The sequence below is a fragment of the Coregonus lavaretus genome (genome assembly GCF_964263955.1).
Source record: "Coregonus lavaretus genome assembly, chromosome: 25".
In the NCBI taxonomy this organism is placed as follows: Eukaryota; Metazoa; Chordata; class Actinopteri; order Salmoniformes; family Salmonidae; genus Coregonus; species Coregonus lavaretus.
Window position 1 is genome coordinate 2,783,420 of NC_140012.1, and position 233,201 is coordinate 3,016,620.

At 43.2% G+C, this 233,201-nt stretch overlaps 4 protein-coding genes and 2 long non-coding RNA genes across 12 annotated transcripts; 3 read left to right on the top strand and 3 right to left on the bottom strand.

The window, feature by feature from the left end:
- Positions 1–342: 342 nt before the first annotated feature.
- Positions 343–26,146, bottom strand: LOC311101011 (myc-associated zinc finger protein-like). Of its 2 annotated transcripts, none has more exons than XM_084142019.1 (7): positions 25,021–26,146; positions 24,699–24,849; positions 24,025–24,428; positions 23,446–23,687; positions 21,324–21,387; positions 18,831–19,002; positions 343–2,704 (listed from the first exon to the last, which is right to left on the bottom strand). In XM_084142019.1, the coding sequence occupies exons 1-7, from the start codon at positions 25,051–25,053 to the stop codon at positions 2,358–2,360; spliced, it is 1,413 nt and encodes a 470-aa protein (XP_083998145.1). In that variant the 5' UTR covers positions 25,054–26,146; the 3' UTR covers positions 343–2,357. The 2 variants fall into 2 exon arrangements, with proteins under 2 accessions (XP_083998145.1, XP_083998144.1); XM_084142018.1 differs by having other exon boundaries at positions 21,315–21,387.
- Positions 26,147–26,291: 145 nt separating this feature from the next.
- Positions 26,292–48,069, top strand: LOC311101012. 2 transcript variants are annotated; one of them, XR_014609867.1, is made up of 9 exons: positions 26,292–26,687; positions 37,112–37,205; positions 40,076–40,190; positions 41,856–42,047; positions 42,208–42,337; positions 42,438–42,546; positions 45,720–45,846; positions 46,257–46,322; positions 46,402–48,069. It is a non-coding gene; the product is annotated as an uncharacterized lncRNA (long non-coding RNA). The 2 variants fall into 2 exon arrangements; XR_014609868.1 differs by lacking the exons at positions 26,292–26,687; positions 37,112–37,205 and adding an exon at positions 37,261–37,464 and having other exon boundaries at positions 41,856–42,337.
- An 18,881-nt stretch (positions 48,070–66,950) lies between these two features.
- On the bottom strand, positions 66,951–124,017 carry LOC311101033 (serine/threonine-protein kinase TAO2-like; the record flags this gene model as incomplete). Of its 2 annotated transcripts, XM_084142046.1 has the most annotated exons (20): positions 123,757–124,017; positions 111,517–111,657; positions 110,542–110,613; positions 110,313–110,414; positions 109,813–109,858; positions 109,317–109,413; positions 108,754–108,867; positions 106,729–106,820; positions 106,250–106,343; positions 105,701–105,782; positions 105,064–105,228; positions 103,851–104,057; positions 103,238–103,443; positions 101,417–101,594; positions 100,745–100,873; positions 96,330–96,533; positions 95,171–95,410; positions 77,513–77,725; positions 68,779–68,961; positions 66,951–67,844 (listed from the first exon to the last, which is right to left on the bottom strand). In XM_084142046.1, exons 2-20 carry the CDS (start codon positions 111,646–111,648, stop codon positions 66,951–66,953), a joined length of 3,450 nt encoding a protein of 1,149 aa, XP_083998172.1. In that variant the 5' UTR covers positions 111,649–111,657; positions 123,757–124,017. The 2 variants fall into 2 exon arrangements, with proteins under 2 accessions (XP_083998172.1, XP_083998171.1); XM_084142045.1 differs by lacking the exons at positions 66,951–67,844; positions 68,779–68,961; positions 77,513–77,725 and having other exon boundaries at positions 91,645–95,410.
- A 13,622-nt stretch (positions 124,018–137,639) lies between these two features.
- Positions 137,640–161,839, bottom strand: LOC311100608 (uncharacterized protein). 3 transcript variants are annotated; one of them, XM_084141535.1, is made up of 8 exons: positions 161,674–161,839; positions 152,606–154,609; positions 152,353–152,398; positions 149,983–150,114; positions 148,086–148,181; positions 146,803–146,928; positions 142,868–142,939; positions 137,640–137,790 (listed from the first exon to the last, which is right to left on the bottom strand). In XM_084141535.1, the coding sequence occupies exons 1-8, from the start codon at positions 161,674–161,676 to the stop codon at positions 137,759–137,761; spliced, it is 2,511 nt and encodes an 836-aa protein (XP_083997661.1). In that variant the 5' UTR covers positions 161,677–161,839; the 3' UTR covers positions 137,640–137,758. The 3 variants fall into 3 exon arrangements, with proteins under 3 accessions (XP_083997661.1, XP_083997660.1, XP_083997662.1); XM_084141534.1 differs by lacking the exon at positions 161,674–161,839 and adding an exon at positions 161,150–161,231; XM_084141536.1 differs by lacking the exon at positions 149,983–150,114.
- A 1,256-nt stretch (positions 161,840–163,095) lies between these two features.
- LOC311100629 lies at positions 163,096–165,202 on the top strand. The gene is made up of 3 exons (XR_014609844.1): positions 163,096–163,276; positions 163,710–163,798; positions 164,044–165,202. It is a non-coding gene; the product is annotated as an uncharacterized lncRNA (long non-coding RNA).
- A 17,759-nt stretch (positions 165,203–182,961) lies between these two features.
- On the top strand, positions 182,962–224,896 carry LOC311101014 (dnaJ homolog subfamily C member 7-like). 2 transcript variants are annotated; one of them, XR_014609869.1, is made up of 15 exons: positions 182,962–183,048; positions 198,485–198,573; positions 198,851–198,975; positions 200,904–201,017; positions 205,371–205,445; positions 205,554–205,672; positions 207,076–207,229; positions 207,743–207,907; positions 216,407–216,498; positions 216,925–216,998; positions 217,199–217,345; positions 217,792–217,944; positions 218,958–219,032; positions 220,857–221,921; positions 222,117–222,740. XR_014609869.1 is itself a non-coding variant. In XM_084142021.1 (14 exons), exons 1-14 carry the CDS (start codon positions 182,978–182,980, stop codon positions 220,892–220,894), a joined length of 1,491 nt encoding a protein of 496 aa, XP_083998147.1. In that variant the 5' UTR covers positions 182,962–182,977; the 3' UTR covers positions 220,895–224,896. The 2 variants fall into 2 exon arrangements, 1 of the variants encoding a protein (XP_083998147.1); XM_084142021.1 differs by having other exon boundaries at positions 220,857–224,896.
- Positions 224,897–233,201: the final 8,305 nt, after the last annotated feature.

Here is a 233,201-nt window from a genome sequence, read left to right on the forward strand (position 1 = left end):
TATTGACTGACACTGGTGCTTCCTGCTTTAGTTTTTGCTTGTAAGCAGGAATAAATATTTGTCCTCTTGCTCCAACCACACCTGCACAACGTTTTTATTTTTTATCTGTCTATCACTTGTTTTCTTTAGTGCAAATAAAACAAATGCTCATCTCATACTTAATATATTTTACTAGTCAGAGATACCACCATACGCACATTTTGTTACCAGTTGCATGCCACTGCCCACCATTTTCATTACACCTTATCTGACATAGAAAGTGTAAGAATTTTGTGTCAATCTCAAGCACGTGTGTGACACACACACAAACACACAAATAAATAATGGACACCCCTCACCTCATCTGTTTAATCGTTTTACTTTTAATAGTAAAAATGACAAAATTACATGATCTCTACTTAATCTACAAAATAATAACTTAATATTCATGATCATGGTAAGCGTCAAAAATTGTTTGGCTCTAACAACTGTTCATAGACATGCACACTGTTGAAATATAAAAATATAAATATAAATACATCCCATTAATGTCCTTAATAAATCCATTACTAAGATTTAAAATAGTTCAGAATAAAATAATTAAAATGCAGTTGAGTACAATAAGGCATTAAGATGTATCGCAAGAGCTGTACAGGTTACTAGAATATAGTTTAAAAATATAATTTGTTTTGCTTCATGCGGGAAACCTAAAATAACTTTGATTAAATCACTACTTTTCTCAACAGGAAGAACAAGTCTCAAAATTAAATCATTCTACACATTTTTTTCAAGCTAACATACCAACACTAAACGGATGAAATGAAGCACTCCATTCAAAAAACAGGATTTGTTGAAAGCATACTAGCGGTGGGCCATCGAACGCTAGTAGTACCTGGATATACTTATCTCAATCTGACCTTTGACCTATAAAGCCCTTCCATGACATCACACCTTATCCACTGAAAAAGTCTAACAATCAAAATTGTCTGAGGAAAGGTGATCTTTCTCTTCAGATTCATGGGGAGCGGTAAGTCATAATATGAGTTGTGCTCAGAACGCTGTGTGCTATACATGGTGGTGTTACATGGCTAGAATTCTAATGAATTAGTTTTAATACGGTGGACTCGTACAAGGAACGAAACAAAGGAGGCTATGGCAATGACAGTTACAAAGAAATAAAATGGCGGACATGGTTAAAATTAATTTGACTGAATCAATCACCACATTCTCAAAATATTTGTTTTCAACCATCTGTAGTGTAAGTGCTGCTAACTTTCTTGTAGCATGATAACTTTACTTTTCCTAAAAGCTAAAAGTTGTCTTAGTTTCACTTTCATGCTAATTGTGTTTTAGGTGCCAGTTAACTGCGTCATGAGCCTGGCTGTACAGTAGCAGTAATGAGAACTCCATTGTGTATTAAATGTGGTCGTGCCCAGAGAGGAAGACGCAGAGCAAATACATCTTTAAGAAACCTGTCTGAACCTTCGGCGAAAGTAAACGTCAACATTTGTAAGGTGCTTGATACTCCTTAACTCAACTTTGCCAATGTTTTTTTCTCTCTCTACTGTACCTGAAACAAATCGATACAGTACACCCCTCCACTGTTCATAATCACCAATATAGTGATACAGCGTTGGCCCTATTTAAAACAGACTACATCCATATGCTCTATGATTACACAATTAAAACGTAGTGTCTACTCCTCTCCATTTTCGGAAGGTAGCAGCCCCTGACTTGTTTTGTGCTATTCTCCCCCTGAACCTCTCATTCTCCTTCAGAATATCCTCTTCTACACACCCTTTTGTAATATCATTTCCCTGTTACTCTTTTATACCATCCCCCAACTTCTTACTACAAGCCTTTCTTATGAAGGCTCGGAGAAGAAAGCGACAAAATGGAGGCAAAATGAAAGTGTTTCTGACATACAGTTACAAAACATGGTACATTACTAGCAGATGGGGAGTAGTTGCTGGGACTGAGGGAGACCAAGGGGGGAAGGGGGGAGGGAGAGGGATAGAGTAGATGCACTCAAGACCACAGTGTCATAGGAGTCCTGATAGTGCAAGAGAGTTCAGCCACGTTGGGGACACTCACTTCCATATTTGTCGTTATCTAGCGTCATCGAATCAGCGTACAGGACATATAATGTCCCCCTCCTCTCGCCACATTCTCCTAACTGTTCTCGCATACCTTCTCTCTGCCTCCTTCTCTCCCCTAAGTCAGCCCGCTCTGTCCCATTCCCCCTTTTCCTCTAGCTATGGGACGTAGAGAAGCCAATTTTTTTTACTGTGGCTTTCCCCTAAGCAAGCCCACTTTGTCCTCCTAACCTCTCACTATAGGGACTCAGGGGGGTGAGGTTCAACTGAGGCTCCGCTCTGCTAACTGTGGGACTGAGGCTGGATGCTGGAGCAATCCGACACTAGCAGGTTCACCACAGTGTTGCCACTGATGTAGACGTTCGGGGCGGACACCATGTTGCCGAGGGACACGGAGGAGCTGGACGCCCCGCTAGAGGTGACAGGGCCGGGGGATCCCTCTTGACCCCCCGTGCTGTGGGTGCCCATGTGGCCCTGCAGCTGGGTGGGGGTCTTGCAGTGCACCCCGCACAGCTGGCACACTAGGACACCGCCGGAGCCTGTGCCGCCGAAGACGCCAGCGCTCTCCTTCCACTCCTGGCCATGGTGCTTCTGGGCATGGACACGCAGGTAGGTCAGAGTGGTGAAGCCTGGAGGAGATGGAGACAGTTAGCGGTTAGTGTCATTTCAAGGCTTTACAGGAAATGCTTAATAGCGTGGTTCCCCCAACAGGCAGGTGAATTTGGCCCCCAAAGTTTTCTGAGTAAAAAAAACATTGTTGGACTAAGACTGTAAAAACACTAGCAAATCAGCTCCAAGTGATTTTAATATAGGAAATCGGTTCCAAAGTATTCCCACGCATAATAAAGAGATATATTTGATCATATTATAGTGGACATTTTTTGTGTCCTCTGTGTCTCTGCTAATGCGAGACTACATGTAGCGTATTGTTTCTTGTTATTGTGTTAGGATGTTCTGTGACTTTGCTCTCAGGGAAAGGACTGATAGAAGAACAGAAAGAAGGGAATACATTGTTACTTTGGCCCAACGCCTAGAAACTGTGTGTGCAAGGTCATGATCAGCCTATTGCCTCCTGAGAGCAGAGACGCCTAGTTTGTGCATGTGTCTAAAGAGTGCTGAACGGGAGCACCCCTTCAGAGCTTCTGACAGACTTGTACTTTGAGTATTACGTTTGTTGTAACCTCTCCGGCCGTGATAATAAAGATCTGTTAATTTAACTTTGACTTGAGTCCTTAGTGGTAGTTTCCACTACAATTTGGCGTCCCAAAAACAGGATGATTGATTCTACCTGTGGAGCTCGGCAGTGAGGGTCTGTGAGGGAACACTGGTGGTGCATTCCATGTGAAGGCGTGCAAAGACGTCTGACCAAAGACGACACTGTGGGCTGCCCGGGAGAAAACACAATCTACGAAACCTAGAAGGACTGACAACTGAATTTCAGTAAGTCAATTTAAAAGAATTTTGAACAATAAGAACCGTATTGAGAAGCTTAGAAAAGGATCCAGAGTCCTAAGAGGGGACTAGGCGGGGGTAGAGAGACCCCGTCGGCAACGCTGTCTGTAAGTATTCAGGGAATACATACGTAGTTCTGGGAACTACATGGAAGTTCTGGGAACTCCATTTTAGGATTTAGAGAATAGTATGTGATGCAGTGGAATGATTTTTGTATGATTGACTCATTTACTGAAAAAGGGAAATTAGTTCCCAGAATGATTGAGGTATGAGTGTGATAATTGTTAGAGTAAAGTAAATTGATAAGGTATAATTAAAAAGTAATAATGGGGAAAGGGAACATTAAAAGTAGATATGAAGACCCAGAGTGGGCACCAAAGGGACCCAGTAAAGTGATGGCAAAGACATTTGGTATGGGGGTACTGTGCCAGACAGAAGATTGGACAGCATGGACTGACCCTGCGAAAGATGCTATGAAGTTTGAAGAAGAGGTGAGAGCAATCATTGCCATGTATAACCCCACCACCCGTGAAATTGAGGAAATACTCCGTCAGTGTTTGAATTTCAAGTGGAACCAGTGTAAGGGATGTTGGAACAGTGATGCAACCAGAGCCAACTGTGTTGAGGAACTCACAGCTGTGTTTAATAATGCAAAGACAACATACACAAAGCACACAGACTGATAGAAAATACTTTCCACAATGATGAAGGCCGATGAGACCTTTGAGGACTATCAGGAACGAATGGAGAAGATCTTCCTCCAGGACTCTGGTCTGACCCCTGACCAAGAATCATATGGCAGCCTGTGTGCCATGCAGTGGTTACTGGCCTGCGACAAGACCTGAAGACAGCTGTGACCACCATATCCATTGGGTGGGAGACAAAGACCCTTGCTGATGTCAAACCTCACATCACCCATGCAGAGAGACAGATCAGGTCGAAGAACACAAATACTGGTGCTAAACTACAAGCTTTTCTCTGGAGGAGGAGAATACCGTGGAGGTGGAGTTCAAGGACGAGGCCGAGGAGGAGGTAGAAGAAGGGAAAGAGGCAGAGGGTGAGGAGCGCAAGGCGCCTCTGGAGGGAGAGACTGTAGCTGCTACAACTGTGGCAAACCAGGACATTTTGCAAGGGACTGTCCTGGTGATGGGAGATGACCAGGGTGAATGGCCAGGACCACCTGAAGATGTAAGTGTTGGAAATCCCTTTGGTGGGCAAAGAACATAGGATGAGGTGGGAACAGAAGAAGACTCCGATGATGAAGAACCACAAGAAGCATGCCAGATGCTGAAACTTACCACCTTTTCGACTGAAAATCCACTGATAGAAATTGAAATAGTTGGCCAGAAGATTCCATTCCTAGGAGACACCGGGGCTGCTATCTCGGTGTTGAAACAATCTGCCCTGAAAGTAATCCCCTCTAAAATAAAAACTCCACACTGTTGGAGCATCAGGAATTCCCTTTGAAGAATGCCTCACTTACCCCCTACACGTTAAGTGGGAAACATCGATTTCTGTACTTCTCCGCCTGCCCTGTAAACCTCCTGGGAAGAGATCTGATGTGCAAGATTAATCTGACTGTTGCATGCACTGCTGAGGGCTTGTCCCTCCGTTCTCCTACAAACGGGATATACCCGTGCGTGTCCCAGTGTTCTTATGCCTGGCATTTGAACGATCCTGAGGTGGAAGGTGAACAATGAGAGAGATCACTTACCTCCCACACCACTGTGCATGGGAGGTCCCAGAACATCTTCACTGCACAGCAGCTGTCCCCTCATGTGAAGAAGACCCTGAATATCAACAAAGATGGACAAAGCAAAAAGCAGAGTGGAAGTGACAATTGATGGAATATACTACGGTGAGGAATTTACAGCGGCCGGAAGACTGATGACAGCCACTGATTGGGTGGCCTGGGAAGGAGTCTCCACCAACAGCTACCCTTTTCTCCCCTTTCTGGGTTACTACTCGAACGATACCAAAGAAATAACCTATTCCTACTGAAATTATGATAGTCGTGTCTCAAGATAACTCCCAAATACCATGGCTGGATGAAGTGCCAGAACAGCTCTGGGCTATCTCCAAGACCAATATTGGGACGATGAGAGGTGCCACCACGGTGAAAGGTGTCCCGAAGAATAATCACAGACCAAATAAAGCTCAGTACCCTCTTAGCAAAGAAGTAGAAAAGGGTATTATTCCCATCCATCAGGCCCTGGATGAGAATGGGGCTTTGATCCCATGCCCAAATTCTTCCTATAACACCCCTATTTTACCTGTTAGGAAGCCATCTGGTGAATATTGTTTTGTGTAAGATCTTAGAATAGTTAATGATGCTGTTCACGCAAGAGCACCCCTGGTGCCAAACACAGTTACTATTCTTTCCCAAGTTCCCCCAGGGAGCGGTTGTTTTTTGGTTATAGATTTAACGCATTCTTCAGCATTCTTCAGCATCCCTGCTGACCCTGGGTCACAGGACTGGTTCTCTTTCACGTTTCTTGGGAAAACATGGACTTGGACGGTGATGCCACAAGGTTACATTTAATCACCTGCCATTTTTGCCCAGGAAATGGCGAGGAACCTGGAAGGTTTTATTCCCCCTAGAGGTAGTACTGTGGTTCAATACGTTAATGACCTGTTGGTCTGTTCCTCATCTGAGGAAATCTGTCACGAAGATACTAAGGCATTGTTGGTTTTCTTCGCTGAAAATTGTCATAAAGCTTCCCACTCTAAGATGCAGTTGTGTAGAAGTTCTGTTAAATATTTGGGTCATGACATTACTTCTGAGGGTCGCGCCCTCTCTAAAGATAAGCTTGAGGCGATAAAGTCCCTGCCTAAACCTGTTACAAAGCAGCACGATGTCGCTGTTGGGAGTGGCTGGCTACTGTCTCCCATGGTTGAAAGATGCAGAGATGGTACAGCCTCTGCAGGATTGTATTTATGGCAGTAGCCAGCCACTCCCAACAGCAACATCGTGCTGCTTAGTAACAGGTTTAGGCAGGCAATGTCTGAAGTGGTGGAATGGACACCTGAGGCTGAATTAGCCTTGATTAAGTTAAAGCAGGCTCTAATGTCGACCCCCTGTTTGGGTTTGCCTGACCACACCAGACCATTCCATTATTTTGTCTCTGAGAATCATGGGTTTATGTCTGCTGTATTGACACAGTACCATGGAGTTGGCTATAGGCCTGTGGAGTACTTCTCTAAGCGTTTAGACACTGTTATCCGAGGCATGCTGTCCTGCCTCCGCATTTTGCTGTGGCAACTGAGGCGGTTTTGGCATGTTCTGATATTGTAACAATGACTGACCTGACAGTGCTAAACTCCCCATCTTACACCTGCCAGATTGCTAGATTATCAGAACATCCTTCTGACAATGTCTCATGTTACACTGAAGAGATGTACTCTCCTCCCTACAGCTGATGCCGGTAAAGAACATGAGTGTGAATTGACAATTGAGATTGACTGTAGCCCTAGGCTTGACCTAAAAGACGTTTCTCTTTTGAATTCGAACTTTGAGTTTTGTGGATGGCTCTGCCCAGCGAAACGACAAGGGTGAACCTTTAGTAGGCTATGCTGTTGTCGCCGCTGTTCAAACTGTGGAAAGTGCTAGACTGCCCCCTCACTTGTCTGCTCAGGCAGCAGAGTTAATTGGTTTAACCAGAGCATGTATTTTGTTAATATCTACACTGATAGTAGATATGCATTTGGTGTTGTGCACCATTTTGGCACGTTGTGGAAGAATAGAGGATTTTTAACTTAGTCTGGAAAAATTATTGCTCACAGTGATCTTGTCTCCTCTTTGCTGACGGTCGTTCAGCTCCCCTCATCTATTGCAGTGGTTAAGTGCCAATCACACACTTCTACAAAGGACAGTGTTTCTAAAGGGAAAGCTAAAGCTGACTGTGCGGCCAAGCTGGCTGCTTCCTCTTCTGTTTTCCCCCTTCTACAGATGGCAGCAGTTTCTGGTCCCACTAACCCCTTCTCTCCTAATGATGCTGTTGTTTTGCAGGCAGCAGCTGATGCGACTGAGAAAAGGCAGTGGGGTGAGCACTGTCGCAAGGACACCTCGGGTGTATGGCTTGATGATTCTAATAGACCTGCCATGCCCCGTTGTACTTTCCAATACCTTGCTAAATTGTCACATGGTCAAGACCATTTGTCAAAAGGAGGGATGGTGGATCTAGTAAAGAAATATTGGGGTACAGTAGGATTTACTGTTTGCAGATTTTTTTTTTAAAGAAGTGTGTGATCTGAATGACTAATCATTTCAGTATCACCCGCGTCCCATCCCAGGCCAGAGGGCCCCTTTGAGAACTTGATGATGGACTTCATTGAGTTGACCCCTTGTGAGGGGAACAAGTATTGTTTGGTGATTGTTGACATATTTTCAAAATGGATTTAAGCTTTTCCTTGCAGGAGAGCTACAGCAGCAGCTGTGGCAAAGGCTCTTCTGAGAGAGATCATGGGGTCTACCATCAAAAGTCTCCTCTGACAATGGTCAACATTTTGTGAATGAGATTGTTCATTCCCTGTCAGAGGCTTTACAGATTGATTTGAGAACCCATTGTGCCTATCATCCTCAATCTGGGGGTGCAGTAGAACGGGCAAACCAAACCCTAAAAACGAAATTGATTAAACTGATTGGTGAAACAAGCGTGACATGGGTGAAGGTGCTTCCATTGGCACTGATGAGCATTAGAGGCAGATCCCACACAGTGACTGGTCTCTCTCCCCATGAGGTGCTGACACGGCAACCCATGAGAATGACTAACACGCCATTTCTTCAAAACAAGTTGACGTCGCAGAGAATGGAAGAAGAGATGGTAGCATACTGTGTCTCACTTAACAATGTTCTTAAGACTCTCTTCCCATGGGTGAAGAGAAGTAAAAGGTCAAGATGAGGGAGGGAATCTGTTCCTCTCTTGAGCTGAAATGGTGGCAAATGTCAACTCATATAAGACTTCTTGTTGGGTATGTGAGTTGGGTCCTGTGGGAGCAGGTAAGGGTCTCCCATATGGAGGGGTTCCCTTCGGGGTGAACTTAACTATTCAACTGTCCTCAATACTGTCATTGGCTACTTCCCCGCCCCAAGGAATCCTGACCCTATGACTTATTTTGCGATGTACAATGTTACTGTCAGCCTTGTACAGTGGCTTGCGAAATTATTCACCCCCCTTGGCATTTGTCCTATTTTGTTGCCTTACAACCAGGAACTAAAATATATTTTTTGGGGTGTTGTATCATTTGATTTACATAACATGCCTACCACTTTGAAGATGCAAAATATTTTTTGCGGTATGTCTCTAACAGCTTGGAACATCTAGCCACTGGGATTGTTGCCCATTCTTCAAGGCAAAACTGCTCCAGCTCCTTCAAGTTGGATGGGTTCCGCTGGTGTACAGCAATCTTTAAGTCATACCACAGATTCTCAATTTGATTGAGGTCTGGGCTTTGACAAGGCCATTCCAAGACATTTAAATGTTTCCCCTTAAACCACTCGTGTTGCTTTAGCAGTATGCTTAAGGGCATAGTCCTGCTGGAAGGTGAACCTCTGTCCCAGTCTCAAATCTCTGGAAGACTGAAACAGGTTTCCCTCAATAATTTCCCTGTATTTAGAGCCATCCATATTTCCTTCAATTCTGACAAGTTTACCAGTCCCTGCCGATGAAAAACATCTCGGGGTGATGAGAGGTGTTGGGTTTGAGCCAGACATAGCATTTTTCCTTGATGGCCAAAAAGATAAATTTTAGTCTCATCTGACCAGAGAACCTTCTTCCATATGTTTGGGGAGTCTCCCACATGCCTTTTGGCGAACACCAAACGTGTTTGCTTATTTTCTTCTTTAAGCAATGGCTTTTTTCTAGCCACTCTTCTGTAAAGCCCAGCTCTGTGGAGTGTATGGCTTAAAGTGGTCCTATGGACAGATACTCCAGTCTCTGCTGTGGAGCTTTGCAGCTCCTTCAGGGTTATCTTTGGTCTCTTTGTTGCCTCTCTGATTAATGCCCTCCTTGCCTTCTCCGTGAGTTTTGGTGGGCGGCGCTCTCTTGGCAGGTTTGTTGTGGTGCCAAATATAACAATTTTTTAAATAATGGATTTAATGGTGCTCTGTGGGATGTTCAAAGTTTCTGATATTTTTTTTTTTACCCAACCCTGATCGGTACTTCTCCACAACTTTGTCCCTCACCTGTTTGGAGAGCTCCTTGATCTTCATGGTGCCCCTTGTTGCAGACTCTGGGGCCTTTCAGAACAGGTGTATACAGTTGATGTCGGAAGTTTACATACACCTTAGCCAAATACATTTAAACTCTGTTTTTCACAATTCCGACATTTAATCCTAGTAAAAATTCCCTGTCTTAGGTCAGTTAGGATCACCACTTTATTTTAAGAATGTGAAATGTCAGAATAATAGTAGAGAGAATGATTAATTTCAGCTTTTATTTCTTTCATCACATTCCCAGTGGATCAGAAGTTTACATACACTCAATTAGTATCTGGTACCATTGCCTTTAAATTGTTTCACTTGGGTCAAATGTTTCGGGTAGCCTTCCACAAGCTTCCCACAATAAGTTGGGTGAATTTTGGCCCAATCCTCCTGACAGAGCTGGTGTAACTGAGTCAGGTTTGTAGGCCTCCTTGCTCGCACACGCTTTTTCAGTTCTGCCCACAACTGTTCTATAGGATTGAGGTCAGGGCTTTGTGATGGCCACTCCAATACCTTGACTTTGTTGTCCTTAAGCTATTTTGCCACAACTTTGGATGTATGCTTGGGGTCATTGTCCATTTGGAAGACCCATTTGCGACCAAGCTTTAACTTCCTGACTGATGTCTTGAGATGTTGCTTCAATATATCCACATCATTTTCCTTCCTCATGATGCCATCTATTTTGTGAAGTGTACCAGTTCCTCCTGCAGCAAAGCACCCCCCCCCCCCCCCCCAAAAAAAAAGGATGGCTCACCCCTCACAGTTCTGGGGGATTTCAACCTCCCTATGTTTACATTTGCCTCATTTCTCTCTGCCTCCTTCTTTCCACTCCTCTCCTCTTTTGACCTCACCCTCTCACCGTCCCCCCCTACTCACAAGGCAGGCAATACGCTTGACCTCATCTTTACTAGATGCTGTTGTTCTACTAATCTCACTGCAACTCCCCTCCATGTCTCCGACCACTACTTTGTATCCTTTTCTCTCTCGCTCTCCTCCACCACTACTCACTCTGCCCCTACACAGATGGTAATGCGCCGTCGCAACCTTCGCTCTCTCTCTCCCGCTACTCTCTCCTCTTCCATCCTATCATCTCTTCCCTCTGCTCAATCCTTCTCCCTCCAATCTCCTGATTCTGCCTCCTCAATCCTCCTCTCCTTCCTTTCTGCATCCTTTGACTCTCTATGTCCCCTATCCTCCCGGCCGGCTCGGTCCTCCCCTCCAGCTCCGTGGCTTGATGACTCATTGCGAGCTCACAGAACAGGGCTCCGGGCAGCTGAGCGGAAATGGAAGAAAACTAGACTCCCTGCGGACCTGGCATCTTTTCACTCCCTCCTCTCTACATTTTCTTCATCTGTGTCTGCTGCTAAGGCCACTTTCTACCACTCTAAATTCCAAGCATCTCCCTCTAACCCTAGGAAGCTCTTTGCCACATTCTCCTCCCTGCTGAATCCTCCCCCCCTCCTCCCTCTCTGTGGATGACTTCGTCAACCATTTTGAAAAGAAGGTTGACGACATCCGATACTCGTTTGTTAAGTCAAATGACACTGGTTGGTCCTGCTCACACTGCCCTACCCTATGCTTTGACTTCTTTCCCCCCTCTCTCTCCAGATAAAATCCTGCGACTTGTGACGGCCGGCCGGCCAACAACCTGCCCGCTTGACCCTATCCCCTCCTCTCTTCTCCAGACCATCTCCGGTGACCTTCTCCCTTACCTCACCTCGCTGATCAACTCATCCTTGACCGCTGGCTATGTCCCTTCCGTCTTTAAGAGAGCGAGAGTTGCACCCCTTCTCAAAAAACCAACACTCGATCCCTCTGATGTCAACAACTACAGACCAGTATCCCTTCTTTCTTTTCTCTCCAAAACTATTGAGTGTGCCGTCTTTAGCCAACTCTCTTGCTATCTCTCTCAGAATGACCTTCTTGATCCAAACCAGTCAGGTTTCAAGACTGGTCATTCAACTGAGACTGCTCTTCTCTGTGTCACGGATTGTCACGCGATTGATTTGCACATTTCGCACCAAAGTACGTTAATCTCTAGGAAACAGAACACGTCTCCTTCCTGACCGGTATGACGGCTGCGTGGTCCCATGGTGTTTATACTTGCGTACTATTGTTTGTACAGATGAACGTGGTACCTTCAGGCATTTGGAAATTGCTCCCAAGGATGAACCAAACTTGTGGAGGTCTACCATTTTTGGCTGATTTCTTTTGATTTTCCCATGATGACAAGCAAAGAGGCACTGAGTTTGAAGGTAGGACTTGAAATACATCCACAGGTACACCTCCAATTGACTCAAATGATTTCAATTAGCCTATCAGAAGCTTCTAAAGCCATGGCATCATTTTCTGGAATTTTCCAAGCTGTTTAAAGGCACAGTCAACTTAATGTATGTAAACTTCTGACCCACTGGAATTGTGATACAATGAATTATAAGTGAAATAATCTATCTGTAAACAACTGTTGGAAAAATTACTTGTGTCATGCACAAAGTAGATGTCCTAACTGACTTGCCAAAACTATAGTTTGTTAACAAGAAATTTGTGGAGTGGTTGAAAAACAAGTTTAAATGACTCCAACCTAAGTGTATGTTAATTCAGACTTCAACTGTATATACTGAGATCATGTGACAGATCATGTGACACTTAGATTGCACACAGGTGGACTTTATTTAACTAATTATGTGACTTCTGAAGGTAATTGGTTGCACCAGATATTATTTTGGGGCTTCATAGCAAAGCGGGTGAATACATATGCACGCACCACTTTTCCGTTATTAATTTTTTATAAATTTTTGAAACAAGTAATTTTTTTCACTTCACCAATTTGGACTATTTTGTGTATGTCCATTACATGAAATCCAAATAAAAGTCCATTTAAATTACAGGTTGTAATGCAGCAAAATAGGAAAAAATGCCAAGGGAGATTAATACTTTTGCAAGGCACTGTATATCCTAGACAAAACAATTGCAGTGACCCACCCATCCCTATAGTAGGATCCCTGTTAGCCCCCTGGTGTATTAGAGGAAATAGGTGTAATCATTTGGGTGAAAATGTTTGTAACTGTACTACAGTGGGGAAAAAAAGTATTTAGTCAGCCACCAATTGTGCAAGTTCTCCCACTTAAAAAGATGAGAGAGGCCTGTAATTTTCATCATAGGTACACGTCAACTATGACAGACAAAATGAGAAATAAAATTCCAGAAAATCACATAGTAGGATTTTTAATGAATTTATTTGCAAATTATGGTGGAAAATAAGTATTTGGTCAATAACAAAAGTTTCTCAATACTTTGTTATATACCCTTTGTTGGCAATGACACAGGTCAAACGTTTTCTGTAAGTCTTCACAAGGTTTTCACACACTGTTGCTGGTATTTTGGCCCATTCCTCCATGCAGATCTCCTCTAGAGCAGTGATGTTTTGGGGCTGTCGCTGGGCAACACGGACTTTCAACTCCCTCCAAAGATTTTCAATGGGGTTGAGATCTGGAGACTGGCTAGGCCACTCCAGGACCTTGAAATGCTTCTTACGAAGCCACTCCTTCGTTGTCCGGGCGGTGTGTTGGGAACATTGTCATGCTGAAAGACCCAGCCACGTTTCATCTTCAATGCCCTTGCTGATGGAAGGAGGTTTTCACTCAAAATCTCACGATACATGGCCCCATTCATTCTTTCCTTTACACGGATCAGTCGTCCTGGTCCCTTTGCAGAAAAACAGCCCCAAAGCATGATGTTTCCACCCCCATGCTTCACACTAGGTATGGTGCAACTCAGCATTCTTTGTCCTCCAAACACGACAAGTTGAGTTTTTACCAAAAAGTTATATTTTGGTTTCATCTGACCATATGACATTCTCCCAATCCTCTTCTGGATCATCCAAATGCACTCTAGCAAACTTCAGACGGGCCTGGACATGTACTGGCTTAAGCAGGGGGACACGTCTGCACTGCAGGATTTGAGTCCCTGGCGGCGTAGTGTGTTACTGATGGTAGGCTTTGTTACTTTGGTCCCAGCTCTCTGCAGGTCATTCACTAGGTTCCCCCGTGTGGTTCTGGGATTTTTGCTCACCGTTCTTGTGATCATTTTGACCCCATGGGGTGAGAACTTGCGTGGAGCCCCAGATCGAGGGAGATTATCAGTGGTCTTGTATGTCTTCCATTTCCTAATAATTGCTCCCACAGTTGATTTCTTCAAACCAAGCTGCTTACCTATTGCAGATTCAGTCTTCCCAGCCTGGTGCAGGTCTACAATTTTGTTTCTGGTGTCCTTTGACAGCTCTTTGGTCTTGGCCATAGTGGAGTTTGGAGTGTGACTGTTTGATGTTGTGGACAGGTGTCTTTTATACTGATAACAAGTTCAAACAGGTGCCATTAATACAGGTAATGAGTGGAGGACAGAGGAGCCTCTTAAAGAAGAAGTTACAGGTCTGTGAGAGCCAGAAATCTTGCTTGTTTGTAGGTGACCAAATACTTATTTTCCACCATAATTTGCAAATAAATTCATAAAAAATCCTACAATGTGATTTTCTGGATTTTTTTTCCTCAATTTGTCTGTCATAGTTGACGTGTACCTATGATGAAAATTACAGGCCTCTCTCATCTTTTTAAGTGGGAGAACTTGCCCAATTGGTGGCTGACTAAATACTTTTTTTCCCCACTGTATGTTGGTTAATGGTAGCAATACCAGTTCTCTTGTAGTACATGATTCTGTTACAGGACCACCAGGTAATGTGAGTTATACAATTTCTGTCTACAATAAGTCTATAGCACTGAAAGGAACCCCAAATGGTACCTATTGGTTATGTGGCCGATTTGCTTATTATAGTTTACCACCTAATTGGGGAGGGACGTGTACTGTTGGGTTTGTGGTGCCAGCCATTCTTCTCCAGGATTCGCTGGCGTTTTGCCTTAGATCAAATTTGAGATTTGGCTATTAAAAGTTGAGAAAATGGGGAATGCTACTTGAGATGCCTTGGTTGCTCTGAATGAGGGAGTGAAAGCACTCCGCCAGGTGGCCCTGCAAAACAGGGAGGCACTTGACTACTTATTGGCTGTGCACTCATTGGCGACGAATGCTGCACTTTTGTCACAGATGTGTCATCAAATGTGACTGATCTTGCTAACTACATTGCCACTGTTGCAAAGTCTCATTCTGGGGAATCAGAGTGGGTGTTTACTGGTTGGCTGAAAGGCCTCTTTGGAGCTTGGGGCTCCCAGATAGCTCAGTGGGTGATAGCTGGAATCTTTAAGGCCATTTGTTTTTCCCTGGCAACTCAAGTCTCAGCAACTATCGCGTTCACAGCTACTAAAGAAGGTGATACTGATAACTTGCTGTCTCTCCAGGAAATCCCCTTTCCCCCTATAATGTATGATAATATGCAATAATAAGTTAGTATCAATGTTTGATTATGTACCTGAAGGTTTTAAGTTAGGTTGTTAAACAACAGCAACCTTATAAATGTAGAGGGTAATGGAATAAGGATCAAATATGAAGATGGATTTTTTTCTATTGTTATGCCTCTTGTATGTGATAATCAATATTTACTAAATGCACTCCTGTTGATAGACTGAATGTATGTTAAGAAGTAACATGAATTTTTGTTATCACATACAGTGCGGGAAAAAAGTATTTGATCCCCTGCTGATTTTGTACGTTTGCCCACTGACAAAGACATGATCAGTCTATAATTTTAATGGTAGGGTTATTTGAACAGTGAGAGACAGAATAACAACAAAAAAATCCAGAAAAACACATGTCAAAAATGTTATAAATTGATTTACATTTTAATGAGGGAAATAAGTATTTGACCCCCTCTCAATCAGAAAGATTTCTGGCTCCCAGGTGTCTTTTATACAGGTAACGAGCTGAGATTAGGAGCACACTCTTAAAGGGAGTGCTCCTAATCTCAGTTTGTTACCTGTATAAAAGACACCTGTCCACAGAATAAATCAATCAATCAGATTCCAAACTCTCCACCATGGCCAAGACCAAAGAGCTCTCCAAGGATGTCAGGGACAAGATTGTAGACCTACACAAGGCTGGAATGGGCTACAAAACCATCGCCAAGCAGCTTGGTGAGAAGGTGACAACAGTTGGTGCGATTATTCGCAAATGGAAGAAACACAAAAGAACTGTCAATCTCCCTCGGCCTGGGGCTCCATGCAAGATCTCACCTCGTGGAGTTGCAATGTTCATGAGAACGGTGAGGAATCAGCCCAGAACTACACGGGAGTATCCTGTCAATGATCTCAAGGCAGCTGGGACCATAGTCACCAAGAAAACAATTGGTAACACACTACACCGTGAAGGACTGAAATTCTGCAGCGCCCGCAAGGTCCCCCTGCTCAAGAAAGCACATATACAGGGCCATCTGAAGCTTGCCAATGAACATCTGAATGATTCAGAGGAGAACTGGGTGAAAGTGTTGTGGTCAGATGAGACCAAAATTGAGCTCTTTGGCATCAACTCAAACGTGTTTGAAGGAGGAGGAATGCTGCCTATGACCCCAAGAACACCCTCCCCACCGTCAAACATGGAGGTGGAAACATTATGCTTTGGGGGTGTTTTTCTGCTAAGGGGACAGGACAACTTCACCGCATCAAAGGGACGATGGACGGGACCATGTACCGTCAAATCTTGGGTGAGAACCTCCTTCCCTCAGCCAGGGCATTGAAAATGGGTCATGGATGGGTATTCCAGCATGACAATGACCCAAAACACATGGCCAAGGCAACAAAGGAGTGGCTCAAGAAGAAGCACATTAAGGTCCTGGAGTGGCCTAGCCAGTCTCCAGACCTTAATCCCATAGAAAATCTGTGGCGGGAGCTGAAGGTTCGAGTTGCCAAACGTCAGCCTCAAAACCTTAATGACTTGGAGAAGATCTGCAAAGAGGAGTGGAACAAAATCCCTCCTGAGATGTGTGCAAACCTGGTGGCCAACTACAAGAAACATCTGACCTCTGTGATTGCCAACAAAGGTTTGCCACCAAGTACTAAGTCATGTTTTGCAGAGGGGTCAAATACTTATTTCCCTCATTAAAATGCAAATCAATTTATAACATTTTTGACATGCGTTTTTCTGGATTTTTTGTTGTTATTCTGTCTCTCACTGTTCAAATAAACCTACCATTAAAATTATAGACTGATCATTTCTTTGTCAGTGGGCAAACGTACAAAATCAGCAGGGGATAAAATACTTTTTTCCCTCACTGTATGGTGAGAAAAGTAGGAGTGTAGTGGACATTTTTAGTGTCCTCTGTGTCTCTGCAAATGCGTGACTACATGTAGCGTATTGTTTCTTGTTATTGTGTTAGGATGTTCTGTGACTTTGCTCTCAGGGAAAGAACTGATAGAAGAACAGAAAGAAGGGAACACACTGTTACTTTGGCCCAACATCTAGAAACTACAGTGCCTTGCAAAAGTATTCATCCCCTTGGCGTTTTTCCTATTTTGTTGCATTACAACCAGATTTTTATTTAGATTTCATGTAATGGATATACACAAAATAGTCCAAATTGGTGAAGTGAAATTTAAAAAATAACTTGTTTCAAAAAATTCAAAAAAATGTATAACGGGAAAGTGGTGCGTGCATATGTATTCACCCCCTTTGCTATGAAGCGCCTAAATAAGATCTGGTGCAACCAATTACCTTCAGAAGTCACATAATTAGTTAAATAAAGTCCACCTGTGTGCAATCTAAGTGTCACATGATCTGTCACATGATCTCAGTATATATATACACATCTGTTCTGAAAGGCCCCAGAGTCTGCAACACCACTAAGCAAGGGGCACCACCAAGCAAGCGGCACCATGAAGACCAAGGAGCTCTCCAAACAGGTTAGGGACAAAGTTGTGGAGAAGTACAGATCAGGGTTGGGTTATAAAAAAATATCCAAAACTTTGAACATCCCACGGAGCACCATTAAATCCATTATTAAAAAATGGAAAGAATATGGCACCACAACAAACCTGCCAAGAGAGGGCCGCCCACCAAAACTCACGGACCAGGCAAGGAGGGCATTAATCAGAGAGGCAACAAAGAGACCAAAGACAACCCTGAAGGAGCTGCAAAGCTCCACAGCGGAGATTGGAGTATCTGTCCATAGGACCACTTTAAGCCGTACACTCCACAGAGCTGGGCTTTACGGAAGAGTGGCCAGAAAAAAGCCATTGCTTAAAGAAAAAAATAAGCAAACACGTTTGGTGTTCACCAAAAGCCATGTGGGAGACTCCCCAAACATATGGAAGAATGTACTCTGGTCAGATGAGACTAAAATTGAGCTTTTTGGCCATCAAAGAAAACGCTATATCTGGCACAAACCCAACACCTCTCATCACCCGAGAACACCATCCCCACAGTGAAGCATGGTGGTGGCAGCATCATGCTGTGGGGATGTTTTTCATCGGCAGGGACTGGGAAACTGGTCAGAATTGAAGGAATGATGGATGGTGCTAAATACAGGGAAATTCTTGAGGGAAACCTATTTCAGTCTTCCAGAGATTTGAGACTGGGACAGAGGTTCACCTTCCAGCAGGACATTGACCCTAATTATACTGCTAAAGCAACACTTGAGTGGTTTAAGGGGAAACATTTAAATATCTTGGAATGGCCTAGTCAAAGCCCAGACCTCAATCCAATTGAGAATCTGTGGTATGACTAAAGATTATCTTGGCAAAGGAGAAATGCTCACTAACAGGGATATAAACATATTTTGCACAACATTTGAGAGAAATAATATTTTTGTGTGTACGGAACATTTCTGGGATTTTTTATTTCAGCTCATGAAACATGGGACCAACACTTTACATGTTGCGTTTATATTTTTGTTCAGTGTATATGTCCAAAAATGGAAGTAGCAACTGCAGATTGCCCTTTAATTGTTTACTGATTATTTACCAAGTGTGTGTGTGTGCCAGGACTTGTCTCGGTAGTTGACAAATGTTTATTAACTCCAAATAAACCATTTATAAACTTTGAATGTTTATTTAGATCTTATAAACCACTTATGAACTCGAAACGTTTGTTAGCGTCTTATAAACTATTCATGAACCCTTTCTGTGTTACCCATCAAACAATATGGGGTGTTGACAGACACTCACTGCGGTTACAGAGATGGCAGGCGTGGTGCTGCGATTGGTTGTGCACCCTCATGTGATCGGTGATGTAGGCGGCTGACAGGAGCTTGCCGCAAATGTGGCACGGGACCTTCTCCTCGTGGCGGATCATATGGGCACGTAGCCGGTCCCTCGTGGCGAAGCTGGATTCGCACGTCTAAACACATCAAGAGTGATGAGTAAAAATTGGTTATCAATAAAGATACAGAGAAAGATGGTCATACCAAGGATCATTTAGCTATTTGATTTAGAATTTTAAGACCCCTTAAGGTATCCAAAAATATATATAAAAACATTATTGGATGAATTTGGCATTACTGCTATTAGCATTGAATAACAGATTCACTACATGGAACAACAGATATAAAAATATAAAAGGAAGTTTGTTCTGAAGTGTCTGTCCTATATCTGAGAGATATAAGGAAGATCAGGAAACTATTTTTATTTTTTTACATATATTTATCCCCTTACTTTAGGCACTAAACTATCTCCAGATATACAGTGCATTCGGAAAGTATTATGTTACAGCCTTATTCTAAAATGGATCAAATTATTATTTTCCATCATCAATCTACACACAATACCCCATAATGACAGAGCGAAAATACGTTTTAAGAAATGTTTGCACATTTATTTTGCAAATGTATTATAAATAAAAAACAGAAATACCTTATTTACATAAGTATTCAGAACCTTTGCTATGAAACTCGAAATTGAGCTCAGGTGCATCCTGTTTCCATTGATCATCCTTGAGATGTTTCTATAACTTGATTGGAGTCCACTGTTAAATTGATTGAACATGATTTGGAAAGGCACACACCTGTCTATATAAAGGTCCCACAGCTGACAGCGCATGTAAGAGCAAAAACCAAGCCACGAGGTCGAATGAATTGTTCGTAGAGCTCCAAGACAGGATTGTGTGATCGAGGCACAGATCTTGGGAAGGGTACCAAAAAATGTCTGTAGCATTGAAGGTCCCCAAGAACACAGTGGCCTCCATCATTCTTAAATGGAAGAAGTTTGGAACCACCAAGACTCTTCCTAAAGCTGGCCGCCCGGCCAAACTGAGCAATCGGGGGAGAAGGGCCTTGGTCAGGCAGGTGACCAAGATCCCGATGGTCACTCTGACAGAGCTCCAGAGTTCCTCTGTGGAGATGGGAGAACCTTCAAGAAGGACAACCATCTCTGCAGCACTCCACCAATTAGGCCTTTATGGTAGAGTGGCCAGACAGAAGCCACTCCTCAGTAAAAGGCACGCATGCTGTGGGAATGTTTTTCAGCGGCAGGGAGACTAGTCAGGATCGAGGCAAAGTACAGAGAGATCCTTGATGAACCTGCTCCAGACCGCTCAGGACCTCAGACTGGGGCGAAGGTTCACCTTCCAACAGGACAATGACCCAAAGCACACAGCCAAGACAACGCAGGAGTGGCTTCGGGACAAGTCTCTGAATGTCCTTGAGTGACCCAGCCAGAGCCCGGACTTGAACCCGATCGAACATCTCTGGAGAGACCTGAAAATAGCTGTGCATCGACGCTCCCCATCCAACCTGACAGAGCCTGAGAAAATCTGCAGAGAAGAATGGGAGAAACTCCCCAAATACAGGTGTGCGAAGCTTGTAGCGTCATACCCAAGAAGACTCGAGGCTGTAATCGCTGCCAAAGGTGCTTCAACAAAGTACTGAGTAAATGGTCTGAATACTAATGTTACTGTGATATCAGTTTCTTTTTTTAAACATTTCTAAAAACCTGTTTTTGCTTTATCATTATGGGGTATTGTGTGTATTTTAGAACAAGGCTGTAATGTAACAAAATGTGGAAAAGGTGAAGGGGTCTGAATACTTTCTGAATGCAATGTACTTCCATGTTTTTTTTTTTACTGGTACCGGGGACCTTCAGACGAGTCTTGTGAGGCTTGTGGGCATCCTAGAGCAAAACGGGGAACACCATCGTGTTCGTGAGAGTCTCATCTTTCAATAGAGTAGTCATAATACATTGTAGGCCAAACCGTTTAGACGCTACAGACCAATTTTCGGGATGTCTCATAGTCTGACAAACACCACTCTAGCTCTGCCACCACCGCAGATGCGGAAGGGCGATATCAGCGGAAGTGGTGGATTGAGACGCAGCCCATGCAAAAAAACAGGTATCTTTAGCTTAAACAGACGGATTTTGATGGGGATTTTTGTATTATGTGAATTGATTTCCACGGGGGAGCGGAAATTGTAGACTAAGGGTTAATAGCAAAACAAACGTTCATTTTATTAATTCAGGGTTGGGGTAAATTCCATTTCAATTCAGTCAATTCAGGAAGTAAACTAAAAAAATTGGAATTTCAGTTTACTTCCTGAATTGACTGAATTTAAATGGAATTGATCCCAACCCCGATTTTATTACAATGGATAGTTATGGTACGAAGGATTTAAGGTACAGAGAAGCAAAACCATGGCTAACAATGACTGTAGCACAAACATCAACTACCGGACACTTGAAGGGTCGTTCAGAAGAGTGGACTTGTCTGACGTGACTGTTGAGATGGTCGGGCCTGAAAGAAGTGAGACAGAAAGGGGTGAGACCACAATACCTTGTTATACACTTTCTCCAACAGAAAATGTGAACTTCCAAATTCAAACTTTTGAGATAGGTTCAAGTCCCAGGTCATGTGTTGTGTAGATACAGCTACAGTGGGGAGAACAAGTATTTGATACACTGCCGATTTTGCAGGTTTTCCTACTTACAAAGCATGTAGAGATCTGTAATTTTTTATCATAGGTACACTTCAACTGTGAGAGACGGAATCTAAAAGAAAAATCCAGAAAATCACATTGTATGATTTTTAAGTAATTCATTTGCATTTTATTGCATGACATAAGTATTTGATACATCAGAAAAGCAGAACTTAATATTTGGTACAGAAACCTTTGTTTGCAATTACAGAGATCATATGTTTCCTGTAGGTCTTGACCAGGTTTGCACACACTGCAGCAGGGATTTTGGCCCACTCCTCCATACAGACCTTCTCCAGATCCTTCAGGTTTCGGGGCTGTCGCTGGGCAATACGGACTTTCAGCTCCCTCCAAATATGTTCTATTGGGTTCAGGTCTGGAGACTGGCTAGGCCCCTCCAGGACCTTGAGATGCTTCTTACGGAGCCACTCCTTAGTTGCGCTGGCTGTGTGTTTCGGGTCGTTGTCATGCTGGAAGACCCAGCCACGACCCATCTTCAATGCTCTTACTGAGGGAAGGAGGTTGTTGGCCAAGATCTCGCGATACATGGCCCCATCCATCCTCCCCTCAATACGGTGCAGTCGTCCTGTCCCCTTTGCAGAAAAGCATCCCCAAAGAATGATGTTTCCACCTCCATGCTTCACGGTTGGGATGGTGTTCTTGGGGTTGTACTCATCCTTCTTCTTCCTCCAAACACGGCGAGTGGAGTTTAGACCAAAAAGCTATATTTTTTTCTCATCAGACCACATGACCTTCTCCCATTCCTCCTCTGGATCATCCAGATGGTCATTGGCAAACTTCAGACGGGCCTGGACATGCGCTGGCTTGAGCAGGAGGACGTTGCGTGCGCTGCAGGATTTTAATCCATGATGGCGTAGTGTGTTACTAATGGTTTTCTTTGAGACTGTGGTCCCAGCTCTCTTCAGGTCATTGACCAGGTCCTGCCGTGTAGTTCTGGGCTGATCCCTCACCTTCCTCATGATCATTGATGCCCCACGAGGTGAGATCTTGCATGGAGCCCCAGACCAAGGGTGATTGACCGTCATCTTGAACTTCTTCCATTTTCTAATAATTGCGCCAACAGTTGTTGCCTTCTCACCAAGCTGCTTGCCTATTGTCCTGTAGCCCATCCCAGCCTTGTGCAGGTCTACAATTTTATCCGTGATGTCCTTACACAGCTCTCTGGTCTTGGCCATTGTGGAGAGGTTGGAGTCTGTTTGTTTGAGTGTGTGGACAGGTGTCTTTTATAGAGGTAACGAGTTCAAACAGGTGCAGTTAATACAGGTAATGAGTGGAGAACAGGAGGGCTTCTTAAAGAAAAACTAACAGGTCTGTGAGAGCCAGAATACTTACTGGTTGGTAGGTGATCAAATACTTATGTCATGCAATAAAATGCAAATGAATTACTTAAAAATCATACAATAGGATTTTCTGGATTTTTGTTTTAAATTCCGTCTCTCACAGTTGAAGTGTACCTATGATAAAAATTACAGACCTCTACATGGTTTGTAAGTAGGAAAACCTGCAAAATCGGCAGTGTATCAAATACTTGTTCTCCCCACTGTATATGCCACAAACCAATATGAATGAAAAATATAAGATTTGTGGTGCTTAAATGTTTTGTTCATTTTGGGTTTAGCCATACAGCTGCATCTACACAACCAATGGCACGGAATGTGGACTTATCGACTACTTTTGAGGTCTAAAACATCTGACAAACTTTGATTTTTGGAGTGTAACGTCTCTTTAAGCTCAGTGTATCACTGAGACACAAAGCATAAGAAAGCGGCCTGGCGAGGCAATATCTGCAAGCATTTTCTATTGCCTGCCCTAATGAACACAACCCTGCTCTCTGGCCTATAGCGTGACCCTCTCACCTGGAGAAAGCCTTGGCACAGTGGGGGCACACGTAGGGTTTCTCCACACCGCCTTGGTGAGAGCGCACGTGGTGGCTCATGCGGTCCTTCCTTTTGAACCGCTGCTGGCAGATGGGGCAGGAGAAGGGTTTCTCATCCGAGTGGGAGAGACGGTGTCGGTTTAGGTGGTACACGTCTCGGAAGGCCTTCCCGCATGTTTCACAGGCGTGGTTCTTCCGCACAGGGTTCGGGTTTGATGGCCGCTGAGGGGGGGGGGGGGAAGAGATGAGGAGAAAGAGACGCGCTTATAGTACAAACATTGTTTTTTATGTATTGTCGGACTTGACAATTACACATGCCTCTGTGTTGATTATTGACATATCATATTGTCGATTCTCTGTGTCTTTCCGAACCACGCAGACACACATGGCTCACTACACCTAGATAATTTCTCTGGACCATTTGCATAACATGCTGAATTCCCTCTATTGAAAATAAGGCTTTTCCACAATCTCCATAAAGACCATGCAAGAGGAACCTAAATTATTCTTTTCCTTTTCACGGACGACAACAACAACCTCCAGAAGCACCCTGACCCACCTGTACTGTTGCCCCCGCCGCCATGTCAACAGCAGCAGGAGGAGCATGGGGGTTAACGCTAGCCACTACGCTCGCCATGGCAACCTCTCCGCCATCCTGACTACCCAGAGCTGGCTGCTGGGACGCCAGCACGCTAGGAGGGGGGAGAGGGGGAGGAACGGAGAGGTGGAGCAGGGAGAGGGGGATCGTGTGCCTCTCCGCCCTCCCTCCCGACACCAGCTGCGCTGGGCCGGCGCCATTGCCACCCTCCTTTGCCCCCTCCTCCTGCTCCCCTGCTCCTGCTCGCTTCATGCGTACCCCGGTGTGGACCGACTGGTGCCGCCGCAGGTTGTAGTTGTTCTTGAACTGCTTGCTGCATATTGCACAGATGTGGGGCACACGGGCAGGCCGGGACACCGTCTTCACTGTAGCACGGAAGACAGGAAGAAGAGAGGGAATGGGAGAGGATATGCACATTAATAATAATAACATCCCTATCAATTCAAAATATAATAGTATGAATACTATCACATTATACTCATAACAGGATAACAGACCACTTGTTTAGCAATCTACATTACCTCCTTTTCAACTTAATTGCTGATAACTGCTGAAAAAGCAATAGTATTTCTATGTATTTTCACTGAAAAAGCAATAGTATTTCTATGTATTTTCACAACCCATGATTCTCTCACCGGGTAAGGGTTCTTCATTGAGGGCAGCAGTGTCCACCGTGGAAGGAGGCTGGGCTATGTGCTCTGTGGGAGGGGTCTGAGGAGAGGCTATATGGACTGGTAAGAGTTCTGATTGGAGGGTCCCCTCCACTTGGTTTTGGGTGGGAGTAGTCTGGAGAGATAAACACAGCCATCAGCAGAAAATCGCTGCATTGTCTAGACTATACACTACTTTGTTTAACTGAAATGGGCAAGCCCTGGGGCTGCAGACAAAGAAAATATTCTAAAGCCGTTCTTCAGAAAAGCGCACACACGACTAGAAAGAATGTCAATTAAAACTTACCTGGAAGAGAAAATTGCTCCAAGCAGCATCCATTTTGCACCAAAGCGATGAAGAGTATAAAGTCAGCTAAGTAACCTGATGGCGATTCGACAGTGAACCGTTGGCATATTATTTAATAGCCCTGTTGATGGTTGAGGCGAGAAGATCTATGTTGACAGTATTGAAATACAGCAAGAAGAGTAGGCTATTGATCATCTGAAAGGGACATGCAACTATCAAAAATGTACTTTGTAAAATTATTTCTATAACAGAAGTATTCAAGCTATTCAAATTCAAGCAGACGTTTCGACTAGGCTGACTGCCTGAGTGGAATTGCCAGCTCCAATAGTGGCCTATTTATCTTTGACTTTGGTTTCTAACTTTAATTTTATCAAAGCATAAGGAACGCAAATCTCTTGGCATTGATGACTTTGAAACCAAATATCTTTGCGCACAAAATCAATGTTATTTACACAGCCGTAGTCATACATAATAATAGCTAGATCTTAAAATTAAATGAATGCATTTTACACACAATGACAACTACTATCAGTGTTACAATAAACGCATTTGAAAGAGTAGCAGTTAATGCTTTTAATTTATGAATCTATTCTTCCGATTTCCCCCAATAGGCCTATCGGGTGTTTGTCGAAGCCTCGTTGTTGTATTCAAGCCCTGACCCTGGCAAAGAGCGATCGCGCCGGGACGCAGCCTATCGCTCCACCTCGGCTGTTCAATTGCGAGGATGTCATCTTTCTTTTTTTATTGCTCGCTCTCCCTCCTCCCTCCCTGTATCGTTCTTCCTTTTCTTTTTTAATTCCTCTTTCTTCTCCCCCTCCTCTCCTTTTCTTGCACCGCTATGTCCCAGTTGCTCTTAAAGGGATATAATTTATCTTCGTTGGACACCCTCTTTCATTTCCGTCTCCCTCAATGGAGCATTTCCTTTCTGCCCCCTCCTACTCGGGATTTCGGCCGACAGAAATTGCACTACAGTATTTTTCAGACCATCATAAAGAGATCTCTATCGTTGCTATAGAGAGAAATAGTAAAAAAAAAAAATTGAAGGCACTAACTGCGCCATGTTCGTTGGACAAAACCTATGAGGAAAATGAATGGCGTATTTGTAGGGTTTTGGATAAACGCCGAAAATAAGGTCTGTGGTAAACACAGGTTTGGGAGATCTTATACGTTTTGTTCTATTAGATAATCTTCATAAGCTAACGTCACTTTTAGTGAATGTTGGAAGTATTTTTGTAATAATAAAAACATAAATCTCATAACGGTCATGTTAACTGACTGCTATTATCTCATAGAACACAACATATACAATATCCTAAACCTGTGTTAAAGGAGCATTATGTATAATTTTTGCCTTATAATGTCGTAAAAATTACATAATATATCTGCAGTAATAGTGGAATGATAGTGTTTCAAAACACCCCATACAGAACCAATCAGTCGATATAATCAAGAACTATCATCAGAAATCACGCGATATGAATTAGACAGTGGGGCGCCGCCTGACCCACTAGTTGGTAAGGTTTATATCGTAATTTCCGATTAAGCAAAAAGCATCAACCACGGCTGTTATTACACCCGGTATACGTTGGTGGCGGTAATGACCATGTTTATTGTGCTGTAACTAAAACTAGAAGAAGATCTTCTGACGTCCTTTCCCTTCGTCAAAGGTAGGTAATCGTGCTCTTTTTTAAAACTGATTTACAAAACTGATGTAATGGATTATAAAACGTGTTTTTACCCCGGGATAGCCCGCTAATATGACCCATAGTAGGAAATAACATTTATTGAGTGCAATTCGATCTGAATATATTATCAATTTAAAAGGATTTGCAAATTTGCATTAGCAGTCTTTTCGGCTTAAATTTCACGGGAACCATGGCATGGTGTCATGACAGAAGTGAGGGAGAGGCTGAAACCTGTGGCTAGCCAGGGGGGGTTGGGGCGATGAGTCCCATAAGGTTGACGGCTGTGATAAAATAGTTGATTGGGGAAGTTGTCAATGCTAAAGTGTTAAGAGATGGGAGCTTGTTGGTGTTCTGTAAGGACATGGTGCAGAGGGAAAAAGCTCTCAGAGTGAAGCAAATAGGGAAGTGTAAGGTGGTGTCGAGCAGCTGGACTGATCAAGCAGGGAAGCAGTGGATTAAAGGGGTGATAACAGGAGTGCCTGTGAGTGTTAGCACTAAAGAGGTAAGCGACAATTTGAGAGGAGGCGTTCTAGTGAATGTTCAAAACATTTGCAAGCAATAAGGGGTGGAGTTAGGGTAGATAGCACGTCTATTCTGTTACATTTCAAGGACCGGGTACTGCCAAATAAGGTAACCGTAGGATATATGAGTTATTATGTGAGGGTTATGTACCGAAGCCTTTAAGATCTTATAACCGCCAGAGGTTTGGGCATGTGGCAACAGTCTGTAAAGAGAAAAAGAGGTGTGCTGGGTGTGGAGGGGAGCATGAGTATGGGAAGTGTGGAGATGGTGGACACCCAAAGTGCTGCAGCTGTGGGGGTGCTCATAGTGTAGCATATATTGGGTGTGAGGCAATGAAGCCGGCAGTGGAGGGTGTCATACGCTGAGGCAGTGAGGGTGGTCCAGGTCCAGGGAGATACAGGTTCAAGGGAGAGAAGGGTAGGAGCATCTAGACCGGGGATAACGGAGCAGGTGGGCAGCGATATGTTATACATAGAAAAGAGAAAGCTGGTGACGTTCATAGCAGGAGCTATCAATAGCACTGATGAAGTAGAGTCTAAAACAGAGGATTCAACTAATAGTGAAAGCTGCTGAGAGACATCTGAGTATGTATTTAGGCAGGTTATCTTAGTGTTCTTGGGCACAGGAACTATGGTGGTCTGCTTGAAACATGTTGGTATTACAGACTCAGTCAGGGACATGTTGGAAATGTCAGTGAAGACACTTGCCAGTTGGTCAGCGCATGTTCGGAGTACACGTCCTGGTAATCCGTCTCGCCCTGCGGCCTTGTAAATGTTGACCTGCATAAAAGTCTTACTCACATCGGCTACGGAGAGCGTGATCACATAGTCATTAGGAACAGCTGATGCTCTCATGCATGCTTCAGTGTTGCTTGCCTCTTAAGTGATTTAGCTCGTCTGGTAGGCTTGTGTCACTGGGCAGCTCGCGGCTGTGCTTCCCTTTGTAGTCTGTAATAGTTTTCAAGCCCTGCCACATCCGACGAGCGTCAGAGCCAGTGTAGTACGATTCAATCTTAGTCCTGTATTGACTCTTTGCCTGTTTGATGGTTCGTCGGAGGGCATAGCAGGATTTCTTATAAGCATCCGAGTTAGAGTCCCGCTCCTTGAAAGCGGCAGCTCTACCCTTTAGCTCAGTGCGGATGGTGTGGTTGAGAGGAGGAGTGCTAGTGGTCGTGAACTACTATAATCCGTGTCAGATATTGGACCTGGAAGTGCAGGAGAGGGTAGAGGGCCAGGATAGAAGTAAGGGAATGTGGTGTGGGAGGAGTCGCCATTGCCCCACACTCCTCTGTCCACCATAGGACTGCTTTCCTCCTCCTCCCTGAATTCTTAGGTATAGCCTCAGTAGCTGCCCCCACAACATGCTCTGTGAGTGGGAGGTATGGGAGGAGTCGACAGTAGGGAGTGATCATTACCCCATAGTATGCACAGTAGGCCGGAGGGTTGAGGAGGTGTCAGTGGATGGAGTAGGCAGGTGGGTGTTTGGAAGGGCAAAGTGGGATCAGTTTCAGGAGCTGAGTGAGCAGGTGATGGCTCGGGTGGATATGAGGGGATATGGATCGTATGAATAACTGGGTGAGAACAGCGTTAGTGGAGGCAGCTACTGAGGCTATATCTAAGAGTTCAGGGAGGAGGAGGAAAGCAGTCCTATGGTGGACGGAGGAGGGTGGGGCAATGGTGAGGAGTAGGAACAGCGTATTTAGAGTACTTAAAAAAAGGATGCATAACTTCTGATTCAGTATAAGCAGGCCCAGGTCCTGATGAGGATAACTATCCGTCAGGCAAAGAGGTCATGTTGGCGTCGGTTCTGTGACACCATTGGAAGAGCGACACCTGTGGGAGAAGTGTGGGGGATGATTAAGAGGATGAGTGGGGTTACAAGGGAGTGGGATTAGCCAGTGTTGACGAGTGGGAAAGGATGTGGCAGTAACAGGTGAGAAGACAGAGATGATGGCCAAAGCGTTTGTCCAAGTGCATAGCTCGGCAAATTTGTTAGAGGGGGAGAGAGAGATGGGAGAGGAGCATCCTGGAGTGCTGGATAGGAGGGAGGATGTAAATAATGCATTGAATGCACCATTTACAGTGAGGGAAAAAAGTATTTGATCCCCTGCTGATTTTGTACGTTTGCCCACTGACAAAGAAATGATCAGTCTATAATTTTAATGGTAGGTTTATTTGAACAGTGTGAGACAGAAAAACAACAACAAAATCCAGAAAAGCATGTCAATAATTTTATGAATTGATTTGCATTTTAATGAGGGAAATAATTATTTGACCCCTCTGCAAAACATGACTTAGTACTTGGTGGCAAAACTCTTGTTGGCAATCACAGAGGTCAGACGTTTCTTGTAGTTGGCCACCAGGTTTGCACACATCTCAGGAGGGATTTTGTTCCACTCCTCTTTGCAGATCTTCTCTAAGTCATTAAGGTTTCGAGGCTGACGTTTGGCAACTCGAACCTTCAGCTCCCTCCACAGATTTTCTATGGGATTAAGGTCTGGAGACTGGCTAGGCCACTCCAGGACCTTAATGTGCTTCTTCTTGAGTCACTCCTTTGTTGCCTTGGCCGTGTGTTTTGGGTCATTGTCATGCTGGAATACCCATCCACGACCCATTTTCAATGCCCTGGCTGAGGGAAGGAGGTTCTCACCCAAGATTTGACAGTACATGGCCCCGTCCATCGTCCCTTTGATGCGGTGAAGTTGTCCTGTCCCCTTAGCAGAAAAACACCCCCAAAGCATAATGTTTCCACCTCCATGTTTGACGGTGGGGATGGTGTTCTTGGGGTCATAGGCAGCATTCCTCCTCCTCCAAACACGGCGAGTTGAGTTGATGCCAAAGAGCTCGATTTTGGTCTCATCTGACCACAACACTTTCACCCAGTTCTCCTCTGAATCATTCAGATGTTCATTGGCAAACTTCAGACGGGCATGTATATGTGCATTCTTGAGCAGGGGGACCTTGTGGGCGCTGCAGGATTTCAGTCCTTCACGGCGTAGTGTGTTACCAATTGTTTTCTTGGTGACTATGGTCCCATCTGCCTTGAGATCATTGACAAGATCCTCCCGTGTAATTCTGGGCTGATTCCTCACCGTTCTCATGATCATTGCAACTCCACGAGGTGAGATCTTGCATGGAGCCCCAGACTGAGGGAGATTGACAGTTATTTTGTGTTTCTTCCATTTGCGAATAATCGCACCAACTGTTGTCACCTTCTCACCAAGCTGCTTGGCGATGGTCTTGTAGCCCATTCCAGCCTTGTGTAGGTCTACAATCTTGTCCCTGACATCCATGGAGAGCTCTTTGGTCTTGGCCATGGTGGAGAGTTTGGAATCTGATTGATTGATTGCTTCTGTGGACAGGTGTCTTCTATACAGGTAACAAGCTGAGATTAGGAGCACACTCTTAAAGGGAGTGCTCCTAATCTCAGTTTGTTACCTGTATAAAATACACCTGGGAGCCAGAAATCTTTCTGATTGAGAGGGGGTCAAATACTTATTTCCCTCATTAAAATGCAAATCAATTTATAACATTTTTGACATGCGTTTTTCTGGATATTTGTGTTGTTATTCTGTCTCTCACTGTTCAAATAAACCTACCATTAAAATGATAGACTGATCATGTCTTTGTCAGTGGGCAAACGTACAAAATCAGCAGGGGATCAAATACTTTTTTCCCTCACTGTACCATAGCAGAGGTGAAAGGGGCAATAGGTAAGGCTGGGTTAACTTCACCTGGGAAAGATGAGGTGTGCTATGTTATGTTGGGCAATCTTAGTGATGAGGCACTGGATAAGGTATTGGTGTTGTGGGAGGAGGGGAAACTACCAGGCAGCTGGAAGGAGGCAGTAGTGGTACCAATCCAGAGGCCAGGGAAGGACCCAACGAGGCCAACAAGCTATCGGCCAATAGCTTTAACATCACATGAATGTAAGATTATGGAATTTATGATTACGGAGAGGCTAACTTACTTCCTGGAGAGCAGGGGGTTAGTAGCGCCACATCAGAGTGGGTTCAGGAAAGATGGGGGAACTATGGATCCAGTGCTCTGCTTAGAAGCAGAGGTCAGGAAGGCTCAGGTGAGCAAGGAGACTGTTGTAGCTGTCTTTTCTGATGTGGAGAAGGCATATGATATGATGTGGAAGGAGGGGTTGTTAATCAAGCTTGATGTTATGGGGTTAGGAGGAAGAACGTATAACTGGATAAAGGATTTCCTGTTTGGAAGGTCAATCCAGGTGAGGGTGGGGAAGTCTATCAGGCAGCTACCTAGTGGATAAGGGTACACCACAGGGGAGCGTGATTAGTCCTCTGTTGTTCTCAATTATGTTTACTCTCAGGAACGGCCAGATATTGGGAGGTCGTTATTTGCAGATGATGGGGCCTTATGGAAGAGGGGAAGAAATGTGCCATACATAGTCAGGAAGGTACAGGAAGCAATTGATGAGGTAGAGCGGTGGGCATTAATGTGGGGATTCAGGTTCTCTGTAGAGAGAACTCAGACAGTGTTCTTTACCAGGAGGAAGGTGGGAGATGAGGTATGCTTGAGGTTATATGGGAGAAACTTTGAGAGGGTGTGGCCTTCAGGTTCCATAGGGTATATTTTGACACTAGACTGACCTGGGCAGAACACATTGAGAGAGTGGTGGGAAAGTGTAAGAAGTTGCTAAATGTGATGCGCTGTCTGACAGGGAAGGAGTGGGGGGCTGGGCGTTCATCATTGAGGACCATGTATGTTGCATTGATCCGATCTGTAATAGACTATGGCAGTATAGCGTATGGTTCGGAAGCCCGGACCTCATTGGAAAGACTAGATGTCATACAGGGGCAAGGACTCAGAATATGTAGTGGGGCGTTTCAGACCTCCCCAGTGTGTGCTTTACAGGTGGAGATGGGGGATATGCCATTGCATATTAGGACACAGCAGCTGGCAATGAATTATTGGCTCCACCTACAGGGACATGGGGTGTCTCATCCTGCGAAAGGGATTTTACAGGCATGGTGGGAACATGAGCGAAGACAGAACACAAGATTTGGGTGGGTGGGTAATACCCAGGCGAAGGAGATGGGACTGTATGGAAGGGAGTTTAGTCCAACGGTAGCTATTCCTGTAAATCTACCATGGCTACTCCCGCCTCTAGTAGTTGATCTAGAAGTGTTGGAGAGACTACAGAAAGATAGGGAGGGTGTTGATCAATCTGATTTGTTTAAGAGATGTCTGGATACAGGATGTATCAGGATTTTGTGGCCATTTTATTATAGTTTTTTTTAACCTTTTATTTAACCAGGTAGGCCAGTTGAGAACAAGTTCTCATTTACACCTGCGACCTGGCCAAGATATAAATAACAGTATGGGGATGAGGTAGTTGGGTGGGCTAATTACAGATGGGCTGTGTACAGGTGCAGTGATCAGTAAGCTGCTCTGACAACTGATGCTTAAAGTTAGTGAGGGAGATAAGAGTCTACAGCTTCAGAGATTTTTGCAGTTCGTTCCAGTCATTAGCAGCAGAGAACTGCAAGGAATGGCGGCCAAAGGAGGTGTTGGCTTTGGGGATGACCAGTGAGATATACCTGCTGGAGCGCATACTACGGGTGGGTGTTGCTATGGTGACCAATGAGCTAAGATAAGGCGGGGATTTGCCTAGCAGAGATTTATAGATGACCTGGAGCCAGTGGGTTTAGTGACGAATATGTAGTGAGGGCCAGCCAACAAGAGCGTACAGGTCACAATGGTGGGTAGTAAATGGGGCTTTGGTGACAAAACGGATGGCGCTGTGATAGACTGTGATAGACAAAACGGATGGCACTGTGATCCAATTTGCTGAGTAGAGTGTTGGAGGCTATTTTGTAAATGACATTGCCGAAGTCAAGGATCGGTAGGATAGTCAGTTTTACGAGGGCATGTTTGGCAGCATGAGTGAAGGAGGCTTTGTTGCGAAATAGAAAGCCGATTCTAGATTTAACTTTGGATTGGAGATGCTTCATGTGAGTCTGGAAGGAGAGTTTACGGTCTAACCAGACACCTAGGTATTTGTAGTTGTCCACATACTCTAGGTCAGACCCGCCAAGAGTAGTGATTCTAGTCGGGCGGGCGGGTGCAAGCAGCGTTCGATTGAAGATCATGCATTTAGTTTTACTAGCGTTTAAGAGCAGTTGGAGGCTACGGAAGGAGTGTTATATGGCATTGAAGCTCGTTTGAAGGTTTGTTAACACAGTGTCCAATGAAGGGCCAGATGTATACAAAATGGTGTCGTCTGCATAGAGGTGGATCTGAGAGTCACCAGCAGCAAGTTGCAGCGGAGGGTGCAGAGCTGGTGGCCGGGGTAGGGGTTGCCAGGTGGAAAGCTTGGCCAGCCGTAGCAAAATGCTTATTGAAATTCTCGATTATCGTAGATTTATCGGTGGTGACAGTGTTTCCTAGCCTCAGTGCAGTGGGCAGCTGGGAGGAGGTGCTCTTATTCTCCATGGACTTTACAGTGTCCCAAAACTTTTTGGAGTTAGTGCTACAGGATGCAAATTTCTGTTTGAAAAAGCTAGCCTTTGCTTTCCTAACTGATTGTGTATATTGGTTCCTGACTTCCCTGAAAAGTTGCATATCGCGGGGGCTGTTCGATGCTAATGCAGTACGCCACTGGATGTTTTTGTGCTGGTCAAGGGCAGTCAAGTCTGGGGTGAACCAGGGGTTATGTCTGTTCTTAGTTCTGAATTTTTTGAATGGGGCATGCTTATTTAAGATGGAGAGGAAAGCACTTTTAAAGAACAACCAGGCATCCTCTACTGATGGAATGAGGTCAATATCCATCCAGGATACCCGGGCCAGGTCAATTAGAAAGGCCTGCTCGCTGAAGTGTTTTAGGGAGCGTTTGACAGTGATAAGGGTGAATGCACCAATTTGTAAGTTGCTCTGGATAAGAGCGTCTGCTAAATGACGTAAATGTAAATGTTAATGTCGTTTGACCGCGGACCCATTACGGGCACAGGCAATAAGGCAGTGATCGCTGAGATCCTGGTTGAATACAGCGGATGTGTATTTAGAGGGCTACAGGGCCTGGGTTAACCTCTACATCACCAGAGGAACAGAGGAGGAGTAGAATAAGGATACTGCTAAAGGCTTTAAGAACTGGTCTTCTAGAGCGTTGGGTACAGAGAATAAAAGTGGCAGATTTCCGGGCGTTGTAGAATAGATTCAGGGCATTATGTACAGACAGGGATATGGAAGGATATGAGTACAGTGGAGGTAAACCTAAGCGTTGGGTAACGATGAAAGAGATAGCATCACTGGAGGCACCGATTGAGCTGGTTTCCGCGTGTATGGGGGGTGGGACAAAGGAGCTATCTGAGGCAGGTTGAGCAGGACTGGGGGCTCTACAGTGAAATTGTATAATAAGAACTAACCAAAAGAGCAATAAGCAAGGCATATTGACATGGGAGAGAGGCATAAAGCAATCACAGGTGTTATTCGAGAGAGCTAAGACAACAACTGGTAATGGCGACGAAGTTTGGTCTGAGGCTAAACAAATAAACAGGATGGGGTACCGTGTAAAGGAACAGTCCAGCAGGCATCAGCTGTGTAGCTGAGTGATCATAAGGTCCAGTGAACAGCAAAAGGAGAGTCTGGGAGCAGTTTGATGGCTGCTATTGCACAGGCTAGCAGGAGGCACGGCTGTTGATTGCGTGTGATAGCGGGCCGGGGCTAGCAGATGGATCTTCGTGGTCGTCTGTTGGGAAGCCTGTTGAAACCACATCCGACTATTTCGTCGGCAGACCAGTCGTGATGGATCGGCGGGGCTCCGTGTCGACACTAGGAGGTCCCGTCCGGTTGACAGAGAGGTAGATAGCCGGGAGATGGGCCTGGCTCGAGGCTAGCTCAAGGCTAACTGGTGCTTGTTTCGGGGCAGTGGTGATTAGCCAACAACAACATCCATTCGTTTGCAGCTAGCTAGTTGCGATGATCCGGTGTTAAGGTCCAGTGATTCTTGCAGAAAATCCGATATGTTCTGGGTCGATAGCGCGCTGTGCTGACTGGCTGATAATTGTCCAGGCTAGAGCTGGTGGCTAATAGCAAGTAGCTAGCAAGTAGCTAGTTAGCTGGCTAGCTGGCTGGCTAGTTTCAGACTGAGGTTCTTGATAAAAAGGAATAAGAAAAATAGAATCCGTTCCACATTGTGTGAGGCGGGTTGCAGGAAAGTATATTTAGTTGAAGGATGAGAAGTGAGATTGAGAAATATATACGAAAAAGACAAAAAAAACGTTTTAAAAACAGGCTATTTACACGAGCACACTACAGAATACACGACCGCACTGCTATGCCATCTTGGAATCCACAGATGGTTCAAAAGATCCAAAGACAGGACGTACTGGGTCAGCATTTGTAGTGCAGGAATGTGGGGTGGCAGTCAGGAAACGTATTACAGATCATCTGGCTGTATATACGGCGGAGCTGATAGCCGTACTGTTGGCCTTGCAGTGGGTGGAGGAAGTCAAGCTAGACAGAGTAGTTATTTGCTCTGATTCATGTGCAGTGTTAATGAGTCTCCAGTCCTTTAGCTCACGTAGCAGACAAGACCTGTTTTACGAGGTGCTACAAACCCATTGCAGGATTAGACAAATGAGTATACAGAGAAGATGTACTTGGGTCCTAACCCATGTGGGGGTGGAGGGGAACGAGGCAGTTGATGTGCTGGCTGAACAAGCACTTAGTAGTGGGCATCTTGAGATTGTAGTTTCAATGAGCAAGGCAGAGGCAAAAAGCCTGATATGGACAGTGATGGTGGAGAGATCCTAAGGGCAGGCATTTATTTCAAGTACAGAGGAAAGTCGGGGAGGACGGCAGGAAGGGACAGAAGAGAGGAGGCTATTTTTACAAGATTAAGGGTGGGACACAGCCAGTTGAATAAGACCTTAAATGTGATAGGAAATCATCCAACAGGAAAGTGTGATTATTGCCAGGAAACAGAGACCGTGGAGCATGTATTGCTACAGTGTGGGCAGTATCAGGGAAAGAGAGAGGCTCAGATCTAGTATGAGGGAGAAGGGGATACAGGAAATTAGTTTAAAGAGTATATCGAGTAGAACGTCATTAGATATAGCCTTAAATATTTAATATTTTTTAAGAGCAACGGGGCTGGCAGGTAGGATTTAGTTTCTCCCTGTCGCTGGCCCACACTCCAGTACAGTAGGTGGCGGTAATGCACCTTAACGTTGGATGCCAACTGCTGATAAACCCCCCCACTGAAGAAGAAGAAGAAGCATGGTGTCATTTCCTGTTGTCGGTGCTAGGCTGCGTCTAACATCTTTGGCTGTGTCTCCTGTCTTAAATCTCCATACTTTTCCCGAAGTGTGCACTAGTACACTTTCTCGCATGGATTTAAACTCTAGCCAATGCTTACACCGTTCATATAACCAGGAACCAATATCCAAAGAGGGTACTTAGAAATATTAATTTCTTATGATATGCCTACATTTAAAATGCTTTGGGGGCAGTTTGGGCAGAGCAAGATGTGATTGGGCATACAATGACCAAAAAAGGTTGAGAACCACTGGACTAGGCAAGTATTAGATGGTACATTATAACAATTCCAACAATAATCATCCATTAGCCAAGATGCCCAAAATATTCCTGTCCCATGCTTGTTGAAGCCCAAATATGTCATCACCTGTCTCTGGAGGCATTTCAAACTACTTAATGTTCAACTTCCTACCCATAACTGTCTTTAGATTCCCTATAAGAAAATAATTGAGTGTAAGCAAAGTAACTCCACTAGTCATGCATTATGATACAGTAGATAATTATGTGTCCTATGTATCAGATCATTTAAATGTAATTAATATTATATCTTAATTTAGAATAAATCAAACTTAGTTGTCATTGTCTTGTTTTTCTTTATAGATGCCATCTTTTTGAAGAAAAAGAGCTACGCTGGTTTACAGAGACCTGACTAGAGGCATGATAGCGTGTACACCCCTGCCATCAACATGGATCGGTGAGAATATTGCTCTGTTCAGTTCTGTTCAACTGAATTTAACCAGGATAGTACTGGGAGAACAGAGCCGGTTCCCTCTGCAGCAGAAGTTGTGCCCAGCTGCAGTGATGCACCTCCTCCACCAGCATAAATAAAAAGGAAGGCAGTGGATGTTGAAGCCTGGAAGGGGTTGGGGGAGCTACTCCACATGCCTGCAGTGGAGCTGGAATGGCTTCCACCCAACGCCATATGCAGTGTGTGTAGAGTTTTGGGTCACAAGGTGAAACTTGATATATGAGAAAGGAGTATCCCCCAGCCAGATAGCATTTGCCGTGAAGACAGTTCTTATTGTACAGAAACCAGAGATTGGCCCCTAAGACAAACTTCCTCTTATCATTATCCATACCCGAGCCATCTCTCCCTGGTACCTCATTATACACAAACACCAACTCATTCTATGGAATGCATGCTGTAGGTTTTATCACCAAAGGCATCGTAAATCTACTGTCAGTGTCAACACAGACACATGAGAGTTCTAAGAACCATATTCTATTGCAGAAAACAACCATTTGATGCAATAACAGTATTATAACATAATCTTGTAATTTTTGCTCTCACACAGGTCTAAAGGAACATGATATGAAGAAAATGTAGTCTATTTCAGAAGAACTCAATAGCATACTCTGAGTTGTCCTTATGTTAGGTCCTGATCTGGCTATGCCAAATGGCTGTGGGCTACAATAGCTCATTTAGCAGACAAGATTAGCTTAGAATTCCGTGGCATTATTTTATAGTATGAAGAATACAATTGAACAAAGCTGAATAAAATAGAAAGGATATTTTCTCCAAACGATTTGAGGGAGTGCGCACATGCAGCTATTCTGTGTTGAGAGGTTATCAAAGAAATAGGTATTCCTGTATGCTTAATTTAGAGTTATTAATGTAAGTAGTTGTTGTACAAACGTTGGGCTATATTTTTTTATTTTTAATACATTGTAAGGCTGCATGGCGCGACTAATGATGTTTTGAAAAAAGTCGCTTGAAAGCATGAACTCTGCTTTGTTTATTGCGCCGGCTGTACACACATCAGTCACTCATTCACAATTTGACAAGCACTTGATAATGCCTAGAATTTCACAGTGGCATCCCCTTTGTGTGGCCGTAATGCACCCCAAAAAAAATCCATGCCTTTTGCGGCCAGTGGCCGTTGTGCCCTTCTCCCTGACCTATCACTTACATGGCTCTCCATCACGTGATCAGGTCTTTCTCACAGGCTACAAGTGAAGACAGACACATCGGGGATGCAACTGCGTGCGATATTGGAAGAACTGTCCACATTTACTTTTCGTCAGCCAACAAGATGAGTAGGCCCAACGAACAGAAAAAGCACCTGCCTATGTCAATCTACTATCCCCCATAGTACAAAAGTCTACCTATTCTGTGCGAGAAATAAATATTCCAAACATAGTCTGGGACAGTTGTGGGATGCGATAGATCCCAAATTAATACAATCACTAGCATCAAAAAACCTTTTTTATGCAATGTGGCTAACGCAACAGATCAGAACATTTAGCTTAAAATATTGATAAACTATTAGGCTATTTCTTCACTATATAAGCTCAGCAATGCGCACACGACAGTAGGCTATAAGCGCAAATGTTCCATTAGCGGAAAACACCATTGTCAAAAGTGACCACAAATTCAATTATGCATGTAATACTTTTATTATGAGGGTGCATTTTTATGGTGAAAATTATCTTCCCCAAACTTGAAACTCACGCGCCGCTTATGTATGCCAGTTAGGCTCTACACCCCTTGCAAAACGGATTAATGTGCCTAATTTTAAGAAGTTATTTGGCCACTTTAGTTATGATACAAACCTTATCAGAACATATAGGCCTATGGGCTAGGCTACATGAGGTGTGCGACTATGATTCGAAAAAGTCGCAAAAAAAAGGCGTTGTTTCTTATGCTGGGCATCATTCACAAGTGATAATATATCATTCACAAGTGATAGGCTAATATTGTCACCCCATCAGACTATTCTTAATTTAATCTTGTCTTTCCATATACTAAATAATAATAATAATTTGTTTTGATTTAGAATGGACCATTATCATGCACCTGTATCGAAACAGGGGCAGCTGGAAAAAATACATGTCACCTATGCACTTAAATAGCGAATGGTAGACGCTTTTCCCGTGGTTCATTTTCATGCCAGCCAGGTAGGCTATACTCCTGTTGTAAATATAAGCACTGTGCTTAATATTAGGAAAGTTGAGAAATAAATATAGTAGGCCTAGCCTATAGAAAGCTGATGGGATCCTCTTTTTAGTAGAGGCCATCACTCTGTTTTCTTGCGCCATTGCATGGCCAAAAGAAATGTTGCGCAACATGAGCTCATGGGCTCTCATAAAGAGTTTGATTAGATTTTCGATTACATTTGCACTGATGTCAGTGATTTAGAGGGACAATAGAGTGCTGAGTACCAGGCCGTTAACACGTTTGGTAGGCTACTAATGACCAGCATCAGAGCTTGGAGAAGCCTAATTACCGTGACTAAATGGTCATGTGGAATTTGACTGCCTTCATTTACATTTTACATTTTAGTCATTTTAGCAGACGCTCTTATCCATGACTCGAGACCGCCGGTGTGGCGGTAATACGGTCACCGCAACAGCCCTAATCATGTACATACAGTTCAGTTTCTATAAAAGTTACAGTTCCTTGCAGCAGTAAGGTACATGTGACAAAAACTGTGCCAAGCATAGAGTTGATTTGGAGTTCTCTAATAACTTGTGCAATGAAATATCCCACTAATAGTGTAGTTTCAAATCTGCAGCTACTGTAGTCTGTTCTACAACAACTTTGTGTCTGCCTGTCTGTCTTAGTCAGGGCAGTTCATCCCATGTGTTCCGGTGGGCCTACGATGGGAGTGGAGGAGACAAGATGACCATGACTGTCACAGCCAGTACAACAATCTTCTGGCTGTTGTTGACGTTAGAGGTAGAACTGACTCTTTGCTGCTATGGCAACTACTGTACAGTCGTGGTCAAAAGTTTTGAGAATGACACAAATACTGATTTTCACAAAGTGCTGCCTCAGTTTTGATGATGGCAATTTGCATATACTCCAGAATGTCACGAAGAGTGATCAGATGAATTGCAAAGTCCCTCTTTGCCATGAAAATGAAGTTAATCCCAAAATAACATTTCCACTGCATTTCAGCCCTGCCACAAAAGGACCAGCTGCCATCATGTCAGTGATTCTCTCGTTAACACAGGTGAGAGTGTTGACGAGGACAAGGCTGGAGATCACTCTGTCATGCTGATTGAGTTAGAATAATAGACTGGAAGCTTTAAAAGGAGGGTGGTGCTTGAAATCATTGTTCTTCCTCTGTTAACCATGGTTACCTGTAAGGAAACACGTGCCGTCATCATTGCTTTGCACAAAAAGGGCTTCACAGGCAAGGATATTGCTGCTAGTAAGATTGCACCTAAATCAACCATTTATCGGATCATCAAGAACTTCAAGGAGAGATGTTCAATTGTTGTGAAGAAGGCGTCAGGGCGCCCAAGAAAGTCCAGCAAGCGCCAGGACCGTCTCCTAAAGTTGATTCAGTTGCGGGATCGGGGCACCACCAGTGCAGAGCTTACTCAGGAATGGCAGCAGGCAGGTGTGAGTGCATCTGCACGCACAGTGAGGCGAATACTTTTGGAGGATGGCCTGGTGTCAAGAATGGCAGCAAAGAAGCCACTTCTCTCCAGGAAAAACATCATGGACAGACTGATATTCTGCAAAAGGTACAGGGATTGGACTGCTGAGGACTGGGGTAAAGTCATTTTCTCTGCCAAGGGAGTGGGCTCACTCAAAATGTTGCCTAAGAACACAGCCATGAATAAAGAATGGTACCAACACATCCTCCGAGAGCAACTTCTCCCAACCATCCAAGGACAGTTTGGTGACGACCAATGCCTTTTCCAGCATGATGGAGCACCTTGCCGTAAGGCAAAAGTGATAACTAAGTGGCTCAGGGAACAAAACATCGACATTTTGGGTCCGTGGCCAGGAATCTCCCCAGACCTTAATCCCATTGAGAATTTGTGGTTGATCCTCAAGAGGCGGGTGGACAAACAAAAACCTACAAATTCTGACAAACTCCAAGCATTGATTATGCAAGAATGGGCTGCCATCAGTGGCCCAGAAGTTAATTGACAGCATGCCAGGGCGGATTGCAGAGGTCTTGAAAAAGAAGGGTCAACACTGCAAATATTGACTCTTTGCATAAACTTTATGTAATTGTCAATAAAAGCCTTTGATACTTATGGAATGCGTGTAATTATACTTCAGTATACCATAGTAACATCTGACAAAAATATCTCATAACACTGAAGCAGCAAACTTTGTGAAGACCAATACTTGTCATTCTCAAAACTTTTCACCAAGACTGTACTGTAGTTATCTACTTATTTCATTGTATTGTGCACACTAGGCTGTATTCCTGCACAAATGACAACTTTGATTTTGATTTCAATTTATCTAGTTTACCATAACCCTGTTCACTCTTGTTATGATGAAAATATGAAGTCATTTCGTAAGTTCTTAAGAAACATGCATCTCACCAACATTGGATGTAATGTTTATCAATGCAACGAAACGTCCTCATTTCAGGAAGAGCTCATGACGTCTGGCTGCAGTTTTGCAGCTGTGAGCTGGAACCTGTCACCCTGATCTGCCACAGACTCTGGCCTGCCACCATCTGCCGCTGTATCTCATAATCAGTTAGATTCACTAGCCCTCGTCTGTGTGACGTGTGATTGTGTGTATAACCAACAACTGGGCTAATGTTGGAGAAGTTAAAAGGTTTGATTGAAATCAGGAGAAGCCATTTATCTTTTGTGATGTGACTAGCATTGGACTATTCTGTCCATAAAAATGTTTTAAATTGAACAGAGTAGATGAAACATGAACTGCTCAGTGAATGTGACTTTTTTCACTCATACTTATTCACTTCATTTTACAGGGGTACCCGGGATGTGAAGCCGGGGATGCGCTGCGATCCAAACCCAGAAACTGGACATAACTGGTGTGTTTGGGATGACGTGCAGGCACGAGCATCCGCTGAAGTTCCTGAACCTGAAGAGAGGAGCAAAGTATGTGGATGTATGCATGTTGATGGATGGATGTTTCAGATGTATAGCTGATGTATTTTAATTATATATAACATTGACTGATGTTGAACTGTCATTTCAGGCTTGCAAATGCTGTGTTCCTGCTGGGGGACCTGAAAGCAATACAGGGACCAAACATCACAACGTTTCTTCGCTATGACATTGCATGCCAGCTGAAGCCTCATTTACAGGTAAAGTTGATAGATCAATCTATTGTGGCGGTTTCCGCACCAAGATCTTTGTAAGGCAGGGTTTACACATACAAACACACACCACCAGTCCAAGTGAAGGGTTCAACCGGTTTATTACTATCAGGTTTCGGCAGCGTTCCTGATATACCAAACTCAAAACAGACAGACTAAACACTTCGTCACCAGAGGACGGTCCTCCAATCTTGGTCTTTGGGGGTTCAATCTGTGTTAATCATAAGTTCCTTTCTTCCGTTAATCTTCCTTCTCCACCGTACGTTCTGTCTCCCCAATAACCTCCTACTCCTTCACCTGCCGGGGTCAAAGAAAAGACAAAGAAAGAAAACCCAGGGCGCTGTTAAGTAGAGGCCCTGATTGGTTTCACCTGTCTGTAGTTTGCCTCTGATTACAACTGGAGACAGGTGTGGCTGTTCTGCTGCAGTCTAGAAGTTTTCCCCTGAGCTGTCCATGGTCCTGCCTCTGGGGAATACTTCACATTGCTGTCCGTGGTCCTGGCAGCCAGAAAACAAAGAAACGTCACAGGCACATACCGTCCCTTCACCACACAACCCCTGAAACCGCTACATACCTTCCCCCTCAGTGTTGACCCTGTGGTCAGAGCGGTCGACGAAAACATGGCATGCATACGGGACATGGCATCAGCATTACCATGTTTAGAACCCAAATGGTGGACGATCCGATAGTGGAAAGGCTGGAGGCTGAGGAACCACCGGGTGATCCGGGCATTAGTATCCTTATTCTGCTTCATCCAGGTAATGGGCGCGTGATCTGTCATCAACACAAACTTTCGGCCCAGAACATAATATTTCAAGGACTCCAGAGCCCATTTGATTGCCAAACACTGCTTTTCCACTGTTGCATATTTGGTTTCACAGGGAATCAACTTACGGCTAATGTACAGCACAGGATGTTCCTTTCCATCAACTTCCTACGAGAGTACAGCTCCAATTCCAGTGTCCGATGCATCTGTCTACAATCAGAGGTTTCGAGAAATCCGGCCAATACAACACAGGGGCATTGCATAAGGCCGTTTTCAGTTTCTGAAATGCCTCTTTGGCCGCAGGGGACAACTGCACCATGGCAGGTTTGGCATTCCGGGTCAGGTCACACAGGGGTCCTGAAATGATTGCATAATCCTGGATGAAACATCTGCAATAACCGGTTATTCCCAGGAAAGCCCGTATCTGTTTCTTATTCACTGGTCGAGGCCAATCCTGGATTGCAGTGACCTTCTTCTCTTGTGGTTTGATCAACCCTCGACCTATGGAATAGCCCAGATACTTTGCTTCACATATCCCCAGCGTGCATTTCTTTGGGTTGGCCGTGAGTCCTGCTTGCCGAAGGGCGTCGAGGACCGCTGTTAATCGGATTAGGTGCTCCTCCCACGTGTGGCTGTGGATTATCACATCGTCCAGGTAGGCTGCAGCATAGGATTGATGTGGGCGCAGAATGTGGTCCATCAGCCTTTGAAATGTGGCGGGGGCGCCATGAAGTCCAAAGGGCAGTCACACATATTGGAACAGACCGTCTGGAGTGGAGAATGCCCTCTTCTCACAAGCTGCAGGGGTCAGAGGAACCTGCCAATACCCCTTGGTTAGGTCATGTGTACTGATGAACCGGGCATTTCCCAGTCTTTCCCATACATAAAAATGTATGCACACATGACTGTAAGTCGCTTTGGATAAAAGCGTCTGCTAAATGGCATATTATTATTAATATTATTTCAATCATCTCATCTATTCTCGGCATAGGATAAGCATCAAATTCTGAAAAGGCATTCAACTTACAGAAGTCATTACAGAATCGTACTGTACCATCTGGTTTCAACACCAGGACTATCGGGCTGGACCACGCACTGTGTGACTCTTCAATGACATCCAGCTCCAACATCTTCCCCACTTCTTGTTTTATTGTCGCTCTCTTTGCCTCTGGCACCCGGTAAGGTTTTTGATGGACCCTTATCCCCGGAGGCGTCTGGGACAGCGATACATCTCCATGGGTAATCTCTTCCAGCAGGTTCTCTGAAAAAGAGGAAGTGGCCGAAAGTACTGAAGTCTGTATCTTTGTCCCCCCCCCAGTGCTTCTTGACTTACCCACTTTTTTAACAGGTTGATATGATACACCTGTTCTGGCTTCCTTCTCCCTGGCTGACGAATGAGGTAGTTCACAGGCCCCATTTTCTGCAGCACCTCGTAGGGACCCCGCCATGTGACCAGGAATTTACATTCCGTCGTGGGTACTAACATCATAACCAAATCCCCTGGGCCGAACTCTCGGGGTTGAGCGGGACAGTTGTACACTCGACTCAGGGCTTCTTGGGAATGTTGTAAATGTTCCTTCACAATTGGCATTACACTGTTTATGCGTTCTCTCATTTCTCAAATGTGTTCTATGACAGTGTTGTGGGGGCTGGGCTGTTGTTCCCAGTTCTCCTTTGTCTTTACCTGACCCTGCAGGGCTTCAGTAGCTGGAGGCAAGGCTTTCTCCTACAGAGCTCCTCTTTATGGAATGGTTTGCCGATGTGAGAGAATCAGACTCGGTCTCAACCTTCAAGTCTAGACTGAAGACTTCTCTCTTCTGTCAGTCCTATGATTGAGTGTAGTCTAGCCCATAGGTGGGAAGGTTGAACAGAAAGGTACTAGCCCCCACAACACACCCCACCCATAAACCTTGACTTCCTTAAACCTGAAAGCCATCTGAGCCTAGAGTCTTGAAATGTGTTGCACCCTCAATAGCCATTATGGTCTTTACCTGACCCTGCTGGTCATCTATGAACATTTGAAATTGTTTTTGTGTGCTCTATGCTGTTCTGATTATCCGTCAGTCTGACAAGCATGCACACCGTGAACCACTTGTATTGTGCTTCTGCCTTTGCATTGCTTTCTCTTTGGGGTTTTAGGTAGGGTATCTGTAAAGCACTTTGTGATGCTGTTTTACAACTGCTGATGTAAAAAGGGCTTTATAAAATACATTTGATGATGAAATCCTTGCTGTGGTTTCAATGACAATTTGATATTTTAGTAAAATTCCTAATATTGTCCATAAGATATTTTTCTCTAACTTGTGAGCATTGCACATGTAGAACTCAGCATAACTGCCTGTGTAGTTTATTTTGTTCTGATATAGATTTAATTAGGCCCTTGATTATGTCATAGGCAGCACACAGTCGGACGTGGAAGTTTGAACCCGTCAGATAAAGCAGACCCTCACAGACAAGAGGACGTTGTTCCTTACCTGGCAGGAGAGATACATGGAAATTCTCGCAGAGCAACAGCAAGTCGCGTAAGTAGTTGCTACATATCTGACCTAAGGTTTTATCCCATCACTAAACACCCCTTTCTGTCTGGCTTAGCCCTACAAGTCATGACTGCCACATTCCTATACCCTACTGTGTGCTGTGTCCTGGACCCACCATCTCTTGGATCTGCATAGCTACTCCCTGTTACTTTATACTCTTATCACCACCTCCTGCTGTCACCTGACCCTTTCCACTACATATCCCAGAAACACGAGTTCCCCCCTCCCCTGCTTAATCTATTCTACATTAAGTCTTCTGACCTGTGTGCCAACACTTCACGCTGCATAATCCACTCTACACTCAAATGGATTTTGCCTTCCTAACTGGTTAGTTTTATGTTGAGATGCTTTCATACTGTTATATTTTCGCTATATATTTGTATAATATTTTCTAGGTCTGACATGATGTCCTCGTCAATCACCGATGATAGGAACGCTCAGTTGACTACTCAGCTTGAAAGGTAAATTGCTTTTTTAGGATGTTGCCTCCATCATATTTGTCCCACTGGAAACCTTTTAACATAAATGTTCACTTTTCAGCCTGGAGAAAAGGTTGATGACCATGGAGAAGAGAAACCAGATTGTACTGCAGACTAAGAAGACTCGCTGTCTGCTGGCCACAATCCATAGGCTGGTCCTGGAGCGTTCGCCGTCCCCGGAGTACTAGCTGCCACCGTTGAATGTTTCTATGTGTGATTGCTTTTGTCTGTCGGTCTGTCACACCTGTGTCTGTTTGTGTCTGATTACGTGTCCTATAAGTTCCCTGTTTTGTATTGGTTAGATTGTGTGTTGTTGTTCGCCTGTCCATAGTGCTGCGTGTTTGTTCTCTGTTTTTATTATTACGCTTGTTGCGTAATTGCTCGCCTCTGTTTGTCGTTGAGGCCGTGTATTTTGTATCGTTGCCTTTTGGGATTATTAGTAAACTCTGTTGGACTGAGCCTCGGTGTCCTGCGCCTGACTTCCACACCACATACACCTCACCATTTGACACCGTTCAAAGGCACTTAAATAATTTGTCTTGCCCATTCACCCTCTGAATGGCACACATACACAATCCATGTCTCAATTGTCTCAAGGCTTAGAAATCCTTCTTTAACTGGTCTCCCCTTCATCTACACTGATTTTAAGTGGATTTAACAAGTGACATCAATAAGGGATCATAGCTTTCACCTGGATTCCCCTGGTCAGTCTACAGTATGTCATGGAAAGAGCAGGGCCGAGATTCACAAAACCTTAAGAAGAAATGTCTTCTTAACTGCCATTTTTTCCTTAACTATAGACTTGTGAAGACAGTTAAGCTAAGTTGCTATTCCTCAACAAGGTTATTGGAAATGTTCTTGCACAATTTCTTATGTTTCTCCTTAAGCAGAAAGTTAAGAAAAAATTTGATTCTTGAAAATAAAGTTATTGGATTTGTTCTTAATTCCAAGATAGCTAAACCCTTGTCTTAAACTCTGGGCAGTGAGAGAATAAGCTCATGAAAGCAATTGAACATGTTTAATTCACTCACAAACTTCATCTGAAAATGTCAGTATTGATTATTTTAAACCCAAGAACATGTTTTAGAACAGTAATCTCAGTACGAAATATGCTAACATGATTGGCATTGCTAACTACATAGCTAGCTAAATCAGTTGCTTAGCAACAAACATCTTAAGAAGATTCGTAAAGAAGATATTTGAGAAGTTCGTAAGAAAATCATTACATCTTAAGATATTGTTGAGGAATTGCACTTACGAACTATCTTATTATTATTATTTTTTTATTTCTTAAGAAGCTTAAGTTTTTGCGTAAGAAGTGTTTTGTGAATCTGGGCCCAGGTGTTCATAATGTTTTGTACACTGTGTGTGTAAACTATACACTATACAATTTGTTTTACTAGTTATCAGATTTGCGCTAATTGATTATTAAATCATATTTAGAATGTATTTTTAAAAAATACAAGAAAATCATATCAAAAGTTATGTGAATAATGCATTGTGAAAAGCAGATACTTGGATGTAATATGTATGCCAATTGTAGGATTGATTTGGTGCAGTGAACAAGTGACTTTGTGAATTTCTTTGTTGTACTCAGTCAATTGAAAATGTACTTGAAAATGTACTTGTTTTGAAACGTCCCATTTTGATGATCTGTTGATTTATGTGCTAATAGTTGTGAAAATGTACCACATACTGAAAAAACTGTAATAAAACACCCCGGAGCGACCAGGAGCATGCTTTTGTATGTTACTCTATCCCATTGACATCCTACTACAGTATCACTTGTCTCTCTGTTTGCCTAAATGAATCAGTTTACAGTGTATGGTAACACTTTATTTTGATAGTCTGTAGAGCATTTACAGATGGACTATCAGGAATATTTTAAGTAATTATCTACATTTACATCATTTAGCAGACGCTCTTATCCAGAGTGACTTACAAATTGGTGCATTCAACTTATGATAGCCAGTGGGACAACCACTTTTTTTTTTTTATGGGAGGGGGTGGGGTGGTGGGGTAGAAGGATTACTTTATACTATTCCAGGTATTCCTTAAAGAGGTAGGGTTTCAAGTGTCTCCGGAAGGTGGTCAGTGACTCCGCTGTCCTGGCGTCGTGGGGGAGCTTGTTCCACCATTGGGGTGCCAGAGCAGCAAATAGCTTTGACTGGGCTGAGTGGGAACTGTGCTTCCGTAGAGGTAGGGGAGCTAGCAGGCCAGAGGTGGATGAACGTAGTGCCCTCGTTTGGGTGTAGGGTCTAATCAGAGCCTGAAGGTAAGGAGGTGCAGTTCCCCTCACAGCTCCGTAGGCAAGCACCATGGTCTTGTAGTAGATGCGAGCGTCAACTGGAAGCCAGTGGAGTGTGCGGAGGAGCGGGGTGACATGAGAGAACTTTGGAAGGTCGAACACCAGACGGGCTGCAGCGTTCTGGATAAATTGTAGGGGTTTAATGGCACAGGCAGGGAGTCCAGCCAACAGCAAGTTGCAGTAATCCAGACGGGAGATGACAAGTGCCTGGATTAGGACCTGTGCCACTTTCTGTGTAAGGTAGGGTTGTACTCTGCGAATGTTGTAGAGCATGAACCTGCAGGATCGGGTCAACACTTTGATGTTAGTGGAGAACGACAGGGTGTTGTCCAGGGTCACGCCAAGGTTCTTTGCACTCTGGGAGGAGGACATAATGGAGTTGTCAACCGTGATGGCGAGATCATGGAGCGGGCAGTCCTTCCCCGGGAGGAAGAGCAGCTCTGTCTTGCCGAGGTTCAGCTTGAGGTGGTGATCCGTCATCCACACTGATATGTCTGCCAGACATGCAGAGATGCGATTCGCCACCTGGTTATCAGAAGGGGGAAAGGAGAAAATTCATTGTGTGTCGTCTGCGTAGCAATGATAGGAGAGACCATGTGAGGATATGACAGAGCCGAGTGACTTGGTGTATAGAGAGAATAGGAGAGGGCCTAGAACTGAGCCCTGGGGGACACCAGTGGTGAGAGCACGTGGTGCGGAGACAGATTCTCGCCACGCCACCTGGTAGGAGCGACCTGTCAGGTAGGACGCAATCCAAGAGTGAGCAGCGCCGGAGATGCCAAACTCGGAGAGTGTGGAGAGGAGGATCTGATGGTTCACAGTATCAAAGGTATGTCTAGAAGTATAAGAGCAGAGGAGAGAGAGTTCGCTTTAGCAGTGCGGAGAGCCTCCGTGACACAGAGAAGAGCAGTCTCAGTTGAATGACCAGTCTTGAAACCTGACTGGTTAGGATCAAGAAGGTCATTCTGAGCGAGATAGCAGGAGAGTTGGCTAGAGACGGCACGCTCAAGAGTTTTGGAGAGAAAAGAAAGAAGGAATACTGGTCTGTATCGGAGGGATCGAGTGTAGGTTTTTTGAGGAGGGGTGCAACTCTCGCTCTCTTGAAGACGGAAGGGACATGGCCAGCGGTCAAGGATGAGTTGATGAGCAAGGTGAGGTAAGGGAGAAGGTCTCCGGAAATGGTCTGGAGAAGAGAGGAGGGGATAGGTTCAAGCGGGCAGGTTGTTGGGCGGCCGGCCATCACAAGTCGCAAGATTTCATCTGGAGAGAGAGGGGAGAAAGAAGTCAAAGCATAGGGTAGGGCAGTGTGAGCAGGACCAGCGGTGTCATTTGACATAATAAATGAGGATCGGATGTCGTCAACATTCTTTTCAAAATGGTTGACGAAGTCATCCACAGAGAGGGAGGAGGGAGGGGGAGGAGGAGGAGGATTCAGCAGGGAGGAGAAGGTGGCAAAGAGCTTTCTAGGGTTAGAGGCAGAGGCTTGAAATTTAGAGTGGTAGAAAGTGGCTTTAGCAGCGGAAACAGAGGAAGAGAATGTAGAGAGGAGGGAGTGAAAAGATGACAGGTCCGCAGGGAGTCTAGTTTTCCTCCATTTCCGCTCGGCTGCCCGGAGCCCTCTTCTGTGAGCTCGCAATGAGTCGTCAAGCCACGGAGCAGGAGGGGAGGACATAGAGACTCAAAAGATGCAGAAAGGGAGGAGAGGAGGGTTGAGGAGGCAGAATCAGGAGATCGGAGGGAGAAGGATTTAGCAGAGGGAAGAGATGATAGGATGGAAGAGGAGAGGGTAGCGGGAGAGTGAGAGCGAAGGTTGCGACGGCACATTACCATCTGAGTAGGGGCAGAGTGAGTAGTGTTGGAGGAGAGCGAGAGAGAAAAGGATACAAAGTAGTGGTCGGAGACTTGGAGGGGAGTTGCAGTGAGATTAGTAGAAAAACAGTATCTAGTAAAGTTGAGGTCAAGTGTATTGCCTGCCTTGTGAGTGGGCGGGGACGGTGAGAGGGTGAGGTCAAAAGAGGAAAGGAGTGGAAAGGAGGAGGCAGAGAGAAATTAGTCAAAGGCAGACGTAGGGAGGTTAAAGTCACCCAGAACTTTGAGGGGTGAGCCATCCTCAGGAAAGGAACTTATCAAGGCGTCAAGCTCATTGATGAACTCTCCAAGGGAACCTGGAGGGCGATAAATGACAAGGATGTTAAGCTTGAATGGGCTAGTGACTGTGACAGCATGGAATTCAAATGAGGAGATAGACAGATGGGTCAGGGGAAAAAGAGAGACTGTCCACTTGAGAGAGATGAGGATTCCTGTGCCACCGCCGCGCTGACCAGATGCTCTCGGGGTATGCGAGAACACATGGTCAGACGAGGAAAGAGCAGTAGGAGTAGCAGTGTTTTCTGTGGTAATCCATGTTTCCGTCAGCGCCAAGAAGTCGAGGGACTGGAGGGTAACATAGGCTGAGATGAACTCTGCCTTGTTGGCAGCAGAACGGCAGTTCCAGAGGCTGCCAGAGACCTGGAACTCCACGTGGGTCATGCACGCAGGGACCACCAGATTAGAGTGGCAACAGCCACGTGGTGCAGAGAGGAGAGAACAAGGATAGACAGACACATAGTTGACAGGCTACAGAAAAAGGCTACAATAATGCATAGGAGATCGGAATGAAATGAACTAAACATCTGGGAAAGCGAGAGAGCGGGGCCTCCCTTACTTACGTTTCACTGAAACACTCAAATATAACTCTCCCAACTTCCACTTTAGAAATTATAATTGTTGTAAACTACAGCGGTTCAATGTAAAAACAAAACAAAAATAAATGTAGGTTATAACTTACCCTTAGTAGCTACTGTTAGCCAGTTAAGTGCAAAGCTAGCCACTGAATCGATTCAGTCAGTTCGCGTCTGTCCCAACGGAGAGAAAGCGTCTCCAAATATTAAAGCTAGGTCGTTCCAGCTATTGTTTAGTTAGCTATCCAGGTAGCAACAAGCTAGCTACATTTTAAGTACAGTAGCTACTAACTACCTAACGTTAACGCTTCAGATAATGAGGTTAGAAAAACAGCTGAATGGTAGGTAGCTAGCTGGCATAATTACAGGTACTCTTAAGCATGAAATAACATTGGAAACAACTATCCACAGTTGCTAATAGTTACCAGTAGCTACCCGCTAGCTAGCTAGCTTTATTGGTCCAGGTTGTGAGTTAGCTAGCCTCGTGCTTCACCGGGCTCAGTCGAATACAATACTTACCTACAATAATTACCTACAATAACCTACAAAACTACCTAGATACACTACCTACAATACCTAACTACAATACCTACCTACCTACAATCTAAATACATGGTTTAAGCTTTACTCGACACCATATAAGCCAAGCTTACTAACCTTAACCTTAACCCTAAAACTTATTATAAACCTAACTCTAACCATAGCAATAGTATGACCATCTGTAGAGCATCTACAGATAGAAAATCCAGACTATCCAAATAAATGTGACCCAGTGTATCAATGAAAATCATTTAATGAATCGACTATACACTTAACCCATTCCAGCAGTGCATTGTAGACTACACCATAACTTATATAGCCAAATGGCTTGCTCCGTTTCAAGCATGGTTTCAAGCCATTCAGCTAATAGCTTTTAGTACCCTATCATAATAAAACAAGTCATACCAACCTTTAAAGGTTTTATTTACAACCTCTGGGGTATAACATGTTGGGCAAAGTGGTATAGGACCATCTGACATGAAATCTAACCCTAACTTGTGTTCACTGTCAGTAGCCATTTCAAGTGTGAAATGCTCAGTCTGAAGCCATTTGGCTATGGGTTTCAGAGCCCTAACCTTTAAAGGTTTTATTTACAACCTCTGGGGTATAACGTGTTGGGCAAAGTGGTATAGGACCGTCTGACCCATATGATGTGGATCATAGTCACGTTATTTGATATACTGTATACGCTTTAGTAAAAAAAGAACACCATGGTTGCAATAAAACTTTTAAAAGGTAGTTTATGAATGTGTTTGTTTTCAGTCCACGCCGGTAAGTTAACCAACCTTATGTAAATTAGACACAAGGATTTTCTTCTGAATAACTGGTCAGGGCATAGCACTTTCCATTCAGCTTCAGGCAACTTTGATGTAAGGCTTGTAGTGACAACTTCTATCCGTCACGCCCAACCAGTGCAGTTCAATGTTGCTTTTTTTTTTTTTTTTAGGGGGGGGGGGGGGGGGGGGGGGTAGAAGGATTACTTTATCCTATCCCAGGTATTCCTTAAAGAGGTGGGGTTTCAAATGTCTCCGGAAGGTGGTGAGTGACTCCGCTGTCCTGGCGTCGTGAGGGAGCTTGTTCCACCATTGGGGTGCCAGAGCAGCGAACAGTTTTGACTGGGCTGAGCGGGAACTATGCTTCCGCAGAGGAAGGGGAGCCAGCAGGCCAGAGGTGGATGAACGCAATGCCCTCGTTTGGGTGTAGGGACTGATCAGAGCCTGAAGGTACGGAGGTGCCGTTCCCCTCACAGCTCCATAGGCAAGCACCATGGTCTTGTAACAGATGCGAGCTTCAACTGGAAGCCAGTGGAGTGTGCGGAGGAGCGGGGTGACGTGAGAGAACTTGGGAAGGTTGAACACCAGACGGGCTGCGGCATTCTGGATGAGTTGTAGGGGTTTAATGGCACAGGCAGGGAGCCCAGCCAACAGCGAGTTGCAGTAATCCAGACGGGAGATGACAAGTGCCTGGATTAGGACCTGTGCCGCTTCCTGTGTAAGGCAGGGTCGTACTCTCCGAATGTTGTAGAGCATGAACCTGCAGGATCGGGTCACCGCCTTGATGTTAGCGGAGAACGACAGGGTGTTGTCCAGGGTCACGCCAAGGCTCTTCGCACTCTGGGAGGAGGACACAACGGAGTTGTCAACCGTGATGGCGAGATCATGGAACGGGCAGTCCTTCCCCGGGAGGAAGAGCAGCTCCGTCTTGCCAAGGTTCAGCTTGAGGTGGTGATCCGTCATCAATACTGATATGTCTGCCAGACATGCAGAGATGCGATTCGCCACCTGGTTATCAGAAGGGGGAAAGGAGAAGATTAGTTGTGTATCGTCAGCGTAGCAATGATAGGAGAGGCCATGTGAGGATATGACAGAGCCAAGTGACTTGGTGTATAGGGAGAATAGGAGAGGGCCTAGAACTGAGCCCTGGGGGACACCAGTGGTGAGAGCACGTGGTGCGGAGACAGCTTCTCGCCACGCCACTTGGTAGGAGCGACCTGTCAGGTAGGACGCAATCCAGGAGTGAGCCGCGCCGGAGATGCCCAGCTCGGAGAGGTAATAATAATAATAATCAAAGACAAAATAAAGGTTGACTTGTTGGCTACATTCACAGTACACTTCAAACAGATGTGTGTTTAATATAGTGTCTGCACTGAAACACCTCATCCATTATGTAGTGTGGTAAATGAGTTTGCACACATTTACCCCATTTCTAATTCTGAACTGACTCTTTCTACACCAGCAAAGATTCTGGTCATTGACTACAATTACTCTTTTATCATGCAGTACACATTTGCTGTGCAAAGTCAGGTGCAGTGCACTGTTGTTTATCTGGAATTGAGTATTGAACTAAGCCAAGCATCATTCATAACATACATACTGTAGCTACATAACGTAGAAGGTTTACAAAACATTATGAACACCTTCCTAATATTGAGTTGCACCCCCCTCCCCTTTTGCCCTCCAAACAGCCTCAATTTGTCAGGGCATGGACTCTACAAGGTGTCGAAATCTTTCCACAGGGATGCTGGCCCATATTGACTCCAATGCTTCCCACAGTTGTGTCAAGTTGGCTGGATGTCCTTTGGGTGGTGGGGACCATTCGTTTTACATTTAACGTCATTTAGCAGACGCTCTTATCCAGAGCGACTTACAGTTAGTGCATACATTATTTTATCATACTGGCCCCCCGTGGGAATCGAACCCACAACCCTGGCGTTGCAAACACCATGCTCTACCAACTGAGCTACCTCCCTGCCGGCCATTCCCTCCCCTACCCTGGACGACGCTGGGCCAATTGTGCGCCGCCCCATTGGTCTCCCGGTTGCGGCCAGCTACGACAGAGCCTGGATTCGAACCAGGATCTCTAGTGGCACAGCTAGCACTGCGATGCAGTGCCTTAGACCACTGCGCCACTCGGGAGTAGTGACACACACGGGAAACTGTTGAGTGTGAAAAACCCAGCAGCATTGCAGTTCTTGACACAAACCGGTGCGCTTGGCACCTACTACCATACCCCATTCAAAGGCACTTAAATATTTTGTCTTGCCCATTCACCCTCTGAATGGCACACATACACAATCCATGTCTCAATTGTCTTGAGGCTTAGAAATCCTTCTTTAACCTGTCTCCTCCCCTTCATCTACACTGATTGAAGTGGATTTAACAAGTGACATCGATGAGGGATCATAGCTTGCACCTGGATTCACCTGGTCAGTCTATGTCATGGAAAGAGCAGGTGTCCTTAATGTTTTGTACACTCAGTGTATATGCATATATTATTTCCATCCTTCTGGGAATTAGACACGTGCTGGTGCAGCCCAATCTCCAGCTCCAGCCTCAGCCCAAGCTCCAGTTAAAGGCCCAGACCCAGCACCAACTACAGGCCCTGTTCCATCTCCATCTCCAGGCCCAGCTCCATGCCCATCTCCAGCTCCACTCCCATCTCCATGCCCAGCTCCACTCCCATCTCCAGCTCCAGCTCTAGGCCTAGCACCACCCCAAGCTGCAAACAGATATTCTAAAATCCAAAAATTGCTGTATCTTTTCATAATCAGCAGACACATTGGCCCAGAAAAAAACAATAACAAGTGGTGGATGGCCATATATAGTAAAGCCCACCGTTGACCTTTAGTGAGAGCAGTGGCCACAATGGGTATCTGTTCAAAGGGAATGTCCTGATTGTCTAAAGTAATGGGTCAAGTCACTGCCTGTACTGTACATCAATGTTGTTAATCTCAATGACCAAGACATTACAATTCTGCATTGAAACATTGTAGAGAGCATTGCATCTTACTTATTGTGAACTTGATGCCACGGCTTGCTTCAAAATGGTAGGTAGTTGGTCCGTGCCATAGTGGGAGGGCTTTTGTAACTCTATCCCACCTGGCATGCCCTCTACTTCAATGACCACCTTCTTGGCAGCCACAGCCATAAATGGAACTCTGCCATGTCCACCTGCTTCATCTAAACAGAAACAGAAATAAGGCTTTAGTGAAGGAAGATCAAGTGTACACATTATTCCAAGCTTCTACCAGTGATCCAGAAATCTGCTTACTTGAATATCAACAATGTAAACCAACAAGGCCCAGCTACCACATATGTTTTTATAAATCAAATGTCAGCCCTTGTATCCAGAACTCTGCCTGTGAATTTTAGTGGTTACATTTTTTAAGCTTGCTTAAAAGTGGCGGAGGACCGTTATTTAATTGTTGAATCACAGATATAGATTACATTTGAATAGTTATTTCAAATGCAATGACACATACTATACTTCTGGTTGAATAAGGCTTGTACTCCTTGCACCATAGCCTTGTCAAACCCTTAAACTTTGACTGAAGCTGAAGGTTTGCCTAACAATAAAAGAGGCACAGTACTGTATGAGTGTGTTTAAAGGCATTATAGAAGTATAGATGTAGGATCTTAATTTGAGTCAGTTTGCTACAGCAGGAAAATAATTCTGCAGTAACAGGAAATATGAATTGTTATGTGGATTATAATAAATTGACATTTTTATCAGGAGTTGATAAAGTTTTCGGGAAAATCAATTCCAAAGTGGAAATTACAAACTTCAGAAGCCTTTTCAAACCTCAAATACGCTACAAGTTAAAAATGTCCTGCATTGCAGAAAAGTTGTCCTGAAACAGGGTGATCAAATTAAGATGCTACATCTGTATGCTTAAGGTTAAGCGTAACCAAAGTTATTTTTAAAATATGTGGACCAGAAAAGTGTACAGAAAACTTGGCAATCAGCTCCTGGCCCTCAACAAATTCCTTTCCCCTCCCAGAGGAGGCTGTGCTGACTGGTATGGGGTCCTCAGGGTTGTGGACAAGGAATGCTGTGTTGACCCCCATACCTTCCAACTCCATAACCTAACAAGAAATTATGTAGAAATAGTCAAGATAAATAATAAATGAAATTTCTAAATAAATTAAGACTGAAATCCTTCCATAACAAAAATGCCTGTTCTCTTCATCTTAAATCTGTATCTCAAATCTAACTCCAACTATCAAATCCAAATCCATTACTTTTTTAAGTAAAAGTTTCAAAATGTCATGAATATATATATTGCCACCATTGATTTCAACTGTCTTAAATCATCTTTGACTTTGAATGCCTTCAGGTTCCCCTTCAACTCCTGACCTGTCTGTAGCTTGTCTGCCCCCTCACTGTAATGGGCTATTGTGGCAGGTGGTAATGCCTGCCATTTACCCTCTGTACCTGCCATAACTCCTAACATACAAGTTGAGGTGACTAAACTGTGACTAAACTGCTTGGAGTAACCCTGGATTGTAAACTGTCATGGTCAAAACATATTGATACGACAGCAGCTAAGATGGGGAAAAGTATGTCCATAATAAAGCACTGCTCTACCTTCTTAACAGCACTATCAACAAGGCAGGCCTAGTTTTGTCGCACCTGGACTACTGTTCAGTAGTGTGGTCAGGTGCCACAAAAAATTGCAATTGGCTCAGAACAGGGCAGCACGGCTGGCCCTTGGATGTCACAGAGAGCTAATAATAGTAATATGCATGTCAATCTCTCCTGGCTCAAAGTGGAGGAGAGATTGACTTCATCACTACTTGTATTTATGACATGTTGAATGCACCGAGCTGTCTGTTTGAACTACTGGTGCACAGCTCGGTCACCCATGCATACCCCACAAGACATGCCACAAGAGGTCTCTTCACAGTCCCCAAGTCCAGAACAGACTATGGGAGGCGCACAGTACTACATAGAGCCATGACTACATGGAACTCTATTCCACATCAAGTAACTGACGCAAGCAGTAAAATTAGATTTAAAAAACAGACAAAAATACACCTTATGGAACAGCGGGGACTGTGAAGCAACACAAACATAGGCACAGACACATGCGTACACACACGGTAGCATACGCACTATACACACATGGATTTTGTAGATATGTGGTAGTGGTGGAGTAGGGGCCTGAGGGCACACAGTGTGCTGTGAAATATGTGAATGTATTGTAATGTTTTTAAAATTATATGAACTGCCTTAATTTTGCTGGACCCCAGGAAGAATAGCTTGGCAGCAGCTAATGGGGATCGATAATAAATACAAATACAAATAGAACAGAAAACATGACAATGTCAGTGACATTGTTTTATCTATCTATTCTATCAAGGCATTACTACAACAAAACATTTACTTGTTGAAACAAAATAAAAATATGTGTCAGATGGAGTCAGTAGACTTTAGAATTGGTTGTTAGACCCATAAAGTTCTGAAGAGAACCCCCTCTGATAATTCATCTAAAAAGAATCATAATTAACCTACATCAAAGACACTCCGATTGAGAAATGCATATAGTCCACAATACTTGAATGCCCGCCTTGCTCTTGTAATTGCAAACAGGTAATAAAAGCCAAACCTGTACAAATCTTTAGCTTTAAGGTGGTCCCTCATAAACAGGTTGTAAGCTGACACATTACGTTTGTAGAGTGATATGATGTTTTTATGGTATAATGATGTCATGTCATAGTATCGTGGGGAACAGGTTAGAGTTACTAGATAAGGGGTTAGGAGACAGAAAGTCTGCATTCCATTATGTCAAAGATTACTGATGTTTAGGATAGCATGAGTGATGGGCAGGATATTGACTTGGGGTAAAGAGTGATGAACATCAAAGACAGAGAGTGCCCATGGAGACTTGCCAGATGTATGCCAGGAAGAGGGTAATAAAGGGTATATAAGGTAGAGTGTTTTCTTTGTTCAAGTTAGTTCGTAACACCAAGGGGGCAAAGCTCTGGTCATTGTTGTAATGAACCCGGTACCGATCATTAAACCTTTACATTAACTGTCTACAAAGTGTCTAAGTATATCCTTGCATCCTTGATTCTTTGACACCCAAGAAACTCATCATAACATAGAGCTTCGTTTTGAGGGACAGCTTGATTCTAGAGGAAACAATAGGAAGACAACACAATAGTAAAGAATACTGCATCACATTTTCAAATCAGAGTAATTGCACATAATACTTTATACAAAAATATTGCTCCACCAACTCAGCTTTTTATCTAGCAGATGATTGAAAAAGGAGTCCTTATATACTATGAATTATCTGTATTGTGTCACAACCAGAGGGGCAGTGAGAGGTGTTTTTAATCTGGGTTTTACCAGGCAATATGAAACTAGAGGCAAAACACAAATAGCTACTGGAAAAAGTTTAAATAACATAAGAATCAACATTATTATCACAACAGCAGAGGATAGGATCCAGGATTTGCATGTTATTTTTTCATGAATTTGAAGTCATAACCCTCTGATAGCTTGTCAAGGGGAAGGGGTAGGGAGTTTATTGGGACCCGGTGAGGGAATCCAATAGCCCGACAACAATGGATGAATGAATACTTAATTGTTCCATAATGGGAACAATGGCACACATGTAACAAATCACAGGACATTCAACACCACTTAAATACAACATAAATATCACAGGACATACTTCACAAGACAAGATCAGACAGACAAATAGATAGAGGTATACTGTAGGTGCGGTTTAGTCTTCCTGTATTTAGGAACCTGATGTTGTTTGATATGCATGACTTGTGTGCCCTGTTTGTTCTACAGAGTGGGGTTTTGAACCTTCGATCTGACAGCAGCAGTTGGTACTGGTTGTATAGTGGGTGTGTCTTAGTAAAATTGTCTGGATTTATGGATAGTTCTTGATTTGTAGTGTGATGGGATGCTTTGAGACTTGACGCTACCGAACCATACGACCTAAGGAAGCAGAAGGTTGGGATGCTTTCAATTAATGTCTTATATAAAAGGTGAATCATCAGTAAGGCCATAGGAAGTTTCCTAAGTAGTCCTAAGCCAAATGTTTTGCCCATAACCCAGGGAGATATTACAAAAAGACTAAACCCTTTCTTATGTTCACAGAATATAAAACAGAACATTAATGACCCTCACCTCCACCACACTCTCCGACAGTCTAGTTCTGGTGGATGCCTCAGCCAGCAGAGGCGACCCTCTGCTGGTCATTCCCTGGTCAAATAAGGCTTTCAAAACCTCTCTTTGTGAGCTAGCACTCGTCCCTGAGTTGCTGAAATCATATCTGCAATAGGCAAAGTGGGGAATGACACAGATTTTTGAAAAAATGCATGCATTGTGATTGTGTGTTTCAGGACCTGTGGAGGTGTTATTTTCCATGTGGTGAATGAGCACACATGGACACTGGGACATTGTAAACATGACTGCCTGGGGGACAACCACACCAAGGCATGGATCAAAAAGGGTTCTCCAGACATTTCTCTAAAACAGGCTACAGGCTACATGTGCACCACCAAGTCAGAACAGTAGGCTAAATTATGAGGGGAAAAGGGAACAAATGATTAGGGTGAGGCACATGGGCTACTAACAGCTTACTACACAACATACACTTAGTATTACTTTCTTAGCTACAGTATACATATCTCCCTGGCATATTACATCATTTATGCCACAGCATACAATACATTTTTGGACTCACCTTGTTGTGCTGTGCTCACTTGAACAGGAAGGTGGCACGGTGGTCCTTCGTGGGCAAATTCTGTCATCAAACTTTGACATCAGTCTGGTGGTGCTTTCAAGACAACTGGGAACTCGGCAAAAAACAAGGTCGAATCATGACGTTAGTGATCTTCAGGTCGGAGCTCGAGAAAGAGGCTATCCACTCCACTGAATAGCAGGCTAGTGATTGCTTTGCAATGCTTGCAGTTAGCCACTGATTCCTTCCAAACCAGTCATTGTTGAATTTGCGTTTCCAACTTGTTGTGTAATGTTTATGTCCAATAGCCGATGAGCACCGATATGCTTTATGTATAATTTCTCTTCATAATTTCTGTGTGACAATGATTGAAAAGGATTTGCCAGTAGATTGTCGACTTGATTCATGATGACTGCTAACTAAGATTTTGAAAGTATGATGTTGACATGATCAGTCCAATCAAAGCTACTGTAGATATAACGTGATTTGACGTCATTTTATCTGTGGCCAATGACGTTGAGTCTTCTTGGATGGGCACTTCTAATGTAACTCTATGGCAGCACCCAAGGGGCTTGAATTTTCGAGCTCTCCCCGTAGATTTTGCGGTGACGTAGTGTCCCATGAGTGACAGAACACTGAGTCAATCACGGCACAACTAGAGAACATTACCAACCCCTACCCTCCGTATTTTCCGCTGGCTGTCCCACCACCACAGAAAGCACTGAGCTAGGATGAAACACCTGTATTTTGGAGCTGCCTTACTCAAGAAAGCAAAAAAGAGACCATGTTTGTATGCGGCTTTATTAACTTAATTCATGTTTTGTATTTTTTTTTTTACATTGTTTGCAAACTGATATGTGACACGTATTAATGCCAAAATAACATGCAAAACAGGCAAAAAATATATAATACAGTTGAAGTCGGAAGTTTACATACACTTAGGTTGGAGTCATTAAAACTCGTTTTTTCAACCAATCAACAAATTCCTTGTTAACAAACCTTAGTTTTGGCAAGCCGGTTAGGGCATCAAATTTTTCCAACAATTGTTTACAGACAGATTATTTCACTTATAATTCACTGTATCACAATTCCAGTGGGTCAGAAGTTTACATACACTAAGTTGACTGTGCCTTTAAACAGCTTGGTAAATTCCAGAAAATGATGTCATGGCTTTAGAAGATTCTGATAGGCTAATTGACATCATTTGAGTCAATTGGAGGTGTACCTGTGGATGTATTTCAAGGCTTACCTTCAAACTCAGTGCCTCTTTGCTTGACATCATGGGAAAATCAAAAGAAATCAGCCAAGACCTCAGAAAAAAATTGTAGACCTCTACAAGTCTGGTTCATCCTTGGGAGCAATTTCCAAACGCCTGAAGGTACCTCGTTCATCTGTACAAACAATAGTACGCAAGTATAAACACCATGGGACCACGCAGCCGTCATACCGCTCAGGAAGGAGACGCGTTCTGATTAAAACTTAATCTTAGATGGTTCCTTACCCTGAAAGTAGTCTATGGGCCAGGAGAAACTGTAATCCATGGTTCGGTTTTCTTAAAATGTCTTTAAAATACTGAACGTTCCCCTTAAGCCTCAAACGTGACTATACTCACATGAAATTCTGATTTGTCTCATTAATTAACTTTATTGTCTGGAACCTGCTGAGTGGCCAGCCATGGGACCACGCAGCCGTCATACCGCTCAGGAAGGAGACGCGTTCTGTCTCCTAGAGATGAACGTACTTTGGTGGGAAAAGTGAAAATCTATCCCAGAACAACAGCAAAGGACCTTGTGAAGATTCTGGAGGAAACAGGTACAAATGTATCTATAGCCACAGTAAAACTAATCCTATATCGACATAACCTGAAAGGCCACTCAGCAAGGAAGAAGCCACTGCTCCAAAACCGCCATAAAAAAGACAGACTACGGTTTGCAACTGCACATGGGGACAAAGATCGTACTTTTTGGAGAAATGTCCTCTGGTCTGATGAAAGATAGAACTGTTTGGCCATAATGACCATCATTATGTTTGGAGGAAAAGGGGGTTGCTTGCAAGTCGAAGAACACCATCCCAACCGTGAAGCACGGGGGTGGCAGCATCATGCTGTGGGGGTGCTTTCCTGCAGGAGGGACTGGTGCACTTCACAAAATAGATGGCATCATGAGGAAGGAAAATTATGTGGATATATTGAAGCAACATCTCAAGACATCAGTCAGGAAGTTAAAGCTTGGTCGCAAATGGGTCTTCCAAATGGACAATGACCACAAGCATACTTCCAAAGTTGTGGCAAAATGGCTTAAGGACAACAAAGTCAAGGTATTGGAGTGGCCATCACAAAGCCCTGACCTCAATCCTATAGAACATTTGTGGGCAGAACTGAAAAAGCGTGTGCGAGCAAGGAGGCCTACAAACCTGACTCAGTTACACCATCTCTGTCAAGAGGAATGGGCCAAAATTCACCCAACCTATTGTGGGAAGCTTGTGGAAGGCTACCTGAAACGTTCTACCCAAGTTAAACAATTTAAAGGCAATGCTACCAAATACTAATTGAGTGTATGTAAACCTCTGACCCACTGGGAATGTGATGAAATAAATAAAAGCTGAAATAAATCACTCTCTACTATTATTTTGACATTTCACATTCTTAAAATAAAGTGGTGATCCTAACTGACCTAAGACAGGGAATTTTTACTAGGATTAAATGTCAGGAATTGTGAAAAACTGAGTTTAAATGTATTTGGCTAAGGTGTATGTAAACTTCTGACTTCAACTGTATATACATGTATTTTTTGCTAAACAGGTGGGGCTCAAAACTGGTGGGGCTCTGCCCCAACTGCCCTGAATAACGGGTCGCCACTGGATTTAAACGGTCTTACCTAACTGAACGAGGCAAACACCTTTAAAAAAACAGGAAGTTAAGTATTTTATAACTTAATCTTAGATGGTTCCTTACCCTGAAAGTAGTCTATGGGCAAGGAGAAACTGTAATCCATGGTTCAGTTTTAAAATGTCTTTAAAATACTGAATGTCCCCCTTAAACCTCAAACGTGACTATACTCACATGAAATTCTGATTTGTCTCATTAAATAACTTTATTGTCTGGAACCTGCTGAGTGGCCAGCCATGGGTCATATTCACTAGGGGGAATTCAGACCCGAGTTAAATGCACGTAAATGGAACTTTATTCCCTTTCTATACACTTTTCTCTCTGAATATTCGGACCCTGAACTCACACATGGGGAAAAGCCAGTGCCAGCAAGGTATGCATTTGGGGTGGAGATCAAAGAATGGAGGTGTGGCGGAGGTGTGTCTAAAGCCTTATTCTAACCTTGACTTGATTCCCCAGATAATTCCACCACCTTTACACGTGAATAAACAATGAATCATGTCGAGCAACCTGTTGGTTCCAAGTGGAAAAACATTTAATTGTTTTTTTCCCGATAGAAATAACACCATTCTCCATGCACTGTAATTTATCAATTGATAAGAGCTATTGATAAAAGATAGGTAAATGAGTAATCCATTTGGATGAGGGGATTGTAAATATAAATGGCAATTGTTTTAGATCTATTTTACCTTATGATCGCTGGAGACAAATGTGAAACCAGTCATATGGCAGCAAACTGAAGCATATCAACATGAAAGTAGCCTATGTGTGCCCCTTTCACACAGTGAATTATATTGAAATGCTGTGCCATTATGCAGAATTTTAATTGTATGGCCTTATAACTTGCAGAGATGTTGGAGACGCAAGCCAAATCCATGCAGAGTGACAGTCAGGCAAAATGTAACCTTTGTGAGTTCTACCATGTTTTAATTTCAGCCCAGACTTTTCTCTGCCCAGACAATTTGTATTATGTTAAATAGTACCCACTATTGGTTGCCACTGTCAGTAATACCCACACATAGGGGGCACAAGGGCACGTGCCCCCTCAGATTTGTTCTGTTTTTTTACAACGTTTTAAAAAAATTAAAATGTTTAAAAAAATTATCTGTAATACTACTAGCCACTTAGCAATTTAATAAAGTTGGCTTTAGCTAGCCCAGATAGGTTCCCAAGCTCCCAACCTCATAACTAGCTACCAAGAAGCCATTTCAGGCTATCAATCAAGTTAGAGTAGCTAGCTTGTCTAACTATCTTAGGTTGGTAGACTATAGAAAAGCAAGCAATAACTAAATGTACTGAATAAGACCCACATTCATTTCAATCTTTTGCCCAGAATTGAGCGAAGATGCAGAGAAGCATATTTCGTTTCTTAAAAAAAAAAAAAACACCAGTCAGGAGGATACAGACAGCTCAATAGGTATGCTTAATCATGCAGAAAAAAATATATACTTTTTTTTATAATTTTTTTTATAGAATGAGCATAATGATTATGGCTCTAGGTTGCAAGGAAAAAGCTGTTTCATGTGATTTAAAAAATAAGATTTCTCCATAAAAAAAAAAAAGGGACCTAGTCCCCTACGGACCACGCCCCAGCCATCCTCACGTACTTTGTGCCCCCTTTAGAATATTTAGGTGTTAGTTCCCTTCAATTTGTAGCCTACATTTGGCATCACTCCATTACAGTGTTAGTTTCCCTTTCTTTCTCTGTCATGTCCGTGTGTTTGTTGCTGAGGGTCGCTAGCAATAGCAGATAATATTGAATTACAAGTTGTGCAATAATTTGGGACATGTAGCCTATATGAATCATTATGGAACACAGACCAAACACGGCACTTTAAACCTGGAGCCTGGAGCACGGTTCACCATGACTGGACCGTTGTCATCATAGTTTGCGAAACAATAATCTACAAGATCAGACTACTTTTTTATCAAACCAAACCAAGAAAAATATATATTTTGATGGCTTTCTTTCATTGATCCCTAATATTCAAAACCGTTGTCTTGATATATTAGTGAGTCTGTCGAGAAATGTGTAATTAAAGTTGCAGCACAAATGCCCTGACAAGTGGCTCGCACCTTGCAATGATGGTGTGCACTGTGAGATTATCATCTAAGATTGTGCACTATACTTTATCTTTGAACTACATTTTATTCTTCATGCTAGAGTATGTGAGGGCTCAGTAGCAGAAAGCATCATCTTGAAATCCCTAGAAAATTCACCCAACGTTTTCATTTCAAAATCCAACAAATAAACATGAACAATAGTGTTATTTTCAAGATGACAATGCAATCCAGAAAGATGAATCATGTTCATGTGAACCAATGTTGCTTCTTTTGGATATGTCACGTTCCTTTTTTAGTTGGGTCAGACCTTTTATAAGGTTCACACAAGTGTTTTTAAAGTTATATATGTTTGTTTACAAAAGTGGCAATATAACTAGACTGTATATTATTAATAATCATTATTACCTGTTACACACACCATACCTGACAATAAAAAAAAAATACTTTCCAACCTTTCCCATAGTCAAAAATTGCCTTTTTGTTGCGAGATTTTGAAAAATGTGTACATGATTACAACAACTATATATAAATAATAATGGATTAGTAATGGTAATACTGACTGACACACCTATTGCTTTTTTGCTCTAAATCCTGGGTTCAATACTTTGAATGTATCAAAATTACTATGATCATCGTCATTTTTGTTTTTATATTCCCATAAATATTTACAATAAAGGTCAAGAAATGTGGGACAGCTAGTGATCTTAAATGCCAGTGAAACTCAAATGTGGTTTTGGTCATGTTTTCAAAGGTTTTGTAAATGTATCTCATGCATTGGAGGTGTCCCACAGACACCTATGTCCTTTTTAAAGATACTAAATATGTAATGGATGACGGAAAAGCTTATCTTGTTGTTTTGTTTTTTCACATGTCCTCACAAATGTCTCTCTCCATTCCAGGTGCTTTTGTTATTTTGAAGGAAACCAAGTCTGTTTGTTGCCTTTATAAACATTCTGTGTATTCATATTAGTTTACATCAGCCGCAATTCTCTCGCAGTCATCGAAGCCTCCCTTTAAGACTTCTCAAAGGCATTGGTGACATTCTGAGCCACTTGTTGTTTTTTAACACTTCTACACAATAAACAAAAAAACAATGTCAGCAAATAACAATAAAATGTGTTTCGAACAATAGCAACCTTTCTGAACGTAGACTAAAAGCAGAATTTGTATTGTTCTCTATGTCTTCCCTTTCTGAAGCCTTACAACACAAGTGCTTGCCAGATTATCAGGACACCACACACTACATACACACACATACAGGTCTGTTGTCTTCGTCTCTTCTCTGTCCACTTTTCTCCCAATTCTCTCTCTTCCTCCATTCCAACATAGAACATCATAGAAAAAGAAGACATGCTACCTCCACGTTTCTCTGCCTGAAGGGCAACTCTCAACTCCCACCCCCTTCCATCCCCCTGCCTCACCTGAGAAAATAGTAAACAGCCACCACCCACTCTGCATCACTTTCCCTCACCCACTTCAATGGTAAAACAGGTAGCTATATTCCTTCATTCCCGTCTTTCCTCCCCTCTCAAGTCACAGTGAAAAACCCCTCCCGCCCTCTCTCTCTCAGGTGACCACCCTCCACCGCCTCCCCCCTCCCCTCTCTCTAGGAGTAGGAGAGGTGAGAGCCGTTGGAGATGTGCGAGGTGACCGAGGTGCTGCGGTTCAGCACCCCGTCGCCTCCACCCGCCCCGCCGGGTCCCCCTCCGGAGGCCGTCCTCCTCAGCGGCTGGGGGCTGTTCCTCAGGGCCATGAGACTGGGACCGCCCCTGACGGCCAGCCCCCCGCCCCCGCCGTACACCCCTCCCTGCGAGGAGGACGAGGAGGAGGGCCCCGAGATGAAGGGGGGAGTGTGTGGAGGCGGCGGCAGCAGGGCCAGGGACTGAGAGGAGGAGCGCGAGGGCAGGTGGTGGGAGAAGATGTGGGGGTGCTGCGGGTGGGCCAGGTCGCCGCCGCCCCGGGCCCCGGCCCACTCCCTGTCCCTCTCCTTCTCCCGCTCCTTCTCTCTATCCCTCTCCCGGTAGAGCTGGGGCGTGCTCTGGTGGTGGTAGTGCTGCGGCAGGTGATGGCGGTGGTGGTGTTGTTGGGAGGAAGACGAGGAGGAGGAAGAGGAAGCTGACGAGTGAGACAAATGATGCACCTCCCTCCCATCCCTCTCCAGACCCAACCCCAGAGTAATGCCGTGAGAAGAAGAATCTCCTCTGCTCCCCCCTCCACTGCTACTACTGTTGTGGCTGCGGCGCGAGTGCGGCTGGGGCTGGGCGATCTGGGGGTGCATGCCGTCGCTCCAGTGGCCCCCGCCAGAGCGGGACCCTGGTGGGGCATTGGGGTAGCCCTGCTTGGGGTAGGCCTCGCTGGGGATGCCCGTGAGGGCCATGTTGCTGAAGCCCAGACGGAGGCTCTCCGAGTCGAAGGACTCGATCTCACAGGCCTGCCGCTCCAGGAGGGTGCGGATGCGCTCTGAACGCTCGTTCTGCAGCAACAGCATCTCCTCCTCAATCTGTGGGTAATAGGGGGAACAGGGGCACAGAAGTGTTGAACGTGAGAAAACACCCATAAACACACACACAAGTAAACACACACACACAAACACACTCTGAGATCTCTCCAAGGTTACACATCTGGCCCATTCAAAAAGTCATTTTTTTAAATCCCAAACTCAAACACCCGGCCTAGGCACTCCTGTTGATCTGAGAGGATTGGATAGATACAGTATAAGCATTCTGGTAATAGCCTCTGATTGGTTGTAATATTGCTTCCACAAGCTCAGCTGGTAGAGCACGGCGCTTGTAACGCCAAGATAGTGGGTTTGATCCCCGGGACCACCCATACACAAAAAAAATTATGCACGCATGACTGTAAGTCGCTTTGGATAAAAGCGTCTGCTAAATGGCATATTATTATTTATTATATTATCCAATTCGGTCAGATCTACAGGAGTGCCTAGGATGTAGGGGGGTTAGAGTTTGGGATTACATTTTCAATGGGCCAGATATGTAACCTTGGATTTTCATTTTGGACAAACATCCAAGACATCTCTTAACATCCAAGACAAAAGTCCAGGGCTAGGCGGTCGATATGGAATTAAGCCACACTCTCTCAGTCGGACCCAATTCGCTCCCTAACCCTCCTTTTGGCCCTAATCCTTTGATGTTTGCAAATCTGTAAGGTGGAAGCAATATGGTGGAAGCTCCTCCACCACACTGGTTATACCTATCCAGACCCTTCAGACACGCTAACATCGAAAGGGTTAAGGGGATGGATAGGGAGCGATTTTGGACCGGCTGTATCTCTCCACCCCTGGCTCCGGGGTGATGTTTCCCCTTGGTACAGATCTAGGACCAGTTTCCCCTCTCCTAACTCTAACCATTTGTGGGTGGAAAGCAAAACTGACCCCAGATCAGCGTCTAGGGGCAACTTCACCCTACACCTACTCTCTGCTCCAGCAGTGCCCGGCGGATGGACACCCTCTGCTCCAGGTCCTTGGCCTCCTGCTCATGCTGCGAGTCGGTGTGGATCTTGATCTTGCTCTGGTAGGCGTTGAGCAGCTCCAACTCCTGCTGCAGCTGCATCCGCAGCACCTGGTACTCTGCCTCCTGTGTCTCATCCAATCGGAGCTGGAGACAGAGTGGCAAATAGGGTGGGGTGTCAGTATAAAGATAGGTGGAGGAAGTGGAAAAGGGAGTTACTTAGGAATAGGGTATAGGGAGACAGAGGGTCAGGACAGGGGATGTGGCGTATTTGAATGGGATGTCTATCTTAGTGTGAGGAAGGTGTGTTAGTTACTAAATTAAAATGTGACATGTTTTGGGTAAATATTATTGACGAGGTAGTGGTTTGTGAGTGAATGTGGTTGAGTGTGTGATGGCTGAGTGCCCTCGACTTCTTTCCATGAGTGTATGATGGGGAAATAACAGTGTTGTATTGTGTGACATGAATAGGGTGTCATAGTTTGTTTGATACATGCTGGGGTATTGATGATAGAGATACAGTAGAGATAATATAGAAACAGTAGACTGTATAGCGCTGGGTATAGCTTGTGAATAGGCCTTTGGCTTCGAGCCTACCAAGTGGAGGAGTGTGGTGAGGATAGGGACAGGGGTGTGTGTGGCCTATGTGAGGTGTTACACGAGGACATGACAGATGGCAGATCTGTGCCACTGAATGTGGGGACAGACAGGAAGGTGTGACTTGCGTATCTGCTATTTGAGGACACAAGACATGTTATGTAATTTTCCAGCAGATGTGAGGACGTGTGGGGGCAGAGAAAGGGGGTTTGGCTTGTTTGAGTGCCATGGACGTGTGGTGGTGCTACATGAGGACCTAACAGATGCACGGAACCGGGGTCTGTTCAGGAGGGTGCAACGCTGTGGAACCTTACAGATAGAAATGTCATGAATAGAGGTGACAAGATTCCTTTTTCTGAATGTCAGAGAGGAGTATTTGTTCTCCATCATATATTTATATCTGAATATTCCACAACGTTGTGCCCTACTAGTCGGTATGGGGTGTATGGGGTGTAACCTGCACATACACTATATATACAAAGGTATGTGGACACCCCTTAAAATAAGTGAATTTGGCTATTTCAGCCACACCCGTTGCTGACAGGTGTATAAAATCCAGCACACAGCCATGCAATCTCCATAGACAAACATTGGCAGTAGAATGGCCTTACTGAAGAGCTCAGTGACTTGGGACCGTCATAGGATGCTACCTTTCCAACAAGTCAGTTCGTCAAATTTAGAGCTGCCCCGGTCAACTGTAAGTGCTGTTATTGTGAAGTGGAAACGTCTAGGAGCAACAACGGCTTGGCAACGAAGTGGTAGGCCACACAAGCTCACAGAACAGGACCGCCGAGTGCTGAAGCAAAATCGTCTGTCCTCGGTTGCAACACTCACTACCGAGTTCCAAACTGCCTCTGGAAGCAACGTCAGCACAATAACTGTTTGCCAGGTGCTTCATGAAATGGATTTTCATGGCCGAGCAGCCGCACACAAGCCTAAGATCACCATGCACAAAGCCAAGCGTCAGCTGGAGTGGTGTAAAGCTCGCAGCAATTGGACTCTGGAGCAGTGGAGACCCGTTCTCTGGAGTGATGAATCACGCTTCACCATCTGGCAGTCCGACGGACGAATCTGGGTTTGGCGGATGCCAGGAGAATGCTGCCTGCCCGAATGCATAGTGCCAATTGTAAAGTTTGATGGAGTAGGAATAATGGTTCGGGCTAGGACGCTTAGTTCCAGGGAAGGAAAATCTTAACGCTACAGCATACAATGACATTCTAGACGATTCTGTGCTTCCAACTTCGTGGCAACAGTTTGGGGAAGGCCCTTTCCTCTTTCAGCATGACAATGCCCCCGTGCACAAAGCGAGGTCCATATAGAAATGGTTTATCGAGATTGGTGTGGAAAAACTTGACTGACCTGCACAGAGCCCTGACCTCAACCCCATCGAACACCTTTGGGATGAATTGGAAAGCTGACTGCAAGCCAGGCCTAATTGCCTAACATCAGTGCCCGACCTCAGTAACGCTCGTGGCTGAATGGAAGCAAGTCCCCACAACAATGTTCCAACATCTAGTGGAAAGCCTTCCCAGAGGAGTGGAGGCTGTTATAGCAGCAAAGGAGGGACCAACTCCATATTAATGCCCGTGATTTTGGAATGAGATGTTCGACGATCAGGTTTCCACATACTTTTGGTCATGTAGTGTATAAATAGAATACAAATATATTTTCCATTGATCTTGCTTTTTAGTCCAGGGCTAGGCTTAATCTGTGTCCGGGAAAACCTCCCCATAATGTTTAAATGAGTGAAATGGGATGATGTCTTTCTTACATTACCAAGTACATTAATGGAGTAAACCTACTCTAAGAGTATGTATTAGGCTGTTTGAGAGGAGGTTTGAATCCTAATCAACCCATCCAATGTGAGTACATCTGTTGTTGAAGTACAGTACAACAATAAAGCTACAGTACTCTAGCAGTAGTCAAGCTGCTTATGCTGAAAAGCATTGTTAGTGCATAGGACAAATTATCTTTTGAATTTCCTGTCTTTTTAGGCTTCAGACAAAAGCTAATATTTCACTTAAAACGTAGTTAAAAAAATAAATAATACAGGGTTTTTTCCTGGAAGGTCTGATAATAGCACATATCATGTCACCAAACATTATTATTGCACTATAACTATTTAAAATGACAGGAAACAACATTGCTATCAATGGCTGCCTAAAGTGATTGTTTTTCAAAATGGTACAGCTCCTTAACAGTTTAAGTTACAGACAATAGCCCAACTGTAAAAAGATCTTACAATTACATAACTAGTTTATGAACTATATAATGATTTAAAAATGCATACATTTGGGGAACCCTGATACACAGTCAAGTTCGATACAAATGTAAGGTTAGAGCCATTATGATATACTGTATGTGTGGCAGAAGAGGTGGGAAAGCGAGCCCAAGGGACGGCATTTATATGCCCTCCAAAGAAAGGTCGGTGGACCAAGATTCAAAGGTCAGATTAGGAAGGAAGAGGTGGTGTTTGCTCATCATTACATCTGGTTGGCAAGCAAATCAAAAATCAAATAAAATCAAATTTTATTGGTCATCTACACATATTTAGCAGATGTTATTGCGGGTGTAGCGAAATGCTTGTGTTCCAAGCTCCAACAGTGCAGTAGTATCTAACAATTCACAACAATACACACAAATCTAAAAGTAAATTAATGGAATTAAGAAATATATAAATATTAGCACGAGCAATGTCAGAGTGGCATTGACAAAAATACAGTAGAATAGAATACAGTATATACATATGAAATGAGTAAAGCAGTATGTAAACATTATTAAAGTGACTAGTGTCCCATTATTAAAGTGGCCAGTGATTCCATGTCTATGTATATAGGGCAGCAGCCTCTAAGGTGCAGGGTTGAGTGACTGGGTGGTAGCCGGCTAGTGATGGCTATTTAACAGTCTGATGGCCTTGAGATAGAAGCTGTTTTTCAGTCTCTCGGTCCCAGCTTTGATGCACCTGTACTGACCTCTCCTTCTGGATGATAGCGGGGTGAACAGGCCATGGCTCGGGTGGTTGATGTCCTTGATGATCTTTTTGGCCTTCCTGTGACATCGGTTGCTGTAGGTGTCTTGGAGGGCAGGCAGTGTTCCCGCGGTGACGCGTTGGGCAGACCGCACCACCCTCTGGAGAGCCCTGCGGTTGCGGGCGGTGCAGTTGCCATACCAGGCGGTGATACAGCCTGACAGGATGCTCTCAATTGTGCATCTGTAAAAGTTTCTGAGCGTCTTAGGGGCCAAGCCAAATTTCTTCAGCCTCCTGAGGTTGAAGAGGTGCTGTTGTGCCTTCTTCACCACACTGTCTGTGTGGGTGGACCATTTCAGATTGTCAGTGATGTGTATGCTGAGGAACTTGAAGCTTTCCACCTGAGGGAGAGGTTATTTTCCTGGCACCACTCCGCCAGGGCCCTCACCTCCGCCTGTAGGCTGTCTCGTCGTTGTTGGTAATCAAGCCTACTACTGTTATGTCGTCTGCAAACCTGATGATTGATTTGGAGGCGTGTGTGGCCACGCAGTCATGGGTGAACAGGGAGTACAGGAGGGGGCTGCGCACGCACCCTTGTGGGACCCCTGTGTTGAGGATCAGCGAAGTGGAGGTGTTGTTTCCGACCTTCACCACCTGGGGGCGGCCTGTCAGGAAGTCCAGGACCCAGTTGCACAGGGCGGTGTTCGGACCCGAGCTTAATGATGAGCTTGGAGGGTACTATGGTGTTGAAGCCTGAGCTATAGTCAATGAACAGCATTCTGACGTAGGTATTCCTCTTGTCCAGATGGCATAGGGCAGTGTGCAGTGCGATGGCGATTGCATCGTCTGTGGATCTATTGGGGCGGTAAGCAAATTGAAGTGGGTCTAGGGAGTCAGGTAAGGTGGAGGTGATATGATCCTTAATTAGCCTCTCAAAGCACTTCATGATGACAGAGGTGAGTGCTACGGGGCGATAGTAACTTAGTTCAGTTACCTTTGCTTTCTTGGGTACAGGAACAATGGTTGACATCTTGAAGCAAGTGGGGACAGCAGACTGGGATAGGGAGAGATTGACTATGTCCATAAACACTCCAGCCAGCTGGTCTGCACATGCTCTGAGGACGCGGCTAGGGATGCCGTCTGGGCCGGCAGCCTTGCGAGGGTTAATACGCTTAAATGTCTTTCTCACGTCGGCCACGGAGAACAAGAGCCCACAGTCCTTGGGAGCGGGCCGCGTCGGTGGCACTGTGTTATCCTCAAAGCGGGCGAAGAAGGTGTTTAGCTTGTCCGTGAACAAGATGGGGGATGGGTGAGGGTTTGTTAGAAGTCAGTAGGGCTCTTTTTTTTCTTTTTCTTAGTAGAACAGGATTAGGTAGGAGGGTTTTGTTTTTCTTAATGTTGGTTTCTTTATTCATTTAGTCTGTAAGCTTTGATTGACTACACACTCCATTACAGTAGGCGGCGGCATTTCGAGAAGTGGAATTGTTTAGATTGTGTGTGTATCCACCTCCCAGAGGAAGCGGGCGCTTCGAGTCACGTAGCTTGGAGCTCAACGTGTAGTGTTCTTTGCTCTCCGGAGCAGGGCGCCGCTAAAAAGGGTGATCAGTGGGGTAGAGTTGAGTGTAGTCTGTGATTCTCGTCGTATGGTGAGACTGAGAATAACCCGTCTGTCTTGTTGAGCTTTGACACAGAGTTTCTACCTGATAAGGTCAGGTTAGGTTATATTTGCTATTCTGTGAGGGCCTATGTTCCGAACCCACTTCAGTGCTTTAGGTGCCAAGGATTCGGACACGCAGCAGTGGGTAGAAGGGAGATCCCATGATGTGAGAAATGTGCAGGAGGGCATAGTTAGAGGGAGTGTACAGTTGGAATAGAGAAAGCATTGTGTGTCAAATCTGGGGGTGTCCATGCAGCTCGGGTCCGAAGTGCCCTGTGAGAGAGAGACAGGTTGGGATTGCCAGAGTTCAAGTGGGGCAGAACGTTTCCTATGCTGAGGCAGTGAAGAGTGTAGGATAGCCCAACGGTGAGTGAGAAGACTGGGAGGCCCCCAGTGAGTAGGCCTGAAGAGAGAGAGCCAGAGAGGATGAGATTTATTGCAAGGTTAGATTTCTTGCATTTATAGCCATGGTGATTAACTGCACTGCACTGATGGAGTGGAAATCACAGAAGATAGATGTGGTAGTTGCAGCAGAAGACAAATATTTGGGTGTGAGAGATTTTAGTGCAGAAGATCTAGAGGAAGTTTTGAGAGAGGGGGTTCCATCCTCCCAGGCCAAGGGCCTGGTGTAGAATCGTTTAGGGCCAAGTAGTGGGATGGGGTGGTGGGTTTTTGGGGATAGTGTATAGGTACAGGGTTAGATGGTGGTGCAATTAAAGTTTTTCCCATTCCTGTTTTCCATTGTTTTTGGTTACCAAAATGTGCAATCCGCACTGCGACCTGCAAAAGGCAGCGATACACAACACAGCATCTAGTCTGCCCGAAAGCCAAACGAAGAAGAAGGCACACTGCTTCAAAGTTAGCTGCTTAGTGATTTCGACGCATGCCTCGGAGCTCCGGTATCAAACATAACATCACTACTAACTAGCTATTATGTTAAGGTAATAGTTGACGCTTTGTTTATTGAAACTGTCTCTGGGCAGTGACGTTAGCTTGCTAGATAGCTAATGTTAGTTAAAACAGACCAAAGGGGTTTGTAGTTAGCATATAGATCTTGTTTGGTTGCCTTTTTGTGCAGATCATTCTATGCATCGTTCTGTTTGTGTCTAGCTAGCTAACAATGTTAAACATCGAACATAGTGGTACTAGCTAGCCACCTAGCTAGCTGAACATTGATAGCTACCTAGCTAACTATTTCATAAGATATAACTATCCCCCCCATAAGATGTATGTGGACACCTGCTCGTCGAACATCTCATTCCAAAATCATGAGCATTAATATTGAGTTGGTCCTCCCTTCGCTGCTATAACAGCCTCCCCTCTTCTGGGAAGGCTTTTCACTAGATGTTGGAACATTGCTGCAGGGACTTGCTTCCATTCAGCCACAAGCATTAGTGAGGTCGGGCACTGATATTGGGCGATTAGGCCTGGCTCGCAGTCTGCGTTCCTATTCATCCCAAAGGTATTCGATCGGGTTGAGGTCAGGGCTCTGTGCAGGCCAGTCAAGTTCTTCCACACCGATCTCGACAAACCATTTCTGTATGGACCTCGCTTTGTGCACGGTGGCATTGTCATGCTGAAATATTAAAGGGCCTTCCCCAAACTGTTGCCACAAAGTTGGAAGCACAGAATCGTGTAGAATGTCATTGTATGCTGTAGCATTAAGATTTCCCTTCACTGGAACTAAGGGGCCTAGCCTGAACAATGAAAAACAGCCCCAGACCATTATTCCTCCTCCACCAAACTTTAAAATTGACACTATGCATTCGGGCAGGTAGCGTTCTCCTTGCATTCGCCAAACCCAGATTCGTCCGTTGGACTGCAAGGTGGTGAAGCGTGATTCATCACTCCAGAGAAAGCGTTTCCACTGATCCAGTCCAATGGTGGCGAGCTTTACACCACTCCAGCTGACTCTTGGCTTTGCGGATGGTAATCTTAGGCTTGTGTGCGGCTGCTCGGCCATGGAAACCCATTTCATGAAGCTCCCGACGAACAGTTATTGTGCTGACGTTGCTTCCAGAGGCAGTTTGGAACTCGGTAGTGAGTGTTGCAACCGAGGACAGGCGATTTCTATGCTCTACGCTCCCGTTCTATGAGCTTGGGTGGCCTACCACTTCACGGCTGAGCCGTTGTTGCTCCTAGATGTTTCCACTTCACAATAACAGCACTTACAGTTGACTGGGGCAGCTCTAGCAGGGTACAAATTTGAAGAACTGACTTGTTGGAAAGGTGGCATCCTATGATGGTGCCACGTTGAAAGTCACTGAGCTCTTCAGTAAGGCCATTCTACTGCCAATGTTTGTGTATGGAGATTGCATGGTGGTGTGCTCGATTTTATACACCTGTCAGCAATGGGTGTGGCTGAAATAGCCAAATCCACTAATTTGAAGGGGTGTCCATATACTTTTGTATATTTAGTGTATACAGCTAGCTAGTTTGATAGAGCTTTCAGTCATTGTAACCAAATAAATCATTGTATTCCCTTTTTAATCTACGTTAACGTTGTAGCTAGCTAGGCAATGTTAGCTAGTTAAGTTAGCGAATGGTACCATTGTATTGCAGATATTAACAGACACTACCTTTGCTAGCAAATTATCTAACTATCTAGTTAGCTAACGTTAGGTCACAGACAACCAAACTAGCCAAAGGTCGCTACTTGGCCAGCTAGCTACAGACTTGAACATTCGGTAATGCAACACTGTTAACTAGCTACAGGCTTGCTAGTTAGCGTTTAATTCCTCCTGCTAGTAGCCTCTTCACTCCCAGTACACATTGGATACACCAATGATGTGTAACTTACAGGTCTCCCAGGGTGAAGAGGCTATCCTGTTAGCTGACATTACTAATAATCGTTTTTCCTGTCAACAAAAATATCTAGGTCCTAAAAGTTATAACGTTAGCTGCCTAGCCCGTTATTTAGCTAGCTAGCTATTTACGACTATGCCAGAAATATCTGGCTATACATTGCTTTGACCTAGTTAGTTAATGTTATCAAACAGAGAGACATTCAAGTCTTAGCTACTATTCTTAGCTAGTTGTCTAATGCTAGCTGTAAACAGCCAAGTTGACTTCCTATTTTAAAAGGCCTTGATGAGTAGAATAACTAGCTAGCTAGCTAATTAACATTAGTATTTGAAACCATCCAGTCCTATGATAAAATGTCTATAATTTACAAAGCATTATTTGTTTCAGTGTAGATCTTTACCACATTTTCTAGATCAAGGATATCCACCTGTAATTCGCCAACACACATTAATCCATTTTAGAGAAAAAGTCAAGGGGTCTGAATACTTTCCGAATGCACTGTAAGTGAGGTCGAAGAAAGTGGTGTGAGGGTGTCAAGTCAAGGGACAGCCAGGAGTGCAGGCAGCTGGCTCGCATGCCCTCACATGCCAAGGCAGGGGTGGGTAAGGTGCTACGGTGGGTTGGAGGTGGTGCGGTGCAAAGTGTGAATGATGTCTCCTTGCCTTACTCACAGCCTGTGTGGACAGCATGTCATTGATGGAGTGGTCGTACTGCTCGGCCAGGATGGCCAGCTTACGCGTCTGCTCATCCTTCAGGCGCTTGAGCACTGCCTTGTGGTCCGACTTGGGCGTGTTCTCCAGCAGGTGGTTGCGCAGGGCCTTGTACTGTCGCGTCTGGATCTTGCACGTGTCCTGGAACTGACGCTTGACCTGGAGTTCTTTGGACTGGAAGAGAGAGAGAGTGTTGCATGACATACTACAATACCCATAATGTTTTGTTTGTAACATATATGGTTTCTTAAGTTCTTTCTCAATTTGTATTTTTGTGATTCCTCACATCCTATCTCCTCGTCTCCTTCTGTATTGTAGTTCCAAGGTACCTCCCCTCTGACCAACTTCTCCAATGGATTTTGAGAAGGAGGCGAGGACAGAGGATGCGGGGAAAGGTGAATTGAGAAAGAAGCTTAATAAAGCTGTTCTGAGGTTAACATAATGTTGTCTTGGCAGTCTCCTTACCAATACAGAGAGAGAGATACAACTGTTTTGGCTGATGTGCTTGAATGTGGTCTTCTGTATATGTGAAGATGCAGTATGTGTATAGGCGATATAGGGCTGTGGAGTGTGCATTTGGATGTTGTACATGGTGGAAGTGACCCCACAAGCAATTGCTTTTCCATGGGAGTTAAAAAATAAGTACATCTATTGAATGCCTACTGTATACTATGTCACAACCCTAAGTGGTGGAACTCTTTCCCCCTGATTTAAACCCTATGCATGCATTGGTGGAGGCAGAATTTGGGAAGACAGGCTCATTGTAATGTTTGAATTGGAATGAATGGAACAGTATCAAATGGAATGGTATCAAACATATACAAATGAAAGTTATAAATTCATAAACGGTTATTATCTATAATAGGTTGTGCATTCCTTAATAATTTCTCAAGTGGGGTGGGGCCGGGAGGTGGAGTATGTAATATGTGTATAATCAATTCATTATCCTATTCACTATCAATTCAGTATGTATCCTGTTCTCTTGTTGTGAATAAAAAAGTGCTGTTTTCCTACAAGACACCATGAGACATCTGTTGGATAAAAGATGTCTTCTCATGAATATTTCACATTAACTTACCTGCAAGATACAACTTCTCATATCCACTTAAGTTGTCAAATATTTCTTAAAATTACCTAGAGGGTAAGTGCGAGTATAATAAGCGACAACTTCAGCTAAAAAAGGCATTAGCTTGATCTTGTATCTCCTAGTTTTCACCTCATTCTAGGTATGTTAGGGTTCATTCCATATCAAATAAAGACGTCCTGATTAATAATTTGGCCAACAAATTGAACATTGTCCACTACTGCCTATACCGGTAAATACTTTTTGATCCATTTGGGGGGAAATTCTGACTCGAGTTAAGCATGCGTAATTTTGGAACGTAATTCCCTTTTTAAGCACTTTTCTCTCTACACGTATTCTGACCTTGAAATTAAACATGAGAATAGCATACTATTCACCAGCCATTCGTTTGGGGTGGAGATCAAATAAATGAAGGCGTGTCTACAGATCCGCCGTATTCTGACCTTCATAATTCCACCAGCTTTACGCATGAGGAAAACATGAATAAGGTCGAGCAACCTGTCAGTTCCAAGTGAAAAAACATTGACTTTACATTTTCCCGATAGAAATGAAACCAATCTCCATGCATTGTAATTTATACATTTATAAGAGCTATAAGACCTACAGTGCATTCGGAAAGTATTCAAACCCTGTCACTTTTTCTTATTAGACTTATTAGACTTATTCTAAAATTGATTAAATACATGATTTATCATCATCAATCTACACACAATACCCCATTATGATGAAGCAAAAACAGGTTTTTAGAAATGTTTGCAAATGTATTAAAAATAAAAAACAGAAATACCATATTTACATAAGTATTCAGACCCTTTGAGGTATAAGGAATTGTCCATTGAGCTCCGAGACAGGATTGTGTCGAGGCACAGATCTGGGGAAGGGTACCAAACAATTTCTTCAGTATTGAAGGTCCCCAAGAACACAGTGGCTTCCATCATTCTTAAATGGAAGAAGTTTGGAACCACCAAGACCTAGAGCTGGCCGCCCGGCCAAACTGAGCAATCGGGGCAGAAGGGTTGGAGTTCCTCTGTGGAGATGTGAGTACCTTCCAGAAGGACAACCATCTCTGCAGCACTCCACCAATCAGGCCTTTATGGTAGAGTGGCTAGACGGAAGCCACTCCTCAGTAAAAGGCACATGCCAGCCCACTTGGAGTTTGCCAAAAGGCACCTAAAGGACTCTCAGACCATGAGAAACAAGATTCTCTGGTCTGATGAAACCAAGATGGAACTCTTTGGCATGAATGCCAAGTGTCACTACTGGAGGAAACCTGGCACCGCTCATCACCTGGCCAATACCATCCCTACAGTGAAGCATGGTGGAGGCAGCATCATTCATTGGGGATGTTTTTCAGACTCCGACTCTTTTCTCTGTGTATATCAATGATGTCGCTCTTGCTGCTGGTGATTCTCAGATCCACCTCTACGCAGACGACACCATTTTGTATACATCTGGCCCTTCATTGGACACTGTGTTAACAAACCTCCAAATGAGCTTCAATGCCATACAACACTCCTTCCGTAGCCTCCAACTGCTCTTAAACACAAGTAAAACTAAATGCATGCTCTTCAATCGAACACTGCTGGCACCCGCCCACCCGACTAGAATCACTACTCTCGACGGGTCTGACCTAGAGTATGTGGACAACTACAAATACCTAGGTGTCTGGTTAGACTGTAAACTCTCATTCCAGACTCACATTAAGCATCTCCAATCCAAAGTTAAATCTAGAATCTAGAATTTCGCAACAAAGCCTCCTTCACTCATGCTGCCAAACATGCCCTCGTAAAACTGACTATCCTACTGATCCTTGACTTCGGCGATGTCATTTACAAAATAGCCTCCAACACTCTACTCAGCAAATTGGATGTAGTCTATCACAGTGCCATCCGTTTTGTCACCAAAGCCCCATATACTACCCATCACTATGACCTGTACGCTCTTCTTGGCTGGTCCTCACTACATATTCGTCGCCAAACCCACTGGCTCCAGGCCATTATAAATCTCTGCTAGGCAAATCCCCGCCTTATCTTAGCTCATTGGTCACCATAGCAACACCCACCCGTAGTATGCGCTCCAGCAGGTAAATCTCACTGGTCATCCCCAAAGCCAACACCTCCTTTGGCCGCCATTCCTTCCAGTTCTCTGCTGCCAATGACTGGAACGAACTGCAAAAATCTCTGAAGCTGGAGACACTTATCTCCCTCACTAACTTTAAGCATCAGTTGTCAGAGCACCTTACCGATCACTGCACCTGTACACAGCCCATCTGAAATTAGCCCACCCAACTACCTCATCCCCATAATGTTATTTATTTTGCTCATTTGCAACCCAGTATCTCTATTTGCACATCATCTCTTGCACATCTATCATTCCAGTGTTAATACTAATTGTAATTATTTTTGCAATGTCCTATTTATTGCCTTACCTCCAAAACGTGCTACATTTGCACACACTGTATATATATTTTCTGTTGAATTTTTTTTAACTTTATGTTTTGTTTTACCCCATATGTAACTCTGTGTTGTTGTCTTTATCACACTGCTTTGCTTTATCTTGGCCAGGTCGCAGTTGTAAATGAGAACTTGTTCTCAACTGGCTTACCTGGTTAAATAAAGGTGAAATAAAATAAAAAATAAAAATACTTGCTCCAGAGCACTCAGGACCTCAGACTGGGGCGAAGATTCACCTTCCAACAGGACAATGACCCCAAGCACACAGTCAAGACAATGCAGCAGTTGAGCCCTGACTTGAATCCGATCGAACATCTCTGGAGAGACCTGAAATGAGCTGTGCAGCGACGCTCCCCACCAACCTGACAGAGCTTGAGCGGATCTGCAGAGAAGAATGGGAGAAACTCCCCAAATACAGGTGTGCCAAGCTTGTAGCGTCATACCCAAGAAAGACTTGAGGCTGTAATCGCTGCCAAAGGTGCTTCAACAAAGTACTGAGTAAATGGTCTGAATACTTATGTAAATGTGATATTTCCGTTTTTTATTTGTAACACATCTCACAAATGTCTAAAAACCTGTTTTTTCTTAATCATCATTGGGGGGGGGGGGGGGGGGGGGATATAATTGGTTAAAGAAAATTGTGATAAATAAAAAAGTTTACCAGTTTCATTGACAGCCGTCCCATATAGATTGCAAAATAGTTGGGAAGAGATTTTTGACGTACCGATTCCATGGCATAGTGTTTATGAATTGATACGCAAAACGACGCCAGATTCAAAATTTAGGATTTTTCCATTTACCGCACTCAATTGTCACCAAATATTTACTTTTCATTGGTTTTATTGGAAGATATTTCAAAGATATAGGCCTAACTATCTCACTATGTAAACTTATTCCACTACCATTAATAATAATACTTTCAGCCAGCTGAGCAAGCACAAAGTTATTAATGAAACATCCTTTTCTAGTTATTATTATTATTATTCCCACCGCTACTCCTCCTACAGCTTTTATGCGAAACATACAGTACCATTTTAACTATATAAACGTGCAGAGGTCTAACTTCAGTTGCTTACATTCAGATTTTTTTCTACTCATCATACTTTAAATGCTAAAAATGCTAATTTTAACATGGTCTACTCTTATGGTGATCAAAATGTGCTATTATTGGAACACTGTTGTTCGCACACTTTTTCATACACTATTTGTACACCTATTAAGTAAGATACACACTTCAACTTTAAAATGTGCAGAACATTCCAATTTACAAACCTTGTAAAAAAGTATTCTGATAACTATTATACCTTTTACAATATTCAACTTTTTGTAACTCCAATAACTAACACTAGTTAACATGGTGTTTCAAAACAAAACTGAATTGCCTAATAACCCAGCAACCAGTTTTATATCAACAAGTAAGTCGTTTTATAAGATGAATTACGCAAATGTTGTCAAAATAACACTTGTAAATTCAATACCTGATGTTTCCTATAGAAGATAGCCAATATCACTAGTGCTAGCGAAAAAGTAGCTAGCTAGCTAGCTGGCTAGCAAGTTTCTTATGTCTTGAGCTAGCTAGCTAGCTAGCTAGCTAGCTCTGTCTTTTCACAAATAGAGACTAACTGGCTAGTATGGCATCCTTTAATCTAATCTAGAAATATAGCTGGCTATGTGACTAGCAAGCCAGGAATACCAACTACGTTTTCACTATGGGACAATGTAAAAACACACCATTTGGCCCGTGCGGTCTAAATCCACCATTTTAGACTGCCAACACTCAAGTCTCCATGGCTTAATGGCACAACTACTGACCACACCTACTGACAACTACTCAACTACAAACTACTCACCCTGCTGTCATCCAGAAGGTGAGGTCAGTGCAGGTGCATCAAAGCTGCGACCGAAAGACTGAAAAACAGCTTCTATCTAAAGACCATCAGGCTGTTAAATAGCCATCACTAGCCGGCCTCCACCCAGTACCCTGCCCTTAGTCACTAGCCGGCTACCACCCGGTTACTCAACCCTGCACCTAAGACCACAACTACTGACCACGTCCATACTGTAGAGCCCAAAGAACCTGCAATACAACCACACAACTACTGACCACAGAAACAAAAACACCAGCGAATCGGGAGAAGAATGTCTGCACCTGAGTGACATCTGCAAGGGATCGCTTTTTAAAACGAGGGGTCACCTGATGATGGTCCCTGAACAGAACCCTCAATTCTGTTTCAGTGTTTCGAAGGACTCTCATGGCCGGCACCACAAACCCAACAGTACACGTCCCTCCCCAATTAGGTGGTAAACTATAATAAGCAAATCGGCCACACAACCAATAGGTACCATTTGGGGCTCCTTTCAGTGCTATAGACTTATTGTAGATAGAAAATGTATAACTCACATTCCCTGGTGCTCCTGTAACAGAATCACGTACTACAAGAGAACAGGTATTGCTACCATTAACCAACATAGTACAGTTAGACATTTTCACCCAAATGATTACTCCCATTTCCTCTAATACACCAGGGGGCTAACAGGGATCCTACTATAGGGATGGGTGGGTCACTGCAATTGTTTGGTCTAGGATATACAGTGCCTTGCAAAATTATTCATCTCCCTTGGCGTTTTTCCTATTTTGTTGCATTACAACCTGTAATTTAAATTGATTTTTATTTGGATTTCATGTAATGGACATACACAAAATAGTCCAAATTGGTGAAGTGAAATTACAAACATAACGTAATTTCATTGCCAACAAAGGGTATATAACAAAGTATTGAGTAACTTTTGTTATTGACCAAATACTTATTTTCCACCATAATTTGCAAATAAATTCATAAAAAATCCTACAATGTGATTTTCTGGATTGTTTTTCTCATTTTGTCTGTCATAGTTGACGTGTACCTATGATGAAAATTACAGGCCTCTCTCATCTTTTTAAGTGGGAGAACTTTCACAATTGGTGGCTGACTAAATACTTTTTTCCCCAACTGTATATAAGCCTAAAAACTAGCGGCACCTCCTACGGACGGTCAAAAGACATTGGATTTGATTGCTTTAACTCAATGTTGTCAGGTTACCATATATTGTTTACAATAGGGACATTTTTACAATGACACTGTCACAAAGTGGGAACGCAGACAGTGGCAGAGGTAATGAACAATGCTCCAAAGATGTTATGTCATTCTAAAAAGTGTTTTATCCCATCTAGACTGTCGTATTGGATAATTAGATCATTGGAATGTGCACATCACTGTCTTAACAGGTTCAAACAACCACATTTGTGTATCCGTTCCACAATGATCCTGCATTAAAGCGTTTCCACCCAGGAACAGGTTCATAATGTGAGCGAACCTAATTTTGTTAGGAAATTCTGGCATAAAATACATTTGTGTTGCTTCCTTGTATCAACTTTTGTAGATTTTGTGTTTCAGTGGTCCCTCTTCTAAGTTTTTTCTGTGGGTCACAAAAAGTACAATAAGGACGAAAGGAGCTGAAATATGCAGGCTTTGAATTTTAAAGTCTCGTGGTAGCCTACGCTTGAAGCTCTGTTGAAATTGAGGAAAACAACCCTTGTTTTGGTGGGAAATCATCGAAAAGGAACAGGTATTTCACATGAAATATGAAAGTGTATAACAAAATATGAAAATACTATAGGCCTGTGTGGTTGTGGTCAGTAGTTGCTGTCAGTAATTGTGGTCAGTAGTTGTATGGTTGTGGTCAGTAGTTGTGGTCAGTAGTTGTGTGGTTGTGGTCAGTAGTTCAGTGGTTGTGTTCAGTAGTTATGTGGTCTGTACTTTTGGTCAGTAGTTGTGTGGTTCAGTAGTTGTGGTCAGTAGATGTGTGGTTGTGGACAGTAGTTGTGTTGCTGTGGTCATTAGTTGTGTGGTCTGTGGTTGTGGTCAGTAGTTGTGTGATTGTGGTCAGTACGTGTGTGGTTCAGTAGTTATGTGGTCATTAGGTGTGGTCAGTATTTATGTGGTTGTGGTCAGTAGTTGTGTGGTTGTGGTCAGTAGTTGTGTGGTTGTAGTCAGTAGTTTTTTGGTTCAATAATTGTGTGGTCAGTAGTTGTGGTCAGTCGTTTTTGTCAGTATATGTGTGGCTATGGCCAGTAGTGTGTGGCTGTGGTGGTCAGTAGTTGTGTGGTTGTTTTCAGTATTTGTGGTCAGTAGTTGTGTGGTTGTGGTCAGTAGTTGTGTGGTCAGTAGATGTGTAGTTGTGGTCAGTAGTTGTGTGGTTCAGTAGTTGTGTGGTTCAGTAGTTGTGGTCAGTAGTTGTGTGGTTCAGTAGTTGTGGTCAGTAGCTATGTGGTTGTGGTCAGTAGTTGTGCGTTTCATCAATAATTGATGGTGCCTCAAGTGGAAGAAATGTAGAAGTTTGTTTTAGCTATAGTAACCTTCCTTCAACCATACATTTATTTTTTAATCAAATGATAAATCTGCTAAAAGAAAGTTATGACTGAAGGATAGATCAATAAATAGGATATATAAATAAATGGATAGATAAATAAAGTAAGGACACAGGATGAAAGACCTAATGGATGGAGGGATGAAGGGATCAATGCAAAGATAAAGGAAGTAATGGAATGACATTTTCGGTTGAATGAGAGTTGTGAATGTGTTGTGTAAGTCAATATGTCTTTCCTAACTCCACACAAAGAATGTTGGAAAATAAAAAAATTCTACTTCCGAGTTCTAATTCAGGAATTCTAGAAAACTCCTTGGTTTTCGTGGGTGGCGAGCACTGAATTTCACATCAGCACCACCAGCTGGGTGGGAGTTTACTACTGTGCAAGGCAGCCTACAAACCTGTACTTAAGGTAAAAGATAACTACATGTAGACAAACAGTGGTAGGTTAGTTTAGTGGGTCGGAGTGAGCTGTGTGGCATAATAAGTCTTGTTATAATTAGAAAGTTCTGAAAGATTCCATGGCAGTTAATTCAACAGTGGGAAGTTAATTAAATTAGGTGATGCGGTTACTAAAACAGCTGTACCTATTGATTGGATGTAGAAAATGCTGTCCTGATTCCAGATTTGAATTGAAGAGAAGTAGACCAAGATGTCATACCCTCTAAGTTTGTGTCTAAAGTGCTGGGAAAGTGGTCCAAATTTCAGTTTGTAATATTTTTGGTTAATGTGGTTACTAATAAAGCTGTAACGTTTGATCGGTAGGATATATGTTTGTTCCAACTTCAGATTTGACTAGCAGAGAAGAAGACCAATATGTCATACCCACCAAGTTTGTGTCTAAAGTGCTGGGAAAGTGGTCCAAATTTCAGTTTTAACCTTTTTATCTAACTTGTTGGGAAAGTGATCAAAGTAGGTGATTTGTGTCAAAAGTAACATTGTTTACAATTAATAGAATAGAATGTTGGAAGTCATGGTGTCACAATGGGCCCTTTAGAAATGCCATGAAAGTGGATGGAGGACAAAAAGGACAAAAGTTGAATAGTTTAAAAAGTAAAAAAGATATCAAAAAGTTGTATCCAGTTCAGATTAAAGTTTGAATGGCGTTTCTAGTTTAAACAGTGTAAGAGGAGTAGCGTGCTAAAGAGTAATAATAATAAAAAGTCCAAAATAATTAGTACGCAAGCCACATTAATAATAATAACGTTAGCTAACGTACTTTTGTACAACGCGCTGTTCCATACATTTGACCTTATTTTAGCGCCCCAAAAACGTAATACTTCCAGGTCAACTGTAATACGAATACCATTGTAAAGCACAATTTCTCCCCTTTCCAGCAAAATCAATGACGAGACCTTCATGCTGCCCGTCTCTGCATGATTGAAGAAAGCAATGGAGCTCCGCCGGGTCTTTTTAAAAATGGCGGGTGGGAAAGCGAAAGCTACTGCGTGATAGTGAAAGGGGAAAATATGTCGTGTGGGTAACCGGCTTTTTTCACCTGATTTGTCCAACTTATCACCTCTAAAATGTAAATAAAACACTATAAAGAGTTTATATAATGTCTCATTACATACCTTTTTGAAGGTTTGTGTCGAATTTGAATAGGGTTTTTAGGGCGGCGCTAAATTTTTCATTATGGGATATTGTGTGTAGAGTGCTGAGGATTTTTTTATTTATTTAATCCATTTTAGAATAAGGCTGTAACGTAACAAAATGTGGAAAAAGTCAAGGGGTCTGAATACTTTCCGAAGTCTGTCGATACATTTTTTGTTAAAGGTACACCGTAATTAAAGTGATGGCTTTAGATAAATGTAATGAAAACACTATTGAATGAAAACTCCACAAGAAAATCTGTTGGCCAGCACGTGGGAGGGTTTTCAGCGGTTTAATTACATTTATTCAGTGCATACAAGGGAGCCTCACCTGCAGAGCCCGTTATGCACCTGCATATGTTAAGTCTGAATACCAACTACTGAGAATTGCTTATATCAAAACGTGAAAAAAAAGGAACAGATTTCCTAAGTCTGAATTGGGCCCTTCTTGAATTTCCATTCATTTTCTGAATTTACTTCCTACACCTAGTTGGCTCAAGGTATTGCTGATCACCAATAATAAAGCATAACCAAACTCCTATTGACTAAGACTTCCCTAAGCACTCCCCCACATATAAGAATAACCAAAGTCACAAAGAATTTGATTATATTCTCAGTTCCAAATTGATCCCTTACTCCTACTCCCGAGCCACTGCAGATCTGAGAGGATTGGATAGATTAAAACAATGTGGCAAGAACTCTTAAGAGCTTTGCACACCTGGATTGGACAATATTTGCCCATTATTATTTGTTTAATTCTTCAAGCTCTGTCAAGTAGATTGTTGATCATTGCTAGACAGCCATAGATTTTCAAGCCGATTTAAGTCAAAGCTGTAACTAGGCCACTCCGGAACATTCAATGTCAACGCCAGTGTAGATTTGGCCTTGTGTTTTAAGTTATTATCCTGCTGTAAGCTGAATTCGTCTCCCAGTGTCTATTGGAAAGCAGACAACCTGGTTTTCCTCTAGGATTTTGCCTGTGCTTATAGCTGTATTCCGTTTCTTTGTATCCTAGTATCCCTAGTCCTTGCCAATGACAAGCATACCCATAACATGATGCAGCCACCACCATGCTTGAAAATATGAAGCGTGCTACTCAGTGATGTGCTGTGTTGGATTTGCCCCAAAATAATGGCATGTTTGGTAGAGCATGGCGCTTGCAACGCAAGGGTTGTGGGTTCGTTTCCCACGGGGGGCCAGTATGAAAATGTATGTACTCACTAACTGTAAGTCGCTCTGGATAAGAGTGTCTGATAAATGACTAAAATGTAAAATGTGTTCTTGCAGCATTGCTTAAGTGCCTTGTTGCAAACAGAATGCATGTTTTGGAATATTTGTATTCTGTACAGGCTTCCTTCTTTTCACTGTCATTTAGGTAAGTATTGTGGAGTAACTACAATGTTGTTGATCCATCCTCAGTTCTCATATCACAACCATTAAACTCTAACTGTTTTAAAATCACCATTGGCCTCATGGTGAAATCCCTGAGCAGTTTCCTTCCTCTCCGGCAACCGAGTTAGGAAGGACGCCTGTATATTTGTAGTGACTGGGTGTATTGATACACCATCCAAAGCCTAATTAATAACTTCACCATGCTCAAAGGGATATTCAGCACTTTGAGCAATCTACCAATTGGTGCTGTTCTTTGCGAGGCATAAAAAAAAACACCCTGGTCTCTGTGGTTGAAATTCACTACTCGATTGAGGGAGCTTACAGATAATTGTATGTGTGGGGTACAGAGATGGGGTAGTTATTTATAATCATGTTAACCACTACTATTGAACGCGGAATGAGCCCATGCATAATTATTAGGCTATTGGTTAAGATTTTTTTAAACTCCTGAACCTATTTAGGCTTGAATACTTATTGACTCAAGACATTTCAAGTTTCATGTTCTACAAACAAAACTTCACTGCCATTATTGGGTATTGTGTGTAGATCAGTGACACAAAATCTCAATTGAATCAATTTTAAATTCAGGCTGAAACAACAAAATGTGGAAGGGTAAATGGGTTTGAAGACTTTCTGAAGGCACTGTATGTGATGAGACAAAATGAGTGAGGATACATGTAAATTGGAGGAATATTCAACTTAGGTTCAATTATTTTTCTCAATGTTTGGTAAACTGATGAACTGAATGAATGAATAAAGAAATGGAAATGATAACAATATGGAAATTATGGAAAACAAAGATGTAAATCATAGCAATGAACAAAACATGATTTTAAGAAAAAAAGAATTTATTTCTGTATGGAGAAGAAACACCCTGTAAGTGTGCCAAAATGCTGCGTATACTTACAGACATACAATACACCACCACTCGTGCACTCAAAATGAGGATGAAATGCAAACAAAACGTCTTCTGAACACAGAATGCAGTACTAACCTTGTAAATACTGCATATATTAAATATTCATTTAAACTTGATGAGATAAAACACTGTGGAAACATACATACAAAAATAAGACAAATATACTGACACAAATCATTTGAAATCATAAATTACATTTAAAAAACAAAGGGTGAAAAAACTGCACACAAGATATGCCTCTTTTTAAAGACAGAATATAATGTAATGTACAGTGCATTCAGAAAGTATTCAGACACATTGTTACGTTAAAAAGTCAAGGGGTATGAATACTTTCCAAATGCACTATAATATATCACCCTTAAATTAGTTTAAGACTTCTTTAACTCTCCCTCCAATGCAGGTCACACAGAAAGCAATGCCCTAGTTTACTTTGTGTTAGAATACAGTGCAGGAGAGAGGGAGTGCTCCTCCTACCGCATCACACTCAGTAATACCCTTCCACCTCAATGGCTCACCTGTAAAATGCATGTGACGATTTTCTGGGTGACCTGCGTTTTAAGTAGTATTCCTGCACTTTAAATAAAATGTCCCCTGACCTCCCAGGTAGATGTATATATTTAAATTAAGAATCTATTCTTTGCTAAAGTTTTAACAGACATTTTTATCCTTCTAAATTAGTCCTCAATCTACCCTGGCTCTTCTTCAATGGCCAACTACCCATTTAAACAACCGGCTGCAACTCAATGAACGGGTGACCAAGCAATCATTCAACGTAGTTATAAGTATAATATCTATCTATATACATACACACACACAGTACCAGTCAAACGTTTGGACACCTATTCATTCCAGGGTTGTTCTTTATTTTTACCATTTTCTACATTGCAGAATAATAGTGGAGACATCAAAACTATGAAATAACACATATGGAATTATGTAGTAACGATAAAAGTGTTAAATCAAAATATTTTATATTCTTCAAAGTAGCCACCCTTTGCCTTGATGACAGCTTTGCACACTCTTGGTATTGTCTCAACCAGCATAAACCTGGAATGCTTTTCCAACAGTCTTGAAGGAGTTCCCACATATGCTGAGCACTTGTTGGCTGCTTTTACTTCACTCTGCGGTCCAACTCATCCCAAACCATCTCAATTGGGTTGAGGTAGGGTGATTGTGGAGGCCAGGTCATCTGATGCAGCACTCCGTCACTCTCCTTCTTGGTCAAATAGCCCTTACACAGCCTGGAGGTGTGTTGGTTCATTGTCCTGTTGAAAAACAAATGATAGTCCCACTAAGCGCAAACCAGATGGCATTGCGTATCGCTGCAAAATGCTGTGGTAGCCATGCTGGTTAAGCGTGCCTTGAATTCTAAATAAATCACAGACAGCAAAGCAACCCCACACCGCCTCCTCCATGCTTCACGGTGGGAACCACACATTCTGAGATCATCCGCTCACCTACTCTGCGTCTCACAAAGACACAATGGTTGGAACCAAAAATCTCACATTTGGACTCATCAGACCAAATGACAGATTTCCACCAGTCTAATGTCCATTGCTTGTGTTTCTTGGCCCAAGCAAGTCTCTTCTTATTGGTGTCCTTTAGTAGTGGTTTATTTGCAGCAATTCGACCACAAAGGCCTGATTCACGCAGTCTCCTCTGAACAGTTGATGTTGAGATGTGTCTATTACTTGAACTCTGAAGCATTTATTTGGGCTGCAATTTCTGAGGCTGTTAACTCTATTGAACTTATCCTCTGCAGCAAAAGTAACTCTGGGTCTTCCTTTCCTGGGGCGGTCCTCATGAGAGATAGTTTCATCATAGTGCTTGATGGTTTTTGCGACAGCACTTGAAGAAACTTTCAAAGTCTTGAAATTTTCCGGATTGACTGACATTCATGTCTTAAAGTAATGATGGACTGTTGTTTCTCTTTGCTTATTTGAGCTGTTCTTGCCATTATATGTACTTGGTCTTTTACCAAATAGGGCTATCTTCTGTATACCTTGTCACAACACAACTGATTGGCTCAAACACATTAAGAAGGAAATAAATTCCACAACTTCACTTTTAACAAGGCACACCTGTTAATTGAAATGCATTCCAGGTGACTACCTCATGAAGCTGGTTGAGAGAATGCCAAGAGTGTGCAAAGCTGTCATCAAGGCAAATGGTGGCTACTTTGAATAATCTCAAATATATTTTGATTTGTTTAACACTTTTTTGGTTACTACATGATTCCCTATGTGTTATTTCATAGTTTTGATGTCTTCACTATTATTCTACAATGTAGAAAATAGTAAAAATAAAGAAAAACCCTTGAATGAGTAGGTGTGTCCAAACTTTTGACTGGTACTGTATGTGTGTGTGTGTGTGTGTGTATATAATTTGATACATATAATAATTCAATAGAATTTGCGTAACAAACTGAACAGTAATTTTCAGCCCTTTTTGGAAAAAACACTTTTGCATCATTTTAGACTAGTTAAAACCCATTGGCAACAGCCTACTCTCGCAGTGTTGAGAAGTCTTTTGAATTAAAATATATCTAGGACACTGCAACAATGTGAACGATTGTTAATTTCTTCATGAGTATTGCATTTTTCTCACATTCAGCGGTCCCGTCAATCTTTGGACTTAATTTTCAATTACTTATGAGCACAAAATATTTTCTTTTTGGCTTTAAAAACACATTTGAACGACATTACAATATGCCAATTAAATAGTAATAAAATAATATTCAAAGTATAGTCCTACTAAAACGAACAAAAATGATATATGTTTTTTTGTGAATTTGGAGGTAGCCTAACCTTTGTGGCTGTATAACAGAACAGACAGTCATTCAAACACTTTCAGTCGAACAGAAGGAGAAAAACTAAATGTTTACATTGTAAATCATTCGTAATATAAGATTATTGCCAATAGCACAATAATGAATAATTAATCTACTTAACTAGAAGTTTAAAATGTAATAACGTAATAACCATTTCACCAGCTTCCACTGCTCTCTACGCATTAACATTTGGGGTCTTACTACAAAGTATGAACTCTTCCACTTTGAGCAATATTGACTACCCAGCAAAATACAAGACATTTAAGCAACAACCACCCCTTTAATATGCAATAGCCACAAAACTTTGGCTAACTGGTAATTGGGTATAATAACATGGTATACTGTATCCTATATTCAGATGACTGAGAGGTACAGTACTGCATCTTTGGAACAAAAACACGTTTTGGGAAATAATTTTCCAGTTTAGCGCATTTACATCAAGTTTGATGTATTAAACACATTTCGTTTTTAAGCTTGAACGTAACATTAACATGTTAAAGTTCGCTTTGTGGATTGAAGCAGCCTTGTTCTGGAAGTTTGTGTGGTTGATTTTCTATTGCACTATATCAATGATCTATTAGTGTTTCTTGGAGGCGGTTAAGTGAAATGATCAGAATGTCGGCCTACTTCTTTCACAGTATTTTAGTATTATACTGGGGTGAAATGCTTGATTTGTGGTCAATCCACGGCGAATGATATCTATCAATAGTGGCCATTAATGATAGCCACTGTGCACTGACAAGGAATTCAATGTGCACAAACAGTGCACACAAAAAATAATCTTCTGAAATCTTAGGACTTCAATAGAAACACAAGAATAGATTGCACAAACATGGTCTCAACAATAACCATAAACATATTGTCTTACGAATTAAGAATAAAATAAAGAAAAAGAAAAACTTTTACAAAAAGCACAATAGTGAGTGACAAATGCTTAAACTTCACTGGGGTATAAGACGACAGTGACAAGACAGGAGTTGCTGGATGCTTTTGGCGATACAGTACTTTAAAACGGCCAATCACATTCAGCCAATGCAAACAGTGTTCGGTTGTGTGCATCATAGGTCTACCCATCTTTGGGAGGGTTGAAACTGGACCCCAAAAACTATGCAGGAATAAAAACATCTGGACCCAAATGAAAATAAACACACGACAGTCAGACAGTGATAGATGGAACACACACGTAAACACACGCACACCCTGTCCAACTCCTTCACTCTTTCCCTCTCTTACTATCTCCACGGTCTCACTTTAGCCCTCACGCTCCGCCCGGATAAAGTTCGCCTCAACCCACATTCCCACCTCCCCTCGTCTCTGAACATACGCTCTCTCTGCTCCCTCCTCTGCCGGTCTCTCTCTCTCCTCCTCCTCTCCCTCTGTCTCTGCTCTCTGACCTCCCTGGGCAGTAGCCTGGGGAGCCTGCTAGGTTTCTCCTCTCTCAGCAGACCGAATGTACGAAGTCTGCTCAGGCACTCGGGGGGTAGCTCTTTAAGGACCCTGCTAGCCAGCCTCAGCACGACCGAGTTGGCCAGGTCGGCGAGGACCCCTAGGGGGCGTCTGACAAAGCGCCTGACCCAGAGGAGGCACGTGGCAAGGGGTGAGCGGACGTGGCTCCTGCCCGCCTGGCTCTCTAAGGGAAGACTCTTTAGGGGCACAGGGATTTTGGACTGGCGCCCGCCCCAGTTGCGGCCAGCCTTAGGGAACATGTCATAGAGGCTACGCTCCGCCAGGCCCCCAAGGAGAGACTGGCAGATGTTGAAGAGTGGGCGGGGGAGGCGGAAGAGGAACCTCATCCACAGGCGGTTGAGTTTCCGGGGGGCGTTTTGGAGAAAGACGCGCGCCGGCCGCACCACCAGCACCACCACAAGGTAGAGGGAGAGGAAGAGGGAAGGCGAGCTGAGGAAGGAGGCAGAGATCAGGGCCACAGGGACGTAATAGAGACCCAGGCTCAGCGAGAGGCCCAGGCTGAAGAGGCCGCACGCCCACAGAGTGAGGGACAGGTAGGTGGCGAGAGAGAGGGAGCAGCAGGAGCGGAGGAAGAGGTAAGAGAAGAAAAGGGCGAGGAGGGCCAGCTCGCCCGAGAGGAGGAGGGAGGCCAGCGAGGGGAGGGGGGGAGAGCGACGAAGGGAGAGGAGGAAGACTGAGAGGAGGAGGAGGGTGAGGTTGGAGGGCTGGGTGGTGGCCGAGAGGGAGAGGAGGAGGCAGATGGTGTGAGAGAAGAGGGAGGGAAAGGAGGAGGGGACGGAGGGAGGGGCGGAGTGGGGAAGGGGCTCAAGTTCCTCAAGGGTTTCGGGGAAGTAGAACTCTGAGAGCTCGTCTGCATTGCGTTGCTCGCAGATACGCCTCCGTTCCAGGGACGGGGAGGTGATGAGCTCAGACGGACAGCCGTCGGCCACACCTCTACCCTCCAACTCATCATCATCATCATTATCAAGAACATATCTCACCTCGTCTTCCTCATCACCCTCTTCCTCCCCCCACTGCACTCCCTCCACCTGCCTCAGCTCTCCTTCTCCCTCCCCCGCTTTCCGCTCCTCAGCTTCTTGTCCTTCGTCATCCCTGCTTTTCTCGCCCTCGTCCTCAAGCTTCGTCTCGCTCTCCTTCTCCTCCTCTACATCATTCTTTATTTCTAAATGGGAGCAAACCTCATCCCCATCTCCCACCTCCTTCTCAATCCTTCCATCTCCACTATGGTCTCGCACAACCTCTTCTATCCCTCCTTCAAAACCTTCTCCAACCTCTCCTTTGTTTCCCTCCATTTCCTCTTTGGTTTCACATTCTTCCACCCCCTTCTCCCCTTCCTCCACCGCCCCCACCTCTTCTTTCACCCCCTCAGCCCCAGCCTGGGCTCCCATTCGCCCCCCTGTCTCCTGGCCCTCCTCCCCCCTGTCCTCCTCTGGAGGTGGCTGGTTCTGGGTGCTGGGGGTCTCCCTCTCACTCACTTTGAGGCTCTTGGGCTGCTGGCGGACCTCCACAGTGTGCTTCTGCCGCAGCTCCTGCTCGCGTCGCTTGTTGTACTCGATCTGGTTGGTGAGCTCCGACTGGTGCTGCGTGCGGATCAGGTCGGCCCGTGTGCGCTGCACTGAGCCCAGCTGCCGGAACTCCATCTCCTGGGTGGACTCGTGGTGGCGCAGCAGCATGGCACACTCCAGGTCCTTCAGCGTCTGCTTCTTGTTCAGGTCCTGGAGGAAGAATGAAAGAAAGAGAGAGAGAAAGCGAGAGCGTGAGAGAAAGAGAGAGACAGACAGACCGACACAGTCAGACAGGAGGGTAGGGAAAGAGGGAGGGAGAGATGGAGAATCCGGTTATCTGACCAGATAATACCCCAAATTAGACATATTTCCCACAACGTCTTGATCTCGTCATGAGAAATACGTCCTTTCCTGGTTGTAGCAGAGACCAGTTGGTTGTAATCTGGTTATGTGACGTCTTCTCAACCAGATAACCAGTTAACAACCACCAAATTACATAATTTAGACGTTACATGCCAAATCTGGCCTGCTGGGTATTAGGCACTAGTGCTGTACTACACTGAGTGTACAAAACATTAGGAACTCCATCCTAATAATGAGTTGCACCCCCTTTTGCCCTCAGAACAGTCTCAATTCGTCGGGCCATAGATTCTACAAGGTGTTCTTTGGGTGGTGGACCATTCTTGATACACATGGGAAACTGTTGAGTGTGAAAAACCCATCAGTGTTGCAGTTCTTGACACACTCAAACCGGTGCGCCTGGCACCTACTACCATACCCCGTTCAAAGGCACTTAAATATTTTGTCTTGCCCATTCACCCTCTGAATGTCTCAAGTCTTAAAAATCCTTCTTCAACCTGTCTCCTCCCCTTCATCTACACTGATTGACGTGGATTTAACAAGTGACATCCATAAGGGATCATATCTTACACCTGGATTCACCTGGTCAGTCTATGTCATGGAAAGAGCATGTGTTCCTAATGTTTTGTACACTCAGTGCATTTAACGTCACAGGGAGGTAGCATTATATGATGAGAAGAAGACCAGCGCCTTGACCAACTCCGAAACATCTCTATTGCTAGGTCACCTGAAAGATGGATTTGCCATTGGTAATGTTGATGTACTATACCTCTCTGAGAAGGTCCTGCTCCAGGTTGTGGCGCGCCAGCAGCACCTTCCTCTTGTACTGGCGACACTGGAACTCGTAGTACTGCCTCTGGCGGCGCAGGAGCCCCGCCTCCTCCTCCGCCTGCAGCTGCTGGAGACACTCCTTCTGGTGCACCAGCCACTCCTGCTTCTCCCGCTTGGGGGTCGACTGGTTCTCGTTCAGTTCCTGGGAAATACAGCAGGAGGAAGGGTCAGAGCACGACACCACCACTTGATAGGTCAATATAACAATTTGTGATTAAGGTGTAGTGGTGGCATGTGTTTCGGCAGGGGTTAATAATGGTTGCTACGTGGTTGGTATATTGTTGCATGCCTTCATCTTTGTTAACGGCTATTGTTAACAGCCAGGTGCTTTGGGTGTGTAGCTGTACTTCTCAGCTATGAGTGGTTGAAGTATGGTTGGTGAGTAGTTACAGTATGGCTGCGATGTGGTCGGTGAGTAATTACGGTATGGTTGGTCAGTAGTTGCAGTGTGGTTGTGGTGTGGTTGGTGAGGGGTTGCGGTGTGGTTGGTGAGGGGTTGTGGTATGGTTGGTGAGTTGTTACAGTATGGCTACGGTATGTAAGTAGTTGCACTATGGTTAGTGAGTAGTTAAAGGCCCAATGCAGACGTTTTTATCTCAATATCAAATCATTTCTGGGTAACAATTAAGTACCTTACTATGATAGTTTTCCATTAAAATTGTAAAAAAAAAAACAATTTCACAAGCAAGAATATTGCTAGGACTGTCTGGGAGTGGTCTGAGTGAGGGGACTAATGGGAGGGATATGTAACCTGAAAACCAGCTGTTATTGGCAGTGGTTTGGAACTCTGTTATTGGTCTATTAACTTATACTGCCTGGAGATGGCACCACACAAGCCAAAACTCCACCCATGCAAAACCTGCTGATTAAAAGGTCCTGTTTCAATTGTATTTTCAACCAGCAAATATCAGGAAATAACACTGATCACATTTTTTCACACTTTTACAGTGTTCGTTTCGTCAGCTGATGTACAATATGAAAAACAGAATTTTGACTGGACTGGGTCTTTAAAGTATGGTTGGTAAGTAGTTACACTATGGTTGGTGAGTAGTTGACCTGTTTAGTTCATTTCATTCCCATCTCCTTTGCATTATTGTAGCCATTTTCTGTAGCCTGTCAACTATGCCTCTGTCTATCCCTGTTCTCTCCTCTCCGCACAGGCTATACAAACGCCTCACACCGCGTGGCTGCTGCCTCTCTAACCTGGTGGTCCCTGCACGCACCACCCACGTGGAGTTCCAGGTCTCAGGCAGCCTCTGGAACTGCCGTTCTGCTGCCAACAAGGCAGAGTTCATCTCAGCCTATGCTACCCTCCAGTCCCTCGACTTCTTGGCGCTGACGGAAACATGGATTACCACAGAAAACACTGCTACTCCTACTGCTCTCTCCTCGTCTGACCATGTGTTCTCGCATACCCCGAGAGCATCTGGTCAGCGGGGTGGTGGCACAGGAATCCTCATCTCTCCCAAATGGACATTCTCTATTTTTCCCCTGACCCATCTGTCTATCTCCTCATTTGAATTCCATGCTGTCACAGCCACTAGCCCATTTAAGCTTAATATCCTTGTCATCTATCGCCCTCCAGGTTCCCTTGGAGAGTTCATCAATGAGCTTGACGCCTTGATAAGTTCCTTTCCTGAGGATGGCTCACCCCTCACAGTTCTGGGGTACTTCAACCTCCCTACGTCTACCTTTGACTCATTTCTCTCTGCCTCCTTCTTTCCACTCCTCTCCTCTTTTGACCTCACCCTCTCACCATACCCCCTACTCACAAGGCAGGCAATACGCTTGACCTCATCTTTACTAGATGCTGTTCTACTAATCTCACTGCAACTCCCCTCCATGTCTCCGACCACTACTTTGTATCCTTTTCTCTCTCGCTCTCCTCCAACACTACTCACTCTGCCCCTACTCAGATGGTAATGCGCCGTCGCAACCTTCGCTCTCTCTCTCCCGCTACTCTCTACTCTTCCATCCTATCATCTCTTCCCTCTGCTCAATCCTTCTCCCTCCAATCTCCTGATTCTGCCTCCTCAACCCTCCTCTCCTCCCTTTCTGCATCCTTTGACTCTCTATGTCCCCTATCCTCCCGGCCGGCTCGGTCCTCCCCTCCAGCTCCGTGGCTTGATGACTCATTGCGAGCTCACAGAACAGGGCTCCGGGCAGCCGAGCGGAACTGGAGGAAAACTAGACTCCCTGCGGACCTGGCATCTTTTCACTCCCTCCTCTCTACATTTTCTTCATCTGTTTCTGCTGCTAAGGCCACTTTCTACCACTCTAAATTCCAAGCATCTGCCTCTAACCCTAGGAAGCTCTTTGCCACCTTCTCCTCCCTGCTGAATCCCCCCCCCCCCTCCTCTCTGTGGAGGACTTCGTCAACCATTTTGAAAAGAAGGTTGACGACATCCGATCCTCGTTTGTTAAGTCAAATGACACTGCTGGTCCTGCTCACACTGCCCTACCCTATGCTTTGACTTCTTTCTCCCCTCTCTCTCCAGATAAAATCTTGCGACTTGTGACGGCCGGCCGCCCAACAACCTGCCCGCTTGACCCTATCCCCTCCTCTCTTCTCCAGACCATCTCCGGTGACCTTCTCCCTTACCTCACCTCGCTCATCAACTCATCCTTGACCACTGGCTATGTCCCTTACGTCTTCAAGAGAGCGATAGTTGCACCCCTTCACAAAAAACCAACACTCGATCCCTCTGATGTCAACAACTACAGACCAGTATCCCTTCTTTCTTTTCTCTCCAAAACTATTGAGCGTGCCGTCTTTAGCCAACTCTCTTGCTATCTCTCTCAGAATGACCTTCTTGATCCAAACCAGTCAGGTTTCAAGACTGGTCATTCAACTGAGACTGCTCTTCTCTGTGTCACGGAGGCTCTCCGCACTGCTAAAGCTAACTCTCTCTCCTCTGCTCTTGTCCTTCTAGACCTGTCTGCTGCCTTTGATACTGTGAACCATCAGATCCTCCTCTCCACCCTCTCCGAGCTGGGCATCTCCGGCGCGGCTCACTCTTGGATTGCGTCCTACCTGACCGGTCGCTCCTACCAAGTGGCGTGGCGAGACGCTGTCTCCGCACCACGTGCCCTCACCACTGGTGTCCCCCAGGGCTCAGTTCTAGGCCCTCTCCTATTCTCGCTATACACCAAGTCACTTGGCTCTGTCATATCCTCACATGGCCTCTCCTATCATTGCTACGCAGACGACACACAACTAATCTTCTCCTTTCCCCCTTCTGATAACCAGGTGGCGAATCGCATCTCTGCATGTCTGGCAGACATATCAGTATGGATGACGGATCACCACCTCAAGCTGAACCTCGGCAAGACGGAGCTGCTCTTCCTCCCGGGGAAGGACTGCCCGTTCCATGATCTCGCCATCACGGTTGACAACTCCGTTGTGTCCTCCTCCCAGAGTGCGAAGAGCCTTGGCGTGACCCTGGACAACACCCTGTCGTTCTCCGCTAACATCAAGGCGGTGACCCGATCCTGTAGGTTCATGCTCTACAACATTCGGAGAGTACGACCCTGCCTTACACAGGAAGCGGCACAGGTCCTAATCCAGGCACTTGTCATCTCCCGTCTGGATTACTGCAACTCGCTGTTGGCTGGGCTCCCTGCCTGTGCCATTAAACCCCTACAACTCATCCAGAATGCTGCAGCCCGTCTGGTGTTCAACCTTCCCAAGTTCTCTCACGTCACCCCGCTCCTCCACACACTACACTGGCTTCCAGTTGAAGCTCGCATCTGCTCCAAGACCATGGTGCTTGCCTACGGAGCTGTGAGGGGAACGGCACCTCCGTACCTTCAGGCTCTGATCAGTCCCTACACCCAAACGAGGGCATTGCGTTCATCCACCTCTGGCCTGCTGGCTCCCCTACCTCTGCTGAAGCACAGTTCCCACTCAGACCAGTCAAAACTGTTCGCTGCTCTGGCACACCAATGGTGGAACAAGCTCCCTCATGACGCCAGGACAGCGGAGTCACTCACCACCTTCCGGAGACACTTGAAACCCCACCTCTTTAAGGAACACCTGGGATAGGATAAAGTAATCCTTCTAACCCCCCCCCCCCCCCCCCACCCCTTACCCCACCAAAAAAAAAAAAAAAAAAAAAAAAAGTGTAAAGTGGTTATCCCACTGGCTATAAGGTGAATGAACCAATTTGTAAGTCGCTCTGGATAAGAGCGTCTGCTAAATGACGTAAATGTAGTTATAGTATGTCTTCAGTAGGGTTGGTGAGTATATGGTTTATTGGTTGGCGAGTAGTTGCGGTATGGTTGGTGTGTAGTTGCGGTATGGCTGCGGTATAGTTGATGAGTAGTTACAGTATGGTTCCAGTGTGGTTGTACCTCTTTGAGCTGCTCCTTGCGGGAGCGGTACTGGCGTTTCTGGGACTCCAGCAGGCTGGTCAACTCCTTCTTCTGCTGGGCCAGGATGTGCTGCTGGAACTTCTTTTCCTCAGCCAGGGCTGCCTTGGACTGAAAACCAACAACACAAGGACATAGCTGGGTAAGAATAAACCCCTCAAAATCTAGACTTTCTATTGGGCTTGACTACCTACATAGAACTTTGGCCTACAAATGTACCTTGAGATCCTGGGATAGCCTCACCATATCGCCATGGCCAATACGCGCTCCTCTTTTCTTTCGACTTTTACTTCCATCTCATTCCCTTCCTGTCCACCCCTAACCCCATCCCGTCCCACTTTCTTCAATATGACCTGGTGCTTCTTGCTAAGGTTTTCCCCACCTTCCCCCCCCCCTCACACTCCTCCTTTCCTTCCTATCCCGTTCTCCCTCCCTAACCTCTTTCTCCAGGATGGCTTGGTGGTATATGTCTCTCTGGAATAAATCAAGTTGAAACTTGAACTTGCTCAGTGTGTCCCCATCCCTTTCACACTCCTCCCTCAATCCCTCCACCCCTCTTTCTCCAGGATGGCCTGGTGCTTTTTGCTGAGGTTTCCCCCACCTCCCTCCCTCTCTCTCTCCCTCCCTCCCTCCCTCCATACATCCCTTCCTCACCTCCTTATCCAGGATGGCCTGGTGCTTCTTACTCAGTTTGTCCCCCTCCCCTCCAAAGCTGTTCCTCTGGTTCTCCAGCTCCTTGTCCAGCCTCAGCTGATGATCGTCCATCTCCGCCTTCAGCTTGTTCTCCAAGCCCATCAGCTGTTTCTGGTGCTGCCGCCGCATGCGCTTGTACCTGGGACGGGGTAAAGGAAGATTAGACATGAGAAGGCCATGTCAAAAACCAGTACAGCCAACTGGAATGGGTAAAAAAATGATTGGACGGCCTCCCGAGTGGCGCAGCGGTCTAAGGCACTGCATCGCAGTGCTTGAGGCATCACTACAGCCCCGGGTTCGAACCCAGGCTGTGTCACAGCCAGCCGTGACCGGGAGACCCATGAGGTGGCGCACAATTGACTCAGCGTCGTCCGGGTTAGGGGATGGTTTGGCCAGCCAGGATTTCCTTGTCCCATCGCACTTTAGCGACTCCTTGTGGCGGGCCGGGCGCCTGCAAGCTGACCACGGTCGCAATTTGTAGGGTGTTTCCTCCGACACATTGATGCGGCTGGCTTCTGGGTTAAGCAAGCAGTGTGTCAAGAAGCAGTGCGGCTTGGCAGGGTCGTATTTCGGAGGACGCATGGCTCTCGACCTTCGCCTCTCCCGAGTCCATACAGGAGTTGCAGCGATGGGACAAGACTAATTACCAATTGGATATCACGAAATTGGGGAGAAAAAGGGGTAAAAGTACAAAAAAATTAACAATGATTGGAGATAAAGAGTATCGATCCAGGACAGCTAAATAGAAATGGATAAAGAAGCAATGGATAAAAGAGTATGGTTGCGTTTACATATGCCGCGTTCATGTGCTATTGAAATTCCTTGTTCTGACTGAGAAGTTTTACTTGAACGACCCTCCGTGTCGGAAATACATTTTGATGCAGAGTTGTGTTGATGCACCACTGACCTTTTACTTTTTCAACCAAAAGATAACAAATCAGTTTTGGACAACTACAACCTTACCAATATGGATAATATAGCTAGTTTTCCCATATTGTAAGCAAGCTAGCAAACTTGATTATTAGCAACGTTAGCTAGCTAGCTTATCACACTAGCTAAAATCTTATTGGTTGAAGAATTGATCCTACCAAAAAGCACATGAATGAAACAGTCGTATTTCCGACATCACAACTATGAAATGGGATGTTCCATAGAGCATGTGAATGCGGCAACAGGCAGCACAATTCAGATTTTTTGCCACTAATTGGTGTTTTGACCAATCAGATCCGATCTTTTGCCAATAATTGGGCAAAAGATCAGGATTGGGCAGCCTGTGTAAATGCAGCCCTTGTCAACCACCAGTACAGCCAACTGTGCCCGTCATTTTTAACAGCATTTACTGCTTTCTAACCACAAATGAGTATTTACCAGTGGACAAAGCTGGTTGAAATGATGTCAACAACCAGTTTACAACGAAAATGTTGTAATTTGGTTGTAATTATGTAATTTCATCCAGTTATGGCCGCTAGGTATCCACTTTTGTTCGTCCTAGCATGGCCATCTAGTAGTGAGTACCTCATAAAAATACTATATAATTATTTATCTTCATTTCTATGGACTAGCCAATCCCTCGCTGTTTAATTCCAGACGGGCTCTTTACATTTTAGTCATTTAGCAGACGCTCTTATCCTGAGCGACTTACAGTTAGTGAGTGCATACATTTTTCATACTGGCCCCCCCGTGGGAAACGAACCCACAACCCTGGCGTTGCAAGCGCCATGCTCTACCAACTGAGCTACAGGAGACCTCTTTATATTGGTCGTTCCATAAAAGCTCTCCTACCCTGTCATCTGCTCTCTCAGCGCCGACCCCTGCTCGTGCTCCTGTATCTGCCGGGTCACCAGCGACGCCGTCCGGATGGTGGCGAAGTGGTCTCGGCTGCGGTGTCCTCTCCGTCTCCCTCCTCTTCCCTCACCCCGCGACGACGGGGGCTGCTGCTGGGTGTCCAGCTCGGGCTGGTAGGGGTCGTCGTAGATGTTGTCATGGCTCTGATGAGAGCGAGAAATCGTTGCTGTGTAAATCATGTGTTGCATTGTGGGATCGATACGGTGGCGGGGTGGGTGGGGTAAATAGTAGCTACTTAGCCACTAGTGAGACATTTATTTGGCGAACTAAACTCGAGTAATCGATAAAACAGATTTTAGAATAAGAACAACAAAAACAACAAAATAGTTCACCTTTTGTATTTTACAATGGTCATATCTAGCTGCTAAATAGTCACCGTTTATCCCCCTCATTTGGCACAGTGTTTACATACTGTGAATAAATTGTGAAATAGGTCCTGGGTGAAGCTTTGGGCAAATTGGGGGTCTTATCTTATGCCCCCCTCCGCCTTGGGAAAAATAATCTAGGGGAAACACTTGTGACAATTGACTAAAGGTGAGTCCCAACTGACCAGTGGTGTGTGCAGGACAGAGCAATTGGAGGTGACCGTGTGCTCGCCCTCCTGCATCATGGCCATCTCGCCGCTGTCGTCCGAGCCGTCCGCCAGGCTATTGACCGAGCTGCTCTGGGAGCTGGCACTCATGGACATGGAAGGCAGCGAATGGGAGCTCTCCATGCTGTTGACCGTGCCCGTCTGCAGCATGTACTGCTCCGTGTCCTGGAGACAGAGGACCGGGGCAGAAGGAAGGTGGTTAGGAGTAGTGGCGATAACACATGCTCAAAACGCATAGCTAGCCTACATACACATAGGTAGTGTTACCAATTCTTATATAGCCTATACACATCAACACCCAAACACATACCGAGTATGTGTGTACACACTCACACAAACCTTGCATGTACACGCACCCCTAAAAAACAACTACACCAACATCTCTCAGATGCATTTTAAACAGTCACACACTAAATTCATAACAGGGCATTCCTTTGATTTCTATGCAAGGCACTGGGTGAACACAATTAGATCCTGAAAGGATTCAAGTCCTTTGTACTGGGAGGAAGGGGGTGAGAGGTCAATGAGGCACACAATGTTGGACTACACCGTGGTGATGTACGCTATACAAAGACAGGACGGATGCGTTGTTGTTCACTAGTTTACTCCATTTAGGGAAGGGGTCGTGGGGTTGGAAAGTAATAAAGGGAAATATATATTTTTTAAGGATATGTACGTGTATATGTGTGTATGTACGTGTATATGTATGTATGTACATATATCTATCTATATATCTATCTATTTGCGAGAAAAAAAAACATGGGGGATTGGAAGTGATGCAGACAATTACATTGATGGAAGGTTTATGTTGGTTCTGGTCCTACACCATCCTCGACTCCATGGCTATGTGGCCAACTCCTACCACTCTCCTCCTTCCTCCTTCCTGCCGCCTCATTTTCTTCCTCTCTGTAACTTCTCCATGTCCACCCCAGTTTATCGCTCCCCCACTGCTATTTCCTCTCACCTGTCCGTCCCTTTCTACCTCCTCTCCTCCCAGTTCACTTACTCCCCTCTCCCTTGTTACCGCCTTTTGTCTATATGCAATTACTCTCCTCCTCCCCCCCTCCACCTGCCTCCCCTTCTTTCTACCACCTCTCTTACACCCCCCCCCCCTCCTTATCAACACTCTCCCCCCCATTCACCCCCCCCCCCCCCCCCCTTAAGTCCGTACCTCCTCCTCCCCTCCATCGGGCTGTGGGCCATTGAGGGCCTCGTGGAAGAGGATCTTCTTCATTTTTCGGTACTGCAGGTTGTCAAGCTCCCGCACTGCATCCTTGGTGCGCGCAATCAAGTCCATCACCGCTGTGTGGGGACGCTCTCTGCATAGGAAATGGTGCTGGGGGAAAGGAAGGGAGAATGGGCGGTAAGGTTATCCCAGCAGGCAAAACTGGTCGGAATTATGTTGGAATTACATCATTTCACCCAGTTTCTGGTTGTAATGACGCCATGTCAAGCAATGCCATCTTTTTTGGTTTAATGCATCAACCATCTTTGAAACCGGATTGCAACGTTCAACCAATTCTGGATGTAAGAACGTCATTTCTAACAGATGGTCCCACTTGGAGCTGTTGGAGAGTTAAGCGTCACTTTAACCTGGAGCCATTAAAGAGATGCTTCTTTGCCATTATGAGAATAAGGACTCACAGCACCTCTTTGGGCCACCTCCGATATTACTAACAGGTAAAGAGTTCATGACCATTCCTTGGTTTCTAAATGAGGCACTACACAACAGTTTGTCTGTTGTTCTTTAGACTTTATGAATAACTTTGTTTTTCCAGAGGGAACGGACACGGAGAGAGAGCTTTTACCTTCAGCAGCACGTCAGAGGTAGGTCTGTCCTGGTGGATCTTCTGCAGACATGAGTCCACAAAGTTATGGAAATAATCCGACCTGGATAGGACAGAAACCAAACGATGAGAAACTGTTCCGTCACACTTTACTATGGTCGTTATCCATCTACACCAATGGCTCATATTGGTGTAGATAGGTCATTGTAAATTAGATCAGTGTCTCTTAATCCTGGTCAGGGGGATCCAAAGGGGTGCAAATATTTGTTTTTGTCCTAGCACTCACACACTTGAATCAACTCATTATCAAGCCTTTGATTAATATCAGGTTTGTGAGTGCTAGGGCAGGATCAGGATTGGGAAACACTGATGTAGAGAATGGTACTGAGAAGGAACCTTGAATGTCCCCAAAAAGTACCCTGGTCCCAGATCTGTTTGTGCTGTATAGCCAAGTCCTAAGGTCATTGTCATAGGAGGTGGCTATACAGAGCAAACAGATCTGGGACCAGGCTACCCAGAAAGTACATTGACACAAAAAAGTCCCTCCTTTGTGCTCAGACCACTGCTCACCAGTGATTGGACTGCAGAACGGGACTCTCGTTCTGGGCAATGTGGTATAAGGCACTCATAGCATTCATGTTGAACAGAGGCGGCTTCCTCTCCGCTGCAGAGAAAAAGACAGAGACAAGGTTTAGGAGACATAGAGCAACAAATACACTTGAGGCCAGATTTCCAATATAAAACACAGGAAAAGCAGTTAAAACAACCATGACACTGTATTGTACATACATACTTTGAGCATTTGATTGAGCCTACCCAGAGTGCCACATGGGCGGGGTTGGCACTTGCGGGACTATGCCATTGGTTCCATCGTGCCAGGGAAGCTCAATCAAGCACAGATAAAGTATTGGCAAGAAAATAAAATACTATTTGAACTCCAGTCTGCTAGGGATATGAGGCTAAAATATGATATCATACTAGGGATACATCCATCTTAAAAGCCTGTATGAATGTGAACGTGTGTATTACATGGGCTGTGCTTCGCTTACCCAGCTCTATGGCAGTAATGCCCAGTGACCACACATCCACCTTGCCGTCGTACTGTCCCTCGTCCATGGCCAGGATCACCTCAGGAGCCATCCTGTATGGAGGAAAAATACAATGGTGCAAGCATGAGACACTGTCTGTATCCCAAATGGCACCTTATTCCCAACATAGTGCACTACTTTTTTACGGGTGCAATATATACAAGTGCAATTTGTAATCCTTTGATCTCCGACCAACTGCATTCCTTTTCTCAATGGCGATTCTATTCTGTCAGCTGACCAAGTCCCTGTAGGTAGGGTGGACGATACGGCCTAAAAATTACATCTAGATTATTTTTAAACTTATCTGGGCTATTCACGATATATATATCTTGATTAAAAAAAATAGAAAATTCTCTAAACAAGCTTTGTTGTACAATTAAAGGTAAAATGCACTAGCATTTCAAACAGTCAGCAGTACTCTAATGAATTCAGGGCTTGTGAAATTATACCTAGGCTAAGTATAAGCCTTCCACAACGATATGACCCACTAATAATTTAATCATTTTATCAAAATACCTTAAACTGCTTTTTTTTTGCAAAAATCACTGATCACAGTTAAAAATATATGCCAAAATAGAACTGGATGGTCTTCAGAGATAGATGGGAGGGGTTGATGGTAGCTGAAGATGGGATTAATACAACTATAAAATACATTGTGTCCGTAAAATGTATATAGTATGTATAAGCTGGAAGTAGAAGCCTAAGTATTGTTGTCCATTAGTTTACTCCAATTAGGGGAGGGGTGGTAGGGTTAGGGGAAAATAAAGGAAAATATATTTACCAAAACATATATGGGGGAAATGATGCAGACAATTACATTGATGGAAGCTACAATCTATCTGCAGTATTAAAGCTGATCTAGCCCCTAAACAAATAATAATAATAATAATAATAATAATAATAATAACTGATCTGGCTTCTGGTCTATGAAAATGCCCTTTTTGTTACAAATTTAACCAGAACCATGCATAATGCACATTCACTAATAATTACTACCTTATTGTAGCAGGCATTATAGAAAATTAACACAGGTCTCATAAACAATCTCTCAAGCACAAGCCCACTTGCTAGTGTGTAGCCAGCTAATCTTAATATTTCAAGTTTAGCCAACTTGGATTTATTTACGCGCTAACAAGGCAGAACAGTTGAATTGTTATGAACACACCCTTCTGTCCATCTCCAACTGTTTGAACAGCATGCTAGCCTGTCCACTTTGTTCATGTTGAAATCAAGTGGCCTACCTTATTTCTCATAATGAAAACAAGTTGCCAATTCCTTATAGAATTGTGTTTTATGCTTATTGCACATTTATAAAACACAAACTAGACAGCTAGTATAACAGTCTTTGGCTAAAATGCTGCTAGAGGTACTGCAATGCCGCACATGACAAACTGAGCATTACATTTTCCAGAATCAACGTTCATTGATACTCCCGTTTTAGTGGTGTCAGCTCTTCATCTAGTTTGGAGATTTGAGACATAAAAATGGTATCGGTACAAAGGTTACCTTCACTATTACATTAAAATAAAGTCCCAATGTGTTTTGGTGTCCATGTGACCGATTCTATTGGACAAAACCTTAAATGCAAATAGTGAGTTGAAACCGCTTGTCAGAGGAAGAAGTGATCTCTCATCTTTGTTGTTGTGGGTGACAGTGGCAGGGGCTTGTGTGTGTAAAGGTGAATGTGCACACTGCACAGAAGGAGTGAAGGAAATAATACAAAAACATGAAAACCTACCGGTAGGGATAGGTTTACCAACAAAGTGAGTTTGGGTTTGTACCAAATAGCACCCTATTCCCTATATAGTGCACTACTTTTGACCAGGGCCTCTGGTGAAATGTAGTGGACTATATAGGGAATAGGGTGCTATTTGGGACACAGCCTTGGACTTTTGTCCTACTTGTGGATCATATCCCCTTTGTTCTCAATAGAGTTGACAATCTTACAATAATGACCACAGAAACAACAGGAGGCCAGTGTCTCACCAGTAGGGTGTTCCCACGAACGAGTTGGCCGGGGCGATGATGGAGGCGGAGCCAAAATCGCCCAGTTTCACCTGGCCAGGCTCCGTCAGCAAGATGTTACCAGCCTTCACATCCCTGAGAGAGAGAGAGAGAGGGGGGGGGGGGGGGGAGAGAGAGACCGTTATATTCATTGAGTATTGTGGTTGTTATTATTTATTTCTGTCATCATTGACTTAATTTCTTTTTATATGTTCGCTTTGGCAATGTATGTGATAACACTTTCTATATCAATAAAGCATTTTTAATTGGAGGAAGAGGGGGACGGAGAGAGAGAGAAAGAGGGTAGAGAGGGGGGGGTGAGAAAGGAGAGAAACAGAGAGAGAGAGAGAAACAGGGAGAGGGGAAGGGAGAGAGAGAGAGTGAGGAAGAGTAAGAAAGAGGAGACCGAAAGACAGAGAGATGAGTTAGAAAGAGGTTTACAACATCCATGACACACCTCCCCTTCAACAATGAGAGCCTTTGTTTAGATTTCCTTTCTTTCCCTTCCCGTCCCAACGTGTGGCGGTGGAGAGAGGTTCACTCACCTGTGAATCATGTTGTGAGAATGTAGGTACACCAGGCCCTGCAATGCACCGTGGGTGATGGCTGCTATCTCCTGTTCCTCGAGGGGCTTCTTGTGGACTACGCACACAGAGGGAGACAAAATGGACAGTTATATATTTTTATTCAGAGAAAATGACAAAACATTGTTTAGTATCCCTCTTTTTGGTGGTTATATGAATTCAACACCATGCGCAACTTGTACATAGCTATGTTACCGTAACAACCCCTAATTCTTTGAAGAACACAACAGAAAACATTTTGCAACATAGAATGGAAATGAGTGTTTCTTTTTGGAAGTCCAGGTAGTCCCTCCACGTTTCAGTCCGTTTTCTACCGTTTCATGCCTAATGAACACAACCCTGGTTTACCTTCACCACCCCAGTGTTCCTCATCATGTAAAAACATCACATTACATAAAGTACTTGTTATGCAAAAAAAAAAATATCGTAAACTTGAACCCTCTGGTTTTCTACTCACCTTCCAGTAGGTCGGAGGCCGAACCCAAACAATACTCCATCACTAGCTAAGAGAATGAAGGAGAGAGAGATGAGAGGTAAAAATATGGAGCAAGAAGGCCAGAGGGGCAACGTGATGGAGAGCCAGTCAAGATTAATTCCCTACACCTTCCCCTTGGCCACTTCAATGTTTGCATATCTGTAAGGTGGAATAAATATGGTGGAAGCTCCTCCACTACACTGCTTATACCTACCCAGACCCTTCAGATCTGCCAACACTGAAGGGTTAGGGACAAGGAGAAGGGATAGTGAGTGAATTGGGGCTGACTAAAAACATTAACAACCAACGAGTGAGTTTGTCAGGGACCTTTAACCATGTGTGAGTGAGTCTCAAATGGCAACCTATTCCCTATATAGTGCACTACTTTTGACCAGAGCACTATGGTTCCCAAAAGTAGTACACTGTAGGGACTAGGGTGCCATTTGGGAAGCAACCCATGTTTGAGTTAAAGAAGCACTTACCCATGCTGTGTGCTCTCTCAGGTAGCAGCCTCGGTACTCCACTGTGTTGGGGTGGCGCAGTTTCTGGAGAAACTTCACTTCTTTGATGATATCCTGCCATTTCTTCATAAGAGAGAAAGACAGAGCTTTAACACATTGAAAACTTGGCCTACACCATCGCAACAGAAAGCAAATGTGAGGAAGTTTTGTAGCAAGGTACATTTGACCATTGCTCGATCAGTGTTCCTACCTCGTTGGACTGCTTGCCACCGTAGGACATCTTTTTAATGGCCACCACTTCATTGGTGCGGATGTCATGTGCCTAATGTAAAGAATAGGTGGTAAGAAAAAGGTACAAAATTAATTTGATTTTTTAATTTTATTTAACCTTTATTTAACTAGACAAGTCAGTTAAGAACAAATTCTTATCTACAATGACGGCCTACACCGGTCAAACCCGGACGACGCTCGGCCAATTGTGCGCCGCCCTATGGGACTCCCAATCACGGCCGGTTGTGACACAGCCTGGAATCGAACCAGGGTCTGTAGTGACGCCTCTAGCACTGAGATGCGGTGCCTTAGACCGCTGCGCCACTCGGGAGCACAAAATTAATAAAGAGATTCACAAATCTATTCTAATTTCTAATCATGCTGACAACAGTGGCCACTTGCCTCACACATATCGTCAAGCGCAAGCACACACTAATTTTTAAACTAAAGCTTCACCTCTTTCACACTCTCCTTTCTCCCTCCATCCTTCAGTAGCCAATTTTCACCCTTCATTTAACAGTACCTTTCATCCTTCACTACCCCATTATCTCTTGTCCTGTGCTACCTTTTAACCAGTTACTAACCACCTCCTCCTACCTTTCATCCTTCACTTGTCTTTAACCTAGCTTAACGGCTCCCTCTATCATTTCACCCTTCATCAACACCATTTCATTACCCATTCCATCTCTCTTCCCAGTTCCCATGTATCCATAATTGAAACTGTGCCTGAATTCCCATACTACAGGTGTTTACTAAGTACCAAATACTGTACTAGGACATACTGTTAAGTAAAAATGTATGGAGCAGCAAGTAACAAATATCTCCATACTACGGCTCATCCATACTGAGAAATCATCTCCGAAAAGGGGACACAATAAAATAAACGGTAAACTACTGAGTGAGATGCATCCATTTGCCCACTTTAGCCAAGTCCACAGATCCCCAGCCTTCTTACGAAATAGACGGCTCCGAAGCTGCCATGGCCGATCTCCCGTAGGTCGGTGAACAGCTTCTCAGGGTCATCTCTGTAAAAGAGCTCAGCCACCTCCGGGTCCTTCAGGCTCCCGGTCCGCACACTTGACGGCATGGCCAGCGCCTGAAGACACACACACACACACACACACAGAGGTATGAGGCTATGAGCTTAAGTTTGTCTGCATTGAAATGTAGCCTACACGTCAGGATTGCGGTGAATTCCATTTCAATTCAGGAAGTAAACTGAAATTCTAATTTTCCTCAAAGCCTTTCAATAGCGGAGTCCACGTGCATAAAAATAGCGGCCTCCATGCACCTTTCCCACCACAAATGCATCGTTTGCGGTTTTGTACCGTTCTCTCCGTGACTTCGCTATCTTCATTAGCAGATTTTTAAAATCCCAATTCTAGCTTTAAGACATCGTCAACTTGAAAAGTAGATTATGACGATTTATGGGCGCCATGAACCATGTCGCACGCCATAGATTAAAAAGTAGACGTATGTCAATAGTAATAAAACAATGCCTTCATAACGGTATTCTGCCATCGTTATGCATGTTCGCCATTACAAAAATGTGCAATTTGGATTGGAATATCTTAGCCTACGTCCTGAATTTAAATGGAAATTACCCCAACCCTGGTACATGTAGCCTACTACACACATGTATGAGCTCAATTCAATAAACAGACATAGGCCTAGGTGTCAAATGTGCACTCACATATTGAAGTTTACAAAAAAACTAACTAGGATGTCATAGGCCTACACACAGCCAGACACTCCCAACATCAAAAACAGACGCTCAAGCTGCACAGGAAACCGAATTAGGACAGAGGACACAGTGTTTCCCCTATATTAATTTAGCAGTGGTGCTAAGCCGCAAAACATTTTTGGAGACTCGCAGTGACACATTACAACATCAGATCGTCCGAGAAACCTCCAAGGCAATAACTTGTAATCCTGGAAGTGTAGCCAACACCATTAATAGATGTATGCCCTAGGAAGACCCCAGCAAGAGCGAGCCCCCCCCGCTACCTCTGCCACAGCTGCTGAAAAAAATTCCTAGGGGAAATACTGGAGGACACTTCAAGAGAAAAAGGCCAATTGTCAGCATTCTAAGCCCCTTCATGTTACAGCATTATTTAGGCTAGTGTTGTCACAATACTAACTAGGCACCTAATACAACTTTTTAACATAGCAAAAGAAGAAAACACAAGGCAAGACTGAACTCTATGGTCCTTTAAGAACCTGCTGCTGTAGGCCTATGCAAATATTGGGAACTAGCCTATAGCTTGGGAAATAAACATTGTAACTCAGTGACAACCATCAGGGTGACAGAGTCAGGCTGTTTGTTTCCAACATTAGGATTGTCTGTTTTCCTCAGGAAATCCAGTCTGCTTCATGTTGTTTCTTTGCCATGATACTTTTGAGTATTGCAATATACTGAATATCTTGAAAAAACACTAATAGTTGCAAAGATTTGTATAACTAACCCAAGATGCACCACATGGTGTCGTTTCCAATGGGAGCAAATAAAGCACAGTGACCGGAACAAGCAAGGAGGTGGGCAGAGCCAATCGCGAGCTAGCGAGATCCTATTAGCACTTTCTAGTATGTACAGCATTTGCATATTTCCGTTAGGGAAGGCCTATTCTGGAATAAAGGAAGAAAAAGGTAGCATTTTGGGGGAAATGTTTGGTGTGTACCAAAGCAGCCTAGAATTAACCATTCAAGTCAATACTTTTTGCTCATTATTGTGGATTGTTAGCCCAACTACAAAGGTTTCCTATGTTGTTGGTTTTGGAGGATTCCATGAACATCGAGCTATTGTAAGGAAATCTCCTCCAGGAAGGATTTCCCTCTACTACAACAATCTGGTGAGATCTATCCTGTTGGGGATTGCTCATCTTTGCTTTTTGATTGACTTTGGTACTATTTTGGGGTGGGATTCTGGACGTCCATATTGATGTTTTACATCAATATTTTTGTATTGGTATTCTATTTGGGATTTGGACTTGATTAACTTTATTTGAAAGAAAGTGGATTGGTTCCTTTTGTGTCTTGCTTTGGTCACCCTCATATAAAACACAGTATTTCTTTGAACTTTAATATTGTAGCATGGTTTGAGATCCAATCTGATTGTTACAACTTCATAAAATGATTTTAATTGATAGGAGTGGGAAAAGGGTGCTTGTTCTTTGATAAGCACAACAAAGACGGCATTAACGCTACACATAATAAAAGAAAACACGGCACTTCTAACAGCCTATTTTCCACCACAGCCTGAATTTGCAAGATAACTTTTCTTACATTTTGATGAATGTAAAAATGAAAAATGTGGCACTGACTCGCCCACGGATTGCCGTTTCAGCGTTCGACTCGCTTGGTTATCCACGAGGTGAGACTTGCAAGTGCAGTTACAAGCCTGGCTTGAGTTAGCAGCAGGTGCAGGATCAATATCGACCTTCATAACATGGATGAAGCCTAAGTTGGAATGTAAAGCTAACTGAAGCTGGCTAGCTTTAGAAAATCCTGAATAGATCTAGCTAGCGTCGTAGTATACCACTCTGGGTGCAAAGAGAAGGCCATGAGTTTTCAATATAGCCTACTTTAGCTATGCTTCATTGACTGAGCTTGTCTGGCACAATTATGGAACCAATAGAAGACCCAAAAGTGCAAACCTACCCCATCCATTTCTGGCATTCCAGGCCCGATCAAATCAAATGCTCGAAGAAAGTATTTGAAAGAAGAAAACAAATAGGCTACTAGGCCTATTTGAAATTGAACCCAGGTCTTCCACAGTCCATCTCTTTCAGTCGGTCATAACCCTTACCCTACATGTCCTTCCCAGACCCTGGTATGAAATAGGCATATACAGTGGGGGAAAAAAGTATTTAGTCATCCACCAATTGTGCAAGTTCTCCCACTTTAAAATATGAGAGAGGCCTGTAATTTTCATCATAGGTACACGTCAACTATGACAGACAAATTGAGAAAAAAAAATCCAGAAAATCACATTGTAGGATTTTTAATGAATTTATTTGCAAATTATGGTGGAAAATAAGTATTTGGTCACCTACAAACAAGAAAGATTTCGGGCTCTCACAGACCTGTAACTTCTTTAAGAGGCTCCTCTGTCCTCCACTCGTTACCTGTATTAATGGCACCTGTTTGAACTTGTTATCAGTATAAAAGACACCTGTCCACAACCTCAAACAGTCACACTCAAACTCCACTATGGCCAAGACCAAAGAGCTGTCAAAGGACACCAGAAACAAAATTGTAGACCTGCACCATGCTGGGAAGACTGAATCTGCAATAGGTAAGCAGCTTGGTTTGAAGAAATCAACTGTGGGAGCAATTATTAGGAAATGGAAGACATACAAGACCACTGATAATCTCCCTCGATCTGGGGCTCCACGCAAGATCTCACCCCGTGGGGTCAAAATGATCACAAGAACGGTGAGCAAAAATCCCAGAACCACACGGGGGGACCTAGTGAATGACCTGCAGAGAGCTGGGACCAAAGTAACAAAGCCTACCCTCAGTAACACACTACGCCGCCAGGGACTGAAATCCTGCAGTGCCAGACGTGTCCCCCTGCTTAAGCCAGTACATGTCCAGGCCCGTCTGAAGTTTGCTAGAGTGCATTTGGATGATCCAGAAGAGGATTGGGAGAATGTCATATGGTCAGATGAAACCAAAATATAACTTTATGGTAAAAACTCAACTCGTCGTGTTTGGAGGACAAAGAATGCTGAGTTGCATCCAAAGAACACCATACCTACTGTGAAGCATGGGGGTGGAAACATCATGCTTTGGGGCTGTTTTTCTGCAAAGGGACCAGGACGACTGATCCGTGTAAAGGAAAGAATGAATGGGACCATGTATCGTGAGATTTTGAGTGAAAACCTCCTTCCATCAGCAAGGGCATTGAAGATGAAACGTGGCTGGGTCTTTCAGCATGACAATGATCCCAAACACACCGCCCGGGCAACGAAGGAGTGGCTTCGTAAGAAGCATTTCAAGGTCCTGGAGTGGCCTAGCCAGTCTCCAGATCTCAACCCCATAGAAAATCTTTGGAGGGGGGAGTTGAAAGTCCGTGTTGCCCAGCGACAGCCCCAAAACATCACTGCTCTAGAGGAGATCTGCATGGAGGAATGGGCCAAAATACCAGCAACAGTGTGTGAAAACCTTGTGAAGACATACAGAAAACGTTTGACCTGTGTCATTGCCAACAAAGGGTATATAACAAAGTATTGAGAAACTTTTGTAGGTGACCAAATACTTATTTTCCACCATAATTTGCAAATAAATTCATTAAAATTCCTACAATGTGATTGTCTGGATTTTTTTTCTCTCATTTTGTCTGTCATAGTTGACGTGTACCTATGATGAAAATTACAGGCCTCTCTCATCTTTTTAAGTGGGAGAACTTGCACAATTGGTGGCTGACTAAATAAATGTTTTCCCCACTGTACTTATTTCCCTCATTAAAATGCAAATCAATTCATAACATTTTTGACATGCATTTTTCTGGATTTGTTTGTTGTTATTATGTCTCTCACTGTTCAAATAAACATACCATTAAAATGATAGACTGATCATGTCTTTGTCAGTGAGCAAACATACAAAATCAGCAGAGGATCCAATACTTTTTTCCCTCAGTGTATGTAAATTAGCTGTTCATTTAAATCTAATGACATTTTACTCATTACATGCTTCGTAAGACAGGTATACACTAACAGTGAAATGCTTACTTATGGTCCCTTTCCAACAATAGAAAGAAAATCAAGAAATAATAGAAAAATAATAATGCAATAATAAGTAACGATAACTAGGGTATATACACAGGGTACCAGTACCGAGTCAATGTGCAGGGGTACGAGGTAATTGAGGTAGATATATACATAGGTGCCTTCAGAAAGTATTCACACCCATTGACTTTTTCCACATTATGTTGTGTTAAAGCTTGAATTTAAAATGGATTAAATTGAAATGTGTCACTGGTCTACACAATACTCCATAATATCAAAGTGGAATTTTGGTTTTAGAAATGTTTAGAAATTACTTTAAAATGAAAAGCTGAAATGTCTTGAGTCACTAAGTATTCAACCCCTTTGTTATGGCAAGCCAAAATATGTTCAGGTGTAAAGATTTGCTTAACAAGTCACATAAGTGCATTAACAGTGTTGAACATGATTTTTGAATGACTCATCTCTGTACCCCACATACAATTACAGTGCATTCGGAAAGTGTTCAGACCCCTAGACTTATTCCAAATTTTGTTACGTTACTGACTTATTCTCAAATGGATTAAATCGTTTTTCCCCTCAATCTACACACAATACCCCATAATGACAAAGCAAAAACGTTTTTTTTATAAATGTTTGAACATTTATTACAAATAAAAAAACGGAAGTTCACATGATCAAGTTCACCTTTGGCAGCGATTACAGCCTCGAGTCTTCTTGGGTATGACGCTACAAGCTTGGCACACCTGTATATGGGGAGTTTCTCTCATTCTTCTCTGCAGATCCCCTCAAGCTATGTCAGGCTGGATGGGGCACGTCGCTGCACAGCTATTTCCAGGTCTCTCCAGAGATGTTCGATCGGGTTCAAGTACAGGCTCTGGCTGGGCCACTCAAGGACATTCAGAGACTTGTCCTGAAGCCACTCCTGCGTTGTCTTGGCTGTGTGCTTACGGTCGTTGTCCTGTTGGAAGGTGAACCTTCGCCCCAGTCTGAGGTCCTGAGACCTCTGAAGCAGGTTTTCATCAAGGATCCCTTTGTACTTTGCTCCGTTAATCTTTTCCTCTATCCTGACTAGTCTCCCAGCCTCTGCCGCTGAAAAACATCCCCACAGCATGATGCTGCCACCACCATGCTTCACTATAGGGATGGTGCAAGGTTTCCTCCAGACATGACGCTTGGCATTCAGGCCAAAGAGTCCAATCTTGGTTTCACCAGACCAGAGAATCTTGTTTCTTATGGTCTGAGAGTCCTTTAGGTGCCTTTAGCAAACTCCAAGCGGGCTGTCATGTGCCTTTTACTGGAGGAGTGGCTTCCGTCTGGCCACTCTTGATTTTTGCTCTGACATGCACTGTCAAATGTGGGACCTTATATAGACAGGTGTGTGCCTTTCCAAATCATGTCTAATCAATTGCATTTATCACAGGTGGACTCCAATGAAGTTGTTGAACCATCAAGGATGTTCAATGGAAACAGGATGCACCGGAGCTAAATTGAGTCTCATAGCAAAGGGTCTGAATACTTACGTAAACAAGGTATGTATTTTTTTTTTTTATACATTTGCAAACATTTCTAAAAACCTGTTTTCACTTTGTCATTATGTCACGTTGTGTGTAGAATGATGAGAGATTAAAAAATATATATATTTTATAATAATGCTGTAACATATGAAAATGTGGAAAAAGTTAAGGGGTCTCAATACTTCCCGAATGCACTGTAGGTTCTCCCACTGCCTCCTTTTTCTGGGTCCATAAAAAAAAATGAAATAATGGGCAATATTCACTAAGTTTCCGGTGGTAGCAAAACGCAGCCAGCCATGTGGACGATTGGAGGACTTCCAACAGATTAACCTTGGTCTTCTAACATGGGGCCTGGTGCGGTTGCTAGGTGATTTGTGACGCAACTGCAAGCCCTCTATTGTGGTCTGCTTAAAACATGTAGGTATTACAGACTGGGTCAGGGAGAGGTTGAAAATGTCAGTGAAGACACTTGCCAGCTGGTCAGTGCATGCGGTATGCGTCCTGGTAATCTGTCCTATGGAGAGCATGATCACACAGCCGTCCAGAACAGCTGGTCCTCTCATGCATGGTTCAGTGTTTCTTGCCTCAAAGCGAGCATAGAAGGCATTTAGCTCATCTAGTAGGCTCACATCACTGGGCAGCTCGTTGTTGGGTTTCCCTTTGTAACCCGTGATAGTTTGCAAGCCCTGCCACATCCGACGAGCGTCAGAGCCGGTGGACTAGGATTCGATCTTAGTCCTGTATTGACACTTTAGCCCTATTCAGATGGGATTAGTTTTACTGGGGGAGGTCGGGTAGTGTAATTATGAGCACAAGCACAAAACATCTGTAATTTTAGTCCCGTCCGAATCTGCCATGGCAGTAAATTTGACATGGCAGGAGATTAATAATTTCAGCCAGAATAACATACCGTTTTTTGGCAAACTCCAAAGTAATCTGATAATACTAGTCCCGTGCGAATCGACATCCCTGTGTTTTGAGATAAATAACTAAGTTTGACAGATGTTGCTAGCTGTTTGATCAAGTAAACAATAATTGATTCGATAAATTGAACGAAGTGCTGCGCATAGCCTATATATGAAGAGCCTACATGTATTAACTTTCACAGTGAGTCTTTTGTTTATACGTTTTGTGCTAATGAATTGAACATCGCCAACTGCATCCTAAAAAAATATTGCACCTATTTAATGCAACCCTTGCTATTAATAGATCGCAAAGCAGCATAACACTGAGCTAAACATTTGGAAATAACAACTACACTTTCTCATCAAATCAAATGTTATTGGTCACATACAGTTTTAACAGATCTTATTGCGGGTGTAGTGAAATGCTTGTGTTCCTAGCTCCAACAGTGCAGTAGTATCTAACAATTCACAACAATACACAAATCTAAAAGCAAAAGGATGGAATTAAGAAATATATAAATATTAGGACTCGCAATGTCAGAGTGGCACTGACTAAATACAGTAGAAAACATATACAGTCGTGGTCAAAAGTTTTGAGAATGACACAAGTATTGGTCTTCACGAAGTTCGCTGCTTCAGTGTTATGAGATATTTTTGTCAGATGTTACTATGGTATACTGAAGTATAATTACAAGCATTCCATAAGTGTCAAAGGCTTTTTTGACAATTACATTAAGTTTATGCAAATAGTCAATATTTGCAGTGTTGACCCTTCTTTTTCAAGACCTCTGCAATCCGCCCTGGCATGCTGTCAATTAACTTCTGGGCCACTGATGGCAGCCCATTCTTGCATAATCAATGCTTGGAGTTTGTCAGAATTTGTGGGTTTTTGTTTGTCCACCCGCCTCTTGAGGATTGACCACAAGTTCTCAATGTGATTAAGGTCTGGGGAGATTCCTGGCCATGGACCCAAAATGTCAATGTTTTGTTCCCCGAGCCACTTAGTTATCACTTTTGCCTTACGGCAAGGTGCTCCATCATGCTGGAAAAGGCATTGGTCGTCACCAAACTGTTCTTGGATGGTTGGGAGAAGTTGCTCTCTGAGGATGTGTTGGTACCATTCTTTATTCATGGCTGTGTTCTTAGGCAAAATTGAGAGTGAGCCCACTCCCTTGGCTGAGAAGCAACCCCACACATGAATGGTCTCAGGATGCTTTACTGTTGGCATGACACAGGACTGATGGTAGCACTCACCTTGTCTTCTCCGGACAAGGTGTTTTCCGGATGCCCCAAACAATCGGAAAGGGGATTCATCCGAGAAAAGGACTTTACCCCAGTCCTCAGCAGTCCAATCCCTGTACCTTTTGCAGAATATCAGTCTATCCCTGATGTTTTTCCTGGAGAGAAGTGGCTTCTTTGCTGCCCTTCTTGACACCAGGCCATCCTCCAAAGGTCTTCGCCTCACTGTGCATGCAGATGCACTCGCACCTGCCTTCTGCCATTCCTGAGCAAGCCCTGCACTGGTGGTGCCCCGATCCCGCAGCTGAATCAACTTTAGGAGACGGTCCTGGCGCTTGCTGGACTTTCTTGGGCACCCTGATGCCTTCTTCACAACAATTGAACCTCTCTCCTTGAAGTTCTTGATGATCCGATAAATGGTTGATTTAGGTGCAATCTTACTAGCAGCAATATCCTTGCCTGTGAAGCCCTTTTTGTGCAAAGCAATGATGACGGCACGTGTTTCCTTGCAGGTAACCATGGTTAACAGAGGAAGAACAATGATTTCAAGCACCACCCTCCTTTTAAAGCTTCCAGTCTGTTATACTAACGCAATCAGCAAGACAGAGTGATCTCCAGCCTTGTCCTCGTCAACACTCTCACCTGTGTTAACGACAGAATCACTGATATGATGGCAGCTGGTTCTTTTGCGGCAGGGCTGAAATGCAGTGGAAATGTTTTTGGGGGATTAAGTTCATTTTCATGGCAAAGAGGGACTTTAGTAGTGGTCGAATTGCTGCAAAGAAACCATGAAGGCCTGATTCACACAGTCCCCTCTGAACAGTTGATTTTGAGATACGTCTGTTACTTGAACTCTGTGAATAATTTATTTGGGCTGCAATTTCTGAGGCTGGTAACTCTCTAATGAACTTATCCTCTGCAGCAGAGGTAACTCTGGGTCTTCCTTTCCTGTTGTGGTCCTCATGAGAGCCAGTTTCATCATAGTGCTTGATGGTTTTTGCGACTGCACTTGAAGAAACCTTCAAAGTTCTTGAAATTTTCCGGATTGACTGACCTTCATGACTTAAAGTAAAGTAATGATGGACTGTCGTTTCGTTTTGCTTATTTGAGCTGCTCTTGCCATAATATGGACCTGGTCTTTTACCAAATAGGGCTATCTTCTGTATAACCCCCTACCTTGTCACAACACAACTGATTGGCTCAAACGCATTAAGATGGAAAGAAATTCCACAAATTAACTTTTAAGAAGGCACACCAATTGAAATGCATTCCATGTGACTACCACATGAAGCTGGTTGAGAGAATGCCAAGAGTGTGCAAAGTTGTCATCAAGGCAAAGGGTGGCTATTTGAAGAATCTCAAATATAAAATATATTTTGATTTGTTTAACACTTTTGGTTACTACATGATTCCATATATGTTATTTCATAGTTTTGAAGTCTTCACTATTATTCTACAATGTAAAAAATTATAAAAACAGAAAAACCCTTGAATGAGTAGGTGTCCCCAAACTTTTGACTGGTAGTGTAACATATTGTATTCAGGACAAAAAGTTAATTGCAGGATTACCTTAGTGCCTTGTAGCAAACAGGATGCATTTTTTGAAATATTTTTCTTCTGTACAGGCTTCCTTCTTTTCACTCTGTCAATTAGGTTAGTATTGTGGAGTAACTACAATGTTGTTGATCCACCCTCATTTTTCTATCACTGCCATTAAACTCTGTAACTGTTTTAAAGTCACCATTGGCCTCTTGGTGAAATCCCTGAGCAGTTTCCTTCCTTTCCAGCAACTGAGTTAAGAAGGATGCCTGTATATGTGTAGTGAATGAGTGTATTGATACACCATCCAAAGCGTAATTAATAACTTCACCATGCTCAAAATATTATATGTCTGCTTTTTTTACCCATCTACCAATAGGTGCCCTTCTTCGCGTGGCATTGGAAAACCTCCCTGGTCTTTGTGGTTGAATCTGTGTTTGAAATTCACTGCTCGACTGAGGGACCTTACAGATAATTGTATGTATGGGGTACAGAGATGAGGTAGTCATTCAAGAGTGATTCCATACAACTTAAGCAAATTGAACTTATTTAGGCTTGCCATAACAAAGGGGTTGACTACTTATTGACTCAAGACATTTCAGCTTTTCATTTAAATTTAATTCATTTGTAAAAATGTCTAAAAACATAATTCCACTGACATTATGGGGTATAGTGTGTAGGCCAGTGTCACGATCGTTGAAGGACGGGTCAGACCAAGGCGCAGCGTGAAATGCATACATGTTTATTTATTAAAATAAACACACGAACAAAAACAACGTAACGGGAAGTCCTCAGGCTAAACACCATACAAGCCTATACACGGAACAAGATCCCACAACTAATAATTGCAAACAGGCTACTTAAGTATGATCCCCAATCAGAGACAACGAGCGACAGCTGCCTCTGATTGGGAATCACACCCGGCCAAACATAGAAACACAATACCTAGAATGTAAACATAGAAATAATAACATAGATCTCCACACCCTGACTCAACATACAAGAGTTCCATAAGTCAGGGCGTGACAGCCAGTCACAAATCATCTCAATATAATCCATTTTAAATTCAGGCTGTAACACAACAAAATGTGGAAAAAGTCAAGGGGTGTGAATACTTTCTGAAGGCACTGTATTGAATTTGTATGCATTTTCCCAATTCTTACAATAAATCATACATGCACAGCAGTTCCAGCTCTCTTATCCTCCCCATATTTCAATAACTATGTCTCTGTCTCATAATATTGGCAATGAAAAACATAGCACTGTAAATGAGACTTGTCAACAACGATTACTGTAACGTTAACTTTGTCATTGAAGGCAGTCCATCAACACGGAAGTCTCGGTTCCCATAAAAGGAGAAGCAAGTCTAGCTGGCTAACCTAATTACGTTTCAAGTTCATAGCTGACAGTTTATATTTTATCATAAATACATACAAACAATTAAGGAGATAGCAAATGACTGCAATTCTATCACCTATCATCCATCTATCAACTAGCTTGCCCCATTGAAGGAGCAAATGAAATGGGGCCATCAACGAGCAATTTCACTTGTGCATTGTTGCGCATAATAACACAATCTATGCATGATGGTAATCAACCCTATCTAGTAAACTAACCTGCCACGGCTAGTTAATCTGTATTGTTGGTATTTACAGCTGAGAGATTGCTTTGCACTTGGCTGGTCAATTAGGCTATCTCAAGCCAACTAACGTTAGTTAGCTAACTAACTAAGTAGATAACTTAGTTAGCTAGCTAACATTACAAAGAGAAACGCAATACATCCAGACAGCAAGTCCTTGCTTCTAGCCATCCGATCCAATAAATATGTAAATAGATGCTAGCTGATCGATAACAGGGGTGTATTCATTACGTCTTACAACGGAAAGCGTTTACCGTTTAAGAACCAACCTGAAGAAAACAGAGCAAACGGAACGAAACGGTGAGGGACCAAGCTGAATTTGTCCAATAAAAACGATCATTTCCGTTGCAAAACATTTTCCGTTGGAGTAAACTGTTTCTGTTAGACTAAACGTTTTGCAACAGAACCAGTGTAATGAATACACCCCAACTAACAAACAGCTCACTCGACAGCAGCCAGAGGACAGCAAGCTAATTTAGCCTCGAGCTAGCTAGTTGGGTAAATGCATTGGGTGAAATGGCTGTTGCTGGCATTGCTAACTAATATTAGCTAACGTTACAGTGGCAATGAAAGACATAATTTGAGAGATTGCTAACGTTAGCCAATTTAATTATTTATGGCATGTCTTACCGTGGCTTTTGGGATCCACTGCACTGTAGCTAGCTGACGAGCTAGCTAGCTGGCCTGGGAAGGAAAATATTGTTCAATGTTCTAACTTTATTCAACACGAGCGAGCCACATTGTTTTCATTGATACTCCATTCCATTTTTTCCTTCCCAAATGAATTAGCTGGCTAGAATAAACTGTGCCAATCAATGAAAATGCTAGTTAACTACCTAACGTAGCTAGCTGACAGGCAGCTCTTCTCAGCAGCAATGAGCGGAGTACTTCTTCATGTGGCTTTCCGGCAGACGAGACGCTGTGTTGCGTACTGCTGCCTTTCGCAGGTCGGAGTGCGGATTGCACATTTTAGTTAAAGGTCATACCTAAATATTTACCTGACACCCAAATATTTACCTGCTGCTGCAGCTACCACTACCACATCTATCTTCTGTGATTTCTGCTGCATCAGTGCAGTGCAATTGATCACCATTGCTACAAACGCAGGAAATCTAACCTTACTAAAACGCATCCTCTCTGACTCTCTCTCTTCAAGGCTACTCACTGGGGGGCCTCCCAGTCGACTCACTCACCCTTGGACTATCCTCTACTCTCTTCACTGCCTCAGCATAGGAAACTTTCTACCTCACTCAAACTGGCAATCTCAACCTCTCTCTCTTCTTCTTCTGTTGGGTTTACTTCTTCTTCGATGAGGTTTAACGGCGGTTGGCATCCAATAAATGTTACATTACCGCCACCTACTAGACTGGAGAACAACTCCCTAATACTTTGCTTGAGAAAATAAATAAATAAACAAATATCTGTTGTGTTTAAACGGTTGGCATCCAATATGTTGATTTACTGCCCCCAACTGGACTATAGTATAAATCCATTATACTGTACTTTGTTTAACAAAATGGGAAAAGGGGAATAGGGAGGGGGAAAAAATACACCCTTCCAACTAACCCTACACTCATTAAAAACCCCATTCCACTACACTGACCCTATCTGCTCAAATAAAATCAAATGTTATTGGTCACATACACGTATCAAATCAAATTTTATTGGTCATATTTAGCAGATGTTATTGCCGTTGAAGCTAAATGCTTGTGTTCCTAGCTCCAACAGTGCAATAGTATATAACAATTCGCAACAATACACACAAATCTCAAAGTAAAATAATGGAATTAAGAAATATATACATATTAGGACGAGCAATGTCGGAGTGGCATTGACTAGAATACAGCAGAATACAGTATATACATACGAAATGAGTAAAACATGATGTAAACATTATTAAAGTGACCAATGTTCTATTATTAAAGTGACCAGTGATTCCATGTCTATGTACAGAGGGCAGCAGCCGCTAAGGTGCAGGGTTGAGTAACCGGGTGGTAGCCCCCTAGTGACAGTGACTAAGTTCAGGACAGGGTACTGGGTGGAGGCCGGCCAGTGATGGCTATTTAACAGTCTGATGGCCTTGAGATAGAAGCTGTTTGTCAGTCTCTCGGTCCCAGCTTTGATGCACCTGGACTGACCTCGCCTTCTGGATGATAGCGGGTGAACAGGCCGTGGCTCGGGTGGTTGAAGTCCTTGATGATCTTTTTGGCCTTCCTGTGACATCGGGTGCTGTAGATGTCCTGGAAGGCAGGCAGTGTGCCTCCAGTGATATGTTGGGTAGACCGCATCACCCTCTGGAGAGCCCTGCGGTTGAGGGCGGTGAGGTTTCCGTACCAGGTGGTGATACAGCCCGACAGGATGCTCTCAATGGTGCATCTGTAAAAGTTTGTGAGGGTCTTAGGGGCCAAGCTGAATTTCTTTAGCCTCCTGAGGTTGAAGAGGCGCTGTTGCGCCTTCATCACCACACTATGTGTGGGTGGACCATTTCAGATTGTCAGTGATGTGTAGTACGCCGAGGAACTTGAAGCTTTCCACCTTCTCCACTGTGGTCCTGTTGATGTGGATGGGGGTGTGCTCCCTCTGCTGTCTCCTGAAGTACGCTGTCTTGGAAATTACCACCAGGGACACCTGAAGTCAAACTTAAATGAATCATTCTTTATTGTCAGTTAACTGTAGAGGTTCCAACAAACTAATGCACCACAGTACACGTCGGTCGGGAGATCTGCCAGGGCAGTCCCGTTAGTTCTCTTATATACTGCTTACACAGACAAGTTATATTAGCATGATTTAGCTTATTAATTATTTATAATTAATTAATCATTAACGTTTGGTTCATGCATGTGACCGACCAATACCTCACGAGGCTTCCTCTCTCCAAGCTGAGACCTTGAAACTGAGATACCCCTTTTGTTCTCAAAACAATGTTCTGGGCGTCCTGCCAAATTGCTTATAATGATAGTGAGGATTCCTCCCAGGCACGATCAATCAGTCACTTGCATGAACCCAGTCGAATTGGTTATTATAAAAGTGCAAAGATAACATTTTCCTTCACAACACGATCAGCTCCTTCATTTTGTTGACATTGAGGGAGAGGTTATTTTCCTGGCACCACTCCGCCAGGGCCCTCACCTCCTCCCTGTAGGCTGTCTCATCATTGTTGGTAATCAGGCCTACTACTGTTGTGTCATCTGCAAACTTGATGATTGAGTTGGAGAAGTGCGTGGCCACGCAGTCATGGGTGAACAGGGAGTAAAGGAGGGGGCTGAGCATGCACCCTTGTGGGGCCCCTGTGTTGAGGATCAGCAAAGTGGAGGTGTTGTTTCCTACCTTCACCACCTGGGGGCGGCCCGTCAGGAAGTCCAGGACACAATTGCACAGGGTGGGGTTCAGACCCAGGGCCCCGAGCTTAATGATGAGCTTGGAGGGTACTATGGTGTTGAAGGCTGAGCTATAGTCAATTAACAGCATTCTGACATAGGTAATCCTCTTGTCCAGATGGGATAGGGCAGTGTGCAGTAAGATGGCGATTGCATCATCTGTGGATCTATTGGGGCGGTACGCAAGTTGAAGTGGGTCTAGGGTGTCAGGTAAGGTGGAGGTGATATGATCCTTAACTAGTGTCATGACTTGCCCTTATGGGTTGAGGATCAAAGATTCCTGCTAGGCAAAGGTTTGAACACCCCCTTTCCTTGGGGCCAGTTTTAAGACCGGTCGGAATTGGATGGCGGCAAATGTTTTACTTTTAAACTCGGACAAAACAGAGATGCTAGTTCTAGGTCCCAAGAAACAAAGAGATCTGCTGTTGGATCTGACAATTCATCTTGATGGTTGTACAGTCTTCTCAAATAAAACTGTGAAGGACCTCAGCGTTACTCTGGACCCTGATCTCTCTTTTGACGAACATATCAAGAATATTTAAAGGACAGCTTTGTAACACTGCAAAAATGATTTACTTTTTGACGAAAAATTATGCAGAAAAGCTAATCCATTCTTTTGTCACTTAGACTACTCCAATGCTCTACTCTCCGGCTACCTGGATAAAGCACTAAATAAACTCAGCTAGGGCTTATTTCAAGGTTTTACTGCTAACCTACAAAGCATTACATGGGCTTGCTCCTACCTATCTCTCAGATTTGGTCTTGCCGTACATACCTACACGTACGCTACGGTCACAAGACGCAGGCCTCCTTATTATCCCTAGAATTTCTAAGCAAACAGCTGGAGGCAGGGCTTTCTCCTATAGAGCTCAATTTTTATGGAATGGTCTGCCTATCCATGTGAGAGACGCAGACTGGGTCTCGACCTTTAAGTCTTTACTGAAGACTCATCTCTTCAGTAGGTCCTATGATTGAGTGTAGTCTGGCCCAGGGGTGCAAAGGTGAACAGCTAGAGGTGCTAGGTGCTTTAAGAAGCCTGCAGCCAACTTGAAGACTGTACCAGCAAAGAAACTGATCCCTGGTGAGTTAGTGCTCTACTCTACACAACAGAGAACCATGGCAACATTCCAATTCTCTACCCTCCTACCGTGTGCACTTGTATCCTCCCCCTCATAGATTTAAAATAAATATGAGAAATATGGTGGAAACACCCTCCAGCCATGCTTGCACTAGTCCAATGCTTTTAACACTAGCATCGCCGGGCCTCAGCACGTACTAGTGGCCGCCGATGCATGCCTTTGGAACATCTACATTTTAAACAGTCTAATAAATCCATGTAATATACACCATCACAAATTAATCCATTATTTCGTTGAGATGGGTCTTAAGAAACATGACACAAAAATAAAATAATTATAAGAAACAGAATAGCATATTTTGAGTTTAACCCCTAGAGTTGTTGTCCCCGCGAAAATCTAATTAGCATAATACAAAAATCTGCCAGTTTAAGCTAGTGATATCTGTTTTATGCATTGATGCGTCTCAATCCACCTCATCCGCCGATGTTGCAATTCTGCATCTGCGGTGAAAGGTGACAGCTAGAGCGGTGTTTGTCAGACCGTGAGATATTCCGAAAAAATAGGTCTTCTCACAAAATCATCTGTAGCGTCCGAACGGTTTGGCCTACACACTAATATGACCCCTTTGTTGAAAGTTGAGACTCTCACGAACACGTACATGTGAGGCCTGTGGGCGTCCTAGAGCAAAACAAGACTTGTCTGATGGTCCCCCAGTACCAGTTGAAAAAATGAATGGAAGTGTATATACAGTGCATTCGGAAAGTATTCGGACCCCTTCACTTTTTCCACATTTTACAATACAGCCTTATTCTAAAAATGTATTAAATTGTTTTTTTCCTCATCAATCTACACAAAATACCCCATAATGACAAAGCAAAAACAGGTTTTTAGAGCTTTGTTGAAGCACCTTTAGCAGCGATTTAAAGCTTTGAGTCTTCTTGGGTATGACGCTACAAGCTTGGCAAACCTGTATTTGGGGAGTTTCTGTCTGAGTCTGAGGTCCTGAGCACTCTGGAGCAGGTTTTCATCGAGGTTCTCTCTGTACTTTTCACCGTTCATCTTTCCCTCGATCCTGACTATTCTCCCAGTCCCTGCCGCTGAAAAACATCCCCACAACATAATGTTGCCACCACCATGCTTCACCGTAGGGATGGTGCCAGGTTTCCTTCAGACGTGACGCTCGGCATTCAGGCCAAAGAGTTCAATCTTGGTTTCATCACACCAGAGAATCTTGTTTCTCATGGTCTCAGAGTCCTTTATGTGTCTTTTGGAAAACTCCAAGCAGGCTGTCATGTGCCTTTTACTGAGTGGCTTCCGTCTGGCCACTCTACCATAAAGGCCTGATTGGTGGAGTGCTGCAGCGATGGTTGTTCTTCTGGAAGGTTCTCCCATCTCCATAGAGGAACTCTGGAGCTCTGTCAGTGACCATCGGGCCCGTCAACCCCGATTGCTCAGTTTGGCCGGGCGGCCAGATCGTGGTGGTTCCAAAGTTCTTCCATTTAAGAATGATGAAGGCCACTGTGTTCTTGGGGACCTTCAATGCTGCAGACATTTTTTGGTACCCTTCCCGAGATCTGTGCCTCGACACAATCCTGTCTTGGAGCTCTATGGACAATTCCTTCGACCTCATGGCTTGGTTTTTGCTCTGACATGCACTGTCAACTGTGGGACCTTATATAGACAGGTGTGTGCCTTTCCAAATCATGTCCAATCAATTTAATTTACCACAGGTGAACTCCAAGGAAGTTGTAGAAACATTGCAAGGATGATCAATGGAAACCGGATGCATCTGAGCTCAATTTCGAGTTTCAAAGCAAAAGGGTCTGAATACTTATGTAAAGAAGGTATTTCTGTTTTTAATTTGTAATACATTTGCAATAATTTCACATCCTGTTTTCGCTTTGTCATTATGGGGTATTGTGTGTAGATTGAGTAAAAAAAATGTATTTAATCCATTTTAGAATAAGGCTGTAACAAAATGTAGAAAAAGGGAAGGGGTCTGAATACTTTCTGAATGCACTGTATGGAGACTGTTTAGTGCCAAAAATAAGAGGTTAAATACATTTTTGTTTTTACAAATGTTTCCTGATCTTATATCTCTCAGATATAGGACAGACACTTCAGAACAAACTTCCTTTTGATTTTTTGGGTGGACTGTTGTTCCATGTAGTGAATCTGTTATTCAATGTGTTTGTATGGGCTAATAGCAGTAAGGCCAAATAAAATGTTTCATCAAATATATATATATATATATTTTTTAATGGTCCTTGGTATAACCTTCTTAAAACAATTCCATTATAGCTCAGTATTCCATTACAGCATATCAACCATTCCGTCTGGATAATATATCTAAAGATAGCACACTACATTTGGTGAATGCAGATGCTTCTGAAGCTGAGAAAAATGTGTTGCTGTTTGGAAAGAGTCTTGACTTTTGGGAAATGGCAGTTAAAGTACACTGAATTAAGACTACCAAATGCCAAAAGCCTATTTAGACCCAATCACCATCTCTTCAAAGTTACTAAATGTAGTCGTTTTTAACATTCTAAGAAATGGGCTTTGCATTTGTGTAATTCAATGTAGTGAGCTTTGAAATGATTGATATGTTCATTTTAAAGTGGTTAAAATTCATAACGTTTAATGACGGTAGAATGATAACCTAAACTAAATATTTATTTACAAAAAACATTAAAGTAATGCCCCAAAATGCCAACAAATATCAAAATTGATAGGTAGATTCAAAAATGTAATTTCAGCCTGTGGTGCCTGGCCTTACAATATAGCCAATGTAACGGTGCTTAGGCTGCCAATGAAATCAACTAGTTGTTAATTTAGCAGACAAGACAAGCCTATGTTCCCGGTCTTTATTGCAGTATAACACAATAAAATAGAAAGGATATTTTTCCCAAGCAAACTATTGCTGAGTGGAACTGCAATTATTCTACAAAAAAAGTGCTGTTTTTGAGAGTTGTTTGGCAAATATAGGTGTGTTAGAAACCTTAAATAGGTTCTTTCCAATGGTCTATAGAAATCAAAACATCTGGGCTGCATGCAACTCTGCAGAATGATTTGGAAAAGTCACTTTTTGGTATATATAAAAAAAGAAACATGCAGTCCGTTCCCTGCCTTTGTGTCAATTACACATGCTGCACTGTTTATCCGTCTCTTCATTCACAATTTGGCAATTGATAATATTGTCATCCATCAGACTTGTCAATTTAATCTAGTCTTTAGTCTACATATATTATATGTGAGAAATTAGTTTAGGTGTTTCAAAGGGCCATTATCAGCTGGGCAGGCAACTGTCGGGTGAAAGAGGGGTAGAGGGAAAAATGACACGTGCTCTATAACTGCTAATAACAAATTCTGTTTGATATTGAAATTCTAACAACGTCAGTGTGTTAAATATACTTTATTTAGGAGAAGACAAGGACCAAGGGGCGCAAGACTTTAAAAATGGCAGAGAGATTAACATTTTAAATTCACATAACGTTCACAAGACGTCGTTGGCGGTTCTAGTGTTAAATGTATGAGGGGGAGTGAATGAGTGCACACTTTTGGATAAGTATAGAGAATTGGAACACTGTGCCTGTTCTACACTGACTGAATGTACTGTTTCTTTGCACCCTCCCGAATAAGCCCAAGCTCATTTTGACTTTGATGGTATATTTAGGGCCGTATAAAATCTGCGATGCGGAGAACGCAGACGGAATCACGGAATCCAGACATTAAAACAGAATTCAACAATATTCAAAAATGTATTGATCATAGTAGGAAATAAGATAAGACATGAACAAAATGCACAAGTGATTAGTATTTTCCTTCAATTTTCAGAAAAGGCAATGGCGTGTGAATGCCCTTGTTTGTGTGTGTGTGTGTGTACCACTTTGTTTAGCCATTAGCGTTGGTAGATGGAAAGGTTTTCCCAAAAACCTTCTCAATTAAATGTTAACTACAAAGTAATGTATGCCTACCTGGCAGAATGATATCATGATTATTTGCATCAATCCAGTGGTGTTTTGTTTAGCTAACTCTGCAATCACGTGTGTTACAGAAACACAGCTAACCAAGCAATTGTCTTGCTGGTGCACACTTGAATTAAAGGGTATCTACATCCCAAAATTGAAATGTCTTACCCTTTTCCCAGACCTAAAAAGTGGTATCCTGATGTGGTTTAAGCATTGTTGTGTACTTAGAACCTCCAATTAATTTTTTCTATTAAAAACGTGTGATTTTTGAGTGCGAAAAACCTGATAAAAATGAAAAACTCCTCAACTTTGAAAAACTAAATGGAGAAAACGAAATTTGGGAGAAAAAATATTTTATAGGGCCCTAAATATTGCTTTAATAGTGGTTTATATTTAGGCGAGTTAAACAATGTGTGCATGTTGGTTTCTCGTGAACTAGGAGTGAAGGACCTATCTACATTTACTATAAAGCCGCCAAAGAACAAGGCCAATTGCCAAACCGGTGAGTTACTTGCTTTGTTAATTGAATACCTGGTTTGACTATATTTACCCTCAGAAAATGGTAACCATAAGCTCTTAAACAAATTGAGTTCTGCCCTTTTTTATATATTATACATAAATGATTAATGGTACATATCTTTTTTTACCTTTTATTTAACTAGGCAAGTCAGTTAAGAACAAATTCTTATTTACAATAACAGCCTACCAAAAGGCCTCCGACGGGGGCTGGGATTAAAAAATATAGGACAAAACATACATACGACAAGCGAGACAACACTACATAAAGAGAGACCTAAGACAACACAGCATGGCAGCAACACATGACAACACAGCATGGTAGCAACACAAAACATGGTACAAACCTTATTGGGCACAGACTACAGCACAAAGGGCAAGAAGGTAGAGACAACAATAAATCACGTGAAGCAGCCACATGTGTCAGTAAGAGTGTCGATGATTGAGTCTGAATGAAGAGATGGGGATAAAACTGTGCAGTTAGTGTTTTTTGTAGCTCATTCCAGTCGCTAGCTGCAGCGAACTGAAAAGAGGAGCGACCCAGGGATGTGTGTGCGCTTTGGATACCTTTAACAGAATTTGAATAGCAGAACGGGTGTTGTATGTGGAGGGTGAGGGCTGCAGTAGGTATCTCAGATAGGGGGGAGTGAGGCCTAAGAGGGTTTTATAAATAAGCATCAACCAGTGTGTCTTGCAACATATATACAGAGATTACCAGTTTACAGAGCAGTATAGGGTGCAGTGATGTGTCCTATAAAAGGGGCATTGGTGGCAAATCTAATGGCCGAAGGGTAAAGAACATCTAGCAGCTCGAGAGCAACCTTACCTGCCGATCTATAAATTACGTCTCCGTAATCTAGCATGGGTAGGATGGTCATCTGAATCAGGGTTCATTTAGCAGCTGGGGTGAAAGAGCAGTGATTACGATAGAGGAAACCAAGTCTAGATTTAACCTTAGCCTGCAGCTTGGATATGTGCTGAGAGAAGGACAGTGTACCGTCTAGCCATACTCCCAAGTACCTGTATGAGGTGACTACCTCAAGCTCTAAACCCTCAGGAGGTAGTAATCACACCGGTGGGGAGAGGGTCATTCTTTTTACCAAACCACATGACCTTTGTTTTGGAGGTGTTCAGAACAAGGTTAAGGGCAGAGAAAGCTTGTTGGACACTAAGAAAGCTTTGATGTAGAGCGTTTAACACAAAATCTGGGGAGGGGCCAGCTGAGTATAAGACTGTATCTGCATATAAATGGATGAGAGAGCTTTCTACTGCCTGAGCTATGTTGTTGATGTAAATTGAGAAAAGCGTGGAGCCTAGGATTGAGCCTTGGGGTACTCCCTTGGTGACAGGCAGTGGCTGAGACAGCAGATGTTCTGACTTTATACACTGCACTCTTTGAGACAGGTAGTTAGCAAACCAGGCCAATGAGCCCTCAGAGACACCAATACTCCTTAGCCAGCCCACAAGAATGGAATGGTCTACAGTATCAAAAGCTTTGGCCAAGTCAATAAATATAGCAGCACTACATTACTTAGAATCAAGGGAAATGGTGATGACATTTAGGACCTTTAAGGTTGCAGTGACACATCCATAACCTGAGCGGAAACCAGATTGCATACCAGAGAGACTACTACAGACATCAAGAAAGCCAGTCAGTTGATTATTGACAAGTTTTTCCAACACTTTTGATAAACAGGGCAAAATAGAAATTGGCCTATAACAGTTAGGATCAGCTTGATCTCTCCCTTTAAATAAAGGACGCACCGTGGCTGCCTTCCAAGCAATGGGAACCTCCCCAGAGAGGAGAGAGGTTAAAAAGGTCAGATAAGCTCGGCGATGATAGGGGCTGCAACCTTAAAGAAGAAAGGATCTAAACCATCTGACCCAGATGTTTTTTTGGGGTGAAGTTTAAGGAGCTCCTTCAGCACCTCAGACTCAGTGACCGCCTGCAGGGAGAAACTTTGTAGCGGTGCAGGGGAAAAAGAGGAAGGAGCATCGGGGCTAGTCGCATTAGAATGGCTGGAAGATGAGGAAATGTTGGACGAGCAAGGAGGCATGGCTGAGTCAAATAGGAATCCTGACTTAATGAAGTGGTGATTAAAGAGCTCAGCCATGCGCTCCTTTTGTCAGTAACAACCACATCATCAACATTAAGGGCCATGGGCAGCTGTGAGGAGGAGGGTTCTCCAGGTCTTTAACCGTTTTCCAAAACTTCTTGGGGTTAGACCCACAGAGCGAGAACTGCTCCATAAAGTAACTAACTTTAGCCTTCCGGATAGCCTGAGTGTACTTATTTCTCATTTGCCTGAACGAGAGCCAGTCAGCCTGAGTATGCATGTGCCGAGCCTTTCACCAAATGGAATTCTTGAGGTGGAGTAACTCTGCCAGATCACGGTCAAACCAGGGGCTGAACCTGTATTTAATTCTCATTTTGTTTATGGGGTTGTGTTTGTTAACAATACCACTGAAAATATAAAAAAAGAAGGTCCAAGCGTCTTCAACAGAGGGGATCAAGCTGATTCTATACCAATTTACCAAAAGAGCATCACACCCTTTCACAGGCAGGGTAGAAAGCATGCAGAGGACATGCGAAAAACTGTTTGCCAAACCGAGTGTGGCGTGAGATACCTTGTTTGCAGGGAGTCTAGGGCAGAAGGAGGGAGGACAGTGTGCGTGGTTCATTTCACCAATGGAGTACCTTTTGAGTAGTTTAACTTTTATTTCACCTAATTTTAACATTCTGTCATAAAGAGTTCAACTTAATAAAAACATGTTCTCAACTCAAGATGTTAAATAAATTAAATAACTATAGTAAGTGCCAAATAAATGAACAGGGCTGAAGTTATCTGGAATCAGCCAAAAATCTTTGTACACTTTCATTGTGGATTTTGAAAATAAAAATATAAAATCAAGACCTCAGTTGGTTTGTCTACATGCCATTTAAAAAACAATGCAGCTATTGGAGAAAACCTATTTTGGGTTAAGACAAGTAACTACAGTATGAGTAAGGGCAAACTTTATGTTGTTTGAATAAGACATCAGATTACCACTTTGCAATTAATACGTTTGGTTTTAGCTAATAAATAACCAAATAATTGATGGATCACTTAAAATAAATGCATGTCTTATCAACCCCTGCAAGCCGGTCGGCATGCATGTCATCACACTCCATAATCTGATTGGTTGAGTAGGCGGACACTTTGACTTTGTGGCTGTGGTAACTTGTGACCATCCTATTTCAGGTGGTCATTGGTACAAGTGAAAATGGCAGAGTAAATGTTGCTCTTCATGAGTTGAGACACCAGTATTGGTTTAAAAATGGCATGATTGTGGAAATTAATACCCCAGTATAATACATTCTAAATATTGAACTCATTCATGGATTTCATTTGGACAATTCCGTAGGAATATATGCTGTTATCTATTCTACGACAATGCTCTTGCTCAGTCAAGATCTTGCTAACCCAAAAGTCCCCAAATAATTAAGTGTAGGCCTCTGTGGTGAACTCAGTTGGATCTTGGATGCCCATTTCAAAATAGTCCGCTACCCCCCTATGCATGTGTAGATTACATAATTCTTTACCTGCAATATAGCAATTCTAGGATTCAGAACCGTGGACAGCATATAACCAATTTAAACTATTGGTTAATCACGAACTGGACACCATCACCATGTAGGATAATCTAGATGCTCTCGAACACACACTGGTCCCAAAATCGTTCCCCAATTCAAGTCACTTGCAGATCTGTATACCATATTGTTTTACACCTTACAGATCTGCAGCAACAAAGGGTTACAGAGCTGAGGGGTAGGGAGCAATTTGGGAACAGCCACTGATTACATCTCCATCTTCCTTTTGTAGACTCCATTGCATTATCATAACTCAACCAGTCCTCACTACATTGTAGTCTATGACCTACAGGTAGTGGACAAAAAAAGGTCAATAAGTATGCAAACATGACTCAATCAAAAAGCTATGAGATTAATTGACTTCCACATGAGAGGTGCATTCCTCCCAACAGTATTCCAGACCCTGGTAGACTATTCAACCGTGCATAGTTTATAGGCCCTGAAATTTTCCACTTATTTTAGTGTTAGTACCAAGAGGTATATCATGGCCTCTACATTGCAGTCTCCGTCCAGATATCACAACACCTGGATAGGGGTTTACATATTAGCTAACCACATCATATGATATAGCAATCTCATGCCTGACTGTGTACATTCACGACGTTGCATGCAACCTTTGGTTGCTGCATGCGGCAGGACTGCAATATAAATCAGCCTGGAACGGGACCAGTACCTTCATAAGCTACTTGTTATATAAATCATCACATCTTGCTAATAACCACTGGTGGTCCAGTTTGGGGGTAATCAATAGTTCAAACTGGCTAGATGCTGTCCATGGAGCTGAACCTCGATTAATGTATTTACTAGAAAACACTTACTGTGTACACTATGGGACCGTTTCGCAGACACATTAAGCCTCGTCCTGGACTAACAAGCATTCGCAATGGACATTCTCCACTGAAATCACTTTTAGTCCAGGACAAGGCTTTATCTGTGTCTGTGAAACCGGCACTGAGTGTACAAAACATTAAGGGCACCTGCTCTTTCCACGACAGAGTGACCAGGTGAAAGCTATGATCCCTTATTGATGTCACTTGTTAAATCCACTTTAAAATCAGTGTAGATGAAGGGGAGAAGACAGGTTAAAGAAGGATTTTTAAACCTTGAGACATGGATTGTGTATGTGTGCTATTCAGAGGGTGAATGGGCAAGAAAAAATATTTAAGTGCCTTTTAACAGTGTATGGTAGTAGGTGCCAGGTGCACCGTTTAATTGTAATTCTTTACTTTTACCCCTTTTTCGTCCCAATTTCGTGATATCCAATTGCTAGTTACAGTCTTGTCCATCGCTGTAACTCTCCTACAGACTCGGGAGAGGTGAAGGTCAAGAGCCATGCGTCCTCGAAACACGACCCTGCCAAGCCGCACTGCTTCTTGACACACTGCTCGCTTAACCCGGAAGCCAGTCGCACCAATGTGTCGGAGGAAACACCGTCCAGCTGGCGACAGAAGTCAGCTTGCAGGCGCCCGGCCCACCACAATGAGTCGCTAGAGCGCGATGGGACAAGGAAATCCCGGCCGGCCAAACCCTCCCCTAACCCGGACAACGCTGGGCCAATTGTGCGCCACCTCATGGGTCTCCCGGTCACCTCATGTGACCCAGCCTGGGATCTAACACCTCAAGCACTGCGATGCAGTGCCTTAGACCGCTGCGCCACTCGGGAGGCCAGGTGCACCGGTTTGTGTCAAGAACGGCAATGCTGCTGGATTTTTCACGCTCAACAGTTTCCCATGTGTATAAACAATGGTCCACCACCCAAAGGACATCCAGCCAACTTGACAACTGTGGGAAGCATTGGAGTTAACATGGGCCAGCATCCCTGTGAAACGCTTTCGACACCTTGTAGAGTCCATTCCCCGCAACTCAATATTAGGAAGGTGTTCCTAATGTTTGGTATACTCAGTGTATGTCCTCTTCTAAATCTAAAAGAAAAACAACCAATAGGCATATCAAAACTTTATTAAATCTTAACCAAAAATTATCTCCACAATTTTTCATATTAAAATCAGTTACTTATTCCATTCATCTGTGCAATCCAATCCATTCCATTTGTGTCTTCGTTTACAAATCCATCCCGTCACGATTACGTAGGTCTGGAAGAAATTTCAGTCAAAATTGAAAAAGTTAGATTAAATTACCTGAAAGGGGACTTCAATACAATTTATAGCCATTAGCAATGTGACATCAAAACACTTGCTCCACATCCTGACTTGCAGGACTACAATTCCATTTAGTCTGGAGGAGGACATACTAGTTAGCAATTTTAGTTCCAAATAATCTGTTTGAGAATCCAGATTTGTATTGGTTTACCTCTAAGGGTATGTCCACACTGAGACACATGAACACGGATTAAAATCGTATATATATATATGATGTACATCATTGTCCGTCATAGATTTATTGGGATTTCGTGTCCAAGTATTTCGGATGGAGCAAATGCTTTTTCAATGGGAGTCATCTGTTCCTGGATGAATGACAACGGAGATGATTGTCTGCCCCCCCCCCCCAACAAAAAAATTAAATAAAAATCACATAAACGGTCCGTCTTTTGATGGGTGCAACTTTTTGATGAACTCGTCTGAAAACAGTTGATTTGAGTTGTACTTTTGATGGACAAAAACTGACCGTTTTGTACGTCATATACAATTTCATCTGTGTTCATGTGTCTCAGTGTGGCTGTACCCTTACTCGAGTTGCATACAAAAGGCGTACACATTGTGGTTTTCGTTTGACAGACAATCATTTCCGTTGTCATTCATCCGGCAACGGATTACTTTCATTTAGGGCAGACCCCATTTAGTCGACTGGTCGATTGTTTGGTCGATAGTCTGTTGGTCGACCAATATTTTTTTTAGTAGAGCAGTTGCAAATATTTTTTACAAAATGTTACGCCACACGAGACACCCGCCTGATTCACGACTGTCTGAGTGGACTAATCCATTGCGGAGGCCTAGGGGATGTCACACCAGTATCACCAGTAGTACATTTATCGTTAATTCCCATAATTTCTCATCTACAATGTTTGTTTGGTTACGGTCATTTCTGTTAACGCATTCAATCATATTATTACAGTCTTACAGTTGTCATTGTAGGAGTGGACACACTGTTTAAGCCCAACCTAGGCTACATTTGTGAGAATCAAGTGTTTATTTCATTCCATTTACGAGTTGTCAATTTATTCATTGCCTTTTGTTTGGAGAGCTCCTGTCAATCTTGAGCAAGGACACGCACCTGATTACACATAGAACTAGGCCTAGGCTACCTGGCATGCGCACAAATGTAGGCTTATAAATGTGCCCATTTGGGGATGTGATACTATTTCTGATTGTCTTAACTCACCATTACTGTGGAGCTTCTCAAAGTAATTTTTTCTTTGCCTCAAACAGCAAGTAAAACGCAGTTTGTTTTTACATCCATTGAGAATGACAATAGTTCCTCAAAGTAACCTATTTGAAAAATCTTTCCAGCTCTCTCCCTTTCTATAACCAATCAGCATGAAAGGGGGGGGGGGGGGGGGAATATGTCATGCTCTGATCCAGTGGAAACGTCATAAAAAAGGCCTACATTCTTACTTTTTATCCATTGAGCAAATAGCCTTTGCGCAAATAGCCCACAGCTGTGTCTGTCTGGAGCTCACTGGCGCAGGAAACTGAGTGGCCAGAATATTTTATACAATGTTGCAAGTTTGCTAGAATGAGCTTCGGGCCTGACCAAGTTTAATAGTTGGTACAATGTTTAAAGTTCCTTGCAGACAGGCCATGCATAGCCAATTTGATTTATAGGATATTTATTTTTATCAGGATATTTTCTACCTGCAGGCTGCAATGTTTTTATTTGTTGGCTTTACGTAGGCTATTTTTACATAGTTGGCAAAGGCAATAGCAGTTACTTTTAGATTTGTATCATTTTCATTTAGATAGAATTTTGATTAACCACATGACATTGATTTTGAGATATGAAGACTATTATAAATTAAATTAAACTAGGGCTGATCATATTTAGTCGACTGGTCGATTGTTTGGTCAATAGGCTGTTGGTCGACCAAGATTTCTTTAGTGGAGCAGTCGCACATGTATTTATTTTTTCATGGTGCACAAGACACCTGTCTGATTCATGCCTGTCTCAGTGGACTAAACCATTGCGGAGGCCACAGGGATGGCACAGTCCATCACTCTAAGACATGTGATAATGAAATTGTATATGGTTATATTATTAACGCTAATAAATATAATATTATTTTATAACATGCGCTTTCTCCCGCGTTGGATATGGTCGCTGTCCGTGGTTCTGAAACAATCTTCAGCGCGCCGTAGAATTGGCGCCTTTCCCTATGTTGCTATGTGCATAATATCAAAATTAACCAGCATATTGGGATTGAGAACAATGCGGCGGAGACAGCAGCAGCAGAGACGAGGAAACAGCCCTTACCTTAAACCCTATTCGGACAGGATTAGTTTTACTGGGGGTGGTCGGGTAATGTAATTATGTGCACAAGCACAAAACACCATATCTGTAATTTTAGTCCCGTCTGAATCTGCCGCGTCAGTAATTTGAACATGGCAAGAGAGTAGCAATTCCAGCCAGAATAACCTACTGTTTTTTGGCGAACTCCAAGGTCCTCTGATAAAACTAGTCCCGTGTTTGACAGGTGTTGCTCACGATTTGAGCAAGAAAACAATAACGGATTCGATAAATTGAACAAAGTGCTACGCATAGCCTATATATGAAGGGCCTACATGTATCAACTTTCACAGTACTTTCACAATACTTTTGTTCATATGAATATTGCCAAATGAATCAGTAAAAAATATTGTTCCTATACAGTGAGGGAAAAAAGTATTTGATCCCCTGCTGATTTTGTACGTTTACCCACTGACAAAGAAATGATCAGTCTATAATTTTAATGGTAGGTTTATTTGAACAGTGAGAGACAGAATAACAACAACAAAAAACGCATGTCAAAAATTGTATAAATTGATTTGCATTTTAATGAGGGAAATAAGTATTTGACCCCCTCTCAAATCAGAATGATTTCTGGCTCCCAGGTGTCTTTTATACAGGTAACGAGCTGAGATTAGGAGCACACTCTTAAAGGGAGTGCTCCTAATCTCAGCTTGTTACCTGTATAAAAGACACCTGTCCACAGAAGCAATCAATCAATCAATCGATTCCAAACTCTCCACCATGGCCAAGACCAAAGATCTCTCCAAGGATGTCAGAGACAAGATTGTAGACCTATACAAGGCTGGAATGGGCTACAAAACCAAATGGAAGAAACACAAAAGAACTGTCAATCTCCCTCGGCCTGGGGCTGCATGCAAGATCTCACCTCGTGGAGTTGCAATGATCATGAGAACGGTGAGGAATCAGCCCAGAACTACACGGGAGGATCTTGTCAATGATCTCAAGGCAGCTGGGACCATAGTCACTAAGAAAACAATTGGTAACACACTACGCCGTGAAGGACTGAAATCCTGCAGCGCCCGCAAGGTCCCCCTGCTCAAGAAAGCACATTTACAGGCCCGTCTGAAGTTTGCCAATGAACATCTGGGTGAAAGTGTTGTGGTCAGATGAGACCAAAATCGAACTCTTTGGCATCAACTCAACTCGCCATGTTTGGAGGAGGAGGAATGCTGCCTATGACCCCAAGAACACCATCCCCACCGTCAAATATGGAGGTGGAAACATTATGCTTTGGGGGTGTTTTTCTGCTAAGGGGACAGGACAACTTCACCGCATCAAAGGGACGATGGACGGGGCCATGTACCGTCAAATCTTGGGTGAGAACCTCCTTCCCTCAGCAAGGGCATTGAAAATGGGTCGTGGATGGGTATTCCAGCATGACAATGACCCAAAACACACGGCCAAGGCAACAAAGGAGTGGCTCAAGAAGAAGCACATTAAGGTCCTGGAGTGGCCTAGCCAGTCTCCAGACCTTAATCCCATAGAAAATCTGTGGAGGGAGCTGAAGGTTCGAGTTGCCAAACGTCAGCCTCGAAACTTTAATGACTTGGAGAAGATCTGCAAAGAGGAGTGGAACAAAATCCCTCATGAGATGTGTGCAAACCTGGTGGCCAACTACAAGAAACATCTGACCTCTGTGATTGCCAAAAAGGGTTTTGCCACCAAGTATTAAGTCATGTTTTGCAGAGGGGTCAAATACTTATTTCCCTCATTAAAATTCAAATCAATTTATAACATTTTTGACATGTGTTTTTCTGGATGTTTTTGTTGTTATTCTGTCTCTCACTGTTCAAATAAACCTACCATTAAAATTATAGACCGATCATGTCTTTGTCAGTGGGCAAACAAAAATCAGCAGGGGATCAAATACTTTTTTCCCCTCACTGTATAATGTAACCCTTGCTGTTAATAGATCGCAAAGCAGCTGGCCTAAACGTTTGGAAATGATAAATTCACTTTTGCATCCATAGCCTTAAAACGCATCTCAAGTGCAAGTGCACTGTTTAGCTCACATCTGAAGGCTGGGGGGAATTTAGATCTGCAGAGAAGAATCTCCCCAAATACAGGTGTGCCAAGCTTGTAGCGTCATACCCAAGAAGACTCAAGGCTGTAATCACTGCCAAAGGTGCTTCAACAATGTACTGAGTAAAAGGGTCTGAATACATATGTAGATGTGATATTTCAAATAAAATTTGCTAAAAATTCAAAAAACCTAGTATTGCTTTATCATTATGGGGTATTGTGTGGGAAGCTGACGAGGAAAAAAACAATTGAATCCATTTCAGAATAAGGCTGTACTGTAACAAAATGTGGAAAAAGTCATGGGGTCTGAATACTTTGCGAATGCACTGTATATCAATCTAGAACAGGATTATCTATTTTGGATGCAATTTGAATGGAGTTGATGGAGACAGAGAGAGTGCTTGCGCGTGCACTGATTTAAAGCAACGATAATCGAGTGATGGCCTGTTTAAAACTCTTCCCATGATGAACTGTGCTCCATACTGAGATGGGCTGTCTGTCCCCACCCTGAGCGTTGATTCATCATGCTGAGGCCGTAGAGAAGCCATATTTAGACATTGCATATATCATTTAACAGTTCCATTTCACGCCATGCTGACCATATATGGCGGTAACCGGGCCATTCAACTTTTGGCAGTACCCCCCCCAAAAAAACATGACAGAAATGTTCAATTTGAATAATACCTGTTTGCAGTCTCTCATTTTCTTGACGACACGTCTCCAGTTCTTGCTGAAGTAGCACACAGTTTGCACACCCTGCATGAAAATCAAGAAGGATTGATCATTCTGTGACTACTTGACTAGTGGTTACAAAGTGCATTGATGTCTTTTTGGGAATAAACCTAGTCTTCCCATCTGTGGTTTAAGACAGGTAGAGTGACACTGAGGGACCAGTACCAACAGGGGACAAGCTAAAACCCAACAACCAATGTGTTTCAAATGAGCTCTTTCTCAATAAAAGTGCATGGAAAGTGAATATGGAAGGTGCGTCACATTTGCTAAATGTAAACAACTGGAGACACCACGTCATTTTTGGAGACATGTTATTGACACGGCTGCGCTACTGTATCTAGCAAAATAGTGTAGATGTGATTGCTAACTGTTAACCATTTTAGCTGATTAGCTAATCATCTTGGCTAACTGTGGGGAAAAACAATTTCACTTAGCTAACGTTAATTAGCCCCCGCAAATCTTTTGCTAGCCAACGTGACGCTATCATAAATGGCAAGGTGTCACCAGCAATGTTTACTTTTTGGTGTTCTATGATATCTCCATTTTCAGAACATTTTATTAAAAAAAAAATATGTCCTCTCCTCGTTTTCTTCCCTTCATCTGCACTGGATAAAAACAATATGGTGAAGGATCATAATTAGGCTGCTTTTCAACTGGTCAGTTCTTTCAGATCAGTGCTGATGGAGAGGTGAGGAGACAACAATTGACAAAGAGCCTTGCATGACACCACAGCCTATCCTGCTAGGGGACCTAAACTGGGACATGCTTAAACCACCTGATCAAGTCGTAAAGCAATGGGACTCCCTAAATCTTTCTCAGATTATTACCAATCTCACAAGGTATGACTCCAAACACCAAGAAAAGGCTACTCTCCTTGAAGTTATCCTCACAAATAATCCTGATAAGTATCAGTCTGGTGTTTTCTGTAATGACCTTAGTGATCACTGTTTTACAGCCTGTGTTCGTAATGGCTGCTCAGTTAAACAACCTGTCCTGATTTGTCATAGGCGCTTGCTAAAATGTTTTAATGAGCAAGCCTTCCTTCATGACCTAGCCTCTGTAAATTGGTATAGAATCAGCTTGATCCCCTCTGTTGAAGACGCTTGGACCTTTTTTGATATTTTCAGTGGTATTGTTAACAAACACAACCACATAAACCAAATGACAATTAAAAAACAGATTCAGCCCCTGGTTTGACCGTGTTCTGGCAGAGTTAATCCACCTCAAGAATTCCATTTGGCGAAAGGCTCGGCACATGCATACTCAGGCTGACTGGCTCTCGTTCAGGCAAATGAGAAATAAGTGCACTCAGGCTATCCGGAAGGCTAAAGTTAGTTACTTTATGGAGCAGTTCTCACTCTGTGGGTCTAACCCCAAGAAGTTCTGGAAAACGGTTAAAGACCTGGAGAACCCTCCTCCTCACAGCTGCCCATGGCCCTTAATGTTGATGTGGTTGTTACTGACAAGGAACGCATGGCTGAGCTCTTTAATCACCACTTCATTAAGTCAGGATTCCTATTTGACTCAGCCATGCCTCCTTGCCCGTCCAACATTTCCTCATCTTCCAGCCATTCTAATGGGTCTAGCCCCGATGCTCCTTCCTCTTTTTCCCCTGCCCCGCTACAAAGTTTCTCCCTGCAGGCGATCACTGAGTCTGAGGTGCTGAAGGAGCTCCTTAAACTTCACCCCAAAAAAACATCTGGGTCAGATGGTTTAGATCCTTTCTTCTTTAAGGTTGCAGCCCCTATCAGCGTCGAGCTTAGCTGACCTTTTTAACCTGTCTCTCCTCTCTGGGGGGGTTCCCATTGCTTGGAAGGCAGCCACGGTGCGTCCTTTATTTAAAGGGGGAGATCAAGCTGATCCTAACTGTTATAGGCCAATTTCTATTTTGCCCTGTTTATCAAAAGTGTTGGAAAAACTTGTCAATAATCAACTGACTGGCTTTCTTGATGTCTGTAGTATTCTCTCTGGTATGCTATCTGGTTTCCGCTCAGGTTATGGATGTGTCACTGCAATGTTTGCAGCACTGAAGGTCCCCAAGAACACATTGGCCTTCATCATTTTTAAATGGAAGAAGTTTTGAACCACCAAGAGCAGGCCACCCGGCCAAACTGAGCAATCGGGGGTGAAGGGCCCAATGGTCACTCTGACAAAGCTCCATAGTTCCTCTATTGAGATGGGAGAACCTTCCAGAAGAACAACCATTGCTGCAGCACTCCACCAATCAGCCCTTTATGGTAGAGTGGCCAGACGGAAGCCACTCAGTAAAAAGGCACATGACAGCGCGCTTGGAGTTTGCCAAAAGACACAAAGGACTCTGAGACCATGAGAAACAAGATTCTCTGGTCTGATGAAACCAAGATTGAACTATTTGGCCTGAATGCCAAGCGTCACGTCTGAAGGAAACCTGGCACCATCCCTACGGTGAAGCATGGTGGTGGCAGCAATATGCTGTAGGGATGTTTTTCAGCGGCAGGGACTGGGAGAATAGTCAGGATCGAGGGAAAGATGAACGGTGAAAAGTACAGAGAGAACCTTGATGAAAACCTTCTCCAGTGCTCAGGACCTCAGACTGGAGCGAAGGTTCACCTTCCAACAGGACAATGACCCTAAGCACATAGCCAAGACAACGCAGGAGTGGCTTCAGGACAAGTCTCTGAATGTCCTTGAATGGCCCAGCCAGAGCCCGGACTTGAACACAATCGAACATCTCTGGAGAGACCTGAAAATAGCTGTGCAGCGATGCTCCCCATCCAACCTGACAAGAGCTTGAGAGGATCTGCAGAGAAGAATGGGAGAAACTCCCCAAATACAGGTTTGCCAAGCTTGTAGCGTCATACCCAAGAAGACTCAAAGCTTTAAATTGCTGCTATAGGTGCTTCAACAAAGCTCTAAAAACCTGTTTTTGCTTTGGCATTATGGGGTATTTTGAGTAGATTGATGTGGAAAAAAACTATTTAATACATTTTAGAATAAGGCTGTATTGTAACAAAATGTGGAAAAAGTGAAGGGGTCCGAATACTTTCAGAATGCACTGTATATACACTTCCATTCATTTTTTCAACTGGTACCGGGGGACCATCAGAGAAGTCTTGTTTTGCTCTAGGACGCCCACAGGCCTCACATGTACGTGTTCGTGAGAGTCTCAACTTTCAACAAAGGGGTCATATTAGTGTGTAGCCCAAACTGTTTGGACGCTACAGACAGAAGTTGGCAGATCAGCTGTACAGACTTCAGACGAGTCCCAAGACGCTTGTGGGGTTGTAGAACAACATCGCATTCGTGAGGTATAGTATAGTTTTGTAGGCCAAACCGTTCGGACACTACAGACGATTTTGTGAGAAGACCTATTTTTTCGGGATGTCTCACGGTCTGACAAACACCGCTCTCGCTGTCAACCTTTCGCCGCAGATGCAGAATTGCGACATCGGCGGATGAGGTGGATTGAGACGCATCAATGCATAAAACAGATATCACTAGCTTAAACTGGCAGATCTTTTGTAATTTTTATTATGCTAATTTCATTTTAGCGGGGGAGGACAACTCTAGGGGTTAAACTCAAAATATGCTATTCTGTTTCTTTTAAATATTTTTTTTGTATCGTAATGTTTCTTAAGACCCATCTCAACAAAATAATGGATTTATTTGTGATAGTGTATATTACATGGATTTATTAGACTGTTTAAAATGTAGATGTTCCAAAGGCACGCATCGGCGGCCACTAGTACGTGCTGAGGCCCGGCGATGCTAGTGTTAAAAGCATTGGATTCGTGCAAGCATGGCTGGAGGGTGTTTCCGCCATATTTCTTTTGAATCCATGAGGGGGAGGAAAGAGAATTGGAATGTTGCCATGGTTCTCTGTTGTGTAGAGTAGAGCACTAACTCACCAGGGATCAGTTTCTTTGCTGGTACAGTCTTCAAGTTGGCTGCAGGCTTCTTAAAGCACCTAGCACCTCTAGCTGGCTCTGCGGAGCATGTTCGAGCCTCACTGCTAGTAGACAGAGATGGGCCATCTGAATGTATGGAAAGAGTCAAGATAGGAAATTCATTATCAAGTGTTTTCTTCTATTGCATACACATTGCCCCAGCTGTATCGAGTTCTAGCAATAGAGGAGGCTACAGTCTGGGGGTATAGACAACAGTCGGGGTTAGTGTGAAAACAAGTGCACATGTTAAAAGACAGCATACATTTTCTTGACGCTTGAGGCACTGTCCCCAAAGACATTGGTATGTCCCCACAGACACAAAATACAAGTCTGCAGTGCCACCTTGTAGTGACGAGAAACAAACGATGTGCATGAACATAATGTATGCAAGAAAAACAAATACATATCTAAATTGTGATTAGGGCTGGCACAACTACATACCTTATAACCAACAGTTATGGATGAAGACAGTCATAAAAATAAAAACCATCAAAACAGTTAAAAGATTTTGGTGTGTGTGTGTGGAAAGAACAGCTGCCTGAAGACTGGACGGCTGGGCATTCGTGGGGTTGAGTCAGTTTCTGCCGTAACATGGACTCTTAACAATATGATGAAACGTTGTTGCTCCTTGCTGAAACAAGCAAACATGTCTTCAGTTGCCTAGGCAACTCCCCCCACAATGCAGCAGCAGCACACATTGAAATAGAATGAATAGAATGGGATTGGAACCTCTAACACTGGCAATTTGTCTGGTAAACTCATGGGTACAATGGCTACCTGGTATTGTGATGCAATAATTTCCATGATAATGTAGAATGTTCATTCAAATGATGTTACCTCATGCAATGGAATGTATTTTTTGTAATGTCAGTTGAGTTGAATCAACAAATCACAGCACATATTTTACTTCCTGCTTTACTCCTATGGGTACACTCGCAATGGCCGCCAGTCCACCCATTATGCCACAATTGACTTGAATGGGGATGTCCGTTTTATTCATTCTATTTGAATGGCAGCACATGCAGTCAGAAACAAAGCAGAGGAGAGGAGAGGAGAAAGGGTGCATTTATTTTTAAAAATTGCTATACGAATGGTTATTACGGTGACCGCGATCATTTGGCTGGCCAATTACAGTCATTCAAAATTCCAGGACCGTCACAGCCCTACTTGTGATCACAGTTATTCCTTTACAAACATACACACACAATATAAACAATGCAAATCCATCTAGCTTTAATAATTACCCTGTTTTTTCCTCTTTGCTACTGGAAAAGCATCACTGCTGGTTGACAAGTGCTTCTGGCCTTGGTTGGGTGCTTGTAAACTCCTTCCATTTACACCTGTGATAAAATTGAAGATTAGTTAAACAAATTATGGAAAGTAATGACAGAAAACAACCTTGTCAGCGATTTGGCTGATATGGAAACGTTGGCAACAAATAACTGGGTTAAAACTTACAGGTGGAATATTCAAAAGTAATGAATGTACTGTTTAGGCTATGCAATTCAGACATGCATGATAGAAAAACAAAGCAGAATCCTTCCATTAACAGATCATATGGCAACTTACAGCACATTTGTAAAGTATTCAGACCCCTTGACTTTTTCCACAGTTACGTTAGTCTTATTCTAAAATTGATTAAATTGTTTTGTCCCCTCATCAATCTACACACAACACCCCATTATGACAAAGCAACAACAGGTTTTCAAAATGTTTGCAAATTTATAAAAATAAATAAACTGAAATATCACATTTACATAAGTATTCAGACCCTCTACTCAGTACTTTGTTGAAGCACATTTGGCAGCAATCATAGCCTCGAGTCTTCTTTGGTATGACGGTACAAGCTTGGCACACCTGTATTTGGGAGTTTCTCCTATTCTTCTCTGCAGATCGTCTCAAGCTCTGTCAGGTTGGATGGGGAGCATCGCTGCACAGCTATTTTCAGGTCTCTCCAGAGATGTTCAAGGCTGGGCTCTGGGTGGGCCACTCCTGCGTTGTCTTGGCTGTGTCCTTGTCCTATTGGAAGGTGAACCTTCGTCCCCAGTCTGAGGTCCTGAGCACTCTGGAGCAGGTTTTCATCAAGGATCTCTCTGTATTTTGCTTCGTTCATCTTTCCCTAGATCCTGACTAGTCTCCCAGTCCCTGACGCTGAAAATCACCCCCACAGCATGATGCTGCCACCACCATGCTTCACCGTAGGGATGGAGCCAGGTTTCCTCCAGACGTGACGCTTGGCATTTAGGCCAAAGAGTTGAATCTTGGATTCGTCATAGCAGAAAATCTTGTTTCTCATGGTCTGAGAGTCCTTTAGGTGCCTTTTGGCAAACTCCAAGCGGGCTGTCATGTGCCTTTACTAAGGAGTGGCTTCTGTCTGGCCACTCTACCATAAAGGCCTGATTGGTGGAGTGCTGCAGAGATGGTTGTCCTATTGGAAGATTCTCCCATCTCCACAGAGAAACTCTGGAGCTCTGTCAGAGTGACCATTGGGTTCTTGGTCACCTCCCTGACCAAGGCCCTTCTCCTCCGATTGCTCAGTTTGGCCAGGCGGCCAGCTCAAGGAAGAGTCTTGGTGGTCTAAACTTCTTCCATTTAAGAATGATGGAGGCCACTGTGTTCTTGGGGACCTTCAATGCTGCAGACATTTTTTTGTATCCTTCCCCAGATCTGTGTTTCGACACAATCCTGTCTTGGAGATCTAAGGACAATTCCTTCGACCTCATGGTTTGGTTTTTGTTCTGACATGCCCTGTCAACTGTGGGACCTTATATAGACAGGTGTGTGCCTTTCCAAATCATGTCCAATCAATTTAAATTTACCACAGGTGGACTCCAAGTTGTAGAAAAATCTCAAGGATGATCAATGGAAACAGGATGCACCTGAGCTCAATTTCAAGACTGATAGCAAAGGGTCTGAATACTTATTTAAATAAGGTATTTCAGTTTATTTTAAATAAATTAACCTGTTTTCGCTTTGTCATTATGTATTGTGTTGTGTGTACGTTGAAAAATAAATTAATCAATTTTAGAATAAGGCTGTAATGCAACAAAATATGGAAAAAGTCAAGGGGTCTGAATACTTTCCGAATGCAGTATACATGAAGCTATGGGATCAAGCTCTTTCATACAATGCTGTACATACCTGCAGAGAGGCTGGGGTTTTCAGTGGAGCGTGTTGCCATAGCTCTTACTGCAGGAGTCCTGAGGCTTGGTATGGATCTCTGAGTGCCAGAGAATTGAGGTTTCCTCAGGCCAGTGCTTGTCAGCTTGGATGCTATAAATTCAACAGTAAATTAGAGGCAACGACTGAGGGAATCAAAACGAATTGTATTTCTCACATGCTTCGTAAACAACAGGTGTAGACTAACAGTTTAATGCTTACTTACAGGCCCTTCCTAACAATGCAGAGAGAAAGAAAATAGAAAACGTATATAAAAGTAAAACATGTAATAATAAAGTAATAATAAATACACAATGAGTAACAATAACTTGGCTATGGTGCCCCGTGAAGAAGTGACACTGGGAAAAAGTGACACTGGAAGAAGTGACACTGCAGTTATGCTGAAACATCTGTCTATACATACTATCCCTGATGCAGTGAAAATATTATAATACAGTGCATTCAGAAAGTATTCAGACCCCTTCCCTATTTCCACATTTTGTTACGTTACAGCCTTGTAAAAAATACCTTATTTACATAAGTATTCAGACCCTTTGCTCTGAGACTCGAAATTGAGATCGGGATGCATCCTGTTTCCATTGAGCATCCATGAGATGTTTCTACAACTTGATTGGAGTACAGCTGTGGTAAATTCAATTGATTGGACATGATTTGGAAAGGCACACACCTGTCGATATAAGGTCCCACAGTTGACAGGGCAAGTCAGAGCAAAAACCAAGAAATGAGCTCGAAGGAATTGTCCGTAGAGCTCTGAGACAGGATTGTGTCGAGGCACAGATCTGGGGAAGGGTACCAAAACATTTCTGCAGCATTTAAGGTCCCCAAGAACACAGTGGCCTCCATCATTCTTAAATGGAAGAAGTATGGAACCACTAAGACTCTTCGTAGTGCTGGCCGCCCGGCCAAACTGAGCAATCGGGGGAGAAGGGCCTTGGTCAGGGAGGTGACCAAGAACTCGATGGTCACTCTGACAGAGCTCCCGAGTTCCTCTGTGGAGATGGGAGAACCTTCCAGAAGGCCTACCATCTCTGCAGAACTCCACCAAATCAGGCCTTTATGGTAGAGTGGCCAGACGGAAGCCACTCAGTAAAAGGCACATGAAAGCGCGCTTGGAGTTTGCCAAAAGGCACCTAAAGGACTCTGACCATGAGAAACAAGATTCTCTGGTCTGATGAAACCAAGATTGAACTATTTGGCCTGAATGCCAAGCGTCACGTCTGGAGGAAACCTGGCACCATCCCTACGGTGAAGCATGGTGGTGGCAGCATCATGCTGTGGGGATGTTTTTCAGCGGCATGGACTGGGAGACTAGCCAGGATCTAGGGAAAGATGAATGGAGCAAAGTACAGAGATCCTTGTTGAAAACCTGCTCCAGAGCGCTCAAGACCTCAGACTGGGGCAAAGGTTCACCTTCCAATAGGACAATGACCCTAAGCACACAGCCAAGACAACGCAGGAGTGGCCCAGCCAGAGCCCAGCCTTGAACATCTCTGGAGAGACCTGAAAATAGCTGTGCAGCGATGCTCCCCATCCAACCTGACAGAGCTTGAGAGGATCTGCAGAGAAGAATGGGAGAAACTCCCCAAATACAGGTGTGCCAAGCTTGTAGCGTCATACCCAAGAAGACTCAAAGCTGTAATCGCTGCTAAAGGTGCTTCAACAAAGTACTGAGAAAAGGGTCTGAATACTTGTGTAAATGTGATTTCATTATTTAATTTTTTTAACAAACATTTCTAAAAACCTGTTTTTGCTTGTGTGTGGGGGGAAAAAACAATTTAGTACATTTTAGAATAAGGCTGTAACGTAACAAAACGTTGAAAAAGTCAAGGGGTCTGAATACTTTCCGAATGCACTGTGTGTGTGTATATATATATTTAAATTAAGTGAGCTTTATGCGGAACCTTTCCATTTTTGCTAATCTAGATTCTTCGGTTTTACACACCAACCAAACTTTTTTGGAAGAGCGTGATGGTCTACCAAAAGACGTCAATCTTAATTGTATCTCTTGATTCTTCGCATAATTTCCTCCCCAAGAACATTTTCATCAAATGCGTTTGAGAAGGAGGCGAGGAGAGAGGATTTAAGGAATGCGGGAAGTATGATTGAGATTCCCTTTAGGCTCAGTACTCTAAAATGGCTTCTTCTCCTTATCTCCTTTTCTTTGTGAACACAGGGGTAAAAGGAAAAGATACGTTTCCACTATATTGCCTTCCCCTGCCATGTCCTGCCAGATCAGAAATCTGCAGAGGATAGGATACGATGAAAGGTTTAAACTTTGAGACAGAGCCATACATACCCGACAGATTCAAAGGAACTGGAACAGCTGCTCACCTGGAATTGTGCTACGCCTACTACTGGAAGTATTATCTGTTGAGGCCTAGGAGAGAAATGGAGGAAAAAACATTGACTGAATAGCTTTGTACAGTCTGTTGATTCAATGTTGCATCTCTTAACTAAATACAGTGGATGGATTGATAGAGGATCATCTCAAACTGATAAATATCGCCTTAATATTCATTTAAAAAATACATTAATATAATATCCTGTTGAGATGTAACCACACTTAGCACTCCCAATAGCCTACCTGCTGAGAAACAGTGACTGCAGCATGTCCCGAGGCATCTGCTAGTGTTTTGCGTCTGGTGCTGGGTATGGCAGAGGAGGATGGCTTCGAGGGGGCTAAAGCCACAGGGGCTGGCTTGGTCTTTGGCAGGCCAGTCAGCGACGGAAGCTGGGACACAGATCTCGGTGGGGGTAGCAGTGATTTGGGATTGGAGGTGACACTCTGGGGCTGAAGGAACGTCTTCCTATTAGTGACAAGTTTAGAGATAGCTGGTGGTTTGGCTGGTTTTGGCAGGAAGCCCGGAGATAACCTTTTCCGCACATCCGAGGGTCTCTCTGGTTTCCTAAAAGCCTTAGACGTAACCATGGGAGTGGATGTGACCAGCAAGTTGGGATCTAACTCAAGGGTGTTGTCAAAGGTGAAGGTGTCACTTATTTTGTTCTCCAAATCAACACTTTGATTACAAAGACTGTCAGAGCACCGATCTCTCCCAGACGGGCCTGGTTGGGATTGTACCGTGTGTTCACTGACATCGACTTCAGAGCTTTTTGTTGGTTCGGGGTCAGTTTGAAAATTGTTGCTCAGAGGGTGTGCATTGCCAACACTGGTCACTTGCTCAGTAGTTGCATTGAGCTTCAAACAAGGGTCAGTTTGAAAAGTATTGTTCAGAGGTTGTGTGGTACCATCACAGGTCTCTTGCTCAGTGGTTGCATTGAACTTCATAAGAGGGCAAGCTTCAAAAGTAACATTCAGGGGCCTACTGATCTCCACAGACTCCAGCGCAGTAGTTGTGACATTGGGCTCGGTAAGGACCATAGTGGAGTTGGTCCCAGTTTTGGGCTCCAGTGTTGGTTCAACCAGAAGTTCAAAGGTGCCATTGTTAGAGTTCACCATCTTGTCATCACACTCCGAGTCAAACAAAGCACCAGACGTTGACGAGGACAATGGCACTGTACAGGACGCAGGCACCTCACCATCAGGGCAAATTACATGGGTGACATTAGCATCTGTGAGACAGTAAGAGGCAACACTTGAATTTTGGACAACAGCAGACACAAGAACCTTGGTAGTCAGGTTCTGTACCTTATGTTCTAAGGAATGCAGACTTTCTTTGTTGCCCTCTAATGCAGATACGTCATGTGTGCCCTCCAGGGAAGCTCTGGAACAGCTAGAGCCATTGATTGATATAGTCTCCCTGAGAGCGTTTGGTGCAGGACTTCCCTGCAAACTGAGACTAAAATTAGAGCCCCTTTGCAAATCTTTATGTCCATCCTCTGGTGTATTGAAACTCTCTTCCATAGAAACACGAGTCCCTGGAGGTGTGTGTGACAAGTCCATTGTTGTGCTGCCAACGGTGGGCTCCACCACAGGCAAAACGCAGGAGTCTATAGTGTCCTCAAAGAAACTTTCTCCAGTGCAGTTTGGTAAAGTTTCATCTTGAATCATCCAGGTCTTTGAGGCATGCATGGGACTCAAAATTGGGGAGTAGGACTTCTGCCCGTTGAATCCCAGATGGATGTGTTTTAAAATAGGGGTGAGCATGGTTCTTGGGTTAGAGGACCACCGCTTGGCTCTGGGCTCCCCACTGATACCACTGTGCTGTGTTAGATGAATGGGGGTAGATGAATGACAGCTGTCTGAAAGAGGTGAAGTTTCTCCACTTATAACACTAGAGTCTGGCAGAGTCTCCATATGGAGCGACATACAGGGGCCATCTGTATTTGGCCCGGGGGCACTCATGGTGGATGGTGGTGGACAATTCAGTTGATCTGTCTGACTGGTCATCTCTTGGCTGCTTTCAGACTGAATGAATGGGAACTTCCCTGCAAACTGGTTGCTTAATTTAGCATCAATAGGCCTGACGTTGGTGGAATGGGACTGATTGACGCTGCTGGTGTCTCTTAGGGGACTTCTTTGCTCCACAGAGCCAGGGGGCAGATTCCGTGCTTTCTGCTTCAAAGCAGGATCATGTGTGTGATCCCAGAGATCTTTGGCAGTGAGGTTCAGATTCTCCTTGTCAGTGGCCTGTAGGGATGAAATTGAAATTCCCATAGTCAAATCAATGTACAAACAAAATTAGATAAGCCTAACAGGCAATGGCAGCGGCTATGACTAGGTAAAATAACTGAATATTTGAGTTCAACGATAATATAGGATAGGCCCAATTTGGAACAACAGGGCCTAAATGTAGGGTCTATAGGGATAATTCATCACGAAATCAGAAAAAAATACCTAGATTTTTTTCCTCTCACAACAATGAATCCACAGAATGGCCATTTGGGGGAAGGATTGTTGACATATGACATTTATATCTAAAAGCATATTTTTGAAATAATCCCTTAAAACGCTATAAATGTTTCATCTGTAGGTGTCATATGAAGCTTCAGCGCTTGCTCTGTAATAAGAGTAGCATTTTGTTTTCATCACTTGCCCTCATGGGCTGAGGATCAAAGATGCCGGCTAGGCAAATGTTTGAACACCCCCTCTCCTGGGGGCCAGTTCTTTGACCGGTTGTAAATTCCTTGCGGAAACTTTATTTTCCGTGCCATGCAGTATTGGGAGAGGGAATTTCCCTTTGGAACAAAGAAAGTCTACCCGCCAAGACTCCAACATCCAAAAGTGGATAATGAAACAATATTCCTACTTAAATGAATGTGGGAAATGGTCGGTGGGGACTTAAAGAACAATCATGTCAAATCCGTTACTACGTTGTGATGTCAATAAAGACGGTGGAACAACATAACTGCATCTCTGGGGGTGTACACTTCTCAGTTGCATCTAATTGTATAAAATGAATGATTAAGTATAATAATACTTTTGTGAAGATAACAATGTGATTTTAGCATTCTAGATGAGATGACTGTTTCCATATTGATTTGTTCTCAGTCAGTGGCCACGCCCAGATGAGCACAAACATGATGAAACGCCCCTTTTTCTACTCAAGTATAAAACCCCTCGTGACGAAATTCACCTCAGACCAAGCAGATTACTGTGTTAGCCGGATGTTGCAAATGGTTGACACTCTACAGACCAGCAGACGTGAAGCGTGAGCTAAACGTTACAAAGCGGTGAAACTCTGAAACTCTCAACCTTTACACGAGGTGAAGAAGAAGACAATTCACTAGACCTTAGCATTACCAGTCTGCAGCTGGCATGTATAGTCGTATAGAGAACTTTCACTAAAGACACGAGTTGGGAAGGACAATCCCTCTCCGACAACCGCTGGTACATCTGAAGTACCTATTCTAACAGATCAACAGGGTACGCTGTAGTATCCATTCTAACCACCACTACCACCAAAAACTCTACCAAGGACATTGGGATCTCTGGTGGGCAAACCAGAGTCCTACATCATCAACTCAACTATCGAGGAAAGTCAACTAATCCCATTGAGCGGGTGCTAAGTATTTGTATTTCCGTGAGCGTAGTTTACAAAAGTAACAACAATAGTTTGAATCTCTGTCTCTCCCTTCCAAGCATTCATGCTATTGTTAGTCCAGTCCACTAGGGACCTGTTTTCATTCTATTACGTTAGTAATCAATAACATGTGTGTTTGTATTTGTTATTATTTAGTTAGTAAATAATGAAGCCAATGTGTGTATTTCTGATTCATCAATAAGGTTAGGGTTCTTGCAGGTTCAAGGATTATGCGACGTTCAGAATGAGACTTATAAGATGTAATTATTTAATAAGTGACTTATCGATGTACACTGCTCAAAAAAATTAAGGGAACACTAAAATAACACATCCTAGATCTGAATGAATGAAATAATCTTATTAAATACTTTTTTCTTTACATAGTTGAATGTGCTGACAACAAAATCACACAAAAATGATCAATGGAAATCAAATGTATCAACCCATGGAGGTCTGGATTTGGAGTCACCCTCAAAATTAAAGTGGAAAACCACACTACAGGCTGATCCAACTTTTGATGTAATGTCCTTAAAACAAGTCAAAATGAGGCTCAGTAGTGTGTGTGTGGCCTCCACGTGCCTGTATGACCTCCCTACAACGCCTGGGCATACTCCTGATGAGGTGGCGGATGGTCTCCTGAGGGATCTCCTCCCAGACCTGGACTAAAGCATCTGCCAACTCCTGGACAGTCTGTCGTGCAACGTGGCATTGGTGGATGGAGCGAGACATGATGTCCTAGATGTGCTCAATTGGATTCAGGTCTGGGGAACGGGCGGTCCATAGCATCAATGCCTTCCTCTTGCAGGAACTGCTGACACACTCCAGCCACATGAGGTCTAGCATTGTCTTGCATTAGCAGGAACCCAGGGCCAACCGCACCAGTATATGGTCTCACAAGGGGTCTGAGGATCTCATCTCGGTACCTAATGGCAGTCAGGCTACCTCTGGCGAGCACATGGAAATGCCAAAGAAATGCCCCCATTAGGTACCGAGATGAGATCCTCAGACCCCTTGTGAGACCATATGCTGGTGCGGTTGGCCCTGGGTTCCTGCTAATGCAAGACAATGCTAGACCTCATGTGGCTGGAGTGTGTCAGCAGGCCCCCAAAGAAATGCCACCCCACACCATGACTGACCCACCGCCAAACCGGTCATGCTGGAGGATGTTGCAGGCAGCAGAACGTTCTCCACGGCGTCTCCAGACTCTGTTACGTCTGTCACGTGCTCAGTGTGAACCTGCTTTCATCTGTGAAGAGCACAGGGCGCCAGTGGCGAATTTGCCAATCTTGGTGTTCTCTGGCAAATGTCGGGCCCTCATAGAGTCTGTTTCTGACCATTTGAGCAGACACATGCACATTTGTGGCCTGCTGGAGGTCATTTTGCAGGGCTCTGGCAGCGCTCCTCCAGCTCCTCCTTGCACAAAGGCGGAGGTAGCAGTCCTGCTGCTGGGTTGTTGCCCTCCTACGGCCTCCTCCACGTCTCCTGATGTACTGGCCTGTCTCCTGGTAGCGCCTCCATGCTCTGGACACTACGCTGACAGACACAGCAAACCTTCTTGCCACAGCTCGCATTGATGTGCCATCCTGGATGAGCTGCACTACCTGAGCCACTTGTGTGGGTTGTAGACTCCGTCTCATGCTACCACTAGAGTGAAAGCACCGCCAGCATTCAAAAGTGACCAAAACATCAGCCAGGAAGCATAGGAACTGAGAAGTGGTCTGTGGTCACCACCTGCAGAACCACTCCTTTATTGGGGGTGTCTTGCTAATTGCCTATAATTTCCACCTGTTGTCTATTCCATTTGCACAACAGCATGTGAAATGTATTGTCAATCAGTGTTGCTTCCTAAGTGGACAGTTTGATTTCACAGAAGTGTGATTGACTTGGAGTTACATTGTGTTGTTTAAGTGTTCCCTTTATTTTTTTGAGCAGTGTATAACACATATTTAATTTGGGAGATGGTAACTCGTTAGACAACTTCTTCCGTGGTGCCCCAAATTCCTAATGAGTTAATTGTTACATTATTAATTTAAAATCGAGTGACAATTAAACATAGTTAGTTGATTCGATAAATAACAGTCATACATTCAAGTAAGTCACGACAAAGTGAATGCTGCCACCACAACTTTGACAGCGCTGCCATTGAGATTAGAACAACATTAAAAGGTAAGAAACAGTATAAAATGTGTTTATATGTTCGTAATTATAATATACTGAACAAAAATAAACAACATGTAAAGTGTTGGTCCCATGTCTCATGAGCTGAAAAGATCCCAGAAATTTTCCATACGCACAAAAAGCTTATTTCTTTAAATGTGTTTTACATCCCTGATAGTGAGCATTTCTCCTTTGCCAAGGTAATCCATCCACCTGACAGGTGTGGCATATCAAGAAGCTGATTAAACAGCATGATCATTAAAACAGGTGCACCTTGTGCTGGGGACAATAAATGGCCACTAAAATTTGCCACAGATGTCTCGAGTTTTGAGGGAGCGTGCAATTGGAATGTTAACTGCAGGAATGTCCACCAGAGCTGTTGCCAGAGAATTTAATGTTAATTTCTCTACCATAAGCCGCCTCCAACATCGTTTTAGAGAATTTGGCAGTACGTCCAACCGACCTCACCAACCGCAGACCAAGTGTACTCACGCCAGTCCAGGAGCTCCACATCCGGCTTCTTCATCTGTTGGATGGTCTGAGACCAGCCAACCGGACAGCTGATGAAACTGTGGGTTTGCACATCCGAAGAATTTCTGCACACACGGTCAGACACCGTCTCAGGGAAGCTCATCTGCGTGCTTGTCGCCCTCACCAGGGTCTTGACCTGACTGCAGGTTGGCGTTGTAACCGACTTCTGTAGGCAAATGCTCACCTTCGATGGCCACTAGCACGTTGGAGAAGTGTGTGCTCTTCACAGATGAATACCAGTTTCAAATGTATCGGGCAGATGGCAGACAGTGTGTATGGTGTCATGTGGGCGAGCGGTTTGCTGATGTCAATGTAGTGAACAGAGTGCCCCATGGTGGCGGTGGAGTTATGGTATGGGCAGGCATAAGCTACGGACAATGAACACAATTGAATTTTATCGATGGCAATTTGAATGCACAGAGATACCGTGACAAGATCCTGAGGCCCATTGTTGTGCCATTCATCCGCCGCCATCACCTCATGTTTCAGCATGATAAGGATCTGTACACAATTCTTGGAAGCTGAAAATGTCCCAGTTCTTCCATGGCCTGTATACTCAGACATGTCACCCATTGAGCATGTTTCGGATGCTCTGGTTCGACAGCATGTTCCAGTTCACGCCAATATCCAGCAACTTTGCACAGCCATTGAAGAGGAGTGGGACATCATTCCACAGGCCACAATCAACAGTCTGATCAACTCTATGCGAAGGAGATGCGTCACGCTAAATGAGGCAAATGGCGGTCACACCAGATACGGACTGGTTCTCTGATCCCCATCCCTACCTTTTTTTAAAGGTATCTGTGACCAACAGATGCATATCTGTAACGTTATTCCCAGTTATGTGAAATCCATAGATTAAGGCCTATTGCCCAGCCATTCCCTTCCCTGGACGACGCTGGGCCAATTGTGCGCCGCCCCATGGGTCTCCCGGTCGCGGCCGGCTACGACAGAGCCTGGATTCAAACCAGTATCTCTAGAGGCACAGCTCGCACTGCGATGCAGTGCCTTAGACCACTGCGCCACTCGGGAGAACATAATAATAATAATAAGCCATTTTGCAGACGCTTTTATCCAAAGCGACTTACAGTCATGTGTGCATACATTTTTACGTATGGGTGGTCCCGGGGATCGAACCCACTACCCTGGCGTTACAAGCGCCATGCTCTACCAATTGAGTGGTCCTCTGTAGCTCAGCTGGTAGAGCACGGCGCTTGTAACGCCAAGGTAGTGGGTTCGATCCCCGGGACCACCCATACACAACAATGTATGCACGCATGACTGTAAGTCGCTTTGGATAAAAGCGTCTGCTAAATGGCATATTATTATTAGCTACAGAGGACCCCGACTATTTATTTTGCTGGGTCGCCTTTCACCCCTGGTCTTCACCCAGTGGCTCAGATTGTCACTGGTAATTTGCCTCCCTTGCATGCTTTTAATTTTTTCCCATTCTGACTCTTATTGTATTAGGCTATAGGCCTACTGGAATGTATGTACAGAAGAAATTCAAGTTGTACAAGACAATTTTTGTTATTATATGCCTTATTCTTATATTTTGTAATTCCAATAAAATGTTAATGACAATATCACGGCAATGAATGTGGTATATAATATATAAATGTAACTTGCACATTGTTTTCCATAAAAGTTTCGATTTATTCATATTATGTTACTCGTGTAGGTCTTTCCTTTTCATATGTAGGCTAAGACTAAATGACATTTGTTCTATGTTTTGGTGCATGTGCTTAATATACTATCCAGATAAGAAAGTGTCTGATAACGGAACATTCCATTGAATTCTAGAAAAATACCACCTTGCACTAAAAAGGCTGTAGCCCAACTCATTCACAGTAAAACATATTAATATTCTGATTTCAGACTTTCAAGCCTTACAAAATAAGGAGGATTCTATATGCTCTAGGTTTTTTTCTATCTTCACTAGGAAAATGTTTGTAAATGGCAGTTATTTGGGCAAAAAGTGTTGATTTTCATAGAAGATACACATTTTCACATGACTGATTACCATTTGATTGATGTGGTGCTATTGTATGTCATATCATTTGAAAGGGCTGTTTCTCAGATTTCAAAATGTTTCATGTGTTCATATATGGTTTGACACAAGCAAATTACGTTCACTAATGCACGCAGAATTCATGTTCTTTCAGACAGTTAAGTTTTGTGATTCAGCCATTTTTGGGAAATCCTGCCGATTATGCAATAATGCCAATATGGCGATTTACAGTAATAGTTAGCTAGTGTTCGAAAGCCTAGTGTTTCAAATCCCTCTGAAAGGGAGGCCTGGGCAAGGCCAAAGTGTCACAAATATTCCAACTAAAACTAATTATTTCTCAATTAGCTATGCTTTAAGATACAAATGTCAAATATATGCCAACAGTCCTTCCTCCAATGGACCATTTTATTGATTAGATTTCGTTAAGAATCACTTGTATCCTGCCTACCTCACCAATGTTTTCCCTGGTTTCCATATTCCTTGGTTACATCGTATTAACTTTAGCAAAACTAGCTAGCCAACTATAGCCTAGCTTAAACTAGTTTACAAAAGTGAGAAAGAATTGAGAAATTCATTGTAACGATAAAGTCAAACCAATCAATACAGCAAGCTAGAAAACAGTGAAAAAGCACGCCACACATATAAACAGGGGTGTATTCATTACGGAAACCGTTTACCGATTAAGTTGACTACATTCAAATGGGTGAAGCTCATGCTAATACTTCCTTACGGCCTCGAGAAGACTCAGTCTCTAGGGTCCCTCCCCGTTTAATTAACGTTTTGTAACCTAATCAGCGTAATGAATACACCCCTGGGTTAGTTATTAGCTAGTATCTTTGCCACAACTAGTTAACTGTGTTGTGTAGTTAGCTACCTAACGTCAGAGCCTTTGGCTCTGGCTAACATAAGATGGCTTGCTAACGTTAGCAACAGTATAGCTAACACAAAAATGAAACGTTTTAACCAACTTACCATCGTCTTAGCTAGTGCAAGTTTTGCCAACGAAAGTACCTAGGGTTTTTGATTAAGTAGCTAGGGAAAAATACAAACTGGTAAGTTAGTTAGCTAGTAAGCAAACGAACTCGTAGCACAGACTTGCAACGTGGCTAACCGGCTGAGAATCAAAAATATCACTTATGTTCTCATTGGACAGGACAGGACCATTCCAACCTATCCGGGAAGTAGAACTGATTTTTTTTTTTTGTAACAGCTGGCAATATTTGTTTTCGAATTCCGCCTACAAAATAAAAGCCCGCGGTAAAAACAAAGTGCTATGTGATCTCATTGATAGGATATCATCAATATATTTTATACGTTTCTATATTTATGGTAATCTTGCTGACACCAGCCTCACTACGTCATTGACTTGAGAGTCAGGAACGGCTGCTCTGATGTGTTGCACGAAGCCAGAGAGTAAGCGAGGCTCAACGTTGTTTCGCCCACCAAAGCAACGACTTTTTGTATGGAGGTCAATGAGCGTGTCGAATTTGGCAAAAAATAAAATAAAATGAATGGCTTATTTGCTACGTGAAGTTTACTTGATCAAATATAAGTTTCGTAATGCTTAAATTGTTACGATTGTACTGATATGAGTAGGACACATGACATCCCGGCAACTTTGAGAAAAAACACTTTATATTGGAGTTGTCTGAAGATGGCTATGCACAGTCAAGTCACGAGGCTCGTAGCATATCATATATTTCCATTTAATACCTGCAATTGACGTCAACAACCCTTATCGAATTCTAAAAAAATTATTACAATAATGAGATGTATACAGTAATCCAAAGAAAGGATAGGCGGGAGCGAGCCAGCCCGCCCTAGGAAGCGACGATAACGAACGAAGGGGCTTTGCCCTCAGACTTCAAGGCGGCACCCTACGCTGGTTGGATATCCCCGTTTCGAATGGAACGAATCATGATCTATTGTTTTACATAGGACCGCTCCAGCCTTTCGGTCCCAGCCAGCACTTCCGGGATAATCAAACACACACACACACAGTAGCTAGCTAGCACAAACCTTCGGCGTTAGGACATCGTTTGCCGCTAACATCATGAATAGGGTGCATAAATCATCACACACATTTTCAAAATGTTATAACAACCCTTCTACACTAAAACGAGTAACATTAGACAACTGCAACTTGTTAAACGTTACGATCTTGTGGCAATCAAGTAGCAACTACTGTTATGTAACACTATATTTGATCACTCCAATACTGCCCTGTGTACATTTGCACACGATGCCGCATGGTGAAACACCGCTTCCCATTCATTTTCAATGGAAGGAAAGCGGTGAGATACGGAGAGGGCGGGGTACCGTTGGGCGGCGTTGAAAAAGTCATGCCCAGTGTACACTAGCACGCGGTAAATTGCCGCTTCAGCCGCCCAGAATGACTCGCTTGTGGGCGTGCTGGCAGCATTTTCGATTGTGCTTCAAGAGTTCAGCATAGCATGTTTGTATGAAGGTCTGGTTATTCACAGGTAAATAGTAATATGCTCTAAACCGCTCTGGTAACAACCAAACTGTGCTGCCCTGTTTCTAATGGTCCACATGGCTGGGATAACCTATTCAAGTAAGTAAATACATTTCGAAAATGTAAAAAAAAAAAACTATGTATTATTAGCTATCGAGCAACAGTGCAGGCTAACTCAAATGAGCTGCTAACGTTAGCTAGTTATCTAGCCAACTTAACATACTGTATAGATAGCTAGCTAAGTGAATTACATTTGACCAGCTACCTAACTTCATATTAGCTAGCTATCTTGATATATTTATCACTGTAAAAAACAAACTCCAAATGCATTTGTAGGTAGCTAGCTAACAGCCATGGAGGAGGGTGAAAGGATAGCAGCCCCATCTGTCAAAGTGAGAGAGTAGGCTATTCTGGATAGGGCAGATACTTGTGTAGTTCCAGTCCCTAGAAGTGAGGACAGAGAACATAATACTCAGTGCTGTCTAATTTGAGTATAATTTAGTCTGTTTCTTGTGTGGTTTTCTGTCCTCAGATACAGAGAGATGTGAAAGCCTGTCTGCAGATGAAGAGGTCCCAATGCAGAGCAGTGGTTCTCAGTCGTGGTCCTGGGGACTCAAAGGGGTGCACATTTTTGTTTTTGCCTTATCACTACACAGCTGATTTAAATGATCAAGTCATCAAGCTTCAAGTGGTATTTATGTATTCAGTTGTGACGCTATCCTTGATATGATCCTGCTATTGTCACACATGCACATATCTATCCAATGTTATCATGATTTGTTATAAGGGATATTACACTTTAGTAATCCACAATGACCTGGTGATGTAAAAGTCTAATAATGACATTATCTTCCATATTCCTACAGATACCTTGTAACTGGAGTTCCTTCAAAACGATTGCCTACAGTTACCGTGTAGGGCACTTCAAGGTTGGGTAACCAGGGCCATCTGGGACTGCCTCCTGGAGGAATTCAGGTGTGTGAAGGCTACCTGTGTCCTGCATAAGTTCATGAGGATGGACATGAGAACCAGGAGGGGATCTGCAGCTCGCCGCCATTTGCCAGAGGAGAGGTCTGCTGCTCTGCAGAATGTTTCAAGGATGGGGGCCAACAACGCAGCACGGGAGGCAATCCATGTGCGGGATATCTTCACCTCCTACTTCTTCGACGAGGGTGCTGTTCCCTGGCAACACCATAGACTACACTATGCACAACCAAATGCTCTTTTAAGAGCCATCCACATTACATTTACATTTTAGTCATTTAGCAGACGCTCTTATCCAGAGCGACTTAGTTAGTGAGTGCATACCTTCTTTTTTTTTTTTTCCATACTGGCCCCCCGTGGGAATCGAACCCACAACCCTGGCGTTGCAAGCGCCATGCTCTACCAACTGAGCTACACGGGGCCCATATCAGAGTATTTTTCTATTTACTTAGATATGTCAACTGCAATTATTAAATTCCCAGTTTCGCTCCTTTTGATTTCTACTTCTCAGGTAAGGGTGATGTCTGTACAAAAACAAAACAGGCTCTTTTAAGAGTCACCCATATTGAAAAAATTTAGCACAATTAGACACCCTATAACCCACACCTACACACTTGTGTATCAATCTGATTGATGGATTGTGTTGTGCAGTAAGCAGGCTCAGGTGTATAACTGTGGCTCCTTCCACCTTCAAAGAATAGGCAAGAGGACCAGCCATGGAGAATAGTAAGACACTTCATTATTTATAGAACTACGCTGTATTGTTTGACCTCATGTGTCTGCATGTTTTTCAGTATAAAGTACTCTGCAGCCACTTAGTGTGGACACCAGGTGAGACCACACATACAGATTCCTGTTGAACATTGTCACTTTAACTACCTTATTTTCTCAATAACAGTCTCTCTCCTTCACTTCACCCCTCTCCCCCCTTCTCCTTAAATCCTCTAGCTTATATCAGCTGTGAAAATAATCAGCCAAAATAAGAAATTTCAGGGAAATTTAGGATTCCCCCTTTTGACACCCACTAGGGTGTCACTCATTAAAATACAAAACAAACAAAAAGAATCACACTTTTTTATTAATAGGCAATAATGATAATAAAAAGGCCTTCAGTCCTTCCATCTACACCCAACTTGTACTAGGTTGGCTACCAGCCACCCAGGAACTTCAAACCTTCACATAAGGAAAGACAAACATTCATTTACATTTACATTTTTAGTCATTTAGCAGACGCTCTTATCCAGAGCGACTTACAGGAGCAATTAGGGTTAAGTGCCTTGCTCAAGGGCACATCGACAGATTTTTCACCTAGTCGGCTCGGGGATTAGAACCAGCGACCTTTCGGTTACTGGCACAACGCTCTTAACCACTAAGATACCTGCCGCCCCATTCACAATGGTTAACTTGATTAATAAAGCGTAAAACATAAACAGGGAAGTAAACTTTGGCCCCCTTTAGACACCCACTAGGGTGTCACTCCACCACCTCACCAATAGCAAACCAAGGGTCATCCTTTGTCAACCCCATCTCAGTGTCTGCATCCCCTTCTTGAGCCCCTAGGAGGGGCATCATACCAGCTGTATGCACGACATCTGTAACAGACTTTCTCAAACAAGGAATTACACAGGCAGCACAGCACATTAATATTAGAAACACAACTACTAGGGTCAGAAATCCAGTAACCACCAGTGCAGCATACTTACCAAACCACTCCCCCAACCAGGAGAACAGTCTGTTTCCCTCCATTCCAGCCATGCTCTTCATTTCAGCTGATAGTTTATCTAAACCAATTAGGGCTTTAGAGATACTCCCGTCAGGACTGGTATTGTTAGGGATAAACGTACAACAATGGCTTACCATTCTATAGACACCACCCCTTTCTGCCTGATCTAGAGCCAACCTCTTTTGACTAAGTCATAAGAGTGAGATGGCGGATAATTGTTCACAAGATCCCTTCTGTTGCATCCCTAGTCCAGCAAATAAATCGTTGTTGGTCGTAATAGATATAATTAATCCAATTCACAATTTTGCTTGTCACCCACCAAAAGAACGTGGTAGTAAACCCTTCCCCTAATTGTTTCATAGCTCGGTATCCATCCGATACCCCCCTTGGTATCCCAATCGCATCCATCTAAATAGGGCTATTCTCCTTCTTGTTAAAACTCCTCCTACATCTGTTTAATCCTTGGTTCCTGGTGACTAATTCTAACAAGCTGAACCAGTAGAACCAGGGCGCACGTATCTAGCCACCCTTTTTGGAATTCTCTGCCTTATACTGCCTTTACTGGCACACGCCCACCACACATCGGTTACAGGGGCTGTAAAGTTAAGAATTCTCTCCTGTGCTTCCGAACTTAAGTCCCCAATTGATAATTGGTGATGTCTTTGTTTCTCTTTACCCCCCATCTGGATGTTCAGTCCCCCTCGGTCTCAAATCCCCATCCCCAAGTGTGTTTAAACACCTGAGTCTAGGAACAATCTGCCGTGGGGGCCGAACACAAATATAATAGGATTTTATAATCCCAATTTGCTTATTGACATGTACCTCACCCATTGGCTACGTCCCTAACCCTTATTCTGAATCTGACAGTTTGCCCTTCTCTGACTCCCATTTTGTAGGCCACTCGTCCTTGACGGTCAGTATGTCGGGTCGCTTCTCTTCTCTTTTACTTCTTAACAATGGTAAGGGCATAGCACAATTGGTGGTGGATCTTGACATATCAAGACCATTACCGAGACTATGATGCAACTCAAGTTATCCATATTCCCAAAAACTGCCAACCCTCTCCTGTCCTCAGTCTTTCTGCTTGGTACTACCCCATACTCACACCCTGAGAACACACTACAGTGATGATAGGTCGGGGTAGGAGATCTTCGTTAACAGAGGTGATCCCCAGACCCTATTGGTACAGTTCTTCTCTCTAACTCTGCATGTGTTCAGTGGTGCTTGCATGTGTTCTTACCTTTTTGCAGTGGGCAACGTGGACCCAGGTTGCTCTTTCTGCTATTCTAATGGCAAAGGCAGTGACCAATATAACCTGATACCCCCCCCCAACAGGCCTGCCTCCAGTCTTTCTTCTCTAGGGACTGGACGCTCACCAGTCACCTGGCCAGACAGAGTGGGTCACCTTCTCCTTTAGTTCACCTGTGGGGCACAAAACCTCTGACATACGGGTGTGGTTAATAAACTATCTTCACACGTGTTCAGCTCTCAATTTCTATTTCTGACTGCATTCTCTTTCTAGACTGTAGCTTTTTTTTAAAGTATTTTGTCCTCTCCTTTGTATATATTTATTATTTAATCCTACCATCCCCCTTTTGACACATGTTTTGCTCATGTGTCAATATTTCCACCTACCTAAACAATCACTTAGGTAATATTGGTAATTTATCATCCAATTGCCATCCCTTATTTTTACCCCCTCATTTTAACATTACAACCCTTTATAACCATCATACTAGGTGTGTTGTTATTTATTTGAAAAACCCAATTTGAAAAACAACAACCACAAATAGCCAGGCCCCACTTAATGTGGTAGCTCACTTTTATGACCTAAATACTGCCTAACTTCACTACTGCTCCCCCTAGCCCTGGGCAACATTCCAATGAGATGAGCTAATCTCTTTCTCCTGGTTATACATTTTGTTAACCTTCAATTACCATCAGTAATCTAAAGATGGTAGTACACACAAAACATGATACAGATATCCCCAGTCCTAACCCATCAATAATTGTTTGTATCAATCTAATTCCTCATAACTAATCCATAAAACCACTCAAAATTCCTCAAGTATACAATGATTATTTAATTGATTACCCTAAATCTGCTACATGTGATCTCATCTCAAATGATCCATTATCAATTATTTGATCAAACCCCTAGGAAAATCTGTCTCCCCTTCTATTGTTCCTGTCCCCCCTGTAAATGTCATATTTCATTTTTTTAGCCAATACAATCACGGTTACATCAAATGTTCCCTCCTTTGGCCATTTAGTTACTATCTTTCTGGTCCTTTTTCTCATTTGTTAGAGATATTACCAATATCTTCACTATTTTCTGGGAACCTTCTCTTCATGATTGCTACTGGTGATCCTGCCATCTCTACTTCTGGTGTGGTCTAATGTCTATATTAGGGTGTAAGGTATTTATTATTCCTGTTGTCTTTTTCAGCTAAACGTTTTATATCCCTCAGTTAATGGTATTTTCTCCCTAATATATCTTCATAATCTTCTTCTTTCCCTAAATGAGATTTAATCTCTTGCCTTTCCTCTACTATCCTTCTATCATTACTGGATCAATGATAATAACTGTAATAACTATTAATAATAATTGTAATAACTATTTCACATTAAATTGTGCCTTTTTCTGATAATGTTATACAGTGGGGAAAAAAAGTATTTAGTCAGCCACCAATTGTGCAAGTTCTCCCACTTAAAAATATGAGAGAGGCCTGTAATTTTCATCATAGGTACACGTCAACTATGACAGACAAAATTAGAAAAGAAAATCCAGAAAATCACATTGTAGGATTTTTAATGAATTTATTTGCATATTATGGTGGAAAATAAGTATTTGGTCAATAACAAAAGTTTCTCAATACTTTGTTATATACCCTTTGTTGGCAATGACACAGGTCAAACGTTTTCTGTAAGTCTTCACAAGGTTTTCACACACTGTTGCTGGTGTTTTGGCCCATTCCTCCATGCAGATCTCCTCTAGAGCAGTGATGTTTTGGGGCTGTCGCTGGGCAACACGGACTTTCAACTCCCTCCAAAGATTTTCTATGGGGTTGAGATCTGGAGACTGGCTAGGCCTCTCCAGGACCTTGAAATGCTTCTTACGAAGCCACTCCTTCGTTGCCCGGCGGTGTGTTTGGGATCATTGTCATGCTGAAAGACCCAGCCACGTTTCATCTTCAATGCCCTTGCTGATGGAAGGAGGTTTTCACTCAAAATCTCACGATACATGGTCCCATTCATTCTTTCCTTTACACGGATCAGTCGTCCTGGTCCCTTTGCAGAAAAACAGCCCCAAAGCATGATGTTTCCACCCCCATGCTTCACAGTAGGTATGGTGTTCTTTGGATGCAACTCAGCATTCTTTGTCCTCCAAACACGACGAGTTGAGTTTTTACCAAAAAGTTCTATTTTGGTTTCATCTGACCATATGACATTCTCCCAATCCTCTTCTGGATCATCCAAATGCACTCTAGCAAACTTCAGACGGGCCTGGACATGTACTGGCTTAAGCAGGGGGACACGTCTTGCACTGCAGGATTTGAGTCCCTGGCGGCGTAGTGTGTTACTGATGGTAGGCTTTGTTACTTTGGTCCCAGCTCTCTGCAGGTCATTCACTAGGTCCCCCCGTGTGGTTCTGGGATTTTTGCTCACCGTTCTTGTGATCATTTTGACCCCACGGGGTGAGATCTTGCGTGGAGCCCCAGATCGAGGGAGATTATCAGTGGTCTTGTATGTCTTCCATTTCCTAATAATTGCTCCCACAGTTGATTTCTTCAAACCAAGCTGCTTACCTATTGCAGATTCAGTCTTCCCAGCCTGGTGCAGGTCTACAATTTTGTTTCTGGTGTCCTTTGACAGCTCTTTGGTCTTGGCCATAGTGGAGTTTGGAGTGTGACTGTTTGAGGTTGTGGACAGGTGTCTTTTTATACTGATAACAAGTTCAAACAGGTGCCATTAATACAGGTAACGAGTGGAGGACAGAGGAGCCTATTAAAGAAGAAGTTACAGGTCTGTGAGAGCCAGAAATCTTGCTTGTTTGTAGGTGACCAAATACTTATTTTCCACCATAATTTGCAAATAAATTCATTAAAAATCCTACAATGTGATTTTCTGGATTTTTTTTTCTCAATTTGTCTGTCATGGTTGACGTGTACCTATGATGAAAATTACAGGCCTCTCATCTTTTTAAGTGGGAGAACTTGCACAATTAGTGGCTGACTAAATACTTTTTTTCCCCACTGTAATTGTAGCCTATTGCATTACTTTAGTTTAAAATATGTTTGTTTATTTAACAAATCTAAAACCCACTATAGGTTGGTGCTATTCCCTCAGCATAATAGCTAAAGCTACTTGCATCCCCTGGTCCCCGTAACGAAAATAAATTATCGTTCTAGAATTCACCAACTATTTGCATACACCACTGGTGTTAAGCAACCTATCGAATAAAGTAATAACAATTAGAATTTATTAAAGCACTGCCTTCCAGTCAAGTATTTAGACCTCTACTTGAAATCTTACAGCTCAATCTAACTCGCTTGACTGTCTCTATTTTTTTTTCACTAACCAGAGCCATAAATTATTCTCCTTTGTCCTCAACTCAATTTTCACAGCTCTATCGCCATTTCAGTTCGCTATTCAATTTCTTTAACTGTTCTCTCTGATTAGGCCCTAATTAATAAAACAAATACTTGCGATCGTTGATAAGCATACATTTAATGATATTCCTATCATTTGAACTATCTCTCACCCCTCCCCTTGCTCCTTCCTACACAACGGGGGAGGCGCGGTGACCTTGTAACATATTTTCATAGCTTAAGTAGAAGTATTCTAGAAAGGTCTATCTAATTCAACCTTTCACATTTCTCAATCCACGTAGTAATCTAGGTCTATAGCCCCAATGCGAAAGCTATACCCACTGTCCCTACCTTAAAAAGCACATGCTGTCCTTTACTTGGTTTTGTGACAGCGACCCTCCAAGTGACTCCTGACTCTTGTGACTTCTGTAGCCACTCTTTAAACCGACTTACTCCTTCGATGGCCATTCGAAAGGATGCCTCAAAAGCACAGTGGTCCATTTGTGTGGGCCTCTCCTCGTAGGAACAGACATGGTACTTGTACCCAGGAGGTAACCAACTCTATGAATTGAAAAAGAAATGTAATCAACATTGATATTTTCTGACAACTACATAGGTCACTAAAAATGTTTATGAGCATACCAGCTAACAACTTGTTTTTTTATATAATGAATTTATTACATTCATTAAAATGATCAATAACAATCTTTGTCTTAACTACAGTTAACCTTCAATTGTGGATACTCATCAGTGTTTTCTCTCACATTGGCACAAGTCAACCTCTGAGGCCAGCAAGATGAAAATGATGACTGAAAGTAACAATCACTATTCAAAATACGTTTTCCATACATAACTCATATTTAAGCTATTTTATACGTGAATAACTTATCTTACTTAGCTGTAGCGCTATTGGCATTAATCATTCTCAGATGAGGTGAGAGAACTCGAGCTTGGAAGATGCTCTGCTCACTCAAGTGCTCTATGCCCGCCTGTGCTCAGCTGACACACTGGATGAGGCATGCTTTTGATGGCACGCGCATGTATGGGGAGTGATTCAGGACAGAATCCAGCCTAGGAAACAGTACCACCGTGTGGCTGTCGCATACCATTGAACGTCTGACTGACATAGCGTGATACCAATGCCATACTAACGTCTGCGTGACGCCTGCGTGTTAATTAAATGATGCTGTTTCCTACCATTGAATGTGTAACTAACATGTCGTCATACCAACGCCTTACTAACGTCTGCGTGACGCCTGCGTGTTAATGAAAGTCATAAGATGCATGGTTTATATTTATATTCATTTAATCTCAACCATAAATGTTAGAAATGTACCGTTTTTCCCCTGCAAGCCGACATTCCGATGTAGCCACATTGAGCTATAGTGTAGCCTCTATGGCTTGTGTATTTCCTGTTATCACAACCTAGAAAAGATTATGTCCAATCTATAGGTAATCTGGCTTTCCCTCAACACCTCATAGGATGGTATGTTATCTTATCTCGCTGTATACAGATCTAAATGTTGTTAGCCAATCACAGAATGTGTTGTTACCAGTTCCCAGTAGCCTACATCAGAAAACCAATAGGAGTTGTGTCCGTGACTTTCAGTCGAATAGACAAGTTTATAGGATTTCCCAGAGGGTCAATGCTATTAAGGTTCCTTGGGATGTCCCGACCTCAATCAAGTAGAAATGTAAAATGGTTAAGGTAAGGGTTAAGTTTAGTGTTAAGTATGGGTTATGGTTTAGGGTTCTGGATAGGGAAGTCCAACGGAATCTGCATAGCAGTGACCGTTCATAGAGTGAGAGACGGGCACGGTATTTGAGAGCTCGGCAGCGACAAAGACATTAATTTGTTTTGTTTTGTTTTTTTTACAAGCGGCAGACAGTATTTTCGAGAGCGTCTGCCACAAATAGTTTCCTTAGAGACCAGTGGCGGCTCCTGAAAAAATTCTCAGGGGGGGCCATTTTTCTGATGATTTAGGTGACCTACACACATTTTTAAAAAGATATGTCCAGCAACAACATGAAGACAGGGGCAGCATATAAGTCAATACCAGAAGCATTTATTGACTGATCTCAAAAGTGTTGGCTTACAAAATCAAAATAAGTTATCACAGTAAAAATAATCAAGGGTGTTCTTTCACATTCCTCAACACTGCATAAACAATATGCATTTCCATAAACAAATGAAATATCAGCTGAAAATACAGCATCTTGGTATTTGTTCAGATTGCAGGATCAACAAGAGCTTTTACCACATTTTTTGCCTCATGGTTGAATTGGAAATATGTGCACCTGAGCATAATTCACAACAAGCAAGCAGGAGCTTTTGATAGAGGCTACTGAAAACATTGATGCAAGTTATTGGTAATAAGACATTTTTATAGACTTCCATATTCTGCCCTCTTGTATAGATTTGTGAAAATGAACAGTGATAGACATTTTGCCTGAAAACAGAATTTGAAAGTAATTTCTAGAAAAGGTAAACACAGCTATCTGTATGGCTTTGTAAAAATGAACAACCATATTCTGGCCAATTGTATAGATTTGTAAATATGAACAACCATATTCTGGCCAATTGTATAGATTTGTAAAAATGAACATGAACAGATTTTTTTTTATTTTACTTTTTTTTAAATGAAAAATAACTATTTTAAACAACATCAACTGTGAACTGATTTGGGCGTGTGTGTGTTAAAGAGACAGGGAGGGAGGGACAAAGAGAGAGAGAGAGGCTACATTACTTGTACTGAAACTGTTCTCTTCTCTGTTTCAATACAGCAAAGCGTTCAATGACTTTCTCATTGAAATCAGGCATGCTGAGGACTAGTTCCCTCTCCATGGAAAGCATGGCCAGTGCATTCAGACGTTCCTGGCCCATTGAATTTCGCAGGAATGTCTTAACTCGTGTCAAAGTTGAGAAACATCTCTCAGCTTCAGCTGTTGTCATGGGAGTAGTTATGAGGATGTTCAACAGAGTCACAGTCTCAGAGAACGTCTCCTGGAGGTTGTAGCTCATGAGAACCTGGTACAGTGCCAGTGCACCACAGCATCCCTTGAATTCAGGATTCTCATAGATCAGAGATAGTTCTGTCTTGAGCTTTGCCTTGCTCAGCATGGGGTATGCATTCACAGTGGCATTCAGAGCCTCATCAGGAAATGAATGGCAGTACCTTTCAAACATGTCTGCTTGCAGTAAGGTAGCACTCACAAGGTGGCCAGAGAAAGAGAACCTTTCTTTGGTGTGATCCAGGATGGTGTTGCAGACCTCTTCAGACAGCCTCTGCTTCTCCTCTTCTCTCAAAGCTGTTCTGGGTCTTTTGGCTCCTGTTGCTTCTTGCAGCTGCTGTTGAGGGGAGTCCCTGAAGGCAAACAGACCAATGTGTTTGTTGGCTTTGTACAGTATTGTTGTCTATGTGATGCACAGGTGTATGCAATGTATCCATGTATAGTACAAATACTTCAGTTCCACTTAAAATGGGCAGGGATGCATAAAGTCTTTAGTGTTTAAGTTAGCCTTTGTGTCTCACATAGCCTGGATGTTCAGCACAGTATACAGTGGTGCTCATAAGCTTATGATCCCATGCTAAAGTTTACTAAAAGGAGGAATAAAAAAGAAAAGAAAATTGGTGTCCTTAAAGGTTGGATTTTCCAACTTTTTTAATTAAGTCATTAAGATCAATTTCCAAAAGATGATTTTTTTATTTTTTTATTCCTCTTTTTAGTCAACTTTAGAATGTGTTCATACACTTATGAGCACCACTGTACAGTACACATAGTATATAAAATAAGCTAGATTACACCACTGGCCATATATAATGAGAATAATGTAATTTCAAACACAAATGCAGTCTCCTTTCATGCATACATTTTCAAATAAAGCTCTGCTTTGAGAAAGATCGAATGATATTGTTTAATCTTACCTTATGGCCTGCACACTGCTTGTGAAGCTGTCGAGGGCACGTTTGATAAAGACAGCATCGATGTCCTTCTTCTGTAGCTTCTGGTACAGAATGTCGACGTGGGGCATGATTTTGTGAAAAAGCCGCAGGAAAAAAATTAAATCTTCATCATGTAGCATCCTCACGTAGCCAGATGCCTCTCTCACGGTGTGCTGGTCAAATGAACCCAATGAACCCGTCCGGATGGCTTCAAAACATTCTATGAGGTCGTCTCGATTCTCGTAGACAGTGTTCACGACTCTGCTGTTGAAGTTCCACCGTGTGGATGAAGGTCTGGGCAGTCTTCGTGCAACAGTCTGGTCAAGAATGCTGGTGCGTTTGGGTGACCGGGAAAAAAAAGTTGTAATCCCGCTCAGATCGGAAAAGAAAATGTTCACTTTTTTGATGCGAGAAGTAGCTTGCTGCATGATCAAATTCAGCTGATGCGCATAGCAATGCACGTAATGGGCATTCTTGAAATGCTCACGCACCTTTTGCTGCACACCAGCCTTCTCTCCCCTCATCACACTGGCTCCATCGTGAGCTTGCGCAATGAGTTTGACTTTCTCGTCATCGGCAAAAAGACCGTTCAGTCTCTCCAAAAGCACACTGGCGATTGAGACTGAGGTTGATTCCGAGATGGGAAGGAACTCAAAAAAGCGCTCCTGCACTTTGTGGTTGCTATCTATGTACCTCAGCACAAGCACCAACTGTGTCTGTGTAGAAACGTCCGTGGTCTCGTCAGCTTGGATAGCTACGAAGTTCGCTGACTTCACCTCCTCCACAATATGTTCCCTCGTGACCGCTAGCATACACTCCAGTAGCTCGTTTTGAATGGTCTTTGATGTGCCCTTGAAAACTTTAGCATTTTTAAGATGGTCATCAAACACCTCATCTAATTGTGCCACAAAGTTGACAAGTCCAAGAAAAATACCAGGGTTGGTGGAGCCCTCAGTTTCATCTTTGCCTCGCAAAGCTAACTCAAACACTCCGCAAAACTTCACACACTGGATTAGCCGGCTGAGGATGTGGCGGTTCTTGCTAACCTCATCGTTGTGGCGGCGGACAGCTAGCCTGTATCCCTCATCCAGTTGAGTGGCAATGTTCACTCTCCCCAAAGCAGACAATCTCAAACAGCTATCCATGTGGGTCTTTGACAGCTCATGTTTCTTAATCTTTTCTGAAAGATGGTGCATGTCGGTTACACCAGTCGCTGTCCAAGCGGTGCTGTCTGCCGTGCCGCCTTCAGGGTGAAAGAGTAAGCAGGGGTAGCAGAAAACTGCATTAGCTACATCGCAGCCTGCTAGCCAGATTTTTCGTTCATACCAATTTTTGGAAAATCCTCGGGTGTAGGACTTTCCCCCTTTAGTAGAAACCTGTTGAATTATTAAATTTGGTCTGGGAGGTCCTAATTGTTTCGTTGCCAATTTATCTTCATTTGTTCGCCGACAAAAAGGAACTTCTTTCAAAGAGACAATCGAGTTGCACTGAAGGCTAGCCATTTTGACAGTAGTAGTGAATTGATTGATGAGGCTACCCGCTCTTTTCTTAGTTACGTTCATGGTTATGTTACGTATGACGAAAGCGCGTAAGTGCAAGCCCTCAGAAACCCATAGAGATTGTATTGAAAGCTCTGATATTTGAAAAAAATTGATTTTACATTAGAGGCTATGAGAGACTTCTGGGCGATTTTCAACCTGACTGAAATCGCCCCAAAACGGGCGGGGACATTTGAAGCACGACTTTAGCCTGATTGGACATTTAGTGGCAGATCAGACGTCTAGATTAGAACACTGATAACTACTGTTGCCGTGATATAATTGATTAGAAAAAAAATCCCTTCCTTTTCCCGTTTGGCAGTGCGTCGCCCATATCGCCCTAATGAACACACCGCCCCTGTTAGAGACTATGAAAATAATGACCAAGATGTCCTTGATCCGATTGAGGAGTAAGTATATTTACAGTTGAAGTCGGAAGTTTACATATACCTTAGCCAAATACATTTAAAATCAGTTTTTCACAATTCCTGACATTTAATCGTAGTAAAAATTCTCTGTCTTAGGTCAGTTAGGATCACCACTTTATTTTAAGAATGTGAAATGTCAGAATAATAATTTATTTCAGCTTTTATTTCTTTCATCACATTCCCAGTGGGTCAGAAGTTTACATACACTCAATTAGTATTTGGTAGCATTGCTTTTAAATAGTTTAACTTGGGTCAAACGTTTCGGGTAGCCTTCCACAAGCTTCCCACAATAAGTTGGGTGAATTTTGTCCCATTCCTCCTGACAGAGCTGGTGTAACTGAGTCAGGTTTGTAGGTCTCCTTGCTCGCACACGCTTTTTCAGTTCTGCCCACAAATTGTCTATAGGATTGAGGTCAGGGCTTTGTGATGGCCACTCCAATACCTTGACTTTGTTGTCCTTAAGCCATTTTGCCACAACTTTGGAAGTATGCTTGGGGTCATTGTCCATTTGGAAGACCCATTTGCGACCAAGCTTTAACTTCCTGACTGATGTCTTGAGATGTTGCTTCAATATATCCACATAATTCTCCTTCCTCATGATGCCATCTATTTTGTGAAGTGCACCAGTCCCTCCTGCAGGAAAGCACCCCCACAGCATGATGCTGTCACCCCCGTGCTTCATAGTTGGGATGGTGTTCTTCGGCTATGGCAATGTCAAACTAATTTCTAAATCAATCTTTCTTTTAGTCAAGATGTGATGAGCCAGAGCAACCAATCAGCTTCACTGCAGCTGTTCAACCCACCACGCCCACTGCTCTCCCTCCACAAGCAACCACATCCTCTTCTCCTGTTCAACTATTTTGCCGCCACACTGAAAAGGACTGTACATACAGTGAGGGAAAAAAGTATTTGATCCCCTGCTGATTTTGTACGTTTGCCCACTGGCAAAGAAATGATCAGTCTATAATTTAAATCTTAGGTTTATTTGAACAGTGAGAGACAGAATAACAACAAAAAAATCCAGAAAAACGCATGTCCAAAATGTTATGAATTGATTTGCATTTTAATGAGGGAAATAAGTATTTGACCCCTCTGCAAAACATTACTTAGTACTTGGTGGCAAAACCCTTGTTGGCAATCACAGAGGTCAGACGTTTCTTGTAGTTGGCCACCAGGTTTGCACACATCTCAGGAGAGATTTTGTCCCACTCCTCTTTGCAGACCTTCTCCAAGTCATTAAGGTTTCAAGGCTGACGTTTGGCAACTCGAACCTTCAGCTCCCTCCACAGATTTTCTATGGGATTAAGGTCTGGAAACTTGCTAGGCCACTCCAGGACCTTAATGTGCTTCTTCTTGAGCCACTCCTTTGTTGACTTGGCCGTGTGTTTTGGGTTATTGTCATGCTGGAATACACATCCACGACCCATTTTCAATGACCTGGCTGAGGGAAGGAGGTTCTCACCCAAGATTTGACGGTACATGGCCCCATCCATTGTCCCTTTGATGCGGTGAAGTTGTCCTGTCCCCTTAGCAGAAAAACACCCCCAAAGCATAATGTTTCCACCTCCATGTTTGACGGTGGGGATGGTGTTCTTGGGGTCATAGGCAGCATTCCTCCTCCTCCAAACACGGCGAGTTGAATTGATGCCAAAGAGCTCCATTTTGGTCTCATCTGACCACAACACTTTCACCCAGTTCTCCTCTGAATCATTCAGATGTTCATTGGTAAACTTCAGATGGGCATGTATATGTGCTTTCTTCAGCAGGGGGACCTTGCGGGCGCTGCAGGATTTCAGTCCTTCACAGAGTAGTGTGTTACCAATTGTTTTCTTGGTGACTATGGTCCCAGCTGCCTTGAGATCATTGACAAGATCCTCCCGTGTAGTTCTGGGCTGATTCCTCACCGTTCTCATGATCATTGCAACTCCACGAGGTGAGAACTTGCATGGAGCCCCAGGCCGAGGGAGATTGACAGTTACTTTGTGTTTCTTCCATTTGCGAATAATCGTACCAACTGTTGTCACCTTCTCACCAAGCTGCTTGGCGATGGTCTTGTAGCACATTCCAGCCTTGTGTAGGTCTACAATCTTGTCCCTGACATCCTTGGAGAGCTCTTTGGTCTTGGCCATGGTGGAGAGTTTGGAATCTGATTGATTGATTTATTCTGTGGACAGGTGTCTTATATACAGGTAACAAACTGAGATTAGGAGCACTCCCTTTAAGAGTGTGCTCCTAATCTCAGCTCGTTACCTGTATATCAGACACCTGGGAGCCAGAAATCTTTCTGATTGAGAGGGGGTCAAATACTTATTTCCCTCATTAAAATGCAAATCAATTTATAACATTTTTGACATGCGTTTTTCTGGATTTTTTTGTTGTTATTCGGTCTCTCACTGTTCAAATAAACCTACCATTAAAATTATAGACTGATCATTTCTTTGTCAGTGGGCAAACGTACAAAATCAGCAGGGGATCAAATACTTTTTTCCCTCACTGTACATACCCCTGTGCCTATTGCCTATCTCAGTGCAACATGATCCATCCCAAGGCCTCAGCTGGACACCTAAAATGTGAGAAATGTCAACAAGACGCTACAGTAGTGTGTGTGTGTGTGTGTGTGGAGTTCCAAGAAATTACATGAGTGTGATGTGCCCCTCTGTATCAATATTGAAATGCCATAAATGGAAGATGGCAAAGGAGATAGTGATGTGAGTGAGAGCATGTGAAAATAAAGACCCCTCTGGATCTAAAATGAGTGTGGGGTGCCCTCTTGTGTCTCCTTTTTGTCCGTTTGAGGATGGTACAGTCACCCCTGGTGGAGGTTCTTGGAACACTGCTATTTAAGTCTGAGCAGAGGTTTGACGAAAACCTTCAAAGGTGGTGGTGCTATGTTGCGTGTTATCTTGAATACCAGGCAGAAGTTTGAGAACATAATGAAACAGTGTAAACTAAACAGGTTGAACTTGTTGAGTACACTCTTCGAAAAAGGGGTTCCAACAGGGTTCTTTGGCTGTCACCAAAGGAGAACCACTTTTTGGTTCCAGTAAGAACCCTTTTGGGTTCCATATAGAACCCTCTGTGGAATGGAACCCAAAAGGGTTCTACCTAGGCACAGAAGGGGTTCTACGTGGAACCAAACAGGGTTCTCCTATTGGGACAGCTGAAGAATCCTTTTAGGTTCTAGATAGCAGCTTTTTTCTGAGTGTAGGCCTATATTGCCATGGTGGTTCTGTGGTTTTCTGTAAAAAAAAATGGTTAATTGGTGGTGGGGAGTTAAGATAATCAGAAATACTATGAAACATCCCCACTTTTAGCACATATTTGCAAGCAAGCAAAGTAGCCTTCTACTGTATGCGTGCTGAGGAATGTGTGATCACTCAACATTGACAGGACTGACAAAAAAAGACATGCTCACATGCAAACAAAAGACAATAAAGAAATGTACAAAACAATGAAGAAATTGACAAAAGTCGTAAATGTTATGAAATAAAACAAAACGTAATGATCAAGTGTAGCAGTTTGAATTGCATTAACAGAAATTACCATAAATCAACATTGTAGATGATAAAAAACTGCATTAACGGTGAATATTTACCGGTGGTGATATAATGGGGAATTGATCAACATTAACAAACAAACGGTAGCCTAAACAATTCACACAATGACACAATAAATGCGCACGATTTGTCGGGAGACAGAAACATGCCTTTAGAGTGTCATCGCCACACACCCATTCCCTCCTTCTTGTCTGGACATTTTTTCAATTATACTCAATACACAGAGCTTAATATTTACAAGGAATAGGCCTAGGTGTAACCTTAAAAACGTGGTCAGGTATAAAGCAGTAGTGTACATTGGTGGAAATTCCCATCGACTGAGGATGAGGGGTCACCATTATGTAGTTTGATGGAAATTATCCAACCATTATGTAGAAATTAAGTTCAATATAATAATAAACTACATTTATCAATCTGACTCCATTATTATGTGAATAAATGCATCAGGCCATGTGCGTCTCTGGAGGATCTAGCGAGATAGCGAATCATTACATCACCGACTCAGTATGACTATAATGAACATGTCTAACGTGCACCATTATGCACTTATTAAGAGACTAGATACAAATAGCTAATCCTGGCGACCAATGTTCTAGCATTAATTTATTGAGGCAAGCAGATCAGAGATGTCAAGGTGGTACCCAAGAATATGCTATGTGTATAGTGTAAATAACAAATACCAATAGACCTACTAAATTATAAGCGTTTGGTCAATCAAATAATTACTCTGTAAAACGAGGAATGCAGTTACTCCATTCAACTAATAGGATGTATTAGTCATGAAAGAATGTACACAAACAATTACAGTGTAAATGAAATGCATGATGCATTACAAAATAACACAGAGTGGCCTATGGGTCATTCTTGGGCTGCGGTATTTTTTTTTTTTACTAGAATAAATGCATTTCCTGAACACCCCACAACATTAAGTAAATATTCAACCTTCAAGAAAATATATTTTCCCACCTCAGGCATTAAAGCCCTTTTGTTATTGTCCATTTTTGTCTGATATGGACACCATTTATCTTCAACCCCGTTACAGACAATATTGAAGTTGTCTGAATATGATTATAAAAGTTATAAAATCAACATTTACCTAATGCTCATGTGTCCCCCAAACCAATTCAATTATTATAAATAGAAAATGTATGTAAAATATCAGAATTCTGCTATATTAAACCCTGAAATTGACACATTATGTGTCAGCGGGATCATCATTTAAATAAAAAAATGCTTTCAATTAAAGCATGTATAGTTTAGGTCCTTCTTTGTTGAACAAAGGCAGATGACATCACGAGACATCAGCTCACCAGGAGCAAGGGTGATGACCTGTTTTATTCTCATGGTGGAGGGCACCGCTTTTATCGGGCGTGGCATCATCTCCATCACTGCCTTTGTCTTTCTGCTGCTGATGTGGGTGCATCATTCCCTAGATGTTTCAATGGCTAACGTTAAATCAAAGATTCTTAGAATATATACATGTATACACTATAATCCTTGAGTAATTTAGGATCTAGAGCGACTTAAAGGAACAACTGAAGTTAAGAGCCTTGCCCAACTCTCCTACCACTAGGCTACCTGCCTTTAAATATATTTTTTGTTCACATGGAACACATTACAGCATGTTTCATAAATGAATATAAACAATATATAATGTGTAATACAGTGGGGAGAACAAGTATTTGATACACTGCCGATTTTGCAGGTTTTCCTACTTACAAAGCATGTAGAGGTCTGTAATTTTTATCATAGGTACACTTCAACTGTACCTAATCTAAAACTGTACGGAATCTAAAACAAAAATCCAGAAAATCACATTGTATGATTTTTAAGTAATTAATTTGCATTTTATTGCATGACATAAGTATTTGATACATCAGAAAAGCAGAACTTAATATTTGGTACAGAAACCTTGGTTTGCAATTACAGAGATCATACGTTTCCTGTAGGTCTTGACCAGGTTTGCACACACTGCAGCAGGGATTTTGGCCCACTCCTCCATACAGACCTTCTCCAGATCCTTCAGGTTTCTCCACAGAAATTGATAGCCTGTATGGTGACAGTGATTGTGTCTGTTAAACAGGTAAACTTGTGGTAAACTGGGAACTCTGGGGCAAAAACAAGGTCAAATCATGACATCAGTGATTTTCAGGTCAGAATGTCAGAGAAAGATGACAGAGTTTCTGAATTGGAATTCCGAGTTGGATGACTGTTCAAAACAAATTTTCCTAGTCGGAGCTCGTTAGTTTTCCCGAGATCCCAGTTGTCTTGAACGCACTGAAGTCGGAAGTCAGAGATTGACGAGTTCCCAGTTGTTATGAATGCGCCACTAGAGACCTAGGCTACCTCTTATTTCTGAATATGCTCCCTTCAACAAAGAAGGCCTTGTGTCCATATTGATTTGAGAAATAGGCATATCTACACAGTAATGGTGGCTAGCTGCAAATCAACAAGCCTAATACTTTTTTGGCTGAGGTGATATGCCTATTTTAGCTAAATCAACAAATTCAATTGATTAGATTACTCTGGCAATGAAAAATCTTTTTTTACAAAATCATGTACATGTAGAAGTCATGTAGACGTTTGTAAGGCTTTCATGGTGAGATCTTTAATAATAAACTATACATACTTAAACTAACACCTGTCAGTGTCAGGTGTTTAGGAAGTGAACACTACCTCTATCTCCATGACGTGTCCATGTCACGTGACATGAACGTGACGTGAACGCGTCGGCAGTTTGAGGCCTTTGAATAAAAGTTGTCTCCATTGACAGTCTATGTTAATTCATTGCGGTATTTTATGGCGCTAGGAAGAAATTAGGTGTTTGGTGAGAGGTGTCAGTAGCTTAATTTCGCTGAATTCTGGCTTTGAATCACTCACCATACGCCTGGCTGAGACTCTCTAAATCTATCCAATCACCGCTCTCATGCTGTTGACCAATGACACGGACGTATGTAGGCTGGAATACGCCCCTAGGCGTGGCTTTGGCTAACCTCGTTTGTGAAAAAAAGAGACGCGTTCCTTTCAGGAAAAAATGGCAGCTGTTGACATCGTCATGCCGATGGAACTAGAGCCACAAATAATCAGTGACGACGACATGGAGAGGTAGCTAAATATGCACTTTTTCATAAATGTGTACGGGTTGTGAAGAAAGTATCCTTTGTTATTTGATCGAAATCCAAGCATAATCGTCATCTATTTCTACTTAGCGGGGCCTACCTGGCTAGCTAACTGACGTTAGCTAAAGGTAGCTACAATTAACTAGCTAATCCAAGGGGGGTAAGAAAGAGTGCCATTGTCAACAGTCTCGAGTCTCTAGACAGAACATTCCAGAAAACTACTACTAGCTAGGATAGTTTGCTAACTATGCCGTTTGTTCCTTCGTATTGACAATTACTTTACAATTTACAATGACAAAATGGGTTTATATTTGAGGTTCTACTATTTTTGTAATCTAGCTAATTGACTAAATCTGCAAACTACCCTGAACTGTGCTGGTTTTCTGTTTGTATCCTTTGTCACTGCATTATGGCCACTCAACTGCTACTGTCAAATAACGTTAAGGTTGCCCATATTGAGGCCAAAGATGGGGAGACATGCTGAGGCCAGACGGAATGATCAATTTCTCAGTCACGTTGATGATAATGCCATCATAGTAGCTACTAGTGCCACACAATAGTGTCAAAATAACTGTGAATATCGGTCTGCTCATTACATTTTTCAAATGAACAACGGATGTGGCCTTTTTTGCCTACTTAGCGTCGAGATCCAGTTAGCAACTCTTGGCATGCAAGTTTGGTTTTCAAAAGTGTGCACTTGATATGGTGTAGATGTGGTGGCAAAATATCACGCTGTTACACCTGCAAACATTGCAGCTAGTTTACATGGGCCTAATGGAAGAAAGAGGATGTGGACAGTTAACCCAAACAAAATGACACAATTAGGTGGTAAGTCGTAACAAGCTGTTTGCATTCGTTTTCGAATTGATAGATCTCTGTCGAGGGAGGAGCTGGTTTTTACATAGTGTATAAGCCTATTTATTAATTCTGAACACATTCCGTTTGTTGTCGAAATACTTACTTCTATGTTCGCTAGATGGACAGGCAAACGCCGCCGAGTACTAAACTGTAAACCAATATAAACTTGTGTACTATCCATGGCACTATCGCTGCTAATCACGTTATCCGTATCTAAGGTAGTAGACAGCTGGTGACATCGCGAGAGATCTCTGTCCGATAAACTTGTATCATGTAAAGTATTTGTAATTTAACTATTTAGCCATAGAAACGTGATACATTAACGCAAGCTGTAAAATGACTCCCAACATAGAACACAGCAACCTTAGTAATGTCGCTAACTGGCTAGTTACAACAAGTAGATCTGTCGCTAGCTAGCAGGAGCAGATAACCTATATATACACAAAAGTATGCGGACACCCCTTCAAATGAGTGTATTTGGCTATTTCAGCCACATCCGTTGCTGACAGGTGTATAAAATCGAGCACACAGACACGCAATCTCCATAGACAAACATTGGCAGTAGAATGGCCTTACTGAAGAGCTCAGTGACTTTCAACGTGGCACCATCGTAGGATGCCACCATAGATAGAACAGTGAGACAGATATTTCTGTGAAGCATCCGATTGGCGTTTCCTCTCACTACCAAATATGGTAGTGAGAGGAAGCCCACTGGCCGGCGGTAGGAGAAGATGGAACGAGATGCATTTGGGACGATATTCAGCACATTTTCTTATCGATGAAACATTTGATCTCAATACAGTTCTGTTCCCAAAAGTAGAATCTGTTATGAACATAGTGGACTAAGTTTTGTAGACTTTACCCGTTTTAAAAAATCACTTTGTTTAGAAGGAGTGTAAAGGCGAATTGAGTTATTGCGCACTTCAGAGTAGGAGTTCCCTAATGGAAATAGGCAGATGCGTGCTAGAACGCGCCTATAGGATCTCGCTAGCTCGTGCTTGGCTCTGCCCACCTCCTTTCTTCTTCTGCCCACTATGACTCATATGTTCCTGTTGGAAACGGCAGGCTGTGGTCTATCTTGGTTTAGTTCTAAAATCCTTTGATGCCACCTTTCCAAAAAGTCATTTTGTCACATTTCTGCCCTGCTAGAGGTTCCCAGTCAACTGTAAGTGCTGTTATTGGGAAGTGGAAACGTATAGGAGCAACAACGGCTCAGCCACAAAGTGGTAGGCTACACAAGCTCACAGAACGGGACCGCAGAGTGCTGAAGTGCGTACCAAGCTCACAGCTGAGTGCTTAAGCACATAGCTCGTAAAAATTGTTTGTCCTTGGTTGCAACACTCACTACCAAGGTCCAAACTGCCTCTGGAAGTAAAGTCAGCACAATAACTGTTCGTCGGGAGCTTCATGAAATAGGTTTCCATGGCCGAGCAGCCGCACATAAGCCAAAGATCACCATGTGCAATGCCAAGCGTCTCCTGGAGTTGTGTAAAGCTCGCCGCTATTGTACTCTGGAGCAGTGGAAACGCGTTCTCTGGAGTGATGAATCACGCTTCATCATCTGGCAGTCCTATGGACTAATCTGGGTTTGGCGAATGCCAGGAGAACGCTACCTACCTGAATGCATTGTGCCAACTGTAAAGTTTGGTGGAGGAGGAATAATGGTTTGGGGCTGTTTTTCATGGTTCGGGCTGGGACCCTTAGTTCCAGGGAAGTGAAATCTAAATGCTACAGCATACAATGACATTCTAGACGATTCTGTGCTTCCATCTTTGTGGCAACAATTTGGGGAAGGCCCTTTCCTGTTTAAGCATGACAATGCCCCTGTGCACAAAGCGAGGTCCATACAGAAATGGTTTGTCGAGATCAATGGGGAAGAACTTGATTGGCCTGCACAGGAGCCCTGACCTCAACCCCATCGAACACCTTTGGGATGAATTGCAACGCTGACTGTGAGCCAGGCCTAATCGCCCAACATCAGTGCCCGACCTCACTAATGCTCTTGTGGCTGAATGGAAGCAAGTCCCTGCAGCAATGTTCCAACATCTAGTGGAAAGCTTTCTCAGAAGAGTGGAGGACCAACTCCATATTAATGCTCATGATTTTGGAATGAGATGTTTGACGAGCAGGTGTCCACATATCTTTGGGGATGTAGTGTCGCTTTATCGCTAGCATGTCATTCCGGGACGATGAGTGTTTTAGCTATCAGTTTATTCCAAGTAATCATTTAAGACAACAAAAATCTATTGGACAAGTAGTGTAAATCTAATACTGTCAAGGCAGGACACTAACTTCATTCATACTGACAAATAAGAAATGCCACATTATCCCTGTCAATAGTTGGAGTAGGATGATGGCAGAGCACCCTGCCTCAGACTGTCAGGATGTTCATTTTCTAGCTCACAAACTACATTCCTTTGCTGTGATTTATTTGATTCATTCTGGTCTCTCACTTTTGTCTCACATGATCTATTCAGCTCTCCTGTGTCCTGCTCCCAGAGACCAACCAAGTATTGGCTGATTCACTCACCTGTGAGGAGAACCATCCTACTGCAGTTTGAATTAGCCCTGCTGTCACTATTTAGACATTGGGACCACGTATGCATTTGCCTGTTGGCTTTTCTTTTTGGGGTTTGTCTTAAACAGTCTAGTGCATTTTAAAGTTGAAGAACACCAACTACAGATACGTGCTTGTTTGAACATCTCAAAGACTCAATTCAATGTAGAATCAGTTTAACAGGTGACAAACAGATTATTTTACTATTGTAACATGCAGTGGGGATAATTCTATTGTCCCCATCAGGAGCCCAGTCTTTTGCCATAGATGGTAGAGTTCTCGTCTCTGGACCACACAAGCTTTAGATTGCATTCTGCTAAGGCACTTGTGTCACTACATCGGTCCGCTACATTGGTGATCAGGGTGGGATCCTTTCGATACGCCTATAGGGCCTGAGCACACAAATGCTCCTAGAGAGAAGGGAGAATACTGAAGCATGCGTTGATGACTCTTCTACAGTCTCTATCAGAGGCCCAGGCTTTTGGCATACATGGTAAAGCTCTCATTTCTGAACTGTAAGATTGTGCCCTCCACGGCACTAAATATACATTGATTGGTAGGTTACACTATATTTAGATACTACTGCCTGAGACACCTTTTCTATTAGTCTCCGTACTCAATAAAATCACTTTGTGATGGTGTTTTTTGTCCCAATGTATATGCAAACGTGCATTATGGAAAACATGTCTCATACTCAGTCATAGTTGGTAAGTAGAATAATTAATTGATTGGCAAGATTTTGGCACTGTCAACTTTTTGAAGGTTAATAGGAATGTTAATAATTTAAACCACCTAAATATACTCACGTTCACTGAACATTTAATATTTGAAACTCACATTTCCCAACTGCTTTTTCTATAATCCTACAAGCTCTTTTATTATTCTCCATACCTTATATTCCAATGCAGCCAACATTATGCATGGTCACCATGGTATTGGGAAGCTGCTGTTTGTTAGGTCCAGTGTTGGTTGCCTTTGTTTGGTAAACTTGACACTGTGGTGGATAGTTGGGTGTGTGCTGTGTTGGAGAGGGGAACATTGGTTAGTTTCCAGGCCCTTGCCCAGGCTGGAAACTCTTGCTCTACAGTCGTGGTCAAAAGTTTTAAGAATGACACAAGTATTGGTCTTCACAAAGTTCGCTGCTTCAGTGTTATGAGATATTTTTGTCAGATGTTACCATGGTATACTGAAGTATAATTACAAGCAATCCATAAGTGTCAAAGGCTTTTATTGACAATTACATTAAGTTTATGCAAAGAGTCAATATTTGCAGTGTTGACCCTTCTTTTTCAAGACCTCTGCAATCCGCCCTGGCATGCTGTCAATTAACTTCTGGGCCACATCCTGACTGATGGCAGCCCATTCTTGCATAATCAATGCTTGGAGTTCGTCAGAATTTGTGGGGTTTTGTTTGTCCTCCCGCCTCTTGAGGATCGACCACAAGTTCTCAATGGGATTAAGGTCTGGGGAGTTTCCTGGCCATGGACCCAAAATATCGATGTTCTGTTCCCCGAGCCACTTAGTTATCACTTTTGCCTTATGGCAAGGTGCTCCATCATGCTGGAAAAGGCATTGTTCGTCACCAAACTGTTCTTGGATGGTTGGGAGAAGTTGCTCTCGGAGGATGTGTTGGTACCATTCTTTATTCATGGCTGTGTTCTTAGGCAAAATTGTGAGTGTGCCCACTCCCTTGGCTGAGAAGCAATCCCACACATGAATGGTCTCAAGATGCTTTACTGTTGGCATGACACAGGACTAATGGTAGCGCTCACCTTGTCTTCCGCCATTGTGCAGTTTATTTATTTATTGTGAGGCTACTGTGTGTAATTACCCACAGCAAATCCGCACCAAGAGTAGGGTTGATCTATTGTAGGATTTGGGGAAGCTCCTTATATATCTCATCTCTCCTGTGGTGCCCAGTGTAATTGGCACTTGTCTTGACCCAGATTATTTACCTTTCATTACAGAGGGTTTTGTGTCTCTGTTAGGAAGTAACGTGCCAGTGAAGATCCTGAGGGGGACAGGTGCCTCTGAGTCGTTTGTGTTACCCTTCTCTGCTGAGACTGACTTGGGGAATAGGGTTCTAATTACGGGAATCGTGTTGAACACTCTGTCAGTTCCACTGCATAAACTGATGTTGGATTCTGAACTGGTGAAAGGCGAGGTTTTTGTAGGGCTGCGTCCTTTGTTGCCTGTTGAGGGTATCAACGTTATCCTTGGGAATAACTTGGCTGGTGAGCGTGTATGGCCTGTCGCGTCTCCATCTCTAGTGGTTTCCGCTAAGCCATCATTCTCGCTGTTTGGAATCCGTAACGTTATTCAGTGACCAAGGTTCTAATTTCACCTCTAATCTGTTTGGGCAGGTTCACCAACAGCTCCAAATTAAACACAATTTGGCTAGCGCCTATCACGCGCAGAGTCGAGGAGTGCTGGAACGTTTCCATCAAACACTTAAATCTTTGTTGAGAGCTTATTGTACAGCGACGGATAAGGATTGAGAGGAGGGGTTGCCATGGTTACTGTTAGCCGCCAGGGAGGTTTCACAGGAGAGTACAGGTTTCAGTCAAAGTGACATTGTGTTCGGACATAGTGTGTGTGGGCTTCTAGCAGTGCTCCAGGATGACTGGAAGTCTCCCAAGCCACCTCAGTCCCTGTTATCTTATATGTGTGATTTCCGGCGACGCCTGTACGCCGCTGGTGAGATGGCTAAAAAGAAGCTGTTATCTTCGCAGTGGAGGATGAAAGGAATATTTGATCGGCGAGCTGAGCCTCGTCACTTTAGTCCAGGTGACCAGGTTCTTTTCTTTTCTTTTTTAAGGGGGTAGATCAGCTTTAATATTGCAGATTGTAACTTCTATCAATGTAATTGTCTGCATCACTTCCAATCCCCCATGTTTTTTTCCCTTGCATATATATATATATTGCATGCATACATACATACATACATACATACATATACACATCCTTAAAAAAAATATTTCCCTTTATTATCTTCCAACACCACCCCATCCCTAATTGGAGTAAACTAGTGAACAACAACGCTTAGGACTCTACTTCCAGCTATGGTTCTTGCTCTGCTGCCAATTGTTGGATCTCCTTTTCAAGCCAAGTTGCAAGGTCCAAATACGATTGTGCGCCAGCGCACTGAGCAAAACTATCTAGTTGCCACTCCGGAACGGAGTAATGCGCACAAACTGTGCCATGTAAATCTGCTAAAACCCTATTACGCACGTTCCTCTGGGGCCGAACAGTGGGAGACTGCGAAGGATGTTAAACCTGTTATTTTGGCTGGTACTGTTACATCGCTGGGTTCTTCTTTTTGTCACGCTGTGTCCGTGCATGGTGAGGAGGATGTCCCTGGTCCCGACGATTGCGTACTGCAGGGTTGATTAAACAATTCAGTCACTGGATGTTTTGGATAGCCTTCTCGCTCATCTACCTTCTGATAGGCGAGACGAGGTGGTCGCTATGATTCAGAGTTTTCCAGTTTTGTTTTCTGATACGCCTACACGTACAAACTTAATACAGTTACATTTACATAATTTAGTAGACGCTCTTATCCAGAGTGACTTACAAATTGGTGCATTCAACTTATGATAGCCAGTGGGACAACCACTTTTTTTTATTTTTTTTAAGGGGGGGGGGGGTAGAAGGATTACTTTTATACCATAGCCAGGTGTTCCTTAAATAGGAAGGGTTTCAAGTGTCTCCGGAAGGTGGTCAGTGACTCCGCTGTCCTGGCGTCGTGGGAGAGCTTGTACCACCATTGGTGTGCCAGAGCAGCGAATAGCTTTGACTGGGCTGAGCGCGAACTGTGCTTCCGTAGAGGTAGGGGAGCTAGCAGGCTAGAGGTGGATGAACGTAGTGGCCTTGTTTGGGTGTAGGGTCAGATCAGAGCCTGAAGGTAAGGAGGTGCCGTTCCCCTCACAGCTCCATAGGCAAGCACCATGGTCTTGTAGTAGATGCGAGCCTCAACTGGAAGCCAGTGGAGTGTGCGGAGGAGCGGGGTGACATGAGATAACTTGGGAAGGTTGAACACCAGACGGGCTGCAGCGTTCTGGATAAATTGTAGGGGTTTAATGGCACAGGCAGGGAGCCCAGCCAACAGCGAGTTGCCGTAATCCAGACGGGAGATGACAAGTGCCTGGATTAGGACCTGTACTGCTTTCTGTGTAAGGTAGGGTCGTACTCTGCGAATGTTGTAGAGCATGAACCTGCAGGATCGGGTCACCGCTTTGATGTTAGCGGAGAACGACAGGGTGTTGTCCAGGGTCACGCCAAAGTTCTTTGCACTCTGGGAGGAGGACACAATGGAGTTGTCAACCGTGATGGCGAGATCATGGAGCGGGCAGTCCTTCCCCGGGAGGAAGAGCAGCTCTGTCTTGCCGAGGTTCAGCTTGAGGTGGTGATCCGACATCCACACTAATATGTATGCTAGACATGCAGAGATGCGATTTGCCACCTGGTTATCAGTTAATTGTGTGTCGTCTGTGTAGCAATGATAGGAGAGACCATGTGAGGATATGACAGAGCCAAGTGACTTGGTGTATAGAGAGAATAGGAGAGGGCCTAGAACTGAGCCCTGGGGGACACCAGTGGTGAGAGCACGTGGTGCGGAGACAGATTCTCACCACGCCACCTGGTAGGAGCGACCTGTCAGGTAGGACGCAATCCAAGAGTGAGCAGCGCCGGAGATGCCCAACTCGGAGAGGAGGATCTGATGGTTCACAGTATCAAAGGCAGCGGATAGGTCTAGAAGGATAAGAGCAGAGGAGAGAGAGTTAGCTTTAGCAGTGCGGAGAGCCTCCGTGACACAGAGAAGAGCAGTCTCAGTTGAATGACCAGTCTTGAAACCTGACTGGTTTGGATCAAGAAGGTAATTCTGAGAGAGATAGCAGGAGAGTTGGCTAGAGACGGCACGCTCAAGAGTTTTGGAGAGAAAAGAAAGAAGGGATACTGGTCTGTAGTTGTTGACATCGGAGGGATCGAGTGTTTTTTGAGGAGGGGTGCAACTCTCGTTCTCTTGAAGACTGAAGGGACATGGCCAGCGGTCAAGGATGAGTTGATGAGCACGGTGAGGTAAGGGAGAAGGTCTCCGGAAATGGTCTGGAGAAGAGAGGGGATAGGGTCAAGTGGGCAGGTTATTTGTCGGCCGGCCCTCACAAGTCGCAAGATTTCATCTGGAGAGAGAGGGGAGAAAGACGTCAAAGCATAGGGTAGGGCAGTGTGAGCAGGACCAGCGGTGTCATTTGACTTAATAAATGAGGATCAGATGTCGTCAACCTTCTTCTTTTCAAAATGGTTGACGAAGTCATCCACAGAGAGGGAGGTGGAGGAGGAGGATTCAGCAGGGAGGAGAAGGTGGCAAAGAGCTTCCTAGGGTTAGATGCAGAGGCTTGAAATTTAGAGTAGTAGAAAGTGGCTTTAGCAGCGGAAACAGAGGAAGAGAATGTAGAGATGAGGGAGTGAAAAGATGACCGGTCCGCAGGGAGTCTAGCTTTCCTCCATTTCCGCTCAGCTGCCCGGAGCCCTCTTCTGTGAGCTCGCAATGAGTCGTCAAGCCACGGAGTAGGAGGGGAAGACCGAGCCGGCCGGGAGGATAGGGGACATAGAGATTCAAAAGATGCAGAAATGGAGGAGAGGAGGGTTGAAGAGGCAGAATCAGGAGATCGGAGGGAGAAGGATTTAGCTGAGGGAAGAGATGATAGGATGGAAGAGGAGAGAGTAGCGGGAGAGAGAGAGCGAAGGTTGCGACGGCACATTACCATCTGAGTAGGGGCAGAGTGAGTAGTGTTGGAGGAGAGCGAGAGAGAAAAGGATACAAAGTAGTGGTCGGAGACTTGGAGGGGAGTTGCAGTGAGATTAGTAGAAGAACAGCATCTAGTAAAGATGAGGTCAAGCGTATTGCCTGCCTTGTGAGTAGGGGGGGATGGTGAGAGGGTGAGGTCAAAAGAGGAAAGGAGTGGAAAGAAGGAGGCAGAGAGAAATGAGTCAAAGGCAGACGTAGGGAGGTTATTGTCACCCAGAACTGTGAGGGGTGAGCCATCCTCAGGAAAGGAACTTATCAAGGCGTCAAGCTCATTGATGAACTCTCCAAGGGAACCTGGAGGGCGATAAATGACAAGGATGTTAAACTTTAATGGGCTAGTGACTGTGACAGCATGGAATTCAAATGAGGAGATAGACAGATGGGTCAGGAGAAAAAGAGAGAATGTCCACTTGGGAGAGATGAGGATTCCTGTGCCACCGCCGCGCTGACCAGATGCTCTCTGGGTACGTGAGAACACATGGTCAGACAAGGAAAGAGCAGTAGGAGTAGCAGTGTTTTCTGTGGTAATCCATGTTTTCGTCAGCGCCAAGAAGTCGAGGGACTGGAGGGTAGCATAGGCTGAGATGAACTCTGCCTTGTTGGCCGCAGAACGGCAGTTCCAGAGGCTGCCGGAGACCTGGAACTTCACCTGGGTCGTGCGCACAGGGACCACCAGATTAGAGTGGCAGCAGCCACGTGGTGTGAAGCGTTTGTATGGCCTGTGGAGAGAGGAGAGAACAGGGATAGACAGACACATAGTTGACAGGCTACAGAAAAAGGCTACAATAATGAAAAGGAGATCGGAATGAAATGAACTAAACATCTGGGAAAGCGAGAGAGTGGAGCCTCCCTCACTTACCTTTCACTGAAACACTCAAATATAACTCTCCCAACTTCCACTTTAGAAATTATAATTGTTGTAAACTACAGCGGTTCAACGTTTTCTAGGAATAGACTCTAACTTAGTTTATTCAGCTAGCTAACTTGGTACAGTATTCTTCCGTGAAAACCGCCCAGGGCACCGTATCCTATGACGCCATAGCTAACTAGCATGCTAGCTTCCAATAACAAGGTTTAGCACCAATACTCGGTTACAACAAACTATCAATAGTGTGTTAACACGCTAAACAGATCATCCGTGTCTATCGTTGTGTAAAGTTTTGGGGTTAGTTTTGACAGTTTGAGTGAGTACGTCGTTAACTTATTCAGCCAGTTAATTAGCTAGCTAGAATAGTTAGCATATTAGCTAGCCATTGCTCTCGGTCAACGATCCAACCCCTCCCCCCACTGTATGAAACACACAGAGCCAAGCTAACGTTAACTACTCACCCATGTCTTGAATTCCTTTTGAATGACTCTGGTTACCAGTATGAAAAAATAAATGTAGGTTATAACTTACCCTTAGTAGCTACTGTTAGCTAGTTAAGTGTAAAGCTAGCCACTGAATCGATTCAGCCAGTTCAAGTCTGTCCCAATGGAGAGCGAGCGTCTCCAAATATTAAAGCTAGGTCGTTCCAGCTATTGTTTATTTAGCTATCCAGGTAGCAACAAGCTAGCTACATTTCGAGTACAGTAGCTACTAACTACCTAACGTTAACGCTTCAGATAATGAGGTTAGAAATACAGCTGAACGGTAGGTAGCTAGCTGGCATAATTACAGGTACTCTTAAGCATGAAATAACATTGGAAACAACTATCCACAGTTGCTAATAGTTACCAGTAGCTACCCGCTAGCTAGCTAGCTTTATTGGTCCAGGTAGTGGGTTAGCTAGCCTCGTGCTTCACCGGGCCCAGCCGAATACAATACTTACCTACAATAATTACATACAATAACTTCCTAGATAAACTACCTACAATACCTACCTACAATCTAAATACATGGTTTAAGTTTTACTCGTCACCATATAAGAAGCCAAGCTTACTTCCCGCCCTAGAGAAACACAACCTTACCCCATCGTGTCCTAAGTAATAGAAAACGATATTGACGTTGGGGATGCTGACCCTATCCGTCAGCGGTTCTATGGAGTTTCTTCAGAGAAACGTAGTTGTCTCGATGCTGAGATAAGGTACACGTTGGTGAATGATATTGCAGAGCCTTCTTTCTCCAGCTTGGCTCCTCCCTGTATCTTGGTCAGTAAACCGAATGAGACAAACCAATTTTGTACGGACTACCGTAAGGTAAACAGTGTCACTAAACCAGATTTAATTTCCTCTTCCTCGGATGGAGTACTGCGTTGATCAGGTCAGAGCAGCAAAGTTTGTGAGCAAGTTTGACCTGATAAAGGGCTATTGGCAGGTGCCACTGAACGTGTAGGGCACGCAAAATCTCTGCCTCTACTACACCCTCCGGTCTGTACTCATATTTGGTTAGGAGTTTTGGCCTGCGTAACGCACCTGCCGCTTTTCAGCGCCTTATGAATCGGGTTTTCTCCGGTTGGATGCGCTGTTTATCTGGACGATGTAGTGGTTTATGCAGATATTTGGGAGGAGCATCTGTCCCGTATTCAAGCCTTGTTTGACCGCCTGGCTGCAGGTCGCCTCACTATCAACTTGGCAAAGTGTGAGTTTGCTCAGGCGACCGTGACGTACCTTGGTAAGGTGGTTGGGCAGGGTGAGGTGCGTCCTGTTCTGGCTAAAGTGGTAGCTATTGATGCTTTTCCACCGACAACTACTAAAAAGGCTTTTGATGATGCGAATAGGTTGCTTACCTCAACTCTTTTGCTGGCTGCTCCTCGCGTGGATTTGTAATTCACCTTGCAGGGTGGATGCGAGTCACGTGGGGGCAGGCGCAGTCCTGCTGCAAGCAGATGTGTACGGTGTTGAGGCCGTTAGTTTATTTTCTATTAAGTTTAACTGTTATCAATTGAACTACTCCATGGAGGAAAAAGAAGCGCTAGCACTCATATGGGCGCTACATCACTTCGAGGTGTAAGTCTGGTGTAGTACCTATTGTGGTCTACACCAACCATAACCCTCTTACCTTGAGGTCTATGATGTGTAGTAACCAGAGGATAATGAGATGGTGTTTTTACAGGCATTCCATCTCGATGTGCGGCACATCAGGTGGTCTGATAATGTGGTTGCTGACGCTCTCTTGTGTGTCCTTTTCCTGAACGCGTCTGGTCCTATTGATCGGTGGTCACGCGTTTTCTCATTCGCGTTGTTCCTGAGTGTTGTGAGGTATGCGTGTCGTGCACGTGACCAGCCACTGTTTAATATGTTTTGTCCTGTCACTCCTGTCATCTGTTCGCTGTTGTCCTCGTTTTTTTTCTTTCCTCTTAAAGGGTGCTTCCTGTGCGCAAAGGTAGCTGAGGTCTGGGGAGGACGAGGTTGGCTGGGGCAGTGGGGTAGCTTTAACCAGGGCAGTATGTTTGCGTTTCTGTATGTATTATTATTTTTTGTTTTTGTGAATATTTATATTATTATTTTTTGGGGGTTGGTGTGGTGTTCCGGTGTCCTTGGTGGTCCCCGGTTTTATGGGGTGGGCGGAGCTGGGAGGGTCGTCAGTGAGATGGGACACACCTGGGCTCGGGTGTGTCCCGGGGATAAATACACATTTCCCCCATACATCGAGGAGACTCTCCACGCAGTGTTTTGGGGCTTCTTTGTGTTGGTTTATTTTGGCACCCCTCACTATCACCATCTATGCACACATCCACTCACTTACACTATTGGCTACACACATCATTGTTACTTGTATATAGGTTACTTTATTTAATACAAATATTTTATTTCTTTTATCTCCTCGTTGTCTCCCTCTTTGTTACGAGCTACGAGCCGGTTCGTAACAGGTTATCTTATTGCAGAGCACATTGGACAACTGTTTTTAGAGAAGATTGTATCGTAAGGTATACTATATGTCTAGGTTATGCCGTATGTTTTGGCTAATATGCAGCTGTTGTTTTTAAAACTCCATTCTAGCATACGTGACACACCTTTGTATCTACATGCATTTGTTTGGTTTTCTATGCAAATATATGATTGAATATTTCTTTAAGCCTGCAGCTAGTTACTTGAAATGAGACATAATCATGCCAAAACATGATACAAAATGTTTATTCACTGACAGAACGATAACTAATGAAACACAAGATTTGACATAATTGACATTTACAGTAGGTTATGTGATTTGACATGCCAAAGTGATTACTATTTGTAAAAATGCTTTATCTGCCTTCCGATGGAAACTAGTTAAGATATATTTTCTATGTATAGAGATGTATGTTTTTCTAGACGATGCAACATGCTGCCTTGTTGACAACATGATCGAGCGGCGCGTATTACTGTTCGATTTGAGAAGGACGCTCCTACCTCACCACTTTTGCCCTTTCACGTCACGGGCCATAGACTGGTGCACCGCGGCTCAGATTAATAGAACTCCCTCATTGGTTTCCTTACCTTGTAAGCAGTCTATGGACAAGGTATGGCAGCAATCCATGCTTTGGATTAGTTTCCCTGGCAGTGGCTGGCACGGTTATCAAATGCTAATGTTTTAGCATTTGTGTCACAAATCCCATTCAAGTCCTGGGACCGATATTAGCATTTATTTCGCATGTTCAAATCATCTATAAGTTACTTTATTGAGCATCACAATCCATTTTTAGGTACTTTTGGATCATTTGGACAGGATGTGTGAAAAGTGCAAATATCGGTACCATTACTTGAATGGGATTTGTGCCACAAATTCTAAAATGTTAGCATTTGGAAACAGTGGCAGACAAACTAAACCAAAGCATGGATTGCTTGTCCGTAGACTCGGGTGCGCAACTTTCACTGGGGACGGGTGGACATGTCTCCCCCACATTCTGAAATTTCCCCATTTTATTCAGGGGAAACGGAAGTTAGGTTGAAAATAGTGTCCCTGAAAACCGGCAACATCCGCTTTCTGCCAACGGCGCTAGGGTTATCTAGCTAGATATCTATCTACCGTTACCTGAGCGGTATCCTACGAAGCAAGCTAGTTCTACACATGGGTTTTCTAAAGATAACCAGATTCACATTCCAGCTCAGGCTTCATCCGTACTACGACAGTGGATATTGCTCGTCCGCCTGCCGCTAACTCTAGCAGGCTTGTAACTGTGCGTGCATGTCACAAGTGGCTAGTCGAACGCTGAACTGTTCATTGAGACGATGCTGAAACATCAATCCATGGGCAAGTCAGTGCCACATTTTAATTAATTAAATCAAAATGAACAAAGTTATTTAGTAAATGACATACATAGACCTAAATGGAACAGTCGCTTCAATCATGTCTTCCATAATGGTGGTTTATTTCTGTTGGTTTGTTGCCATTTTTCTGTGTAACCATTCAGTCAAAGCCTAGGCCTAGTCATTCCTGTAATGGACTATCAAATCAATATAAGCATATAAATATCATACCCTTATAAAAATTTGTTTTACCCTATTCATTTATTGATGCTTATTTAGTGTGGTGCATTTAATGTCACCTCAAAATGAAATAATCACAACAGTTGCGGCAGGTAGCTTAGTGGTTAAGAGCGTTGTGCCAGTAACCGAAAGGACGCTGGTTCTAATCCCCGAGCCGACTAGGTGAAAAATCTGTCGATGTGCCCTTGAGCAAGGCACTTAACCCTAATTGCTCCTGTAAGTCGCTCTGGATAAGAGCGTCTGCTAAATGACAAAAAAAAAAAAAAGTTGCTAAATTGCCGCTATATCCGATTGAGTAGACTACACATCCCCTAGTAGTAGGCTTATGTCTTAATGATATATTTATTTGATCACCCTCCTTCATTGGGATTGCGGAAGTTTGCTCCTGCGCCTTCTATGTCCTCACACTGGGCCATTTGGTGCTGTTCTGTTTCTGTTCCAATCAGGTAAACATGCCAAGTGTGCTTTCCCGTTTGGTACACTGAGCCAATTCATTCTCATAGGTCAAAATGTGTTTCAGTTACAAAGACAATATCCCCTGGCTGCTATGCACAACAATAGATTGCCTCTGAATATTTTTGCTGACATCACAATCAAATACCAACAACAAGTAAAGAGGATTTGTCAATGGATTTCCCCCCGCTTAACTGGCTTGTTTGTTAAGCGTAATTATCCATCAATTACTGCTGAATTATAGGTAACAAATTGATAAGGGTATTACAGCATTTTTGGTAGATAGTCTTAACACTCCATTTGTTTCTCTCTCTAGCCTACATATTTAAACTGTTTGGTGTTTTTCCCTCTCCTCAGGGAGGCTGAGGGCTTCAAAGAGCAAGGAAATGCGTGCTATGTCAAGAAGGATTATTCTGAGGCATTTAACTACTACACAAAGGCCATTGGTGAGAATGCAACACTATCTTTGTACCCTAGTTTAAAACAAAACATGCTAGCCCGTAGCGTAGAGAGCAACCATGTAGGGACCTTTTTGAAGGATTCTCAAATTATATATTTTGTATTTAACTGGATCGTTAGAGACAATTCTCATTGACGACCAGTTTGTAAATTCAGCTAATACTATTTTATTTAGCTATTCAGACATGGTGATATGTTTCTCTGGAATTGTAGACTGTTGTTTCAAGGTGATTGACAAAGGCGTTACCTTTTTGTTTTTGACAGACGCATGTCCTAAAAACGCCAGTTACTATGGAAACCGGGCGGCCACCCTCATGATGCTGTGCCGCTTCCGAGAGGCCCTGGAGGACTCCCAGCAGGCCGTGCGGCTGGACGACTGTTTCATGAAGGTCAGAGTTCAGCCAGCTTGCTTCAGCGGCGTGACGCCATTGTAGAGTATAGGGTTGTCGCGATACCAGTATTACAATACTACATTTTCCTACTCTTGAGTCCTTTAAGAACCTACTTTATGTAAAATATGATGTGCTGTAACTTGGAAAATAAACAATTTTGGCTGTTTCCAATTAGGACTGTTTTCCTCAAGAAATTGAGACTGCTTCATGTTTTGTTTCCTTGACATGATACTTCTGAGTATTACAATTAGAGCCCGACCGATAAATCTTTTTGCCGATATTATCGGCTGATGTTGGCCTTTCACAGATATGTGTTGGTCTTCCGTTTTTAAAACGCCGATTATTGTACATGAATGAACAAAAAAATCCGCTAATCTGAGCATTTTCTGAAATCTTTGTATAATTTTTCCATGTTTGCCCTGAAGAGGGCTCTCAAAGTTTATATAAGCCTCTCACTGAACGTCATTCAGTAGGCAGCTGATGGCAAAGGGTTAATTGTGAACAGTAGTAGGTATGCTGGGTTGACGATGCCACCGCATTTGAAAAAGTAATTAATCAAAAGTAAATCAAACTGGCTATGTACACTTCACCCAAGCAAGTAGTCCTGTCCTCATCACATTTTCTCACTTCGCGAACATTAGCCGGCTAGCTAGCTAGCTAGCTAGCAAGTTATTTTAGCTAGCAGGCTGTGCTGCTAATGCGATAGCTAACTAGACTGGTGGCGAAAGTTATACAGTAACACTAGTTGCAGCTATTGTCTGCCTACTGTGTGTTGGGTTAGTTTTCTTTTTGATCTGCAAAAAACAAGACACCCCCGCTGATCTGTCATTCAGGCCATGTGCTGATGATGTGATTTAGATTGTTACTTGCTAGAACGAGTTGTGGCACAAATGAGTGCGGCAAGCATAAACGTTGTCGCGCTTGCCATACAGAGTTGAAATATCTAGCTAATACATTTTGTATTGAATAACATTGCTTGTGCTGTAATGATTTGAGACTTAGGCTTTGGTTAAAGATCAGTATAAATGCTTTAAAGTTTAGATGATAGTGTAGACTTTAGAAGAAGAGCGATGACTATCTGGTGATGATTCGGATACAACGTTGTCATCTCACTGCCTGTTCTTAAAGCGGCAGTACAACATTACAAGTGCAATTTCATATTTACATTGAGATTACATTTATTAATTCAGCCAGGGCATCTACCTACTGTACACTGCAGATGGTCCCTCCCATAGAGATTCTAATAATTTTTATAGTATTCTAATTACATTTAGCAGATGATCATATCCAGAGCGACTTACAGTTAGTGCATTCATCAACAACCATATATCTCAGTCATAGTAAGGACAGTTTTTCTCAAAGTATCTCAGCAAAGTCTGTGCTAGTAGGGGGGGTGGGGAAGTCAAGTGTGAGTGTTAGTTCACAATGGTCCCTCCCCTGTCTGTTTTGAGTGCTTTGTAATTGGCTTTATATTCCTAGAGGATAACTTTAGTTAAATCAGTTTTGCATAGGCCTACAAAAAATCTATATCATTGTTCACACCTTATTCATGTCTAGTAAGTAGTTGCAGATTTGTAGTTATTCACCATGTAAACTATGAAATGTATAGTAATGTTCTTAATGTTAATTTAAAAGGTTTGTGGCTAAAATGTCAGAAATCATCGTTTTAAAGTAGTCAATTGCAGCAGAATTTCTGCACAAAGCTCTACTTTTCATTCCAGCAATAAAAAATCCAATACTTTTGGCAGATATATCGGTAATTGGCACATTTTTTAAACCGGAATTGGTATTGGATCCAGAAATCCGTTATCGGTTGGGCTCTAATGATGATACTGGTATCGTGAAAACCCTATGTGGAGCACACCAACCCTTTAGTCATCCAGCAGCTTTAACCAGGAAGTATCTTCCCACCCACTGCACCACAGGGCCATCTGCGAGAGGGCAAGTGCCACTTGTCGTTGGGCAATGCCATGGCAGCCAGCCGCTGCTTTCAGAAGGTCCTGGAACTGGAGCCAAGCAACAGCCAGGCGCAGCAGGAGGTGGGTCCAAGTAACGTTGACGACCTTAAATGACCTGGGACTATTAGACAAATACTTATACGTGCATACCTAGATCTTCCCTCTCGTTTCCCATTGAACATTTACATTTGCTTCACTTGTTCTACTTTTTTAAATGTTGTTAAAGGCCTAGTGCTGCCAAAAATGTGATTTTCCTGTGTTTTTTATATATATATATATATATATATATATATATATATATATATATATACACACACACACATTTCCACACTATGAGGTTGGAATAATACTGTGAAATTGTGAACATTATGATAATGCCTTTTTAGTTTAAGTGCTGTTTGGAAGAAAAAAAACACCTGGAAATTCGGCCTTTTTGGTGGGATGGAGTTTTGGCCTGCCTGGTGACACCAGCTGGTAACTTAGTTAATAGGGCTGTGAGGGTAATGGAATTTTGGATGATGGTAATTGGCCAGCCAAATGAATGCGTTCACCCTAATAACCTATAGAATAGCAAAAATATTAATTGTTTTGACGTACATTTTCTTGTCTATGCTCCTGACTGCATGTGCTGCCATAGAATTAGAATGAATAGAACGGGCGTCCCCAGATCCATATATTTAGAGTTTTTGAATTTTTGAATTTCTCAGAGCATTGTTTAAATATTCCCCATGCAATGTTAATAGGGAGCTAACATGACTGCCATATGTTGTAGTCATTGTCTCACGTCAGATGGCGTCACTCCTCCGTGACGCTCGTCCCTCAACTGATCTGTCTTGAAGGACGTGGAACTCATATTCAAATGTGAATATTGATCATCCGCCATTGTTATTTTTTAAACATTGTTCTTAATTTTCTATATCACTGTGCTCTCGTATGACTCTCCAAGAAATAGGCAGAATAACTAGCTAAATTATTACAAACGTTGACCATGATTTAATAGTTTGCAATTGTGAGAAAATCAAAACAAAGCGGTGGCTATCTCCTGCACAAATTGCCAGTGCAGTGACTTGATCAGCTGTGTAGCTAACAACTGTTGTAGCTAACTTACTGACACAGTTGGCTAGCTAGTTAGCTAGCTCTTCCTTAACTGACATAAAAATCCATGCTTAGCCTGTTTAAATTACCCTGACGTTGTAGACATGCAGCCCCACAATTAAGAGGAACTGACTTTTATCAGAGATCCGTCCGTAGATCAGCATGTTTCTCCGCGATCGTATCATTGATTCTGTTGAGCATAGCCGTTGACTCTGGAGGCTATTGCAATGACTCATGGGAGAAGAACAGCTGCTTCATGAAAACTCATAATAATGTAAGCATTAGCTCTACTAGCTACAGTAGCTTGCTAGCTAGCTTTTGTTGGAAGATTCAACATTGTGTGTGCAGCACTAAATAGGTAGCTGGTTGGTTAGCAGCATCGTTTCAGTCAAAGATGATTTCAGTGTTGGACAAATGTATGGAATTATGCTATTGAAGCACAATAAACCTTAACTAGATGTGAAATAGTGCGACTAAGACTTCCTCACCCAAAAAAACATTCTTGACATATTTATTGTTTTAGCTTAGATTAATTCAGACAGTTTTGAGGCAGAAATGGGGTTCAGCAGACGATGTCAACTAGGTAATATTTTTTAACGTTATGACAGCCCATTGTAGCCAAACTACTTTTGATCTATCCCATTACCCTTTGCGAGATACGAGACTGATCAGTGCAGCCAGAATCGACGCGCTATCTGATGTAAGACAATGATGTTTTAGTGTTATGTAAATGCATCATAATGCTCATTCTAGACATTCCGTTTTATAGTATTTTTCTAAATATTCCCATGTAGTGTTAATGGGGAATTAACATGGCTGCCATAGAATGTTGAAGTGTCTCTGTGCGTTCGTAAATTCACTCTGGCTATCTACTCCGATTTCAGAGCACTCTGGTCTGTGTGTGCCAGAGCGAAGAATAACTGATGAATTTACAAACGCGCCACACCCGTTGAATATGACCTGTGTCAGTAAATGTCTGAAAATAAGTAATTAAATTGTTGCCAGCAGCACAGTTATAGTCACCAACACTCTAGATAACATGAAAACAGCCTAACCAGCTCTGCTAGGGCAAGTAAAATGGTCAGAGTGAGGTGTTCTCTCGTGTGTCTGGAAGTAGCTAGCAAGCAATTCAACTTTAGCCAGTTAGCTTGGGTGCTTGACTGCCGTTGTGAGGTCAGAACGCTCAGATCAACCCAACTTCTCAGCCGGAGCATCCAGTGTGAGCTCTGAACGCTCCGAGAGTGAAACACTCTGAATTTATTAACAGTCAATCTGACAACGCTCTGAATTTACGAACGCCCAGAGTGCACTCTGAGCGCACTCTGGCGCTCGAGAGTGAATTTACGAACACACCCTAAATACATGGCTCTGGGCGTCCCCATTCAAGTCAATGATGCCATAATGGGTGGACTGGCGGATATTGCAAGGAGCAAAGCAGGAAGTGTGCCCATTAGGGATGCAAATTTCGGTCAATTTTGCTGCTGACTAAGCAACCCTCATTAACCGGTCAACAAAGAATACATTTTTTCCAAAACAGTAAAATTACGTGACCAACAGACAATACAAAGCATGCATACAAGGATCTGACATTTTTCATTTAAGAGCTTAATGAAAACATGCAACAATAGCAAGCCTATCGTCTTACAGTCAAAAGGCTATATAGCCTATTATTGAACATGCAACTGTTGTAATGAAGCAGCAAATAAACATTATTTTCAAGCATTTGCTAAAATGCAATTCGAGGGGAAAACAACGTTCTAAACAGTGCACCTAATGTGAGCGCTTCCATATGTGACGGAGATGAACATCTCAAACTTAGAAAGAGGGGGAATCTAATAGCAACAACTAGGATGGGTTGCTAATATTACTAGGATTGTGCCTTCTTGCTTCTGGACAACTAAATAATGTTGATATGAAAACCAATAGAACAGGAGATAAATGCTGGTTAATGGCATGAGGAAGTCTTTATAAAAAAGATTGCTTCGACATTTCTATGGTTTGATTTTGGCTAGACTACTTTGAAGCAAGCGAATACATGCCTCATTATTTAAAGTAAAACGTTCAGGTTTCAAACAATACTGCTTCAAGCTCATATTGTAACGTGCTGATAGCCTGCCTACCGTTGATTTATAGCCTATGCACTCAAATTGTGAATGGGATGCGCACTTTAATTATGAGTTGAGATTGAGTAGTAATAGTCGCTTTCTTTTTTGCATTTAGTGTTGTTATTTGTTGCCCGATGACTGGGCTTATAAAAGCACACGTTTAACTCCAGTGTCAGTACTGCGCTCGCGCTGTCTGACAGGTGATAGGCCATTCCGCTCTTCAAACTAGGCTCTGTATGCTGTGGGCGTGTGATAAGGTAAATGACGACCCAAAAACAGTGAGGGAAAAAAGTATTTGATCCCCTGCTGATTTTGTACGTTTGCCCACTGACAAAGACATGATCAGTCTATAATTTTAATAGTAGGTTTATTTGAACAGTGAGAGACAGAATAACAACAAAAAAATTCAGAATTCTGTGTTTTTCACACTAAAAAATAAGAAATCTAGCTGTTTTTTGTAAAAGCAGATCTAAATACTTCTTATTTAAATTTATGCTCGGCATCAGACACATTTTGTGCTTCATTTGCACTTCTCCACTCAGATAAATACTTTTCTCGGTGTAGCCTACTTTTCTCCGGTAAATGCAAGATTAACTTCAAGCAAACATTAGAAAGTGTAGCTGGCTACATTCTTGCTATGATAAACATTAGAAATATGATGGCCATGCATTGTTTTTTTGCAAAGAAAGACCTTGCTTTTTCATTGTACGCTCATTTACTTGTGTGGCTGCTAGCCAACTAGCCTCTGTCATCTAATCAAAATGAAGCTATTTTCTGCCGAATGTGTTGCACTAATGTATTTTCTGTGAAGGAAAACTGTAGTTGCACGCCCCTGATCACTCTTGAAGCAAAAAACCACTGTTGACTTTCAATTTAAAACGCAGGTGTTTTGATGGTCTGCGTTTTAAAAATTCTGATCTCTAACGTGACTCCTGTACTTAATTGTTAACCAAAAATTATTTGATATTGAGATAGGAACTGCTGCATTGGGCTTTTAACGTTTTTTAATTGCTGCAAGTGCTTCAAATTTTGATTGTTTGTTGTATTCACCATCTTTCAGATATGTTTTTGGTTACGCGTTGCACAGCTCTGACTTGCATGTAAATCATGTCAATGGGAGCTGTGTGAGACGTCATGCATGTGTTTCTCAATTATTCCACCTGCTATATCATACTCTGTGTATCAATTTATATCAGTGTGATTTTGATTTGCTTGGTTTCTTTGTGCTTTGCAGCACAAAAATGCCACAGCAGTACTGGAGTACGAACGAATGGCAGAATTTGACTTCGAAAAGAGGGATTTCAGAAAGGCATGTTACCACACACACACACACACACACACACACACACACACACACACACACACACAGGCAGTCAACCCAGTTGTGAGATGGTAGCTGTTGTCTTCTCTGCTGCAGGTGGTGTACTGTATGGACAAGGCCCTGGGATTGGCGTCCACCTGCCATCGCTTCAAAATCCTCAAGGCTGAGTGTTTGGCCCTACTGGGCCGCTACCCGGAAGCCCAGTCTGTGGCCAGGTACAAACCAATCAGGCACTAATGTGGGGCAAGAAGGAGTGGAAGTTAGGAGGATTATCCAACCAAGCTCTTCACCAGGACATTTGTTTCATATTTTAAAGACAGGTTTTATAAATGTGGTGCTATACACTGCAGTGAATTCGGAAAGTATTCAGACCCCTTGACTTTTTCCACATTTTGTTACGTTACAGCCTTATTCTACAAGTGATTTAAATTAATGTTTTTCCTCATCAATCTACACACAGTACCCCATAATGACAGAAAACCGCAAAAAAAAAGTGTTTGCACATTTAGAACAAATTAAAAACTGTAATAACTTATTTACGTAAGTATTCAGACCCTTTGCTCTGAGGTTTGAAATTGAGCTCAGTCGCATCCTGTTTCCATTGATCATCCTTGAGATATTTCTACAACTTGATTGGAGTCCACCTGTGGTCAATTCAATTGATTGGACCTGATTTGGAAAGGAACACACCTGTCTATATAAGGTCCCACACTTGACAGTGCATGTCAGAGAAAAGAACCAAGCCATGAGGTCGAAAGAATTGTCCGTAGAGCTCCGGGACAGGGTTGTGTCGAGTCACAGATCTGGGGAAGGGTACCAAAACATTTCTGCAGCATTGAAGGTCCCCAAGAACACAGCCAAGACAACACAGGAGTGGCTTTGGGACAAGTCTCTGAATGTCCTTGAGTGGCCCAGCCAGAGCCTGGACTTGAACCCGATCAATCATCTCTTGAGAGACCTGAAAATAGCTGTGCAGCAACGCTCCCCATCCAACCTGACAGAGCTTGAGAGGATCTGCAGAGAAGAATGGGAGAAATTCCCCAAAACAGGTGTGCCAAGCTTGTAGCGCTGCCAAAGGTGCTTCAACAAAGTACAGAGTAAAGGGTTTGAATACTTATGTAAATGTGATATTTCATTTTTTTATTTTTAATATATTTGCAAAGAGAAATCTAAATACCAGTTTTTGCTTTTTCATCATTTGGTATTGAGTGTAGATTGTTGTTTTTTTCCCCCTCATCAATGTAGTCAATTTTAGAATAAGGCTTTAACGAAACAAAATGTGGGTAAAGTCAAGGGGTCAGAATACTTTCCAAATACAGTGCATGCATATATATACGTACACTTTTGGTCATGTAGTGCATTTGTTTTCTTAAGCTGTAATGGGATGTTTGTAATTTTTTATGGGTTATCAACTTTTTTAACTGTGGAATTTCACTTTAGACACTTTTTTTTTTTTTTTTATGGGTGACTAACATGAGTAAAAAAAATTATTACAAAATCCCCAGAAAAATTGCCTTCATGACGAGGCTTCTTTTGACCTCGTTTTCATGTTTGCGCCAATTTGGGGAATATCAAAGTCAGGTTCTTTGTCTTATGAATCTTGTATTTTCTCTCCCAGCGATATATTGCGAATGGACTCGACCAACGGAGACGCTCTATATGTGCGCGGCCTGTGTCTGTACTACGAGGACTGCATCGACAAAGCTGTGCAGTTCTTCGTCCAAGCGCTGCGCATGGCCCCAGACCACGGGAAGGCTCGGCTAGCTTGCAGAGTGAGTCACTCAACTTGCGCCTGTACTTATTTTACCCTTTTTTTTTCTTTCTATCGCGCATTGGGGCGCATGTTGTGGGACGTTTTAAAGTAATCCCGGCCTGCTAATTATTGTTTTGATAACAGCCTTGTTCAGTCCTGTTACATACATTAGCTAGCTAACAACCTGGTAACTTGCCCAGCAGACCTAGGCTATAGGCACATATTTGGATGGTACAGGAAGAAAGCTAAAAGGATAGCTACTGAAAGAGATGTGCTTCAAAGATATGATTCATATAGGCCTAATGTAAGCATAAGCTATATATATCTTCATAAAAAATTAGGACGCTATGCCACTCTGATGACCCCCCCCCGCTTGGTATCATTATACTATTTACTATTTGGCCTGGTATTGTATTGTGAGTAAAATGTTGGTATCGTGACAACACTGCTTGATCAGTACTGTAGCCCGCGAATTGAGTTATACTGCACCTGACATACTGATTCAATGTGGTTGATATCTATCTAAAATCAGAATGCCAAAGCTTTGAAAGCCAAGAAGGAGGAGGGCAACAAAGTGTTCAAGGACCGCAACTTTGAGGCAGCCTACCGGCTCTACTCGGAGGCCCTGGCGATAGACCCCAACAACATCAAAACCAACGCCAAGCTCTACTGCAACAGGGGCACCGTCGGGGCTAAGGTGAGAACCTCAACTGGAATGCTCTAGAACAAGGTAGCGTGAAAACGTTGCAGAATTAAGTGTTTCATATTGGGCAAGTTCAGGTAGTACCTCATCTCAAAACGTGTTCTCCCAATTTATGGAATCCTAGACAGGACTGGTGAAGTACTTTTGTAAAAATCCTGAATGTACATAATTGCCAGACGTTAAATAATACCATAAATGAAAGGGAATCCCAGATGTCACATGGGGTCAAAATCTGAAGCACTACCAAATTTGGTGATGAGGTTAAGTGCAGTTCTAAGGTAGAGGGAGGAGACGCAGCAAGATGAAACTGGGCCCAGAATCTGCACATTTTCTCAGAGAAACATCAGATATCAATTCAGTTTTCTGTTCCCAAAACTAGAATCTGTTACAAACTGTTGTAGGGACCAGAAGTTGGAGCATCCTTAAGGGCAGGAGGCAGCATGATCCAGTGCAAAATAGTGTCCAGTTTATTCACACTGAAAAGGTGGTTCCAGTTGAAGAAATAATATGGCATACAAAATGTGGAAAAGGTAATGGGGTCTGAATACTTACTGTGTGTGTGTATATATACAGTACCTTTGGAAAGTATACAGACCTCTTGACTTTTACCACATTTTGTTACGTTACAGCCGTATTCTAAAATGGATTTAAAAAATAAATAATCCTCAGCAATCTACACACAATACCCCATAATGACAAAGCTCACACATCTCACATAGCAGAGCTAGCACATACCCATTACACCTGTGTGCTGTAGTTATCTTTATACCCATGGCCCCTCCCTATGGACCATACCATTTCCATGGAGCTCTATACCCAAATTTGACATTAAATGTAAGAGGTAGGGATGTGCATCTTTCCCTTTCAAGACGATTCGATACGTGGGCTTTGATATAATACAGGAATGATATGTTTCACGTTTTAGAATCATTGCGATTTGGTGTGATTTAGAAAACGAAACGATGCAATGCCATACGATTCGTTGTACTAACATTTGTTGCTTAAACATATTCATTTTCCATTCTAAATTAAAATCTGCTGCTGATGGAGCTCATGACCTGGGCCTTTCTAAGCTGGATCTGTCTGAGCTGACTTCTGTCGTGTGTGTGTCTGGCGATTTTAGCATGTACATTTTGGTGGGGCAAACTCAAACAATTTTTTTAGATGCTTGCCAGCAAAGCCACTACACAACACACAACTTAACAATACATGAATTGCACTATAACGGTGACAAACGGTGCCCTCAAACTGTTAGGGCCTACATAAAGCTGTCCCAACAGCAGAGCTTTCTTTTCAGCACCATGGCGTGAATTCTAACCACTGCTACACCTGGCTATCAGGGAGCCTTGTCTGGCAGCGAAACAGTTAATTCAGCATCATTTACTGCCTTTTTAAAAAACATAGCTGATATGGCTGACCTGCTTAAACAAATGTGTTTTCTACGGACAATTGAGATGTACAAACTATGGCCTAACGGGACGACGAGAGGATGAGTCAATCCGTAATTTTGATTAAGACGGTAATGAGCGAGCTAGGACGAACGTAGTCAATATAACTATTTGTTCAGCACTTTTGAAATGTACAGCAAAATAATTCAGAACTTGGCCCATCCTTACAGTATTCTCCCATGTACACCAAGTCAGAACCGTAGGATAAATAAAGGGGGGCATTTAAGCAGGCAATGTAGCCTGTTGTTTTTTGTCCCCCCACTTTGGTTCTGGAAACACCATCACCCACACATTTCTGCAGATTGTGTTTGAGCTAGTAATGTATCAATATTTATCGTTTACAAATTATACTGAACAAAAATATAAGTGCAACATGTAAAGTGTTGGTCCCATGTTTCCTGAGCTGCAATAAAAGATTCAAGACATTTTCCAGACGCACAAAAAGCTTATTTCTCTCAAATGTGCACAAATTTGTCGGCATCCCTGTTAGTGAGCATGTATCCTTTGCCAAGATAATCCATCCACCTGACTGGTGTGGTATATCAAGAAGCTGATTAAACAGCATGATCATTACACAGGTGCACCTTGTACTGGGTACAATAAAAGGCCACTCTAAAATGTACAGTTTTGTCACACAACAAAATGCCATAGATGTCAAGTTTTGAGGGACCGTGCAATTGGCATGCTGACTGCAGGAATGTCCTCCGGAGCTGTTGCCAGAGAATTGAATGTTCATTTCTCTACCATAAGCCTCCTCCAACATCATTTTAGAGAATTTGGCAGTACGTCCAACCGGCCTCACAACCGCAGACCACCTGGAACAACGCCAGCCCAGGACTCAGTTATGACTATCATAAACTTTATTTACATTTACATTTTAGTCATTTAGCAGACGCTCTTATCCAGAGCGACTTAGTTAGTGAGTGCATACATTTTCCATTATCTGATCAACATCTAGCCTGCAGCATCGCTTGTTTCGTAGTCTGCTGAGCATCTTCAAGGATGCAATCCACGTGAATTGTGTAGATCTGTAAAAAAAAAAGAACGTGTGTGTGGGGGGGTCTGACAAAGTGGACAGACGCAGTGTATCACCCATTGAGAGATGAGTGCTTCATCCAATTTCACGTGTGGTAGTTGCCGCCACTCCAAATAAATATGATGGTAAAATGATTTGTCTTACATGTTTTTAAAGAAGTTGTTCTTTGAGAACCAACAATCACCAAAATAAAAACTAGACAGTCGGGAGATTCTAAAATTCCAAAATATGTCATGGCATGGGGCCCCCATTGATTTAGTTATGAGTCACTCGGATAGCATAAGAACACGGCATAAGCCATGGAAAAATGTGTAGAATTGCATGAAAATTAACTTTAAAATCACAACCTTTTGTCTCTGCGGTCAAGAGGGCCTCTAAAATATCGTGATACTTGGCCTGGTATCACATTGTTAGTAAAATGTTAGTACATTTTCTTTCAATTTACACTTATTTTTTTCACGTGTTTCCTGGCAAAAAGAAAAAAACAAAAACGTTTTTGCCCTCACCAGTTTGCATCCCTGATCATGATCTACTTTTACATAATGATGTTCAGTGGCTAAGCAAAGGTGGTGATGCTCTCGAGAGCAGCCTATGTGAGCTTAGGGAGGAGAAAGTTGCTTTTCTCTGCGATTTGCCGTTACAAGAAAGCGAAACTGCTTAATGATTAGTTCGTATCAGATGTTTGTTTTTTACTAACATCCTCAAGGAATTGAATGGACTTAATTTGGGACTGCATGGGAGGGATAAAACAGTTATTGACATAATTGAAAAAACTGACTTCTTTTCAAAATACTGTTATTTTCTCCAAACAAAACGCTCCATTTTCCTACACTGCGCAACTATATTCAGTCATCAGTACAGATCACTCCCGTGATGTCAGGCTTTTAAGATAAACTGAAAGCTAACTTTGCAACGAGATTTGATGAGTTTAAGTCCCCACAGAGGTGGTGCAGTTTGTTATAGAGACCTGTTCTCTACTTATGCGGGGGAGAGAGACTTCTCCACAAAAACGAGTCAACTGAGATATGCCATGCATAAAATGTTTGTTTCCTATGTGTAAAAAAAATGAACAAAAGAAGACAGAAAATAAAGAAATAGAACAGAATGTGATGCTGGTCATCTGAGATATGCCATGCATAAAAGGTTTCCTATGTGTAAATAAAAACAAAAGATGAAGCTATGTATGTAAAATGGACAGGAAAGTAGAAATGTATTAATGTGATGCAGGTCAACTGTGTTCCATTATTTAAACAATTTGATGCACTGAATTAGGCTAATCTTAAAGCACTAAAAATGAACTTTTAGCAACATTTAATTTTAATAAAAGTTATTTATAAGATAATTATGTTTGTGCATTTGTTTTTTATACCGGTCTCAGGAAGAGTAATCCCATGTAGAAAATGTCTGGCCCCCATCTAAATTATATTTTTTAAATATCTGGATCCAGTAAGAATATAGTTGAAATAGCCCTGATATACACTGATTTGTTTAAAGCAAAGCTACCAAAAATATTGCTGATGGTGAACCTGAACAATCAAAATAGAATATATTGTAAGCCCCATTCTGTAGGTATAGCCAGATGAGTTGTCTCCAGTAGCTTACTTTTATTAAGATAAAACACCCTTTTAAACAGAGCATAGATGATAATAACCTAGCAAATTATATAAACTCAGCAAAAAAAGGCAGGGGCCCCTTTTTCAGGACCCTGTCTTTCAAAGATAATTTGTAAAAATCCAAATAACTTCACAGATCTTCATTGTAAAGGGTTTAAACACTGTTTCCCATGCTTGTTCAATGAACCATGTTCAATTAATGAACATGCACCTTTGGAACGGTCGTTAAGACACTAACAGCTTACAGACGGTAGGCAATTAAGGTCACAGTTATGAAAACATAGGACACTAAAGAGGCCTTTCTACTGACTCTGAAAAACACCAAAAGAAAGATGCCCTGGTTCCCTGCTCATCTGCGTGAACGTGCCTTAAGCATGCTGCAAGGAGGCATGAGGACTGCAGATGTGGCCAGGGCAATAAATTGCAATGTCCGTACTGTGAGATGCCTAAGACAGCGCTACAGGGAGACAGGACGGACAGCTGATTGTCCTCGCAGTGGCAGACCACGTGTAACAACACCTGCACAGGATCGGTACATCTGAATATCACACCTGCGGGACAGGTACAGGATGGCAACAACTGCCCGAGTTACACCAGGATCCCTCCATCAGTGTTCAGACTGTCCGCAATAGGCTGAGAGAGGCTGGACTGCAGGCTTGTAGGCCTGGTGTAAGGCAGGTCCTCACCAGACATCACTGGCAACAACGTCGCCTATGGGCACAAACCCACCGTCGCTGGACCAGACAGGACTGGCAAAAAGTGCTCTTCACTGACGTGTCACGGTTTTGTCTCACCAGGGGTGATGGTCGGATTCGCGTATATCGTCGAAGGAATGAGTGTTACACCGAGGCCTGTACTCTGCCGCAGGATCGATTTGGAGGTGGAGGGTCCGTCATGGTCTGGGGCGGTGTGTCACAGCATCATTGGACTGAGCTTGTCATTGCAGGCAATCTCAACACTGTGAGTTACAGGGAAGACATCCTCCTCCCTCATGTGGTACTCTTCCTGCAGGCTCATCCTGACATGACCCTCCAGCATGACAATGCCACCAGCCATACTGCTCGTTCTTTGCGTGATTTCCTGCAAGACAGGAATGTCAGTGTTCTGACATGGCCAGCGAAGAGCCCGGATCTCAATCCCATTGAGCACGTCTGGGACCTGTTGGATCGGCGGGTGAGGGCTAGGGCCATTGCCCCCCCAGAAATGTCCGGGAACTTGCAGGTGCCTTGGTGGAAGAGTGGGGTAACATCTCACAGCAAGAACTGGCAAATCTGGTGCAGTCCATGAGGAGGAGATGCACTGCAGTACTTAATGCAGCTGGTGGTCACACCAGATACTGACTTATTTTTTGTTTTGAACCCCCCCCCTTTGTTCAGGGACACATTATTCAATTTCTGTTAGTCATATGTCTGTGGAACTTGTTCGGTTTGTCTGTTGTTGAATCTTGTTATGTTCATACAAATATTTACACATGTTAGGTTTGCTGAAAATAAACGCAGTTGACAGTAAGAGGACGTTTCTTTTTTTGCTGAGTTTAGGTTGTCACTCGACTAATAAAGCCTAATATAATGCAAGCCATTTTAACATTTGAATGCTGAAGGTGCAGATGTGCAAGATCAGGAACATGCCGCCTACCTCGCGTTGGTCAAATCTAATCAAATTGTATTTGTCACATGCGCCGAATACAACAGGTGTAGACCTTACAGTGAAATGCTTACTTACAAGCCCTTAACCAACAATGCAGAAAAAATAAGTTAAGTAAACAATAGAAAAGCAAAAAATAAAAGCAGTAAAATAACAGTAGCGAGGCTATATACAGGGGGTACCGGTACAGAGTCAATGTGCTGGGGCACCGGTTAGTCAAGGTAATTGAGGTAGTATGTACAGTGAGGGGAAAAAAGTATTTGATCCCCTGCTGATTTTGTACGTTTACCCACTGACAAAGACATGATCAGTCTATAATTTTAATGGTAGGTTTATTTGAACAGTGAGAGACAGAATAACAACAAAAACATCCAGAAAAACGCATGTCAAAAATGTTATAAATTGATTAGCATTTTAATGAGGGAAATAAGTATTTGACCCCTCTGCAAAACATGACTTAGTACTTGGTGGCAAAACCCTTGTTGGTAATCACAGAGGTCAGACGTTTGTTGTAGTTGCCACTCCTCTTTGCAGATCTTCTCCAAGTCATTAAGGTTTCAAGGCTGACGTTTGGCAACTCGAACCTTCAGCTCCCTCCACAGATTTTCTATGGGATTAAGGTCTGGAGTCTGGCTAGGCCACTCCAGGACCTTAATGTGCTTCTTCTTGAGCCACTCCTTTGTTGCCTTGGCCGTGTGTTTTGGGTCATTGTCATGCTGGAATACCCATCCACGACCCATTTTCAATGCCCTGGCTGAGGGAAGGAGGTTCTCACCCAAGATTTGACGGTACATGGCCCCGTCCATCGTCCCTTTGATGCGGTGAAGTTGTCCTGTCCCCTTAGCAGAAAAACACCCCAAAGCATAATGTTTCCACCTCCATATTTGACGGTGGGGATGGTGTTCATGGGGTCATAGGCAGCATTCCTCCTCCTCCAAACATGGCGAGTTGAGTTGATGCCAAAGAGCTCGATTTTGGTCTCATCTGACCACAACACTTTCACCCAGTTGTCCTCTGAATCATTCAGATGTTCATTGGCAAACTTCAGACGGGCCTGTATATGTGCTTTCTTGAGCAGGTGGACCTTGCGGGCGCTGCAGGATTTCAGTCCTTCACGGCGTAGTGTGTTACCAATTGTTTTATTGGTGACTATGGTCCCAGCTGCCATGAGATCATTGACAAGATCCTCCTGTGTAGTTCTGGGCTGATTCCTCACCGTTCTCATGATCATTGCAACTCCACGAGGTGAGATCTTGCATGCAGCCCCAGGCCGAGGGAGATTGACAGTTATTTTGTGTTTCTTCCATTTGCGAATAATCGCACCAACTGTTGTCACCTTCTCACCAAGCTGCTTGGCGATGGTCTTTTAGCCCATTCCAGCCTTGTGTAGGTCTACAATCTTGTCCCTGACAACCTTGGAGCGCTCTTTGGTCTTGGCCATGGTGGAGAGTTTGGAATCTGATTGATTGCTTCTGTGGACAGGTGTCTTTTATACAGGTAACAAGCTGAGATTAGGAGCACTCCCTTTAAGTGTGTGCTCCTAATCTCAGCTCGTTACCTGTATAAAAGACACCTGGGAGCCAGAAATCTTTCTGATTAAGAGGGGGTCAAATACTGATTTCCCTCATTAAAATGTAAATCAATTTATAACATTTTTGACATGCGTTTTTCTGGATTTTTTTGTTATTCTGTCTCTCACGGTTCAAATAAACCTACCATTAAAATTATAGACTGATAATTTCTTTGTCAGTGGGCAAACGTACAAAATCAGCAGGGGATCGAACACTTTTTTCCCTCACTGTACATGTAGGTATAATTAAAGTGAATATGTATAGATAATAAAGAAGAAGTAGTAGTAGTACATTCCTGGCTTAATCTCTAAGCGGGAATACTTTAAATTAACAAATATACATTTTATAATACTGCTTCTGTAGGCCAACAGGCAGCAAAACGTATTACTTATGGACCTGCGCACGCTCCCACTACGCATGGACATGCCAACAATGACCGACACGGAGCTCTGAGGCACACAAATTACCAACATAGGAAACATTTTAATATATGGAAATAAACAAACTTCTTTCTCTTCAGTGTTGCGAGCGTTCATGTGCACCTAAACATCGCATCCACTTGGAGGATAGCAAAAGGATAAATTACTGAAACTGAAATGCGCCATTATGCAACTTGACCAAACATTTCCTCAACACATGATTAGAGTTAAAGAACAACAATTATATACATTTATCCTAAATGTAATTACTGGATATATGGGAAAAACATGAATGCGCCAAACCATTTATAAGGGGAATTAAATAATGTGCGTTCATGACGAGAGCGGCTGAGTCCGCTTCGTCACACGAACAGAGCGCACATTTTGTAGAATTGAACCTTTGCCAAGTTGTAAAAAATTGCATTGTTTAGGAGTGCAAAGGCGAATTCAAGTTCTTGCTCACACGTACTTCAGAGAGTAGACCTTCCCTAACGGAAATATGCAAATACATGCTAAAATCTGCCAATAGGATCTCACTAGCTCCTGCTTGGCTCAGCCTTCCTCCTTGCTTGTTCTGCCCAATGTGTCTCATCAGTTCTCATTGTAAAAGGCCCATCTGGCCCATCTTGGGGTTAGTTAAAAGTACATTTGATAATACTTTACGTATGTTAGTAATCCAAGCTAGATTCTGGAAGTTGAGTTCCTAATAGTTTGAAACGCATGCCATCTGTTCATTTTGCATCTTTCCTTCCTCTCCTTCAGCTGAAGAAACCTGATCAAGCCATCGAAGATTGCACAAGTGCAATAAAGTTGGACGACACGTATATCAAGGCCTATTTGAGACGAGCCCAGTGGTAAGCTATGAAAAAGTACTAATAACAGGTGTCTCAGACTTGGAGCAATAATCAGCAATCACGTCGTTGAGATCTCCAATGGTGGGTGTTTCATTCAAACAGCTTACATGAGGGCAGTTTTGTTGTTAGCCAAAGCTTGCTAGCTAGAGCTACCCTCTCCTGATTGGCTGTGGCGTTGTCGCGTTGCTGAAATTTGCGCAATATTGTGACATTTTCAATTCTGGTCGCTAGCTCTCTTGTCGCCGACCGTTAAGTCGTTGTGTGTGTCCTCTTGTTTCCCCCTTCCATTGAAAATGACTGGTCGCTGGTAGCTACGTTGCTGAATATCGCTTCCAAGTTTGAGCCCACTGTAAGCGATGCACTGAGACTCATTGCCTCTTGACTCTGAGACAGTGAGACACTTGACTCTGCGTGTGTTTTCTGCAGTTATATGGACATCGAACAGTATGAAGAAGCTGTACGGGACTATGAAAAGGTCTATCAGACAGAGAAGACAAAAGGTAAGTTGGGATTGCAACCAGACTTTACTTCATAGTCACCAGTGAAAAAATAATGGCAGAGATTGAACAGTATTCGTTTTCTTTCCTGTCAACTTTTTCACTCTGTTCTTGATGGTGATGGTTGATACGTTACTGCATTTGTTCATTAGGGAGAATTTTCTCACTTTTGTTCACTCTCTTCTCTCTTTCCCTCTGTATAGAACACAAGCATCTCTTGAAGACAGCTCAGTTGGAACTGAAGAAGAGCAAACGGAAAGATTACTACAAGGTGCTGGGGGTGGGAAAGAATGCCACAGAAGATGAGATTAAGAAGGCCTATCGGAAACGGGCCCTCATGCACCACCCAGGTACACAGACACACACACACACACACACACACACAGGCAACACCATTGAGGAGTAAGACTTCCGACCTGGGTTCAAATAATATTTATATTATTTCCATTGCTCCAGGCAGGCTCAATCAAAGTCCACATTTGTAAAAGAAAACCAACACTATAGAATAGATACTTTATTGTCCATTGGTTAGAATGGATATGTGTCTTCTGCCTTTCCCAACAACCCCAGATATAGACTTGCACATTGAGAGGCGCAGGGTCAGCCGCAGTGCAGCACCCCTGGATGGAGAGCAATTGTGCCTTGCTCAAGGGCACAACGGCAGGAGATGGTATATGGGATCAGAGAGAAGCCTTTCCCATTTCCATTTTTGTGTCGTTGAGAAATACCAGCTGCAACGCAACGGTCAAGTAAAGACTTCTAATTTTCTAACAGATGTTTTCTGTTTGCCGGTCAGATCGTCACAGTGCGGCCACGCCAGAGGTACAGAAGGAGGAGGAGAAGAAGTTTAAAGAGGTGGGCGAGGCCTTCACCGTGCTCTCTGACCCCAAGAAGAAGACTCGCTACGACTGCGGCCACGACCTGGAGGACGACAGCAATAATATGGGAGGTCAGTAACCACCGATCTAGGATCAGATTGCATTATCCTAACCTTAAACACTACCCCAACACCACCCATAACCACTGATTTAGGATAATATTACCTTACCCAAAATCCTAGTCCTAACCATTTCACTACCCCTAACGACAGGTCTAGGATCAGATATCATCCCCCTTAACCTCGTCCACTAACCGGCTCTTTCTCTTTCGACCCGTCTGGTTTCACAGCATTTCAGAAAGGGACTTGAATGGAGCCTATGGCAGGAGTGGGAAAACCTGCCGCTGGATTTTTATTGGCTGATCTCTGTCCATCAACATCTAGCATAACCCTTAGAACCTCCCCTCTACATTGTTGGTTTCAAAGCGCGAGCAGGGCAATTGATTTAGGCTAAATAAGGAAGTGAGTTCGGAAAGTATGCACCTTAGAACTAGTTTTCACATATAAACGTTATATGCCCAAACTCAGAATCAATTGGGCTTCCTAAATATAATATTGTTGCTGTGATAGAAAATGTATTTTTATTGGTGATTTTCTGCATAAAAAAAAAATCCTATCTAATACAGCTGTAGCAGGCTCTCTTTCTCTCCCGCGTTGATCTTAACCCACGCCCCTTTCAAGTCCCACTTTGTTGTACAGTGTTTCTGGCTCTATATGCGGTAGCAATTGAGCCTGGGGACGAGGTTACATCCCCCTCAAACCTCACATTAAACACTACCCGAACACTTCCCCTAACCACTTCTAGGATCAGATTACCTTACCCTTGGTCCTAACCATAACCACTAAGGGGAATAATGCAATACTGGCCATAGATCAGCGTTGGCATCCTCACTCTGAGTCAATCTAAATGTAATTATGATCGAACTGTGCGAGAAATGGAATAGCCATTTTTAAACGTCTATTCCCAGTGCAGTCTTTGAAACACCAATAAAGGTTTATTTTGATGTGTTGATGTAACTGAATTGGGTGTGGAATTAATATCGCACGTTGACGCTATTTGACTCATTGCTGTTGTTTCTCTGCAGATTTCAATGCCAACAACATCTTCAAGACCTTCTTCGGAGGCCCAGCAGGAGGATTCAGTTTTGAATCCAATCAAAGTATGTAGTGACACTGCTGTGACAATGACACTCTTTTACCTTTTTATTTGTGCACATAGTGCTTTCGGAAAGTATTCAGACCCCTTGACCTTTTCCACATTTTGTTACATTACAGCCTTATTCTAAAATGGATTAAATTGTATTTTTTCCTCATCAATCTACACACAATACCCTATAGTGACGAAGCAAAAACAGGTTTTTTGACAAATGTATAAAACATGTTTTTATATTACATTTACATAAGTATTCAGACCCTTTACTCAGTACTTTGATGAAGCACCTTTGGCAGCGATTGCAGCGATTACAGCCTTGAGTCTTCTTGGGTATGACGCTACGAGCTTGGCACACTTGTATATGGGGAGTTTCTCCCATTCTTCTCTGCAGATCCTCAAGCTCTGTCAGGTTGGATGGGGAGCGTTGCTGCACAGTTATTTTCAGGTCTCTCCAGAGATGTTAGATCGGGTTCAAGTCCGGTCTCTGGCTGGGCCACTCAAGGACATAACAGAGACTTGTCCCGAAACCACTCCTGCGTTGTCTTGGCTGTGTGCTTAGGGTCGTTGTCCTGTTGGAAGGTGAACCTTCGCCCCAGTCTGAGGTCCTAAGCGCTCTGCTGCAGGTTTTCATCAAGGATCTGTCTGAACTTTGCTCCGTTCATCTTTCCCTCGATCCTGACTAGTCTCCCAGTCCCTGCCACTGAAAAACATCCCCACAGCATGATGCTGCCACCACCATGCTTCACCGTAGGGATGGTGCCAAGTTTCCTCCAGACATGATGCTTGGCAATCAGGCCAAAGAGTTCAATCTTGGTTTCATCAGACCAGAGAATCTTGTTTCTCATGGTCTGAGAGTCCTTTAGGTGCCTTTTGGCAAACTTCAAGTGGGCTGTCATGTGCCTTTTACTGAGGAGTGGCTTCTGTCTGGCCACTACCATAAAGGCCTGATTGGTGGAGTGCTGCAGAGATGGTTGTCCTTCTGGAAGGTTCTCCCATCTCCACATAGGAACTCTGGAGCTCTGTCAGTGACCATCGGGTTCTTGCTCAGTTTGGCCAGGCGGCCAGCTCTAGGAAGAGTCTTGGTGGTTCCAAACTTCTTCCATTTAAGAATGATGAAGGCCACTATGTTCTTGGGGACCTTCAATGCTGCAGACATTTTTTGGTACCCTTCCCCAGATCTCTGCCTCAACACAATCCTGTCTCGGAGGTCTACGGACAATTCCTTCGACCTCATGGCTTGGTTTTTGCTCTGACGTGTTATGTAGTCCCGTGTAGCTCAGTTGGTAGAGCATGGCGCTTGCAACGCCAGGGTTGTGGGTTCGATTCCCACGGGGGACCAGTATGAAAAAATGTATGCATTCACTAACTGTAAGTGGCTCTGGATAAGAGCGTCTGCTAAATGACTTAAATGTAAATGTCAACTGTGGGACTTTATATAGACAGGTGTATGCCTTTGCAAATCATGTCCAATTAATTGAATTTACCACAATTGGACTCCAATCAAGTTGTAGAAACATCTCAAGGATGATCATTGGAAACAGGATGCACCTGAGCTCAATTTCGAGTCTCATAGCAAAGGATCTGAATACTTATGTAAATAAGGTATATCAGTTGTAAAAAATAAAAAAATGTTTTCGCTTTGTCATTATGGGGTATTGTGTGTAGATTGAGGAGGGGGAATTTTTTTAAAACTCAATTTTAGAATAAGGCTGTAATGTAACAAAATGTGGAAAAAGTCAAGGGATCTGAAGATTTTGCAAATGCACTTACAGTTTGTCATGGATTTCAACACAGCAAAGTAACATTTCTTCTTTTTTTTTTTACCCTCTAGACCAAGCACCTGGAAATTTATTTTTCCAGTTTGGCTAGAAATGAAGAATGCCATTGGGAATGCTGCAGCCCTGTGGTGGATAATGTTAAGTCGGGTGCACCCCCACCACCTGATTTTTATAATCCCAATGTTTTTTGCAAAATGTTGCTTTCATATGCTAAAAAGACACTCCATGTTATCTGAGCAAGAGAGATGGTGCTCACCATGCTTGGCATCTTCCTAAAATCTATTTGGCTATTTCACCACATTTGACAATATCCTCTTCTTCAAATTCAAACTGACAAGGCGACTTTTGGTAGGTTTAGTGACTAAGAACGTAACAAATTATATAGGTTAAAGATTCATTGACAAGGGTTTTGTTGAAAAACTTGAATCAGGAAATTGGCTTGATTCTCTTGCGAGGGTTTGTCGCAAAGCATGTTTTGAAGACGTGAAATAGGAGTACTGTGTTGCCAAAATATAAATGTCATTGCTTGAATGGAAAATGTTTGCTGTACCTGAAGCAAATAGAGCTTTGTAAATGAACTCATGGGAGTGCAACTCAATTGTTAGTTTTAGGATTAGGTCGCATGGGTTTTTAATTCACGCCACATAGAGGTCACCCCGAAACACACAGCTGGCATGGTAATCATTGGGAGGTAAAGCAGAAACTGACCTTAGGGCAGCACCTAGGAACTACTTCAGTCCCATGTAGAATGAGGCCTGGTTTTCTTTTGTTGGATTTTCCTGCAGACTGCAGGCTCAAACTGCAGGTTCATGTTAGTCTCCATTTTGCTCATCAATGCGTTGTACATTTTACTGGAATGTTTTAAGTGTTATTTTGTGCTCCTGATTTGAGATTTGATTTTGTTCAGTTTCCCTTAAATATATTTATTTATTGTATATTCAAACTGTATCCATCTCAATGACAGTGTTGGTGGTATTCCATTTGATTTCTAATGTTTTCTACTAAATGGGATGTAAAAAAAAATATCCTTGACCCACGTCCTCCTTGGGACGATTCTTCTAATGTCAGTTATTTCTGCATCAAAAAAGTCCAAAATCAATGTACAGTTGAAGTCGGAAGTTTACATACACTTAGGTTGGCAAAATTAAAACTCGTTTTTCAACCACTCCACAAATTTCTTGTTAACAAACTATAGTTTTGGCAAGTCTGTTAGGACATCTACTTTGTGCATGACACAAGTCATTTTTTCAACAATTGTTTACAGACAGGTTATTTAAGTTATAATTCACTGTATCCCAATTCCAGTGGGTCAGAAGTTTACATACACTAAGTTGACTGTGCCTTTTAAAGAGCTTGGAAAATTCTAGAAAATGATGTCATGGCTTTAGAAGCTTCTGATAGGCTAATTGACATCATTTGAGTCAATTGGAGTTGTACCTGTGGATGTATTTCAAGGCCTACCTTAAAACTCAGTGCCTCTTTGCTTGACATCATGGGAAAATCTAAAGAAATCAGCCAAGACCTCAGGAAAAAAATTGTAGACCTCCACACGTCTGGTTAATCCTTGGGAGCAATTTCCAAACGCCTGAAGGTACCACGTTCATCTGTACAAACAATAGTACGCAAGCATAAACACGATGGGACCACGCAGCCGTCATACCGCTCAGGAAGGAGACGCGTTCTGTCTCCTAGAGATGAACGTACTTTGGTGTGAAAAGTGCAAATCAATCCCAGAACAACAGCAAAGGACCTTGTGAAGATGCTGGAGGAAACACGTACAAATGTTTTTACATTCACAGTAAAACGAGTCCTATATCGACATTACCTGAAAGGCTGCTCAGTAAGGAAGAAGCCACTGCTCCAAAACCGCTATAAAAAAGCCAGACTACGGTTTGCAACTGCACATGGGGACAAAGATTGTACTTTTTGGTCTGATGAAACAAAAATAGAACTGAAAGGGGAAGAAAAGGGGAAGGCTTGCAAGCCGAAGAGCACCATCCCAACCGTAAAGCACGGGGGTGGCAGCATCATGCTGTGGGGGTGCTTTGCTGCAGGAGGGACTGGTGCACTTCACAAAATAGATGGCATCATGAGGAAGGAAAATTGTGGATATATTGAAGCAACATCTCAAGACATCAGTCAGGAAGTTAAAGCTTGGTTGCAAATGGATCTTCCAAATGGACAATGACCCCAAGCATACTTCCAAAGTTGTGGCAAAATGGCTTAAGGACAACAAAGTCAAGGTATTGGAGTGGCCATCACAAAGCCCTGACATCAATCCTATAGAAAATGTGTGGGCAGGACTGAAAAAGCGTGTGCGAGCAAGGAGGCCTACAAACCTGACTCCGTTACACCAGCTCTGTCAGGAGGAATGGGCCAAAATTCACCCAAATGATTGAGGGAAGCTTGTGGAAGGCTACCCGAAACGTTTGACCGAAGTTAAGCAATTTAAAGGCAATGCTACCAAATACTAATTGAGTGTATGTAAACTTCTGACCCACTGGGAATGTGATGAAAGAAATAAAAGCTGAAATAAATCATTCTCTCTACTATTTTTATATAGTGGTGATCCTAACTGACCTAAGACAGGGAATTTTTACTAGGATTAAATGTCAAGAATTGTGAAAAACAGAGTTTAAATGTATTTGGCTAAGGTGTATGTAAAGTTACAACTTCAAATGTATGTAAAGTTTTGACCTTCTCTTAATATCTATTTTTCTCCATGTGGTTTTCTAGCATTGCTTTGGCCCCTTTTTACGATGCATCCGGTTTCAACTCCAAGTCAGCATTTGATACTTCAGCAGTTTCTAACTCTGGTTCAGGGCATAAGTGCATGTTCCTCTACAAACTAGTAGAGGAACTGTGTAGCAGATGGACAAAAGCTAGTCAGTCCCTCACAGAAGTGGTGCCTTGCATGTTGACTAGACCGGGCGCGTGCGTGCGCATGTTGATTTTGTCCATCCACATCAGACGCGATCTGGAAACGCAGGTTGAAGTATCAAAACGAACTCTGAACCAACTATATTAATTTAGGGAGAGGTCGAAACACATGAAAACGTGGACATTTAGTTAGCTAGCTTGCTGTTGCTAGCTAATTTGTCCTGGGAACAAAACATTGGGTTGTTATTTTACCAGAAATGCACTAGGTCCTATTTTTCTGGATCTTTGTAGAATTTCAACCCATTTTTAGAGTCAACTCTGACCATTAATCCACAGATAAAAGTGGAAACCTAGTTGGTTTCTAGTAATCTCTCCTCCTTCAGTGTTCTTCTGTGGACTTTATGGCGGTTGGCAACCAACTTTAAGGTGCATTACCACCACCAACCGGACTGGAGTGTGGACCTCAGATCATCTTTCAATCACCCACGTGGGTATATGCTCCTGAAAACCGATGGGAGAGGTGGGACTTGCAGCGCGTCACGCATCAAAAATAGAACCAAGTTCTATTTTAGAGCCTGTTTCGTTGACTTATTGAATAACGAATGTGTACATTTATTTTACTACGGGCACGCAACGCAGGCAGTGTGGTCAGCAAGTTAGGAGAACCCTACTGACTGACGTTGCTTACTTACACACAAAGGTTGAGAAACTCCCTCGTAAAGTGTGCTAAGCAAAGTCACCTATTTTAATTGTTATGTTACTTTGAAGATGTTTGATTAAAAAAATAAAAGTGGATTCGCAGCCTAGTACGATACAAGATGGGAATTGCCTTGCTGGCATAGGTTTTGTGTTCTGTTCCAGAAAAACAACAATTTCTCGGTTTGGCCAGTCTAGGCAATGGGATCTTGAAAGAAGATCCCCAAAAACGAGATCCCTTTTTTGCTCCTAGAATCAGCTCTCATTGAGAGGCTTTTGTTATGCTTTTGGGGATTGTCATCATGCCTTGTACCTGTCATGAACGTTTGGTCAGTATGTCCCCTCACTCAACCTGTGAAGCAACCAGGTGGCAGGTTGAAAACATGTGAACAGAAACAGTGTACATTTTCATGATCCTAGTACATGTTTACAATTTTTTTTTTTTTTATGAATATGCCGCTGTAGTAGGCCTACAATGTTTTGGTTAAAGGAAATAAAGATTAATCTTTTACCCTTATTTCTTTGTCCTCTTTGTTTGTTGACATTTTGAGTGGCGATATTGATTCCACCATCTCTGATCCTACAAGTACAGTTTCAGAAAGCTAGTATTTTTTGCCAACATTACAACACTGACACAAACGGCTTTGCCAAATTACAGCAAAAAAATATGTATTTTCCCCATCAATTACAAAGTAAGGCTAGGATTTTCAACTAAATGTAAAAAATATATACTGAACAAAAATATAAACCCAACATGCAACAGTTTCAAAGATTTTACTGAGTTACAGTTCATATAAGGAAATCAGTCAATTGAAATAAATAAATTAAGCTGTAATCTATTGTTTTCACATGACTGGGCAAGGGCGTAGGCCCACCCACTTGGGAGCCAGGCCCAGCCAATCAGAATGAGTTTTTCCACACAACAAGGCTTTATTACAGACGAAAATACCCCTCAGCACCCACCCCTCAGATTATTCCGCAGGTGAAGAAGCCGGATGTGGAGGTGCTGGCGTGGTTACACGTGGTCTGCGGTTGTGAGGCCAGTTGGACGTACTGCCAAATTCTCTAAAATGATGTTGGAGGCGGCTTATGGTAGAGAAATGAACATTTAAATTCCCTGGCAATAGCTCTGGTGGACATTCCTGCGGTCAGCATGCCGATTGCACGCTCCCTCAAAACTTGAGACATTGTGTTGTGTGACAACTGCACATTTTAGAGTGGCCTTTTATTGTCCCCAGCACATTTACATTTAAGTCATTTAGCAGACACTCTTATCCAGAGCGACTTACAAATTGGTCCATTCAACTTAGGATAGCCAGTGGGACAACCACATCTTGATCACAGTAAGTACACTTCTTCAAACAAGCAGCTGTGAGCAAAGTCAGTGTAATCAGGGACAACTACATCTCGATCACAATAAGTACATTTCTTTAAACAAGTCAGTGCTAGCAGGTGAAATAAGTCAGGTGTTAGTTTAGACAAAAGACAGTGGTAGTAAAGGGGGGGGGGATAGAAGGATTACTATTATACTATTCCAGGTATTCCTTAAAGAGGTAGGGTTTCAAGTGTCTCCGGAAGGTGGTCAGTGACTCCGCTGTCCTGGCGTCGTGGGGGAGCTTGTTCCACCATTGTGGTGCCAGAGCAGCGAATAGCTTTGACTGGGCTGAGTGGGAACTGTGCTTCCGTAGAGGTAGGGGAGCTAGCAGGCCAGAGGTGGATGAACGTAGTGCCCTCGTTTGGGTGTAGGGCTGATCAGAGCCTGAACATAAGGAGGTGCCGTTCCCCTCACAGCTCTGTAGGCAAGCACCATGGTTTTGTAGTAGATGCGAGCTTCAACTGGAAGTCAGTGGAGTGTGCGGAGGAGCGGGGTGACATGAGAGAACTTGGGAAGGTTGAACACCAGACGGGCTGCAGCGTTCTGGATAAGTTGTAGGGGTTTAATGGCTCAGGCAGGGAGCCCAGCCAACAGCGAGTTGCAGTAATCCAGACGGGAGATGACAGGTGCCTGGATTAGGACCTGTGCCGCTTTTGTGTAAGGTAGGGTTGTACTCTGCAAATGTTGTAGAGCATGAACCTGCAGGATCGGGTCACCGCTTTGATGTTAGCAGAGAACGACAGGGTGTTGTCCAGGGTCACGCCAAGGTTCTTTGTACTCTGGGAGGAGGACACAATGGAGTTGTCAACCGTGATGGCGACATCCACCCTGATATGTCTGCCAGACATGCAGAGATGCGATTCGCCACCTGGTTATCAGAAGGGGGAAAGGAGAAAATGAATTGTGTGTCGTCTGCGTAGCAATGATAGGAGAGACCATGTGAGGATAAATATGACAGAGCCAAGTGACTTGGTGTATAGAGAGAATAGGAGAGGGCCTAGAACTGAGCCCTGGGGGACACCAGTGGTGAGAGCATGTGGTGCGGAGACAGATTCTCACCACGCCACCTGGTAGGAGCGACCTGTCAGGTAGGTAGCAATCCAAGAGTGAACAGCGCCGGAGATGCCCAACTCGGAGAGGGTGGAGAGGAGGATCTGATGGTTCACAGTATCAAAGGCAGCAGATAGCTCTAGAAGGATAAGAGCAGAGGAGAGAGAGTTAGCTTTGGCAGTGCGGAGAGCCTCCGTGACACAGAGAAGAGCAGTCTCAGTTGAATGACCAGTCTTGCAACCTGACTGGGTAGGATCAAGAAGGTCATTCTGAGCGAGATAGCAGGAGAGTTGGCTAGAGACGGCACGCTCAAGAGTTTTGGAGAGAAAAGAAAGAAGGGATACTGGTCTGTAGTTGTTGACATCGGAGGGATCAAGTGTAGGTTGTTTGAGGAGGGGTGAAACTCTCGCCCTCTTGAAGACGGAAGGGACATAGCCAGCGGTCAAGGATGAGCGAGGTGAGGTAAGGGAGAAGGTCTCCGGAAATGGTCTGGAGAAGAGAGGAGGGGATAGGGTCAAGCGGGCAGGTTGTTGGGCGGCCGGCCGTCACAAGAGAGAGCGGGGGGGAAAATAAGTCAAAGCATAGGGTAGGGCAGTGTGAGCAGGACCAGCGGTGTCATTTGACTTAATAAATGAGGATCGGATGTCGTCAACCTTCTTTTCAAAATGGTTGACGAAGTCATCTACAGAGAGGGAGGGGGTAGGAGGAGGAGGATTCAGCAGGCAGGAGAAGGTGGCAAAGAGCTTCCTAGGGTTAGAGGCAGAGGCTTGAAATTTAGAGTGGTAGAAAGTGGCTTTAGCAGCAGAAATGGATGAAGAAAAAGTAGAGAGGAGGGAGTGAAAAGATGACAGGTCCGCAGGGAGTCTAGTTTTCCTCCATTTCCGCTCGGCTGCCCGGAGCCCTGTTCTGTGAGCTCGCAATGAGTCGTCAAGCCACGGAGCAGGAGGGGAGGACCGAGCCGGCCGGGAGGATAGGGGACATAGAGAGTCAAAAGATGCAGAAAGGGAGGAGAGGAGGGTTGAGGAGGCAGAATCAGGAGACCGGAGGGAGAAGGATTTAGCAGAGGGAAGAGATGCTAGGAAGGAAGAGGAGAGAGCGAAGGTTGCGACAGCGCATTACCATCTGAGTAGAGGCAGAGTGAGTAGTGTTGGTGGAGAGCGAGAGAGAAAAGGATACATAGAGGTGTCGGAGACGTTCTTTAAAAAAAAAAAAATTACATGTCTATTATTACATTTTACATTTACATTTTAGTCATTTTAGCAGACGCTCTTATCCAGAGCGACTTACAGTGGGGAAAAAAAGTATTTAGTCAGCCACCAATTGTGCAAGTTCTCCCACTTAAAAAGATGAGAGAGGCCTGTAATTTTCATCATAGGTACACGTCAACTATGACAGACAAAATGAGAAAAAAAATCCAGAAAATCACATTGTAGGATTTTTAATGAATTTATTTGCAAATTATGGTGGCAGCCACGCGGTGTGAAGCGTTTGTATGGCCTGTGCAGAGAGGAGAGAACAGGGATAGACAGACACATAGTTGACAGGCTACAGAAAAGGCTACAATAATGCAAAAGAGATCGGAATGAAATTAACTAAACATCTGGGGAAGCGAGAGAGCGGGGCCTCCCTCGACTAACTCCCTCAGAACAACATTACACAAGCTGCACCTGTGTAATGATCATGCTGTTTGATCAGCTTCTTGATATGCCACACCTGTCAGGTGGATGGATTATCTTGGCAAAGGACAAATGCTCACTAACAGGGATGTAAACAAATTTGAGCACACATTTTGAGATAAATGACTTTTTGTGTGTATGGAACATTTCTGGGATCTTTTATTTAAACTCAGGAAAACATGGAACCAACACTTTACATGTTGTGTTTATATTTTTGTTCAGTATAAATGTTTTACTGGATTATGGATTTCTTGTTTGACTAAACCTTCCAGGTCAGGTGGGATTGGAGTTATCAAGAGAATATGAGGTGGAAAATGGAACTCCACAGGGAAGTGTTATTAGTCCTATCTTATTCATGTTGATGATTGGGGATATCGGACAGGGTATAGGGGCGGCGTTATATGCAGATGATGGTGCCATTTGGAAAAGGGGAAGGAATATTCCTTATGTAATAGAGAAAATGCAAGGTGCTTTTGTAGCAGTAGAGGAATGGTCCTTATCATGGGGTTTCAAGTTACTGTATCTATCTAAATATTGCCACATGTTGTTCACTAACAAAAAGATTAAGGAAGATGTCAGTGTTCAATTACAGTTGAAGTCGGAAGTTTACATACACTTAGGTTGGAGTCATTAAAACTCGTTTTTCAACCACTCCACACATTTCTTGTTAACAAACTATAGTTTTGGCAAGTCGGTTAGGACATCTACTTTGTGCATGACACAAGTAATTTTTCCAACAATTGTTTACAGACAGATTATTTCACTTATAATTCACTGTATCACAATTCCAGTGGGTCAGAAATGTACATACACTAAATTGACTGTGCCTTTAAACAGCTTGGAAAATTCCAGAAAATGATGTCATGGCTTTAGAAGCTTCTGATAGGCTAATTGACATCATTTGAGTCAATTGGAGGTGTACCTGTGGATGTATTTCAAGGCCTACCTTCAAACTCAGTGCCTCTTTGCTTGACATCATGGGAAAATCAAAAGAAATCAGCCAAGACCTCAGAAAAAAAATTGTAGACCTCCACAGGTCTGGTTCATCCTTGGGAGCAATTTCCAAACGCCTGAAGGTACCACATTCATCTGTACAAACAATAGTACGCAAGTATAAACACCATGGGACCACGCAGCTGTCATGCACCTCAGGAAGGAGACGCGTTCTGTCACCTAGAGATGAACATACTTTGGTGCGAAAATAGCAAATCAATCCCAGAACAACAGCAAAGGACCTTTTGAAGATGCTGGAGGAAACAGGTACAAAAGTAACTATATCCACAATAAAATTTATCTGAAAGGCCGCTCAGCAAGGAAGAAGCCACTGCTCCAAAACCACCATAAAAAAAACAGACTACGGTTTGCAACTGCACATGGGGACAAAGATCGTACTTTTTGGAGAAATGTCCTCTGGTCTGATGAAACAAAAATAGAACTGTCTGGCTATAATGACCATCGTTATGTTTGGAGGAAAAAGGGGGTTGCTTGCAAGCCGAAGAACTCCATCCCAACCGTGAAGCACGGGTTGGCAGCATCATTGTGTGGGGGTGCTTTGCTGCAGGAGGGACTGGTTTACTTCACAAAATAGATGGCATCATGAGGAAGGAAAATTATGTGGATATATTGAAGCAACATCTCAAGACATCAGTCAGGAAGTTAAAGCTTGGTTGCAAATGGGACAATGACCCCAAGCATACAGTGGGGAAATTTTTTATTTAGTCAGCCACCAATTGTGCAAGTTCTCCCACTTAAAAAGATGAGAGGCCTGTAATTTTCATCATAGGTACACGTCAACTATGACAGACAAAATGAGAAAAAAAAATCCAGAAAATCACATTGTAGGATTTTTAATGAATTTATTTGCAAATTATGGTGGAAAATAAGTATTTGGTCACCTACAAACAAGCAAGATTTCTGGCTCTCACAGACCTGTAACTTCTTCTTTAAGAGGCTCCTCTGTCCTCCACTCGTTACCTGTATTAATGGCACCTGTTTGAACTTGTTATCAGTATAAAAGACACCTGTCCACAACCTCAAACAGTCACACTCCAAACTCCACTATGGCCAAGACCAAAGAGCTGTCAAAGGACACCAGAAACAAAATTGTAGACCTGCACCAGGCTGGGAAGACTGAATCTGCAATAGGTAAGCAGCTTGGTTTGAAGAAATCAACTGTGGGAGCAATTATTAGGAAATGGAAGACATACAAGACCACTGATAATCTCCCTCGATCTGGGGCTCCACGCAAGATCTCACCCCGTGGGGTCAAAATGATCACAGGAACGGTGAGCAAAAATCCCAGAACCACACGGGGGGACCTGGTGAATGACCTGCAGAGAGCTGGGACCAAAGTAACAAAGCCTACCATCAGTAACACACTACGCCGCCAGGGACTCAAATCCTGCAGTGCCAGACGTGTCCCCCTGCTTAAGCCAGTACATGTCCAGGCCCGTCTGAAGTTTGCTAGAGTGCATTTGGATGATCCAGAAGAGGATTGGGAGAATGTCATATGGTCAGATGAAACCAAAATATAACTTTTTGGTAAAAACTCAACTCGTCGTGTTTGGAGGACAAAGAATGCTGAGTTGCATCCAAAGAACACCATACCTACTGTGAAGCATGGGGGTGGAAACATCATGCTTTGGGGCTGTTTTTCTGCAAAGGGACCAGGACGACTGATCCGTGTAAAGGAAAGAATGAATGGGGCCATGTATCGTGAGATTTTGAGTGAAAACCTCCTTCCATCAGCAAGGGCATTGAAGATGAAACGTGGCTGGGTCTTTCAGCATGACAATGATCCCAAACACACCGCCCGGGCAACGAAGGAGTGGCTTCGTAAGAAGCATATCAAGGTCCTGGAGTGGCCTAGCCAGTCTCCAGATCTCAACCCCATAGAAAATCTTTGGAGGGAGTTGAAAGTCTGTGTTGCCCAGCGACAGCCCCAAAACATCACTGCTCTAGAGGAGATCTGCATGGAGGAATGGGCCAAAATACCAGCAACAGTGTGTGAAAACCTTGTGAAGGCTTACAGAAAATGTTTGACCTGTGTCATTGCCAACAAAGGGTATATAACAAAGTATTGAGAACCTTTTGTTATTGACCAAATACTTATTTTCCACCATAATTTGCAAATAAATTCATTAAAAATCCTACAATGTGATTTTCTGGATTTTTTTTCCTCATTTTGTCTGCCATAGTTGACGTGTACCTATGATGAAAATTACAGGCCTCTCTCATCTTTTTAAGTGGGAGAACTTGCACAATTGGTGGCTGACTAAATACTTTTTTTCACTGTATGGGTGTATATGGTTCTGCGGCTTTTACATCACTGTTGAGCCTTGATAGGATGCAAGCGAGAGCACTCAGGATGTGTGATGGTGCATTTAAAACTACACCGGTTGAGGCTTTACAAATAGATACTGGGGAAATGCCACTATCCCTTAGAATAGTTAAGATAGCCCTGGTATACTGGGCAAGACTGAAGGGTAGTACGGTAGATCATCCTACACTGACAGTATTTATTTTCTAGGAAAAAAAAAGAAGAAAAAAATGTTGTTTTATTATTATTAACCCATCCACCCCACCCCCTCTCTTCGAAGGACACATATCTTGTTAGATTTTTACAACTTTTCTGCTACATATTCATACATTTTACATATACATTTTACATACACATTTTACATTCATGGTACTTTTATATAAAACAATCACATAACAATAATACATTACCAAACATAAGCTCTTTAATCCCACCCCTCAGCAACTCTCAGCCCATCCCACCTATCAACATAGACCACCCTCGTTTGGTTTCCATGTGGCATATATTTTTCAATTGTGCTGTAATGCTTTACAATCATTTTGAACCTTTCTAATCGTGTAGTTTCCACAGATTGTGAGCTAAAGATGAAAACCTTTCCTACAAGTATTATTATATTATTTATTGACTGACTATGGCTTTCCAAATACACTGATGGTATTGGAAGACTGCTGGGAATATGAACGATATCAAAAGAGGGGTTTTGGCACAGAGATTGGAAAAAGGGTTGAGGAATATGGACTCAGAGATATTGTTATAGGGCCATCTGTGTCAATAGGAAATGTACCACCGTGGTTTTATACAAGACCACATGTTGATCTTAGCCTGATAGAAGAAAATAAATAGTGGTGTGAAGAAGATAATGTAGGAACAATAGTGGATCAATATATTAGTAATCAGTTTTATTATTGTCTTGCTGTGTATACAGTTGGTTCAAAGGATCCCATGAATGGGAAGACAGGAGCAGGTGTATTTATTCCTGAGTTCGATGTTAATCTATGCAAGAGACTAACAAATGTATCTGTATATTCAACAGAAATGGTTGCGATAATTGTTGTATTACAGATGAGGTGCAACCAAGAAGAGTAGTAATATGTTCGGACTCTGCATGAGTTTTGTGTAGTTTAAGATCTGGATTGTCAGAACGTGAGGATTTATGGTTAAAAGTAATGATGTTGTTGTTGGTGTTACAAAGAATTGGTTTCGAAATTCAGTTCTATTGGATTCCTGCTCTTCCAGTTGTTTATGGAAATGATATAGTACATATAATAGCAAAAAGAGCAGTGAAAAATAATATTGTGGATATACAGGTGCAGTTGGGTAGAGGGGAAATTAAAACATTGATTCGGGGTGATGGGAGTAGTGAGGTTTGTAGGGAATTATTTTATTTTATTAGAAATTCAGG

Excerpts from the sequence above, each read along its gene's own strand:
- LOC311101011 (XM_084142018.1), bottom strand. The coding sequence starts at position 25,053 with ATGGATGCTGCTTGGAGCAATTTTCTCTTCCAG. Across the intron at positions 24,429-24,698 it reads CAATGAAGAACCCTTACCCG|TGAAGACGGTGTCCCGGCCT; the intron begins GTGAGAGAATCA and ends TCCGTGCTACAG. Across the intron at positions 2,705-18,830 it reads CTGCCATCTCTGTAACCGCA|GCTTCACCACTCTGACCTAC; the intron begins GTGAGTGTCTGT and ends CATCTCCTCCAG.
- LOC311101014 (XM_084142021.1), top strand. The coding sequence starts at position 182,978 with ATGGCAGCTGTTGACATCGTCATGCCGATGGAACTAGAGCCACAAATA. Across the intron at positions 216,499-216,924 it reads TATTTGAGACGAGCCCAGTG|TTATATGGACATCGAACAGT; the intron begins GTAAGCTATGAA and ends TGTTTTCTGCAG. Across the intron at positions 216,999-217,198 it reads TCAGACAGAGAAGACAAAAG|AACACAAGCATCTCTTGAAG; the intron begins GTAAGTTGGGAT and ends CCCTCTGTATAG.
- LOC311100608 (XM_084141534.1), bottom strand. The coding sequence starts at position 161,176 with ATGGAAACCAGGGAAAACATTGGTGAG. Across the intron at positions 146,929-148,085 it reads AGCAAAGAGGAAAAAACAGG|ATGGCCCATCTCTGTCTACT; the intron begins GTAATTATTAAA and ends CCATACATTCAG. Across the intron at positions 137,791-142,867 it reads AAATGAGAGACTGCAAACAG|ACCTACGTAATCGTGACGGG; the intron begins GTATTATTCAAA and ends AATTTCTTCCAG.